This window comes from Athene noctua, chromosome 4, assembly GCF_965140245.1.
Source record: "Athene noctua chromosome 4, bAthNoc1.hap1.1, whole genome shotgun sequence".
NCBI lineage: Eukaryota > Metazoa > Chordata > Aves > Strigiformes > Strigidae > Athene > Athene noctua.
In genome coordinates this window covers 33,848,720-34,137,077 of record NC_134040.1, presented here as the reverse complement: position 1 = coordinate 34,137,077, position 288,358 = coordinate 33,848,720, and the positions used below count along the sequence as shown (strand labels likewise).

Genomic DNA, 288,358 nt, shown 5'->3' with positions numbered 1-288,358 from the left:
AATGTTACTCTATCAGTAAGAACAACTGGTTCTTCGGCCCTGAAATGAACAGCAGGAGAAGGCACGTGGGTGTGATCTCTGTGGGAGGTTAGTAACCCTGTTCAAGCAACCCTATTCAAAAGCGACTTGTTTGCTCCTTTTGCTAGAATCAGTACTTAATAAATCTGCCTTGCAATGGCTGAACTGTTGGGCATTCTTCAGTTTAGTAAAAGCTTCCCCATGGGGTTTTTGATTCTGAAAGAATCTGAGAGTGCACTTACTGGAAAAACGTTACTGTGAATGGAGAGAGTTGGGGTTGTTCAGCCTGGAGAAGAGAACGCTTCAGGGAGATCTTATTGCAGCCTCCCAGTACTGAAAGGGGACTTATAAGAAAGATAGGGACAAACCTTTTAGTAGGGCCTGTTGCGCTAGGACAAGGGTTAATGGTTTTAAACTAAGAGAGGATAGATCCAGACTAGATATAAGGAAGAAATTTTTTTACAGTGAGGGTGGGGAAACACTGGCACAGGTGGCCCAGAGAGGTGGTAGATGCTCCCTCTCTGGAAGGGTTCAAGGCCAGGTTGGATGGGGCTCTGAGCAACCTGATCTAGTTGAAGATGTCCCTGCTTGTTGCAAGGGGGTTGGAACTAGATGATCTTTCAGGTCCCTTCCAACCCAAACCATCCTATGATTCTTTGAACTGTTGATAGGTGATGTAATTTTTCTTTAATTAATTTGTAATAAATGGCTTTACACAGCAGAGTCACACAGAACTTGTTAGTACTCTTACTAGCTCCCTTCATACTTAAATCCGTACAGGCAAGTCACTAAGCCCATACCTCTTCCAGGATGTGTCTTCATCTTCTGGAACCAGATCCATGCAGTCCAGAGCATGGACGTATGCTCTGCAAAATATCTGCAACACTATGTAACTTTTTAACTTCTTTAATTGGAAGACAGAATTTACAACTTATTAGATAATTAAGTCTGCTGTTGGAATTCTTAAAAGACAAGCAAATAATCAGGACTGTATGGATATACTACGTTTTCCTGTGATTTTAACATTACTTAAGAAAGCTTAGCACCCACAGTACAACTTCCCCTTCTTCATGGTAGCCCCTGTGTTGCTGCAGCAGAACAGAGATAATATTTTTCCCCCCATAGAAGATTCAAAGTGACTGATATAAATATCCTAAACTGATCTGACCTTCAGTACTCAAATTATCGGAAGATTTTTTTTGTCTATATATCTCACGCTTTGTATAAAAGCCCATGTTAGAACAGATCTCTGGTTGAGCACTGCATATAAAAATGTAACGTCTGTACTTAGGAAAATCCTGATATTGAAAACATTTGAAAACTTTAACCTTTATTTGAGCTTTTTGTCTCCACTTACCTAAATGAAAACTGAAATGTTGCCAAGCAGTCTCTGTATTGAAAGAGGTGTGTGTGTTTCAGGTAAAGTCTATGCAGTAGGTGGACATGATGGAAATGAACACTTAGGAAGCATGGAAGTATTTGATCCCCTCACAAACAAATGGATGATGAAGGCATCAATGAACACGAAGAGGTATGTGTCCTGTGATCCAAAATTTAAGTCTTAGTCTGTGATATATCATTTCTTGCTGATGCTGAAATACATCATGGCTGTCCTGCCTCTATTTTGGGTTCCAAACTGTGGTATCTTTAGGATTTTTTTTTTTCCTATTTTGATTCTTTATGCTATTAAACACCTTTATTTACTAGCTGTAAAGCAAACACAAATCTGCATCACATACTTGCATACATCACATATTTGCACAGACATAAAGTTGTGCATAACACATTACAGGTATTTCCCAGTGCCAAACTGCATCATCGCTCTCTCCAGGGAGAGGTCCTGGCTGGGAACATGGGTTATGTTTACATTTTGGCTTTCTTTTGTCGCTCTTTTATCCTTTTCTTTTTTTTGGGGGGGCTGGCTTCTGAGCAGAGAGGTCTCCTAACTCCAGCTGTACTTACATTCTGACAGCCAGGGCCTTTCTGCTATGCCCAATAAAGAACTTGAAACTGATTAATGGGCTCTGTGGGGCTTTTGTTCTTTTTAAAAATGAGCAAGATAACTGCCAGCAGAACAGGCACAGTGAAATACTTCATGCCCAGGAAACGAATAGCTGCCTATGTTTTTGCCACAAAAGGCCAGAAGCACGAAAATGCTGAAAGTCAGACTGAGAACGTTTCTTGCCTTCTGACATTTAAGATTCTTTTAAGGAGCTACTGGACTGCGAGATTTGTATTTTTTTGTTTCTAATGTCATTAAATCAACCTCCTTACTTCTACATTCTGTTTTTTAATTTGTTGTAATGTTTAATTTGCATTGTGTACAAGTAGGAGTAAAATACTGAGTGTGGCAAAGTCCTAAAGCTATTTGTAGCCGTGACCTAATCAAAGTAGAAGACCCAAGCTCCTAGAACATAGTTTCTTGCTCCTCTTCCTCCCCCTGCCACCACCTCAGGGCATACTCTCTGCAAACATCAGCCCTAGCTAATTTCTGTAGCATTTCTTATGCAGTGCCTTGGTAAATTAAAGGGTCGCTGTGCCTTGGCTACGCTCCACTCCTCCCATTCACGGCACATCAACGGAGGTGATGTCCCCTTACTTAGCTGAGAAAAAACTGCCAGCACTGACCGTTATCTGCCGAGGCAATTTAAGATAAGCCCAGGATATTGCCGCAAAAGATTGTGCCTCCCTTGCTCCTGCCTAAGCATCTTCCAACCTGTCCTCTGTGTAATGAGACGAAAATGTTCTCAGTGAAATGGTAAATCACCTGTCTTGCTAGTTCAAGGGAAAACTTAATGCTTATATTCCAGAACACACTTTTCCTTTTGTAGTACTGATGGTACTCTCCTATTGGAAGACTCAGAAAAAAAAAATCTGTCAACTATTTTACCACAGACTTAATAGAAAATAACAGAATGGAAGAAATTGCATTTAATTCTTGCTAGAGTTCAGTCATCTACTATCCAGCACAGGTTTGCCTTTTAATATGTATTAAAATAATTCCCAAATTGTAGCAGCAGCTACACCAACAAAGATAAAGCCAGCAGGTTTTGGTTCTCCGTCAGACTCAATAAAACAAGACAGGAGGTGTAAAATTCAGCACCAAGATAGCAAAATCAAACAACAATTTCATATATCCAACCATGTAAGTAGAGGACTTGGGCCTTAGGTGATACTCAGTCAAAACAGCATTCCATGACACCGTGCTTTTTTTTTTTTTTTAAAAAAAAAAGAACCCAAACAGGAGTTTGTCTCTCTGCAGCCTTAAAATATTCTGGCTGCAACGCTCCTGTTTGTGGATCACACAATAACACAAAGGTGCCTGGGAGAGCTGAGGTAAAGTTAAGGTCAAACTAGAGCCCCTCTAATGGGAGGCTGCAAACATACCAAAGACTTTCAGGCTAAAGCTGCAAGACTGACACAGGTGTGCAGAGGCCAGCCACAGTCCCTGGTCATTATTTATTATCAACTTCACTTTCAAAATGGTCATTACTTTTTTCCCCATAGTTTGAAACGGGTGCCAGTCAGGTGACATTGTACTTGATGTATTTTTCCCATTCCCTTTTGCACTGTGGTTTTCTTAGGAGAGGAATCGCTCTCGCCTCCCTTGGTGGCCCCATTTACGCGATAGGAGGTTTAGATGACAACACTTGCTTCAGTGATGTGGAAAGATACGACATTGATTCTGACCGATGGAGTGCGGTCGCCCCAATGATCACTCCCAGGGGAGGAGTTGGCTCCGTAGCCCTTGTGGTAAGTGACTGTTTCCTCCCAAGTCTGGGGGCAGAACACAAGATTTTAAGCAAAATGCAGCTGGTGGGTCTGAGCACCTCCAGTCATCAAACTCCTATGTAACTGGGTAAAAGGTGAGGCTATTTCGGATAAGGCACATCTCAAATTGAACTGCACTCCCTGTTCCAACAGTGTTTGAGGGACTGGGAGCAAGTACCAGGACCCTTCTAACAACATCAGACTAATGCTTCAGGTCTTGTTTGGGAGACTCTGGTTTTCATGGTTACTCTGTTTAAAGGTACTGAAGGCATCTGCACTTTATTTCCCATCGCCATGTATGCTCTGCGAAATATCTGCAACACTATGTAACTTTTTCATTTCTTTAATTGGAAGACAAAATTTACAACTTGTTAGATAATTAAGTCCGCTGTTGGAATTCTTAAAGTAAATAATCAGGACTGTATGGATATACCATGTTCTCCTGTGATTTTAACATTACTTAGGAAAAGCTGAGTATATACAAATAGATTGCAAATAATCTTTCTTGATACAACTGTTTTCCAGAACCACGTTTATGCTGTGGGTGGCAATGATGGTGTAGCATCTCTTTCCAGCGTGGAAAAATATGATCCCCACTTGGATAAGTGGATAGAAGTGAAAGAGATGGGCCAGCGGAGAGCTGGCAATGGTGTCAGCGAGCTCCACGGCTGCCTGTATGTTGTTGGTGAGTAGGGCTGTGGCATTTTGCCGTGCTGCTTCTGCCAAGTGCTGGCATTTGGAAGAGGCCATTGTTGCTAGAGGAACTAGGGAACAGATAGGCCTGACCTGTACTTTGTGTTCTCGGGCAGGAGAAGCAAGCAAGCACAACCAGGCCATGCTTAAACAAAGATCTGTGAGCAAGGAGATAAAAAGCTGTGTCTAACCCACATTTCCGAAGGGCTACACTGTTCAGGACAATGTGTCTATACAGAAAATCCTCTTGAGGTTCACTGATCTCATGATTCCTTTCAGGAAAATGATTCTCAAGTTCACAGACTTTTAAAGCACTGTAGTTCTATTTGGAGTATAAACAGCAGCTTTTTCACACAGTTATTCCACTGCCTGTTGTCCTAGGCCTGTCTTGTTCTGCTCTACTTTGCACTTGCTTTCCCGAGGGACGAAGATGCCAGGTAGATATGATGCAGTGAGAGGTGCAAACCTCTGCCTTGTATATTATCCTGAGTGACTGAAAAAGTTTTGAGTAAAATGCTCCTCTGACATCTGCCCCAGCAAGGGGGATGGATCACTGAAACCCTACTTGAGGATTTTTTCCTAGTCAAGTATTCAGCAATGCTGTAATTCGAAAACACCACAAGAGTGTGTTTTGCTTAAGCCAAAAACTAAGATCAGGACCATTCTTTTACTGGTCTTAGTTATTTTCTATTCTAAATGAGGAGCTGTTTCATTTTAACTATGTGTAAGATGAATTCAAGGTGAAAATAATAGAAATACCTCTCCTTGCAACTCAACTAGAAGAAAACTGTCACTCTTGGTGATGCCTATACAGTGACAGGAGGGAGAGCTGTCAGATTCATTTTTAGGAGCTTATAAAATTCATGTCAAGAAACAGAGCTGGACACTAGCTCACTGAATGCTGAGAACAGGCTGATAACGTCAGTCCTGGATATCACCAGCGCTGGAAGTGGCTAAAAACTGATAATGTGATGACTTTTTGCAGGTGGCTTTGATGACAACTCTCCACTGAGCTCGGTGGAGCGGTTTGACCCACGTAGTAACAAATGGGAATATGTGGCAGAGCTTACAACTCCGAGGGGTGGCGTTGGCATAGCAACACTGATGGGGAAAATTTTTGCAGTTGGAGGTCATAATGGCAACACATACCTGAATACAGTGGAAGCGTTTGATCCCATAGTGAATAGGTAATTTAAAATTTGTTGTTTGGCTTAATATGACAGTGAAACCTGTCTATACGAAAACACAACACGATAGAAATAACATGCAACAGGTTGTTTCCTGGTAATAATTGAGTAATATCCATAGCTAACGATGCAAGAGTGCTGCTAATGCCATTAGGTTATTCTTGTAAATATTTGAGCACCTCCTCCTCTCCATCCCTTGTCCTCTTCTCTTTGTTCAGTAGGAATCTGCGTTCTTCTAGTTGTTTCAGTCTGATTTTGCACTAAATTTACCAGAGAAATAATAATAAAATAGCAGGGTGTGGTTTTGTGCAGAGTAAATAGCTAAGCTCTATAACACAATTTCAGACACAGAAAAGAGATAATTTCAAGTTGCTCAGGAAGGACAGGAACTTACTTTTCTTTTTTCCCCGTCTGCCATTGTCTAGGTGGGAACTCGTGGGCTCTGTGTCACACTGCCGAGCCGGGGCAGGCGTGGCCGTGTGCTCCTGCCTCAGCAGCCAGATCCGGGATGTTGGCCAAGGATCCAGCAATGTTGTTGACTGCATGTGAGCTCTGCTGTCTCCTCCAAATTCCAGAGGAATGACAGTAGGGACACAGAGCTTTTAAATGCTGCATTTTGTATGGTAGGTTAAGAAATAAACCCAATACATTTTCTCTGTGAAAATGTTACCTTCTGCAACTGTAAAGCTTTTGGTGGCTTTCTATCAACAGTGATACAGAAAAGCCTGTGAAGACATGGAATAAAAGTGTCACTCACAGGTAAAAACCGGCCAAGACTGCAATCATCCCATTTTGGAGAAAGTTGTAATTTCAGAATTGTGAGGCAGCTGTTGCAGGGACTTGTTACTGAACTATAAACCAGGCATGGGGTAAGGAGAGAGAGTAGCAGCTAGTACTGCTGAGCCTTACCCCACAGCCCTGCTACATGTTTTCTGGAGGACTTGAGTGCCATTTAATATAACTTATTTTCAGGAATATAGTTTTAAACGTTTCCTAATTGTACAAGAGCTTTGTAACACAAAGCGTCTCAAGTTTAGAAGGTAACAACATCCCTGTTGCACCCTAAGATAACTGGAGCAGAGAAGTTGACTGCCCACCTCCCAGGGGACTGCTGGCAGCAGTGGAAATTGCAGGTACTCAGTCTGAAACCTGTCTTTCAATGGATTTTCTCAAACTAATACACTAGTTAGAAAGCTGAAAATTATTCCTGATCTGAGTTTAGCCACTGGAGTACTGGAACTCTCAAGTCTTCAATAATATCTGTAGTAACTATTCCCCACCTGAGGCAAGTTTCTGTGAGAGGTCGTTCCTGAAGTAACCTGTGTAGTTTATCTTACTTTGAGATGATAGCGTATGAAAATGTAGGCTTCAGCGGTGAAATCACCATTTCAATACAAAGTGAAAACACATCATAAAAGTTGCAGTATTCTGTAAAGACCTTTAAATGCAACTCTGAGATGGCAGATGCAGTTTCAGTATCCAGCAGCAACTCTGGTAATTCTAGAGGTATTGGCTCTTTTAAGATAGTTAAGCCAGGAAGATCTAGCCTCAAAAGAGGTAGATAACTTCAGGCTTACATAAACCAAAGAAAATCAGCAACAAAAAGTGGAAATAAACCAGTACTTACATCAAAAATTGAAAGAGGAACTGCATAGTGCTATGTACAAAGGCTCCTTGTTACGCAGACAGAAACCCTGAATTCCAAGTAAAGCTTAGCTGGGGACACTGAAGGTTCCTGTTCCTGCACCCCCCTCACCAGACCAACTGACAATCCTTTGTGACCAAAAATCCTTTGTTACCAGGTTGTTCCAAGTGACCAGGGAGAGCAGCAAACTCCGCTGCGTTCCGTAGCAGGCAAGAGGCAGGACAGTAGAGCATCAGGCCCTGTCATGTTTTGCTGTTGAGTTACCATCATGCAGCTTTCTGTTTCAAATGGCTCTGGTAGCGCCCAGGGACAAAGCGAAAGGTACTGTAAATAATACAACGTTGCAATAAACCATTTGTACTTCAAAGCACCTTGTTTACAGTGTGACTGGTGTGCGCTGTGGTGGGGAAACGTTACAGCATCCAGTATTTTTTGGCTTCTGCAGAACGTGGTTCTCGCCAGGAAGCCTTTGTCAGCAGGGAAAATCCTGTGTTACAGCCACGAGCTGCTGCCCTTCTACCCCCTGTGAGGATATGGTCAGCCTTGATCTGGCTAGGAGGGGTGGAAGGAAGAGTGCAGGTTCCCTCTCTGGAACCAAACAGGTTCTTCTATGGATGTCCTGGCTAACAAGGAAACTTAAGAAAAAAAAAAAAAAAAAAAAGGCAAGTTTTCCACAAAGTAACACTGACTGTGGCAACAAGCAGCCTGGCAGTGTTGCTTGCCAGCTGATCCATTTCTCCTCTTGCTGGGAAAGCACTGGCACCCATGGGTGCAGCCCAGATCTGGCAATCACCTTCCAGGCACTGAGGGGAGACGCGTGCATTCAGCAGGGAAATAGCTCCATTACTGATCTTGGATGGCACCAGAACTACAAATATTTTGTGCAGAACTTGTTAGAAACGTTATTGCTGGAAATGTGACAATGGTGTTGAAGTATCAAACCCCAAAAGTATAGGATTGCTGTGGCAACAATATAATGCCTGACCTGCCTATAAAGCTGTTGTGATTTAAGGCCAGAAAACTTATTTTTCTTCCAGCATTAGCAACAAGATCATTGTGAGGGAGAAGTCTTACTGCCCTCCCCAGGCTGAGGGAGCAGAGCCACCCATCCTGGTTCCCCGTGCTGAGGCAGCCCTGCAGCAGCTGCAGGCCCCAACTCCCACCGCCTCTTCTCATTTAAAACTAAAATCGGGATTTGCAACAGCAAAGTCTTTAAACGTTCAGGGTCATGAAAGCACTGTGTCTAAATGGGATGCATGTCTGATGCCAAATGTGGAATTGTTACTGCTTCTGTTGTTTTTCCTGTATCTAAAAGCCTTGACATCACCCATAAAAAAATGAAAACCCAAATTATGTCTATTAGTACACCCTTTAACCACAAAGAAAAAAATCATTTTGGAAGAATCAAGTGTGTTCACGGCCACTCACCTCAGAGTTTCCAGCCTCCTGATCTTAACCATGTCCTGGGCTTCCGGGAGGAGCAGGACCAGGCTCTGGACCGCTGCTGACCAGCCCCCTCGGCTGCGGCTCTGCAGCCACGCACATGATGCAGGCACTCACCAGCCGCCGCGGGCCCTGCAGCCGCCCTTGCGCACGACGCTGCTCCTCACCCTGGGCTTGGGCCGCTGCCTCCCAATTCCTCCCAAATCGTTCCCCTGCCAAGGGCAGCGCTCCCTCTGCTGTGCCACCCACAGCCATGTTTACCTTTGGGAGATTTTAGTCTGAGCTCTTTTATGTATGGAAGATCAATACAAAGACATTTCCCTGTAATTTTTTTATATTAAAACAGTAATTTCCAGCTGTATTTTTTTCAGGACTTGCCATATCACCATGAAGATGCAAGGACCTTGCATGTATAACTTTGTATCTATTTTTTAAAATTATGTCCTTTCAAAATAATCTTAAATTAATACCTTATTATTTACATCCAAAGGGGATGGTGAGAATTTGGTTATACTTTCACAGCTTTGAATGCTTTTTAATATTGCTCTTCCCCAAAGGCATCTCATTCCTAATAGAGCCATCCTTGCAGCAAAACTGCTTGGATTAGACATCCTGCTGTTCAGATGCGGACAGAACTTTAGAAGGTGATGTGCGTGCTACTTGCGTATTTTAAAGTGTCAATAAAATACATGCCTGCACTCTCTATCCCATCAGAAAGACTACATACTTCCCTCCTGTTTGAACACTGGTGGAGAAAAAATGTTTTCACTTGAAATGTCCGCCTGCAGAGGGGGATGCAGCCCTGCAAATCACCGAGCTTTGCAGAGGGCTCTGCGCACACCGTGAACCAACAAGCGACCAACCCGCTGCAGGGAAACAGGGGGTAAGGTTGATCCCAGCCGGGTGCTGGAGGGATCCTCTGTCTGTCTCCCAAGATCTTATTTTGGATGCGGTGGGACCTGGGGGCAGTTATTCCAGTGTCAGTGGTGTTCACCCTTGTAGCATGCACGCACGTAGGGCAGAATGAACACATCAAAAGCAAGGAATATCTCCTGCTCGCGATTTGGTAAGATGCTGCGTTTTTTGAGAGCAGTGGGAATAAAAGCACAATTGCCACCAGCATAACTGGCAGCAGATCCTGAAACCAACACTGGAGCTAAACAGCCTCTTTCTCTACGCTCACTCTGACTGCATCCAGGTGCAGAGATGCAGACAGCTCAGCAGCGATAGGGCTATCCAAGCCCCAGGAAATTTTATGAGATCGCTTTGCTGCTCTGAAGTTTTATGTGCACTTACCAAAAAGCAAGCTGCCTTCCTGCGCCCTGACTGCACAACCTCAGTTCCATGCCTTACCTCCACCTGCAACAGCATCGCCCTTCCTGGGAGCTGGAAATAAGCTGCATGAGAAAATTCCCATCAACAGGCAAAACCACCTACAAACAGCAGACACTGAGGAATGAGGCAGGGCAGGCCTCGCTGACTCAAGAAAACAGAATTACAGAATCATCCAGGTTGGAAAAGCCCTTGAAGATCATCCAGTCCAACCATGAACCAGATCCCTCAGAGCTGGGTCACCCCGACTCTTCAACCCCTCCAGGGATGGGGACTCCCCCCCTGCCCTGGGCAGCCCATTCCAACGCCCAACAGCCCCTTCTGCAAAGAAATACTTCCTCAGAGACAGTCTGACCCTGCCCTGCCGCAGCTTGAGGCCATTCCCTCTTGTCCTGGCGCTGGTTCCTTGGCTCAAGAGACTCATCCCCCCTCTCTGCACCCTCCTGTCAGGGAGCTGTAGAGGGCGATGAGGTCTCCCCTCAGCCTCCTCTTCTCCAGAATAAACCCCCCCAGTTCCCTCAGCTGCCCCCCATCAGACCTGTGCTCCAGACCCTGCACCAGCTCCGTTGCCCATCTCTGGACACTCCTGAGTAAATAAAGGCTTGTTAAAGATAAAACTGAGTGCTGGGAATCCAACACAGATTGCACAGCTTCCCAGCAACTGCAGCCCAGTGTCACTGCCCCCAATCACAGTGAGGAACAGAAGCGGTTGCGTTTACCTTGCTTGCTGTGTGTCTGCTCCATCTGCTGAGAGCGCTGCAGGATGCTCAGCGTGATCTCATGTGACGGGACACAGAGATTCATTTTTACCAGTTGTGATCAGCCAATAAAAATTCAGCCAATTAACCTATTCAAGCTTAATTAGAACAAATGCCTGAAAAATCCATAACTTCAGATTACTCCCACAGTTAAATGGGGTTTTCTATCTTAATTTAGGCTCAAACTGCTTTTAAAACTACTTTCAACATTACTGCAGTGCGCAGTTTTGCAAACCCAAGTACTTTACTGCAGATGTTCCACTTAAATTTCTTGCTGGCTGCTTTACCACATCTGTATTTGTTTTCTAAACCTTTGCATGTTCTTTCAACTGGAACTGGCAGCAAATAAAGCACTTGTAGCCAGGAGATGAAACTTGTATTTTTAATTCTTTCCTAGCTCTGTCAGCACGGTTGGTGTTGCTGCCACTTCACAGCATTTTAATGCAATTCCTTGGATTCCAAACAGTTTCATTTTAAAGATGTTCCAGCACACACACAAAAAAAGAAGTCAACAGGCAGCTACGTAATTCCTGCCATCTGACTCATCTGGTCTGCTGGGGTTGTCGTGTTCCATCCCTTCAAGCAAAAAGCCCATGCAAACACATACTTGCTGTAAGTTTGCCATCAAATGGGTGACTCAATGTTTCGAGGAGCACACACAACCTATGTTCGGCGCATCCTGGTGGAGAGAAGACGACACGTGTGTGCTGGGCTGTGACGAAGAACACACACCCGTGACTATGGCTGCCTGCCCGGCTTCTGAAGCACCCCTACTACCTGGCAGCGCCCCACAGGAGGATTTCTCTGATGCTTATTGAATTAGTGGTCCTGGAAATTAATACTCTAAGCAGGCAACTATGCAGCTGTAGCTGTTCCTGCCTGGGAGTGGCAGCGAGGCTTGGCTCTGGTTATGTAGCCGATGAGAAACATTTTTGTGTCTTCATTTCCTTGGCGAGTAAGACTTAACTCAGGCCAAGAATCACAAGCCACTTATCTTCCCCTGCATACATTTCCCAAGAAAGAATAATAATAGGACAGCACAAGACAGCCCACGGGCTGCTGGGAGAAAGGAACTGCAAATCCACGCGCTGTCCTGTCACAGTGCAAGTGAGCTCTGTGGCTGAGCGGCTGCCCGCTGACACAAACGGCACGTTACAGCTGCCCGTGCCGTTGCGTTTCGATGTCATGCTGTCATCACACACTACGCCACATGGCAACTTTCTCCTCTTGCTTCTCCCTTTAGTTTTGTACAAGCAGCTGCCAGCTCTGCAGACAAAAATCTTGGTCAATGCAGGACAGGAATGGAAGAGAGAAACCAAACAGCCCTTCTTGTTTCCCGTCCTCAGTGGACACCTGAGCTGCTCTCGCCACTGGTTCTCAATGTCTTCCTTTCACCGCCAGGAACCTGCCATGCCTCCCTCTCTCCTTTCCTTCCCCAGCCCCTCTGCTTCCCCCCAGCTGGTTTCCTCGTTTTTAATCAATCCCCACCTGACATGGGCTGCTGAAGCACCCCTAGGTCAGCTCACCATAACCCATCTTACTTAATTACCACCAAAGATCATCAACTCCACGCTCCCCCGAGGGCCGGCCCCTCCGCTCCACACATTCTTTTTCCACTTGCAACACCTGCACGCACAGCTGCTTTCACAGCATCACAGAATCATCCAGGTTGGAAAAGACCTTGAAGATCAGCTAGTCCAATCATTAAAGGTTGGATCATTTCAGATGAAACCCGTTTCACCATGGCACCGACACTGCTCGAAGCTGTGCCAACAGAGCCTAGCAGAGGGGAAAAAAGGAAAGCCCAGCTCTGTAAAGACTGCGGCCCTGTTGGGGTCATTAGCCGGGCGCTGCCATTTCCAACCCCTTGGGTCAGGCTGAGACTCATCCCTTTGCATGTGCGTGGGGCCAATTCACACCCTCTGATCACTGTTTTTTAGCAGAAGGCTAGTTACTGTCCTTAAAGTTTTCTTTGCTGAAAGAAGGTCAAAGCTGTCAGACAAAACAAACCAGTAAAACAGAAGACTAACTTTTTTAGAGGCAGCATTATAGTCATTAGGAGAGAGGATCAAAGGAAATAAATATGTACCAGCTATCCAGAGCTCGTGAGGACACTTGGCCCAGTAAAACATGCCCCAGTCTCAAGCAAAATAAATGGGATTTGGAAACATGCTGGAATATTTTGCTGAAGTAGTACTTACCAATGAGTCCCAGCATCAATGTCTCATCGGGATGGACACCTGAATTTCAAACTTGAAGGTTAAAAAACTTGAAGGTTAAAATACTTGAGATGCACCATTTTGATATCTTCCCTCAAAAGGTGGCAACAAGGTGAAGACAACGGCAAGGTCGCGCTGTTGAATATTTCAAGAAATTCAGCCATGCACTAAGGAAGATGCACGGCACAATCACGTGTTGCAAGGCCATGTCAATCCTCGGCTCCCAGCAAAACTGCACCCAGGGGCTGTGCTTGTGCAACTGTATGTGAGTGGAGCACAGGGGAGAGTGAGACAACTCAGCTTCAGAGCAGCAAAACAAGAAATTCCCACTCCCAGGCAGCTTGTTTTTCATTTCATCTTTACAATTTTGACCAATGTCTCTTTCATATGAAGAACTTGAAGACAAGCAAGTCAAAATTCATATTTTAATTTTTCATATATATATATATACACACACACACACACACAGCAATTCATCCTCAGTACAGAAGACAAAAATCTGTGGCATAATTTCCTTGGAGGTTTTTTTTACTTCTTTATTTTTTTAAGCTGTATCACAGATTTGATTTTTGTCTTTTTCAAGGACTATAAAAGGCAGCTAGTTCCAATTCACAGAAGCCTCAGAGCACGGCTTCAGTGCTGAAGTCAAACACATCAGTCCCCTCACTTATTTGCACATCTTCTCCCACTGAAGACTCTGTTTTGCAAGAGGTTTGGCATCCTCGTTTCTCTATGGAGGTTAAGACATCGCACATCTCCCGTGCCCAGGCTGCTGCTGTGTGCTGGCACGTGAAGAGCTTCTGTGAGAGGGAGGACTGGTGCCTCACACCCCACGAGATGAGGACCATTTCACAGACTTAAGACCAACGTTCCATGTTCAGGAAACCTGACAATTACTTTTTAAGGATATTTTCACTGAGAATTGTGGATGTTATTTACTCTCTAAGATGATGAGTAAAGCGGTGCAAAAAAAAGAAAAAAATCCCAACCCTGTATGATAACAGTTGAAATAGAAATCTCAGAAATGACCCAGAAATGTGAGGACAGGGTGGTTGGCAGCTGAAAAGATGGGCAGTGGTTTGACCAGCGTGCCACAATTCATGTGCTGCCTGGCGACCTGACAACACCGAGCCCTGCCGGCACCCAGGGCACTACCGCACGTGTTCATGTGGCAACGCAGATGCCACCCACCAAAACTTCAGCTGCTGCCCTGCTTTGCAGATTTCATCTTGCTCAACTCCGTTCCCCAGGGCCCTCTGGGAAAACGAGAGAAAGTGAAAGTCTGAGCCCAAATCCTAACTAGCTCTTCTCTGAACAGTGAGGAGAGCTCCCAAGCAAGTTCAGAGCCTGGTGCACCTTATGTGGAACAAGCACAAAGTTGCACAGGTTGGAGCAACTTTCAGAAATACCTTTCAGCTGCCACAGACCACATCCGGGCCGATATGTGCCTTCAAATATGGAAAGAGAACAGAAAAAAGTTATCAGTTGGGATGGCATTTCGCTGGCTCAATAGAAGTGGACAACATTTGCTGTATTGCTGCAATATGAAATGCTGGACCCAAAGAAAACCTTAACCTTGGCAATACTGAGTAGGAGAGGGGAAAAGCCCAGTGGAAATTCCAGGAACCCTGTACCCTGACAAAACACATCGTGAGCCAGCAGCGATCGCATGCTGCTGTTGTAACACACACAAGTCCTCATTTCAGAGGCAGGAAGTTTACAGAAACACACTCAGAAATTCTGATAACAGCCCAGGAACACCATTGGTTTAAGGTAGTGTCAGGGGTTACTAAAAGTGCAATTAATATAAAGAAAGCACAGGCTGCCAACAGGCTGTTTTAGTGTTTGGAGAGCAGCATAGAGCTGAGAAACTGCAATCAACTTCAACACAGCTGTTTTGCCAAAAATAACATTTGTCTTTGAAAAGGGTAAGTCAGGCCGAAGAGAGAAAAGCAAGCTCATCTATAATGTATAACAAATCTAAAAATAAATTAAACATGGTCACAAAATTAGGTTTGGTCAATAAAGGCTCAATAAATAAACAAAAAACAACCAAAAATATTTAAAAACAACCCCAAAATATTTTTGGCTGGTTTAGCCCACAGGGAGCGTGCTGCCCTGGGCAGAAAGCCAAGCAGGGCGGTTGACTGCTGCATCCCCAGGGCCTCCTGCTCCCCATTCTCCCTCCCTGGCTTTTGGATGACCTCCCTGCTGGCACATCGCACCTCCTTCCCCTGCATCCCTCCCTCCTCTCCCCATCTCCATCCCATCTCCAAAACTTATCCTAATTCCAAGCAAGGAATGAGGAAAACACACCTTTTGGGGTGCAAGGGGAAAGGAAATGGTGGGAGAGAGGACACGAGTGGCCCAGGAAAAGCAGCTCCCCGCCCCAGGCCAGCAGACAGGACAGCTTGTGTCCAACCATCCCTCACACCCTGCCGACACCAGAACAAAATCCACAGACGTTTAATCCACACGTGCATGGCCACAGCCACAAGCTCTTCCCATGCTCTTCCCTTACCCTCCGTGCATCTTGCAACCCACCTGGGGCCCACCTGCTTCCAGACCACTTGAAACACTAACTGATGGCAGCGAACTGAGCCCCAGTCCTACCTCACATGACCAAATGCACTACCAAGCTCCTCCTGCCTAGTCTGTAGCTAAAAATCCCACCAGATACTCATCTGGGGAAATTTCACATTTCATTTTTTTCCTTTCATTCCTATGTCAATACCAATTTTGCCATTGGGATTTGAAGTGTGCAGTGAAAAAGTGCATTGACCCCAAAAGAAGCGTACATTTCTATAGGCATCTGTAACAGCAACGTATGTAGTGGGTATTAAAACAGATTTCAGTAACTTCTACAATTTACACAGTACATTAGAAAACCACACCTCTTATTAGCAAACATCTTAGGTGCAATCCCTGTTGCAGAAAGGACCTGAATTACACACACAAATTATATCACAATAGTGCATAAATGCAAAAATAATTCTTCCAAGGAACAGTTACATTGCCCAACATAAAACAGAAAGTGGGAAAAGCCCCAAACAAGAAGTATAAGGCCACTGCAAAGAGATCACCTTGCACAACCAATGAGAAGCAGAGCTACCATGGGAAATGAAATCCTGCGGGATTCCCCGAGGGAAATCCTCCTCACAGCACTTCAGAAACACAGCGATGAACTAGACCTGAGCAGACTCTCGTCCCAGAACTGAGCCCCGCGACACCTTTGTGGCAAATGCGGAGCAGGACACGCCAACCACCATCTCTGCGCCTCCCCCTCCTTGTAATTTGTTCAGCTGCAGGAAACGACCTCATGTGAGATTTTGCTGTCAGCAAGCACAGGGAGCCAGGCACTGCTAGCCGACAGTGCCTGACCCCGGCACAGCCTTCCCAGAATCCATTTTGGGAGGAGACAAATGTCATGAGCTGTGACCCTCCTGACACTCTGAGCATCTAGATTTGCACCCATTGTTGTTCCTAAAGGAAAAGATAAGTGGTTATAAACAGGGGAGCAATTGAAACGGACTTCTTGTACAGAAATTAATACTTAAACTTCATTCAGAAGGGAAACACTAAGACCATTCACAGGGAAAAATTCCAATTTCTCTACAAGAAGCTGAGTACATGAAGAGTCTCCCACAGCTCATAACAAATAGGCTACTTCATTTATTATTTCCCCCATATGAATGAATCATCTCAGAAACTCCATCACACACAAGGCAGAAAAAGTTATTTACAAGAGGGACATATGTCCCCAAAAAAAGTTTAAGATGTACAAATTTATAATGGGAACTAAAGAAGGAGAGGACAAAATCAAAACCAAAGGACATTGCAGTCGGACTTTGACTTTAAGTTACAGAAGAGATCTCTACCTCCATGTAGGTCAGGTTTTCAACTATTAAATAAATGGCATTGTAAAAATAGATCATTTGACAATTTCAACACTTTATTTCTTCTAAATAAATATTGTATGGAAGTGATGCTGCTTCACCACCAGAGACGCCTCCTCTCCTGGGACTCAACCATCACCTCTGTTTTTCCTTGGATTCGTGGTTTTGTTTCCTAATGGCAAATGCTATTTCCTCCACTGTCATGTTTTGGTTTGAGGTTTTTCTTGTTTTGTTTTTTGTTTTGCTTATTTTTTTTTAAAGGCCTGAACAGGCCCAACTGAAAACAATGAGCATCTTTCCTAACTCTCTGCAGGTCTTTGACCTGGCTCAAGGTTGAAATACAATGGCTTTTTAAAAATTACCTATTATTAAACAGTCTTCTCCATGACCTGAAACAGAACACAGCTTCCTGCTACGTAGCTCAGCACCGATACTTCCACAGATGGCTTTTGAAATGAGAGCCCCCAAACGGACCTGCACATGCCCATGTCACCAACTGCCTGTGATCTTGTTTTGAAGCCCGTGGGAGTTTGCCCTGGGAGTGAGAGCAGCCCAACTGTAAAGCAGCAAATGCCAGTGGTTCATCTGCCCGCACTGGGTGTCTTCTTACCAACTTTGCTTGCCTGACACCCTTGCATGAGCTTTCCTAGGAAGAGGGCAACAGATGACCACAACCTGGGCAGCAAAGTGTCCACAGGGCACCCGTGGGTGGCAGGGAGCTGGGCGCAGGCCAGCGGCAGCCACATGCCCTGCGCCACCTGGGTTGTGGCAGGCAAAGGTCCCCCCAGAGCGGGCAAACTGTGAGCAAGCAGCTCTCCAACAGGAACCTGGCCTGGCAGCAAGGATGGAGATGGATGTTCTCAAAATTAAAGTATGGGGGCAACACATGCCCCTGCTTCACCTTACGCTTACTCCTAACATTCTGCTGTGGTTCTTGCAGACTCCCACTGCATTTTTTGGGTTCACTAAAGCTTTCTTTCTTCTTCTTTCTCACCCAGTGATCCTAAAAATAACTTTGAAGACAAAGTCAGAAGGCAGCATCAACTCACTAGTCTGGATCTGAGCTCCAAAGTACGTGCCAAGCTTTCAGGCTGTCTGGCCATCCCCATGTTTCCTGAGAACAAAACAGTAAATGCTGATCCTTTCTTTGTCCCTGGCTTACTCAGAGCAGTCGCTCCTCCAGGGAGAAGCAGCACAAGTGAAGTCCAATAGGTAAAGAAGGGAGCGGGGGACACGGACCTTCCTTCCACTAGTTAGGACAGCTTATCCCTGAAATGCACTAAGGCTTTTAATAAAGCAAATGTAAAAGGACCATCCTTTGAAGATGCAGAATCCTGGCAGTCCTGCACCACCAGAGAAGGTGGGAGGAGAGATCCCTTGTGCTCAGGACAAGGGCAGAGCCCCCAGTGTGCTCCTGCCAGCTCTTCCCAGAGGCAAGAGGACTCCCAGGCTTCCCTGTGGCCTGGGCCATTTCTACAGAAACCACTTTCGGAAATGCAGACCTTTTGCTGATATTTATTTACTGCTCATTTTTGTAAGCCTTAAAAACCACAAGCAGATATTTTACAGAGGGGGTAGTGCTGTACGCACACAGACCTGTTGCTCCATCCTGAAATTATGCGGAAGAGCGAGCTAATTCTTTGCTGTAAGCACTATTATTTTGGGGTATGACCCTTCTCTTTGCCACTCCCATGGGTCTGTCAGAGATAGGGTGAGGGATGCGAGAGGAGACCAGAGGGCTAAGGCACACTATTAGATATGAGGACAGCAGGACGCTGCTGTTACACAACAGGAAATCTTCGGGTGGAGAAGGATGTCGTCTTACTGAACACACCAACGCCGCAGATGCTGCCTTCACTGCTACTGTCACCTGCAAAATCACAGTTTCAAAAACGCAGCTTCTGACAAGGAAAAAAACGCTTGCAAACAGCTTACTATTCCCTTTTGTGTTCCCTTGACAGATTTATAAGTCGCTGGGCCCATCCTGTAGTTTGGTTGAGAAAGAGCACATGAATGACCTCCCACATGAAGAATGCCCTCTTTTGGTACCAAATACTGCTCTTAAATATTCACCGAGACCAGCAACAGGTGCAGGCAAATATCCAAATGAAAAATTTGGCTTATGTTCCACATTCAGCCACTTAGTCCCTCCTTAAACAGAAGCAATTCCTCCCCAGGTTTGCTCTCCGACTCAACAATGTCAATCACAGTGACACAGTACAGCCACCCACCCCCACCCACCAAAACAACAAAAAGCAACCGGACAAGGAGTCCTCAGGGTGAGCTACATCCCTCCACCACAGAAGGCAGGCAGAGCTGTTCCCAACCACACCTGGTCATTTTGCCACTCCAACTGTGTTTGACTTACAAAGCTTAAGCCGACCAAGACCCTAAGTAACACAGATCAAGCGCTCAGGGCACGTGAGTGTGTGGCAAGGAGGACCACCAAAGCAGCGATGACTTAAAAAGTGAACTTGCAGCACCAAAGGCAGTGGCTTCCCCCAATCCTCAGGGCAGCAGCTGGCTGACAAATGCAAGGGGGTGAGGTTGGAAAGCAGGCAAGGCAGACCACTTTGCTGTTTTTATTGTAACGTAACGCTGTTCAGTGCTGATGATGTTGCTACTTGCCATCTGAGAAACAAAGACACCAAAGATTGCATTTGTGCTGGCAAAAACACTTCCTTGACATGTCTTCTCAGCACATGACTGTTGCAGGCTGGGGGGTGTTGCATAAGAACCTCTGGAGGCATATTTCCTTCTTGTCGGCACTTCTTCATGTGTGATTATTGTCCTGCTGGTTATTCATAATAGAAATGTTTATAGACCATCAATACATTGAGCCATTCAGACAATTCATTGCACTTTGTCGTTTTAAAGGAAGGTGCCATCAACACTGAGGCTTCCCTCCACCTCTTCTTTTTCAAGGCAGCAAAGTGTTGCCTTAACACAGTTCAAAGTTTTTTCCAGTGTAACCAGATTCCTTCCACCTCGATTTGTTTTCCCTTGCAGGTGCTTTTTATCCAATAATTCAACAAGTCAGACTGTTTCTGAGGCTTCAAAAGTGCAAATAAGTTCAAGGTACTTAAGCACCTTGAGCACCAGTTAAGGCGTATTTATTTCCAGTCTCAGCCACTGTAAACCCTGTCTAGCGTAGTGTACCACTTCGGTCATGCTACTGTTCAGCGCCAGAGCGCACGTCGCTGCGCTGAGTTCAGCAAAAAACTCTGGAAAAAGGGGAGGGAGAGAGAAAACATTTGGTTGGTTTCACACCACAGGCCCATCTGACAGGCGAGGGGGCAGCGAGGAGCGGCAGCAGCAGCACCCTGTCAGTCGGCAGGTCTCATTAAACACATCGTTAACGCAGAGAGCTCAGCAATAGTCACAGGCCAGGCAGAGTCACAAGCACAGAGGGCCTGGCACGTGGGAGGGAAACGCACTCACACACTGAACCGCCTCCCCGGGCTCTGGCTTTGAAAGGACACCGAGAGGCTGCAGTAGGTGGGCAGGAGTTTGGGTGTTCACAGCCCAGTCCCTACTGCGTGACTCCCCCAGGTTTTAAACTGGCCACATTCTGAGTGGTGCCTGGCAGCACACACTGCTGTCACCGGGCTGGTCCCTTTGCTTCACCCATCCTCAGGCCTTGGAGACATCAGGATTTCTCAGCTGAACAGGTTTCAAAAATCTGTCCAGCTGGCCAGGCGATACAGCTCTGATTGGGGTTGCTCACAGCTGGGCATCAGGCAGATTGAAGAGTGCCCTCCTCTCCTGCCACCAACATCCTCCCGCCCAGCAGGAGATGGCTCTTGCAGTAGATCTGGACCTGCCAGGAGGTGCCTGTGCAAGCAACAGCCAGGTGTGGGAAATGCTCACACCTATTCCCTTTCAACTTTTCAAGACATTCCTGCCTGACCTGCCTTTCTGCAACATGGGCTCAACCCAGTCCCTCAGGGTCTCCAGCCTCGACCGTGTTGCCAGGTCCCTTGTCAGGAACTGGCCATTCTCAGCTCTCCTTTCTGACACACAAAGATTGAACCTGGAGACTGGAAATTTCTGCTTGGCTGTGCAAAGAATTCTTCAGAAGCAGGGAACACAATGCTTTCATTCTAATACTTTCCAGTTCAGAAACAGAGAACACATTTCCCCTCGTTTTCCTGCTTTGGTTTGCAAAATGGGTATCGATTCCCTCCACGGGGAACAGAAGAGCTGTAAGCAGAGACAAGGAGTCCAGGAGCTGCCTGAGCAAACAGAAAATAATCTGATCTGTGACCACAGCACCGTGTGAAAGGAGAGGGACTTCACACACATGCATGCCACCTCAGCTTGTCCTCGCTGTGGGAGCTCAGAGGCTCGAAAACAACCTGTCACAGCCTCGTGATCAACAGCACTGCTCTGAATGATGACAAGGAGCTGGGTGCTGCGCCAGAAGCACCCGCCAGACAGTGCTTAAACTCTGCACAGGTGGCTCCAACATCAGTTACAACCAATCTCTTTCCACTCCTATTCAACTTCCTGGTTTAAGGGATATTTGAAGGCCACTTCTCTCTCCTCCTCCTCTTATTCCCTATGAATTGCATAAAAGGTGGCCTTTTTTTATTTTTATGTACTCACTCTCTGTACTCTGAGCATCTGCACCATACACGGAGTATCAACAAGCTCCAGTTCTGAAACTCCTCCACCATCCTGAACAGCGGCAACAACTGCCAAGCCCACAGGAGTGTTTACTCTTATCCTGCACAGATCCACTCCCCTGGGGGTATTTACTACCCCAGTCACCATTCCCCTCCATTAAAACAGCAACAGAGAACAGGTTTTGTCCTTCTTAGTGACAGTCTTTTACCAGCCTTTGGATGATATAACCCAAAATACTACACACGCATTGCTGCTGTGAGCACAGATTTGCTCAGGGGACACCCAGCAAGTGAAGTTACTCTCTTCAAAGGGGACTTGCAAAGCCTTTTGAATTTCAGCAACTGCCTCAGTGTGAGGAATTTTACAGCCCTCCCACAATACAGCCAGGCTCATCGTGATTATTTTCTTGTGCCAGTTTGCCAGCAGACAGTAGCAATACATCCTGCTGCCCACAGCAGCTCACAAAAATTTGGGTTTTATGAGAAATGCCACCTGAGATGGTTACAGACTGAACTGCACCCACTCTAGGCCTTTTGCTTATTCACCACTGCTTGCACCACAGGAAAACACAATGCTTTTAACAACAAAATTTAAAATCAAAAAAGTAGCAACAATTTTAGGAAATCCTAATGGCAAATACTGGTCACGTGCCCAGCCAGAACTCCAGTGCAAGAGCTGCTCAGCTTCTCTGTTATGGAGAGAAGCCAGCTTCAACGTTTTCAAGGCCAAGATACCTGTAAGCTTGACAAACCAACTAAAACACAAGGCTACAGGCCAAAAAACCTGTTTTTAAAGAAGGGGAACGAACTCAGAAAAGCCAAGTGCCCCCAAGGGAAAAACAAACTGCAAAAACCCCCTTATGCTTCTCATGTTAGCATGAAGCAAGTTGGCTGGTTCTCTGCACTTGATACCCTCACCCCTTAACTCTTAAGACCTCTGAGGGCGCCAAGACCACCTTTTAATTGGAACACTCCTCAATTTATCAACATCAGGTATCTCTGCCAATAACCTGACAATGTGCTACAGCTGTCTGCTTCAACATGCATGATGCTTTGATCTTTCGGCACAGCGTTTGCTACACTGAGAGTTGGGATTGAAGCAAGTACATACACATAACCACCACGCATGTGACCCAAAAACCAGAGGGCAAAAACTTACCCGTGTTCTTCCTGGCCAGTGCATCGGCCTTTTCCCAAGTATCATATGCGTAGAGGATATAAGAAGTGATGTTGACGTAGGAAGAGGTGACATTTGGGATATTACAGGGGACAGTGACTGCAGAGACAATGCTGTTCCCACTGCAGTTGCTGGCATTTGATCCTGTCTGAGAACTCACAGAACCAGCAGGAGAGGGCATTGGAGAAAGAGGAGAAGGCATGCCTGTGCTTCTGCAGAAGAAACAAACACCATCACGAATGTTAAACTTCAGAGCTAAAAGTCTTGCCTCAACACTATCTTATGCCAGGAGCTATTTGGTACCATCCAGGCCTGCAGCATGGAGTGTTGAAAACTGAGATGTGTTCAGCTACGTAACAAGTAATTGTCCTTCAAGTGCAAGGCCAAGGTTTTTGAAATGATTTGTGACTCAAGGGACTCCTCCTGACACAGGAAAATGCGGGTCCAGACATCAAGAAAGGGCCACCCACCCACTTCCCAATACCTACACCTACTTGTGGAAGCCTTCACCAGATTATCTGAACACTTTCTCCAAACAAATTCCATTTCAGGCACGCTGAAGCTCCCCACCGACGGAGGCTGGAGCTTTCTGACAGCTGGTCACAGCAGCCAGGTCAGCCACACACACTTCTTCATAGCCCTAGGGCAGGTGAATGCAGCCAGCTGCCTGACACAGCCTGGCTTCATCACAGCACTCCTTCACCCAACCCAGTTTTAGTCACTGGTAGGACAGGGCTTCCACCGCTCCTCTGGGGAGACCACTGACTTCCCAATAAACTGTACTGTGCAAGGTGCCACAAAAATAACTGGAATTGCAGCATCACTGTTAAAGACCAACCAAGCTTCTCTCACGCACAGAGTTTAAAAGGGACAGGCGTGGAGCTGGGTAGCTCTCTGCCAAATGCTATTGCCACCGTGCACAGAAAAACTCTTTCTTACTCACTGTCACTCCAACACGGGCCCAGTCTGCTTATGTGACAGCTTGACTTTGACCTTTACTGCTGCATACACAGCAACACTGCTGCAGGTACACAGAAAGGACAAAATGCTCAACAACTCAGAAATTAGAAAATTAGTTTCTTAATTGGTGACTGAGCCAAAGAGAACACTATGAAAGTTCTGCTACCACAGGGTGAAGGCATAATCCTACTGGACAGTTGCTAGGAAGGTGGGGATGGGATCCCTTAAGTCTCAAGGGATCTCTAACAGATGATAACAACAACAGGGGCTCTGACACAGCAGAGTGACAATACCTTCCTTGTTCCCCTGACCTGCTTCTCTGCTGGAGAACTGCTCTGTTTAATATAACTCTGTACCTCGTAACAAAAAAAACCCTTTCCAAGGAGAAAACATAGGAAAGAAAGAGCAGAAATACTCCTGCCCCTAGCGGTATGATTTCAGGGGGAAAGAAGGAGCAAGTGGCGAGGCACTCTCAAATGCAGGCAGCAACTCAAACACTCCAGCTCCTGTTTTCACTCACACTCTCGCAGAAACAGGACAACATATGTGTTTTGAAATCTTACCTTGCAACACATGGAGAAGGTGCTTGTGTAGATCTGGAAGAACTCTGCAGCAAGGAACAGAATTCTTGTTAGGTTTGTGCTATTCAGGCAACATCAATAAGTCCTGCAGCCACCCAGCTGGCAGCTCAGTAACACGCGTGCCCTACCTTGAAGTGGTCATTCAGGATCCTGGAATACTTCATGGCAGTGTCTTTTTTGTAACGGAACATTGCCATGTGCAGAAGGGACTGGCAGCGCATGCTGTGAACAGAAACACACCCAAGCATCAGTGCTGACGCTGGCTGCTGCCTGCTCAGCAGTCATCAGCCTTGTGGGACAGAGGCGGGCACACATCAGCGGTACTGCAGCTCCAAGACAGCTCTGAATGTCTCCTCCTCCTGCTCAGCTTAAAAAAAGACTCTTTAAAAACATCCCAAGGGAAAAAAAGCAACCGAGGAAGGGCCATGCCTGGTCTTTTATATAAACAGGTGCCCAACCTCCCATGAGTGTCACAGGCTGAGTAAGCCTCCATCCAGAAGAGCCTTCGCTATGTTCAGCTTCAGCCTCAGTTACGTGGCTCAAACATGGGCAGCCAAATTGCATTCTTTCACCTTTGGAGAAATCCCTTATGTGCTCTCAAGTTACCAGCAGATTGAATTTTAGAGTCTCTGCCTTCCACATGTGTCCCCTGTGATATCCCAACTCGCTTTAGAGATGTTCCAGTTCATTCTGGCTTTTATATTGTGTTTTCTTTTTCCTTGCAGAATTCCAATTCCCATTTAACTCATTCCTTCACCCCTGAAAGTAATGAGTCTTTCACTCTATCGAGTCTAAAAACAGAATATGAAGGCACAGAAGAACAACTACGCACCATAACACAGCAAAGATCTTGTCCTGGGAAGATGCTGAGGCATCCGTAAAAGATTTCAGCGTCATGATGAATCTAAGGAAACAAAATGAACAGAATCTTGTCAGCCATCAGTGCTCTGAGGTCCCACTGTTCATGAAAAACCAGCTCATGCCGTTATCTCAAACACCAGTCCAAAAGTCAGGAAACCTGCCCCGAGTTCTTAGTGCTGGCAGCAAGTGGTTTGTACAGTGCTGAGCAGAGGACTGTGTCTCCAAATGCCTTGTTTCCCAGGCAGCAGGAACAGATGTGGCCCCTTATGTGACCCACTCTGCTCTTACACTGATTAACAGGCAACAAGTAGAAGCCTTCCATGGGCCACCTCTAAGCCTGGGACCCAGAAGAAGTGCCCCCGCTACTCAAGGTGAAATATTAATTCAAGTGTTTCTGGACAAAACAGACATCTTAGTGGAAATGTTTCTTCTGGCAAAAAAACAAGTAAGCCAATCTCCTTCTTGAAAAAAAAGGGAACAAGGGCATCTTGGAAATACAGTCTGTCAAGACCAGAAAGCAAACAAAGTAACTGAACAAGTTTGAAGTCTAACACCAAAAAAAACAAATCCTGAGAGATGTTTCAGCTCTAGGGCGAGAAGTCAAATCAGCTCTCAAAACCACTCACATAAGCTGTATTTTCAAGAGGAATATACCAATACCTGTCTCTCTTATCCAATGCACGGTTCCTTGGGTTGTGCTGCCTGTATGTCATACTACCTATATAGATCTACTATGGCTGTGAAACTAACTGGGGAAGGTTGCTATAAGAAACCCCAGTAAAGTGTACTGGTAGAAAGACACATGGAAGAAAGCAGTAAAATCTGCCTTCAATCACACTGCAAGACTTTTGGGGCACAAACTATTCTTCCACCCACACAATGCAGTTGCTTTGCTTTTCTTAACTGAAATACTACTGAGCTCACATGCAAAAGCAACACCAGAGCTGGATGAACTAAAAACTCCTTTACGCCTTTGACTGTTGTAACCAGTGTCCTCTGGTGCACCTCAGCTGTGTGGCTCAGGGGCCGAGTAGGACACGGTGCCTCCTTCTGATCAGCAGTGCTGAAACATGCCAAAGAGTTTGTCTCTGGTGTCTCGCCACGGGCTGTCTCGTGCTTGCGCAGCAGCCCGGGCTCTGCTACGTGGGGGGAATCCAGAGCTGTCAGTTGCAAACAACAACACAACTCCCCCTTCCGCTCCAAACACGCTGCCTGACCATCATGCTGTGAAAACCGCTTACTTGAGGAGATCTATGGTGTCGTTGAATATGCTGTAAGCTGACTTTGGTGCTGATGCATCCGATTCCAAGGCAATCCCATATTCAAGGAAGGAAATGGCAGCATCTAGGTACTGGAAGGCCTTTCCAGTCTTGTCAGTCTATTGGAAGAAAATTCTCCTGTTTAGACTAAGACAAAAGCCACTTCTCTCAAGCATACCTGAATTCCTTTTTTCTCCCTTGTTAGGCAGGATTTGAAGAAAGAAAAAGAGGCAAGTCAGGCCTCTGGATGATAGTTAAAGAGTTCTAGGCAGAACCCCTAATGTGGTCCCAGTCATCAGCTTTGTGTGCTCTGGCTATTTGCATCTACCCCTCAATGTTCTCCTTGCATAATTTATTACCTTCACATGTTTTGGATATTATCATCTGGTCTTGGAGGCCTGCCTCGGGAGAGGCAGATGGGACTTGCCCACTGCAGTATTCCCTCACTTCATTTTCACAAGTAAATGACAAGTGGCAAATGTACATTATCTGAGTGAACAATCATTAGCAACAACAGATGTTCCTTCATGCACGCTGTTAAACTGCCCAGAGCGGAGAAAGCCAGTGACATCTGCAACGGGGACTTGCAAGTCTGGTTCACCCGCAGCACAATTACAGTGAGGATCCTGATGTTTCAGAGTAAACTGTGTTGTAACTAACTGCTGCACCTCTCCTCCAAGGACTTTGTGGTAGTTCTGCAAAGCCAACAGGCCTGCTGACCTCAGACAGCGCCAGCCCTGAATCCTATTCTCCAGGTGCATTCTCTAGATGTGTTTATAACCAAGGGAAATGTCTGAACACTTAGCAGATAAAGACAGTCTCCCCACAGGTGACTCAAACATACTCCAAGTGTGGAAGTCATGTTAGACAGTGAATCTTATCCCATGCAGGCAGGTATCAGCTCTGAATGCAAGAGCTGGTGAGCATTTCTAGCACAGGGCCGGGACTTACCATTGCATCGGCTTTGTGCTTCAGCCTCTTGGCCTCTTCGATATAGTATTCCACTGGATGCTGTCTGAATTTGGGACAGAGAAGAAAAACAGAAAACAGAGAAAAAGGGTAGAATGATCAATTTTACCTTCATATCTAGAGGATGCTAGGAGTCCAAACATCCTGTTTTGGTAAGCCTGTTACAAAATTATGACAGTCACTAAATGAATGTCGTCTGCAATGTTCAGAAACACACAGCAGCTGAATGCACAGATAAAATTAATTATTTTCTTAAAAAATGTGTGTTAGAATAACATTGGCAACTTACATTTTGAACTAACAAGCCACTGGAGGTTAGGCTACTCTTGAGACTGGGTTCACTTCTTTGGCCCCATGGAAAGTTCGTAGTGATATGATCTCCTATCATTCCTCAAGTACAATCCCACAGACACATTTTGATTGAAACATACAGTAAACTTTGCAGTGTCAGTCATTCATCTCGGACCAAAAGAGCCTGCATTCAAGTTATCTGCTTACAGGAGAGATGGTCACCAAGGCTCCTCCTGTTGATTGGTCTGAATCAACACCTAAACAATGATAAAGTTCAACCACACCCAGTTCTGTGCACTGGGATAGTCTATTCACCGTGCAAATAGCACACAGCTGCCTGTGCACCAACAACATGAGCAAGTAAAGAGTCATGCCCTCCCCAAAAAAGCCAGTTGCCTGCCCAGCACCTTGTAACAGAGGAGTTGATCACGTATCAAGATTCAGACAAATCAAAACCCACCACCTGTAGGCAGGCACCAGAGACACCTCCTCTCCGATTTAAAAAGGACCTAATTTCCAGAGTAGAGTCCCTCAAACCAAGAACTGTTGCCATGAGACCTCTGCTTGGAAGCAGAGGGGGTGGGGGTAAGACCCAGACACGATACAGCAGTACAGGGCAGTTCTCAGACATCTCTCCCTCTCTCTTCCCTTCCAAAAGAAGTGCTTATTAAGTAGCAGCATCCAGGGTGGCTGTAGGACCAGCCTCACCTGGCGTCTTCAGAAAGTAGAGATAAGGGTTGTAAAAGAAAAACCTACTTTTCAAACTGGAGTTGGGGTCTCCTTGGCTTGGAAGTACCGTTTGGCAAAGAAGGCACTGGGAAAGCATTTGTGACATCCCCTGCAGATCCCTGAAAACCACAGTGGAGATAAAGCTGGTTAGAGAGATATGCCTAAACCAATTCCAAAGCATGGCTTTCCTAAATTTCAAGAGAAAATGTTTATTTGTCCCAGGTGTAGTCTATTCTCCAGGCTCTTCCCTTTTCTCACCTTCCTCCCCAGCACCCCCTCCAATAATGGAAATGGAAACTTGGCTTCTTACCTGACTGCTAATAAGGCTTAATACATTCAACCTTTTCCCAAGCACAGAGAAATTAACTAGCAGCTTTCCTTGCACAATGGATAAGATAATAGTAAGGCTGCAAGCAGCACATTTTTCATGGCCACTAGCCAAGGCAGGAACAGGTAATATCCATTCACACTTATTTCCAGCTTAACCACACACAGATTGCTGATTCTCCATTACCAACTACATTATCAGGAAAAAGCAAGCAGTTTGAAGCCAACTAATACAGTGTGCACAGTCTGGTTTAACACACACACACCACAACATCCTAGACCACAAACAACCCACTGCCCATAAACAGCATTGTAATTGAATTTTATAATCCAAAATACAAAGATCCAGCTGCAAGGATCATTAACAATTTTGTAAGCAAGCTATAAAAACTCAGACCCAGGTTGCAGTCAGAAACACAGGTTGCTTGTTTCTTATTTGTAAGCAACCTACTCCTTCATTTTGTAAACACATTTATTTTGGCACCAAAACTGTACTTGCCTAGTCAGAAACTGTTACTACCAGAAACATGATTCTCTTGCCTTTGGTTTTCACGTGGTCACCCCTTTTCACTATGTTTCACCGGTGAAATGAAAACAGATCATAGAATCACAGAATCATTCAGGTTGGAAAAGACCCTTGGGATCATTGAGTCCAACCCTCAGCTCGACTCTACCAAGTTCTCCCCTACACCACATCCCCCCACAGCTCATCCAAACTACCCTTAAACACACCCAGGGATGGGGACTCCACTCCCTCCCTGGGCAGCCTATTCTACTCTCTGATCACTCTTTCCATGAAATTTTTTTCCTAATGTCCAGTTTGACCCTCCCCTGTTGCAGTTTAAAGCCATTCCCTCTTGTTCTGTCACTAATCCCCTGTGAGAAGAGACCAGCACCAACCTCTCTGCAATGTCCTTTCAGGGAGCTGCAGAGAGTGATGAGGTCTCCCCTCAGCCTCCTCCTCCTCACACTGAACAACCCCAGCTCCTTCAATGGCTCCTCACATGATTTATTCTCCAGGCCCTTCCCCAGCTTCGTTGCCCTTCTCTGTGCCAGCACCTCGAGATCTCTCTCATCTTGAGATGCCCAAAACTGGACACAACACTCCAGGTGTGGCCTCACCAGCGCAGAGCACAGGGGGACTATCACCTCCCTACTTCTGCTGGTCACACTATTTCTAATACAAGCCAGGATGCCATTGGCTTTCTTGGCCATCTGGGCACACTGCTGGCTCATGTTCAGCAGATGATGGGAAGTCAGCAGAGAAGTTACAATGCAGGCTTTTGGGCTAGCAACAGATGGTCACAGATAGCCATGAAAGGGGAAAAAATGCTACAGAGATCTTCCTCTGGTGGCTGGTTTATCTTCCATCCTTGTTAATATCTTCAGAACATGTTTGTGAAGAGAATCACACAGCACCCACGCACTGCAGGAAACATCCCGCCGGTTATAATGGATACCTACTTTGATGCCCTTTGACGGTTCAGTGTGATTTCTCTCCTCTTTCTTGTGCTTGGACAACAAAGGATCCTTGTGGCTGCTCTTGTTCCTGGCAGTGTTATCCATGGCTGGCAGCTCATCGCTCTTACTTCTGGGTCTCTTTTTGGCTGTCTTGGTTGACTTTGGTGCAGGATGTGCAGGAGACATGGGTGGCAGTGGCGGGGGTAGCAGGACATATTTCTTCTGGGTTTCAAGTGAAGCTTTTGATGCTCTGCTGATGGGAGGCAAATTCATCAATTAGGATGAATATGGTGTACATATAATGTAGGGAATTTTTAACAACTTAGTTACATCAAGTACCAATTTTGTTTCAATTTCTCTGGAAGTGTGAAATGACTTGTTAACATAAAGAATCTAAAAAAAGCAAAATGAAACTTCAGGGACTTCATTGTGCATTAGATAGCACGTCTTCAGCTGCCAAAAACACAGACGCCAGCTTCTTTTCTGGTAGGAATAAGCCTCAGGACTTCTCCTTGAAGTAAAGACTCGCAACCAGAATATCAGGATGTTGCAAAAAAGGCATTCCTCCAACCCAGCCCCTTTTCAGTGGAAAGAAGGAGAGGGGTAATTACAGTGACTAAAATCCCTGAGACAAGTCACCCAACAAGCTAAACGAACTGCAGCACTGCCTCTCTTACTCCATTATGGTAGAAGAGATCTTCTGTGGTCAGAGATACTCAGCCCTGACCCTCAATCCTGTATGTGCTTTGACAGAATTAAACTGAGTTGTTCCTTTAACACCTGCCAGCTCAACTAGACAACACTTACAAAAGTCGAGAGGATTCAGGTGAGACAGACTTATAATGCTGTGCTTTTAAATGGCAGAGACTATCCCAGGTAATAATACAAGGGCATAGCAGATTTCTGATCATCTGAAGTTAGGATCACCAGGGAACTCTGGCGGCAATAAGCCTTGTTTCACTACTGCTCATTTACATCATTTTTATCCAGCTTCTCAGAGTTTCCAAGAAAACACTGAGCAGTGAATCCCAACTCACGGTCTGCAGCATCTGAAGAGGAGGAAGTTAAGTTACACCCTGTGCGAAGACTGAAGTGAGACACTGCACATCTTGCTTCATTCTGCTGTGCATGGGACAGTCCTCTCCCCTCTTCCACAACCCGCTTTTCCGCTGGTACAGTCCCTACTTACTGCACACATGCTCCCCAGCTTCACTACCCTGGTACAGCTGATGCTCCAGAGCACCCCCTGACCTGAGCCAGAGCCCCCTCTCTCCAGAAATGCATCCTATCCTTCCCACTCTGAAAGCCAGAATGCGGCTGAAAGGGGTGCTCATTTTCATGAGAAAAGGGGAGGAATAAACCCCTGAATTAAAGCCCTTCCGTTATTGCCACAGCTGAAGTAGCCCTTCACCCAACAAAGTGTCAGCCCCACCATCTCAGTGCTTTAAGAGTATGTCAATGTTTTCTCTGCAGAAGAGCAGTTTAATCATATTGCCAGGGCACAAACCTCAGCGTTACATACCAATCCAAGTCAGTACCTCCAATTCAAGCCACAGGCAAGCAGGAATTGAATGCAGTAGCCCATGACTGAGGTACGAGCCTCCCCTCTTGAGAACACTGTCCATTTGGAGACGTGCTCTTGGAAGCATTAACTCTAGTCAAAATGCTGGCAGTACACTGGTTTGCAAATGATGGGGTAAGTTTCAGCAGATCTATCAGAAGGACTGCAAATGCTATGCTGGAATAAATGAGAAATTCCTGGCCATGAAGGGCACCTGAAATTCCAGACAGTCACAATTCAAAAGGCACACTGGCTGTGTGTCTGTTAGGTCACACACAAAAGAGACAAAGACAACAAGATGATTTTAGAGGAAAAGGGGAATGCTCCCTACCCACCCACACATACAAATCTCTTTCCTGGACTGGCCTTTGCACCTTTACCCCTCTACAAATCTGGGACAGTCAGAGGGAAAAGCCTATTGGCCCTGAGGCATCTTGGTTTGGTTAGAGAAAGGGGGAGCTGCATATCCACATGCTTCCAGAGCCCCCCAGTTCAGCAGTCTCCCATGGCAGCAAGGTGAGGAAATGGAGCTCTGCCATATCCATCACACCCCTCTCTTCTCAGCTGGGAGAAGATGGGTCCCACCCAGCACTGACCCCGTAGGCACCAGCAGTCCATGGGGCAAGTGCTATTCAAAGCCCATAACTGGTGACAGCAAAAGCAGCTGAGGGAGCAGACAGGATCAGCATTAACACCTGACTTGTGGCTTTCATCACCACCTGTCCAATTAAGAAACTGGCAGCAATCACCCAGTCAAAACTGATGGACATACAGTTACAGTTCAGACAACAGCCCTTCCCAAGAGGCTGCCAGAAATCTCTCTGGATGTGGTTACTCAGTCACGGGAACAAGAGTCACAACTTCTGGGCCACACTTTCAGCTCTTTCACCTCTTTGCAGCAGGAGTCTGAGCAAGCAACTCAATTTGTCTGCACCTCAGTTTCTCCACACGCAAAACGCATTCACATCACCTTCTCACTTTACAAAGACTAAGAGCTTTAAACACATGTGAGGTGTCATGAACTGGATAAAGCTTTCTGCTGCTTCCCATGCAGAGAAGGTACAAACTTCTCCAAAACAAAGATGACAGCAGAACCCAGAATGAGGAAGACACAGGCCTTAAAGAAACTCATTGACTCCTAGAATGGTTTAGGTTGGAAGGGACCTTTAAAATCCAACTCCCTTTTTAAAAGCATTACAAGGCTAGTTCTATTTCTCATGAGAGCAGAAATAAATGATACTTGTACTCTTATGTCTTACTCACTGAGCATCATAGAACAGTTGGGGTTAGAAAGGACCTTTAAAGATCATCTCGTCCAACCCCCCTGCAATGAGCAGGGACATTTTCAGCCAGAGGACAATTTCTCTTGCCATCCCCTGAAGCCTCTAAACTACTGTGCAGAACAAGCCCGTGCTACCACCCACAGAACCGCTGCCACCTCCCAGATCACTGTGGGCGATCACCTGCTGGCAGATCACCACCACTGCAGTTTGGAGAAGGAGAAACGGCTCCTGCATCACCGCAGGCAGGCAGTCTACCACACTGTTTGCAACACAAACAATATATATATTTTTTTTTTTTTTAACACAAATTTGTTCCCTGCATCTGGTCTGAAAGAGCAGTGCAAATCCTTGCCTACAAGCTTAGAAGGAAAAGCAGCATGGGCACAACTGGCAATTAAATTTCTTGCAGCATGAACAGATTTTTTAAGCACATGTAATACACAGAACAGAGCAACAGCAATGTAAGCTGCAGGATAGAGAAGCTGGTGTTTAAAATGGCAAAGTCTTCATCCTCATCTCAGCTGTTGGAAATCAGGACAAATGCCACAACATTCAATCCTTTTGCAGGAGCGTAAACCAAGTATGGGGGGATGACCAGCCACTGAAACATCAGCTTATGCTTGGATGACTAGAACCATAGTCCTCAGCTTTAAGAAGAGAGAGTAAGACAGGTGACACCCAAGTATCACTTCACATCTGCAACAAATAAAAAGGCAAATCAATTACATTCCCACATCTGGTTGGTTCCAGGATGTAAAGAGAAATCTGCAGCAGATAAAGTTTCAGAAGATACATTAGGTCAAAAGCAAACTCACAAGGATAAGGACAGGAGACAGTTTCTTGCCTTAACCTTTTTAAGAAAGGCTCAGTTTTATGTATCTTTCTGCCATACCACCACTGTATACTCACTTTGGTTTATTGGAGTCTTTGTTATCTGAAGACTGCAATGACTTTGTTTCTTTTTCTGATTTAATTTTCTTCCTATCAATCTCCTTCTCCGCTTTCCTCTAACAGGAAGAAAAAAAAAAAAAGTTCATGTAAAGTAGAGACCAACACAGCTAAGCTTGATCGATTCTGGTTAATGTGATACCGGAATCAACAAAAGGGGAACCCAGAGCAGAGCAGATCTAGATTTCAGGCTCACTGACAAGTATCCTCAAATGACATTTTAGCTACTTTTGCTTAGATTAATTATTTTGTAGTGAAGGGGATGGATCTGCTAAACCTCTTGTTGCTAATAGTAATCAAAATTAAGGCACTTCCATTGCTGAAAGTAAGCATTTAATCTGTTCTGGATGAACTTTCCTCTCTCAATCTGAATCACACAGACATGTATTCAGATTCCTCCTGGGAAAGTCATAGAACTGCAAGCAATTGTGTTTGTGACACACTTTATCAAAGGGAAGGAAAAAACTGTGTTCACAGGAGAGTTAGATCACTCAAACTGCCCCAGACATGCAGGGGGGTTTGTTTTTATTAACAAGAATCTGATATAAGTGAAATTTTAAACAGTCAGTTAAAATCATTGCCATTGTCTTCTAGAAGAACAAGAACCATTAAGGCACAGAGGTAATAAATAATGCTTTCTAGCTGCACTCCATTTAAAATACAAAATGTGCAAATCATCAGCTCATGTGAATGAAAAGCCTCAGAATAATTTCCTGTATGCTAGGCAAATGTAAAAGAAACTGCACTGGTCAGTCAGCATCACCCACTGTGCAGCTGGTGGTGGTCAGAAGCATTCCAGGCCTTGCTGTCTCCCTCCCAAGAGCACATCCAGGTTTATGTCACCGTGATGGAGCTCAGTGGGTTGTGCTGGCCACAGAGTCTCCCTCTAGCAGTGTGCTCAGGGCAAGGCTCCAGCACCTTGATCGTCTCCTGGAAATGTTTCTCAGGTTGAGCTCCACACTGCCGCAGATGTCTGACAGCTGGACCTGACCTCACTGGCCACTATGAAGCCTGAGCCTCCAAGGACACTGATGCACCAAGACATAATACAGGCAGGAAGGCTCTGAGGTGAGTTTTCCTGCAATTAGACACTCAGACTGCAATGGGAGTTATGTGTAACATCAAATAGCTCCTCCCTGGGGTCTTTGAGACAACAGGAGAAGCGACAGATTTACTCCCTTCTCTGCCTTTCTCTGCAAGAGGGGGATGGCCAGGGTCTCTCAAGATTCTTCACCATTTCCCCGCTCTTCTCAATTCTCCCCCACAACTATGAGAAGCTCAGAAAATTACAAGATTAAGTGAAACCCATGCAGGAACCAAGGGTATTCACCCCCACCTGCTAAGCCACCTCCTCTGTGAGGAAAACCAAAAAAGGTGTGCAGGCACACCCACAGGGAACATCCACTCACCATAAAGCCTGCAGCCAACTCTGTGCAGCTGAACCAGCTGGCTGGAAGGATATTCACAGTCCCCTTCAGGAAGCCTTCCAAAAACCACCAGTGAGCAGCTGCCACCTCAGCTAAAGGACTGTCTTGTCATTCAAGGGAAAGCAACTCTTACAGATGAAGTACTCTGCAGAGGGGTCTCTGGAAAGCCCCTCACTGGACACATTAACATCGCAGCTGGCACCACAGCAGCTCCAGGGACAACCAGAGACATTTGCTGCGTATTTATCCAAGTGCTGAGATCCGAAGCAGGGTTCAGTGATGGGTGTTACTATCAGCGACCCTGGTTCAGTTCACAATCTGCACTGATGGAAGAGCAGAAGCCAGGGGGCTGCTGCTCTCACCCCTAGGAGTGACACAGGTGACACCTGCAGAATTCACAGAATCATCCAGACCTTGAAGATCATCCAGTCCAACCATGAACCTCACACTGACTGTTCTCAACTCTGACAGATTCCTCAGCGCTGGGTCAACTCGAGAATTCATGTTAGCAAGCAATCACAACTGTTTCATGGAAAGAAATTACTTCACTCAGGAAAAGACTACACTGCTCAGACTGAGGTTGCACAACAAAAGGCAGCAGAAGGCCCATGTGGACAAAACAGAAAAGCACTGACGGGCGTGGCCTGGGTAGGTTCGCTCTCTGGACACCCCCACAAACTGCAGGCAAGGTGCTCTCCCACAACAGACAGTAAATGGGTAGCACAGATGGCTGCAGGGTCTGGGAGGCACTTCAGGTACTGTGCTGCTTTGAAAGGGGTTGCAGGGGGAAGGGACACCCCAGCCCTCCAAAGCTCTGCTTGGGTTGAAAGCCAGAGAAACCCACAAATGCTACCAGGGGGCTGGCCAGCCACATGCTGACACAGCCTGCTGCCAGAAGCTCCTCCAGCATAGGAGGGCTGGGGTTTGTTTTCTTGAGGAAAATAGTATTTAAAAAAAAAACATCCAAAAATGTTTTAAAACACCAAAGCATCTGTTAGCTTACAGGGCTTTTCACTTGCTCAGCAGGGGATTTGTGACCAACAGGAAACACCTGTGGACAGTTTTGATGCACATTCCCTTTAGAAGCTGGGTAACACATTGAGAGAAGGAGCAGAACGGATCCACTCCCAAATTATAAAGCGAAAACGAACTCTACACGTGTGTTTTTCAACCACCACCTTGGTCCTTGTACAAACCCACCTCCACCTCTCACCTTCCTCTTTTGAAGGGACTTGTCAGGAGTGTCTGTGGTTTTCCTTTCCAGGTCCTGCTTCCTTGCACCAGCAAGTTCCTTGGTCTCTGCTCTCTTCTGGTGGCTGCCTTTCCCAGGGGGCTGGGGGACTCTTGAAAGAAGAGGAAGATCTATTTTCACCATGAGGGATTGAGGGGCAGGGGAGTCCCTCATTGGCAAGAGCAACTTCTTCTCCCTGACAGACAAGGGAAGTTTGTCCTTGTGGAAGTCCTCTCTGGCCACCACGGCAGGCCTGTGGCCACTAGTCCTGGTGGGGGTCGTGCCCTGGCCTTGAGGAAGGGGGCTGAGAGCAAGATGCTTCTGGGCACTGCCAGGCAAAACTTCTCTCACGAGCTTGGGGTCCAAGAAGGTTTTGGCATTGGCCTGGTGGGAGATCTTGTGCTTTCTGCTCTCAGCGAGCTCTTGCAGTGCTGGCTTCGGGTCTTTTCTGTCACTGGATTTTGGCTTTCCTTTCGTTTTGACTTTTGGCTTGTTTCTGGAAGACTGGTCTCCGCCCTCAAGGGGTCCAGGGTCATTCTCCACCTTCAGGCCTCCCTTGGGCCCCTCATGCACTGAGGCCTTGCTGGACCTTTTGATACCCACACTCTGCCTGGGCGAGGGTTCCTTGGCACGCACAGACTTCTGGCAGTTGTCTTTGGTCGGAAGATGAGCATCCTGAGGAGCCATGGCTGCTCGGCCAGAGCTCTTGTGCTGAGACTCCCTTGGCTCAGTGCACCGGTGGGAGGAATTGCTGCTGACACCCTGCCCCTGCTCCTTGCTCTCCTCACATCCATCCCCAGGGGCAATTTCACTGAGACCCTCTGTTGGCACTACTGGTGGGTTCACCTTGGTTAGCCAGTTGTCGAGCTGCCATTTATTAGAAGTTGGTGGGTCAGGCTGCAGACAAAAAGAGAAAGGAAGGATGCAAGACTGAAGCCTTAATGGGCTACTTCCATCCTAGCACAGCTTACCAGAACCCAGTAAAATTTCCCCTTGTTGTTGAAGGAGCTTGAAAGTGAAAGACCAAGTGGGGATGCTGTAGTGTGTGTACATCAACACTTACTTCAGAAACACAGGATCAAATGTGTTGCACAGCACTCCTGGATCCCTGCAAGCCCTACCTGTCACTCAGTAAGAGACCAATCAACATGAAAGCTTCATCTTGGTTTGCCCACATCATTCCACAATCGAAGATATGAAAAAGCGGAAACCGTAAAAATGGATTAGGTGCTTACTTACAGTGCTTTTGGAGCGTTATTTGCACACAGAACTGCTTTCAAAGTGAACGAGGATGCCAGCTATCACATCTCACTGAAGTGTGACATGTAGGCTGTCAGGCTCCTGTGCTTTAACCAAAAGACATTGTATGGCTGGCACATCAAGTCCAGCCTCTTCCAAGTCCTCTCCCTACAGAACTCAACTCTCACTTCCCTCTGTGTCAAGCAAGGCATGAGCAATGGCTGAGGTCTGAAGGCCTCCAGAGTCACAGTCAGGTAACATAATGTGGTTGCTACAAGCCCTGCCTAATCTAACAGTAGTCTGACAAATTACACGAGAAGCAAACCCAACTAATCCTAAATCAGACAACAGAAGCTGCAAATCAGGGCCATGACTCTCTGGGATCCATTCTGAAAGTATCATATGTCAGCACCACTCCAATGTGTAACTCACTACTTGGGCACCATCTGAGCACAGCTACACTTCCACCCTCACTGATTCTCCCCAGTCACAACTCTCACTTCCGAGAACCACCATAACTCTTCCCCCAAAAGAGGAAGCCTAGTATGTGAAAGTTTTTTCCAAGACTAATGAATCCTTTCTGCCACGATTTCTTCTCTATTCAGACTCAACCCGCTACAGAATATGTGGATAAACAGGACACGTCTTCAACTGTATTTGAGTCAATCTAGAAATCCAGTTTAACAAACAGAATTTGGTTTTACCATGGGTTTGTAAGTAAAATTAAACCACAAATTCCATTATACTTTTCAGATAACACAGATCGGCATTATTTTCATTAGAATTTTAACTTAGTAGCCGTTGAAGCACTGAATGGCATATTTTTTGGTGTCAAACACTATAAAAACATGGCCAAAAACTTTGGTTTATAATGTAGGTAGCTATCAGATCCTTTGATATACTCTGATCCTTTTCTACTCCTTCTACTATCACTTATCTTGTTTGTGATCTAATACAGGTTTTCATTAGGTTTTCTGAACACAAAGAATAGTAAGATACTTTTTTTTTTAAAAAAAAGTAACTATTGCCTATAGGTCTTAAAGTCTGTGCCTCTGCATGTTACAAACTGACTATAAACTAATAGGCCATGTGCACTAACCTACTCCTTAAGCACCATGGATGAACAGTTTGTTGAATGAAAAAGAATAAAATCATCAATGGCAAATAGCCAGGACTTCACTAGAGTGAGAACAAACTTACAGTCTAGTATTTTCAGGACAAACTAGACAGGATTTGGTAAAAGAGGAGAAGAGTAACATCTGTTTCCTTCCAAAGACACCCCCATTGCAGAGGGCAAAGTCTGAACTGCTAGAGGGTGAAGTGTATTAGATGTGAGATGAAAAGATATGCCTTCTCAAAGCTTGTTTTCTGCACATCAAATTCTCCCTGTTGATGTGCTTCTAAGGTAAAAGACAGGAAAGCTGGGACTAGGGGAAGCAGGCAGAAATAAAGTACAAGACTTCTGGGCTTTGCGAGAGAGTACATCAAAACTGTCAGCAGACTGGTTTACATCAGCTGTGGTTCACAGGATATAACAGCGAGCTTCCCCCTGGCCTGAGAATGTTTTGCAAACTGGAGGAACTGCTTGAAACGGTGGGACATGAGCACTTCTGCAGGAGATTTTTAAAAAATGCATGGTCTCAATTATGCAAGTTTAAGGCACCAAATTGTTTGTCTGGTTTTTTCCCAGTAAAAGCCTCAGAAATGCCAGTGCAGCACTATCCAAGCCAAATTCAGCAGAAGCAAATCTAAGCACATTCTAGTCCTTCCTGCAGGTCTGATCACTTCAGCTGCAATCTGGGAAAAGCTTAATCTGCCACTTACACACGAGCTGCAGGGAGGCAGCAGCTCCTCTTTATGTATCAGGAAACTGATCTCATCCTGAAGCAGCCCATAGCCTCAGCACCCAGAAAAGCTGCACGGGTGGAGGTGGGCCCCAAACACCCCAAACAAGTCATGCATCTCATCTGCACCTTGCTTGTGTCTTGCCAGGGAAAGCAGTAATTCCTCCAGGAGTAATAGACACTGATGCCAAAGGAAAAGGGGCAACACTTACAGGTTAGTCATGTAAGAGTCTAACTATGCTGTTACTAACGGTTATTTAAGAGGCAAACTCTAGAAAGGAAGCAAAGGGCAACAAACGTCTCATGATCCAGCAAAGATGTCAAGGGACCCCTGAACAAGGACAGTATTTCAGGTCTCCTGTCCTGATGGCATTCAGACAGCAGAGAGTCTGAGGCAAGAGGCTGTATTAAGCAGTTTCTGCATTTGATTTGCATTCACCTCAGGTGCTGACGCTCTCGAAGGGTCTTTTGCTTCACTGTCACTGGAGTTGCTCTCCGTCTCCGAGTCTGAAGAGCTGTCTGAGTCACTGGTGCTCCCTGACTCTGGGCTGCTGGAATGTGCTGATGCCACGCTCTTGGGCTGGGATTGTAGGGCACTGCAAGGCCACCATGAGCTAAAGTTAGAAAGCACCACGAGTGAAGGTTACTTACTTATTCTATTGACATGGCAGGATTCAAAAATAAAACTGAAACCCCATGTTTTGGCACTGAGAAGAGAGGGGAGAAGGCCAAAGGAATACATTGCCATACTCAGAAGATAAAGCACTGGAATAAGAAAAACCTCTGAAAATCCAACCAAACAAATACCTCAAGCAGGACATCACTGCTGCAATATGAAGCTGCATTTAGCCAACCAAAGTTTAAAAAAATAACTGAAACTGTCAAGTCCTTTTCTGAAAGCCCCAACCCTCAAAAGAAAAATTTCCAATAAAGGCTAACAAGATAGAAACATATATCCCAGGATGGTTTATCTTTCTGTATTCTCCCCCTTTTCGCTTCTTTGTCTGTGTTACCTGGTCAGGGTGCCTTAACTGTTTCATTAATGGAAGCAGCAGCACTTTTTGCAACACCCTCCCCAACTCAAAAATGTTTTCCTCCAGCCCCGACAATGGGAGGGGATGGAACTGAAGGAGAGCCATGACTTTTATGCACAACTTCTTTTCACTTTGAAATGGGCTTATGAAATCAAAATGTTCATTTTTTAACTTCAATAAATGTTTCTGACATCAGTATCAATACATTTGCATGATTTGGAGGCAGGTTCCTCGCTGATCGAGACTGATATCATGAGAACACTCTATTTCAAAAGCTTGCGGGGATGAAGTTCATGAGAACTGGTGTGTCCTTCTGCAAGCCTGACTTTATAGACCCTCTGCTTGAAGATTACAGATATCAAGCCAAAAATGTATGTCAGTGCTCTCCTATAGGAAATATTACAGGCTTCTTCATCACCTTTCTTCCTCTAATGTCAGCACGTGGCTGTGCAGTCTACCTTGAATATTGCTTCTGACTAGCAATACATGGCAGGAACTGCTTACAATCAGCTGAAATAACCTCAGCGAGTCTACCTAACCTTCACCCACTTGGCTGTTTTGCGCTTCCTTCTGAACTAAAACTGGACTCACACCCACCCATCACTACAACAACTGAAAATCCCATCAGCTCCAGTGTGATCTGCATATACACTTGTGGAGGGAAAGAGCAGAAAAGAAGGGAACAGTTGGAGAAATATGATTCTGGTTCCTAGGCCAAACCCAGCACGCCTGGATTATTAATTTCTGATTGGAGCTTTCAGTAAAACCCCACATAACTAAAGCCAGTTTTCAACAGCAGCTTCAGGCAGTTAGATACAGGCTTTGGTTTCTAACAAGAAAAACCAGGAACCTTTACCCATCTACCCCGTATATAAAAAGTAGTTTTGTTTTTCTCCTTATTTGGTCTAGCTAGTAGTTTGGGAACAAACCTGTACCTTGGAGGAGCAAGTGAAGAAGGTGGCTTTTCAGCAACCTGTTTTGTTCACAAAAACAAAGAGGAGAGGGGGAGGAAAGGTTAACTTAAGGAACTCAAAACAATGCCACAAGTCGTGATGATTTAAAGGGATGTCTGTGTTCCTAGTGTATAGAACATCTAAAACTGACTTGGTCGTCACCACTCTCTTCGCTATCACTGAGCTGCAGGTCGTCCTGGAGCGTTCTGAAAGGCAACCAGAAGATAAATATCAGCCAAGGTAGACACAGTTTCAAGCAGCAGACACTGAAAAAGACACGGTTTGCGCTTGCCAAAATGAATCAACCTCCCACATCCTTTTTGAACGTTCAGCATACTCTATATACTAAACCCTGTTGTTACCTAAATGAGTGATAAAATGAGAACACACAACCTGGACATGTCACTGGGCTTTCCAATTGATCTCAGGATGTTTTGAAATGGTGGTCAGTGTCCCTGGCTGCCATCTACAGACAACAAAGTCCTGTGAGGGGACTGCTCCTCAGCAGATTACCTAACACACTCACAACACAGCCAACAAAGGTTACCTGGCACACTAACACAGCAGGGTGGGATGGAAGAAGTCTGGCCCTTGTAGAGCAAGAGACCAGCACCCCGTTAGCCCCCACGGGCTCCCCAAGGGGCAAAAAGCATTGTCTCTGCACCAGAAGCTGGGCATGCTCGTGCTCTCTGCTCTCAGGGGCAGTGAGTATTTCTTTTGTCACTGGGGCTTTTTTTTTTCTATCAAAGTCTCCTGTCACACACACATAAGTAAATGCCAAGGTCAAGCCTGTCTCCTATCTCTTCTCTACACAATGAACCTTGTGCTCCTGCACACCTAGTGGTAACTGTAACACTGAGCAGTTCAGGTACTCAAAGCAGTTTACAAGCAGGGAGGCACGAACCCTCTTTTACTATTGCTAGAGAAGAGAGGAGGCTGCCTCTACAAGCTTCCAAAAGCACAATTTACTCCTCTGCCTGCAAATGGTAACTACTGCTTGAAATTTCAATGCATTACCGAGGTCCTCAAAAGGCTGGAAGGGAAGGATTTGTGGGGAGGGACCCAAAGTTCTCCCAGATTGTCATCGCCCTCTTGGGCAATCATGCAGGTATCCCAAAAGCAGCTGGAAAACAGACAGGCAAAACTCTTGCTATTCAAAAGCATAGTGATTCACATCTTGAAACTGGCTGGAGACCAACTCCTCAACCCAGAGAATTACACAAGTGTCATTCCAAAAACAGGATAAAAAGTTTGGGAACAGAGACAGGGATTTTAATCAATCATGTCAAAACTCTTGCTTATTTCAACCTCCTTTGAAACTAAGGGCTCCCTGTGAGAAAAATTTTTTATGCCCAAATAAGCAAAACAAGGCTCCAAGCCCTCACAACAACACATCTAATAGCAAGAAAAACAAATAGGAAAGATCCCCAGTGAATCACATCACCTGGAAAAGGGGGGAGGTTTGTGTTCCTGATGCTTGTTAGGAAAACTACACAAACCTTCACACTCTTTCAAGACATCATGTCAAATTAGGAGTAAAATGAAAAAAGATTTACAGCTCTGTGGGTCACCTCTAATGAGCCTGAGCAATCTGAGGAGTAAAAACCTTGAATAAAAAAAGCGATTCCCTTATTTAAACACTATCCCCACTAAGTAGACAAGTTATTTTACACTCATACCAAAACAGTTGACACGCACAGACATACTTGCATTGAAATAGGACCATGTTTGCTGCTGAATCTGGCCATGGTCTCCCAATGAACAATGCCACAAGCCAGAAATGACTAATCTGCTCTTGCCCACAGAGCAGGACAACATGAAGAATCTCTAAAGGTCTCCTGTGCCTACCAGTACAGAGCCAGCCTCTCCTGAATGGATTATACCTCCTGCAGAGGTACTAACCCCACAGTCCCCGAGTACCTCTCGATGATTGAGAAGAGGCTCTCAGTGCACAAGACCTCTGTCTGATTATGCTCACAAAGACCTACATGCTTGCTTTGTTTGGCCATTTTGACTTTGCCAGTCCCCTGTGACTATCCTTCTCAATCTCCTAGCCTCCATTCCCTCATTTGCTTACACACCTTCTCGGTGGAAATCACCTCTTGCCTCTTCTTTTAGAGTAAACACTGAAGGGAAATGCTATGAGAAACCACCTTGCAAAACATGGCCACTGAATTTCCTACAGAAGGCAAATGGCACGCACTGTGCAGCCATCCTGCACACCACAACTCTACAGGTGGGCTAGAGCTGAAGGTCATGGCCAGTCCACTGAGATACAGAAAGGAAAAAAGAAGAATAGCAACAACAGAGCCACTCTCCACACTTCTGGGCAGTTTCACCAAATGTCTACTGGCATCTCAACTAATTAGGGTTTTTTCCAACCCATTAGGGAAAGTAGTCCACCAAAAGTGAAAATGAACAATCTACCAGGCATGCTAAAAAGTTCTGAAAGTGGTTTGGGTTTTTTGTTCTGTTTTGCTCTAAGAATTGTGGCCTACAGATGTATTTGCTTTAGAGGTAAGAGGATACTGCAAGGAAACACTACCTAGATCTTTTTAATCTGATTTAACTGTTTGTCGTAACAAGGACTGCCTTTTTTTTCCTGAGCTTGCTGGTAAATAAAATGCAACACCATAAAAGAACATTGCAACTACTGAAATTCTATTTGGATGAAGGAAGAACAGTAAAACTTTAAATGAGGCAAACTTCTGCCAGGAAAGACAAAGCCAGTTTCCCCCAAACAGGGTTTCAACAAATTGTTCAATAGCCTAGTTAAAAGACAATAAATCTCCTTTAATAATTTTAATGCTTTAATTAGCTCAGGAGTTAATAGATGCCAAGTTTTCATTTGCAGGACCTGTTCATTTTCAGCTTATATACACATCCTCAATCTCCCTGTAAAGCTACTTAAAAAGAGCTCTTTTAGCAAGCGAAGCAGCACTAAAATTAATATTGCTTGCCAAACTACCCCAGTGAAGGAACAGGCTGGCCCCTCTGCCAGCCGGGTTAAGGATGCATCACTGAGAATGAGCTTGGCATGTCCCCTTTTGAAAGAAAGGCTACTTCCATTCCAGCACAGCCAGGTGCTAACTTTGGTACTGTATTCAAGAATGAAAGCCATCTGGGAAACCCTTGCACGCTCTGTAAAGCTGAATGCTTAATTCGGGCACACAGATGCACTGGGATTTCAACTTCTAATTAAGCAGCACAATCGCAGTTTGTTTTCAGCCAGCTACATTTTGTAATGCAAGCTCCTCTAGGCAGCTGAATTTTCAGTCAGTCACGTGCACATTCAACTGCAGAGAAAGCAAGCCCTGTTGTGAAAACAAAAACGGAGGGGGGAGGGGGGAGGGGGGAGAGGGGAGAGGGGAGAGGGGAGAGGGGAGAGGGGAGAGGGGAGAGGGGAGAGGGGAGAGGGGAGAGGGGAGAGGGGAGAGGGGAGAGGGGAGAGGGGAGAGGGGAGAGGGGAGAGGGGAGAGGGGAGAGGGGAGAGGGGAGAGGGGAGAGGGGAGAGGGGAGAGGGGAGAGGGGAGAGGGGAGAGGGGAGAGGGGAGAGGGGAGAGGGGAGAGGGGAGAGGGGAGAGGGGAGAGGGGAGAGGGGAGAGGGGAGAGGGGAGAGGGGAGAGGGGAGAGGGGAGAGGGGAGAGGGGAGAGGGAAAAGAGAAAAGAGAAAAGAGAAAAGAGAAAAGAGAAAAGAGAAAAGAGAAAAGAGAAAAAAGAAAAGAGAAAAAAGAAAAGAGAAAAAAGAAAAGAGAAAAAAGAGAAAAAAGAAAAGAGAAAAAAGAAAAGAGAAAAAAGAAAAGAGAAAAAAGAAAAGAGAAAAAAGAAAAGAGAAAAAAGAAAAGAGAAAAAAGAAAAGAGAAAAAAGAAAAGAGAAAAAAGAAAAGAGAAAAAAGAAAAGAGAAAAAAGAAAAGAGAAAAAAGAAAAGAGAAAAAAGAAAAGAGAAAAAAGAAAAAAGAAAAGAAGAAAAAAATTTTAAAAAGAAAAAAAAAAATTAAAAAAAGAAGCAATGCATCAGGTCAAGGGAAGGATGTAGAGGAAGTCCTTGGGCAAATCTCACTTGATTCCATTTTAGACAGAAACCTAAGCCACCCTGTTCCTCCTGCTTCAACTGCCTTCACCGACTATGGGTACACATGTCTCTGGCAGATGGGACATGGCCCTCTGAAGTGCCCGCAAGGACGCCGAGCAGAGAGGGAATGTTGGCTAAGGACAGAGCTACATACTGTGCCAAATTTACAATTCTGGACCTTTGGGCTAAGAAAGGAGTACTTTCAGATTTTTGTCAACAGTAAGAGTCTCTTCTCTGCCACCTGGAAAACTGACTAAAGTGCTAGAGGGAATCCGACAAGCCGCTGAGAAGAGTTGAAATAAAGATGATGGCTGTAGGGGAGCTGAGGAGGAAGGCAGAGGCTGGAGCAGTTGAAACTAGTATTTTTAATAGTGCAATTAAAATTTCCAGAAATTGTTCAGGACGAGCAAGCTGGCATGGAAGAAGGAGAGTTAAAATAAAGAATGGATTAAGGGAGTAGAGTAGCTGCCTGTTCAGCAAGACACTAGCCCACACGCCCAGCCAGTGAGAGCTCCTCTGCATGATGCTGGAACAGTATGAAAAGGGTTGTTTTATAAGTCTTACAGAGCTTGAACACAAAATTCTACAGTCTCAACCAAGATGGAGATATATTCTTCCTCTTACTTCTAACTAGTCCAATTTTAGGGGTTTTTTTAAATTAAATTGTTGATGATAAGAATAAGGAAAACAAGTGGAGTATGCTTTGTAGTCTGTAGTTTGCAGCCTTCCATGAAACAACATATCATGGGGTAAGATGAGATCTTTTTATTTCAAATGAACCAACAGGCATTTAATGGTTTGGCAACTGCCTTGTACATGGCCTTCCAGACATGGAAAAACTTCTATTTGTTACTCAGGGCCCAGAACATACCAATGCTGCCATCTGGCCAGGTTAATACTGAAAGACTCATGTCAGTCCCCACAAAACTACTTTCAAGCAATTTCTGTCATTAACCTCATTAATAGATAATCACTTTCACCTACAAGGACAGTATCAAGTTACTGTATCCACCAATTTAAAATTTTCTATTGAACTGATTCATTTATTGTTTGGCACTCCTTCCTAGCCTTGTAAAATTTCTGTAACAATTGTACATCAACATCTTACACAGAGACTCAAATTCTAAGAGGCTTTCTTCTGAGAGAAAACACAACACAACAGGGAAAAGAAGAAATATATGAAGTAGAAATATATATACACACACTATTAAAAGAAGCTATAGAAATTTCTTCACCCCACTTTGCAATTAGACAACATTATCAGAATATAATTTGGGGTTTTTTTAGAAAGTCCACATGAAAAGTTCTTTTTTGTTTTAAAATAAAGACAACACTTTTCGAAAACTTTTCCTTGGGCAACTGCAGAAAGTTATACCATATGACTGCTTTAAAATCTCACCCCTAGTTTTCAGAGTTTCCATAGCTGTAGCTTCACTAGCTCTCACAGGCTTCAAAAAGATATGCAGAATAAATCAGATTCAGTTTGTAATTCCTTAGAATTTACATCAGTTGAATGCATTATTAGTAGTTTGAATAGCACTACGTGTGACAAGATGTTAAGTAGCCACAGATTAAAAGAGAAAAAAGCCCCTTCAATCTGGTACATTAATAGCTGGGGGTTTTTTTCTTCAGTTTTGTTTTGTTTTTAACACAGTTGACATAACCACAAAACATAACATTTCTGGTGGTGCAAATTCCCTGCATTGAAACATTCTGAGAAAAATCAGACTGCGAAAACCTTCATCTTCAGAATCATCAAGTAAACCGAATTTTAATTCATTCCTGGTTCTTTTAAGTAACTGCACGGTAGAGATGGGAACTGAGTCTGGTTACTTACGATGTTCTTGGTTGAGAACTAGGCAATGTTTTTGCAGGTGCATCATACTGTTCTGTAAATCAAAAATGAATCGGTTGGTTTTATTTCCCTTACTTATATAGTATTTTACCCTGTGGTCTCTGAACATCAGATTAGAAATTCACTTTCTTCCATTATGTAATTATTTGCTATTGAGATTATTCATCACTACAAATAGGGTTTCCTAATGAAATACTGTCTGTTCTCTGCTGAACTGCTGCCTTAATTTCTAAGTTAGGACTGTATACAATCTGTTAAAGCGTTTTCTAAATTCATCACTGCTCAACAAAGCACAGGAAATTGTGCTCCTTAACATAAGCCCTTGATGTTCTCCTCAACGTGTAACACACAACACAAAACTGTCTGTCCATACACACATAAGAGCGTGTTGCCTTTGGATTTCTACTTACTCTGATTCTGTGCTACAGATCCAACAGGCTGTGATTCCTAGAAAGGAAGGACAAAGTACAAATTCAGAATAAAATAAATCAACTCTCTCTCTTCAGAGCAGCATAGCAATAATTTGTTTTCCATGTGTTACTTACTGTAATAAATACTTTGAATAACTTGTCAAAGCATGACTCTGAAGTGTCCAATAGTCTAAACTGTCCTGATGTAGCTTAGCATGGACAGAAATGGTGCATGCTACTGCCACCAAAAAGGTGTTGCCAGCACAGTAGTGGTATGTGCATTTTTGAAGAAGTATTTCAAAAAAATTTGTAAGAGCTGCAAAATTCTTGTTTAACACAGCAAATATTTTTGTTAACAAGCATAGTTTGTGCTGCAACAGAGATGAGATGCTTAAAAAGTTTCTGAAAAGCAGCCACATTTGAAGCCCACGATTATAACAAATATGTAAGTCACTGAAACATTACTCATTCACACACACAACACCCCCCCCCTCGGCTCAAACATCTTACAACTGTAAAAATATAAAGCTTGCTTAAAAAAATAAAAAAAAAAAAGTGGAAAGATAATTAGGCTACCATATAGCCCAGTCAAAAATGATTACTCAGATGCACAATCTGATCCAATTCTCAGTAAAACAATGCATTGCAAGCAGCCATTAATACAACTCAAGATCCACCGTGCTTTAATTTATCTGACTTTGTCTAAAGATAACCTTTCCTAACAGCCTTTATCTGTGAAGGGGGATAAAATTAAGATGAAGCCACATGCAAGAGCCAAAAAGCTCTCTTCTAGTTTATCAAAAGCCCTGGCAAAACGAGCGTGTTTTACCTCTGTTGGGAAAGGAAATTTGGAAGGCTCTGCTGTACTAGGCGTATGAATACCTGTCAGGGGAGGTGGCCATGAGCGAGTCATTTCCTGGAAAGAGATTGAGAGAAGCGGCTTACAATATTTTTGCCGATACACACAGGTGAAGTTTCACGCTTAAGAGATTCATATGGATCTACCAAAGAAGTCCTTGTCGATCCAGGTGTAAACCCAAGAGAGAGTACTGCAGCAAGAAGCCCTCCTTTGAGTGCAGCAGCCAGACCACGGTGAGGACTTGTTCCTTCTCTGCAAGCATACTTCCACTGCCTGAGTAACGGCAATCTCAGTGAAGCTCGTAAAGAGTTAAGTACTTACTGTGTTTGCAGGATTAGGCCTCAGCCTTACAGCTATCACAGTTAAAAGGGAAAAGTAAATAAAACCCATACATGAGTAGTCCTGGGGTTTTGCAAAGCACAGGACTTTCCTGTTACAGAAGTTCTTATATCCCCTTACAGCAACAGCACTGCAAAAGGCTTTTCGTAACTCAAGGAGGTCAGCCAGAGAGCTCTGACTGCCAGCCGTTCCCTGTGCTGTTCTGCCCAGAACATCAGCTTCTGCTCTGACCAACCAAGATGTCTTTGACATACAGCTCTGGGACGTAGTTTCAAACCAAAGAAACAGACCGCCCTATGAGCTATGGCTTCAGGAATCCTTCTGCCCTGTTCCCCTGTCCTTACTCTCACCCATCATCACTACCAGGTACCAGCTTCTTGGGCTCAGCCATGGTCCAGATGAAAGCAGAGCATGAACCCCACAGCCACAGGACAGGGCTCAGCAGGCAAGATCAACTTCCAGCCTGCCTCCTCTGGCTCTACAGCTAGGCCTAGACGAGTGTGCTAAAGCCTTGGCTTGCACTGCAAAAAACACACACAAAAAGCCTAGCATAGGCAAGGATCTTTGTCCTGAACATACGCAAAAAGACTTTAAAGTGGGGTTAATATACACAGGTCCTTTGGGGAAGTTTGGGCTCAGAAATTCAGAACTACCTTTCCAGAACTGCACAAGACAGACTTTTCTTGGCTCCTGATCCCCAAGTTTTAAAACCTGAAGAGCAGACTATAGCTGCTTCAAGAAGAGAATTTGCATGGCCTGCCACCCTCACCCAGGAACAGTTATCTCAGGACTTTCCCCCTAGCCCAAGATGAGCTCTGTACTGAGTGTGCACCCACCATCCCCATCTGGAGGGGCTGTCATCACAACCATTCCCTGCCAACTTCCCAAAGAAAGCAGCAGGCAGAGTAACACAATACCGGCACTTGGCGCAGCTCAGAAAGTCGGGAATTATGTTCATGCCCAATGTGTCTCATGACAAGCATGCACCACACACAGTTTGCTCAGGGGCTTAAAAGAAACCAGTGAGGAATGTGTCAGTGCAAAGTACATTTTTGTACTTTTGGCAGCAAACAGACTGAAGTGTGAAAATCTCTACCACGTCATAATTTACAAGTGCCATTTTTTCATCAAGGCACAGGTATGGAAGTTCAGAAGTGGCCCTGGGTTCTGTATCTATTAGGAATAACAGGAAATGCAAAGATTTACAGGGAATGGAACCACATGGCTACCTTTGCCTCTAGAAGCAGGGATACAAGTGATCTATGGGGGCTTCTGTGCAAGAACTAGAAGCAGCCTACAACTAACCTGGCTAACTGTTTGCATTGTTACCACCCTCGCCTTCCTCTTTCTCCCCCCCACTTCTCAGTTCATTGCCCACTTCACTCACTAGCTGTGCAGTCTTTCAGTAGATGATACACTCCTCAATACACTGCACTACACCTCTTCTGTATTAGTACATGCTTCCCTGTGGCTGCTACAAAAATACTATTATGCATTACTAACAGGCAAGGAAACAGGGTATCACATGAAACACGGAATACTGCAACATAACCAACACATGAGAGCTAGTAAGCACCTGTGTACAACTACCTGTCAGCTAAACCGCTGCCCCAGTAACAGCTTCTTGAGAGTAACAAAGGCATCAAGATTTTTCAACCTGAAGCAACTGTGAGGGAAGTGAATCACAGAAAACACACACACACCTCCGTTAGGACTTCATCGTCTCAGAATAGTATTTGACATTAAGGAACTATCTTCTCAGTGTCAGCATGACCAGCTTGTAGAGCATTCTCACACCATGCACAGTGAATGGGTGACACGTATGCAGGCCCAACTACTGGGACCCTGTGCGCTGCTCACAGAGCCAGCTCTAACACAAGGTAACAGACAGTTTTGCATCAGAGCTGGCTCAGCTTTGCACAAATTGATTAGAATGACAGCGAAGGAGGAGCAGCCCATCAGCAGCGCCATGCGCAGGCAGGTGGGAAGGGTGCAGGTGCCTGCTCCTGTTCAGGGTCACGCTGTTGGGGCTGGCAGCATGGACACGAGGCAGCATGTCCACTGCCTTTGGGGGAAGAGTACTCAGTAATGGCAACTCCCTAACCTGATGAAGGAGCAGCTCTGTTTCGGATGGCATGTCAGTCGTGCTCTCTGACCTCATCAGACTATATTACACTTACATACTGATAGAAACACTGGTCTTACAACTCCAGCTGTATCCAAGGCTAACTTTTAAGTTCACCTCTCCATAGCATGCCCCAATAAACCCTTTCAGTGACTGGAACGTCTGCTGACAGAACAGAAGCAGAGTGGTATTTCTTCCCCACACACTACTTTAATGCATGCAAAATATAAGCAAACACAGAGCTCTATTGCTTAAGAGCACCTACCTTCAAAATTTCTTCAATGGAGTGGACATCACTGGGGAAGGTTTGCTGCAACAAAAAAAAGGGGAAGCACCATCAGTTTGTCTTGTTTTTAACCAACTGACACGAGACAAACAGATGCACTCATCAAATATTTGCTGACCAACAGTTCTATAAATTTCATGGAAGACCCTTAATAAGAAAATGCTTGTAAGAATTAAAAGCCCCATCAGAAGAGCAGTTAATAATGCACATCTACAAAGCCTGCTGTTTTCAAGTCTTTAGTAGAAGATATATTCTAAGAAGGATGAGAAAGAAGGGAAGGGAAACAGAGGTCATTAAACAATGGTGCTCCTTGAGTGGCAGGATTCCTCCTGTTTCATGACCAGCGTTATTCTATGCAGCCATGTGCACTCAGCAGAAAAAGAAGCTTGGAGAAGGCAAAGTAAAGGTGGTTTTAAGTGGAGGGATCAAGCACCAGGCCCTCAAATGCCAGCTCTCAAACTCAGGGGAACTTCAACTGCCACTAAAAAAATAGAAAAAGAAATACAATTGTAACCTGTGCAGTTCAGAATAAAACCTTGAATGTACCACCGGGTAGCAGCAACATGGTGACTTCTGGAAAAGCTTGCAGATGATCTGGATCAAGAGACTACCTCTGTACCTTCCCGACCCGCTTCACTGGAGCCTAGGCAGTGACCACCCCATGACCACCAGGCCCGGGCCAGGGCTGCCCCCAAGACAAGGGCGGTGAAGACTCTGAAGGGAGGCCAGCTCCCTGGCAGCACCCTGGCACCCCACCAACCGCACCCAAAGTGGCCTGAGAAACAGCCACAGCAGCACCTGCACCTGCCTTCAGCCAGGCCCACGAATCCAGGCACAATCAAGCTCTGAGGAAGAGTACAAAGCAAAAGCAATACTAATATTTGCCAGTTATGTAACAGCAGACATTGCAGCTTGGGCAAACATGTAAATCTGGTAGCAGTAAAACCCCACTTAGCGGCTCCTGGCAGGACACTCCCCTGCACACAACACCAAGCATCGGCAGCACAGGTACTGCTGGGTGAGGAAATAGCATAGCAAATGCCTCCTGTTCCCCAGGCGTGTGTGGATGAGGGTAACCACACAGCCAGGGCGAGTGGCAATGCCACCATGACAGAGCCCCCCCACCCAGGCCGTGGGTGGTGGGAGAGGATGCGGCAACAGTGCCCTCCATCTGGCACCACTGGCAGCAGGAGTGCCAGGGATGCTGCACAGCAGGACCTGGGCTGCTTCTGGCATGGGCAGCACCACCCCACTTCAGCACATCTGCTTCTCATCTACTAGCAAGGTACATGTTTTGAAAGTACCTGTCATTTACACATCCATTCCTAACTGGTATTATTAAAGGAAACTGAAATCAAAAACAACCAAAGAGCTGAGTAGTTGCAAGGAGCAAAGAGCATCCAAGAGCATCTTCTTGCCTATAAACAAGAGATTCAATGGAACCGTCCAGCTATTGGCATAATTGCTGAAAGGGAAAGGCCAGGAAGATGTTCCTTGTGTGAAAGGAAGAGGGCAGTGAGCTACAGTGCCTTCCCAGAACAAAGTAAACAGCAAAGCAAGCAAACACCTTAATAAAGTCGAAAAGCGTCATCCTTCGCAGTCTCACAGAAAGGTCTGTTTCCCATATGCTGCACTATTTACATTGAGAGGAATACAGGACATGAGGAATCTCTTTTCCCTGCAACCCCATTTGTCTGTGTCTATATAAAGTTCTCATCGAGGCAGTACTCATCTGACAAAGATACTACTTTTCTTTAGAAAATGATGCACGAATTAGCGGCTTCTGACCTTATTCACTCCAAGACAAAAGAAAACTGAGGCACAACCAGATGAATCACATGAATGAAAGCAAGGGGCTGGGATCTAGTCAGACTTGCAGAAGCACCCCACAGTAGGCAGGAGAAGGGAGAGGGAGAGCTAACAGCAATGAAATTCTACCACATGACAAGAGATCAGGAAGCTTTGTAACTCACAGTGCCAAAAAGGGATCCCTCTTTTTCCTCCCAGCAGGCTTAACCTGATAGCTCAACCACCTAATTTACTTCTTAATTTAATAAGTGGTGAACAGCAGACACAGAAACTTGCATCTTGCTCTACAAAAAAAAAGGAGCATTCAACTTCAGATTGGTTCAGAAAGCTCCTGAGATATCCCATGAGAACACCACAGTAAAAACCCTTCCCACAGATCAGATAAGGAATCAAGATCCCACCTGTACAGAGTACTTAAAAACTCCCTCTACAATGGATCAATTGCAACAAATCAAAATCAGTTTGTTTCTCCCATTCCAGACACTTAAGTTTTATGAGGAGATAACTGATGACAAAAGCGGAATTCGATTAACCTGAGAATCAGAGAGTATCTGCAACAGCCAGTTTGGACCTCACTTACCCTTGTCAAACAACTCATACCCCCTTCCTGAAGGTCTTTCAGATAAACCTGAAGAGGCTTCGAAATTGTTGCAGGTTGCCACACAATTAGTATTTATAGTGCCATTGTCAGGAGGATTTACTGTAACCCTGTTAGGGTACTAACATAATAACAGGGCACTGTTCAGTGACTGCTGTTCTTCATAGGTCCAGTGGCTTAGTAAAAACCACTTTCATCTTCATGGCACAAAATTTAAAGGAAAGCAAACACATGACACTGAACAAGTACTGCAGAAGTCTGCATCAGCAGCACAAGGACCTCCATTTGTCTGTCTTTTTAAGACACAACGTTTAAGTGCATGGTCCCAAGACATGTGAAGCTCTGGAGAAACAGAACATAAGGTATTGGGGATGCTCAGGATTGTTTTCATCTTTGGCTAGCAGTTTACTCCCAAGGCCACTAAGTTAGAACATGCTAGGAAGCCCATGCCCCTGCTGGAGACACTCCATGAAGAGCATAGGTTTTCAGGCATCTTTAATCTCTGCTCTGCTATCCTGCTGCACCCTAAGACTGAAAAACTGAATGACAAATTCACCAGCAGTAAAACAAGCAATGAGGAAACAAAACCACTGCCCACAAATGGACTTACAACACCCTTATCAAATACATGGTGAATCATTTGCTCTAGACAGTAAAATCACAGACTTCAGGACACAAACAGAAAAATTGTTTTCAGTGCCAGAACCACAACAAAACCAGCCAGAGCCATTTGACTGCACTGGGGAACCCAGGAGGACTCGGGTAGGATTGCGACTCTCATTTCTCCCGTAAGTCTGCAGCCAGTTGCCTGTGCCCCAAACCCACTGGCCGCGGTGAGGGCCGGCACACACCCTTTCACTCCATCCCAGCCACGGTATCCAAGGACTCCTCATTTTTACAAAACTATGCATCCAGTGCTTGAAGGAGATGGTTTTTTCTGCACACTGAGTAGTTTTTCTGCCGCCCCCTTTTTTTTTTTTCTCCTTCAAGTCACATCCTAGCCTGTAAACTACCATTAAACCACAATCACCACCCAGCAGCCACGGCTGTCCTTTGCCAGTTTTAAGAGAAAAATTCAGGAAAAAGGACAAACACAATGTTGCTTGAAGAAGAATTAAAAAGCCATAAAGCCAAAGAAATCACTGATGTGAGATCAGCTCCACTGAGGGCTGTGGGTGTGGAAGATCAAATATTACATGTTGCTGTCTATCCCACCTAGCAGTTTTACAACCTTTACAGGGAACACTGTAACGTCCTCCCCACAGAAAACGTGATTTAAGTCCTGTGTATATTTGCTGGCTGACACCAACATCTGCACAATCTCCAGCTTGGATCTCCTCACACCACATTCATACTTGCTGTCAGTTTGGGAATGGTGCAGATGTCTCCGAGTGCCACTCACAAAACATTTTGATGGCTGAGGTCAAGTGCAATCATGGGACATCCAGAACCATGGGGTCACTGGGTTTTTGTTTTGGTTTTGCTTTTTAAAGCCAACATTCCCATCCAAACTGATGCTGCACAACAACAACAGCAGCTACCCCCCTCTGCAATAATACTAATCTATGTTCCAAGAAGTCTGGTTTTGCTCAAGCAAAGGCCCAACTCCCAGCGATCCTGCAGACTCTAAAAAAAGTCTGTGGGGCAGCATACTTCTCCATTTACCAGCTCCCCCAGCAGAAGACTCCAGCAGAGACAGAGGTGCATGTCCAGCCCCAACAGGCACCCACATCTGATCTACAACTCCATCCCAGTTCCACAGACTCTGGAGAGGTTAAATAAATGGATGTAACTTGGAAAAACATCTTGTTCAGAAAGACAGAAAACTACTTTAAGAGAGCAGACAGAAGAAATTGCCCCCTTTGTAATCTGTCATGCTTATCCACAAAAATCCCAGGGAAGAGCTAGACACAGACTGTGTGACATGGTTCATGCCAGTGATATGTGACTAATAATTTAAGGGACAAATTTAAAATTATACTCATAATTTGTGATGGGAACAGAATCTGGACTGATACACTTCCGTAAGTGCAAGGCTAATTTAATAGATGACTTCCTTACTTGCAAGCTTAAAAAGCAAAAAGAAAGGTTTAAAAAGGTTATCAAGACAAAAATCAAGTATCTCTTTGATGAGTATTAACACACTTAATAGGCAAAACAGACATTTCACAATGTCAAAGGTAAGTTTGATTTTAAGGTTTTTTGAACAAAAGATTGGTAAACATAAACCCAAAGCCATTAAGTAAATTTCACTACAGAAAAATGCAAACTACCATTAATACGACTTTTAAGCCTCAGTTACTGAAGAACATGGAACATGCTATTAAAATGGTGAGACACTGCCACATTCTCTCCTTTTTATAACTTTTGCAGTACATACATTTTTCCAATTCACCAACCTGCACAACTGGCTGATGAAGGCCAAATAATATCTTGCAAAGACATACCATCTCAAGGTTAACAAAAGACAGTGCTACAAGGTGATATGCCTGAAGTATTATTAAGTACAGCTGAAGTTGTCTGAAGAGGACTTCACTCAAATGTTTTCATTCAACATAATAGCTCAGACTGGCACAACCACATCTACTCTCTCTTCTTGGTAGCTGCACAAAACCATCCACTTCCTTTTTCCTCACTACTAGTGACCTCACTCAAGAAGTATCTATGCAGACACCTGTGAAAGTTTAAATAAAATAAGAAGTAACATATATTTTCAGCATTTTTTTTGAGTGCTTAGTTCCATTTAGCATGTGCCGTAGGTAAAACACTTTGGAAACCGCTGATACATGCAAGTGCGCTGCCCAGACAACAATGTGGGGAAGGAGATGCTATTCAGAGCCATTTCAGACAGTGCTGCTATACTTGTTTTCCTTCCGGGAAAATGCAGTTGAGGAAGTTACTTCAAAGAGATTAATTGATTAATTCCTACAGATACCAGCAACTCCCTTTCTGCTCACTTACATGCACACAGCACAGCATAATAATGTATTCAGAAAGCCAATGTATGGTTACAGAACACAAAAATGTATATAAATACTTGGGTGATAAATTTTAATGCAGTTTCTTTACCAGAGCAATAAATACATTAATGCTTTCACTTTATTAGAGCATAAACAACTCAAAGGTTAGAGACTTGCAGGAATCACCATTATCTACATGATAACCTATTGGAGCTGACCAGATACAGAGTATTTTTGCTTTGCTCTACAGCATCATGCTTCCCCTGAAGAAGTTTGTCTCCTGTACCATAACGCATTCAATCACAGGAAAAGTAGCTTTCCTTACGCGAAAGGTGGCGAACAGAATTGGAATTAACAGTTAAAGCATCTATTAGAAATTTGGCTATGAAAGATTTTGTGTGATCCCCTCCCCATTTGTACTAGGATAGCACACAATCCGCTGATTTGACTATACGATGGGATTGTCCATTAAAAGTAAAAAAAAAACCAAACCAGGCACTGAAGGATTCAGTACTATGATCCTGAGCTGAAAAGGACTTAAGGATTAGGGCCAATATAATTTCAAGCACCTGCACAAACATAAGAAACCCTAGAAGTCATATGAGGAACTAGGCTGCCTTTATGCTACAGCAGGCTTGCAAAAATGCACAGGTGCACATACCCTCAAAAGAAGAGAGCGAGCTCTTAATTTAGAAAACAATTCGAAATCTGCACAGGCACTCAATTCAAGCTGCATAGCAACTGTGTGACAAAACTCTCAGATACCTCCAAGTCCTCTCTTCAAGTTCAATTCCAAAAAAACCCACGCGCTTTCATGAGCACAAAGTTTTGCTCATGCCCTGAGCCTTGCACAGCTCTGCGAGATGCTCTGAAGGGAGTTGAACAAGGAAATGCGGATAATGAGAATCACCTAAAACCAGACTAAACTGATTGAGGAACCGTCTGCTACACAAATGAGATGCCCCACTGGCCATGATAATATGTGGGTCAGACACCCAACCAGAAAGCAACACAAGAAAGGGCCAGCATCAACCCTCCTGGCCCTGCTCTCTTTTCCTGCTGACAGAGTTGCACCCACCAGACAGTCGGAGCAGGAGGGACCAGCAGCCTGCTCCTCTCTCAGCACAATGGCTAGAAGGGGAAGGGGAAAGTGAGAGAGACTTTGAAAGGATCCTTGGCAAAAGCCTGGTTTTCTCCTCTCTAGCACAATGCAGTCAACACTGGCCAAACTGGGAAGCTAAAAAGACTGGGCATCTTTTTAAAAATAAGGCTTTGCCACAGATACTACAAAGAACAAGCAGTGCTTTTTTGGTAATGTAAGACAGGGTTCAAGAGCTTCTAAAGTTGCTTCTTTTTTAAAAAGGTATTCCATTAAAAATTACAGCACACATTTTTATCCTATTCTGCCACATATGCTCAATGGAGCTGAAGGACCGTACGGCACTCTCGTGTGGAAGTGGGGGGTTGAAGCTTTCTCCCTGGTTTCTAAACAGCTTGCCTCGTCAGGAGGCTGTGGCAGAATAGTTTCGAGCAGGCTGTCAAAAAAATTGTCTCCAAGAGAGTTGGCCATGCATTATTTCAGAAGTCATTGAGTGGCACCACTGAGATGTATGGGCTCGAACAAGGCCAGCAGCAGTAACCACATATAGATTGCGCAAAGATGAGGACAGGAGGTCTGGAGGCAGATATTAACCGGAATGGATATGAGCTGCCTTTCAGGCAAGCATTAAGGTGTTGCAGACCTTTCTGTTCCTTCTCATCTCAGCAATTTCCACCCGACTGCTTATTTCTGCTTATTTGCATGCCTCTGCTGTCACAGACATTTAGAGCTGCCCCTCTGACATCCTGCACACAAAGAACCCCCTTGCTTCTCTGTCTCCTTCAGCTCAGGTGAAACTGGTGCCTGTACACAGCCAAGTGGCATAGGTGAATAACAGGTACAGCCTGTGCATTTCATATGCTTCCTGGTATCTCCTCCTAATCAAAATGGATTTGCCGTGTGTGTAGCTCAAGTTTGCCAGCTACTGCTCTTTGCCTGATTCCAGACTAAATTACTAGCACGAGAAAACCCAAGGGAGCAGTGCAGCAAGGGTGAGAAAAGCAAAGTATGAGCTCCACACCCTTCATTGTGTTGTCAGTTTTGTTTCCTAATGAGCTGCAACTATGAGCAGAGGCCACTTGTTCATGCTAAAAAAAGTTCTCATTTACAGCTCCTTCCCATTTAATACTATGAACATAAATATTTAGTCTTAAATTTATTTTTTCATGTCAACTGCACAGGCTTTTGCCACTTGAATGCAATGAATATCACGAAACTGCATATGCATGAAGGGTTAGTCTGAAAACAATACGCAGGGCAAAGTCAGACCAAAACCTCCCATCCTGTCCTCAATTTGCCCATAATGTGCTTAACCAGCTCAGAGCAGGGAGGAGATCTTACATATTAGATGGACACTTTTACTCACACCAAGTCACACTAGGGATAGCATACTAGCTTACTCCTCAAAGCAACCTTCCACCTGCATTTTTGTGTAGTTAAAAACCACCCTCTCCATACTATAGATAGATGTGAGATGTACACACACACACAGAGCTCGTTTCCAAATGACCCAGCCAACAAAAGCGAGAATACGTATTTTAACCAAACCTCTACTAATCTTGATTATGAATGCTGTAACATTCTGCTGTGCACTGAAAAAGGCTTCCAAAATTTGAAACTCGAATTACCTTGTTGATCAAACCAAACACTTAAACACAAATTTATGAAGGTTTTCACATGCTATCTTGAGGAACCCCAAACACCAAGCAGATTCTCTGCCAAGGATGTTTAAATTTCTATATCACAAAACAGATTAAAATACAGCTATGATACAAAGAGAGGTCCAATGATCTGAAACCTGGCTTACTCCATCCACCTTTTTTTAGAGGATATGGTGGCAAGGCTGCTTTCAGGGAAAGCAAAAGCAACAATTTGTACTTAGCTATTCAGGAGAGCATTTATCAGAACAAATACGAAGGACTGTATGAATACATTTGTGATTAAAGTAATTTCTAGTCAGGCAGCATCCTGTGAACAAACTTATCAGCATGGGTGGTCATTAAGCATGTTTTTGAAAAATGTTTATATTTTGCTGCAGACACAGTGCACTTGTTCAACAGATCTCTTTCTTTCACACACTGATTCCCAAACATGTCTGACACATGGGGAACCCTTTCTTAACATGGCAAACACAATGTTTTTCCCACTTAACCAGATAAAGGCTTATTTTGCTGATAGACAGGTTCTCTAATAATCCTTCAAACAATATCCACTCAACTCAACAAAATTCTCTTACCATGAATAACAATTGTTAAGATATGCTAAAAAAAAAAGTAGTGGCAGAGGGAGAACAGAAATGCAAACCAAAACTAATTAAATAGCAATGCCAACAACATCATGTCTGTGAGCTTGACATTTTGATTCATCTTGTATGATCTCAGACAGCACTAAATATGAACCTTACAGCAAACAGTATTTGTTTTAACAGAAATGCATCTCAGATAGCAGACACAAAAGGAAGTACTACGAAGTAACCCCACCTAAAACAGTAGCCAAGAGGCAAAATAATCAGCCCTGCAAGTCTTTTGGTCAGGCGAGCCACCAGCAGAGTCAACAAAAGCAGGACACACTCTGTTTTTGAGCTTTCTTCCTTGACTGGGAGCCAAGGAGGAGAAAGGAAGATGAAGCAAAAATACTTTTGGTGCAGAAACAGCTCTGAGGCGCAAGGGTGAGGTCTGACGACAGAGGGATGACAATGCAGCTCATAGTGGCTGCCAAGGACTGCATGGTCCCTCATCACAGACACTCCTGCCGCCCTGCCCTCCCCTTCACGCTGGCCTGAGCCTGCACTTGGACTTAACCTGGCAGACAACCATTCCCCTTCCATTCATTCAGCTCCTTCGGTCACCTGGCCACAGCACCAGATTAATATCAGAAGTGGTGCAGCTGAGGTAGAACGAGACTGCATTCCCACAAAGACTCAGCACACCTGGAGGCAGCAAAGGTCTCAATTTTACACAGCTTCCAGTGTTTGGTAAACCCTTTGGGGATCCAGAGCCAGCCACCTACAGTCAAAATTCTCTCTGGAAGCACACAGCTTAACCCTGCTCCTACAATGGTAAAACTCCCATGAACCGCAGTGGAAAAAAGTGTTACAATTCTTCACATTTTACAAACCTGAAACTCTTAGATCACACCTGATAGTTGCATAACTTGAAAACAATAATTTTAAAAACTTTATGAATGGAGTATTTTTGGTTTTCAAAAAGACACAAAGAAAACCTCCCATGCAATCAATGTATGTTTTGCTACTAGCAAATCTCCTTTTCCCTAGAAAGCACGAAACCAGGTTGAGATTGTGTCATGCTGCTGCATTTTCTCACATGCACCAACCTAGTCCAAGGCACTGGTTTTGCCTCAGTACCCTGAACTACAGATCAGGGGATTTTTAATTGCTTGTAGCTAAGCAGACTGGAAATGAAAGTGATGACTTGGTTTTGAAGTGCAGGACATACTGGTGAAACTTATTAACCTCCAACAGCACTCTGTGGCAAAAAAACACATTTTCACTTCCAGCCTGCAGATTTTATCAGCATCCACCCCTTCTACTACAGTGCAACTTGTTCAGATCTGGCCCCAGCAATCCCCGAGGTGAACCTGATTTCACCTACCGAAGGAGAAACCAAACAACAATTGTCTGCTACTGTGCCAACCTTGCCTGCCTGCAGGTGGGTTCTTCAGCTTGTGAGAGCAACCCGAAGTCAAAAACCAGTCTTCGCACCAACGTCACTGGTGAAGGATGGAGATCAGTAAAGAGCACCTACACAAGAAGCAGGGTTTTTGAAGCCAGCTGGCTCCTCTTCACAGAACCGTAGGGCTGCAGAGCCCACAGTGCTGGTAACGGCACAGACCAAGCCCCGGGTGCTCCCCAGGCCTTCACTTACAGCAGCTCAGCGCAGCGGCATCCCGGCAGCACAGCCAGCGCTTGGGGTTGTGGAGGAGTTTCTCCACCGCACTCCTGTGCCACTCGCAAGGCTGCAGGGATTCGGGAGCAGCGGGAGAAGCCAATTCAGAGAGCACGTGGTTAACCCAAAACACACACGTAAATGTCGGAATGATTCAGATATCACCTGCATCTATAAACATATGTGGTTTCGCAAGAATATACACATAGACATCACTATCACAGCTGCTGCAGGAAAAAAGACCCCTAACAAACCACAGGAGAACTGGCTACACAGGGGAAACTGCTACACTGATGAAGAGCAAATACAAGCAGCAAAATTGCATCCAGTAAGAGAGGTGCAGGCAGTTAATGTAAGATTTTCTTCCAATTTCTTTCAGGTTCAGGAACTGTAGGTGTTGGGGGGTTTGTTTGTTTCTTCTTAAAAGTTCATACAAAAAAGTATTAGCATTTTTAAAAGAAAAACCATGGAATTTGCATTAAAACTTACAGAGATGAGCCTTTGCGTTGTTGCCTGTGAGCTTTGGATTAAGTCAATAACAAATCAGATAAAAGAGTGTGCAAAGACATCGAAACAAGCTGTATTTTAAGGATGACATCATCCCTCCCCTGTCTTCATTGCAGAAATACCTGCGTACATTTAGGTTTTCCTTGGTGCTATTTTAAGCACCAAAAGCTCAAAAAAGTTTAGTTTAGAAGCTTGCAATAAAAAGGGACTTTGATTGTCTAGTCATTAAATCTTTGTTGACAGAAATTGTTTAAAATCAGAAATTGTACAGAGTTAAATACATCCTTAACAACTGGCTTCATAAATTATTGCTACCGATTTTAAAGGCCATTTTGTTATGTGGAATATTGCCTGAGGTTTCATTACAACTGTAAAATAATGTACAGATACTATTTGGTAGCAGAGTCCCTGTTATCAGCAGCTTGAGCTGTTCTAGGAAGTTCAGGAAGCTGCTGTCAGAGAACAACAAACCCATGAGAAGGGAATGCCATTTTCTCAGCAGGTTGCCTAAGACTAAGATTAATTTTCACAGGAAATTAAAAATAACCACAAGACACATCATTTTTAGAACAGAAGAAAGCTCACCTCATTTCAACAAAAACACAACCACAACAAAAAAGACACAAGACGGTAGAAGAGAGGGGGACAAGAAGAGGAAATGAAGCACAAACTGAAAGAGAAAACCAATTTTATGAAAACTTTGTTATCAGACTATATTTGTGGAAAAGGAAGAAACTTGGTTCTAGTGCAGTACTAATAAGGCACTGCACACCGCAGCAGCTGTAAAAAAACATGTTTGGGGATGCACCTATTTGAGTTTTGTTGTAGCTTCAGGTAGCCAGCTGGATGGGTTTAGCAACAAGCATAAACAAGCAACACACATCCTACGTTTCCTCTCTCAGTGACTTCGTTCTTGCATGTAATGGAGTGAGACTGGAATAGTTCCAGCAAATCAAAGCCAAGCTAAAGTAGATCCGCATGCCATTGCTTAGAGCATTAAGTTTCACTTCTGTATTCATGAAAAACAAAAATCGTGTTATACTTTTTGCTTTATGCACATTAAAACAATGCTGAGGCATCACAAAAATGGACAAAAAGGCTCTGCCTCATCCAGTGAGGCATCTTCAAAATTACACTATAAATCCATGTTTGTGTTTATGCTGCTTGCTTCTTTTTGACAAACAAGAGTTCACCACAGACTACAAATCCAATCTACCAGTCTTAAAGTCCATGGGAGCCTTCTAAAATAATTTCTCTGTGTGCTATTTCAGGTCCTCTGTGGGCACCAGTGTTTAACCAGCAGTGTGCATTTAGTTAAGTCCCCTGTGGATGGTTTCACAAGTGTATTTAACTCATTTAAGTCCACTCCTCTCCTTTCCAAGGCAATGCCAAAGTTTTTCCCCTGAAACAATGCCACACCACCAGGCACTCCTCTGCCTCTGCCCCAACATCAACCCAGCAGCCCAGCTCACAAGAGAAGGCAGCAGCTCTGGCATGCCACCATCCTCATCGCAGGTTTGAAAACAAATCAAAACATTTCCATGAACTTCTTTCTACTCTTGCTTTCTTCAGCTGACACTGAATGATCCTGGCAATTTAAGCATTTTACATCAAAGTGCTCAGTAAACAATGGTTGTACCATCGTGTTCCTGCGTGGGCACCTGGAGGAAATAAAACATTCTTTAAAGATTTTACACGCTATTCTAACTCTGAGATGAATTATTTTGCTCAATCTAAAAATAAAAGCATAGGCCTCCTTCTTGTCTTCAAACAGCATAAGAAAAAAAAATTGCTATTTTGTCTTCCTTTGTCTGGGGGAACAGACTGTTGATATGTCTTAATAAAGGATTCTTTAAAAAACTTGAGTTGCTGAAAGCAATTCGTGCATCCCTTGTTAGCCTTCATCTAATAATAATATAATTGAAATCCAAACAAACTAAACATGAAAATTAAGTGCAGCATCACCTGCATATAGCCACGTGGACCAGAACTCCAGTCAAGGCTGATTATTTCACTAGTAAATTGCTTTATATAAAGAACCTCCGCACAAAAGCTCCACCCCATCCTAACTACCATCTGTATAGTACCTCTCAATAATCTATTTTGACCCCTTGATTCTGCAAAACTTTCTTATGCTTAGAGCCTCTCCAGTACAAAATTTTTAATACTGATTGATATGAATCTAGAAGCATTGTGTCGGTAACAGCCCGAGTCTGTGTCTTCTTGTTCCCCTCAGAACAAACACAAGGTGTCTTTCAATCTAAGTGTTGAAGATATGAAAAGCATTTGAGTAAGAGCAGCAAGTCCTGATTTCAGGTATTCTCTCATTTCCAATATCACCTCCTCAAAATTTACGCTAATAGAGATACACTAAAAAGTATCTAAAAAGATAAAGAAATACTTTTTACAGTACCTTGAAAAAAAGCTGCTCACTGCAGCTGATACAGATAAAACTGTAAAAGTCCTGTGAATCATGTCAGAGGAGATTTTCGTTGATAATATCTGTCCAATGAATAAATAAATCTGTACTCTACTGACATAACTAAATTTAAATATGAATTTCTGCTAATATAAAATAGTCACAGGAAAGGAGTAAAGCAAAAGAAGAAATCACAGTTTTGATATTATTATTCTGGGGGCCAGAGGGAAAACAGCTCAGACCTGCTTGAAAGATAATGATTTTTAACATTTTTCTAAGGAAAAACAGCATGAAATCATGCATTATGGTGTTATCTGCAAAATTTAATACATGATCGTCAGAAGGAATGTTGTATCAAGGCTAAAACATATGTAAGTGTGATGTATCAACTATAGCGAAGATGTGTGAAAGCCAGAAAGTGCCATAATTAAATAAATATGCAGCACAAGTTCAGAAATTCAAATGATGGGGCATATATTTAAAAGGTTTCAAAAGTTTCTCAGAAGCTCTAACTTTACTTCCTAAAGTGATTTAACCATTTAAGGATCCACCTTTTGCTGGAGGTCAGCAGGAATTAGGCTCTATAAAAGCAAACAGCATTTTGCAAATAAATTCTATTCACTTAGATCCAAACCAAGCAGAGCTACTTCTTGGTTTGGTTGGGGTTTTTTTAAAAAAAACCAACTGTGCATTAAGATACTTGTCAACATGTGAGTGCAAAGGATGCACTTTGGTTCCCAAATCAACCTCTTTAACCGAAAAAATCTAGCAACACTTAAAAGCCTACACATGCTTCTCAAACTTTCACTCTTTCCCATCCCGTTCTTGACCACTACTGTGTATCTTATGGACGCTCAACGCCAGTAATCACAAGCCGCTGGGTATTTATACTGACATAACTTCGAACCACACAGGAACTACAGTCTTCAAAGCAGGCTGACTTCTGATGTGTACTACAACTTCGGCACTAGTATGGTTTCCCTTCCATGGAAACAGTACTGTAGTAGGCATTATTTTATTACAGCTAGTGGACTTCATTTCCAAGTCCCCTAGCGTGAGCTTAAGAAATCATTGATGGTAAATCCTGACCTTTGTTTGGGTTAAACAAAAAGGTAAGAAAACAGTAACTACTTTTGTTAAGACCATCAAGAAAATTGGGGGTTTTAGTGGTGAAAGGTGTCCTGTGATTCTGGGGATCACCTCAGATAACTGCTTTCCAAACACCACTTCCCCCTTGGAAAATTAGCTGAATTAGATTTATGATGGCAGTGGTGACACTTGGTGTACTTCCCCTTGATGACTCAGTAAACAAGACTCAGAGATGCAGGCTCTTGTACTGTTTTAATACTTAACAGGACTCCTGCTTTTCTAAACCAAGATTTTTTATTTGTCTGTTTTGAAGAGCAGTACCCCACACCACCTCTCTGCATTTCCACTGTTGCAAATAAAACAATTGGAAAACAAGGAATTGAAGAGGCAGGCTGAAGCCTGTAGCAGCATTACCAGTCCCAGGGCCAGCACCAGGCACAGCCCTGTGCTGCTGCCTGGGACAGACCATACAACTTGGAGGGGAGCTGGAAGGCATCAACCATCAGCACATCAATAGAGAAGACAAGTGGGATGCTTGTTAGTCAGTCCAAGTATAGTATTCCCAAAGGGAAAAAAAACCGAAAAAAACACATCTGTTGAGAAGACAGTTTTCTCTCTCTCCTTAAGAAAGCAAAGTTCATAACAGAGGGAGCCTAGGTGCTATTTTTAAACCTTAACAGAAGTTTAAGAAATATTTGTAAAGGCTTCCAAACCAAGGAACTTAACCTGTGGTAAAGAAATAGCAGAAGATCCTTTTGCTTGCAAAGGCAAATTGGCTGTTATTTTAAAAATGACCTAAATGCAAAAAGAATATTTCTAGATTTGATGTTTTGGGTTTTGGACAGCAAAATGACTTCTTAGGCTTATTCTTCTTATACTTATGTCATCGTGTATACACAGATGAAAGCCACCCTCCCTGCGATGACTACCGGACAAGTCTCTCAGCTCCCCTATCTTGCCGTAGAAGACTGGAAGCCACAGAAAGTCCTGTGCACCAGTTACCTGATCACCCTTTCCAGTATACAAAACTATCTGTTGAAGTAGCTGTAAAACTTTCAGCTGTAAAAGCAGCGTCCAAGGCTGAGATGGCCTGCTCCTAGGAGGTGATTATTATTCCTCAACTCAACACTCATGCAGAAGATTTCATCCTCTCCTCTGCAACCAGCTTTGCAGGCTTGGTGTAAAGCCCACAGCACATTCAGCTGGTTTGCCAGGTGGGTACAGAGGCCAGGGCTGGACACAGCCTTCTAGGACCTGCTTTGCTCATGTTGTGCCTAAGAAAACCAGTCTACAATTAATATTTAAAATCTGTATGTAGAAGATACCTCTGTTATGATTCAAAACATAAGCTTCCTTAAAAGACATTTTTTATTAGCCCCTAAACTCTGCATTAAAAGACTGCAGACGGTGTTTTCTAAGTCCCAGAAATTCTTTATGGCCCGGCTTATGCACAGCAGAGCTGTCACATACAATTTTTATTGGCAGCTAAGTGAGGGGGGAGGTGCTGAGCTTACATACCTGGCTGTCATTTGGGAAGTGATCCCTCTAAGTCAGGTGTATTAGGAAGGCTACGGGCCATCAGCCTCACAGGCTCACACAGCTGTCAGAAAACAAAGCAATGCTGAGAGGACAGGAGACTGTCAGTTCACTGTTTCTTTCCTTGTCTAATCTGGAGGGAAGAAGCATCTTTTTTATTTAACATACTGTCTGAATAGTTTATAATTAAAATGCAACTAAGGGCAGATGTTAAGAAGAATTACCAAGACAGCAGCCAACCTCCGTCTAAGAAAAAGCTTTCTGCATCTTTCCCTGAAGCAGCTTTTGGGGACAGCAAACTGGAGAAGATTTAATTACTTGTGGCTCTAGTCCACTATGGACATTTCCAGATTTTCTGTATTACTGTTTCACTGCCTGTACTTTCCTTCATACATAATTACTCATATAATGGTAATATTTGTGTGAAAATTTCCCATGAATCAGTGGCAAAATAATCAAACCATGTGAAATACTTCAGGGATGTGAGCCGGCAGGGTAAAAATTTGTTGTTGTATGATGGATTGGGCTCAACACCTTTGAGACCTAAAGAACTGCAATTTGTTCTTTACATCCTCTCAGGCAAAGTCTCTACATTGGGGTAGTTTTGCATGCAATTCCCAACCAACCTCCTGCACGCTGGGCAACGAGCATCTCCCTACACGCGCACTGCAGAAGGCTGTGGGCTACAGGACTCTGAGGAAATGTCTAAGGAAAGGGTAGGACATACACAAGGGGTTACTGCTACCATAGCAAACAGAAAAATAAATACCACACTGCTTCTCTTCTTGCTTTCATTATGGAAACACGGGTAGTATTACTGTGGTAACATGAACGCTGTATTAGCAGAGAGGAGAAGGAACAGAGCTGACCCTGCTCTGCACTACAGCAAATCAAGGAGGCAAAGGAGGTCAGCCCTTCCTCTGCATTGGTAAAGTGACAGTATTCTTTTAGCACATCCAGCCAAGGATTAACAAGGCAAAACTGCAAATAGACAAGGAACATGACAGCCAAGAGCACCTTTAGGAAAACGCTTGCCTCAAGTGAAAACATTCAGGCTGAAAACACTGCACCTTTCACCTTTAGCAAACAGATGGTGTCCAACCAAGTCTGAATTACAACTCAGTCTGAACAGCAATGAGCTGACAGGCTGAGGAAAGAAACCAAAATATTCCTTGTATAAGGAGGAGTAAGTTGTCAGGATCCAAATCTGATACGACTTTGTCTCCTGTTAATTAATTCACCCTCCAACTTCTAAAACCTGTAGCATTCTTCATAAGCCACTGCTATTCAAAAAGCAACATGCAGAAGGCATATTTAAAAACTAGCATTCTTATGGCATGTTAAAAAAAACAAACTACAAGCTTTGAAAGAAATATATACCACAGCGTTAATAAGGAATCGTTCTACACATTGTTTATTTTATAACAGACTTTTAAAATGTGCAGTCACCCTGCCAGTGTGTTCATTCTAAATACATACAGCAGTTAGCCTTAAAAATCATGGGGAAGTGCTCACTCAAAATTTTCTGCATTTCTGTGGGTTTCATCTCAAGAACTTCAGGAATTTCTCCCCTTGGGGGTGTTTTGTTTATTGAATTCAGTAGTGCATTAAAACAAATATTTGAATTTAGGCTCTGATTCAAGAGGATTAAATTCTCTCAAGATTCTGCTAATACAGAAACAACATATCTCTCTCTCAAGAAAAAAGTATTGCTATGTTGTCACTATTCTTTCTAAATTCAAGCAGTGAAAGAGGAAGAGAGATCTGAAATTTTTTTTTTAAATTAACACATTTTTCTTTTGACTTAACAAAGCTTAATAAGCCAGCCAAGATAATATTTCTGACTGTGGCATAATCTAAGACGCACAGCAGTGTACTGAATAGCAATAGTTACTATTTATCTTGAAAGGAAAATGCACATCTGGATAAGTCACCCAAACTGAAGTTTCTGTAAGCAATGGAAGTTTAAGTGAATTTTTTTATTTTTACTAATATTGAAGGTGATTGGTTAAAAATTAGTCCATGAGCCCAGTACTGTTGAGCTCTATTTCCTTCACAGCCAAGGCAAACATCACACTTGTTCCTTCCTCCTTTGACTGAAGAAAAGCTCTATCTTAAGAATAGGCAGAAAGGCCAAAGTGATTAAATTGAGCATCCCAGAGAAGCAGAACTCACAGAAAGCAGTAATGCCTTTTATTAGATGAAGATAGCTGTGGGGAAGGGAGGTGGCAGAGGACACTTTCAGCATCAAGCCTTTGCTGGGTCTGAAACAAACGCTAAGTCATGTCCATGGGCAGCTGCAGTTTGTTTTCCGTGTGGTTGGGTATGTGCAAAGGCAGCTGGGCTGACAGCAGAGCCTCTCTTGAGGAATGCACCCGGACCTTTCGCTTGAAGCAGGATGGATTTTCATGATCATGTCTCGCACTATTTGATACACCTGACTGCATGCAAAAAGAACACCTCAATATCTAATGACATCTATGAACTGTTTCACCAACCGAATCATTTGGCAAGAAAATGTAACACTGTTAATGCAGTTTAGAAAGAGAAATCACTGTGCTGGAAAGCAGGAGATCAAAAAAGTAGGAATAACACCTTTTCCAACTGGGAATTAAAATATTCTGCTTCTTAAAAACAATAAATTAGTGCTTAATTGTTAAGTAGTAAATGCTCATCGTTATGATGATGAAAACTGGCAACTAAAGTTTGGGAGGGAAGAGAATATTAAAGATAATTGAGACAGCAACATTGTTGGACATCAGTGAAAATGAAAAATGAGACCTGAAACTTCAAAGCACAGCCTAACCACACAAGGAAACAAATAAAAGGCAAAACTGATAGAAAACAGACTCTGCTGAGTGGCATGTCAGGGTAAGAATACCACTCCTTTCTGAATATAATTTCAAAAATTAACATATTGGTATAGTCAGGCTTTGGAAATGGCACAGCATGTCAGCCAGAGATGCTGAAATTCAGGATGGGTATACCACTGGTTTAGCACCAGCCATCAGCTTCAGAAGCAGCCAGTGCTAGAGACTGCAGAGGGCAGGTCCCCTCAACACAGGGCTGCTCACAGAGAGCTGGCCCCCTGCTCTGAGCCCATCCCTGCCAAGGATGCCAAAGCTGTGCTCTAGCCAACATCACTGCCCTCAAGGTGAGCTATGGCAACTTCATACCCTACCAGGTAACATCAGGAATCACTTCTGTTACAGAACTATACCAGCTGCCCTCTCAAGTTACTCATCATCAACACATCAGAACAACTTTTCTCCCCTTAATACTCATGCTCACTGAAAACCAGAGAGCTGACCAAGACTTCGGTCTAGCAGCTTCTTGCTGCAGCACTGGTCTGGGGCAAGAATACTGCAGTCACAACAGAGCTCAAAAAGCAAGAGCAGCATCACTGCGCTGATGCAGATGATGCCTGGGGAGCACCCTTAAAGCTGCAAAATGCCACTTCCACTGCAGTTCACTGGTGCCCAGTGAAAATCCCATGAAGAAAGAAATAAAACACAAAGCATGTGCTAACCATTTCCCTTCACTCAAATAATGCAAAGAATCAAAGACCAGAAGATGCTTAAAATAGCATTAGGAGAGTATTAATGAGATGCCCCAATGTAGGAAGACGAATCTGTGTTTTATTCCTGAAAATGCATCTCTTGAACAAGACACCAGGAATGTCTTTACTGCCAAAATAATTCAGAAGCTTGAAACAGGCAAATTCACTCTGAGGAAACATGTCCAGTGGCATTCAAGACCATCAGAAGAATGACCTCCGGACTGGCACTTAAAAAAGCATTGCCTGGCCAGGGAGGAGTGCAACTGTACACAGGTGTTTTAATACTTGGCTTGTTTATAATCTCCTTCATCCTTCAATAAATAGAGAAGTTAACTCAATTTACATGAAGTAGCTTGCAATTATAAGACTCACTGAAAACAGCCCCCTCTCCCTGCCAGTCCATCCTTCAGCGACCCGCTCCCAGGCAGACACAAAAGCTGGACCCAGGCAAGGCCCCCCTGGACTTCACGGGGCTCAGCCGCCTGCCAGGGTTTCACCTCCTTCCCCTGAAGCCAACGCCTGACATCGCTGGTGCACTTACCTCCGTGAACATGTCTTACTGCCTTCCTACATGGTAGGGGAGATTTCCTGTTTTCATACATTCCCTTGTCAGCCCTAATCAGTGTCAATAGGTTATGGTGTCTTTTGTGCTGGCGGCACCAGGCCTGACAGGAAAGAACTTTTAATCTCTTCCCTCGCACCGAGCCATGAGAAGCTGCAAGCGCTCCCAGGCATAAGTCCCTTGGCTCCTCTCTGAAAAACGCTCTCTCAAGCACACGGTTGCTTAGCAATATTTGCCTTCCCCCTGTACAGTGCAAATTGGCAACATCTGTCCCTTTGGTGCTTCCCACTTGCTCTAAGAAACAGTGCAGAGAGTTTCAAAAATCTACAAACAGGTTGGTGGAGGGTGTTTCACGTGAGCTATTAGAGACACTTTGGCATTTTATTGCTGGTTTATTTCCAGCCTGGATAAAAAGTGTGGCTTCTTCCAAAGGAGAGGCACACAAGGGAAAAAAGTCTTTTGCATCCAGTGGGACTCGCCTATTGAATCAAATACAAGAAGTAGCTTTTCCTGTTTACATAATTACACCTGCATGGTATGGCTTGGTTTAGAAGAAAAAAAAACAACCACCGAAACACAGCACTGCCATATAATTCTCCCCTGTTCCACTGGGATTGACTTTGATTTCTCCTAAGATGCTGCATGCTGCATGCATGTTTTGTCTCATCAAGTGAGACAAAACAAGAGAAGCCAAAACTCTGTTTATGTATTTAAAAACCCAAAACCTATGCAACCCTGAACTTACAACCAGCAGTGCTTTGTCAAACCCCCAAACTGTCTGTGTCTATGAAACCACCCCAAGGAGCAGTGATCAGTGCCTCTGGATGTACCTGCAAATACAGCTGTTAGAGCAAACGAGGGGAAAAAGAAATTAAATTAGCATAACAGCATGAAAGGTACCAACTGTTTTCACTTCTGCAAGCCAAAAAGGGCCATGGAAAAGACTTAATAAAAGAATATATCTGGCATATATATATATACACATATATAACTCTAGTTAACCTTTCTCTGGCTGCAATTCATTTCAGCTGACACCACAATGCCTAAGAATTACAAGAAGGGCCTTAGACCACACAACCTTGGATATTTACGTGTAATTTATTACGGATGTTTACTGGGAACCATGTAACTCAGTTTCAAGCCCTTAGTGAAGTTGAGGTTTTCTCTCTTTTTTTCCCCTCTCTTTTTTTCCTTATACAAAACAGAGTCAGAAAAATAAAATGGAGTTGATCAAATTAAGTGCTACTACAAGCCTGAGTATTAAAGTATCATATATACATGTGAAGAAACTATAAAAATAAATGGTTTTGTCAAGTGATTTAAAAAAAAAAACGTAAATAAAAGCCCCAGTCCTCCTAGAAACACAGCCCATCCATCCTCTTACAAAGATGGGTATGAACACCTCTAATGTCTTTCCAGGGTGTCAACCACTATGCCCAGTAAGAGGATAGTGGTGGAATCAAAGTTCATTTTCTTCTAAACAAATGACTTATGTCATGTTTAAGAGTGAGTCCCATCCCAAATCCAGGCATTTTATGCCACAGTATAAACCCCAGTGACAAACTCCATCCTGGTCGTTAAGAGATACTTTTAATGGGAAGACTGATGAATGGCTAACCATGTATTGTGAAAGGCTGATGTATATTTTAATCTACAGAAAAATGACTTCAGGAGTTGCCACCATGCTGAAGCCCCCTCACCTTGCACACTGCACCCTTCCCACTGGGCTTGGCACAGCAGGAAAATGGGTAGGAAAGAAAACACTGGGAAAATCCAATGCAACATAAATGCAGGAGGAGAAGAAGGAAAGAAGGGAAAGAATTGTGTTTTGTGATCTCCAACAAGCTATTTATCCCTTTTCTTGCCTGTTTCATTTTACTGTAACAGAGAGTAAGCTTTGGGGCTCCACTGAAGCATGCAGTTTTCCATAAAGGTTTTCAAAATATTCCCTAACCAATGCAGTCTGGGTTGCAGGGGACTGATGGATTAAGTGAGCCCTGTCCAGGACAGAAAAATTTTGTACTTCAAACTCCAAAGGAATTCTTAAATAAATCACAAATATTTAAAAAAAAAAAAAAAGCCTTAGACATAGCACACATTTCAACAGATATCAGGTTAGAAATAAAGCTACTCCTTAGCTTTTCATTTCATCAAGCTTATCGTCCCAGGCTAAAAGAAAATTGTCTGTCCTGCTGCCTAACATCTTCAAATGACCATGGATTTGGGTTTTTATTTCCAGAATTATATCTAAAATTTTTTAAAAGCCCAAAACTTTTTATACTGCTTACAATCAAAGACCTTACAACTGCAGGATAATAGAGTCTGGAGACCAGGCAGAGAAACAGTTGAGGCCACTACGGTCACTACGGTCACCTCTTCCTCCGAGATAAAGATGTAGCTTGACTTTTGCAAGGGGAAGCGATCAGCTGTCAGTGACTGTGTTTTGTTTTGAGCTCATTAACATGCATGTCACCTGCCACCTCTCCCTGCCTTCAGTGCTTGCTTTGAAGTTGTCTTTTTGGAAGGGTTGGCTGTCATCTGCTCTTAGCCTTCTCCTGAGGCTTTCCAGATCATTTTTCTTGTTTATTAGTCATAATATTGGACAGTAACAATCATTCTATTAGCAGTACAAAATGCCCTTGTAACATTTCTGCTGCTAATCACAACCTCCTTGGATTTTGTTCATGATGTGCACCCATAAGCAAGGAACCCAAGTTCTATTTTTACTTGCTGTTTCTTCCTCACAACTTCCCTCTTTGAGATGCCACTACATGAATACTTATTAGTCTGTTCAGACAACAGTTTTCTATACCAGCAGTCAGCACTGGAGACCCAAATGAACCCAAGATAAGGTTGACAAAAAGTTTCCTTGTTTCCACATAGATTTTTAAGCAGGACTATAAGGCAATTACTACAAACTATTACCATCCACACAAGGTTTGAAAATAACCACTTCAGCTTAACAAAACAGTTAAAACCAACCAACTAACCAAGCCCTCCCTGACACACCACCCCAGCACCTGGTAGTTTGTTTTGTCCCTTGCAAGCTTACTGTCCCAAACAAACTGCTTTGCAAACCAGTAATGCTGATGCAACCACAGCGCCAACCTAAGAGTTGGGAACACTTTTTTTTAAAAAATAAATATTTTTCTGCAGACTGCTCCCTTCATTTAATTTTGCTTTTCTTAAATTCCTATCAAAGCAGCTAAGCTTTATCTGCAAAGGAACAAGCATTTAAAAGATTTGTGCAGAAAACTTCACTAGTTTAAAACAAAAAAAGTTAGAAATAATAGTTCCCAATTCTTCTAAGCCAGTTCTAGAGAAGCTGTAACATTTGTCATTCACCCAACTAAAATTAGACTCCTTGCTGTTCAGAAGTAAATAAAACTGGCTATAATACAACCACCTGCAAGGTGCAGTTTGAAGCTTGGCTCCAAATTCAGAATACTCTTTAGGATCAGCTAATTCATGCTGGTCTCCAGACTGGGTCCTTCTGCTGATACTTAATTTTGCTAAGCAGCTCTGGCAAAGGACTTTACCATCATCACTGGGGGCATGGGAGCAGCACAGGTTTAAGTAATGGCAACAATGGTTAAGCCTGCAAGGTAGAAGATGGGACTCTTCCAGAGAGAGGGGAAAAAAAAAAAAAATCTTTCAGAGGAAGAAAGGTACCCAGCACACAATTCACAGCATTATGGTTTTACTCTTCTTCTGTCAATCATGGTTACAAACAGTGAAACTGAAGCAGTGATATTTCTCATGACACAATTTCAGGTTCCAAGAAAGAGATACAACTACTTATTAGACAAAGCACTTTAGCAGAAAAAACAAGTCAGGCCTGCAGATGCACAAGCTTTTCTGCACAACTAAAATAGACACCACAAGCTTCAAACTAAGCACAGCTTGTAAACAAGTTCTGAAAGTTTTTATTTGATTTTGTTTAGCAATAATAGCACAATGAAAGCATCCTCATAATGAAACGCCTGCAAGATAGAGCGGACTTCTATACAAACTGTTTTCAGCCGCCTTCAAATGATGCTTGCTTTCTCCATGAGAAACACCACAACCCCCAAAGCTGTCCCTCAAATGCTCATTCCCCTCGCTGTTCCTAGCATGTACAAACTCACACTAGCCAATCATGGCTTCAAAGAGAGGAAATGTGAGGGATCCAGTAAAACCATCCCAGTGACATTTTCCATACTTGTTCACATGCCAGCCACTCATTCCTGCTGCCCTGAATTTCAAGACTATTAACCTGACAATGTTGAGTGCTCCGGAGAAACTTGAGAATTTGTGTCATACAGAGGTTTTGCCACTGTGTTAGACAGAGGGAGCTTTACAGAGCAGCTTATAGCACTTTCTGGTTCTGCCCTCCCTTCCAAAGTATTGCTTCTTGCTCAATTTACCAGAGCCCACTACTAACATCATGCTTTGAAAGCAGGGTTATCAATTTCATTTTGATACCTCTGAATGCTTCTACACATGCTTATTCACATACCTTTGTAAAACTTGTGTGTGTTAGTTCTCATTGTACAGATGAAGGTTTGGAAAATTAACTCATATCCACAATTGCAGGATATTCGTTTTACTCATTAACATACAGCCATTGACACAAAATGCATTATTACAGAAAAGAAAGTAGCTGTTTACATACACAACATACAAGCACTGATTTTGCTCTGCACAGCAATCACAACTAACAACAGAAGTGCTCTAAAGTTCTCCTTAAATTCATCTTGTTGGCTCCTGACTTTGCAAACTGCAGAGGACCACAGGTTTTCTTTCTTTTTCTTTTTTTCCTCTCCTTTTTTAAACACAACACTCCTTACAGTTGCAATGAAAAAGGTAGTGGTCTAAATGCTGTGCTGAAATCATAACTGAGTCCAGTAAGGATGGCTGATCACAAGCCCTTCATAGGAAGAAGTGATTAATATGCTATGGGCTGCTCATTTAAGCTCAAGTTTCTCACAGCAGCCTGGACAAAACACTGACTTCTGAGTTATCTGGAAAGATGCAAGGCAGTTTATGGAAATTCTTGCCCGACCTCATCTATCCTGCTCTTGTTCTCCGCAAGATTCACAAATCCCTATCTAACTACTCTTTCTCAGTCTCCCATTGCTTTGCAAAGTGATGCATCTAGCAACCAAATTTGGATTAATGTTCTGCAGTGGTGCCCAGAAACACTCTATGGAGAGAAGTCAGGTTTGCTGTAAGCCAAAGAGCTAAGTCCATCCATACCTGATGGGAGAAGCTGACCAGACTCACTACTCTCTCAGAAATACTGTTTCTGGGCACCCCCCCGCTTCCCCCTCCTCACCACACACTTCGGGCAGATGCAGGATTCCCTGCTCCTTTCTTCACACTGATACTCCCAAGTTGCACTTCCAAGCAGCAAGAACAAACACCATTTCTGGTGGTCTGATGGCTGAATGCAGCACTATGCATTTTATTTATTTATTTGTTAGACACTTCCACTATTATTTGGTATTTTGCATAAGAGCCAAGCTCAGACCTTGGAGCCAAATGAAGAAGCAAGGATCTAAAACTTGAAAAGCCTTGCAGCTGAGAGTTGGTAGTTGAACACTGGACCTGAGTGTAACTTTTTCAAGCATCAGAGAGGAAAACGAACAAGACTACTTCTAATTTATGACTTCTGCAGTCTGACATATGAACTTTGAACACCAGAGTCTGGTTAAACTGAAGTAACATTACGAGAGACCCTTTCGGCTTTTGAGCCAACCACCTGCTCCTTGCCCCACATGCCCTCATCCTCCAGCTCTTCCAGAGTGCTCTTTGTTCCCGAGACCATAAGCAAACATTAAAAATCTAGTAACAAAAACTGTCATTCGTGTTTGACCAACAAAAAGACAAATTTACACAACGCTTACGGTGAAGCAAGGAAATCCTTCTCCAATCACATAAAGGCACTTTTGACTGTAAAGAGTAGCAGAGAAGACTGAAGTAACACCTTCTTATCTTTCTTGATGCAAAGCAAGGAAAAAAAAAATGAAAAAAGGAATACAACAGGGAGAGGTGAAAAAAAGCCCAATCTCCCTTCTATTCAGTAACTGATAAAGTTGGTAGAAAGGCAACAGTAGTACTTTCATGCTAAATACTCTGCATTCATTAGGTAAGACCAAATGACAGTGCTGTATGTATTTTTAAAGACTTTAATTTTCAAAGGATGCAGGATTAAAGCAATATATTTATTTCTAGTTTACAGGGTTCACCTGTCTGGCCACACCTGCCAGTAGAAAAGCTCAATTGCCATGGAGGGAAGTCAGTGAAAAATTATTTACCTAGAATGAACTTTTTCTTTTTGTCATCCACACTTCTTTCTAGGTATTAGTCATTACTGTGTACTATGCAATAATCATGTTTGAACTGGTGACCACTCATAAATGTTTACTGAGGTGAACAGTGCTCAGTGACAGCAATCCCACTTTGAAGACTGAGACATCTGGGTATACTCTATGCTTCAAGGATAAGAGTGTTACAAAAAGACTTAACAAATCTGGACTCCATTGTTATCGGTTCTGGGCTTTTTTTAAATTGTTTGCTTGCCTATTTGCTTCCCAGTTTGCAGATGAAAGAGGAGAGTCCGATGAGGTCTCATTACATGAGACAAAAGGAGCTACTCCCCAATATTTATGAAACTGCCAGGAAAACAGAGCCAAATCTTCAGTGAGCCTCAAGTGCTACACATTCCACCAGACACTATTCCCTTAATAATGCTTGAGGATTTATAAACACCCTCTCAAACCAGCCTCACTGCTTCTCGGCCCTGCCATCAAGCCAATTCCCTTTAAGACATCACAGTTTTTGTCAATGGAGGTAGCACAAGGGTCTCTGTTTGTGCTGTGGTTCTCCTTAAGACATGAAAAGAGAGAATGGCTTTAAAAGCATCTTTTTTTAGGTGCTAGGGGAAGAGGTAACACCTGGCACAATTAAGAGAAGGGATACATCTAAGCTTCATGTATGCTATATTTTTAAGTCTTCTCACAATAAATTTGGAAAGACGCCTTAATGAGATGGGGATGACGTTTGAAAACGAAGGTTTTTATTTGGGGAAGAGGGGAAAGAGCTGCTCAGTTTCTTTATGTGACTGCAATGTGAGTCACTTCACAGTTACCCTCTGTGGATTAATTCACTCTGCAGTGAATCTGCTTGTGTATTCAGACTAGAAGGCTGAGCTTGTCAGTGTTGCCATGAACAGAAGCTGTCAATAATGAATTCGCAGCTGCAGGTGACACATGCCTTAGAAATTCAATTAGCAAAAAACCATGTGGTAGAAGAAATGGCTTTCCTAAATGATGTCAAGGGAGATCACAGGCAAAACTGTATTTGGAATATGGCTGTTCAGTATAACTGGGGCCGAACAGTTTAAACAGAATTTGTAAAACCACAGCTCCCAGTTGCTGGGAGGAAGAGTAGAGTTTCTGCTAGTCTAGACCTATTCACTGTCAGGGTCACGGGAGGGCATGAGACCCCCACAGCTCCTGTTTCACCAAAAACAAAAGGAAAGGCCAACATTTCAGCTGAAGGACCCTCTGATTAGCCTTCTCAAGAGCCTTTTTTTGGATGAATCTTTCACCTGCATGTAACATACCTCACTGGATGATTCCTAAAAGCAGACCAGCCCAGCTCTGTTCCCCAATCACACCTCTCACACTGTACAGCCAGCACACAGGGAATATATCCAGGTGTGCAACCACACTGGTTCTTCACTCTCCAGGCTTTAGCACTGAAAGGCTGTACTATCAAATATATGTTAATCATTAAAAACAAACAGAAGTAAGTAAATATGATGACATACCTGAAACAAGCAGAAAATGATGTAGCATATTTTTCACTAGAGCTTACAAAGCCATTATCCAAAACACCTATGCACAGAAAATAGTCAGAGGTCATAGCCTAAAGATACCTACCTTAAATGAGGATCATTCAGCATATTCACAAAGTTTCATCTATCAGCTTTGAAACGGACTAAGCAAATAACTAACTAAACCCAGGGTTTTGGTTTGTACAAAACCATTTCTTTCATTATCTTCAACACCCTTTTTATTATGTTCTTACTCTGCCACAGATCTAATAGCACTCCTGCATCGGGGTGGGTAATGCTACTCATGCTCTGGCAGCTGTAGGATTTTTATGGGCATTTGAGTTCAGAGTCACATGCTCAAGGGAAAGTGAGAAGGAAGTTGCATTCAGCATCCAGCATCACAGCTAACACTGCCCTATCTAAAAATCATATTAAATCAGAGATACATGAGATGACATAAAAAGCATGTGGATGGGAAAAGAGATAAGATGAAAATAGAAATGAGACAAGAGTTGGAAGAGAACAAGGCAGTCTCATTTCTGAAAAATAAGCATGCCCTCTCAAAAAAAAAAAGCATAGAGTTTTAAACCCAGAAATGGTCTTTATCTTTTTGGTAATGGATAATAAAGAATGATAATGCAGAAGGTAAAGGCCCTGCACTGCTTTACTTCTCCTCCATGAGTAAAATATCCGGTCAAGCAAGTAATGAAATGTAGACCACTGTGCACTTCCTATTTTGAAGTATGATGTGCAAGGCCAAATTTTTGCTACTTTGAATCAAATAAAGTGTCTCAGCAGTAAAATATTTTCACAACTTCTCAACGATGTCATTTTGCCAGTTTCCTCTCATTTTCCACAAAAAATTGCCATTTGAAGCTGATCAAAATCCATTTTCCATGAAAAGCAGACCGCACCTATGCTCTCTATTTCTATTCCAAAGGCAAATACAATTTGAAAACTATCTCTGTATCTCTCCTCGCCCAGCTGCCTTCGGTCAGCACTGTGGGAACCTACAGCCCATAGGACATAGCACTATTCTCAGTACTGGAGGATGATGGTAAAACCACCAAAGGTACCTAGGGACCAAGTGCCTTTGAGCTTGTGGGAGGCTGAGCCATGAGGCAGGCAGAATCAGTGGGCTGGTCCCTTAGCAAAGCTGAAACAACAGGCTTCAAAGGGCACAACAAAAAAAAAGCATGCATTTGCTGAACAACACATGGACAACAGCACTGCTCCCTCTCTCCCACTGCTCTGCACATGTCTGAGAAATCCACACTTCTGCCTCCATCACACATGGCAAGTCAGACAGGTATTCTTGGGGTCAGCAAAAACAGATGGAGTACAACAAGGAATCTTGCTGTATCAAAATAATAATAATAGGAAAAACCACTTCTCAACCACCTGGTTAAGAAGCAATTGTAATTCCAGCCCCGCCCTCGCCTTCCCCTAAAGTTTCCTAACAGTCTCCTTAACAACACACTTGCTCCTTGAAAAGCCACTGGACTTCACAGCAGGGCCCAAACATAGGTGAGATGCTTTCTGAAATCTTTAGAAAAGCCTTCCCAACCACTCTAGCCACTGCCCTTTCCTTTTTCTCTCAGGTGAAAGCTATAACAGACTAATCTAGCCCAGTTCGGCTGCACCAGTCTATCACACACTGCATATGATCTCTAACCAACTCAAGATGAAGAGAGAACTGTATCAAAAAAACCCATATTCTCAAAAGTTATCCTTCCTCTGGCAAGAGAGTCACTTAAGTAGTACAAGAGCAACCACGTTATGTTCTAAATTGCACCTGCTAATCTGCAATACCCTGCACTCAAGCTTGCTACAACCAATTGAAATGTCATTGAAATGTCTGGAAAAGAGCAATCCATGAAAATAATCAAAAGAGCAGAATGAAAGATGTAAGAACACCTGAAGACAGAACACTTAACTGTAGATTGAAACTGCAGAGTCTAACTGCAGACTGAATCTAAACCTCAAAACATTTTTGATTTTTATACGAGGGGGCAAATGAAGAAGCTAGTGTTTTGCTCTCAAGAAAATAATTAGGAAGAAGTTGCTCTCAGATGAGCAGGAATAACAAAAGGTTTACATGCAAAACATTTTGGTCTTTGGCCCAACTGCCACCTCTTCACTGCAACAACTGCAGCTTCCCATCCCACGTCTTTTGCAACATCCCTCTCAGTCCCTGGCAGAGAAAGGACGAGTGTAGTGACCATAATGAAGGTATGCTTGAGCTTGCTGCCCAGACTGCCTTCTGCTGGTAAGAAGAAACACATAAGCAGCATTCTGCTTGTTTTGCTCACAGGTGGGAGAAAGAGGGTATCTTCTTGGCTTGAATGCAGAATTTTACTGAACTTTTAGGATCTTGCTTATCGTTGAGAATTCCACTTCAGGACTAAATTTACTTAAATTTACTTTCAGAACTTGCTCAAAAGTCATTTGACAAAGCGGGAGACAGCATAGCGTCATGCTTCCCAAGGACACTAGGCTAAATCCATCTTGCAGAATTCTACAAGAAGTCTTCTGTTCATATTAATACTTTCCTGAAGGTCTACTGTGAGATCTTACCAACTTACTTCCGAGAACCCTGCGGTGTTTGCAGTCACTTATCACAAAGCCCCAAAACTTTCAAGCAGTTTCAGCTGACCATGGCACTCACTGCAGTCAGCTGTCCCAATACTCACTGCGGATTCGGGGTCTCTGCACTCAGACTAACACTCTGCATGTACTAACTGCAGGTGCAATCCACTTGACCTTCTCAGGATATCATTTCCCCCCTTCTCCTTTTCAACAATCTTTACAGGCAAAACAAAAATCACAGCAACAGCAGCAGTCTCTCTAACCGTAAAACCTGCTGCAGTCTCGATGAGAAAACCACAGAACCATGGCAAGTGTCGCATTTTCACCACCCAGACAGACACCTCACCCATGTGAGCAAAAGCCAACCTCAAAATGCACCTTCTAAACACAATAATGCATGACCAGATATCATTGCTTCCGGTAGTCTCTGCTCTTTGATCACCTGTTCTTCCACAACTGAACTTACCCTGTCACCAACAGAGCCCCCCCAACAATTGCACTCACCTCTATGGGCTCAGAAGGGATTTCCAATTTAGATAGTTTGGCTTTGGCATTTGCCTTCAAATCTGAGATTTTTTCATAGGTTTCTCCATGGTATTCCTCCAGGAGAGGTTTGAGCTCTGGTGATTCAACTGGTGTCTGATCTTGGCCATCCATTGGTCTGACATAGGCAGTTGGTTTCTGCTGCATTGCACTGGTTTTTGATGGCAAAGGTGGGGGAAAAGTCTGAGAGGAAGGCTGAGTGGTGCTGGTCAGGTTAACGGCTGAGCTGTCCTGACTTTCCTTCTCCTGTGATCCTGTCACTATGTCCTGAGATGGTTTTGTTTGACTGTAGGTCGGCCTATGACTTTTGCTGCTGTTCTGTGACCTGGAATTGATAGGCTGGCTGGAATGTTGAGGTGACAGGGGTGCCAATGGAGAAGGCAAAGACGACATCAACGGAGAAAGAGCCAAAATGGAGGTCTGCAGTTCATTAACACGACCTTCACCAACCACATGCCTATCACTTCTCTTGTGGTGAAAACCTGCGTGACTTTCCTGGCCACCACGATTGTGTTCTTGACCTTGGCTTTGACTGTTGGATAAACCGTGACCCTTGGCGTGCAAACCTGAAGTTGGTTCTGTTCTCAATTGTGCCTTTTGGTAGTGAGTGGATTGGCTTGGCGGGGGAGGAGCTACAACCATAGGTCCCATGGGTGGATGGCAGGTTGTACGGTGGAATGAAGATGGTAATGTATGGCTGGTCTTTTCAGGGAAGTATGGGCGATGAGGCTTTCCTTGTGGGATCAGAGGAGCAACACTTTTTGGAATTCCTATGAGCTTCTGATGGGATTTGTTGCTCATGAACTCCTTGACCTCCTCATAATTGCCCAGCATGTTCTGAATTCGGCTTGACAACTCATCTTCTTTATTAGTCTGCAACAGAAGAACAGAGGGGCAGAAATTTAAAAAGCACACACGCCCCGCCCCAAGAGATCCAGCTCAAGAAGAGACATTCTTCAGGATCTTATTTTAATCACCATGCATCACCACAAGTGAAGTTATGTAAGCTCATCTTGATCCTGAATGCAGACTCCCCAAAGCAAGTGGGACTGCTCTTGTCAGCATTAGTTCTTTTGAGCCAAGATCACAGGTGTGCCTGCAGTCCTCAGGAACACTAACATCAGACCAGTTTGCTTCAACCATAGCTGCAGACAAACAGGCAGCCAAGCTGCTCTCCAGCACTCTCCCTCAAACTCCCAGACTAAAGGAGGCCCCCAAATAAATCTGCCCAACCCAAAGTCCATGCTGCGCTTGCACCATTTGCAGAGCTTTAAACACATACTCTGATGAATTTAAGTTAAGCAGATGGGAAGATGTTGTGTTTGCATGTATCATGCTCAAGTATCTGCTATACTGTATGCAGAGGCCACAGCTCTCCTCTTCCATCCCAACCCTCTTTGCTACTCTCCCTCCACCACACACTCCCCCAGCATTACCTTGTAGGGTTCTGCAAAGAGGGGAGTTTTCTCAGGGAACCTGTCTTTCTCCTGCAGAGCCTCCTGATTCCGCCTCTCTCTCTCTCGAATACGCAGCAAATTTCTGTCTTCGTTGTACAAGCTTCAGGAAAGAAAGTAAGGATGGTTAACACTTTACACCAGTGTTACCAACAAGTATCTGCTTTGTGCAGAAACCATGGTTTTCAGACAACAGCATACATCCAGCATGAAAATATTTTTAAAATCCACAGGGTGGTTACAACTGACAAATCAGTTATGTCAAGTATTTGCCGTACCACAAAGTAACATAACATAAAAGGTACAGCATGCATCCTTCTCAGCGATTTCTACCCCTGACACCATACACATCAAGAAGGGTGGAAAGGGAAAAACTATCCATCCATTTAGTTGTGAAACTCATGCTGACTTCTCAATTTGCATGATAAGCGCATGAGTTGGCAAATTTAGTTGCAGTGATCAATGTTAAAATTACCATTCTTCTTGTTCTCCAGGCTTCCACCCCAACTCTTCACTTGAAAGTAAAAAAGAATCCACTATTTTGAAGGTGGTGTCACTTTCAGAGATTGAACTTTTCTTACTCTATAAACAGGCCTGAAAACTCGCACTCTATTTTAAATGGACATTTGAAAGCTGCTTACTTGGCAAAGGATGTAGTTGCATTTAAAGTCATCACATAAATGTATTTAAAAGGGTCTCAGAAATTTAGTAAACACTAAGCTGAATCCCCCCGTTTGTCCTCAACCACATATGCATGCACTCAATTCCACCAGCCCCACAAAGCAAAACAGCAATAAAGCTGTGTCACATGCACAGCAGGATGACTTTGTGGAAAACTAGATTCTTTAGACTACACCTCCTCTGTGAAATACTACTGCAAAATAAGGGAATATGTTGCTCTGACATTTATGGACATTTGGGAAGAAAAGGAATGCAGGCATATATGTCGATGCAGGTACTTCCTCTCCTATTTCTCCTCTACTACTGTCTACTGTATACATACAATTCCTATATGCTTCTTAGTACACTCAGCTTCAAGTGTCCCAGTTTGGATGGGAAGAGCCTTGTCATCTCCATCAGTGCCATTTTCTCAAATACCACACCAGCAATCATCTGCTGAAGGTTTAATCATCCCTAAAGGAGAAGTAAAGGATCGGCTTTGCTGTAACAGTTAACCAAGAGGTCTGTCTACTGCAGAGGCGGTTTCCTGACTCAATGTGAGCTCTGGAAAACGATGCTGTCTGATGGCAAATTTCCATATATGGAACTGCAGCAAGGATGTATTTGTGCCACTTAGACAAAAAAAACATATTCAGGGGTTAGACCGTGCACATTTTAAATAGTTTCCAACTCTGTTAGTGCTGAACTGTTTCCAAACATAGCAAACCAGAAATTTCCAGTAAGCTTTCTGTACCCCACTACTGCAAACAATTTTAAAAATTATATTAAAAAACATTAAAAATCACAGATCACTGATTCAGTAAATATACACAATCCTTCTGTTACAAACAATATATAATAGAAGCATTTCCTCTGTGCATCTGATGTCATTTTGCATGTCAGCAATTTCATATCTATAATCAGTTGGCCAGTTGTCCTCTGTGTGCCAGGAAAGATTTGTGCAGCCACATGTGAAAGACACCAACTACAGAACACAAAAAGATTAGGAGGAAGCGTAAGGTAAACTAGAAGCAATCTTGGCTGCACCTACTACTTGAAATTGTATGCATGCAAATGATTTTCCGAGTGAATGCCTTTCAAGCTGACAGCATTTTTTTAAACATATCTGTTCACATTATCTGGAAAATTTTTACTGAATGAAACACCATTTTACAAACATTCTGGGGAGTAAAGAATGATTCTGTAACTATCCTTCATATAAACTTAAAAAAAATCCCTTGCCAGCAAGCATAAAAATACCGCAAAAGATTGTTTTAACAGCTAAGTCACTGGCTTTTAGCATAAAGAGATCTCTGAAACCTCCTCTTCACCAGTCTGTGACACCATTGAGCCAGCATCAGGAACACCAACACCAACTGTAGAACAAATTTTTAATCTTTTTTTTTTTTTTTTCTGATAGGCATGATTTAACCTGGATCAATCAGCTCCTCTTCCCCTCCCCCAGCCTCCAGTCCATTTTTCCTGTGGCTGCACAGGCACTCAAGCCAACACAGTGGGGAGGGCAAAGAAACAAAACCGCTGCCCTTGGAGGAAATCCTCACTTCTTACTATTTCCCAGTTTCTTTGCCCTGCAGTCAGCATCTTCCCTTAAATTATACAATTCTCTTGCAAGGAGCTCTTCTGATATGTTCAGGCTAATCAGGACTCTTACTGCAACCAAGTGCTCAGCCCCAGCTTTCCCTCACCCACCTTGACTTTCTCCTTTGGAAACATGTTTTTGAGACTAACAATAGTATTCAGTGCAATCCTGAAGGTACAAAAGGACAATTTTAAGTTAATTTTAGGTCCTCCTCCTCAAGCATCACCTGTTTTCCCAGTCATGTTTTTCTGTGCCAGTTCTTCATCCATGATTTTAATCGCTCCATAGACAAAGGGACGTACAGGAAATTAAAAGATACAAAAGGGATCTACTTTTTACAAGTGTGACAACTGTGTTAAAGCTCCTTCTCCCATTTCCTGTCTTTTGATATACATACACATTTTGGTCTATACAATGTTGCTGACATCTCAGCCCACCCTGTTACTATTCCTGTCTTGATCTACACCATGAATGCCAAGCACTCAGACCTACACAGTACTTTTTAAAACAACTGCAACATTATATATACATACTTGGTTTTGTTTGTTTTCTCCCTAGTACTTATTAAATTAATCATGGTGTTGTCTGGAGTACACAGCATGCACAGATATTGTGCTAAGCTATGCCCAAAATAGACTTCAGATCCAGGCTTCCCAGAGAGAAGCTGCTGAGCTGGCATAGCTCTCTGCTGAAGCCCGAGATGATAAGAAATGAAAGCAGTTTAAAATGCTCATCTAAACCATACATAAGGACAAAAGCCACAGTCAATCCATCTCTTTTTAAAACATTGTTTTAGAATGAGCCACTCATTTTATCTTCCCAGGTAAGACACTGTTTGTCTCTTTCAGAGGGGACAGAGAAAGATATAAGCCACAAGGTTCAGCACAAGTCTCTTGGGGAACACTGTCAAGACTAAAAGAGTAACTTCTCTTCTAACAGACCCAGTCCCAACCCGCCTAACAACCTGTTACCTTTCAAAAACTCTTAAGGTCACTACTAGAGCACACCACATGACTTTATAATCTGCATTATTATTTAGAAAGGCACATGCAATAGCATTAAAATACTTGAGATCTTCCAAGGTGCACTACTGTAGTAGTGGCCATTACTATAAAGCACTGAGGACTTTGAGTATCAGCCTCCGCATGCCACTACAGTCAAGTATCCTATCTTGTAATGACTTCACTATGCCCTGCTTGTCCAGCTTTCAACAGCAATCCAAAATTTGCTCCCCTGATCAGCTTCTTCACATAAGATTTATTAGCACGGAGATAATGTAGATCAACTTTCTTAAACAAAAAACCACACACAATACTTTAGACAGATCCAGCTAACAAGCTAGGTATCAATTCCACACAGATAGCTGACATGGGGAGTCAGTGGGGATCCACCTGTTCACCCATGTTCTCCCTTTGTATGATAAACCTACACAGAACATGACTTGGTATTAACAGGGGTTTTTTTCTATGGTTCCTGGGTAAATAGGACAGGAGCCATAAACTATCCAGATTACTATTCTTGCGGGAAAATACAAAAGAGCATGCCACTATCAGCAGTAAACCAAGACTGAAAAGCATCAGCGATGATCCACAGATATCAGCATGTGTGTATCTCCCTGGCTGGAAGAGCTCTAAGAGGTTGACTCACTCCACAGTGAGACTCTGCTGCAAAACAAACAAGTGGAAATTCTGACAGAGAGATTTTATGTTTTGATTGATTGTTTCAACTTGCAGAGCAGAAGGGTGAACCAAACCCCACCAAAATAGACCAAAAAAATTCTTATCTGTTCCAATGGACTTTGTGTTGGACAATGAGAGTGCATTCTTCAGTCATGCAAAACAGGCCTGACCTTGGGCACACATGAGCAAACATCTGACAAAATTAAGGGAAGTCATTATTTGGACACTATACCTCAGCTTACAAGGGTCAGCTTCTGCACCTTTCAAAAAAAAAAAAAAAACCAAAACAACCAAACCCAAAAAAACCCACCAAAACAAAACAAACACCACCACCCCCCCAGCAGCCCTCAATTATTCAAAGTTTGAGTTTATAAATGTTAATCATAAACGAAAATATTAGCACAGTATTACTACTCATATATTTCATCCCCTTTACCACAAACTCTTTGACAATAACATCAAGTCTTAATTATTAAGACAAAGCAGCACATGTACGTGAACATACATGCACAAGCAAAAATTTACTGCAAAGGAAGTAAGCAGAACATCAGCCTGACATGTTAGAAGAACTGGGGAAAATCTCATGGCTATTTTTATTTATTCTTCCACAATAAAGTCTGCTGTCAGCACTGGCTGACCAGGGTTCTTGTTTTACATTACGCCTTCCTGTAAACGTCTCACTAGATCTCAACTTGGAGCAACAGAAGCTCCTATCTTGCAAGTAGTTTAAAAAGTAACAGTAGCAATAAAAATATTTTCAAAACCCAAACAATACACCAAAACAAACCCAAAAACCCAAGCCACATATTATGACCCTGCAAACTGTTTTCTACTAAACACTGTGCTACATCCATGTGGATCACGGATATCCTTCTATTTCTAGGCTGGCAAGCATCCAAATTCAGAGCAATCAAGCTGTTTTGCTCTGAGGTTCTGATTACATTCAAACAAAAGGAAAACCCTAAACAACTGTAACTTGTGTCTCTTGCAGCAGTAATATTTACTATGAGAAGTAGCTATCTTTCCTATCTGTATCCCAACACAGTGTAAAACATCTTACATGCCGCTTGCTGCAAAAACAGCAGCTGTAATACCTCTAAAGGCCTTTTCTTTCCCTGAACCTTCCTTGACCCCAAGCTCTCTTCCCAGCAATAAATTCTTTGTAAAGAGTGTGTGAAGAAAAAGAGAGGAGGGATGGAGGGGAGGGGAAGGGCCACCGCCCTTTTGCCATAATGCCAGTTCCTGCAGGTTTAAAAGACAACAAATGTGCCTGCTCCAGCCACGGGTGCTCTCACACATAGAGGACTACCGGGCACTGCTCAGCGAGGTCAGTCATGAGGTCAGTCATGCGTCGTTACTGCTGCAGACCTCTTCGTGCTCTCGTGGTGACTAGTGGCCCAGGCTGCTGGCCACGCACAGCTGACAACCCATTCAACCAGGCAAGAGGGGTCATTCCCCTTTGATCTGCTGTTCAGGATCGCCGTCCACCCTCTGCCTCCCTGTCTGAAATGGATCGATTTTCATTCAGAGTTTTCCTCTGACTTCAGTGCACAGAAGGAAGTACAGTTTTAAAAGTAAAAGCACAAGGGACTAAACACTGAGTAGCTATTTACTCGGTCAGCAGTTGAAAGCACCAGCCCTCCTTCTTCTAAGTTACGGACAAGCCCTTAAACTACCTGAAAACAACAGCTAAAACTCAATTTAACTCATATATCTTATCATGTATGTGTCAAGTTTCCGTGCACACTGCCTCATCTCATACTGAGGGGCTTTTATTTAAAAACAAGATGGCATTCCTAATTCAGAGCAGAAGCATCTGCTGTCTGTTGAAATGTCCACTGTTCTAATATAAGCCTGTAGTTATCCTAGTCCCAAAATCTGTGGAGACACTGTTTCTGTCCACCATCAACTTGTCCAATTAGGGAATTTATCAATATGCTCTTTAGCACTTTTGAAAACCTGGGCTTTGCTGTAACTTAAAACACTACAGGCAGTAGTGTTACTTAACTTAAATCCCCACAGTCAGTGAACATACCCTGTATGTTCAACGAGGCAGATGAGGCTGAATGTCTGCCCTGAAACATTAGTTCAGTCTTGATGACATTCAAACATGCTCCACGAGAAGTAAACACGTGCCCAAATCTCCCCCATCCCACCCCCCAAAAAAACCCCAAATCCTGCTTTGGTACACACTGAACAGTAAAAATACTCCTAGGCTCAAATCAGCCCATGCTGGCTCCAGTAATGAGAGATTTGGTTCAAAAAGTTCAGCAAAGCATACACCCTGACCCATGACATCACCCAGGCTTGGGTCTGTAACAGAAACTATGAAAATACCAGTGTGGTCTGAAGCCACTCTCAGTGACATGACAATCCTTACTACAGAATTTCAAATGCTGTTATGTGACAATCCAGCCCATGACAACATTTCCAAAAAATACACTGGTGCAAGAAGAAATTCTGCCTCTCCTTCTGTCCTGTGTGTTCTCTGAATGAAAATGAAATTAAAATAAATACCTGCTTTAGTTTTAATTGTAGTAAGATCTGTTGCTGGCATCCAAAAGAAATTATTCCAGCAGCAGGGAAAGAGGTGGAGAAAGGCTAAAAAGCAAATACACCAGCAACGCTCACTTCCTTCTAAACGTGCAGAACCTCTTCCTCCGAAACATTAAGAGAGGACATTTCCTTTTAGTACAACTGCAGGAAATCACAAATTTACTGAAGCTGTTTTGTCATTAAAACAGTATTTTTTTTTATCATTAGAAGCTGCTGATCAACATTTCTCAAGACTGAGAGACATATTCTTGTTAAATTTCAAGACAATACACTTTGCCCCTGAAAACGTTTAAACAGAATTCACATGGATGCACTGGAACAACCTCACTGCAGTGCACCAGCTCTTGCTGCTCTGAAAGTCTCCACAGAAGAATCACCACCAATTTATACAGCCAGGATCACATCTACAAATATTAAATATGCAGTTACATTCAGCAGCCCCTTAGCTTGAAAAGAAACATAGATAAACGCACAGCACAGAAAGTTAACAAGCACCACAGATGCGCTCAGCTGTATCACCTAAGCAGGTTGCCTGACAGCGACTGTAAGACAAGCAGATGAAAGGATGACATTAAAGTTAATATCAAACAGCATCAAAAATGCTTTGTCCCAACCTTTGCTTCCTTTCCTTCATGGAAACATCATCAAGTTGTGACTTACTGGGTATTTTTAAGTTCTGTTTCACATCAAACAATTTAACAGAACATACACAGTTTGAACAGAAACAAGTGATACAAGGAAAACATATGGCAAAAGCACAACAGATGGTAGTTTGTTAATTATTTTCTGCATCAGCATCAACCAGCTTTGGTATATGCTTTGCAAAAATACATATCTTCTCACTGGAGAAATATGAATTGGAATTTGTTTTTGAAGTTTTTGCTGCTTCTGGCTCCTTCAGCTCCTCAAGTCTATCCAGCCCCGTTTACTGACTGTACAATAGCAGCATTAGATCGCCAAGCAAGAGATCAAGGCCTCACAGCCCATCCACACTTCCTCAATGGCTGTAAGAAACCTCCTGGCAAGTATTTTTGAACAAAAATAAATGTTCCAAGAAAATCCCATACTGCTGCAAGCTTTCCTTCAAACCATATGGAAAAATGATGCTGAATACACATCTTCCTACGTTTTAAATACATAGCCCTCTAGGTTACACCACAAAGTTGAAGTGGAGAACAGCTGAAATGTTACAACAGGCAGAAGGGAACTGCCAATTTGCTTAACCAGAAGCTAGGTTGGCTTTTGCAAGAAAAAAAAATCAGTTCTACCTGTGTAACATTAAGCATCTTCTCACTCTGCCTCTTCCACAGTAATCTTTGGGTTCAAATTCTTATTTATTCGTTTCCTATTGCTGTTGCCAAGTTTAAAAATATGTTCATTACTCAGCCATTAAAAGGTTTTTGCTTCCTTTCGGCATCAATAGGCCTTTCTTTGTCAAGCAGTTCCCAGGAGTAAGCCAGAGCATTTCCTGAGAAGAGCTGAGCCCCTGCAGTTCCCAATGACTTTGGCAGGAATTGGGAACTCTCAGATGTTCTTCAAACATGGCAAACCCATCACAGAATTGAGCCTAAAAACCCCAAATGCTCAAATGGCCATGCACTTAAAAAAACACCCCAGGATTCAGAGCAGTATTTCTCAGCCTATGGTCTACAAACCACTGAAGACTCAAAAAAGGGAAAAGGTTTGTGAAAAAGTGCAAATAATTGATGGTAACAACTTCTCTGCCTGTACTCAAAAAAAGCAAACACATGAAAGGTTTATGACTTAGATTTTCCCTCACCCACTAAAATGTTTAAAATCTAACTTTTATTTAGTTGTAAATGAAAGTCATTATAGCAATATTGCACTAGACAGGCCTTGAAAGAAGATACAGTACTCTCCAGCCGAAAATGCTTCCAAGTAGGAGTGCTCTGAGCTGCACTGCTCCCCTAAGCAACAGGGCATCCTACTCCTCCTCCCCTCCACTGTGATGGGAGCTCTCATAGCAGTTCACTGTTCCTCAGTCTCCACATTTACCTTACAAGCAGAAAGCTTTTGACTGTAAGAGGTAAGAAAGCCTCCCGATGAATATATAACAAACAAATGACCCCCTCCCAAAGTAGTGAACCCCCAAGAGGCCAGAATACAGCATGCAAATGCAGCCTGTTAGCAAAAAAGATGCTCCCACAAAAAGCAGGAGCTCATGCTGAGGGCCAGCCTCGCACACAGCAGCAACTTTCTATTTGGAAAAATGTAACAATTACTTCAATTTCTATAATCTTCACTTAATCATCTTTAATAACAGCATTTAACTATGTTGCTGCAGTCAAAGCACCTGAACAAACGAAGAGGCAGTCTCTCCACTTATGATGCTGCAGAAAGGAAGTCTCTAAAGAAACCCAGGCTTTCAACCTCACCCCGTGTACACCAATGTTAATGGAATGCTGTCAGAAAGGTGTTAATTATAAGTTACACAGGAAACAAGAAAGTTGTCATTCTCCGTCTAAAAGCAAATATGCTAGGAGGGCTTCTAAGAAGGTGTGGATGCATGAAGTGTAATTACAAGGAGAGCAGACAAGGCATTAGAACAATGACGAATTTAAGGCTTTATTTGATCTGGATGTGGCAGGCAAAGGAGGAAATGTGAAACATTCAAATCACCAGGTACGTGCAATGAAAAATCCTAACCACTTCACCTCTTAGAGACAAGGCATTCTGTATACAGCAGCCTAATTTGTAAGGCACCTATCTCAGGATTTCCTCAAACAAAGTAAGTGGTCCAACTGCCTTTCAGCCCTGAAGAAACATGTGTCTTTTTGGGTAGATGAATAAAGATCTGCAACTTGAGTGCTATTTCAGTAATTGGGCATGTAGAGAAAGATTCAAAGCTGCTGGTACCTTGGCTGCAGTACTGATGGAGCAGCTGCAGTCTAGGATGAGACCTGAGTGTAGGACTACTCCCCAGGCTCTGAGAGCCCCCTCACAACTGCACACCAAGCGGGCTTGGTTGTAGTGACCCAACAGTGACAAGACCAAGGTTGCAGGCGAGCAGCTTTTGCAGGCAAGAGGAGTCCATCCATGTCTCTTCTCACTTCATCAGGAAGGGTCAAAAAGTTAGCCTGGTCAGAATGCAGACAGACACATGCCCAAATGGCCAGGGTTACTTTGCAGAAGCAACTGTGAAGAATGAATTATTCTAAATGTCACTCTTTGTATCAAAACAGGAGACTTCAAGTCTGCCACTAATACAGTTACACTCTCTGTTGCACAGCTGAGCGAACATTTTCGCACAGACCCAAGTGGCTCCAGAGGTGCTCCCACAGTGTGCTTTCAGACCCAAGATCAATCTGGTTAAGCTCAGCTGGTACTTTGAGAAATGCACACCCCAGATTCCTCTGACAGCCTGGTTTTGTCTGAGAATCAGTCTGTTTGGAAAAACAGCATTCCCTGCTGAGCAGATCCTGCTCTAACAGGGAGGGGACTCTGAGTCACCCCCGATCACCCCAAGACCTGTCTGCAAAAAGGCCCAAGGAAATGATCACACAAACAGAAAAGACATTTACCCTTCAAAGGTACTTACATCATGCCTTCCTAGATCAAAGGCTGCTGGAAGTAAATACAAGGCCTTGGCACTATCAACAAACATATAGGGTGTAGCCTTTCTACCAGAATGTAAACTTTGGGTCTTCTTGGAAGCTTAGCTCAGAGAGAAAACATCTACCATCAAAGCACAGGAAAACCAGATTTCAAAGGCCAGCCACTCTGTTCGTCTTGCTGCCCCCACTGCAGTCATACAGCTAATTCACATTCTTATCCCACTCCATTCTACTTGTCTTCTTTCAAGTGGTCCCACAATCACACCATTTCTAAGCACTTCCTGCCTGCCCCCTGTTCCCCCAAACCTGCTTCAGCATGCAAATTCATAAGCTATTTAGAAAGGACTTCTTAGAAGACATAGCCTTTATTAAGCACCATCCATCACCACAGTGACTGCAGAATCACATTTCAGTTTTCATCTATCATTCTTCTTTCTTCTGGATTTGTCTTGGCATCATCTTGCATTAGCTTAGGCCCCATTTTGACAAGCCTTGGATGTTATCTTCCTGACAGTTTGTCTGTGATGAAGCAAAATCCTTCCATGTTAATTTATGAGTGAGAACACCCATGCTGCATAACACAACATAAGAGCATCTGCATTCACACCACCACCTCAACTGCCTCTACATGACGGTGCAAAAATCAGCAACACTTCATCTTCCTTCTAAGCCCCAGCAGGTTCACCAAATAACCAAAAGATACAAGCTGCCTCACTGAATCAAGGTAAGGACAGCTGAGTTGAACAAACAATGTTTATTAATGGTTCAAGGCCACAAAATGCTTTTCACGTAAGCAAAACAGAACTTTTCAATGACATACCTGATGGCTGAACTGCAAATTCAGCTAGGCACAGACTTACTGCAGTAATTCACCATTCTCTGCATATACTGTGTTGCTTAGAAATTCATCTGGATTGCCTAACAAACAGACAGAAATAGGCAGATTCTGACATTAAGTGGACAAGCAGGTAAAAGACATCACTAAATAGGTTTGCCTAGTTTAGAGAGGAGTATATACAACCAGTAGATGACTTTATATCCTCCCATTCTTCTCCCTTCTACTATCCCAAAAGTTTCCTGACTTGACTTTTTTTTTTTAAAGAGACTCTAACATGTGCTCATTATTCTATGATAACACAAAACAAAGCAATTTTTTTTTCCAGTAGAGCATAGCATGATAATCCACACAAGAATTCCATTTAATTTTTTTTCCTTCAAGAGAGTTCTACAAAAAAAACAATTGCAGGAAAAGGACTTTTTATACAGAAGGTGCAGTCAATTTTGCATTTAAAATACTGTCTGTAGAGGGTCATTTCTGATCAAACACTTCATACATACATACAATGAAATCTCATATAAAGCTGCCCCTCAGTAGCAAGCTTCCCCCAGTTATGAACAACATAACAACTACAGAAAGTTATCCCTAAAAACCTGTAAGTTACCTTTACCACAAAAAAAAGCAATTCTTGTTTTGTGTTTTTACCTACCAAGTGCCATGCACTCTAGGATACCAACCTTACTAACACACCCATGAAGATGAACGTATTTTTACCTGCCTTCCTAAAGCCAGCACAGCTCCCCACATAAGAACTGTGACACATTTCTAGATCAAAGCCCATATTACACATGGAAAAAAACTGCCATAAAGCCCTCTCTGAGTGTCACACATGCCTCTATAGAATTAATGCAGAAGTGATGGGAGAAAATAATAAGGAAACAAGAGAGGAAAAAGACAGGGAGAAGTCACAGATTTTTCTCCAGTGTTTCTTCTTCCAGAAGAATGCCAACTGTTGAGAAATCCGTCAAAAAAAAAAGTGTCAATGGGCAAGGGAGAAATTAGCTTTAATGATATTTAGGGAAAATCTCTTATTGTGATTTCCTCAGAACAGGAGGAAGACAGACACATTTGAAAAACACGCTTTAGCAAGGCACAGTCACTTTCCAGGGCTGATAAGGGCTGATCTTGCTCCACCCAGTCTAAACATTACAATACAACATAAATGCAAAATAACTTTAAAAGGAAATGACCCAGGATCAAATCTCACTAGGGAAAGCGTGTGTTTGAGTAACCACAGACATATCCCAGTAATCCAGGGTTGCAAAAGAATTGTTGTTATATTACACATCCTTCTGAAAAAGTAAACAGTCTTCTACTTAATGTGCTACCTACAGTTTGAGTTTGTTAAAAACTTATAGCAGATAAAACTTCCTGTTGCCAGAGCTCAGCTTTAAAAACAACCGTTTCACACGCAAACCCATCCCGGACACAAGATCAAGATGTACTACTGCTCAGAAGTGACCTTTTCCCCTCTTTATGGATTTAAACAAGTCAAAGGCAGTCAGTCATACAGTCTCCCATCAACAAAAAGCAACCTTGTATTATTATGAACTTGCCAGAGGGCAAGCACAGGCATGCTAGCAGCACGGCAACAAGCCACTGTGCATCAGCTGCTGTTTGAGTAACTGTTTTAGTGGTATTTACCCTGCCTCTGCAGCACCTGGAAATTGCTGCAAGGTGAGTTGTTTTGTTTGTTTTTTTGGGTTTTGGGTTGTTTTGTGGTTCTCCCCGCCCCCCCCGCCCCCCCTTAATGAAAAGAGGCACTTCGCAACTGCCATGAATTAAGAATTTATAAATGAACTCAAACTCGGCCATATTAGAGCAGCACAGTGGCAGTTTGTTTGGATAAGGCAGTGTTCAGACAGTATGACAGAAGTAAGAAAAATTAAGGCAAGCACGCCCAGCTCTACACTTTCTGCTCTCCACCAAGATTACAGCACCTGGAACGACTCAGCACTGAGAAACAACCTGCCCTGAAGCATTATCCCTTTGCACAATGTTTCTCCCTCCTGATTATCTACATGTCACTCATAATAAAAACAATTATGCACTTCTCCCAGTTAAGTCAGCCTGTGACATGTAAATAAATCTAACTCAAGTGTTAGCTTACAAATCCCAGCTCAAGAAAATGATGCGACTGAAGTAGAGTCAGTGGAAGAGTGCCAAAACTCAAGTTTCATTAAGACTGGCTGGATCTTCTAGCACAGTACTTGAGCTATTAACTTTATGCCAAATCTGTCTGTTACGGCTCTAAGTCAGTTGTATGAGCACAGCAACAGAGTAACTACTATGTGATAAGCATACCTGTTCATTTGCTTTTTCCTTGAAATATCTTTTTTGTTGTTATTGTTGTTCAGCACAATCAATTTATTGGTAATAGGTTTAAAGGCAGCAAGACAACCATGCATTTGCAGAAGCAATTACAAATGAAATAAGGTTTCTATTTCTTTAAAATAGGCTCCAAATGATTTTGGCAAACATTAGAGAGCTGAGAGATTAGGTAAAAAGGCTGTTGCAAACTAGTACTGGTTGAGAAAGAGCCAAATAATCAAGGGATCAAGAAAAACAGGGGTTTTTTTCTTTAATATTAATTTCCCAGACCTATTTTAATTAATTTTTTCACACAATTATAAGATTCTGATTGACACACATAATTCCATCTTACTGACTGTAGGAAATGAAACTGATTGTGTAGACCTTCTTCACACCAAATGTCCAAATATTTTACTCCTGACCTAGCACAGAAATACTCAGTAAAGCATAGCTCAATGATTCCCCCAATCCAGTTACTGTTTCCCCAGGGTCTTCATAAGTGATAAACATTTCAAAGAACGATCTCAGTTAAAAGGTCTTAAGAAAAATGTAGGTTACAGCAAAGTAAAACGAAAAAGTAAAATCTAGATGATATCAGCTATTACATTTCAGAAAAAAAAAAACCCTTTAATTTTCCATGTGAAATCCTTTCACAAGTTAAATCAAGGATTTAAGTCTTACAATCTATTTTTCTACCTCAAGTATACACACATGCTTAGTGCAGGTGCAAGAAGTCAAGTGCAATAAATTTTCTACTTTAAGACTACATTAAAATTATTCAAGTGAATGTGCCTTTTGTTCACAGATTTTATAGAACTGCCTTCCTAAACGCTATTAAAAGACCATTATTGTTCTGCATTACACCAAAGAAGAAATTTAACAAGATATATAGTTAAATGAAAAAGAAACTGAAATGTTTAGTGAGCAGCTGCTTCATGTGTCTGCATTTTAAATCTCTTGTCACATAATGCTCCTCCTCACATACCTAACATCCCTAGCATTATCATAAATTCGGTCTCAAAAGAACCCTCTAAGACTGAGTTTTAAGTTTTAGAAGGCAGGCATTCTTTATTGCAGCACTGGATGCTAGCAGGTGTCACCTATGCATCCAGTTAAGTGAACAGTCACTGGTTTTCTGTAAGAGCCAGCTATCGGCTGACCTTGTCCCTGTTGTGTCAAGCAGCTCAGACGGCCACTGCCATGCAGTCCACAGGTGCCACATCACATATCTACTGCCATGCAGCATGTCACATCCTCATTTCACATGCAGCTCAACCACGGCACCGTTTCTCCCCAAAGAGCCCCTGCACACTCCCTACACCAATTCCAGCATTACTTTGTCTTGCTTTGCATGACACACAAATACACATACCTACATCACAACTTCTCTTTTGTCAATTCTCCTCTTGAGGCAATAGGACCATCCATACCATTGTAAAGCATGCAAGCCTGTTTGTTCCCTTAAATGCTTCCAAAATACCCCCATGCTTTTTCAAAGACCTGGTATCAGCGAGCCTTTCCTAAATGCTGTCAGACAGTTTGCGGGGCTGGCAGGGAGACTGCTGCACAGCCCAAGAGCCTTTCACCTCCTATTTCCCGTGAATCGGAAGGGTCCACCTTTCTACTCTCTGCTACCATCTCAGCTGTGGGCTAACGTAGAACTCCTGAAGCCCCAGATCTTCACACAAATAAAGCCCAACATAAAAGGGAATGTAACATCAGCTTTCGCATTTGTTCCTTTTGTGAATACAAACCTGAAGTTGTTTAAACAATAAACTACACATCTAACACTACCAGGTTTAACTTGCTATGAAGCGTAACAAAAGCAAAACATACAAATATGAGCATTTAAAACCGTCTCAAATATCGATATGTTCGATTCTCCCTCCTGAATCTTTAACCCCTGCAACCTATTAAACACATGAGCAAATCTGTATTTTTTGTGAAACATACTCTGTGTAAAATCTTTTGCAAACAACTGGCCAAATCAGACCTAACACACTATGAACAGGAACAGGGCAGTAATGTAACTAATTTGAGATTAAGACAAAATTAAAGAATATTGAAGACCTAAATGCTTTCAGACTTTCAGAGGAATTAGCAGCAAACAAATCATGCCCAAATGAAAAGGTTTCCTATTCTTTTGAGCTTTCCACTTACTAACACCGTGTACCCAGTAACAGGTTGGACAAGTCTTATCTGCACAGCAAGAACTTAGTAGGCATAGAGATTAGCAATGTTTGTAGGAAAAATCTGTTTATATGCTGAAAAGCCTACTTAAAAATCTTTCCTGCAGTCTCTGCCAGACTGTAATTATTCCAGAAGTATTTCCTAATTTTTCCATCTACACACACAAGCACTTCCTATTTTTCCTACAGTTTGTAATTGTTCTTCAATTTTATTAAGAGGCACACATGCTTCATATCTGAGCACCTCTCTATGCTGAAGATTCAAACTGCACTCGAATCATTAGCTTGATGTCTATATAACAAAGTATCTCATTGTCATTCAAAAAGACTTGGAAAGTGTTCAAACTATGCAAGAGCAATAATCCATGACAGGGTGCATTAGGCAGGTACCGATGCATGCCTAATGCACGTTGCAAAGCACATGCCGCTCCAAAATACACTCTGCAGTGTTTTATCTTTCCTTTTTCCTTGCTTTTGAAAAATACTTGCATGCAGTTCATTTTACATGAGCTATTACTTTTAGCAACTACAAAAAGCTACCCTTTTAAGAGAATAATAATAAAAAAGCTACAAATACTTTTCCCCTTCAATTCTGAACGCATTTGTGCAACATCTTTCTCATTTTCCAGTTCAAAAAAGATAATTTCCTCACATCATCTGAACCTCTATTTGAAAAGTTTCTATCTTTCCCTCGGTATCAGAAGCCGGATGAGAAACAGCAAACTGCTGGGCTTTACAACATTAGCAACACTTGCACAGGCACTGGGAACATCGCACACTGCCTCGGATCAAAAGCAACAGCTAACTCCCATTCCCACGGGACAGCAGCATGGGTCTGGCAGTGCTGAGGCCCACTGCAAACACTGGAAATCTCTCAGACTTGCTTGGCACGGGCACAGCGCTGTCTGCATCTGCGTGCACCAGAGACACTCCAACAGGCACACGGGATGGCCCAAACGTGCAAAGAAAGGCCTGAGTGACAAAAGGGCTGCTGCAAGCAGGTGAAGTCAGGTGTCTTGTTCTTGGGCAGCACGGGGAAACCATGCAGTAAACTGTGGGAAAGGAGAGCACTGAGGGGAACCAGCAAGGCCGCTTCCAAAACACTTACCTGGCCTCCTTGAGCAGCACGTGCTCTTGGAGCACATATTCCCTGATAATCGTGCTGTGTTCTGGAGAGCACACAGCTGTACACCAAACCAACTGCCAGCTCAATACCAAGCTAATCCTTTTTTACCTGCTGATGCCTACCCTAGGTGAGATATCCGAAAGACATGTACAGCTTCTGTAAGGACTAACGTGTCTTGAAAGGCAGTACCAAAAAATTATAAAGTCAATGTGCCTTTGAGCACATCTCCTTTGCTGCTTAAAAACAGGAGGTATTTTTTGTGAACCACATAACACAGCAAAAGCCATGATTTTTACAGGGAGGCAGAGGGACAATGCATTTTCTAGCTGAAATGGCAAACTACTACATACCAGGAGTTATCTGCCAATAATTGGGCAATGTGCTGATTAATACTTTTTCTGGGTTGCCTAAGGACAGTGCATGCATGAGTATCTTGCCACTATTAATTAATCGCTCTTTGTGCATTTATCCTGGTAGAATTTACATGTCCCACACAGTGAATACCCTGAATGAGGCAATTTCTACCTCCAAAAGCACTTACTATTGTCAGTTTATTTGCCCTGCTTAGCCTGATGCTCAGACCAGCAATAAATCATCGTTCTTAGCAGCCTAAGTGTTCAGAGTCTTTCATTCAATATTCTTTCCTCCCCACTGTCCCCCCTGCAAGTATAGTAATCATGTGCTGAATAGTCATTTACAGCACTGCAATTAAGAGATTATTCCATCAGGCTTTGTATTTCTATCCGGTTTTACGTTTCCATTAAAAGCACTTTGTTAAACAATTGAGCAACAAATGTAATGCAACCACGGGAGTCCTACCAGCAGATGCCTGTCAGGCAGAGCCCCTGTAAAGCAGCCCGGGAAGGGTAGGCAGCACGCATGGGTGGACAGAGTCAGCACCCTCTCGTGTGGGGTCCCAAAACCAGGGATAAGACAGGTAGCACGACCACAGATGGGTCAACGAAGAGTAAGCAACAGAGGAGTTGATGGCCTGCCAGGAGTTTGGGTGAAACTGGGAAGGGTCACTGGGTTGACATGTACGTGCAGGATGAGTTCCTCTGTAAACACAGCATCACTGCTCATGCCTCTCAGAGCAGAGTAAGAAACGTCAAGGCAGCAGAGTAAAAAACGTCAAGGCAGTTTTACTTCTGTAAAAAGTGACCACTCTGTCCCTTACATGTCAGTATGCATGTGGGGCTTAGGAATTCAAGGATTTTAGACATCTCCAGCGTTCATGCAGCCTCAGTCAATACATCTACAACCAAGAAAATTGGACAATGAAATCTGTTTGCCGTTTCTGTGGGTAGTTCCCCTCATCCCCCACCTTGAAGTCTGTTGTTCAGTTTTGGGTTCCCACCCCCCACTTCTTTTTCTGCAGCATAGCTCTGCTGCTCTTTCCCAAGTTCTTGCAATCTGCCTGATCCATTTTAAGCCCACGAGAAGTGGAGGTTACTGATGAAAGCCCCCTGCTTCATCAGGAGTGCAAAGTTGCAGCCCTCAAAAACAGTCAGTAGTACCAGTGAAGCCCTTGCAAAGTAAAAAGGCTGTGACAAATGAGGAAGATGATCCTCCTCAGACCTTGGCAGGAAGTACATGGAGTGAACAGACATTAGATGCAACTCGTGCAAATGGAAGTTAGAGAGGAAGCTCAACTTTAATCGTATTAAAAATATGCCTGTCTTGGCTATGAGAACATATAGACACATCATAACAACTTTTCTTTCCATCTTCAAGGAACAAAACCTGACAACCAACTGGTAAAAGGCATCTAGTCAAAGTACTTGTTAATTATATTATAGGTCTTCTACTTCTTTGGCCTCCAGACTCTGTATCATTTTGTTTCCAGTTTTAACCTTCTAAGGGATTGGTATTTTTCCAAGACTGTTTTCAACTGGCTGTCCTTTTATCTGGGGAAACTACCACTCTCAAAGGAAGCCATGTCTGCCCAGACAATAATGGTGGTGATTTCATGCCAAGCTTGTGACCAAGGCTGGAAAATTACCCCAAAGTGCTGCAGGAGTACACAGGAGAAGTTTTATCAGGCATATACAGCATTTTGTCCACTCAGCAGTGACCCATGACATCTTCCAGAGATATGTCACCTTCTCTGATAAAACCCGTCAGAGCCTCTGCCCTTATGAGTGTTTTCATGGTAACAACCAACAGTCTCTCAAGTCCCTGTCCTCAATGCCACAGTGGCAACAGAGAGTTTGGAGAGAGAATGAATCAGCACCACCTCTCCTTGGGGTTCTTCATACCCTGCTCTCCCACACGTGTTCCCAATGACACTTATTCATCACCCTGAGCACGAGGCAGGAGTTCTGCGCTTTGCTCTCCAAGGGACCAAGCAGATGTCCTACAGTAACCATAGCATCAAACTTCTGAAGATTTTAAATTCTCCCATGTCAGCTGCTGCATCTTCCCTCACCCCCGACTCAGTTGGTCTAGAGCTACATCCAGTGTCATGTGTCTGTCCAGAGCTACATCCAGCGCCAGGTGTGGTAAGACTCTTGAACAACCTGCTTCCTGTGTCACCACAGGGACACACTTGCTCTGGATTGCTTCATCTCTTTGTAGTTTCTCACTGTCCTACAGATTCATTAATGAAGCATCCATAAACATGATGAATAACAACTCCAACACCAGCTAACACCCCAAATAACCCAAGTAACATCCAGCCAAGTCATCTGTAGAAAGCTAGGTATTTTCAAGAAAATGCAAGCTGATCACAGGGCTTCAGAATAACTTTTGTTTTTTTAAAATCACAGGATAACTAAAAATCTCAGCACGTGCTTTCTAATACATTCTGTATCTTTTCCATCTTACTCAGTTGTTTAGTTGTCACAGTTACTAAAGAGGCAACCACAAAAGAGTAGATGTTCTGCACAACAATCTTGTTATGCGTATTTCTGAAAGCCACCTGAAAAATGGGAGGAAGAAGAGAACAGAGTCACTATTTCTGCGTTCTCCTATTCCACCTGAAACTTTCCTTTTATTTATCCTCAAGACAACTCTTAGAATCCTTCCTGGCCAGCATACTGTGCCTTAGCCCCACATGTTTTTTCTTAACAGAGCCATGCTTAGAAATATGATGCTTGTAGCAATACACACAACAGAAGGAAAAAAGAAAATTATAAGGTTAATATTCCTCCCCTCTCCCATATCTCTCTCTGTCATGCACACATATAGAAGTCATTCCTCAGTTTCAAGCTGTGAATCAGGAACCCATTTTCAGCACCTGCTTATAAACAAGCACATACAAAAACCATCCTCTGTGCAAAATCTTCAGGTCAAGAATTCATTTTGAGCACAAGCTTTAGCATGGCTCTAACAGGAAGGCTTTCTTAAATTGGACTTGAAAACTTAAAACCAAAGGAAACTAGGAAACCCGATACCAGTCTAAATTCCTCCTTTCACCAAAGTAGTTCATTGCCTTATAATACACAGTTTAAACCTCTCAAAAGATGTGGAGGGAATGGATCAGCTGGAACCAAGCATACATGTTGAAGGCTATGATTTAGCCCCAGATGAGACTGACGTCAAAAAACCCAGAGCAACCCATGAAATACAGAGCAACAGCTGTAACAACACCTTGCACGTACACCCTGCTGAGCCCTGGCACATCACCTCTCACTGCTACCTCAGCTTCCAGCACACCCTTGGCAGGCTGAACTCACACAAACCATTTCAACCCTCCTCTGGTTTCTTACTTTCCATCGAGACTCTGCTGCACATCAGCAGGATCCAAGATCTGTATCTAGTCACTGCCTGCACCAAACTTGTACTCCATCTTATTTGTAATTACTAAAGGGAAAGAGAAGAGGAAACGGTGAAAGAACAGTTCAAGGACTGTCTAAGAAAACTGCATGACTTAAAGACTTTTTAAACACATCATATTAACCCCAGTGACTGCTACTGGTTTTTCAGCCCTCACACTGATTCCTGTGTATTCAGGTACTTCTCTAGGGGAAAGAAATAAATACTGGACAAACAAAAACAAATCATTATTTGCTTGGCAGATTACTGTATATAAACAATCTTTAAAGTTGTTACACTCAAGTAAACATAGCTTATATCAATATCATCTGTACATTTCCGTCATTAGGCTGAGAGGGAGGAGGATGGCCCATTTTCAAGGAAGCAATTTTTAAAAAAGGAAACCATTAACTTGATATTTAATCAATGTACAAAGGAACAGGGAAGTAAATTAGTAATTTTCCCAGTATTTCCCCTGTTCATAAGTTGTATGCTTTTTCACCTGCCCCATGCATGACACCCCTCACCCACCAAATCAACAGCTAGAAAGCAATGGACTGTAGGAAAAAAATGAAAGGACAACTAACACAAATCCATCAAAAGAAAAACAAAGGGCAGGTTGGGACACAGAAAGAAACTAGTTTTCTTCACAATACCTCCTCCTACAGAGCGTTTCTATCAGACTTTGTCAATGGGTGGAATATTTTTAAACATTACTTTTGAGTTTTTGTTTTGCTGTAGCTGAAAAAAGGACTTTTCCTCCCCCTCTCCACTGTTTTGGCTAGTACAAATGACACAGGAGTAGATATAAAAGCTACAGAAATAAGCACACTTGAAGAAGCTGAGTGGAAACAGTACTGAATGGGAGACCCTTGACAGACACCACACACTCCATACATGCATCTCTGTAATTAAGTACAGCACAGATATCAAGTTGGTCCTTAAGGTAAGGACAAAAACAACACAAGGTTTAGCCCAAAGGACGAAATGTCAACTAAATGTTTGTTAGATTTAAAAATTAACCAAGATCACACCTGGCTTTATAAGCATTACAGGATACGAGGGATTTTTGTGAGTGTGGTCTTCCTTTGGTTTGAGGTGTTTTGCATTTAAATAACACAGTTCCTAAGTTTTCATGATAAATTCTCTCACAAGTTGTTCAAACAGTGAAACAACATCAACACACACCAATACAGTTGCCAAAACAGAGCCTGAGAAGCTTTTGGTTACAATTATCAGATTATAATTACAAACTGCTTTCATTTATTTAAGAATTACATAAGGAAGGTTCTGCCTGTGAAATCCAGTGCTAAACTACATCAGCTGTCCGCATTGTAAGAGAAAGGAACAGCAATAGGCTCCCTGCCCATAAATTCAGTCTGTCCATCCAAAGACGTATGAAAAAGGGATGGGTAACAAGAAAAACCTATCTACTGTAGGTCAGTTTGTTCAGTTTACTTAACTGACTTGCAAAGAAAACACGCTTTCCAAATCATTAGGAACCAGACTGATGCATGTATTTAAGTAATGGAAGAACTAGATTGGCTGGGAGCCAAGTTTTAATGTTATAATTTCTTCAGACTGACCATTTCATCTATCCACCACTGTGGTCCTACTTGAGCAGAGTTGCACCATCTGTGCACCACCACACAAAGCAACAGCACTACACTATGCCCAGCGACATGCTAAACTAGGTACAGAAATCCCAGTCTGGGCTTGTCTCATTTTGGCTCGCTCAGAACCAATGTTGTGGCAATCCCACTTACCCACCAAGAGGTTGAAGCTGGTCTGGAAGGAGGGGGGAACAACACCAACAAAAAGTTAAGGGCATCTACAGAGAAAGATCTAGGCTTTGCTGAAGAAAAGCTGTTAACATTTTGTCTTTTCCTTTCCCAATTTGAATTCTCGTCCCAAACTGGCTAGGCTGCCTTGTAGGCACAATTCCATGTATCTGCATAGAAAGTCTTTGATAAAAATGAGTTTCCAGCGTGGTTTATTCTTACACAAAAAGCTGCAGTCTGTAGATAAAATGTATAGTTATTCATAACCCAACCTTAAGCACACCTTTGTACCCAGAGATACTCATTTTTGCTAGTAAGCTACAAAACTGCTCAATACAAACATTGCTATCCTGCTACGAAAGTCTAGAAAGTAAAGCTTTTTTTCCCCCCAAATGAAACTCGCTGAATGATATGCTAAAAATAAGGGGGTTTTCCATAGGTAGCTTATGGAAAAAACACTCCAACATCTGTTAGAGCTACATGGCACATCCTCACAGCACTATTAGTGTCATCCGTGTTATCTTTCAGTTTTCTTGCTTGCTATTTCTTGATTACATTGTACCATCTAACTTAGAAACTCTGGGTTTTCCCAGCAGGAAAGAACTCCCAGCTCCTTCATCTATCACATAATTTTTATCCCAATAGCTTGAGGACATTAAAAATTCTCTATACCTAGAAGAACAAAAGCCATACAGGTATTCCTTTATCAGCATATGCTTTTAACAGAAAAGGCTGTGAATACATTTTTGTTATAAACACAGAGAGAACTGCAAGAGAAAGCTTTGTGGCACTTAATTCACTAAATGACTAAAAGTCTTTTTTCAAAGGTAAAACACTGAGTTATTGAATTTTTCCAAGTTACCCAATTTAGGAAATTTTTTTTTGTCTGTTATTTTTAATGCCTCAGCGCATGAGTCAACTGCTTTTCACACAGAATGCAATGGGGAAAATCCCCCATGTCTCCGAATATCACATTTCATTATTATGGTGTTTCTAAAAGCAAATTAGACTTTCTCAAAGAAGGGAACACAATTCTACTTATTTTTCTGTCTCTCCAATTTGAACGGTTACACAGAATTTTCTTAAGTTCTACTAGTAGTTTTTTTAACTCCTGTAGTCCACTACACAGAACCAGGCATTTCCTCTTAGGAGGGTCACAAACACTAGCTAAGCAAAGAAAGCCTATTATTAGTTTGCTGAAGTCAGAGCATGTAAAATGAAGAGGGGTTTGCAAACAGATAAAGATCATTAACAGTGTTCCAAAACCTTGGCAAAGTGATCACATTCCCTTTACATATTAAGAGACTCATTCCTCTTGTATCCAAAATGAAAGTTATAGAATACCATGTCTTAAATCAGAAACCCAAAATGAAACTCAAAACCTCATATATTTAAAAATTTGTTAGGCAAAGAGCATCTAAACAAGTTGAAAATCATCTTTCAAAAATGAATGTGCATAAAACATACAGACACAGGAAAAAGAAAAAACAACAAATAAACTCCACATGCTTCTGAACTGACATTCTTAAAGCTTTAATACTAGGTAACTACTTTTGAAGGGAGAAGCACTGCTTCGAGTATTGCCCTAAGCTTCCTATCAGCCTGCACAAGAGACAACCATGGGTGTTGGGGGATGGGGAAAGCATCCTATAGCAAAACTCCCTCTCCAGACTGGAATGTACCTCAAATCTGGATGTCCATCAGCCAAGATTGCCCAGCAGTACAGACTAAGAATTAATTGCAAGTCAGGAGAGTTTACAAGTGGGCTTGGCTTTCTGGTAGCAAATACAAAAGAGAGGCACAAGTGAGAACGACAGACAGACCAGGTATTGCGCTGGTGAAGGCAGGCCCCTAAACAGCCTTCTCTGAAAACAGCTATGAATTTTGTTTCTCATGTTCTAATTCAGGCAGTAGTCATAGTTTAGCACAAGAATCACAAGAAACAATGTGATACAAATCAAGTATCATGTTATTTCTAGTGACTGCTTTCCATTCTCCCTGTTTCCCCCCAAAACCAGAACCAAATGCAGATGCAACACAATGGTTGTAAAAAAAAAAAAAAAAATAAAAAAGGAAGAGTAGCTATACAAATTACTTTTGCCAAAGGACACCCAGCAGGAACAGAGAAGTAACTGCATTCCTCATGTCAGACTACGCTGCACTAGTAATGGAAAACACTAGTTTCTCCAAGATGCACACATACTATGTACCCAGTGATTTATGCATGAGGCATCTTCATTTTTCTACCTATATAAACCACAGGGGTTTTAGTGCTTTTTAAAAATCATATAGAAAGACAGTTCTAGAAGTAACTAAAAACAATATTAAAAGGCAGGTGTAACATTTCAGTAAAACTAAAGAGGACTTTCGCCAGGCTGGACTACAGGACATATCATGGTCCCACTGTACAGATGGGTGTTTTCTTTTAGCAATTAAGAGTTAACTGCTGGCCAAAGCAGACTATCCTGCTAGGAGGGGTCTGCAGGGTCTCAGCAAAGGGAGACATGGTGGTCCATAAGAGCTCTTTAGCCAGTACCATCCACCATGCCATACCCATCCTTGCAGACGCCGTATGCCAGAAACCGCAGCCTTATTCACCAGTATCATGGAGTTTACACTAAGGTTTGGCCAACATGCTTATCTCACCTCTGCAGTATAGTCGTTGCCTGGACTTTTAGCTATGCCAGCAAAACTTTCCACGGTAAACAAGACCTCAAAGCTGCAGTGACAGACAGGTGTGGTAGCTATCAGGGATGGGGACCTCTAGGTAATGGCAACACCGAGGGAGTCTTTAAAAAAAAAAACTACCATCCTGCTCCACAGCACAGCTAGACCGTCTTACGCATGTTATTTTAGCAAAAGGTATGAAGAAATAGGTCCCTAGACCGGCAGCCTGTTCTCAGTAAAGCCGCAGGCTTACTGGCATCAGGAAAACAACTTTTACTAGAACAGTTTGTTCTGCAGAGGGCCGTGGGGACAGGGAAAAGAGAGAAGCATTTCACCAAAGCACTTCCAAAGTGCCAACATATTCCCTGTCTTCAAATTAGGATGATTTTTCCAAAACAGTTTGCTGGGGGGACAGGATTCTTGAGAAATAGCTGCAGACCAGTTATGAGGGAGAGTTTCTTAAGCTGTGATTGCAAAGATGAATTATCTTGATAATACCTTTTATAAAACAAACAGAAGAAACAAAAGAATACCAAAAGCAATTTCTTACCATATGTCTACAACTCTCCAAAGATGTAAATATCCCTTTACTGCTCCACATTTTAATAATTCTTTTCAATTTCAGACACTAGCAGATGCCCATATTTCAAACTGTAAAGCCCATAAATCAGCTCAGGGAAGAAGTGTATGCGCTCACATATCTCACATACACACACCAGCTGTTAAACACCGCCGTGCCATGAAGGAGCTGTTCATACATCGATGAATACATCATTTGCTGCTTATAGACCACACAGTATATGGTATTCTAAGCAAAATAAATGTATAGAATATAAATACTACCACATGCTTGCGAGTCGGCTCTTTTGTTTCTTTTTAAAAAAAGGGCTTCTGCTCTACTCTTCTTGCTTAGGTTTTGGTGAATTGGGGGTAGGGGCATTTTTGTTGTTTGTTATTCTTTGTGGCTTTTTTGTTGTGGGTTTTTTTGTTGCTTTTGGGTTTTTTTACAAGTACAAAAATAAAACCCACTTTTTTTTACAGTTCTGAGAATAAGTTTTACTGTCATGTCTCAAGTTAAACATTAACAACTTGCTTGTTGAACTTTCTTTAAAAATTAAAGCGGGGACATTATTTTCTCTTAACCTGACAGACAGCACTGCTAAAACAACACTAAAGGAAAACTTTAGATCACCGGTAAAAAAACACTCGGTACAACTAAAAATGACAACTCTACACACTAAACAATATCTAAGCCTAAACTAATCCAGAAGACAAACACCTTCATGAAGCATATGGCACCTGTGATGAAGGTTGCCTATTCAAACCTGCCTATACACCTCAGCTTGACAATGCTGAAAACAGTATTAACATTAGTAGAGCACCTCCTCAAATTAATTTTGTGCCCACACACATGCTCTTTCTCCCTGCCTGCCACCTGTCCCTGCCCCGACAAGAATAAGGCAGCAAAAGAAATGTGCTTTTTAAAATCTGTGCAGTAAAATAAGGTGATCAACAATTTGCACCTCTGCAGTGCACAGGAGAGGCGGGAGCTAGCTCTGCACAAAGCAGCCATCACAGCCAAGAGGAACGATGGCCGGGAAGATTCTGCCTGCCACTGCTTTCCACAGCAGCTTGATTCTGTACAGATCTAGAATGCAACTTCTCTTCCCCCAGTTGCCTGTGAACATGCAACTGTGGGAAATCTGCTCATAGCACATGCAGTAGCTCTTGCCTGTCTCCCATAAAAGCATTCTGCTGGAGCAACGCAGCTCTCTTAATCCACCTACGATAACGCTGCATTTTGGAGCAGTATCTGCCCCAGCCAGTGCTACATGTGTCTTCTCATTTTTATCATGGACACAGATGAACTGCAGCAGCCAAAATTGCAAAACATAACACAGCCAGTACTTTTTTCACTATAACATACCACAGGGGAAAAAAAAAAATCTCCATGCTGTGTTCAAGCCTGAACAGGATGAGTACTTACCCATTTCTTTTTGAGGCTCAGGCATCTCTACATTAAAGTAACCCTTTCCTCATGCTGCTCACGAGCTAGACAGTAAACCAGACTCTGTGCTCCCGAGCACCCTGTGCCAGAGCCAGGCCCCAGGAAGACACACTGTGCACGGTGCAGAACTCTTCCACGCTTCACTGTAGTCCATCTCATGAAGAACGACGGCTCCGTAGCGTTCCTATGTACTTCACTGAGACAGCTTTTCTCTTATATTTTAAAGGCATTTAAAGCTTCATGCTGTCATTCACTATAACTACTCAGAAGGAAAGCGCTGAGAATTTATGCAGTTTCATTAAAAGCTTGTTTCCTGCTATTTGTGCTGCATTTTGCAGTTGAACTAGCAAATTATTTCCTCACAAAACGCAGGGAGAAGATGCCTCTTGCTACAATATAGATTCAGACCCAAGAAAAATTTGTGATCTCAGGAAACATTTCCTTCTTCATCAGCTCAGGTATACCATGGCAATCATACCTAAAAGTTTTCAAGGGCCTGTCACAACTCTGAACAGCCACTGGAAAAGAAAAAAAAAAAAAAACCAAAAAACAACACACCCACAAAACCAAACCCCAACAAAACTACTTGAAAAATCCACTGGCCTATGAGCATCTCTTCTCTGTGGGGGAGCTTCAGTTGCAGGCCTGCCACAAAGCAACAGCCACTAGGTTCAGAAAGTCCAGACAATAAGGAAATGTGAACTGAAAATCCCCAGCACCCTCCAAAAATGCTGTGGATCGGCTAGGCATTTTGTTCTGAAGAAAACAGGGTTGTATTTCTACAGACAGGGCTAGTACCAGTGTCTGAGCAAAACCAACAGGGGTTCACAGGATGTTTTGGCTTTCAGTAGACAGGAAAACTCCAGCAAGACATTGGTTCAGCCTTTCTTTACCTGCATCAGCTGATCGGAATGCAGCATCGCCAATACTGGCATTTGCCTGTATCAACAGGACCCACGAAACAAACAAGTTATGAAACACGTCTTTAGGTCTGGCCTGGAGACCTGTGAAACACCATGGAACTAAATCAAGCTGCATCATTCAACATCACTTCTCCTCAAGGAAAAGCCTCCAGGTTATTCCCTTTAGAAGAAACTGTTTTGCTGCATTTACCACGTTTTAAATGCAGATATGGCCACATTTTATTTCTGCACAGCATCACCTTCTATTTTCTACCAAAATGAGTGGTACAGACTCATTTCAAGATTCTTCTGGGTTTAGCTGGCAGGGCTTGGCAGACTGCTGTCTGTCATGACCCATCCTTGTAGGGCTGGCTCGGGAGAAGGAGCAACGTGAGCCCAGCAGGGATGACAACACACCACTCGCATTTCGTGTTGCTGACTATGCTACTCTATTTACCTACGTACAAAGATTAGGAAATTGCATACCTGCAATCATACTAATCATGACCACTTTGAAAGGCAAGTTGTATGACTATTGGAAATTCTTAGCATCCATAACAACAATGTATTTATTTATTCACCAATTTTAAAGTGTAACCGACCAGGTCTACAGATCATTTAAAATGATCCCAGCCAGCCTGAGAAAAGCAGCCTGCATCTTCAAAAAAGCAGCTATTCGTATAAAGATCCTCAGCTTGTGGCTGCTGCAGTAGAGTACACATTTCAATGAGAAAGAAGCAGGAGACCGGCTCCACCACTCAGTTAAGGAGCCATATCCTCATGTCTCACTGACCGCTGCTAGTGAGTGCAGGTACCAGTTTGTCCCACACACCTCTTAGGGGTCCTGCCATATCTCAGAGCAGCTGAACAGCACGTGATGAGTATCACACCACATTGAACAAGAAAGTAAACTTGTCCTCATTCACATCAATTCTGCTGCTCACACATTCCTGACTATACCATAAAAACCTGACACGAGCCCTGCTGCCCAGGGACATCACAGGCATCAGATCATCTGCGCGTTCCAGAAACGAGCACATAGAAAGCTACAGCTGCAAACCTACGGCTCAGCTAGCAACTTAAAAAAAAACCCCACAAACAGCATCATACACAACACTAACTGGAGGATTGTTTCTCCACCTAATGGCTCTAGATACAAGCTATTTAGAGCAGCTATTGGTGTAAACTGGTCATTCCCAAAGCAATGAAACCAAAACGTACCCAAATCACTGTAATAATTTCTTGAGACTTACTATGTTAAAAAAATATTACAGCATCCATTAGTACATCAGTTTCTTCAGCATCACTATCACTGTTTTTAAAATGCTGAAAAGCAGCAACAGGCCTGTTTTATCACCTTGTTTTCCTCACCCTTGCAACCCTTCAAAACAGTGAAACCCAAATGCTAGGTGAGCTGCTCAGGACCACAGCGCTGAAACTGAAGAAAGGATGAAAGATTTTCTTGTTTCTAAACAAGCGCCATTCCTAATGTCATATCCCTTTCACGAGCTGAAACATTCAGCATGTGAGAAACAGCAAACCCAAGCAGATGGAAGAGTGCCCGAAGGCCTCATACACAGTGATACCCAAAACGCTACAGTGCTCTGTATCATACCACCTCATCAGTAATTTACTGAGCTTGCAGAAATTGTATTTTTTCACAAAGGAGAAACGAACACACAAAGCTTACGCACATCTTTAGTCAGCTACCTAGCAGGGTATACCCTCTGACATGTTTTGGCAAGTGAATTCTGGAGACATGTGGCCTCTCAGTCCCACGCAGTATAATTCCAATTATTTATTTATTGTGAATATGAATTCATCCTTCACTGCTGAATAAAAGCTTCTATGCACCCACAAAGCACAAATCTCTCTGTCTGCGATGGATACCCCCACTAACCTGTGTCACCAAAACAGAAATACCAAAAGCACCAAGCTTTCTGGCAAATGTAATTTCTCTCCCGCAAGAGATTAATTTCTGCTGCTGGTATTCTCTCCTACTCTCTTTTAAATATCTTAGCATGAGCAATAATCAGAGACTAACACTGATGTTCACACAGAGGTTACCTTCTTACTAACTATGTTGAAATACTCTGATGCAGTTTTACAGCTTGGGTGCCTCACAGCATCCTGGACAAAAGCAAAAGCCAACACACATGATGGAGGAGAAGGGAGGGTGCAGAACAGCAGACGCCCATCTTGTCCCCATGTCCATCTCAAACAGTCCTTACACCTGCTTGGCAGCACTCAGTCCTATGGACCTAGCCCTGGGTCCATTTTTCTCACTTCCAGTTTGAACCACTCAATGTATAAAACTTTATTCTCTGTGCTGACCACTTTACAGATTAGGGATGTGGTTCACTGACCCCACTACCAGACTTGCCCTTTCTCAGCCCGCTTGCTGAGGTTGAGGGCTACCGCTGGGACTCAGCTCCCTGCCACCCAAGAAAATGGCTGTGTGACCTCTGAGGCATCAAGCACGTCCCTGGCTTTGGAGCCAAGCCAAGCTTCAGGGCCAGCCACAGGCACTCAGATTTATGCTGTACCCTCTCTTAGCATACAGGCCTATTAAAGCAACGCGCTGATAATGCAGGCCAGTAAATCATGCAAATAAGCGATCATACAAAGGAAAGAAAGATGCTGAAAAATTAAACCTTTGCCTCTTTGTTAAGTACTCCCAGTCTCCCCATAAGCAGAGCAGTCAGAGCTAGAGAGGAGTTCAGCTGTTACCGAGGCAATCAATCTTCCCGTCCTTCCTCCTCAAACCTCAGGGCTCTGTCATTTTGCAGTTTGTAATTTAAAGCCAGCTCTTGGCTTCAAACCTGTAGAAAAGCACGACTGTGAAAACAGACTGAGAGTGCCAAACTTCTGTGTAGGATATGCCACCATTTCTTTTTTTTTTTTCTCTCCTGTCTGGAGAGAAGGGGAACAGGGTGGCTCTTTGGTATGGGACTAAAGAGCAAAATTAGTTTCTTTCTTGGGCATTTTTGAAATGCCTATTAAAGCATAGTAAAAGCTAAAAGGTACCTTAAATAGCACGGCTTCATCAAGTACTATGACTTAAGAAAAGCTGCCTCCCCCATGCTGACTGTGAAATTTACTTTAGACAGGATGCCTCCCCCCCCGAGAGCAGGCAAGAAATTGTTTCTTTAAAAACACCATTAGTTGAAAAGTATTTAACCAAGATTGGTACAGTTGCTTGAATTTTGCTCCCTGACAGCAACCACAGTGGATCATCCCTTTTCATACTCTTCTCTACAACCATTTTCTACCCTCCACCTATCCAGCAGATTTGCACATAAGCAGACACAACCTGCTTCCATTTTATACAGCCAGCCCTCCAATTCAACCCAATATAAGCCAGTTACCTTCAAAAATATTGCTGTAAGCAACCACAGAAACCGGTTTGCACTAGGCTGGTTATAGAGGGGGAAAAACCAAGCAAATAGTAGACAAGTCCACAAGGGAGAAGAAAACCGGTTTCAGCGAGCTATTAACTTGTTGGGCTGGAAGAGATGTGACAGGGAGCAATTAAGACTTTGTTTTTCCCGTTAAAGAAAGTTTATGCTGAGAGGAGGCAGCGGACAAAATAAATTAACAAAATTATCCAGGACGCATCTCCACACACATTTCTGTGAAACTGTAGAAAACGGCAGCGAACTGCGCCTGAAAAGGAGCGAGGGCATCATTAGTCCCACCGGACTTGGCGAAGCCCTCAATGAAATCCCCCGACAGCTACAAAAGTTACTCCGTGCCGTACCTCGACTGGGCAGCCATCGCGAAGTTCACAGTGCCAAGCGCCCTCTGTCCATGAGCTCCTCTCCCGGCTGCCCAGGCTCTACCCCCCTGCCAAAATCTTCTCTTCCATTTGCCGGCTGCCCTCCTGCCGCTGCCCCTTCCCGGGCGGGTGCCGCTCTCCAATGTCAGCGAGCCCGCGGCTGCCCGAGCCCCGGCCGCCCGAGCCCGGGCTCCCCGCGCGGGGTTAGATCACGCTCATTTTGATCGACATCCGGGCACCGGGGCCCTCCCCCAGCTCGCGGCATGCCCGGCCCGCGGGGGGGGAACGCGGCCCTCGCACTTCCAGCCGGGCCGGGGAGGGGGAGAACACCCCACTCCTCCCCGCTGAAAAGCCAAGGGCCAGCTCGCCGCTTGCGATGGCCGCTCGTCTCTCCGCTTCCCCTTTGATCCCTCCGCTGCTTTTTGACGAGCGGAGCTTGCCGCGGCTCGCCCCGCACCGGGGGCGCCTCCCTCTCCCCCCCCCCCCCCCCCCCTTTTTCACCGAGTTCTCATGGTACGACCCAAACTCATATGGACACGGTGCGCTGTCAGGGCAGGAGCCACGCGGGATTGGACCAGAAGCGCACGGGCGCTGCCGCCGCAGCCTATCGCGATGCGGCGCCGCGGGGTGGGCGGGCGTTCCCTGCCCGCGGCCACGCCCACCGCCGGTCCCTGAGGCAGGCGGGCGTAGGGAGACGGGCCTAGCGCAAGAACATGCATGGGACCCCCAGCACCGGCTCCCCGCCATTTGGCACATCCCAGGGGCTGCGGGGGGCTGTTCTTGTTTGTTTCTATAGAGAAACAAAAGAAAACGGCTCGCAGTTTTCGAACTTTTCAAAAGAAATATAGAACCTCGATGTAAACGTGAGTCCCATCTGGCCACACAGGTGTAGCAAATGAAAGCCTGAGTAGAATACCAAACTTGCAGGTGCCCAAACTTGAAATAGCAGGCCAAAAAACTTTACAAAAAAAAAAAAAAAATTGTTATGCTCTGTCTTCTGGGCTCTAGTCCTGCCTGCGGTTTGTAGACTCACTCAGAAAGCAGCAATACCTCTGTCCTTTGCTCTGGGTGTTCCTTGGCACAATTATAAAACAAACTACTCCTGCAACTCCTTTCAAGCAGTAATTAACCAAGCATTCAGTAGGCAAAAACATTTGCCCAAGATCCAGTCAACTTTTCTCATCTGGCTCTCTATAGCTGAGATTTCTACCAACGCTGCAACAACATTACATTCTTCCTATTTTTGTTTCAAGCCAGAACTTGCATCAAAGTACTCAGCAGATACCAGGAGAAGAGTTTATACCCCATCCATGGCAAACAATAAATAATCATTTTAAAAGGTCATTTATATAAAGCTTCTACAAGCATGTAATTTTAAGTACATAGTTTAAATATATAAAAGCAGTCAGAAACTGTTTGGTTTTTTTCCCATTCCTTATCTTTGCCCAGAAAGAAAATATTGTAAATAGAGAACCACAAAAGAACAAGTGATTCTGATTATTCAGTAAGCAGATAATACCACTGCTGGATAAATCACAGATTCAACTGCTCATATGTGACTGGGGATTTGAGGTGTCACCTTGAAAATGGACAATGTCTATTATGAGCTCCAAAAAAGCCCCCTCAAAATCTAACTCAAACAAGGAAAAACACACTAATAAAAACAAAACCCACACCTGGCATTTTGTGAAATTTATTGAAGTCCTAAAAGTGCCAGTAAAACCACCATCATCTCTGAAGACAAGGTGACAATTTTGCAGCAATAAGGAAATAAGGAAACCCACAAGTGCTGGACAAAATAGGGAAAGGAGTTATCCAAGCAGTGGACACCCATCACTGGAAACAGCAACACAAAACCCCTGTCTTCCAGCAAAGCACACATTTCACATTACAAACTTGCATACATATTTTTAACTTTAAACTGACAGAAGTAACTATTTAGTGCAAATATCATATGTAAATGAGATAGTACAGAAGGCAGCAAGAGGTGATTACCGTGTATGTCCTGTGGTGTGGAGGTAACAAGATTAACAAGAAAACCTCATTCAACACTTTTTAGGAAGTGCATCTCCAAAGACACCAGTATCAACCTCATCAGGTTACAAACTGCATATGGAAGATGGGTGTCGTGACTTGCCTGGCATCACCCAGGCGGCCACAGCAAAGCTGAGAGGAGAAGACAAGCATCCCTGATTGCAGGAGGGGGTCTTGAAAGAGGCAAACTGATTAGAGTTGCTGACGTTGATAGCTAATACTTGTTATTTTGCAGCATTTTATAAATTCAAAGCACTGTAGAAACATTAGACCTCCATCAAGGAGGAAGCAAAGCATCTCCCTTTTCTCTAGAAGCCTAATTCAGGCTCTTAGCTCTGATACCTTGATATTGTGACCACAAGACCTTTCAGCCACATTTGTAATATGTAGCTTACCCCACACGGTAAAAAAGATAGTTTTATCTTTTTTTCTCCTTGGTTTTATTTGAAGAATGGCTCCCATCACCTCAGCTCCAGGTCTGGAGTTTGCCATTCTGCCATTCACTATATTGTATGAATTAAAACCCTTATGCGAGGTGCTAAAGAAAAAAAAGCTGGAAAATTCCTGCCTACATCCTCTTGCTGTTGCCTTCAACTGTGTCGTAACCTGGAGGGGGCTTTTTGCTTCTTTCAGTGTTTTTATTTTGTTGAAGCTGAACTCATAGATTTTCTAATCAGGGGATTTTTATCATTTTCAGATAAGACACAACCCCTACAAAACACTCCATACCCTCAAGCCCCTTTTCTGCCAGGAAAGGGCCAAATGAACAAAGAAAGCAACAGGAATGCTATGTAGATACATGTTGTACAGGTCTTTAGCATTAGGGGAGCAGCTTAAAGGGAATGTTTTCAGCACTTCACAGTCAGAAAAAAAACAACCAACAAACAAACACTGCTGTGTCTACTGGTGCTGGATTCACAAATAGCTAACTCTTCTCAGGTGAAATATCTTCCCTCTCCCTAACCTTAAAAATTTTTTTTCAGATACTAGATGGGAACTCCAGTCCTTAAACCATTTCTGGTCTCTCCTAATCAGCTATATTTTGACAAAGGGAATGAAGAGAGACTGAGGATAGCCAGAACGTCATCTGGGGGCACAAGAAACTGAAGCTTCTCAAATAAATATTTCAAAAGGTTTAATTTAAACAAAATATAAATTGACAACAGATCTTTAAAAGTTTGGGGGTGTTTGGGGTGCTCTTTTTCCATTTTTTAATTTTGCAGGACAGAATCACAGAATTTAGGTGCCTGATATACCCAGACATCAGGTAATTCAACTTCTGCCCTCAAAGCACAACCAGATTAGATCAAGTTGTACTGAGTCTGGTATTCCTACCACCTCTCTGGGCCCCTGCTCTCACTAGCTAATTGTAATTTCCCATGCTGCAAAATGCATCTGTAGCCCTCCCATCCTTTCACTGTTCTCACTGGAGAGAAGCCTGCTCCTGCCTGCTCTACCCTCACCAGGTAACAACAGACAGGAATAATCCCTCTCTTGTCCTCTTGCCCAGGAAAACAAACCCAGCTCTCAATCTCTCCTGCACTTTGTGCGCTCCAGCCCGGTTATCCTGGTAGCTCTGCACTGTATTTCCTGTAGCCTCTCAGATGTCTTTCCTCTAGTAGGGAGAGTGGTCTCCCCAGCATCGGTCAGAGGGGAGGAATCCCTCCCCCTGTCCTGCCATCCCCCCTCCTGCTAGTGCAGCCCAGGCAATGCCTTGCTACAAGGGCACACCTGTTCACCAGTACACTGCCTTACATAGCAAAGCCTGGGATTCAGTGTTGTTACCAAAAAGAAAAGAAGAATAACTGCAGCTTTCAAAATGTGTGCTTCTTTTCTTTTTAGGGCTTAAGGATGGCATTTTAAATCATGACTTTAAAAAAAACCCAACCAAACAACAAAAAACAACCCAACAAAAACCCCAAACCACATCCTCTCTCAAGCTCACGCGTCACTCCAAGGAACTTGATTCTTCTCCCTGTGAAAAGCTGTGGAAAATAATGATGCTGAGAGTCCAACAGCTTCAGAGAAGAGAATGTAATTTAACTGCTGCTAGAAAGTTCTTAGTAAGTATAACCAAAAGCACTGATAATTAAACATACTAAATACTAGCACCAAAATTGTATATCCAGCCAACATTTTGGAGGGGTTTTCTGAAGAAAAGCAAAGATCCTATTTGCCTTGTAGAGGTTTATATATATATATAAAATTATCTTTGGCAATTTTAGTTGAAAAGATTAGAAAACTTGGGATAAGGAAAGGGAGGCATTTAATTATTTGAAACTATCTACTTAAAAATAAGAATTCATTTAGTCTTCTTCATGTATATCTTTCATGCAAGCAATAACACAACTCTCCTCTTTGAAAGGATACTGTGCAAAGAAACAAACTGAAATCTATACCTCTATTTCAAAGTTTCATGATCAAATTTGTTTGGGTTGTTCCCCCCCCCAATCTATCTAGACCATTACAGTACTTTCAAAGATTTGTAAGCTGTTGAAGAAAGCTCTACCAAGTGAGCAAATTTAAGGTACCTCCAACATGACATTCTGCTGCTTAAGCAAAGAAACAAAAATGCACTGCTATACTACATTGAACACTGCACATCCAATGCTGCAAATGCAGAATACTAACGTGGGGAACGACTCCACTGGCTACCTCACAGTTCCCACACCTTGCCAGGACCTGTGGAATCCACACCTCCCTGAGAACCTGCTAACTGGTGTTTCCAGAGCTACTTAAACACACAGGCTGTAACTATTTTCTACAGGTTACAAGAGATTTTGCACTTGAGTCAAAGCTGTTACAAAATATGGTAAAGGTAGCAAAACATTCCCATTGTATAGATGGGTAAGTGTATGCACAAAGCAGGCAATCAAATTACTTCATGTCTCCCTTTGCAAAAATCCTGCGACAGATGTGGTATTCAGCAATTCTCTCCCCAAGACCTACACTTCAATTAATTCCACCCCAGCTCCCCAGATGAAGGGAATGATAAGTACTCCGGGCTCCCAATATGACACTGAATGCAATTAAATTTTTATTTGATAGTTTCAGGATCAATAAGCAGTAAGAGATCACTGCTACCTCTTCCCTAGGATGTGAGAAGGGGAAAACATAGTGAAAACAATCAAGAACCCCCTAACATATGTGGATATACTTATGCAACATATATAGGTTTTATTCTGTTGTAAGAATGCTTAAACTGGAAAGGAGGAGCTAAACACTTTCACTGGTGGACAGAATTTGCAAGGTAGAAACAAAGGTATCAGAAACCACCACCCACTTCCCTTCTTTATGTCCTTCCATCTCTTCCACGATTCTACGAGGGATTTTTCGCCACAAAATGCATTTCCCGCCCCCCCCCCCCCCCCTTAAAGCATTAATGTAACCTATCACTTGCTGAATTTCTGTTATTATTTATTATAGTACAGTAGTGCCAAAGATGACACCAGCTACAAGTGTAGCTCCACTTGCCTCTGTATGTACTAACACACGGACATTGTTCTTGTCCAGTGGCAAAAAAGGCCAAGGGAAAGGGATAAACAAATAACAGGCAGAGCTGCTTCCTGTTTTAAAACCCTCTCCAGCTGATCATACAAGTTTTCTTAATCCAGATAGCTCAGACTGGGTATTTCCATACAGGTTATCTCTCTGAAGATTAAATAAAATTCATCTCGGCTCTTTCAGGCAGAACAATAGATAATAGGAAAAAAAAAAAAAAAAGTAAAAATCCCACATAGACTTGCCACAACAGCTAAGCTTTCTCCAGGAAAAAAAAATGTCAAGAACGTGCTATGTTGGCATCAAAAGTTTCTAGCAGTTTCGGCCCCCTCCGGCCCCCTCCTTGAAAAGCACTTGTTCAAGTGCTTTTGATTCCAGTATCGTGAAAAGGGGTTGATGTTTAACAGGATGTTGGCTTTACGGCAAGGCCTTCTGCATTGATCCAAGGTATACAAGGCTATGCCAAGGTGAGCAGAGCCTCTGAAAGCACAGAGGCTTTCTTAGAGAGCAAGGACTGTGAGGAAACAGGGCAAAAGGAGACAAACCTCCATGTCATTATTCAACTTCTGTATTTCAGTAGTTATCTCACAAATGCCTACAAAACCCTCTGAGACAGTAAAAGAAAATCAAAGCCCGCTTCACGATGCCAGGTCAGGACTGCCTAGCATCAATTTCTTCTGAGCACACAGTAGAGGTCTCTGCTGAGGCTCTGAGGAGATTGCAGACCTGCAGGCAAATCAAAAGGACGGCCAAATAAAACTGTGGCACAGAAATAGCTGCTGGCTTTTTGTTTGTGTTTTATGGTTTTTTTGGGTTTGGTTTTTTTTTTTTTTTTTTTACATACCCCTTTTTTACATACCCCTTAAACACAGGTAATTGTGATGAAAAGGATACTGTTATTTTTGCAAAGGCAAGCACTCAAAAAAGAAATGTTAAGATCACTGACACCCAGGCAATGATGTCTTGAAAGACATGACCATGAGCCACCTAGAAACCACTATTAATCCTCAGGACAAACCTATCCTGGGAGTAAAACACCTGCTTACAGGAGAAAGGGAGTTAATGTTCATAACAAGCTCTTTGGGCCTTGTTCTGAAACTGCTAACTAATTCCTCTCAGTCCACAGCTCAACTGGGCTTCTTGTAGCAGTAGCGTCGCTGTTCCGAGTGGGTCCCAGACACAGCCCTCCTGGCATGTCAGTGCTGTGAAAAGCACAGGCCTGGTCCGAAAGGCCCCAGCAGCCATGACACTGTGCTACAGGCCCTGATATCTGGGGCTGTACCTGGCAGAAAGGCTATTTTATTAGGCAGTATCCAAACAACAAATGCAGCAGAAAGTCATCTACTACTGTCACCTTCTACTCATCTCCTAATGTCTGTGCCTCATTGCTTGGAGACTCCTGACTTCTAGGGCTCCTGCTGTGCTTACAGAATAGCATTTAGTGGTGAAGCTAGTAGAGAAACTAAGGGATGGATAAAAGGCAGGATTTCCCAGGGTGCTTGCCTTTTCACTAAATTGTTATCTGAACCTTACTTAAATCATCTAAGTCTCAATATATGGTATTCTGTACCTAATGGTCACCTTCCTTCCCCCAGTTTGTGTCACGCTGAGTTTGGTTTAACAGAGAATTCAAATAAAAAGTGAACTTATATCAACTGTTAAAAAAGATGAACAAAGGCACTGTAAAGTCTTGCTACACACACCCCCTGGAAAGAGTTTGGAAGTAAAATCAATACTCAAATCATCTGAAACCTTAGCACAAAAAAAAAAAAAAAAAAAAAAATTAAAAAAAAAATCACACAGCACAGGTGGAGAATATAAAGATCCTGCCAACTACTGGAAGAGAGGAAAAACAGTATCAGGAATCAAAGCAGGAAAGGGTTGGGACACTAGGACTAGGCTACCCCTAGTGCTGCTCACAGTGATATAACAACAAACTACTGCTGAACTGCAGGTCTTTATTTTTGTTCTCCTCTCCTAGGAGGATCTCTCCAGGTCAAAGAACACTGGAAGTGTCATGTGTGAAAAACAGCATCTCAAGTTTGCTGAAGTTATAAAAGGAATTTACAGTAAAATAAAATTGAGCATTCTCTCTGTCAAAAATTTAACAAGGAAGATAATGAACAACATTGTATTACTTTCAGATTTTCCAAAACATTCCAATGATCCCACTTACTAGGGTTTTCCAAAGAACCAAGGCAGGCAGGTGCCTGCTTTCTTCTAACAGGGATGAGCTCTAATTCTTGAGCTGTGCTGGCAGCCACTTTCCATCTTTAAGGAAGGAGAGGACAGGCAGAGCACTGAACATCCCACCCAGAATAAAGCCTCAGAAATCCTATACCAAATGTTTCACATGAAGCAAATGCCATTCTGAAGCTTTTTTTAAAGTTGCAGACACACAACCAAGGGAATGGTAGAGAGGCCTTGCATTTCCTGCCTCTAGTTTCTGGCTCACCAGCTACCCTGAGAACAAAAAGTTATGCTGTTTTTATTGGAACATTTGATGAAAACGGATAAGTTCCTGTGGAGCATTTTGAGCCTGACAAACCAGTTTCCCTGAAGAAAATTTTCTGTCAGAATATATCCTGTCAGCTCTAGACCTCTCCCTTACATCTGTTTTCAAGATTAGCAGACAGCAGCTTTTCCCACCTGTTGGTTTGGGTTATTTTATTCACCAATCAGGGATACAAATTTCCCCTTTCTCAGGTCCTTGTCTCTGAAGGTTGTATTGCAAGTGAAAGAAACTCCATTAAGTAAAACATAAACAAAACAAATCAGTAAAATAAACTTTTTGTACTCTTTAGCTCTTTATAAACTCAGAAACACACTCCTGAGGTGAAGAGGATTACCAAATTAATGCTTCATAAAAACCTAACAGGAAAATCTTCCTACAGGTGATCATAATTTCATAGATATTTCAACTATTTTTAAGCATTTTAATTTTAGAAAATCCATTCTTATCTACCTATGCACTGAATGAGAATGGAGTTGTCCAGATATGAAGCTTGTGATTTAAACACTGCATAGACATGCAAATCCAACTAAAAAAAACCCAAATGAAGGCATGCAGGCAACCTGGATGCTGCTGTTTCTTAATTTTGAATTCCTGAAAAGGAATTTTTCAGAATCAGACTACTGATCTCAGGCACCAATGTTAAAGCAGAGGACGTGGGTACATTATGTGCATTTTACATACACAGTGCCATATCACTTGGCCCTATATCTGCCCATGTCTGGACATGTGGACCGAAAGGAAGCTGAGATATGGAAGGGAAGAAAAAAAGACTTGGAAGTTTCAAGCATAAAGCAACAACATTTTCAGAAAAGGTGCAGGTGCTGATACATTGCCAAAAACAGTACCTACAGCATCTACAACAGGGCCTGGCAGTCCTACAGAAGCAAGATCAGTACCTCTTTTCTCACCACCAACAATGCCTGCCATACACATACAGGAGTGTTGTTTCAGTGCTACTGAGTTCACACACCCATGAATTTTCAAAATAATCACATGGTATTTTATCTCCAGCTTTGCTCATCTATTTGACTTAATATTCCTGAAGCATCTTAAAGTTTTCCACATCTCCACAGAGCTTGAGAAAACCATTCTTTAAGTTAGTCATCTGCCACCTGCTATGAAATTTAGTCGCTCCTGGGCCTTTTCTGTTATAAGGTTATTTAGGGGGTTGGGTGGCCATGCATGGGGGTGGTATTATTAAAAAAATCTTTGCGCAACTTCGTTTTCAAGGAGCGTAAAATAAAAAAATTAAAAAACAGTTAACAACAGCATTCAGTGCCTGGCTTTTGTGCAAGACTCCAACAAATCTGAATCAGTAACTGTTCAAAGGGGAACACAGCATTCTTTAACTCAGGAAAAAAATGCAATATGAGATTATACTAATAAATGTATGATAATCCATTAAATCTGCGGGACAAATCCCAGAAGTATTGTGAAACAATCAGGCATAGAATACCAGTGAAGAAGGAATAGACACCAAGCTATATTAAAAACATTAGATTAAATACACGGCCAATAGGCTTTCCTGAAATGTATTTGCTGTAAATGAAAACATGTATTTGTTTATATCCAGAAACAGGTCAAATTCATGCCCTTACCAAGCTTTTCAAAACATCTCGTTGTGCTGTACCACATCAGGTTTTTAAAACAGACACACCCCCTCTTACTTGCAGTCTTCAAGAGTCACTGCTGTCCTTTAAGTTGTGTTCTCCCAGCTCTGTTGACAAGAAATCCATAGTACCACTACCATCTATTGCCACTGATGAGTCCTTTGCATTTGGAGGTGAAAAGGGTCAAATGGATATTGTGATTCCTGGCCTGAAGCAGCCAAGGGTGGCCTTTTCATTTGCAAAATGGACTTCTGCACCAGGTCAGAAGGCAAAGACCGAGCTCTGTAAAGGCTCTGCTGCCCCAGACCAGCAGGACAGTTCCTAACCTCTCAGCCCCATGAGCCACCCTGGCCACCAGCACCCTTCTGCTTTACACCTCCTCACTACCTCTACAGAAAACCAAAGGCCATGTGCCTGCAGAGATGATAATCCTTAAAGAGTTGCTTATATTCTGGAAATCCCAAACCTTACACAAACCTATCCCTAGCCTGATACTCTTGTAATAAACTATTGTAACTAATTTGCTAAGTTAAGCACGGCGGGTATGATAGGTTTGAATGATCTGTAAATGTTAAACCACACTATCCTGCTGTCTAAAGTGTTGTAAAAATAGAATATGGTACCCTGTGTGGGTTTTTAAATGATTTGCAGTTACTATAACCTATATTACAATGAATGTTTGAATATATATGGATAAAATATAAAGTATGCCATTCGGTTGGAAAAATGTAACTACTTCTCGGAAACCCCATCACCTAGAGCTGATAGGTAAACCACTTCTCGGAAACCCCATCACCTAGAGCTGATAGGTAAACCGCTTCTTGGAAACCCCATCACCTAGAGCTGATAGGTAAACCGCTTCTTGGAAACCCCATCACCTAGAGCTGATAGGTAAACCGCTTCTTGGAAACCCCATCACCTAGAGCTGATAGGTAAACCGCTTCTTGGAAACCCCATCACCTAGAGCTGATAGGTAAACCGCTTCTTGGAAACCCCATCACCTAGAGCTGATAGGTAAACCGCTTCTTGGAAACCCCATCACCTAGAGCTGATAGGTAAACCGCTTCTTGGAAACCCCATCACCTAGAGCTGATAGGTAAACCGCTTCTTGGAAACCCCATCACCTAGAGCTGATAGGTAAACCGCTTCTTGGAAACCCCATCACCTAGAGCTGATAGGTAAACCGCTTCTTGGAACACCCCCCCCCCCCCCCCCGAGATAACCTGTAACTGCTGCTTGAAGAAAAGCATGGAATCATGAGGCTTTTAAAAGATCCAATAGGAGAAAAGCACGCCAAGAGACCAAGGCTTTGAGACTTCCATAGGAGGAGGACAAAGACCCAAGCATCTCAAAGGACCCAATGAAGAAAAAGCAGGACAATCATCTGACGAGAGAGGATTGGTTAAATACGGTGGCACAGAAGTATAAAAAACCTCTGTTTTTTTGAACTCGGTGTGCGTGTGGCAGAGTTGCGGCTCTCCATGCACCCAGCGCTGCTTTGCCTATGTCTTCCCACCCTAAATAGATTGAACCCAAATGAAAATATATATATTTTTATAAAAATTGGCTTGGTCTGATTATAACACTCCTGTGTCATTTTGTTTTGCCAATTATTAGGCCTAGCATAAAGGACACAGCCAGCATAAAGATGAACCAATACCCAAATTGTATTTGATACAAAAGGGTCAGCGCATGGGTGAGCACTGGGGGTACAAACAAGTCAGATTATACATAATGGACATCAACTGCACTGACCCCAACAACAGCACCACATGACCAACAATGGGTGGAATAAATGGTGACATGCAGTTTCCCACAGAAGGGATGGGAGACAACCAAGTCAACAAGCCAAGTACATAAGACCAAGGAAGACGCATACTGAATCTCTACAACAGCCCACATTTACAAAAGCCAGACCTGACTGGAGCCCAGTTCCAGGGAGGCAGGAGGTCCTTCCCCAGGAGGGAACTCTGCACAGTGCCTCCACCTCACAGACAGACACTGCCCCTTCCTGCAAGTGGTCCCAGCTTTTATCCCCAAGTGGGACACCTGACCTTTGTTTACTTAATACAGGACACCTGGGGCTCATTTACCTAATGCATTGCTCTCCCTGCAAGGCCAGCCGCACCCTGGAGGGAACCTTAAAGGCAAACTCACCCCCCCTTTGTAAAGGGCTGTGGGAATCACCCATATGTCAACCTTAATTTGGTCCTTGGGGTTGAAACCCCAGCATTTCACTTTCTCTACCAGTCATCAAGGAAGTAGCCATGCAATAAATACATACACTACTACTGTAAAGCACAGGCTACAACCATAAAACATAGAATTTCAAGGGCTCCACATATTTTGAGGGAATGAGATAGATTAATTTTATCCCCAAACTCCTGCCTCCAAAGTACTGCTGGAAAGCAAGCAAAATTCAGAAGCCCATACACGCAAGCATCCACACAAACCAGTTAAACGAGGTAAATGAAGTTGTGCGCTGTAAGCAATGGCAAGTCTGAAGAAGGCTGAGGCAGCAAAACTCTCTGTTGACCCTGCTTCAGCAAAGCACGCTCCACAGGCCTGCTTTATAGCACCTTCTTAAATTTAGCACTTGCCAGAACCAGAGCTGACTGCCAGCAGCACACCCTTGCTGGGCACATAATGAAAGCACTTAGATTTCACTGGGTCTGACCCACACTGCACAGCTATGGTGAGGCTAGAGGAGCAGCAGGGCGAAGGAAACAGAGCTGAGTACTACGCTGGGAAAAGAAACAAAAAGAAAAAGGGCAGGGAAGAATATAACCAAAAGAATATTTCAACTTTAACAACAGAGGCTAAGTTGGATGCAGCCTGCTATGAAAGAAATTGCTCTACAGATGTTAAGAATCAAACATTTCTGAAAAAAGAGAGGAAAACAACCCTTCATCCTTCAATATTTAAATTAAAGGAAACAGATTTAAAAAAGAAACCACCTTCTCCCAGGAACCAGACTGCACTACAGGCTGCACCCTATTAGCTTTCAGCAGCCATCAGGAACACTTTCCATCATCTTCCTTGGCATTACTCACTTATCAGCCTGAATGCCTTAAAATGTTCCATAACCAGTATAAACTTTCACAAACAGTTAAAAGCAACAGAAAGTTTATAGTCCTTGTTGGCTTTGGCACTGGAGCTGTCAGAAGCAACACAGTGAAGAGTGTTAAATATCCTGATTTATATTCCCATTGAATCAAGATAACGTCTATGTACCGAACACAATGTACCCTTCAGATTCACTACAGCTGTCTGATTCATTTTGTGGTGATATCCAATCCCTAGATGAGGCAGAGAGGTATGTAGGACACTGAGCAAATAAATACCATTGATTTTGGTTATTTTTTGATCAGCCTGCTATACACAGTATTCTGATCAGAAGGTATCCAGAAAACACACACATATATATTTTTTTAAGGTCCATTCCTTGAAAAAAAAAAAAATTATGAAGTTAGATGTACTTTGGAGAGTGATAGCAGAGGAGATGCAGTAGAGAGCATGCACGTCTTTGCAATATCTCTGTCCACCCACACCTCTCCCCTTAATGGGATTGTGCAGTGATCACTGTTCTTTCATGCCTCAGGATGGCGCATATAATAGGGGAAAAAACCACTGACGTGTGGTATGAGGATAAAGCATACTGGCAGTCGTAAAGAACTAAATGAGAAAGAAATGGGAAAATGCAGAAAAATTACCCCCTTGGGGCACATGAGGAGGTGAGGGGGCAATCAGTTTTGCAAGTTAGGTGTCTAAGTGTAGAACCCTCATTGCCCAAACTTCCAGACATGTGTACCTGCAAGACTCAGAGCCCTGAGTCAGGTCAGGATTGCCTTTCTCAATTCAAGGCATTAAGAGTGCAGAAATGGTTGTTTTAAGGGCTGGATCACCTCACACAGATCACTGGAGTGGCAACATTGTTCCCTGCTACACTGAGGGTGCGAACAGGAGAGGATAGGAAGCAAGAGGGGTGGTGCACCAGCGATCAAGGCATGATGTGCTATAAGCAAACACACCTCAACTCCACGTGATGAGCAGAGTTTCCTCGGGACAAGGGAACACTCGCACCAGTGAGAATCACAGGATCCCTTAGGTTGGAAGAAACCCTTAAGATCATCGAGTCCAACCATTAACCTAACAACTACCAAGTCCCCCACTAAACCACGTCCCTAAGCACCACGTCTATGTGAGAGTCCCATTGAGACCCAGTGTGAAACACTGTTCGTTTCACAAGAGATTCACAGAATCATCTCGGTTGGAAAAGACTTTGAAGATCATCCAGTCCGATTCAAGTTACAAAAAGCATCAATTCTTTGGTTAGCATGTTAGATTTGAAACTCTTCTTCTCAGTCATTATGATTCTTGCATTGAGGGGAGGGATTTTTTTTTTTTTTTTAAACCATCTCAAAATTTGTCACAGCACCTGGGAAGTGAGGACTACATCAAATTAATTCCTACCCGCTGTTGCTGCTCTGGTTGTCTGTAGGTTCCATTATGATGTTTCCATTTGAGTCAGCTCATCTGGAAGAGAAAAAACAGATATTCAACATCTCTTTTGTAAAAGAACAGCACATTTTACTCAGTAGATGCCACACAAGCTTTGCTTCAACAGACACAAAGACCAACACAGGAACATCCTTCCTCAGAGTCAGCAGAGGGGGGAAAAAAAGGGAATCAGTTAAGCAAACATGAAAAAATCTTCAGTTTCCAAAGCAGCAAGCCATTACAGTAGAGTGATGTCTAGAAACAAAAAATTAAATCTAAATGCTTATTTCCTTTGTCTATGTGCATCTGTGCATGCACTCTGCATTTAGGTTTGTATGTGTGTTCCATCCGAAATCTCCATTTTAAATTAACTCTCAAAAACAATTTTGCACAACGCACACCCCCAACACTCTCTCACAGATATTTTCGGCATTGTGTGAATCCCTCAATTCTCCCTAGAAGTCTAAATAATCTTTCAATTACATTCAGGATGATGGTGTGAAATACTATGCAACAGGAAGGTTAGATGTAACCCAAAGAGTAGATTGCTTACCTAAGGCAGCAAATCATTTGAATTTTTGCTGTTCCCTAGGTTGACAGCTTTCTCCACAGTCCTCAATACTGGTAGGCTGAGGCACAATCTCTGCCTCAAACACACTTACAGCTCGAGAAACTGTTTTGGAAAAGCTTGTAAATGCTGGGAGTGCTCCTGTAAACACATCTGTTGGTTTCAAAGAGACCTGTTAGAGCCACAAACAGGCATTACTATATCCTAATGAGTATTTGCAGGAATTGGCCTTAACTGTCTAGGAACAACAAAATACATTTAGTAATCATGTGTCTGGAACAGCTGCTACTTGACATTGGCTCTCATGGCAGGTTTTTCAAAGAACTAGCAGCTACCTAAACCAACATCTGTGCCAATCTTTAGCATTCCAAACAGGGAGCTAAACTGCAGCTGGATGAGTTCCTGCCTGAAGCAGGGGAGACCAGGTCAAGATCTCACACACAGAGCCTGGGATGTCCCACTGGCAGTCACTGCAGTGCTCCTAAACATACATGATACAAACACACGGATCATATGTAGTTGAGAAGGAGAGAACCAAGATATCAATTTTCCTCTTCTCCCAGGAATGACGCTGTGTTTCAGGTCAGCTCTTTAAGAGAACTCCAGACTTGGCCAAGAGCATGACAAACCAGGCCATTGCTACAGGTTCCAGGATGTTCAGTTCAATTTTAAGAATAAAGATGCCATTAGGGGACTCTCTTCAGACAACCAAATAGCCCTCTGATGAATGGAAACATTTGTGGAAAGGGGACCAAGAGAAAAAACAAGCAGTAAAATACAGCTACAGATTAAAAGGTTAACACTGGATAAAAATTCAAAGTAGCAACATTCAGGAAGCAAGGAGGAAACAGGAGGGGAAGGATGTTGCAGCAATTACGGCAAGCAATGAAGCCCATCAGGTCACTTTAATGGCAGTTCCACCTAGTAGGACCCTCAGGGACAGCTAAGCTTCAGCCACTGCATAACTAGTGCCATTTTGGCTGATGACAGAAAAAAAAATTAAAAAAAAAATCCCCTTGCTTACATCCACGTAAAAGAAATGAACTCAGAGCATACACTCATACAAAGCTCTTCAATGGTTTTATGACCAGCACCTATTTCTCACCATCTCCTTCCTGCCCCAGACTTGTCTTTAGTTCACAGTACTGCAAACAAAGAAAAGTATGTGCAGAACGGATGGCATCAAAATAGTTTTCATGATGCCCAGCGCATGGGTGCCCTGTGCAGCTAATATATGGTCTACAAGGACTTGTGCAGAAAAGAATCATGCCTGGAATCACAAAGACACAGTAAACAAGCCTAGATTAATTAATGTGCAAAATCTCCTCAGCAGAAGCAAAAAATCTCCGACAGGAATATGACTGAAAAAGTTTATGTTTCAATTTGTGGCATTCATTTGCAGTATCTCACACTCCTGAGGGAGAAAAATGATTTATGGCTGTGGGGTAGGTTACAGTAGCATTATGCGAAGCCTTGTGAACCCGCTTAGAACAATTGATATTAAACAGGAGCACAGATGCTTTGATGATTAGATGAAGCAGCTGACCTCTAGGTCAGAGTTTTAATCCCAGGTAAGATACTCTCAGATAACCATTCTGCAAGCCACAGAAAGATACAGGCCACTGAAGATAGGAATCCTGTCAGACACCCACCTCAACCTGCACTTAGGAAGACTAAGTAATAGACACACATATCAAGTGTAGAGTACAGATCTTAAAGCACACAAATCCTTAATAGTTGTTCCATCCTAAGGTGAAAACCTTAACCTTTGCTGGCAAATAAACAGCCTTAGAAGAACAAGGTGCCTGCCTGAATTTAAGAATAAATGAAGGTGGGAGAAGTAGGAAGCATGCACTGAAAGAAGTCATTCCAACTTTCCTTCAAATTTTGTTTATTTAATTCTACGTTCCTGGTCTTCAAATGTTCAGAGGAGTTTCCTGAGCCAAGGCACAGACCTCACATTGTAATAACAAGGGCAGCTAGAGATGCACACATTCAATGAAACGGGATGGTGGGGAAGACTGCTCTGTCACTAATTTATCCTAAACACAGGTATAAAGCATCCATCAGTAAAATCTAGATTTCACTAAGCAACCTACAAGTTTTGCAAACGCCTTTGACAGTTTTTCAACAACACTGATGCAGCGTGGATTTGTGGTTGTGTGGGCATTATTAATCTGATGAACTTCAACAAGGTAAAAAAACTTTGGACTTCATTTTCTGCAACCAAGCTATGTTTATAAACACAAGCTTTCCTCTCCGATGTCAATTAGCCTAGCTGGCTAATTTAGATAGGATGCCTTTTCCTGTTCTAAAAGTAACTCATCTGTTTTAACAGTTCTTTTTGCTAAAAAAGCTTAAAATAATTTATTTCTTCACTCATTTTCAGTGATGCGTGTTGCTTCTTGCCATGCAGCCCCCCCTCCTCCCTGATGTATTAGGGATCTAGGACGCCAAGGTTTTCCCTCTCAGTCAGTCAGGAAGCACCCTTGCAAGAGACAGGTGGAAATCGCTTTTCACCCACGGAAAACGTTAACCATTTTTGTAAAGCTTGTTTCTTCAGTGTTTTTTAAGTTTGCTTCGTTCTTCAAGAATTTCAGACTGAAAAATCAAAATTTCCGCCTATGTGCACTTATACAAGCTGCTAACTTGTCCTCCACGAATGTTGCCACTAACAGTCATGCAAAAATGAAGCAGTGCGAAAGGAGACAGAGTTTGCTGTATGAGACAAGGAAACATTTTTACTGTTTGCTTTACTGATAGCTTAGAAATAGCAATTTTAACACTACTTAGGCTACATAGTAACTCTTAAATGAGAAAGCGGAAAGATTAGCACTACACATTGGGGCATATGCAAAACCACTACAAACAATCCCTTGATGGCACCTGGAGGATGAAACAGAAATCACCCTGCCTCTGCGGGCACCCTGAGTGAGGAGACAGCACACCGCCTCCCGCCCTGCACTGCGCCCTACAGAGCCAAGCTCGGTTTTTCACATTTGGGTACAGATTACTCAAGAGATTAGCTAAAACTGAAGTGGAAATGCTGCTGGGGAAAAAAACAAACTGTCCACATCTGCCTCTAACCCCAGGTGAGCCAACAATGCCTCCGAATCCAGGGGGCTGAGGGCAGTTGGAGGGCTGCTAATTACTCACATGCCAACATCGCAGCAAAACAGCCCTCAGAAACTCAAGACCAAGCAGCTTCTTCTTCTAAAGACTCCCCCCCACAATAATGAAAAAAGACCAGAATACTATACTAAGAAGCTTCTAGATTCCCCATCACAACTTAACCCAAGTTTAAGAGTGCTTTGTGACTGACTAGATCATTAGCATTAAGCACCACATTTTTAACAAAAAAACATGCCAGTACTGCCTTTAAAAAAGAAGCCTTCCTAAATTAAAACTACAGTCCAACAGGGAGATAGACCAAGCACACCTCGTGTCTTCAACAGGTAAGAAAGACATGGAATTCAAGGATTTAGCTGTGGAAGGTAAATTTATCTACTGAGAAGTGACAGAAACACCTATATACTGACTTTGCAGGAGCTTGGACTTCTATAAAAGGAAGGCAACTTAGTTCTGCAAACTGCAATGCATTCTTAAATTTTGCAAAGTTCGTGGATGCAGGTGGACTTCCTGCTGAATATTGCCACTAATCCTGATTTTTACCAATCTAACAGACAATGTATCCAAATTTAATGTTATTTTATATTTCCCAACAAACTGCCTGGCAGCAAGTAAAACATACATACAGTACCAGGGCTTAAAATTTACTAATAATGAAAAGCCAAGCAAGAGGCACATATACCTCCCTTATAATCTAAAATAGATTTGAGCACTGCAGCTAGTATTCATGAACAGGAAAAAGCTGTTAGAGCTGAGCTGTCTGGAAAACTCTGATTCTGTATCCCAGGAATTGCAAAAAGTATTGTCACGAGGAGTAGTAGGAGGCATTTGTTTCACTGGCTTTACCCTATTTGCAGCTGTCAGTTTTCTATTGCTGCCAAATATTCATTTTTACTTTATATTCATCCCAAAAGGAATTGCAAGGCCAGTTAGCAGTAAAGAAGCTGAACTCTTAATAATCACTGTTTCTCATTTTTAAAAAGCTACTGTCATAGACAGCCACAGCATACAAGGGAGATGAGAGCAGGCACTCAAGCGGCCCTTATCTGATTTTTTACAAGTTTCTTACAGCACTGTGTTCTGGTAAAACTAATTTCTGTATCCCTTAGGTGGACATATTTGTATTCCCGTTCTTTCTGCATTTCTCCATCAAGCCACAGCTGCTCTGATGGAACACAGAATCTGCTTGGAAAGTTAAACCTTATGTACCCATCTCAAGAGCTTCCCTTCACTTTCACACTGTTACTACTACCCTGTATAGGCTCTGATTATGGGCAAAACTTGACGTATTTGCATATATAAAATTATTTGAAAGGCCATCTCAATGTACAGCCACAGAAGGCTTTGGATTGTTACAACTAAGGAAAAAGAATAATCAAGTTTTGACTTCATTCCTCCAGTCTGGGTTTTTCCACATATGCTTTGCCACCTTCCTCTAGAGTCAGTGTTACAGCTTAACTCTAAACCCGAATAAGACTCACGCCTGAGTGAGAACGGCGGTATTACTCACCTGAGTAAAAATACCCAGGGTAAGCTCCTGGCCCAAGAGGAACCCGAGCTAATCAGATCCCACTCACACAACGCGGGGAGGCGAGGCAGGGGCGAACGGACCGAAAAGACCGTGCGGCACCCGAGGGAAACTGCCGGGGAGCCTGGGCTCAGCCCGGCTTGCTAAAACAAACCCTGCAGACCGGCCGGCTTTCAAGCCCTCGCCCCGCGCACCCTCCCGGCTGCAGCACTGCTGCGCCCGACCATGCCGGCCGCGGAACAACGCGGCAACTCTCCGCTGCACACCGCGCCCCTCGTCGAGGGGCCGCAACCGCTCCCGCCTGCCGCTGCCGACCGGCCCGGCCCACCCAAAAACGGCGGCGGGAAGCACCGGCGGCGGCTGTTTGTCGAGGCGCCCCCTCCCTCCGCGGGTAGTCCCTGATACAGCTGGGCCCAGCTAAGCCCGGCCCGGCCCCGCTCACCTCCGCAGCCGCCCCAACCCCTTGCGCGAGGGCGCCCCCTAGCGCCGCACCGCGGCGGGCGTTGCAAGGTGCGAGGCCCCGCCCTCGCGCTGCCTGTCGCTGACACCCGGCCGATGAATGGATTTAGAGGACACTTGCTCCAGGCGTGAAACCCGCCAAAATAAACGTCCCGACCTTCTGGAGCTGTCCGGGGCTGGCAAAGGCGGATTTCCCGACTTGCCCCGCGGCTCTAGCGAAAGGCAACACGAGGGCACGAGCCGAGTAAACGTTACATCACCCCCAGGAGTAGGAAACCCCGCTTCTGCCAGAGCTGACAACCTGGCTTTTTCCTTCAGGTCGTGAACCAGTGTTTCTAATCGGACACTAAAAGACGTGAAAAATTGTTTATTTTCTGAAGGGAAAAGGAGGCAGGCTGATTTTCTATCCTAGAGCAACACAACCCACACAGTACCTCACACAACAGCTCTGCAGCCACCTTGATGGGTGAGCACCTTTGCAGGCACTTCCAGTTTCACCCAGCTCCCAGGGAGCTCGGGCTTCATCAGGACCAGCCTTAACCAGCTTCTGACCCCCTGAAGGCAGTGGTACCTCCTTAACGGTGTTGCTTAGTAAAAGCACAGAGGAACTGCTGTAAGTCTTATCACAGAAGAAGGTGCAGAGAGTTGCTCTTTCCACAGATCCGATCATCTTCTCTCAACCATCTCTTTCTCAGCAGTGTGACCTTCTGGCAGCACAAAGACCAGAAACAAGTGTGCTTTGCACTGCCAGTATCATCCCCCTTTACTACACTATTAACAGGCTACAAAAGAAAAGTTCTAGATAAGAAAGGTGTTACCTAGCTAAGAAATAAACCAAAAGGCAGGGGAGAAGATGCTGTCCTCCCTGGGAAGGTAAGAACACTTGGTGACAGAGAAATAAAAGGCCCCTTGGCATTGCTCTTTCATGTTGTGGCAGGGTCAGGCAACAGGGGCTGCTGTGGCATGCACGGGCTGCTGGATGCCTAGATCCTCCTCTGTCTCAAGGGCTACCTAATACCTACATTAAATGTTCAGGCATGCCAGCCTTACCTAGACAACCTCTTTCTAATTAGATAGTAAAATTTGATACAGACGAGATAAAATGAAGTTACTTTAACAAATACATGCTTTCCTAACATCACACAAATACACGTGCAAGACTTGCAAGTTCTTGTCCTGTATTCCTGCCCAGACTCCAGAAGCAAATGAGTAGGATCTTATCTTTCTTCAAATATGTTGTGTGTTCCTAAGTGGCTCATTAGTGCAGGAAGCAAACCAGTAGCAACAGGAACACTGGGAGAGCTCTGACAGAAGCCTCTCGGCCATAAATATTCTCTTTTTTTTTCTTAGCAAGCAAAGAAACATTTTCACCACATGATTCGTATCTGAGAACTCCCTCGACACCCACATGTGCAGGCTGAGAGATGTTCATAAAAGCTGGGCTGGATCCTGCAGATCTTGGGATGTATACACTTCCTGCACACAGGAGAGAAACCTCACCAGAGAATCAACTTCCACAATACTCTCTGCTTCACCCAGCTTCCCATAGGCCCTCTTGATTTACCAAACAGGCCAAGCCGATAACTAAACAGTAACATCACAGAGCCTGCAGTAAACCTACCTCAGGCTAGAAAACACTAGGTGAAGGCACTGACCAGTGCCCCTAGGCACTTGGCTCTTGCAGTCAAGTAATTATGAGCAAATAGCAACTTTCAAGAAAAAAAATAGCAAAACACCACTGTGAGGTCTTACAGTTAGGAAGACACCACCTAACACAACCTTTGTTTCAGCAGAGAAATATTGCTTTAGCAGAAATTATTTCCTAGCAATAGCAATTATTTTAGTGGCAGCTATTAGTTCAGAATATATGGAAAAGCAGGGAAAAAAAGTAATTCATTTAGTAACATCTATGTATCCTAGGATGTTCTGAGTTTAAACTCAAACTCATTGGAATTAAAATGTTAATTTAGTGCTGTTCCATTGGAGTTAAAATGTTAATTTAGTGCTAGTCACTGTCTCAAACCTGCTTTTTCTAATTATATTTAAAACTGATTTTATAATACTCTCTCCTGTCTTCATTTTAAGTTCAAATTTGAAGCGTTAGTAGGTTGTCTAACAGGACTGTTAGACAAGCGCATAATTTTGGGAACACATTTTAGTTGTCCCAACTCTCAAGCTTGAGGTAAGAAGAAGAAAGGGACGGGTGCTGCCCTCCACATCATAACACTTTTAAAAGCTTTCTATTTCTAACAGGTTTGCAGAAATACGGCGACTGGTGTGTGCAATGGCTGCATGCTGGTTTGCTGTGCCTGATACATTGCAACTGCTGCACCAGCTCATGCTAATCCTCTGTTTGGTCTTGTTTCAGTTGCTTGCTGGGGGCAGCTGATTCAGAGGAAACTTCAGGAAATCCTCAAAAAGCTATTCTTAGAAACAATAACTGCCCCAGGGGTAGCCCTTGGTCTCTGCTTTGATACACTTCTGTTCCATAGGGTGTTGAACTTGCGTGACCTTGCTCACACCAGCCAGACAACCCTACAAGGAAAGATGCTTCTAAGTTGGCAACCCAAGTTAAAGGGGTAGTTTTATGGTGGAGATGCGTTCTTGCTGCCTAAAGTCACACTTCTGGAAATCTTTTTTGTCTACCCTTCCTCTAACAGAGAAGTATCATGCACATGACACAGAATTTGTACGTGGCCAGGCTAGTCACTAGGCAGAGACCTAGGATTACAGCATAAAACTATGACTACAAAGCACTCAAACAAAAGGGATTACATGGCTATCCTACTCCTCAAAGTGACTTACGTTTAAAGCTGAATCGGCACAAAGCTGTCCTTACCCTCTCCACTTGAAATTAATTGGACACACTGTAGGCTGTTAAATAATAATAGTATATCTATAAAAATGGCCTCACCCACTATTTGTTTGCTGAGGCGACTTCTTGCAGAGAAAACCATTCACAGCATCCAGCTTGCAGAATCTGGAGTTAAAATTACAGTAGTATTTTTCTCTCCTAAAAAAGAAATAAGAAATCCAGAACTGGCAGAAGAACAATAAAGAGTCACCTGGTTCAGTGTCCCTTATCCTCTCTACTGTATGCACAGAGATCCAGGTCAAAAATACTATGTTTTCTGTGAATGACAACTAAGGGATGGTACTGTAAAGCTAAGCCTATGAGCATTTCCCAAGCCACATGTAAAAGGAATATTCAACAGGATGGATACAGCTGAACTTGTGGATATTACAGTTACAACTTCTGGAATCTTCCAGAAGTTAATGCTGAACTGTTCCGGGGACAAGTCACAGTTTTACCATAGTTCTAAAAAACACAACCAAAATTTAAGTAGGAAAATACACCAAACTCAGCATTTATGATAGATTTTGAGGCCTTAATTTTTCAAGTGAGCTGATAGGCAGGTGAGTGATGGCATGACTTTCAAGGGGGTTACTGATAAAGCAATGCTTCACATGGCACAATAAGGTAATTAAGACTTTTCAAGCCCTTGTGTTCCCAGTCAGCTGCTCCTTTCCACTTCTCATGACATCAAATTTCTTCCTTTTCTGTTTTCTCTACAGGAAGAGAAACCAAGAAACCCAAGTTCCTTCATGCTGCTAGCTTCCAACCCTGCAGGCAGCAGCAGCTGCTGATGTGTGCATTGGTGTCATACTGATTGTGCTGCCCACCACAATTAATCCTGTGATAATCCAAGCCAAAGTAATGGTCCGAATACAGAGTGCCTGACTTTTAAAATTTGCAGGTGCTGCACTGGCTGCATAGGTGTTGTCTGGGTTTCTGCCCACCTACCTGACAGAAGGGAGACTTCAGTGTGCCTGCAGTTTTTTCCCCAGCTTTGAGATAAAGCAGTCAATTTCCTTGGAGTCCCTATTCTCTGATGCACATATAGGCTTTCCAGAGAAGGAATGCTTTAAAAAATTAGAGAAAACACCTAAGGAGAGACCTACTGCCATGCTTACCTTCTGGCTCTGCCTGAAGGAACTGGTGCATCCAGCATCCAGTGTGCTCAGTAACCAGGAACCCTGATGTCAAATGGCATTGTAGGGGCAGCACCCAGGGATGGGTTGGCAAGGCTGGCCTAAACCACAAACCCAGCTGAAACTGGGCAGATGAGCACTTCGGATCACAGGGACAGAGGCACTAAATCACTAAGGCAGTAATACAGCACAGACCGGTAGGGCAGAACCTCCCAACCCCCTGACCAGAAGCTGATAAAGCACCACTTAAGGAACCCTGAAGTACCAGGACCAGACATGCAGCTTCTTTTCCCGAAGGCTGCAGTCTCAGAGGGATTAAATGAAAAAAGAAAGGTGGCAAGAAATTAAATGGTGTGACTTGTGCATTTTGTGTGGGCCCATGCACTGACGGAAATATAAGGAGGCTGTGTTTACCAATCTAGACAAATTACTGGACCAGGTCCTTTGCAACAAGAATTTCATATACAAATTCTTTGTTAATGCAACAAGAAAACCAAAACAACTGGAATTCTGTAGCCAGTGAAACATCACAGCAAGCCCACTTTGAGCAGGTGTGTATGACTCAGATTCTTTACATTTCTGTGATGGTTTGACTCTGGCTAAATGCCAGGTATCCACCAAGTCGCTCTATCACTTCCCCCCCCCCCTTCCCTTTGTTTTCTCAACAGGGTAAAGAGGGGAAAGAAGATAAACTAACCCTTGTGGGTGAAACAAAAGCAGTTTTAATATAAGCAAAGCAAAGCAAAGCAAAAGTCCGCGTGCGGAAGCAAAAGCAAACAGATTTATTCTCTACTTCCCATGGACAGGCGATGTCGGGCCTTCTCAGGAAGCAGGGCTCCAATACGCATAGTAGTTGCCTCGGAGGACCAAGGGTGACCCCACCCCCTTCCTCCTTTCTCCCAGCTTTATACTGAGCAGATGTCATATGGTATGGAATATCCCTTTGGTCGGTTTGGGTCAGCTGTCCTGGCTGTGTCCCCTCCCAAGATCTTGCCCACCCCGTCCCTCTGGGGGAAATGTCAGAAAGAGCCTTGGTGCTGTGTAAGCACTGCTCAGCAGCAGCCACAACACCAGGGTGCTATCAACACCCTGCCAGCTCCCAGCATAAACCACAGCACTGTGAGGGCTGCTATAGGGGAAAACCGATTCCAGTTCAGCCAGACCCAGTACAATTTCATTTAAGTACAGCTAATTCTTCAACACCTTAATATGAGAAAAGGCTTCTGCACACCTTCCTGAGTCATCCTATCAGATTGTGAACACAGTATTAAATAATCTTGGTCAAATATGCACAATCAATCTAAAAAAATTTAAAATTAACACATCACCAATAAGGTACAAAAATCAAAGAATCTCTAATTTGCTTAACAAATCAAGAAGATGATTTGCTCACCTCTACATTGAAAAACACACACCAGATGATTTTTTTATGACAGCTGATTCATGCAGTTCAGTTGCTCTAATTACCTGCCAGCTGCATAGTCCTTTTTTACATTTGATTGCTACACTGCAACTTCATGTCAGAAAATTTCCTGTGGAAAGAGGGAATCCTTTATCAAATTCCTAGTTAGGATAGCTTTCAATCAGAGCACTAATAGCACTTAAAGTCTCATCTCTGACAACACAGCTTTGCTTAGAAGAGGTCTTGGCATGTGAAGTGATTAACTGGTCTCCAGAGGGAGCACTGTTCTAATACTCTGGGACCCAACAGGAGTATAGAATATTTTTATGTTATAAACATGATGCCATTTAAACAAATCAACGAAAACATTGTGTGTCTTTCTCTCCATGACCACAGGAAGAGCTGTCAGGCTTCCACCCTTTTCCATGGGAGATTAGTGTAATACATCTGGCTCATGCAACAAGCTCAGCTGCCTCATTTTCAATCTCCCCACACAAAACTTAACATTCCTTCACATTTTTCTGAATGAACCACAGTCATTAGATTCTTTAACCAAAACACACTGCCTGAATGATTTCATTTTGGTACGAAGTTTAACCTGTAGTTGATTATGAAGCAGTTTATCTTTAGTATACCACTTCCTACAAAAGACTTAAGATCCACCAAATTTGCACTGAATTCAGAAGCAAAAGTGCATGATCATTTCCAGCTTGAAAGCCCAAGGGACATTTTTGCTGCCTGTACTGGTCAGAGACATGATAGCTATTGCCCAGCCTCTTTCCACCTAACCCAGGTTCCCAGCCTGAACTTCTAAAGTCACTGGAAATAAAATCAGAGGTCTGATTTCACTTCACATATTTTTAGTTTTGTTATAAAATTTTCAACTTCCTCAGCTTTAAATGTGCAATTTTGTTTTAAAGGACATAAGCTCCTGCTTCCCACTTTCCCATGCTTAATGCTGGAGTTACAAGGAGAATTTAAGAGGTCTTTCCTTTTGCCCTTGCAGTATTAAAAAAAAAATAAAAATCCACATTTATTTCTTCACAAACGTTCACACAAACCAGCTTACCATTTCCCAGTTCCCAACAGTCATTGCACACTTATGCTGCACAGTCTCTCCCCTTCACACAGTTCTAAAGAATAACTGAAGGGAAACAACAGGGACTTTATGCCCCCATAAGATGTTTGTATGGTACCATGTCAGTTCTAGCTACCAAATTGCAGGGTATGATTTTCATTTTTTCCAGGGCAAATCTTACTCTTACACAAAAAAACAGCAGGAGAAAGTAAAGCTTCTGTCTGTAGTGCTTCTTTTCCTTCACTAGCAACATAGATACTACAAACTGTTTGCCTCTTGTTTAATAAACTTTTATGAACTGTTTGCCTTCTGTGTAATAATCATCATATAAAACCCAATGACTGTCAAGAGGCAGGTTTAATGTGCCAAAATAAATGCTGTGTCTGTGATCTGCAGATTTCTCTTCCCCTTTTAACTGAGACAGGCTGTTTACCCTAATTTACTACCTGCACTCATCTTGCTACTCCAATTAAAACTGAACATAGTAAAAGGCTCATTTCTCCTAGTTGTGTGGGTTATCAAAGATTTCGTGCAATGACTTGAAGACATGTACCACCATTGACAGGTCTAATGTTTGCACTATATTTCACACACTGGTCTGTATCACAACTACTTTTTTGCTCACAACCTCTTCTGTGGTCCAAAAGATTCCAACTACTCCCAAGGCACTATATTGTCTCAATAATGAATCTTTTACAATCATCAAACCATTGTTATTTTCTGATTCTTTCAAATAAAAATAAACCAATGCTTTAATTTACCACAGCTATAGTTCCCAAGTGAAAAAAGACAGCAGGCATCTGGGAAAAAAACCCCACAGGCAACAAGTGAAAAACAGATGCATTTTATTACCTGGAAGCTGAAAAAAAATCTGAACTATTTTTTCCATTTACAAACATTTATCCAAATGCTCTGTAGAGGCCAATGCCAGGAAAGGACAGGGCACAGATTTCAAATGGATTTCAACATAAGGAGCCTAAGAAAACTTTCTTCTGGTGTCTTTCATGCAATTTTCCATTTTGTTCTGTTCTCCCTGCTTTCACCTAAGCATTCTGTATCAAATTAGCCTGATGGATGCCCACTGGATTTAGGAGAAAAGGTCTTCACTGACTCTTTTAGCCTTTCATCAAGCCTCAAAGTCAGTTTTCCTTCTATGTATATGGAAAATATATGAGCAAAATTAAAGTTGGGATTAGAAAGTGTATTCATTCTTTTGATGGTGTGTTCAGAATCAGGTAATTAAAACAAAAGCGCTAAGTAAGATAACAGGCAGAATGGGTCTTCAGAGCTAATAGGAACTAATTTTGTAGGTGGGCACTGAGGAAAAGGAGGCAGTTTACTTCAATTTTCACCACATCTACAGAAGTGAATTTCATTAGGTGCAGACAGAATACAATTTACACAAAAAAGGGGACATTGATAGCAGAACATCATAATTCTTTGTACTGCTCTATTATATTAATCATTAGTTATTAAGAGACTGTGACTCAAAAGTGTTGAGCAGCATCCAAACACATGATAAAAGAGTGTTCAGGTAGCCTAAGACATATGTAAAAACAGTCCACTGAAAAGAGAACAGGAAAAAGGCAGGGACATGATTTTCTCTCGCCCGTGCAGAAAGACAGCAATACTACCAAGATAAGAACAACAATGATGGCAGCTTCTTGTTCATGATTCCTGCTGACCCTTCATACTCTTTGAGTGTTAGAATCATGGAAGGGGAATTTGGGCTTGCTAACGCCAGAAAGGTAGCTAGCTAAGAGTGCTAAAACAGGCTCCAACACATGTAAAATATAATGGCAAATCATATGTAAACACTAAAACACACCTACCAAACACCAAGCCCACCAAGAATAAAGGTAGATTAAAATGATATAAAAAGTAGAAGAAAAAAATTTCAGTTCTGTATTATCTGAATCAGCTGCATGATTTCTCAAACTATAAGAACCTAGTTATAGAGACTTAATTGTAGTTGTCTTCATTTTCTGTTACTTCACTGATGTGATTAGACCTCCAGCGACTGTAACCTGAGCACAGACACCAGGCTCACATGATGAAACCTACCTTGTTTCTCAGTTATCAGGTATCCTGAGTCCTGTCCTCAAAAAGGACATAGGTGCCTCACACTGGGGAAAGGGAGTGGGAGACAGGAGTCGACATTGAGGATCCCAATGCCTCTGTTCCCTGTATTAGCAAATGGAGTGACAGGGAGAGGGCCCGGGACTGTAAGGATTCCATAAGCCCCTCTGGAGCCAGTCCCACACCTTCTGCTAAGCCAGAAGTTGTGCTCAAAGAATATTTAAATTAACAGTGGCAATTAGGGAGACATAACAGTACCCAAGATGTTTATGAAGACAAATCAACCTTCTCTGAACCCTGCAGCATGCATAAGAGCAGGGGTTCTTGTGCACATAAGTAATTTAGTTTCCCCAAATCTTTTCCAGGAGCCAGAAAGATAACAGAGAATATATGTAGGAAAATTCTTTCTGTTCTCAGATTTTAACAATGCAACAAAATAGAATCACTAATAGTAATTAAGCCTAAGATCTGAGTTACAGCTCTATGTCTCGGGCTCTGCTTTATACTAATTTCAATATGAATTGATTCGGTTTGGACTAGTTTTTATTGTTATATGGGTCTTACTAAACACCTTTCTCCCAAGACAATACCTATGGAGAAGATGAGCCCCAAAGCTGCATCATCTGGAATGGCTGCAAATTCAGAAGATACTAAAAATTTTCTCCACAGGATATGAAGACTCTCTATATTTCATGTTTTCTATTCTTTCTATTCTAACAAAAATGTCACAGGCATGACCCCATGGGACAAGCTTTGCAAGAAGTGGGAGAACATCAAACAACTGCTCGTCAACAAATCCCCAAGAGACATGTCACACTGCAGAGAGCCTTCTCCATTTGAGCTGTAACGCCATATACCACCAAAAGGTGTGTTTATGTTCTGAAGCAGCACAGGACATTTTTGATTAGGAGCTTATGCTCTCACAGATGGGCCTTCAAATCTGGTTGACTTGAAGAGAGACTCTACTATATTTGTCCCTGAGACCTCTGACAATGACACTGACTGCAGCCTTGAAACAGTCACTTGGCATCCATAAAATTGGGATATTAACAGTTTGCTACAGCGGCATCTTCAGAAACAGGGCTAATTAATTCATGCTGAAGTAAAACATGTTGCGAATTGACATGCAGCAAAACAGGACTCCCCCTGCAGAGCTTTTCATCAGAAAATCTCAGAGTGCTATCAACAAAATGAAGTCTGGCATCACTATTTTACAAAAGGGAAACCAAAGAACAGCACAGCTATATGACTTGTGAGTTGGAATCTGATGCAGGTCTAGTCAAATCCTACCAGAACGCCCACACAGAATGAAGAGATACTGTATAGGAATAATAATGGCTATGGCTATGACACAGTAAAGTGCAGAAGTATTTGCACTTGCCTTATTTTTTAAGTGCTTGATTCCTATTTATGCAAACTCATGCTTACTCTACTATAAAAACCATGCAGGCATTATCTTGGCTTCTCAACTAGTAAAAGTTCTGGGCAGTCTGAAGCCTGAGCTAGCCCCTGGCAGGTATGGAAATAACTTTTGAATGCTCTTTCAGTGGGGAATTCAACTCATCAATTTTATCTCTGACAGGAAACCCTGTCTGTAAAGTGATAGATCACTTGTTGCCTCTCAAGGGCAGTGCTAAAGACCATGAAAACTGAACTGAAGCTGGGCAAGATTCTAGCATGAAACTGCAATCATTTAAATCAAGAGGAAAAAACAAACTCACTTCTCCAAATCAGGCACGAAAGCACTGATTCTTCATTCTGTGGTTTAACTTTTAAAAAAAGTAACTTTATTTTTAATTTCTGATGGCGGCAGTTTCTTGGAGAAATTTCATATCCTCCAACAATCCTACCAGGATTAATGACTGCATTGATTAAGACTCCAGAAGTAAGACTCTAGAATATAAATGCTAATGAAGGTGTATTGCTTCCTGTAGAGTTTAATTCAGAGGTACCAGATAAAATGGGCCTATTATTGATAGAATCGTCCTAAACCAGTTGCTTGACTAAGCCCTTCCAGCTTGTTGCCTAAAAAAATTGTGTATTTTTATACTTGAGCCTCTTTATGTGTTTTTGTGAACATAGTTTCTTTGCAACGTTAAGCTGTAACTTGGAATCTGATGGTATTTGAACACATTTGGCAAAAGCTCATTATTAATCTCAGACTGAAAAAGATGCCAGTAGCAGAGTTTTTCTTAATATTACAACAAGTATTTATGCAGAAGATGGTGAAGGAAAGGGTAGGAGGAAGAAGTCTTGTGTTTCCTCTATCCTTTTTTCTTTTGAGACTTCCTGTCTTGGTGAAAGAGATAAACACTCATCAAAATCACATTTCCAATAGATAGTGCTTTCCTTAATCATACCATAAACAAAACAAATTTCCAGTCCTGGGAAATAAAAATTAAAATTATTGTCAGAAATCACCTTCTCCTTTTTCTGGGAGAATCAGAATACTGTATAGAAGTGCTGAAAATATTTCATTATATTTACTTTTTCTCTTTTCCCCTTATATCCATAGAGGCTGAAAGGACTTCTGAATTAAAAAGATTAGTTAAGATTCCTCTGTCTTTCCCAGCACTGTTTACCCCAGGCCTTGGGAACCTTCTTACTTCTGCCCTGAGCAGGCATGTGAATACCAAATCCCCCAACAACCTGAAGCCTTCTCACACAACACCCACTTGCCACAAAAGCTGCTTGAAAGACTAAGGAAAGAGCTAGATGGAGGAGAAAACTTTTGAAATAAACATTACCCTTTGACCAGACCCTTCATAAGGACTGTGTTGCAATTATGATTGCTTGGCATGTTTTGCTTTTGGATGCCTCTCCTGGAGGAGCTGATTCATACACGAGTGAGGCAACTTGTTCCATAGGAAGGGGGAGATTCTAATACTTTTAAATTACTATTTACAAAACCCACTTTTTTCCTCTTCTAGCCTTTCAGCTGTGCATTCACACCACAGCTCCTTTGGGCCTGAAGGTGTATTTTTACAGAAAGAAACTGTCTAGAATGTAATATAATCCATCTCTCCACACACGTAAGATGAGAAATTTCTTGAGTCAGGTGCTGATTTGTGGTTTTGTCTAGTATGAAGAACACTGGCAACACTCAACAAATTAAGTGAATGAGACAGCTGGACAACATGACACAGCAAGACTGCACAATAAATTGTGCTAGGGGAGCCAGGAGATCTTGAACGATAAGGTACCTACATACTTCCCTTGGTTGTACTTGTTTTCTGCCCTGTTCCATAATCTTGAAGTGCAGAAGAAGGTTACTGTATCTCTGGGAGCCCCTGATACCATGTCTGAATTCAGAAAAAAACCCTTAGAATTGCATTATCTCTATGTGCTGTAAACCATCAAGGCATTGGTCACACAATGTAAATAATGTCTCTCTCACAAGAGAACCTTAATCATAAAAAGAAAAAGAAGGTGATTTAGGGGATAAGGAGATAAATGTTCCTAAGGTAAGCAAGGCAAACATTCCTAGTACATCAATGTGCTTAGACACACAAATCCCACTCAGGCAAATGTTTCTGTGAATCCTGCCCTAAGATAGTAGTAATTTCTAAAGAAACTATTACCATGCCAGTGCTACACATCACTAGATAAGCAGTTTATATCCAAAGTCCACGGACCAGAAGGCCCAGGGCAAGAGCCTGGGTTGCTGGGGACACAGACCAGTCATGGTAAGGACTTATCACAGCACATGAGAACTACTAAATGCTTACAGTGATCCAGGGATTTGAAACAAACAAACAAAAGTTTGCAGTCTGCTGGGAAGAAAAAGGTGTGCACGGAAAAACAGGTTACATAAAGGGGATGAATGCAGAATAATTATCATACAAATGGACAACCTTGCTTGTTTAACCATGTGCTTGGCTCATACAGGTCCTCCATAAATCTAACCTTGCTTGCTAATGCTTTATGACTCCCTGAGAAAAGCTAAGCAAAGCAGGTAGTTGTGCTTCGGGAATCGTTTCCATCAGGGCACTAAGTAACATGATCAAATTGTGCTGATGGGAAGACTTGCTGTGACCTAGGAATAGAACTGTTGAGGAAATGCCTCCTGATAATCACTCACTCCCCTATTAGCTGTAGCATCAGCACAATCACCTTTTCCACAGTAGAATTGGGAATGATGCCTTTGTATCATTACACCAACAGCCAGCTTTAGGAGCTGCCAGGCAGTGTTACAGCTGCTTCAGAGCACTCAGCACTTGTTAAAGATATTGAGATAAACGGGCTTGACCTTACTTTATCATTTCATGTATTGTAAATAAAGATTTTTCTCATCAGTACATCAAGAAGATCCAGACCAGTTATTTCAATAATTGAGTCAGAGATTACTGGTCTTTGAGACATTACTATTCATTGTTTGGGAACTAACTGCTAAAAAAAGCCTTGTGACATACTAAGTCTACACTAAACAATGTCAGAACCTAAAGAGAGCACTGACCTCAAGAAACCTTCAACTTACACATTAAGAAGCAACAGAATGAGAGCAGATGGACAGACAGCACAGGAAACCAAACAGGTTGACAGTCCCTATTTTGAACATACCAGTAGCCTGTGCAGCATCAGAGCAGGGGTGAACTATAATGAGACAAACAAGATGACAATCAGCTGCCTGCGCTCTTTGGGGCCAGCTCCAATAGGCTCGAAAGGCGGGCATATGGTGGCCATACCTTAAGGGGCAGTCTTCCTTCTCTACCACAGAGAAGGCCACACAAGGAGATACAAGGTAGTTGCTACAGTTCTGCTGCACTCCTGACTCTTGACCAGTCAATGCCAGGATATTTTTAAACCCACAACTGTTTGACATGAAAAATTTATTTGCTTGACAAGTGTCAAAGTAGCTGTGGAGAAAGTGATCCCATTCTACAGTGCATAGCCAAGTACTCCTTTATCTTCTAACCTTGTTCAGCTTCCAAGAGACTCCTGCAGGGTTGGAAATTGGCTTGGAGAGGACACAGCAATTGTTATACGCAAATGCTCGACACTCGCCTCCAATTTCAGTGAGCTTGGCCTGAATGATCAGCACTGTTAGAGGTGAAACCAAAAATCGGGCTTTTTTACTTTGAATTCCATTTCTGTCAAGACTTCAAGGCAAGAATAACAACTTGGGAGTGCTGACTGCTCTTCATGAATGACCTGCTCCTTGCAATGACAATACAGCATGCGGAGCCAAAAGCAGAGCTGCAGCTGTAATCACAGACAGATGCACTACTGGAGAAATGGGAAAGCAGGACCCCAGAACTCCTCTGATACTTTCTGAAATCCTTTGTGCACCTTCTTCAACTAAATCTGTTATATACTAAGTCAGGTTAATCACACTTTCAGACCTAATGTTGCTGTTTGCAAAATAACCTTTCACTTTCAGAAAAAGCAGTGGCTGGAGCAAAGGCTTATCAGCACTCTGTGGGATTTACCCATTGTCAAAGGCACAGTGTTCTAGCCGTTAGAATGGAGAGTTGTAGCAGAGGAAGTTAAAAGAAATAGAATAGGATGAAGGGGAATGGGAATGTCTTCTGGGCACATGACTAACACCTGCATTTGGGAGCACAGTACTAGTTGGAGACATGGCATACATATAGAAGCATGCATAGAGAGCCTGCCAGTTCTCTGTGAGATGCTGAGAGCATAGATGGACATGTCACAACACACCTGCACAACACCCAGGGATACATTCTGCTGCCATGAGAAGCAATCCCAGCAAACCACACTTCTGACAGAGTGAGCAATCTGTGTAGGGTTTGCACTGACACTGAACCTGTTACCACAAGGGACAAGAGACTTGATTTTCCCATGCCAGCACTCTGGCAGATTTTCTTTAACCAGTTCTCGGTTTGCCACATGGTACAGAGATGATACCCAATGCATATTTGCTGCTTACAGTATTTCTGCATAGACAATTCAAGTATGGGAGTCTCGTAGGATTGTGTTACACACAGTCTGTCAGGTGTATAAGCAATTAACATACATGCGCAGCGAAAAGCAAAGTGAACCTACTGGACTTTGTCAAGTGCTTCAAAAGAACACATTTCAAGGGGAAGAGGCAGCATTGCTGTCTGAGGAAGTTGAAAAGAGCAGTGAAACTCAGACTGACAGTCACCCTAAAGCAATCCTAGCACAGCCAAGGTGCAACATTGGCTCTGAAATGCACTTGAGTTTATTTGAACAAAATATATTAAAAAAAATGGAAAATCAGCAGTACGAACGGTCTGATGTAACCCAAACTTTTTCAATAATCTTAATACTAAAAGGACAAAACACTTCGAGAATGTTTTCATGCTCAGTCTTCAATGGCCTACAGGTAATGGCCTACAGGTAATGGCCTACAGAAATAACCTATAATTTCTGTCTCAACCTTCACCAGGAATTTAACAATCTCTGTAATTCTGACTGGCAATACCAAAAATATTGCTGATGTTGGAGATGTGAGAGGTAACACAACAGACTTATACAGCAGCTTCTTCAGGAAGGAAAGGATGAAAAATTGGCATGCTATCATTTTTCAGATCAAATCATTCACTTGAACTTTTATGAAAAACAGTAAAAATGGTTCATAGTCTGCAGAAGAGAACTGAGAAACAGAAACATGTGGTGCTGAACATGTACTTCCCCCCAAAGAAATAAAAAGTATATATATGATTCAAAGGAATTATGAGTACAGATAAGGAGACAGCTGTAGGAAAAGCCATGTGTTTTTTTATAGGATACCCCAGCGTACATCTTGAGGATGGTGTGGAAATACCCAACCTGGCTTTAAAGAGAGCCGAGAAGCCAAATTACTCCATAAAAAGCTCCTTGTTACTGAACACCCAGGCTGCTTCTGTGACCAAGTTAACTTGTTTAGAGATAACACACCAAGGAAGACAAAATCAATTTCCTGGGGCCCACTTGAGGAAATTAGCAATTAAACCTGCTCCCAGCCCCATGATTCATCCTTCAGATCACATTCTCTTAGCCAGCAAGATCTTTCCAGTACTTCATTAAAACAAACCCAACCACTCCTTCCCTAAAATCTCATTAAGAAACAAAGCTCCCCACAGAGCCCCCTTTGCTGGTTGACACAAGTCAGTAGAAATAAACCACAAGTGATCTTCAAATCCAGGTCTGAATTCCAGCCGCAGAAGATGTTCTGAGAGAGCCACTCCCTCATCAGAGAAAAGAGAAATGCCACCATGGCATGCTGCTATTTTTCTCCTTACGAAGAGAGCTGGCTGAAGGTAACAAGCACTATTCTGCTCCTGGAAGAGGAAACACTTTCCCCCAGATAAAATAATCTAGTCATTATAGATTATTTCCCCCCACCTCCCTCTCTGAACTCTTCCCCCCCTCAGGCCCTCTTTGAACTCTGCACCACTTCTGCTCTGAGATCCTTAGAGGACCTGAACATGCTTCCAGGAGATTATCCATGAATCAAAAGGTGAATTTTTTTTTTTTTTTTTATACAGACCTTTGTATCTCACAGCATGTTTGACTTATCTTCAGACAAATGCAGACATCTTTTCACTGTTTCTGGGTTTATTTTATTTTGCCTTGTATCAAGTTTGATTTTCAAACATTACCAGGGGAATATATAATTTGCTATTTCAACTTACAGACAAGAAGTGTATACTCAGCAATGGAGATGTATTTTATACAGCTGTGTATCAAGCATTTCTCTTTCACTGGTAAGTCTTTTTTTCGTTGGTGCATTTCTCCCCTTCAATCAATTTTTTTCACTTCCTGTGAAAATAACTGCTGAATTACATTGTATCACAGGTAAGATGGAAGCAATATACCACAGAAACCCCACAGAACCTACTGTGCCTTTAATACTCAGAGCTCTTGCAATGCTGTCCTCTCAAAGCTGCTTAAACGATGAGTAACATTTCCCTGAACTTACCCTTCAGCTCGCCAAGATCAACTGCACTAGTACAGCAGCACAGAAGAGATTCTCCACTTCAGCCCTGCTAACAGCCAAAAACCACTTGATGTTTGCCTCTAGTTTTGTTCTGACTTGAGTATCAGGGGATGTCATAAATGCAATCTTGCATCCTGCTGATGGCTCACACTCTTGAAAGTTAGCAAAGTGCCTTCCACTCCATTAACAAAATTTCATCCTCAGCTCATAGGTTTGTGTACCCTGGGTGCTGTAGAAAAGACACCACAGACATCACGTATATTAAAAATGGGTTCATTCCTGTGAGAAAGACTGAGAAGACATGAACCAGGAGGTTGCTAACATACACAAGGGGCCAAGATGTTTTGGTTTTCCAGTAGAAGAGGTGGTGGTGTGTGCGTTTGTTTTAACATGGAGGAAGTCAGAAGCACTGTGTAAGCATTATACCACCTGCAAGTCAGCCATTTTTAAACCTTAAAAGCTTCGATTAAAATTTTCTTCTACACTGCACTACTTATCCCGGCTCAACTATTGTCTTGTGCCTGTATTGAAGAGGTTTGCAGGGGTGATATTACATTGGCTTCTGCCACACATTCAGAATCACTGCAGAAGACCTTCACTATGATGTAGGTCACTTCACAGAAAGAGCTGTCCAGCTACCAAGATCTCTCCCATGTCATCTTTCACTGTTCTCCTAAGTCCCACTTCATCATACAGACAGAAGACTTTTTGCAGCTGCAGAATCACCTGAAGACCCAAGACGATGGGTCTGTTTGGGCTTGCACCATCAGAGAATGACGTACAAGTGCTTTAACAGAAATACAGGCCCACACCCTGGTTATGAGCCTCCTTCCACTCACTTACAGGAGATATTAAAACAAGAAGATATTAAAATATTTTTCTACTACCTGTCAGAATCCTCCTGCAATACAGTGAGCATGTGATAAATGAAAGCATTCCCTATACACAGCAAACTTTTCAATCATTCTCAAGTACCTCTTTTCCCCAGATAGCTGGTTTTAAAAGGGCGTAAGTTGTAAAGGAAGAGGCTGCTTAGAAGCATTCAAGGAGCAACAGCAATGAGCCCTCCAAACAGTCTCCATGGAGCAACTGGAATTCCACCTTCGTAGGCTGTTGCCAATCTCTAGCATAGGCAAAGACCAGCAAGAAAATAAAGGTATGATAAATGTGGCACAGGGCTGCTTATGTAGCAAAGTGTGTATGCTTCTATCAGTTAACTTGGTTCAAATAAAAAAAGGATCCTTTCTCTCTTGGGTTAACACACAAAGACAGTTCTTTAGAACCATAATGGGTAATATATCAGGTTTTTTTCCTAGTCTGGTAAACTTCGTAATGAAAATTTGATACCTTCTTAAAAAAAAAAAAAAAAAAAAAAGGCTTTCAGCTGGAGCATGTCCTGGTTCCTTACTAAGCAAGACGTCACAGTGAGGAAAAAATCCCAAAGAAAAAAACCAAGGAACCAAAACCAAACCAAACCAAAAATCCCAACCCAAACAAAGAAACAAAAAAAACCCAAAGAAACACTCAAGATTTTTTCCCCCCTGAAAATTATATCACCAGCATACTAAGAAAGCACACAGCACTTCTTCCATTCAATAAACTAGCTTCTCGGTCATTCTGTTTTCTTGTAGTAAATTTTGACCTGTGGATTTATTTCAACCAAACTGACCATGTTAAGTGTCACAGCCAGCAAGTTCCACCTGCTATCAGAAAACAGACACCTACCCAGTGTCCTCAACAGGCATTAAGGTGAGGGAGTGCTCCCTCTTTATTAGATATTCGATTCCTCAAGGTTGAGATGAAAAACCCAAAGGAATTCAGACCACTTATCAAGAGGCCAATGCCACCTTTCACCATACTTAGGAACAGCCAAATGCTTCCCATTGGGGCCCATCTGTTTTATCACAAAAGTCAGGGTAATCAGGAATCTGGCCAAGAAAACTTCGTATAGGAACTCCATGCTATTTCTACATGACGTTATTTTCAGCTACATACTGATGGTACTGGGAGGTTTATTTCAGATGGAAAGAGCTGGATCAAACAGATTGAAGGCAGATGTGGAAGGGCCACATTTGTTCAGACAACGATGCTTTGCTCCACAAGATCTACAGTTTCTTTAAAAGAGTTAAAATAGTTAATAAGTGAGTAGGGATAGCTGGGTTTCCCAGATGGACTTCTGGGGTTGGGGTCCAATACAATACCTGAACATAAGCAGGGTGAATAGACAGGTCTATTTATTCATTGATGATTCTAAGAAACTGAAAAGACCGTTTGGTGGTGGGGGGCGCTGTTTCCTTTTACTGAGGATGGGGAGGTTAGGACAAGTTAATTATCCTCTGCTTTTCTATGAGCCTATCATGAAAAGGAAATTGCATATAACACACCATAAACCTCCATATTTGTGATGACAAGCAGCAAAACCTAGAATCTTGTACTGATTTGTATTTTCCATAAACTGTAATCTGCTGCAAATTGCTTGTGTCATACCGAAGTGGGCTTCATGTACACAGAAATCAGTTCCTGTTTCTACATGATTTGGCATGTATTTGAAGACACCTAAAGGAAGAATTCAACTTCCTTAACCATACTGTCTCATTTGCATAACCATTTTTTTGTTTCTAAAAACCATACATACTCAAATCCTCTGAACTTACTATTTATGTTAAAACAGTAGCAGCAGTGTATCAACTAGCTGCGTTTATTTACTTTGTCTGTTGGCAACTGTAGTCCTGAAAATCTTGTCTTCATTTTAAAGCTCCTTCATATAGGTGTACTGCCAACACAACTAGTCAATTTGTCTCTGATTCTATCTACATAGAATTAATTTTTCTTCCTCAAACTACACTGCTCTGAAAAAGGCACAATTTTTCAACTGCACTGGTATGCTGGAGGAAATAAAAAACATAGTATTACTGTGACAAGTGAAAAAGGCTTTTTTCCTCTTTGAGGTTATGCTATTGCTAGCCAGAACACCATTAAACAAGCAAGGCAGTGACTATTTCATTTTTGGGACATCAGAACACAGTGGGTTATTATTTTTAAGAGTGAAAACCTTGGATAATCACAGGCCTCTGAACTTACTCCCACCACTGCAATGCAGAATCATCAAATAAGTACTCTTATGCCCTTCCTGACAGCACAAGTCACAAGCTTCAGTTCTGGTATGGCTTGCTGGGATAGGAATCTGCTTAAACCCTTGAACAGGCCCCTGTGCTGGCTGATGGCAGTTATTCATTGTCCAAAGTTCCCATACAGCATAAAATGAAGATTTTCTCTCAGAACAGTTTCAATGGTTTACAATATCACTAAACTACTGAGTTACTTGGAACCTGGTATCCCACCTCCCACCTCAAACCTGGCTGCTTTAAGCAGAACAGATCACTGACATAGCACCCAAGTGTAAACATACCCTCCAAAAATGTGATACAGGTCTCAATGCCCAGGTATGCTGAAAAATGAGGAGGAAAGGAAAATATCCTTTTCCTGGCACCACAGTGTGGAAACTCCAGAAAGGAATCCACAGTTCTTCAGATTTTTTTCAAATGGACACTGAAGAACAGGACACTGAAAATTTAAACTGTGGAACAGACCTTTTGTTGCAAATTTCTTAAGTACAGCAACCACAATGAAGGATAGCATGTTAGGCCAAGAAAAATGTCACAAGGACACAAAAATATCCAGACCCACTGATCAGTGTACTTTAGGTGTATTTTTTATTTACAGAGTGGAGATGTCTAATCAGTTATAAGGTTAGACACCTGATAATTCAGCTTTTTTTTGTAAAAGTATATAAATATATACACGAAGCTCTACCAAGTAAACATTATTAACGGTAGTACTTACAGTAAACATTCACTACTATCTTTATGCTAACTGGCATCTCTTAAAGCTTAAATGCTGATTCCAAGATATCCTCTATAAAATAGCTGTAGCTGTACTAAAAGGGCAAAAATTCTGTGCCATAAACAAGCTTTTAAAAGATACTAACAAAATGTCTTTGTAATGAAGTTTGCCAGGATAAAAATACTGCTTCATCCCTCCCACTCCCCCACTTCATAAGAAACAAGTACCCCAAAAGAGTTGCAGAACTGCAGAAAGTATAAGATTACCTTTTTCTTCTTTTTTTTTTTTTTAATTAAAATATTTTTATTTCAGTATTTTATCACATATTAAGGAAGCTGCAAAAAAATGCAGCTTTATTAAATACTATTTACTGTTATACAAAAATCTCACAATATGTGTCCATGGGGCCAAAGACATTAGTGGTATTGTATGAACTATCCCTTTTCCTTATAACTATATACCTTATTTGGAATGATGGAGAGACTTTATAGAAGAGACATTTGACAGCAACTGAAGAAAGGGACTGGAAAACTATTGGCAGAATTAAAACAAGTGTGAGAGCCTCTAGACCTCCTTGCTTCCTTATTTTAAAAGCACTTCTGCTTCGGTACTTTATTTGCCTTTTTGTTCTTCATGTTGGAGGTGATTCAGGACATAAAGGACAACTTGATAGCAGAAAATGTACTGATCCTGTAAAGGAAAGGAAATCAGAACATGTGAAAAATGCTTGCACCACCTAAGCAATTCACTCTCACCTGCACTTCACAGGTGCACAGCACTTGATTTCAATACTATTTCTACAGTTAAATAAAAAAACCCCCACAAAACAAAAAACCCACAGTGGAGAAATATGCAACTTCAGCTTAAAACAAATACAAGGGCTCTCCTGCCACTAAAGATATACTTTTATAAGGGACATTTATCCTCCTTTCACGCCAAACCACCTCAGGCAGAGTAAGTACTTTACGTAAGCCGAAACGAAGACAGCAAGTGAATTTCAAGGTCTTGCATCGATGCCAACTAATACAGAACTCAGGTGACAGTGCAACTTATCTTAATTTCAGTGATACAGGTGTGGAATCTAATACATGCTTTAGGGTGTGAGGTGGGGCTGATAGTTTTGTGGTTTGCTTTTATATTTTAAAAAAAAAACCCCTATGATTTGACAATTTCTTCACATTCAAAAAAAAAAGTGTAGATTTTTAGCAAGACCTTGTGATGTCCATCTCTAAGGTAAAGTTAGGAATAATTTAGATCTAGAGCTAACTAAAACATTAATTTAATTTCTGGTTGAATATGTCCCCAAAGGAGATTTCAAGACATCTCTGGTAGTATCAGTGATTCATAGCAGCCTTCTCTTGTACACTTGGGGAATCCACTCACCTCTGTCTGAACCATGCCATGTCTCTGCAGACGCATCGTGCGCACCAGGTCTGAGATGTCAAACTACCAAAACAAAGAGCAGTTTAAACATTCAAAAAAGACATACGTGCAAACATCCCCAGCATCAAACCAAGGAATCCAACTAGGTACATTAAACATTTAGTAGCGAAACAAGTAACAATTCACCATAGCCTATGCATATCTGGTAGGTAACCAGCATGTGCTGGCCCTGGGCAATACGGATGTGGCCCTCTTACACCAGACACCCTTCTCTTAGTTTTTTTTCCACTGTGCACAGGCTCTCTTGCTTACTCTTACTGGGAACTGAGTGTGCAGAAAATAGAGCCCCTTGGTCCAACCTAACAAAACACTTTTTATTTCCCCAGGTCTATAAAGTTCTAGACATCTAGCAGGCAGTGAGAAACCCTGCTGAGCTAAGTATGACTTAGTTAATCTTCTCTACAAATTCACAAAAAGATGCTACACCATGCCACTGAAGAACATAATTGTAAGGAAGCTAGCACCCTCCTGTGGATCCCCCTAGAAAGTGTATCCCTGGTTATTTTGAAAAAGGTAATTTTGAAGATAAATAAATTTTAATATAAATAAATCTCCAGCAGAAATGTTTGTACACTGAATTTTTGATTCAGTGGCCTAAACAGATACTCTGGTTGGCTTCTAGCTGCCCTCCAACAGTACATGGTTCTCTGACCAACCAAGTGCCACAACTCTCAAACCTAACGCCTTTTAACATGATAGTTCTTTATCCAGCCAGGTAAGGCAGGTGTTTTAACTTCTCCTTCAATTGCCCAAGTCATCATGGCAACACACTCTTGTTCCCAAGCCATATGTCAGAGGTCTGCTGTAGTAGGAGATGTCCTTGTAACATACCCTAGAACATCTCAAGTGGCATCTAAGAAAGTTGAATTGCTGAGGTGTCAACAAACATAACAAGATTCCCTGAGCTAGCTCAAGAACCTGTGGATGTTAAAGCTCTCCCCACCTCTGGGATCAACAACATTTCACAGGTACTGCTGTTTTACACCCTGATTTATGTTACATTAAGACATGGCCAGCATGCTACTCTCAAAACCATGGCATATTCTTTAAACAATTTAATAGATCCAGTAGAACACATTTCCTGCAAGTCAAAAACACAGCTTAGCCCATCCTCTGGGGTACTCACATCGAGGTCTCTGCTGATTAACTCTAAAACAACGTCTATACAAATAAGGGTCCCTGATCGTCCAATGCCCGCACTGCAGTGAGTTACAATGGGTCCTGATTTGTGGACATGCCGCATGTAGGAGATAAAAGTAAGCAGGTCATCTGGTTGAGAAGGGGTGTCATGGTCAGGCCAGGCGATGAAGTTCAGATGGGAAATGTGTCGTACTTCACCTGTCTGGGGTTTAAAAACAACAAAATGTAACACATGGGAAGAATAAAAAGACAAAATGTAAGTTAAAGGAAACGTCTCAGAAGAGGGGGATTTTCCCAATAAAACAAGAGAAACAATGAGCTACACTGAAAATAACTACAGAGTAATTGAGTAGTATAAGGTTCACTGTGCAGACTGAGCTGATCACACCAAGGAAGAAAGCAGCTAGACTAAATTATTAGTGAATTTATATCCCTACAATGTTTCTGTGGCCAAAGGCACCTAAGAAGCCAAAATTTAGATTCTCATTAGCATAATTAAATCACCTCCTGGCCCAACTGCCTTCTTCTATAAAGGTCAGAGTAGCACAAGCTGCAATGAGGAAGCATTGCCCAGTAATGTTCACTGGGCAAAGAGGAGAAGCAGCCCCAGGTTACTACTTGATGTAGACACTGTGATTGAAAGCAGGCAAGTCAGAAGTATGAGGATAAAAATGCTAACATTCAGAAAAAAGATTTTCAGCATGCAGAATTAGATTCACTTACTTGAATCTCTTCCAGCTCCAGCACTCTAATGATAAATCCCTTCAACTGCTGGAGTCTTACAAGAGCAAGCCGTAGTCTATCATTTATCATGGTGGTTTTATTGAGTACATCTGGCCAGTAACGCTGGCATTTTATCTTTTCTCCTTCAACCTCCTGAGTCATCATGGCAATCACAGTACAGTTTTGCTCCCAAACCATTTGCCAGAAATCTGCCACAGTAGTAGGGAGAGGTCCTTGACATGCAATGTAAACGAACTCTTCATTACCCACTGGCATGCGAATGAAGCTAGCGTTGATGTATCCACCTTCAATCCCAAGAGGTACTCTAGTGGTGTCATCTGCAATCCCCACACAACAAAAATACCAGTGTTATGCATGTACATAATTAGACCATCACACAATAAGATGCTGAGCCTTACACACTCACATAGTACTTATTTCCACAAATGCTTCCAGATCTTATTTAAAAAAAAAAACCACACCAAAAAATCACTACAATAGTTGCTTTAGGATACTAATCAGCACTCTTTGAAGAAACAAAAAGATGGCTAGGGGAGAAATCTGTATCAGCAGACATAGGATACGTAATTTGAACTGCAGCACCTCTGAAACTGTGGTTGAACATTTCTCACTCAACTAACCTTCAACAGTTCTCACTTCTTCACACATCTCCCACCTAACAAACAGAATTTTGTTGCAGGGAATTTACTGACAATAGTATAAATGTCTGTTTTTCCAATTCTACATGGGTAAAAGTGGAAAAATCTTGTCTAGCTCCATATCATTTAAGACACAGGATCTGCTGAAACAACTGAAGAATCTGTGAACATCCATCCTCACCTACTATAGCAGTCTACTGTTCACCAATCTTGAACTGCTTTACAAATGCTTGCTTTAAATGTGTAGAAAGTGAGTGGCAGTTTTACTTTTTTCCCTACTCAGTAGCAGAAGTAGGACTGGGGCTCAAATCATTCCAGATCTGATTCAATTCATGTGACCACACAGGTGGTGACAAAGTATCAACAATGAACTTCAGACTAGTGAGGACTTACAAGGAAGTATGTTTTTATATCTGTTCTTTTTCCTATTCTCCTTTGCTTGTCCAATCAAACACTGATCCAAAGGTTTTAACTCCTGAAGGTTCTGTAAAGAAGCAATTACATGTGCATTAGAAAGCACTGAATGGTAACAAGTGTTAAGAGCAGTTACGTAACCAAGTCTTTAGCAGACAGTGATTTAGAAAAATATAAAATCCTAATACAGATGTGCAAAATAATGCAGTCACAAGAAGGAATCTAATTTCATATATCTAAGAAAATGAAACAAAATTTTAAAAACTGCATCCAGTAAATATTTTCTCTTATTCTCCAAAAAACATGGTTGTCTTAAGATTTTGGAAAGGCTGTTTTCACATTCTGCAGCTAGATTTCACAGCCTTTATTTACCTTATCTATGTCTGTTAACATCATATTCACCTGGTAATATACCAGGAGTAAGAATGTTGTAAATGTACTTTTGAACTCAATTCCCAGTTCAAACTAATCTCTCAGCAGCTAGTGCAGAGAAGTGGATGGGGGGAGAAGGGAGAGAAGTCCTTGGTAAAATTTTTTTCATCCCTTTAGAACTGAAGATTAAGAACTGTGGTATTCTATTTCTAACCGTTTCATAGTAGAAAAAAGGACTTTAAAGGACAAATAGTTACTCACTTCAATCTCTTTAGAAGGGACTCCCTGTTCCAGCAATCCACGTAACATCCTGATCACCGATTTCAGTTTGGCTCCTGAATACTTGCCTCCAGGGAGCACATTCACAGTAGGGAGTGCAGAGATCTCTTCATTTGTCACTAAAGGGAGATCTAACAGAAGAACAAGACTGCTTGTCTTTAAATATAAATAAATGAATAGCTAAAATCAGGGGAACTTAAACTGTAGTGCAATGTTGTATTTCTTTGTTGCTGTTCACCACTGTATTACCTGTTTTCTCCAGAACGCCTCCAAACACCAGAGAGAATACACAGATGTTCTCTCTGTGTGACAGGTAAAACCAAATTAACTGACAAAACCAGTATGATGCAAAATCAGCTTTGATGAATCCAGGAATGAAAGGGAGTATTTGCCAATAAATACATTGAAACAAACTTCAAATACATTTTAAATTTAAGTTCTTCATACAACATCTACAAAACTGATGAACGTACACAGGGAAGAAATCAGAACTCTTCACTTAAACATCACAGCCTGTGACTTTGTTTTTAGCACTTATGCTTACATGTCTTTTGAGTGGTAATCGCAAGATGTGTTAAATACATCTTTTTTTCTTCCAATAAAGCCTGCTTTCTATCAGGCCTTCAGTGTGAAGCACAACAAAATAAATAAACCAAGAGTCTCTGGTATAGCAATTAAAAGTGCCCTAAATCTACTGGCTTAGTGTAAAGTTTTACATGGATTATTTGTTTTTCTTTTAATGAAAGCAGACAGAAGGCTGCTATATGTGAATTTCAGGAACTGACACTTCTAATGCTATCTCAAAAAGTAAAGACTAGATTCTGCCAAACGCATCAAATTGATTAGTGTACTACTCTGCCACGCTGAGCAGCAGTGGAAGAATGAGAGTCAAGATAAAGAAAAAATATTGCCTAATTTGACCATGGAGTAGCTGACATATGAAGCACACAATATATTGATCTGATGACAGTCCAACATCTATATTGTTTCAGCTTTTGTCAGATAGATACTATGAAAAAAAGCATCTCAGCCGGTTTCAACTCTACTACAGCTCCAGGCACAACATTGCCAATACTTATTCCTATTAACTCCCGCATATTTATCACACAAAGCTGTAAAGATCCTTTCCAGTGGGTTGCTGAGCTGTTAGATTTCTCATTATACCTGTCATTACACCCTCAAAACATATCCAGGGTAATTTTAAAATTCACTTTTGACATTTCATCTATTTAACAGACTAAATCCTCAGTTTTCCACTGATTATTTGTTAAAGTTCTTGCCTTTATTTACATGTTCCTGGCTGACTGATTCAATCGGCAGTTCATCACTTCCCCACGTGATTTCATCTTCATCTCCTTGGCTCAAGGGAGGTTGTGGAAGAGATCTGTAAGACGACAAGGTATGGAATAAGAAAGAACACCTAGAAATAACCAACACATTTGCAATCTAATAAATAAATCCCTGGAAAATAATTTATAGCTACAAATACTTCTGGACTGGATCCATACCAGTAATCTCAAAAACCCACCATTTTTTTCTTTTTTTAAATCCCTAGTGGCAATTTGAAAAAGGTAACAGTGGTAAAAGAGCCAGGAAGACATGAAGCTAGTAATAACTATCCCTGCCATTACTTTTCAAAGGCTAAGCAGTCAAATAACATCCAATAGCAGATTTGTACCGTTCACATAATTTACTACCTATATACCAGAATGTCTATTTTCAATTGCAAGTTTTCTAGCTTTGCTGAAGATGGTGATAAATGTATTAAGTATTTTAGGTCATAATGTCACAGCTTGTGCCAAGTCTCAACCCAAAACTTCCCACAAACTTAATCAAAACATAAAAATAAGCATATACAGTATATACACTTTGACCAAAGCTTCACTTAGACTAAGGACTAAAGTTATTTCACAAAGAAAAATAATCTTGTGAATTTCAAAAATTCAAGGTGGCTCAAAGGGACAGCTAGTAACTTGGCCAGGCATATCCTTAGTAAGTTATTCATGTAAAAAACAGAAAATAAGCCCTAAGCACCCAAATGGGAACAGATAGACCAGTGGAACTCTACGTTTCTATGCTCTAAAAAACCCCTATATATAGTTTCTATGCCCTAAAACCAGAAGTAGTAACATTAATGCAACTTGTAAAGATTCAAACTGAAGACAGCACTGTTTGTTTTCTTCATGTGCAGGTACCAAGTTTTTAGTACAATGCAAATTATTTGGAGCCATCTGAACACAACCTAGCTACATGTTATAAACACATATCAAAGGCATAAATAAAACTAGGGCACAGTAAGCCACAAAGCTGAGTAGTACTCGGGCAATTTATAACCTTTTAAATAAAAAGGCCAGACAGAGCAATACAACAAGACATTGCACAGATGTTTTACAGGGTTTGTTTTGGTTTGGGAGTGTTGTTTTTTTGTTTTGCTTTGGTTTTCCCTCTATTATAACATATCCCACTTCAGAGTTTCAGAATTCACAGGTTTGCTTTCTAGCAACACTAGAAAAGAAATCTTACCTTTCTGGCATAGCTTTTACTTCACAATAGTCTTCACAACCATTTACATGTGTTGGCTAGTAGAAGAAATATTTCAAAATACATTAAAGGACATAGTCGTTACACTTACCCACTGTAAATTTTTAAACATTTAACAATTACATGGAACATTTCTAAAGGGTAATAAGTTCAAAGCAGCACATAATGAAAGACTCCTCTTTTAGACAGCTCATTAACCCAAAATAACAGAGGACAAGAGCACTAAGCACTCGGAAAGAGGGTCTACTCTAACAAGGCCAAAAACCTATCTTAAAATCATTCCTGACTCACAGCAGCAGTAAAGCCATCAAAATTTTCTCCTCTGACTTCTTTTGTTTCTAATACTTAAAAACCCTTTATGAGACAAACAAGTTTGACAGTGAAAACTTCTGCCTTCTGGCAAGTCACCATTCCTATGCAGAACAGAACAGGGCTTTACCTCTGAATGACAGGTACTCCTATACACACCTTCCCCAACAGATGATGAAGACTCAGCAGAAAAGGTGGCATTTCAAAACCTCTGCAAAACCATTTATACTTATTAGGCCAGCTTTCAAGTTTCCACTGCCATACTCAGAGAATTTTAGTTGCGGATCTCCTAGCATGCACTGACACAGAGCCAGACTCCTGATTTGACCCTCAGCTCTACTAACTGGACAGAAAGCTGCGACAGCCAGGATGTGATGAATAGAATGCTGCTGATTTGAAATACGAGACAGAACCTGGGCATCTAGTGATTGATGTAATAGGACATGCAATAATGTAAAGTAAACCACATACCGAAGTTATTCAACTTAATGAACATACCCGAGCAAAAAGGAGGAAAATGAAATCTCAAATTTACATTTTGGACGGTTAAGTCTACACAGCATTCATTGTGACTGCTTCCCTTCTCTGAGCAGGAAATCACAGAAATCTTTTACATTAAATGCCTGAAATAACACTAACAAGATAGCTTATTATCACCCTTTTTGAAAAGAGCTGTTGGGCTTTATAGGAGAAACAGTAAAATAACTCTATGCCTTGTTCTCTCATACAGTTAATTTGTGACAGAATAATCACTCTTCAAAAAATAAGGATTTTTACACCATTTACAGTTACTACTGACAAAGATGTTTTCATTTATAAGACATGTAAAGTTATTTCCACAAGTTCTATGTCAATAAGGAAAATAATAAATTGAAAAGAGTGTCTGAGAAAACAAAATCAGCAGACAAATGTCTGCCAGCTTCTTGCCATCCCACCTCTGAAAAATCTTCAGGTAAAGATGACCCATCACAATCTGTGTCTTCAGACTTATCTTCCGTCAGTTTTCCATTCATCTCTACTGGAACAAGAAAATCAGGAGATACAGCATAAACACACCAAAAGATGCCCAGGAGTCACCTCACAGATGTGAATCCTGTTATGCCTGTCTGGCACTACACAGGTGCTAAAATAACCAAGAAACATATTTTAAGTCCCTTTGCTACCAGTGTGTTGGAAAAGAGGTCTTATTGTATAGAACAATCAGCCTTCAGGCTTAACTGGAACAGCTGTCACTATACGTGAGGTTGTTTGCACAGCTAACAGAATATCTGTGCCACAGCACAATGGATGGACAGGCTAGTGCTTAGTAAGTTATCAGATTCCCATGTCAATAACGTTTCTGTAATTCAGTTACATTTAGACCAGGAGAAGGTCTAAACTAGGACTCTACTTGCTCTTTTGATTAACAAGACCTAATTAAGATGTGCCGAATAAAATCTGACTTGTATGTGTCTGCTACGGTATTTCCTTGCTGTCATATCTTATGGATTCAATTAATCTTCAGTTGCAAAGGCTAGCTGCTAGCTACAAGAAATTGGAAGTAGCAGCGCTCCAATGATATTCCACAGCTGAGGTCCTGGCACAGCCAGGAGAAACAGTAAAATAACTCCATGCTTTGTTCTCTTAGATAGATAGTTAATTTGTGATAGAATACACTATTCAAAAAATAAATGTTTGTACCCCATTTACAGTTACTACTGACAAAGGTGTTTTTATTTACAAGCCATGTAAAGCTATTTCCACAAGTTCTACGCCAATAAGAAAAATAATAAATTGAAGCAGTGTCTGGCACAGCCAGAACCTCAGTGTTCCCTGATTTCTAATGTAATGGCCAATGACAATAACCTAATGAACTTGATGAAGAGCAGCAAAGAAGTTGAAATAATTATAATTTTGGATTTTATATCTTGAGTTCTTGAACCTCTACAAGAGTAGCAAGCATCTTGCTTGACCTTTTGAAGCATACATACAGAGTGTGACACCACAAAGGAACTACAAATCCTATGCTAAATCCCAGTTAGTAACAAATGGAGCTGAGAAGATGGAATGAAGGAAAAGAAAGGTGTACAGACAAAATCAGGTAATGAAAAAGATAGTTTTTCTATGAGAGATGAAGCGGGTTGGCAAATTGTTTGGTTTTGAGAGATCTCAACCCATTTCCAAGTTGTGCAATCTTTAATCAATGAAATGTTGAAACACTTCAGCATTTCAACATGACTGTACCTGCAGAACCAGGTACCTAAACAACATGAATTCCACTTGAGACAACTCCAGAATGGGATTCATTTTCCCAGATTACTTAAAGCAAAACCCAGATATATAAAACCAGAACTTAAGTTTTTCACCTGAAGTTTGCTGGGATCAGCAACAGTGTTCTACCTGGGAAACTTTCAGTTCACACATCAATTCAATGTCAACCCTCCTCTCTCTTGCCAAATCAATTGCTTGCTTGGCACCTTGTTTCAAGAAGTATTTTTCTGTTAATTATACACTTTTTTAGAGATTCATGTTACCTGGCAGGTGATCTTCTGATGCAGCTTTCTTAAGATGTAGAAGACTCTGAGCCTCTGAAGTTGCATTATTACGATTTAAAAGGTTCTGGGCTTCCTCATCTACAACATCCAACAGATACTGGACAACTTCATTGTGATCATCATCATCATAATACTCATCATCTGGGACCTCTGTTTCTAAAGAGAAATAGTATAAAATGACAAGTTTTCCCAATATATGATATTGTGGGGGAAAAAAATTGAAGGGCCAGACACCATGGTATTATTTCTACCTGTTATTACGGCTTTCCTTCATTTCACTGTAACACAAAATCCAGTTTCCATAAATCTACTTCCAACACTAACTAGTTCTTCTAAAGCAGAGCACATGACTTGCAGATGATCTTCTAAAACTGACTGCCAGCCTAACATGGACTTATTTCTGTCTATTCAACAATGCCTTTATTCTCTTGTACACTAAAAACTGAATAATGCTATCCCCATCTCACCTCTTCTTACCTGATTTGTCACTGTGTTTAGAAAAATCTGACGTCTTGTTGGTAAAGCCAAGGGAAGGTGCATCTCCTGATCTTGAGAGATTCATTAGGCCTTCTGTGTGATGAATACTGTTTTCTGTATTTGTCTGAGAAGGTCCGAGGATGCCATTGCTATTTATCTAAGAAAGTCAAGTACAGTAAAAATTAACTCTCGAAGAATCTGTCAGTTTGCTGAAGCAGCAAGCAACCCTTAAGAAGCTTAACACTCTACTTTGCAACAAATAAACTATTCATCCGTATTCTCATGTGGGATATTTGGGTGATGGGTGGACAGCTTTTAAGTGTGTTAGAAGTTTCACTTGAAAAGAGCAAATAAAAAAAATTTTAAAGCAACTAGAAAAAAAATAAAAATCACATGTTGATGAAGAAGCAGCCACAAGAGAACACATAGTAATATTTAACATATTATAACCTTCAATACCTTTGGCCACACAACACACCATTTTTCAGAAAAAACAAAGGGGGGGGAAAAGAAAGAAAACCATCTAGTAAATGTAACATCTGTAGAAACTGTGAACAGAATGGACTTTTCTGTATCATAGCCTTGCATCCTTCTCATATAACCATTTGTTTTTTGATAAATCAGCCCCAAAGAAAGAGAAGACCAACTAAATCAACTTACATATTTATTACAATCACCGCTTATTCACATCAACTGACAATAGAAGGTTTGCATACTTTCATTAACGGATTGTTTGATTTATTTTAAAAACTGTGTGTAAAGTAGATCCTTTGGTTAATAATAATAGGCACAATAAATGAATATTTACCTTGTGCTCACAAGCGTCAGTTGTCTTTTCTGTTTTATCACAGGGATCACCACAGCCTAAACAAAAATGGGAAAAAACCAACTTCACAGCAACTTTTTCATAGAAATTAAACTAGCCCCCATCAATTATTTTTATAAAATAAACAATGTATTTAGTATTATTTTATGAAATGAATAACATTTCTGCCAACATTTCTGCCTGCCTGGTGACTGGGCATTGCCAAACTTCCATCTGAAGGAGTATATTTTAAAATGGCTTTTAGAATGTTGCGTTCAGTGAGATCAGAAAGCATGAATGCTAATACAAGAGAAATGTAGATAAACAGCTTAACAACATACAGAGAAAACATGCACCGTTGGGAAATAGGGGATGATTCCCTTTCCCCGTCATCTGACATGTGAGTCCCTTCTTGGTAAAGAAAAGAGTGATACCATGCCTATCCTAGACATCTCATTACTAATATAACAAACGAGACACAGTTGAACCAGTAGATGCTATATACCTAGCTAATAGTGAAGTTCTGGATTTTAAAATACATTTACACTTTTACAAATGAAGAAACTTGTATATAACTGAAGGCTAAGGGTAACCTTATATCTTGTCATAAATCTATGCATGACAAGACATCTACAGGAAGGGATTTTTATGTGGGGACTTCCAAGATTTGGTTACAGGGCTTGTTTCTAATGAATACATTGACTAAGTTTTTTGAAACAAAATGAGTAGCATATTTGAAAAAGATGCGAGAAAGACTAAACTGTAAGAGCTGCAATAATTTCAGAAGGCAAGAACAATACTCAAAGTTATCTAAGTACATTAAAAGAAGTGTGAAAAACAAGACTATGATGAATTGAAAGAAATGTGAAGTGCCATATTTCAAAGAAAAAAATCAAATGCTTAAGATGGTAAATAACTGCAGAAGCAGTTACTCTGCACAGAAGCAAACAGAGGTGGTAAAGGATCCTGAATCTAAGTGAGTGAACAAGGAGACTATTTAGCAAAAAGGAAGTTAATCTCACTTGGGATGTATTAACAGGGATGCTATCTACACAAACCTGGAAATAATTCTTCCTCTCTGCTTGGCACTGATGAGCCTCACCCAACGCCATGCACTGTGAGATGTAAACTAACTGGAGGGGAGCAATAAAATCGATTTAGGCTCCTTTGGTCTTGTAAAAGAGAAAACCAATGGGAGACCTGAAGCCCTTTCAAATGTAACAAATTAGTATTTTTATGCCTGGTCAGAGGAAGCAACAACATTAATATTATTAATAACAGCTATGATGATGATAATAGGGTGGGGTTTTTTAGGCTTGATATTAGAGAGAATTTCTAAACTAAAAGAGAAGTGGGATCATAAAGACACTATTGTTGAATCTCTTTTCATGGAGGTTTTAGAAGAAAGATTGAGCGAACACTTGCTGCAGCTGATCTCAGTAAGTGGAGTCCTAGTGCAGCCACTGGACTAGGATGGTACCTTAAGGCCCATATCAGTTTCTTCATTTTTATAAACATTTGCACTTTACTTGCAAAAAGTAAGCCAGTAAATCTTACCATTAGCTTTCATTAGCCATAGTTTTGAGCTATTGGGGCTCTTGGATTTTGGAAGCACTGCATGACCATCTCTATGAAAAAATGTTTACAGAAATTTTTATTAAAAAAATAAATAATGGTAATTATCAGATATTGATGTAAATACGTACTATCAGTAAAACTGCTAATCGTGCTTTCTATTACAAGTTTCAGAATACTTAAAATATTCAATGAGAGAGATTAAGTACTGTTACTTAGGTTAGTTTTTACTTCAGGGAGCACTGAAGAGTTTGTTAGAACGGGATTTTCCTTCTAGATTTCACAAAAAGATTTAACCTTGCAGCCTCAGGACTTTGTAACTCCTTCCCCTTCTGGAATAAAAGGGATTGGGAAGGAGAAAGGGAGAGACGAAGCAAAGACCAGCAAGCACAGCTGAAAGACTACAGAAACGAAGTAAATGTTTCAGTCCCAGGTAAATATTACAACAGAGTAATCTGGAGAGTGTTTTTAGACTGCTGTATTGCCATAAAATAAGCAGCAGGGATCAGTGAAAATACAGTGGTGCATGAGGATCTGTGCCATAGGGTTTTAACGTTCACCAGTGTGCTGGGACTTCCACATGACAGCAGAACTATGTAAACATGAAACATTTGATCTCTTTTTTGTGATTACAGAACCCTCAGTATCAGTTTTAAGAAAAAAGGAGTAATGGTATTTAAATAACCTTTGTTATATTTCAAAAGTGATACTCTGAATACCTGCACTTCATAGCTGGACACAGCCTTGTCTTCCCAACAAATACAAAGCACAGCAAGTACTAAGCACCCTTCTGCTCCACTGAAGCTCAAAAACTGTGAATATACAGACCCTTTTTGTGGCATCAGTCCTCGATAACATGCCATCTAGTACCACTCTGGTGAATTAGGTGTCATACCAGGAACATATTTTACCTATATACTCATACAATCACATGAGAAAACTAAAAAGTACAGGGAAGCATTTGCTTCCAAAACATACCTGGTGACTTTGAGCACCACTTTAGGAAGATTTGTTTCCAGCATTCTTTTGGCTTCTTTCAGAGTCATTCCCTGTGTGCTTACTCCATTAATATAATGGATAATATCTAGAGCATGGAGACTCTCCTCTCTGGCAGCAACAGATCTAGGGAGAATGTCACTAATATACACAACTTGGTAAAGGCTGTCATGACCGCCTGATAACAACAAACCTTTGCAGTAAAAAGGGGTAAGGGGGGGAAAGAAGGCAAGAAAAAAAAAAACAAAAAAATCAGGTTTGTTCTTCGTAACAGAAGGGAAAAATTTTGCTTTAGAACAAAAAGCACTATACTTTCTGTGTTACCTAGCTCCTCCTTATGGCACATTAGCGTAATATCAGGCAGTAAATGAGGCAACACTGGCATCTTGGGTAACTCCAAAACACGCCCCAGTACTAATCTGACAGTCTTCGGGGAAGCGCGGAGAAAGTTTACTGCATCGGTATGGCTCATGTTAGTGACATCAATGTCATTAACCTGTAAAAATAAAAGCAACAGAGATCTCCTTGTTACTCTTCAAGTAAAACAGCATGACTTTGGAAACATTATTACTGTTGACACTTGCAGTAAAGACAAAACAATAGATGCTTTATTGACAACAGTTGCAGTTCATCATACTTATGTAAAGAGACAGAACGCATTAATGTAAATGAACTTTTGCAAGTGAAGAAACAAGTTTACAGTCCAAACGTCCACATATTACACATTCTGAAGACGTATATTATTTTACTGCTCCTATTTAAAAACTGGAATGCTATAACTGCATAGGCCAACATCTGAAAGTCTGATTCACAGTCTAATCCAATCTGACTTGTATTTGCATAGCTTTATTAAGGTTTAATATTATTCAGCAGTGCTTCAGTGTCCTGATTAGCAGTGACTCACACATGTGCTCTGTGTTATGCACTTTGTCACTATCACTCACAGTGCCTCTAAGCCTAAATGCAAGCTTTCAGTCAGTCAGAAACTAATACTATAAAGGAATAGGATGCCATTCAGAGTGACCTGGAAAGCTCTAGGCACACATGAAACTCATGAGGTTCAACAAGGTCAAGTGCAAGGTCTTGCACCTGGGTCAGGACAACCCCTGGTACCAATACAGGATGAAGGGATTGAGAGCAGCCCTGAAGAGGACTTTGGGGAAACTGGCAGATGAAAAGCTGGACATGAGCTGACAACGCATGCTCACAGCCCAGGAAACCAACCACACCCAGTAGATTAATGGAGGTGATTCTCCCCCTCTGCTCTGCTCTTCTGAGACCCCACCTGCACTGCTGCATCCAGCTCTGGAGTCCTAAGCACAGGAAAGACATGGACCTGTTGGAGCAGGTTCAGAGGAGGCCACAAAATGATTGGGGGCTGGAGCACCTCCCTTACAAAGAGAGGCTGAGACAGTTGGGGTTGTTCAGCCTGGAGAAGAGAAGGCTGCAGACAGATCTTATTGCAGCCTCCCAGTACTGAAAGGGGGCTTATAAGAGAGATGGGGACAAACTTTTTAGCAGAGCCTGTTGCAATAGGACAAGGGGTAATGGTTTTCAATTAAAATTAGGGTAGATTCAGACCAGATATAAGGAAGAAATCATTTATGATGAGGGTGGTGAAACACTGGCACACGTTGCCCAGACAGGTGGTAGATGCCCCATCCCTGGAAACATTCAAGGTCAGGCTGGACAGAGCTCTGAGCAACTGGGTCTGGGTGAAGATGTCCCTGCTCATTGCAGGGAGGTGGCCTTTAAAGATCCCCTCCAACCCAAACTATTTCATGATTCTATGATGAACATCTGTACTACATGATATGTACCTGGCAAACTTTTAGAGCAAATCCCCTAAATATATTTCCTAACAATATGCTAGCCATAGATGTATTTGACCAACAACACCTTCACATATTTGAGCAACCATCTTAATGAATGATTTTCTCTTTAAGCCATTTTTTGCCATCATGAATAGTGGTTGCACACATGCCTAGCTGTGGGAGGTACCACAACTCCCCTCAATCTTCTCACATGTTTTCGTACTTGTACTTCTTTCATCCAAGTGCTATCAAAATTATGCCTTTCAGAAGGTGCATGCCTTTGTTCCTTAACCACATTTACTCTGGCCCACAACAGAGTTTGCTTTTTTTCTTTCTGACTCAAAGTCGTCCTTTTCATGCAATATCTGTATCTGAAAACATTAATTGTCTCACTTTTATCAGTCGGTCTCCAGGTCGTAGTCTCCCATCACTTTTGGCAGGATCCTGAACAATGTCGTGAATGTAGCAGCCAATGTTATCATTACCTTTGGTCACTGTAAAGCCCAGACTACCCTTTTCTGACTTTGTCATAGTGACTCGGAGCTCTACTTCCTAAGGGAAGAAAATAGCACTTTACAACACAGACAAACAGAAGTTATTTGAATGCTTTACTGAATTGAAGACAGTTAGAAATAGGCAACTGATTTACCTATTGGTCTAAGGGGACCACAAGCCTAGACAGTACCAAAACGTATGTCAAAGGCATCATCTAAACAAAATTGTGAAGGAATATGCCAAAACCAACACCTTATACTGCCCTCAACTAGCTGTCATATATAAAAAAAGGCTCTGTATTTTTCAAATAAGACAACACATCAGGAATTATTCAAATGAAGAAAGTAAGTGACTGTATTTTCCTACAATGAGATACAATACCACAGCTTATCTCAGAACTGACCATGGACATGCTTCGCGTATTTTAATTTGCATGAATTTTGATTTGAAAGATACAGATCTACCTCATTTGCATAGAAACTCACAGAGCACCAGGAAGGTTTGAGAAAAACTTCTGAAGAGTGAACTAAGAAAAGGACAGTTTGTTTCTTCTCAAAATGTAGTATGGGCTAGAACAGCTTTGTAACCTGAAAGGTCCTGACAACTGAGACACAGCAAGGCTCAATTTTAATTTTTCTTTTCCATCTGTGAGTAGACTACATAAGCATATGGAAACAGAATTCCCTTTTGATATAACACATCTCCAGGGTGACAAGAAGCTATCTCAAAAATATGCTGCATTTGCAGGAGAGCAGAAAGTCTTTGGGATTCAAGAACAGGATCTCCTTATGTCCCGATTTATCCTCCAGTCTCTGTACAACCACACAGAAACCTAACAGGGTAGAAGCAAGGTATCTGCCATTTAAACTTCAACTGAGTGCGTGGTTTAGAGGTAGGTAAATATTTAATGTGAAGTTTTCCAGCCTGCAGTGACACACAAAATAGACATATACACTACAACCTATGTACACGTGGATGCCTCCACGTTCAAAGGGCAACATATCAACTCCTCAACAGTCCAGACAGAAAATGCCTGCAGACATTTGTATGAGCAGCCAAAGTTCACTGGTTATGAATGGCATGTGCATGTGTGTCATTTATACAGCACATGTCCAGGTTAGTGCAAGTATAATGTACAGCTATTCCACTTATAAATTAACAGGCCTAACTTCTACCCAGTCACTCCAAATATCATGGCTAAAACAACTTCCAGCCGGCCACAGCAGTAGGTGTCCTTACGCTACTTAAAGACAGAAATAGTAAATTACCGGCTCATATTCTTCAGAATTTTTTTCCAACTGGCTGAGTAAAGAATCCATTCCTCCTCCCAGGTGTGGAGTCAGCTCAGAAGCAGGAGTAGCATAACATTCATTTATTAAAACAGATGCGGTAACATCAGGAACAGTTCTACAGGTTGGGATCAATGGCAAATCCAACGACAGATTACTACAGATAAACAAGCAGAAAGTAAGGATCAGCTTGTACAATGTGGCTGTCAGCCATAAATGAATGTATGGACCAATACTGACTTTACACAGATCACAAAAAGCAAAAATTAAAAAAAGTGTTTCTATGAATAGGTCCAATAAACTATTTTTGTAAACACCTTCTGCAGTATTATGATTATTATAAACAGCATACCTGTCCTCAAGCTCTGACTTGCTAGAAGCCTCTTGATCAGAATATAAGATGGTGCGAACAGCCTCCTCCTGACCACTGTGTGCCTCATACTGACTATGCGCCTGTGTCATGGCTTCCTCTGAAGTTTGGTATAGCGCAGAACTCCAGCCAAGGCCCACCTGTGCTGGCAAGTCTATCACCTCCTCATCACCACTCCTGCTGCTGTCACTGGAGCTGTCTCTTCTGGGGGGAGATTTTAGCCTTTCCTTGCTCAGATCAGTAGTTTCATTGTCATCTGAGCTGTCACCTTGTTCTCCATTTGATGGACCAGAAACTTCTCTGCTGACATCTGGAAATACTTGTTGGGGCGAATGGATGGGAGTCTACAGGGATCAAGGACACTTAATTTATCAAATTCCAGTTCTGATGACAAAAGAAAGTTGCAAAGACTGCATAAAACTACCAAAAGCAATTAGTCAGTGGGTCCTTCCATTTAGATGTTGCCTCAACTGTCTACACATATCACAGCACAGTTTCACCAAGTTCAATTCAACTTGGTCAAGACAAACTGTGCAAAACTTTAAAACATATACTGCTAAAGAACTGTAAATTCACCTAAGGAAAACAAATATACTCTTGGCTTTAGCCTTGGAGAGTCTCCTGACAGATGCCTTTAAGTATGCCCAGCAGTCACCCAGGCAATTATCATGAAATCCCTTCCAACCAGAACATGCAGCTGATGCTTCCAGTGCAAGCAAAGTCGAAGTAATCTCACAGAGGAAAGAAACAGGGAAGCCTTCAAGCAAAAAGCTACACAACAGACTACAAAAACTATGATAATTTATGCCAAAAGGAGACGTTCAGCCAAGTTACTAACTCCTGTTAGAATGAAGAAAAGTTTTGTCAATAATCACATATTCCCAAGAATGATGTCAGCTAGCAGACACACAAAGTTTAAAAGCTTCATTTATGCTTTTATGACCAAATTCTTGTGTTCACAAACACACCGATCTGTGATAATGTTATAAACAAAAATTGTCATTTGTTTATTGGTTTTTCTCTTTTTTTAATATATGCACTGTTGTATTAGTTATTCCATACTACATCAGGTTCATTACAGGACTAGTCATTCAGCTGATTTAACTTCGCTTATTTGTACATTTAAGCTTCTGTCATCAGACTAATGTTTTCTGTTTGAAAATTAAAGTAACTTAAACTGAAGACTCATTACCATTAGTTTTATACTTGCCTGTATTATGGAATGCCTACTTAGCAGGCAGATTCCCCTCAACATTCTCTGTTGCTAAAACACATTTAATTTCCACTTATTTCAACTATCCTGAAACGGTATTCTGTTCTTTTGATTTACTTACTGGAGCATTTTAGTCTTTCCAGTAAGTAAATACATCAATCTTTTCCTTGGTTTTACATGCATCAATGCCAGACAAACTGATGTTTCACAGAATATTCTTCACATATATTACGGAAATACTCAATTTCTATTTGAGATCAACTTCAAGCAATTGGGCTGAAAAGAAACTCCCACCACCAAAACAGTGTATTAAGCTAATTTTCAATGTCTTAAGCCACAAAACGGAAGGGGACCACCCCCACCCCCTATTAAATCCTTCATTTTTTCACATTTCCACAAAATGCTTGGTACACTCCTGAGGAACTTACCATAAGAATCATGTTTCTGTGAGCACCCTCCCCATCTTTCCATCCACATCTTGCATTTAACTAACCCACCTGCCCAACTGAATAAATTAACCTTCAAATAACACTTTAAAAAAAAAGTAATTATATGCCATACACCTTACCAGCAAAGAAGGATTGATGTCTGGCAATATACCAGATGGTGGCCGACAAAGAAGAAGACAGACTTCTGGAGATGTTCCCCTCAGAGCAGAGATGACTTCCTACAGCCACAGTGGGATTCATTATTAGATGCAGACCCCCAAGACTTGTGTGACTACTACAGCATAAGTTTCATTACTAAGACACAAACCTGCTGGGATAAACCCTTCAGTGATGCCCCATTCACTTTCAGAATGACGTCCCCAATTTCTATCTGCCCACTTTCTGCAGCAGGCTGCCCAGGGAAGAGCTTTTTCACCCTCACAATAGTTGAGCCCAGTTGCTCTGGTGTAAGGTTATCTTCACGGCAGAAACTGAACCCAAGGCCTGAGCTATTCTTCAACAGCTTTACCTCAAATGTGTTCTCTGCAAAAGAAACATTAATTTATTATTTCCTACAGCGCGATGGCCATAAAACCATAAAAAAAAGTGGCTGGCACTCTTACTCCAGACAGGACAATGCGCACTTCCCCCCTCACAAGGTTCTTCCACTTTACTAAACACAAGCATTATCTAAAAGATCCCTCCAAGTTAGAGAGTACAATGAGTTGATCACGACTTCTCAGTCTGCTGGCTTGCCCTGACAACATCCACAGAAAGTCAGGGTGTCTTCACTGCTCCCCAGGAAGTCCATTAAGGAGCCTGTTAAAGCACAGTGTGACACAACCTTTCTGGCCACTGATCAGATATTAGCAAGAGCAGAAACTGGAGGTCCTGGCAGATAGGATAAATCCCATGCAGGAAAACCAAAAGGCATCTGCAGGGGTTTCCCCGTCTGGGTAGGCTCCCCTCCATTTTCACAGGTGTCCAGCAAGAGAAGCTGAAATATGCCAACCTTAAGCCAGCTACACAAATCCTCTCTTTATCCAGCTCTTGATGTCTTCTCTCACCTGGACAGGAACAGCAGGACCTACAAAAGCTCTCATCTACTTTTGAGTATCTTAACCTCCCCTTGGCACTCCTTAGCAGCACGAGAGATAGCAGCACCCCTTTTACTCCAACCTTGTTACAGCCCTGGCCAGCAAGGCTGTTGAAATTGGGAAACAAGAAGCAATGAGATAGAAACACTTAATAGTAACTAAACAAAGTTACCAAGTTGTGAAAGGAAATCTTAAAAAACAAATGGAACAGCACAAAAAGGAAGAGACTGCATTATCTGCAGGGGCTTGGTATAGACTCCTACCAGCTCTTTCTCTTGTCTGTCTTTCTATTCTACAGATTTGAAGAGAAGTATTATAATAACTAAAGGATGCTTTGAAAGTTCAGACAATTGTCCTATGTGACCTGACCTGAAGTGACAAAGCTGTAATCTTTGGCATTTGTAGTTTTTGTTGCTGGTTTCTCCTGTGGCTCACATTGCCCCACCTGATTTGGAGGCGTGCATTGTGGTGTTACTGGAGCATGAACCTTGGCCACTGAAAGCTGACCTTTTTCCAACAGCAGATGCACCACCTAAAGAGATGAAACATTCTCCAATTAACTGGCAGTGGTCATGGAGATAGCACAGACTGGAGCACATGTTTCTTTCTAACTTGTCAGGGCCCTAAATTTTACAGCAGCAAGCCTTATAGACACCTTCATCCCCATACATCCTCAATGTGTTCCTTACTTTAAGGGCTGTGACAACCTCCAAAATACACTACTGGACTTGTAAGATACTTGCCAATAGAGTAAGAAAGGGTTTTCTTCCAGTAAGGCTGCGAGGGAGGGTTAAGAAGTGTCAAAGTGTCATTTGCTCATGTATATGGGGAATATAGTTAAAAACATTTTATAAAGTGAGCAAAAGAGTAGTCCTTAGCAGCTCTGAATGTGTACATTCACTGGCTATTTTCAGCTATGCATGAGCTTCCACATATGAAGCAGTTGCCATAAATAGCACTATTAAATGAGGAGACACCACTGGCAGAATTCAAGTGCTATCCAAAGACTCAACTAAAGCTGTTGACACAGCATGCAAACACAGCTGCATTTAGGGAGGTCCTTGTCTCCTCAGTGGTTCAGATTTGGGACTGGTATGTAGTATGCTGCTACAGCTGCTTTTCCACCCGTGCTGGCTTTTTACCTATGAAGCCCAGGGACAAGGAGAAACCAACCCCATGCAGACCTCTCACCCACACAAAGAGCCAGAATTTTGCTGGGGTGAGAAGTGAGACTTGAGGCCCGGGAAGCCAAGAAACCTAAGAAAGCACACCTAAAGCAACCAGGACACTGGGGACAATTCCAGTCTTCAGGTAACTTTACCTCTGGTTTACTACAGGTCAGAGTAGAACCAGCAGCTGCTTACCTGCCCAGTGTTTCTCAGTGTTTCAACTGCTTGCTTATGGGTAGCACCTTCCAAACTAATCCCATTGACTGAGAGCACACGGTCACCTACAAATGATTAATAATTTAAGAAAAAGTAGGCAGAACATAATTGATAACATGTTGATGGTGCACAGAAACCTTCGAGTCTCAGCTAACAATGACAGTTATTGAAGTATATTTTCTATCCCCTCCACACTCTGAGTCAAGAAGAGAACATTGCAACTAAACTATACAGTTGATCTTGAAGGGTCTTTTGTAGCCTAAATGATTCTACGATTCTGTGGGATAATCCCATATCAAAGCTAGTGTTAGCCATCAGAATGATAGCCTGCCACAAAGCTCAGGCTCTCTCAAGTCTACAGTGGGAATTCTCACTTCAGTAAACAATGTGGCCTAGCTTATAAATAAGAAAAGCCGTAACAACTGATTTTTTGTTTTGAGTTGCTCAGCATGCCAAGCAACAAGGCCACAAATAATACAAAGCCCTCTCTCTCCATGGCTGGAACAGAGAAATGCTCTTCATTAATGCAGGCTGCATTAGGGGAGAAAAAATAAAAATACTGCAGCCTATCTCTTATTTTTCCCCTCTGCAGTCTCAGTTTTCTGTTGATTCTGCAGTTGTTCACCACTTTTTTCTAATCTTCACCTGCAGAATTTGCTATCAAGGCAATATTTAAAATGACAACTGCAAATGCAGCAGCTTGGAAAAACAGCTCTTCTTCCTCAGGAAGAAGACACAAAGAAAGGAGGCAAACAGAGTTCTTAACTTCTAGGCCACAGGGTATCAACTCCACCACAGACAGTTATCTGCCCTTTTTTCACATTAAGAGTCCCAAGTGAAAGAACTGAAATACTACCTTTTTCTATTCTGCCATCTGCTTCAGCTGCTCCCTTAGGAATGATTGCTTTCACATAAATGCCACCATGCCTTATGCTAGTATTTACACCACCCTAAATGGAAAGCAAAAACAGGATTTGTTAGTCTTTTTGCAGTTATTATACTTAGTAACTAAACAGTGTCATGCAAGGAAAACTGTACTCAGGAAGCACTTGGGCTACTGGCATGTAAAAAGAACTGCCAAACTGTCAAAACCAAAACATTGCACAAAACATGTTTTTGCAGTCATGCAACTTATTACAAACAAAGCTGGGGTGGGAAGATTGTAAAAACATGTTGCATCACAATGCAAATGCATCCAAACCAAATAAATGTCTTTCAGCATAAACTTGTCTGCATTATGCCAGACTTTACATGCTTGCATGCATACCAAAGCTCAGAGATGTGTGAGGGCACAGCATGCCAAAGCAGAAGATGCATACCCATGCAGTGTCCTACTCCAATACACCCTTCTCTGATGTAACAGGAACTAAGGAGTGCTGCTTTCTCTCAGTTCACACAAGTTTGAAGGTCTAAGCTGAAAAAAGTCTGCCCAAGCTCAAACGGCATTTATTTTGGAGGGCCTCAGCCTTTCTGCTCACTGCAGGGGGGTTGGACTAGATGGTCTTTAAAGGTCCCTTCCAACCCAAACTATTGTATGATTCTGGCTCACTGCCACACTATCGGTGCTTCTCCACAAACTTGGAGGGAAGAGGGAGACCAACAGTGTATTAACGTTCACTCCCAAAGCATACAGTATTACATGGGAAAATTTAAAACACAGAACTAATTGTATACCTCTTTTTCTCACTATTGTACAAGATAGCAGTGCAAGGGGCAGAATGGAGGCTGAAAAAGGAAAGGTCAATGAAGATACCACTTGGTCAACCTTTAAGGGGAATGTCTGTATCAGTCGGTATCTTCTAATGTTTTCGACAAGGCCAGTGCATGCTCACTGCAGGCTTGATTCTACTCAGTAACCAACTCCTGCTGAACCTTTGCTCCTCCAGCTGCCTCAAGTTATAAGCTTGACAAAGCAGTATGAATTTGAATAGGCTGGGATGCTAAAATAATAGAATTTCATTCTGCTCCTCTTACAATACTAGCTGTATATATGAAAACAGTGCTAGGCTTGTGAACTGGCATTCCACCTACATGCTGATCTGCATGGCCACATTTAGAAAAAGGCCAACTTAGTTTTAGATATAAGCAGGCAATGAAAGCCACCAGTTTTGAACTACAGCTAACAACTACTCTCTATTATTATAATTTAAGCAATTTTTCCTTTTCAAATTACTGTGTAGTCCAGAGATCAACTAGAGATAATATTTGAATATTAAAATACCAGAATGTATTTCTGAACATAATATGAGAACACGAGCCATGAAAACTGTATGCCTGTGTTATAAATCACCCTCCTCTTCTGTGAAAAGCCACTCTGCAGTATGGCAGGCCCTAAACATAAACTACCTTCAAAATTTTATAGCCCAAAGAGAAATTAGTCCATTAGAAACACATTTTTGTCTCATACTGCAAGAAAGCCATGTCAGCATACTGAACATAGTATATGTGTGTGGATGTGCAATGACACTCTTAAGTAACACTACAGCTTCCACTGCTTGTGATGCTGGTCAGGAAAGGTCTTATTTCTCTCCCTTATAAATTATTAGGTAGCAAGGGACAAAGAACATGTTACTTTTTGTACTCACAAAGCAGCGTCTGTGATAAGATTCTATTAGGACTTTAGGGTTCCACCATAATACAAACAAGAATTACTTAAAGGGCAGATGACAAGAGAAGGGTTATAAAATAGTATTACTTTTCAGCTTTGGTAAGATTAATCACACATCAGTAAAACTATATACTTAATATGACTCCAGAAAATATTTTGCTTCCTTGTAATTTAGCAATTTAATGGATTGCTGGGAGTAGAGAAAAAGAGAAAACATCTAAAAACCTTGTCAAACAGTACCGTGACACTTATTCCCAAGCCGTTATCTTTTTTGGCTAGTTCAACCTCAAAGATATCTCCAGGTTTAAGTGTTGCAGTAACCTTTTTAGAATTCATTTTGTTTGCTGTATTCGCTGAGGAAGATTCCTTTATTTAAGAACAAAAAAAAAGAAAAGAAACAAACAAAACATAAAAGAAAAAACGATTTGCCATTAGAACAGAAGTTTACAGTTAAGACCCTAAAGGGTGTGTTTCTGAGTTAGATGCAGCCAAAAGGAGTCCACATGGCAAAGTACCAATTAGCAAGACTCATAAGGCTCACTGTTTTAACTCCTCCACTGCTGCCACTGAACATGTTTATTACAGAAATGTGCTTGGTCTTCAGTAGCTGAGACTATTGTCAAAGTGAGGTTGGTCACAGAACACAGAAACTATAGTACTTCGGTATTAGAGCAGCCTAGGGTCCGTTGGATTAATTTGCAGGAGCTACCACAAATTGATCAAGTAACATCCATCAGCTGAAAAAAGGAATCACTGGAAGTTTGGAATTAATTAGTAGTACTTGCCATTGTGTACTTTTGGAAAAAAGTGAAGCAGCAAGCTGTTTCTGTTCAGAGCATGGCTCACTGCTGAACTTCACTACACAAGAGCAGTTTTCCATGGATTAGATCAATCCCAAAAGAAATGAGTTCTGCTGCTACCCATCCTGGATGAATCACTACTACTTTAATCTAAGAAAAAACTTAATATATCTGCTAGGTAAATAAGCTTACCTCTAGGGATGGTCACTAGACTATGATCATATTAGATGAACACACAGAATTAAAAGGATGTTTTCTATACTATACACTTGTCAGAAGCACAGTCTGCCTCTAAGTAAGACATGCCCATCTTGTGACACTGGAAAGCTGGGAAGTTGTTTCAAGTTACAGCAGTGATTTTCTCAATTTATTTCAAACAAAATCACCAAAGTATTAGAAATTAGCTATTAGTATTTGCCATTAAAAGGATAAGCTGCAGGCTAGGCTGTCCTCCCCTCACATCCTTTTACCTTATTTCACACCCACAGTCAGCTATATCACTACCACTATTGTAAGTGATGGGAAATATTTGTAAGGAATACACTATGCCTTTTTAGCTTGCTGTTGCTCCTGACTGCTGGAATAAGTTGCTTCATCCATGTCAGAATCCCCTCGGTCAGAATATTCCATGGATTCCACCAGCCCTGGCCTTTTATTTTTTGTTCGACTACTGTCAGATGAGGATCTTCTCTTCTCGTTCATTTTAAAAAGCCCAGACTGGGAATCATTGTAATGCTGAGGATCCTGCTGGGCTCTACCACTTGCACGTTTGCCAAAGCAGCTGGCTGGCTGGCTCTGGGACAGGCTAGCGCTCTCGGTTCGGGAATCCTGGGAGCTCACGCTTCCATCCCGCTTTCCTCCTGACAAACCAGACAGACTGCCTGAAACAGGCCTCTGGTGACCACGGGACTGGCTGTATTCTTCTGAAGAGGACTCTGCCTCATTGTCCTGCACCAGTGACGGCCTTCTTAAATAACTCCTGGTTCCATTACTGATGTGTGCAGCGTTAGATGATGCTGGAAATCAGGAGACAAGACAGTCACATCAGTAGCTGGTAACATCTTATCTGCAGCATGACACAAATTTCTCAGTTTACAGCCATGTAAGGTTTCACCCTTTCATATTACACAGAACACTTTCTGTTTGTGATGCAACCGTGTCTCCTCACCAAAGGTTACTGTAGCGCACTTTCAGAACACAATTTAAAGCACATACTAGCTGGGGTTGCTTACACAAGTGACTGCAGTTAGGGTGGTGTTTTATGGCTCAGTTGATCATAGTAATTTTAAAGAAATGCAGGAAGTATTTTACAAAAGGTGTCAGAGAAGGGAGAGTGCTCAAACTCAAAGAACAACTTGTTAATAGTAAGGCATATTATTCTCTGTACCTTTGGCTAGTTTGTCCTTGGGCTGAGAGATAACAAGTGTCACATCTTCAGGTGCATTCTCCAAAATTTCTAACGCTGCATGGTGGCTGACACCTTCTAAACTTGTGCTATTTACGGAGATTAGTCGGTGTCCTGCACAAAAGGGTTTGTTCAGATACAATCCAATATCTACATTTTTATCCATCAGTGAGAATGTGGCGTACAGGTCTGAAAATCTCTACACAATGCATGGATTAAAAATTACTAAAATTCTAGTTATGCTGGAATAGGGAACCCTAATCATAAAAAAAAGAAACCCCAAAACAAACCACAAGAAGTGGTTATGAGTATTTCCTCTTTTTGCAGTTGCCAAACCTTTCCATATCATGATTTCTACCTTCTCTTCTGTAAGAAAAATGGATGCAAAAGCAAAAATCAAGAAATGAAATAAGCAGTTCAGTTCAAGGCACAGATTAAAACGAAAAAACACCAAACAAAACAGATATTGATTAAAATAGATTTTCTTTCTTGTACCCACCTCCATAGTAGTCATATGGTTACATTCACTTTTTCCAAAATTAAAGTATGTATTTGGAGCTTTAAAAAAAAGAATTTACAAAGCATCTATAGAGACCCAATAGCAAGTAAAGCCCTTATCTTTATATGTACCTTTAATTTTCTGCTACTTCAAGCTTTATAATTTTTACTTTTATTTAAATTATTTTTGTTTCTGTATAGTTTAACAAAGAAGTAGCACCAGTTTTCAGAAATTATCCAGAATGAAGGTCAGCATTATTAAGGGACTGACACAGCCATAGATGGAAATAGTACTGCATACATGTCTGGCCTTTTTTTTCATGTATACACCTTTTCTTATTTACTCTATTCACCTGATTTTAGAGATCCTTCCAAATCAGCTGGCCCTCCAGGAATAACTGAATGAATAAAAATTCCCAGATCAAGTTTCCCCGTCTTCTCTCCACCAACTATTTGAAAACCTATTAAAAAGACCCAAAGCAGACAAAAATATCAGTGACCACAGTGTAACTTAACACAATACAAGTTCGTATTTCAAAATGAACAAAAACGTAGTCATTCTAATAAGTGTAAAAGAAAACTATGCATCTCAAAGAATTCTACATGAAAATAAATGATAAAACTTTGTTGATTAAGCTTTACTGCATCCCCTGTTTTTGAGCAAGTGATTCAGACTTTGTCTAGTTGGCTTCCCAAAAAACCCCAACAAAGGCTACAGAAGGCAACTGTGGCAATAGAAACACACGTGCAGACAGATGACATGAAATGTACATTTGCTGACCAGATGAAATGCATTTTCTCTTACTTCAAAATTTCTGGTTTTCTCCATTGTTAGATGCTTCACCTAAATGTTTGACCCTGGTCTTAAGAATCGAATTTTTCAACTCCCTGTTTTCTTTTCAGGCTTCTAATCTCTTTCTGTTAATTCTACCAGGATAGAATACTGGGAAGTATGCTCAAGATAAAAAAAAATAGAAAATAGAAGGTATCACATCTTCTTTATTCTAGTTAAAACAGCAAAGTACCACAGATTGCATGGGGAAGTGACAGAAGAAACTGTGCATTTCATATAAACTTATTTCCTTTTTGGTCAACTCTTAAGTTACTGTGCAGGGTAAACACTAAGTATTAGTCCTGTAGGCTTTTTTCTCCCTCTTGAAATCTATGCAACAGTCCTATTCTGGATGACAGACAGAACAATGTCCCTAAGGACACTTTAGGGAGCCTCCCTAAAACACAATTCTGACACCAAATTATTCATTACTCATACAGGGAAAAATTATGTGGTTTTATGAAAAAACTCAGTGGTAGGAGGAGGAATGGAATGCAAACATCTCGTCTTCTACGTTCCTTAAACCTCAAATTAGTGTTCCATCTGATGATATTATAAGAAAATCACTCCACAATTAGGTCATAATGGCTTTATAATGTGCTTTTTTAAATATAAAGCTTTCAAGCTGTCACAGCTGTGAGGTGTCCACATAGACAAATCTTGTGCCTGAACAGAGATAAACTTTAAAGACCAACTTTTATGACTAGTTCATAATATAAATACAATCCTAAACATACAATATGAAAAAAACTATGGAAGAACTTAGAAACAGATTTGCTTAACATCACTCAAAAAATCCGTAGCATGCACTATCAAGTCAGTCCAGGCTTCAGCATCCAAAATGATTTCAAAATAAAAAATTTGTCTGCACTGCTTTCCTCATTTCCACAATAAATACTTAAATACAGACCAGAAAAATTAATTTTGTTTTTGGCTTCTAGGAACACACAAGACAACAACAATTTTAAAGCCACTTACCTAAGCCAAATTTTTCATCCTTTTTCAAGTTCACCAAGGTGATCTCTCTTTCTGGCGAGGCAACTCTGTTCTGAGTTGTTTGCAGAGAGTCAACTGAAAGGCCAACATTTTGTGATCAGAGACCACCTGAATGCTTCTCTTCGGGTGTGCCTTGAAGTTCTATTCCATTAAGACTACTTCTCCAATAATCTGAAAAGCTGTTCTGAACTAGTGGGTCCAACTTTCATTTCCAAGTCATGTCCAAATAATAAAAAAACCAACCCAAAACAACTCACCACCATTATAACTCACTCCCACATTCAGCAGTCAAAATCTTTTATCCCTTCTAAGAAAAGCACCTAGCATAGTCACTTGGAATCACAACACAATGGAGCCCTAGAATCTTCAAATTTATTAGTCTCAGTTCAGCAAAGTTTTTAGATCTGTGTTTACATGACCTGCTCAGGTAGGCAGGACATAAGCACATCGGTAAAAGTGAAACTGAGGCTTATTATATGAAATTACTAAAAGGTTACTCAGGGAGTTCTCTTAATGGTAGTCCTTTGTTAAAAAATGACCAACATTAGAAATATCTACTAAAACCTAGTTTGTTTAAATTTATTTCCTCATTCACAACTCCACAGGCTGCTGGTTATGCCTCTTCCAAAATCTGAACACCTTCACAATAGATTTATGTGACTTCTGAGGGTTCCCAACAGGCTGAAGTAGATACAGGCACTTAAGAGACAGAAGGAGCATGATTTGGAAAAAATCCAACCAATCTCCTGAAACTTCAGCAAATGCAAACATACTGTAAGTCTGAACTCATGAATTTGCTACCTTGAGAAGATACAACTCATTTGGTCTGGAGTGTCTGGCATACTTTTGCCTTAAGTGGAAAATGGAGTGGCACAATGGCAGAAACCTACTGAGCTCTACACACTGGTACGAGCAGAAAACAGTGGTGCAAGAGAGTGTGACAGACTGCACCACCTGGAGAGGGAGTTTTTCTCTTACAAAACCAAATCAAACCAAAAGAGTAAAAGAAATAAAAAGAAAACACAGTCTTCTTAGGCCAATAACCAATAACCTCACAAGTAACAGAAAGGGGCCTTGAAGAGCATGGTATGTTAGGTAACAGCACTCTTCAGGTCTCAAACAGACACTATTCATATTTGAAAAATATTGGACACAGATGTCAAAATCTCCCCCAAGAAGCAATCCAAAAGAAATATTAGGAGTGTATTTAGTAGGAAATTGTCCTAGACAACTAACTGGGAGAGGTATTTGATTTAAGAGTAGCAAACAAACAGCACAGGTGGAACAGTGAAGTACTTGAGTGTTTCACAAACTGACTGGATTAGTTCCATAGGCATATTATTTATCATCTTACCACTCTCTTTTAACAGCACTGATGATGGAAGATTTCCTGAAGAATTCATACTAACGCCTGTGACATGAATGGAAATATCAAGACATCGTTATTTTTTTTTTAAATATAAAAGCTACAAAGTAGTATTTCAGACTTTACACAGTACACGTAACATCATTCACAATACCAGATTACTTACTTTAAAAATGAATAAACATGAAAGTAGTTTTGGATTAGCAAACCCAAATCACTCATGTACTTTGATTGTAGTTCAAGGTTCAGACAGATGGCAGCTCACACAAAGGGGAAGAATTAAAGAAAGGACAGAGGTTTGTCCTTTACAGCCACGTTAATTTCAGATAAAACTAATGGATCTTTAAGAAACTAAGTGAAAGACTAAATTTTCTAACAGGATTGGATGAACATGCCTAACCTAATGAACCAACACAACAGGAGTGTTAGGATTTTGTACAAGCAATTTGAACCAAGCATTTGGTATGCATATAAGATCATATTCTCTCTGATATGATCAATGCCAAGCAAATACAGCCATACTTTAAAGAGGATAAAATAATATACATACTAAGTTATGAAATTAAATGAGGTAAGATAACTCAAGCTTCTTAGGAAAATAGTCCTGGCCTTTTTTAAACGTAAAGTTTCAGCTGATGAGTTTTATCATGCAAAGAATGTTTGTCCCCCAGCACAGCCAATATGATTCTGACATGTAGGTAAGATCCTTATCAAAATTGCTGCCCAGAAGATTATGGGTAAGCACATGATAACACTAATTATAAATCTAAAAGCAAAAGATAAATGGCTGCAACCTGTCACTACAGAAACTCACTCTTCAGTAGCTTATGCTCTCAGTACTGAAAAAACAGGGTTCCCAAGTCAGTTCTGGTTTCAAGTGCAAGGGGGCATATGCAGTAAGTGTTTGTACATTACACTCTGGTTTGGGTTTTCTTTTTTGTTCAGTTTTTCTTGGCAGTTTGTTTACACCGAACCCCCATAAATGTAACCTTCTTCCACTTCTGATGTTCTGTAACTGATCAATATTTTAATATTAAGCAAAGACAAGCCAACAAAAGCAAGCTAAAGCTGCAAATGTTTCAGTCATTGTAGTTTCTATTATTACTAGAGGGAACCTCCTATAACCAGAAACTGACAATATATAGATATTAAAAATTAAAGTATGTGCAAGTTTAAGGCTATTTAGCTGCTCTGAATTCTATTGTTACTGCCTACTAAGACTATTTGTGTGCAATCCCATCCTCACCAAGAAAATGGAGTAAGTAGGTCTGGCTTAGCTCATTACAAGAGTGTTTTTGTGAAACATCCAATGCACTGGGTAAAAAAATTGTACCTAATTTATTATATCCAAATGAGACCACACAAAAGAAGAACTGTGCAGTTACTGCTCAGAGGTACTAGCCAATAGCCAGCTTATGCCAGACTGAATCCACTTCCAAAAGTCACTCCCTGCAATCCTTTTCCAGAAAACACTAAAAAAGTTCAAGCTTGACAAACAGACTGTGAAGACTAGCAAATTATTAAAAGATCCATACAATAAAATGGCACTCTGAAGTGACAAAAAAGACGACATTTTCTGGAACAGCTTTTACTGTCAAGTACTAATATTCTGAACACCTGTGTGCAAACTGATGTTGTCCAAAACAGATTTTTTTTGATTCGTTGCAACAATTATTTGGGAACAACAGGCAACCAGCCTGGATTACTTTAACATGTGATACTCCGCTCCCTTTTTCGAATTGAAGTATCATCATCAGTTGTTAAATATATCAAAGCATTACACCCAAAGCAATTTTAGAGGTTAGTTATTAAATACAATAATATTATTTTTCGTATGCTGACCTACAACATAGGCTTGACCGGTATCTTCAATGGATGATGAGTCTGATTCGTTTTTCTTTCTTTCAGGGCTTCTACTTAAACCTGCAGGAGATTTTGAACTTAAAGAGGAGAAGGAAAGAAGGGGAACCAGAGAGAGGGAAGAAGAAGTTGGGAGAGGGAAGGGAAGGATCAATGTAATAAAATAATGGTATGAATAATAAATCAAAACTGATGCAAAACATTTGTACATTGTGTACATTGACTGTACACAAAGATATTGCAGGGTGGTCAGAGAGACTCTTACTTGCTCAGTTTTAATGCTCCTGCTGCTGATCCAGTATCAAATTTTGGCATTTGCTGAAAGACTCTTCCCATTATGTCTTCTATTTTTTGGGAGGAAGAGTCCAAAGCAGTAATAATATTTTTCCTTGGGGGATAAACTGAGATGTGGCTCTGACTCAGATCATGAAAGGACTTGCTCATAACCCTGGGTCTTTCCTCCCATGGAGTCTTCTCATTCTTGTCCTTTGAAGAGCCAGGAAGCGGCTGGAAGAGTGAGAGCTCAGAGCAGGACAGCCTCTTCAGAATCTCTGCTTGAACAGACAGAGGTCGAACGGCAAGTCGGTTCAGAGTGCTGCTGGCCAGGCTCCCAGTACTGATTGCTCGTCCCATGTTGAAACCTTTGACAGAGTCTGCATGAAGGTTTAGGCTCCTAAATGAAGCCCTTTCTGTGGATTTTTTATTTTTAAAAAACAAAAAAAGACAAATTTTAGTTATACTGCACAGTTAGTGTGATTTCCTTGTGTAAAGCATGCATTTTAAACAATCAACTCACACAAAGCATATTTTCTCTAGATGCCCAAGTATGTATCATCATCAGGTACATACAGTCACCTCAGAAAGCAAAGTGTAGAGTTCCTAACATTACACTAACCTGACCATCTACTACACTGAAGCTGAACAACACAGAAAAGCAGAATATTTATCCTCTTACTAGTATGAAGACTCATATTCCCTTTTAAACTGCTGTGTGTTATATATAGGCACATAATCTTTCTGCAAAGCAAATAATATGCTCAAGCCAAGTGACCTGGATGACTTCCTTTAACCTGCTCATACAAATCTTTTCCAGAATTTGAACAAATAGGATTCCCTCACCTCTACACTACCAGATCCTACCAAACTTCCATCCATCCACTGCTTAGTTTTCCTTCTACAAGTCCCTGACAAGCTTATGGTACAGCTGCAAAGTTGTGATGGCTTGGCAGCATCTCTACGTGGTTAAAGAGCATCAGTTCACTCAGGTTCACCTGGGGACTTCCCCTGCCAGAAACGCCCTAAGAAGAATGAAGAGAAAGTGTTGACTGGGATTTGCGAGACTTTTTGGACTTATGAACCAGGATTCCCTTAAGCAGCAGAGAAAAACAGGTTTTGGATTGTAATTAAATTACTGTCAGCTGAGTCGTGGGAACTGTCTGGGTGGATGTTCTTAGCTGAAAGCTAAAAGCAAGATATTACAACTTAGCCTAACCCACTCTTAATTCAGAGCAAAGATGAGCAGGGCTCATTTCTATTAGCCTAACTGCCTCCTAAGGCTAGTAGTTAAGTTCCTTTGGTTTGGCTCTTGCACAGAAACTTGATAAGCTGTGGCAACATGCTTGCTGGTTAGAGCCTTTAAAGGAAATCAGGCCCTCTGAACCCTTCATAAACTTCACCTATGTCTTGGAGTCAGTTCACAGGGAAGTCTGTAGAACAGCAGTCCTCAACTGTGATTTAGTGTTAACTAGAGGGTTTTTTTACACTCTACGTACAGCTTAAGAAATAAGCTGCTTTAGGAAAGCTGTACTGTAACTCAGACGGAAAATGATACTTTTTGGTACACATCATCCATTAGCTTTACTAAACGCCAAAGTGGTCACCTTTAAAGAGTGTATTTGGCAAATGCAACCTCAGCACCGCTGTTCCAAAACACATTCCTCCCTCCAATACCTAGGGCAGGAATTAACTGCAACAGTAACTCATGCTTTCTCTATAATAGATAGGCATACAGATAGAGAAGATTTAGTTGTGGAAGGTGTTTTTTTATCCTTTTTAAAGGTGAGTTAGTATACAGCTATCACTTCCTTACCCACACCAAATGTCTCCTCTAGCCATAGCCACCAGACAGACTAGATGAGCTACATAAGAATGGTTTTGCTTGATCAGACCAGAGATCCACAAATCTCAGTTTCCCCACTCCAACAGAGATAGCAATGACACTTGCTGTTGTTGTCTTCCCATCCTGGGGAAGAGCACCTTAATAAAATATTCTCACATATCTTGTCTTGACATCATACTTACCCTCTGCAAACACCAAACAGGACTTCCCTATGGATTTTGGATTAAAACTTTCACATCATTATCTCCATAGACATTAAGCCTCTCACACCTGCCAATCCCTTAACTGAAAATTCTCCTGTGCTCAAACTCTCATGTACTCAGTAAGGCTGACTTAACCTTCACTTCATCTTTGCAGTTTTCTATGTCCTTTCAGGAATCCAAACATCTCTAAAAACTCAGTGCTTGGTTCTGTGCGCTGCATGGCCACAGATGTTGTGCAAAAAAGAAACCATCATTCCTCATGTTATAGTTTATCTCCTTTCCATAAAATTGTACCATAAAATTGCTAGCATTTAAATTTTTTAAAAAAAAAACCTTTGTGACTCATCTCTTTCTATTCATGCAGAAAGAATGTTATTCAAGAGCCATTTTCCTTTTATCTTCCAAGCCTAATTCTTTCTATTAGATTTATATATGTTAAAATGGTTTTTCCCAGGTCAATGAAGCCATTGTGAAAGTGAAAAACATCATGGTACATCACAAGGGCTATAATGTGCTCTCCCTTATATTTCCATCCTTTGCTGTTATGTTCCATGAAAATTTATTCACTGTCATCTATGCATGGCAGGCCTTCTCCCTTGTCTTAAAGTATTTTCTTCATTCATTGGCTGAAATCAAGGTGAGTCTTGCAAGACACTGTAAAACTGCATTTCTAAAGGATCTTCCAAAGCATGTTAATCTTCTGAAGTCCGCTACTCCACCCCACAAACACTGCAAGCGTTACAGGCACATGCTTGTGTTCTCTGTGCTGTTAACCCAGAGTCAGTCCTTAAGTAAGGAACTTTCAAAACGTACACTTCCTGCAGTGATCAGCCTTGAGTTAATAATATTGTCACCTGCCCTTTTCTTTACTGTTTTGCTGAGTGCTTCTAACCCCCATTTTTTACTGACATTTTAAGGGCTCTGAAAAAAAATAAAAATACTTGATGCTTCTGTAGACCAAGAATAACGCTTCCTAAATACTGCCTGGGATTTCACTCCTCTAACAAAAAAAGAAAAGCAGTACATACAGTTAATATGCTGTTTTGACTAGCTGCTTCATCATTATTCTAGTAACTGTATTGCTATATGTATATATATGTGTGTATACACACAAACGCGCCCAGGAAAGAGAAATATGGCTAATCTATTTAGACCAGTGAAGTTATGACAAAAGCATACTTTGTTTGAATTGTTTTTATTTCTAGTAACCGACTGTAATGAATTAACCATAATACTGATTTATTTGCTTCTGATTACGAATGACTGATAAAATCTGAAACCTCCGATTCCACACGATCTGCATGGCACAGAAGCAAACTATTATTTTCCAGACTCCCTCAGCACAACACATACTGCATCTGTAAGAGCAACCAAGTTTGCCTAGCCAAGAAAGCCTTTCATGCATCACTTCTCTTTGCAATTCAGGATAAGCAAGCATTAAGTTACAGAATGGTACAAAGGCACTTGGTCCTATTTTTTTGCACCCAACAGAATAGAAAAAAGGCTGCATAGTTGCCACATGCCTCCCTCACTCCACCCCTTTCTTTTTTTTAAAATTAGAGATCACAATCTCCACAGCAATGGGGACAAACTCCATCCCAGCTACACTGGTGGAAATCTGGATTAACAGCAACTGGAATGCAGACAGATAAAAACAGGGAACAAAGAATGAGCAGACTGACCAAAATAGCGCTTCCAGGCTGCACTGCAGTCCAGCCAGCCAAGTGAGCTCTGCTCCAAATAGTGAAGAAATTGGCACAGAGGATTTTTTCAATAGTTGCATTCTCCAATTAACATTTTCTATCTAAAAAGAACACCTTTATATTATCTGTTACACACAAATTAGATGACAATTCTGAAGAAAACTGACTATCATCAGTGTTGCTCCTTACTAGGTCCGTGAAATGTTAAGTGGAATAAGGACAGCTACACCCACAGCTTACAGATGCAGCATCACAAAATGCTCGCTGTTGTATTTGCCTCACATGATGACTCCATTTTATCTATAGTTCCACATTAAATCCGATTCATTTCGCATTAAACAAAAAGGTAAAAATCCTATTATTGAAATATTTTTAAGTTCTTTCTGAAAAAAAGCCAAAAGCCATTAATCAAATGGAAAATTACTATTAATGACCTATTTTTAGATTCCTTTTATTTTAGGGGAGCTACTGTGTGCCAACTCTGTGTGACTTACCAACTTTTCTTTTTCCCTTAAACAAATCCTAAACAAACTCAGCTAGCAGATATAGCATAAACCCTCCAAATGTAGAGCTACACATATATAGCACTCAGCAGAATTACTGAAGCTCAAGTTCAGCTTTTCACCACCAGCTTTTCAAGTTCAGCTACATATAGATTGCTACTAAAAACTAACACAGCATCACAGTCCTTACCAATGTCCTGAGTGTCTTGGTTGCTCTGCCTGGTTCTCATCTGTAGTTGGAACTTATGCTGGGAAGAACAGAGGTGCAAAAGGTACTGGCAAGTCTTACTGTTGTCAGTCTGAAATGCGTACTTAATACCATCTGACATGTTCTGCAAAGTTATTTTCTTCTTCTACATGATGGAGAAAAAAAAAGTTGAAGACCACGATTTCTTTTAGCCTACAAAGAATTTTGTATTTGTGCACAGTTACAGCATTCAAACTTTCCTAAAGCAAAAATGCACCGATGGGAGAGATTTCTATTAAAATAGGGGTTCAAAGTAATTTGAGATTTATGAAGTGGCACTTTAAAGCTACTTTTGAGCTAGCTATGATGGTACTTTATTATTATTTCATCCATCTCTGTTACTGTTAGTGCTAATGACAAGAACTAGTACTATTACATTTTGCAGGATGGAGTTTTCCAAAGCCTCTGAGGGAAGCAAAAGGGGTGCTGCCACTCAGAAAGAGAACTAGATCCCTGCTCTAATTATGAAATCTTATCAGTTAACATTCCAGGTATTTGCTTTATCTTTTCAGTAATTTTGAAACCTCAATTTATCAATTCTAGTTAAATTTATAGCATGGATGAAACAGGCTGTAGCTTTTCAATAAGGTATCACAGTTAGAAGTTTTTCAATAGCTGTATAAAAGGTAAGCATCTGAAGCTCAACACCTCATTAAAAACTGAGATGACCACCAGATTATGGTGTACCCACTAAAGTTGGCTGGTGTCACCCAGATCAAGTGTCAGCCCCTGTCATCCATCATCATTTAACTACTCTCGGTAACATAACAACTTGAAAGCAACATAGGTGCAATCTCCTAGTTACACTGAGTACTGGCATTTACCAGTATCCAGTCCTCTAATGCAGGATTCTCACTCTGGTGCTGCTTCACTATCCATGTCCCATACAGCAGCATGGGCAGATTGCCCAAAAATGCAGTAAATGGGCAGAGCTTCTCTCAGCCCTAGATCTATCTTCACAATAGCTCTTTCTTTAGAAGGCAGGGAAGCCACGTTTCACAAATACAGGTTTTCCAAAAGACAGGTGGAAGCTCAGAAGTATAGAATGCAAACTAATAAAAAGAAAAAAAAGAATCTTTAAAACACTGAAACTCCTATTTCAATCTGATAATACAACACAGATCAGTCACACAGTCAGATTACACTGTAAAACAGCAGTTTAATTTGCAAAAATTACACACAAAACCAGGATCAGGAGATACAAATATACATATGAACACACACATAGAGAAGAGACTGACTTACACTAAAGGATATTTTCTTTGTTTCTCTCCATGGGAAGCGTAGTACAGGTGTGCGGGAACCATTGTGAACTTCAAAAATAACAACTCCTTTGGAGCACACCCCCAGAAGGATACCTGTTTGGGATTTCTTCTCAGGCAACACATGATGAAGATGAACCCCATATTCTGTGAGCCTCTGACATAACTGTATAGATCAATGTAATGACACTTCTGAGAATATGAAGTTAAGGCTATTACATTTTTTTTATACCTCTATACAAACATTGTACTTCTGTATAAATATTTTAATATATGTGTGTCTATATACATACATGAGTTTTAGGGAAAAAAGATTTCTTTCTGCCTGGTGATTCCACTTACAGTTTACAGATACTACAACAGAGACACATCAGCTGCTCTAGAGGGTTTTAAGTCATGGTAGTATCTCTTGACCTGCCAAACACTACAGCAAATGAACCTAGCTTTTATTATTATAAAATCAAACAACGAAAGCATGAATTGAGAATACCTGTAAATCAAATTTGCACAAACCAGTTGTTAGCAACAAACTGGAACTAGCCAGATACACCTGATATTGACACATTTATTAAATCGAATTCGATTAACACTGCAATTCTGTGATCACATTAAGACATCAACACTGCCAAAAGATGCTGTTTCACTCGCTTTGCCCTCTGAGTCATTCACTCCTGCTGTTTCTTGATATAAAGAATTAAATGAGGGAATCTAACTGCTCTCCTCACCCCAACTGCAGTCATACTAGGTTTAGCTAGGATCAAGTCCCCTACTCTTGTTCTCTGTGGTTAAGTTACAAGAATACTTCTGCCAAAGGAGCCTTAGAAGGGGCATAGTCAGCTGAGTGCCTCGTCCATCACCTTCTCAAAGAGACTGTGGAATCACAGTGTGGTGGTAGAATTAGTGTGATGGTTATCCAGAGTCTCAGCAGCAAACCATCACCTCCTGAACTCATTTGCAGCCATTGTATCAAGGCAGGACCTGATCATTATCTCATGAGTAACAGCAGCAAACCCCATAAATACATTTCTCAATGGATCCTTTTTGAATAAACCAAATATATCAGTGAAAATAGTTTTCCTATCACCTTACATAGTACCTGAAGAAGTCTGTTTGGTAATGCTTCTGGCTTGCTTCATACCAAGCACCATAAACAGTATTAGCTGTAACAAAACTTTTAATATTTGTTTTTTTTTCCTCAACAGAAAGAACAAAGGACGTAGGGAATGGAGGGTGTGCTGCCCTCCATAACGAAATCATAGCTTTCTTTAGAGTGAACACATGGATCAGGAGTTGCTTTTAACTAGTTGGAGTTAAAGCAGGAAGACTACTGACCAGAAAAAAAATGAAAGGACTTCCTTCCATCTATGATTTCTTTTCCCTTGTAATAATGTGTCTTTTGAAAAGATCTTTTCAGCTTGCTTTCTTCCAGTATTATTTAGAACATGAGCTGAGGAATTTATTAAGTCGAAGATTACGGAAGAAAACTGCTGCCCACTTACCTTCAAAAATTCTAACTCTGTCTCTTTTTCAGATGCACCTGTGTAAGTGCTATGCAATTTTGGCAGCTCCTCCTTGATGTAGGACAGATCTAGTCTTTCCATCACTCTAGCTGGGACATAGTGTTCTAGTCTGAAATATGACATGCCATGGACCTACAACATAAAGCATTTTTGTGATGGCATCTCCACATGCTACTCTGAGCATGAACGAAACAAACATTAGTTTTACAGAGAATTGCACATTACAACTGAGTAAGAAAAGGAATTCTGAATCTTATCCCTGACCCAGAGCTTAATTTCACATATGGTTTCTTCCTATTCAAGCCTGACTACTTCCACTGAAGGCAGAGAATCCTTAACTAGATTCTGCAACAGCCCCGTGTTAGACTAAAAGAAAACTTGTCCACAGCAAAAATTGCCAAGAGCATAACACCTAAGCTTCCAGTCCAGGGCAGAGCTGTGAAGCATGTGTGGCAGCTCACAGTTCATTCTTTAATTAAGCAGCAAGAATATAGTTTCTCAAAGGTGAAACCAATGATGTACCTTGGCCTGGTAATCTCCATACTCAGCTTGAAGAGCTAGGGATGCTAATAATAAGGCTGTCTCATCATCACAGTGCATCCTGTCTTCCAGGATGTCCTTCCGCAACTGCAGGTAATACTGGTGACAGGTCAGTGTATGCCTAGAACAGGAAAACAAAAACCACAAAAAACCCCACACCATCTTCAGTACTCTTCCTGTTACAGCAAATTTCCAGTATTTGATTAATATTCAATTTCTGTCCATAAATTAAGGGTTTAGGGGTTTAAAAATAAATTTTTATACACTCACTGTATAAGACTGACATCATCCACAAAAAATTTGATGCGAAAAAACAGAGTGAAGTTGACAGGGGGCTTGTTCTTCTTCTTTGGTTCTTCTTTCCATCCTTCTGGAGCTACTTTACTTAGCTTTATATCAGGATCAACGAAGAAAAATTCATTGTCTGCCATGAATGTTAGAAAGGAAAGCACATGGGTAAAACACATTAAAACCAAGTATCTTCTCCAGCTGGAGGATCAAAACAATTCTGAAATTTGGTTTTGAACAGTAAGGTTTTCTGTTGACTAACAATAAGCACAATAGCTGTGAAAGGGAACATCGAGTAAGGGCAGAAGAAATAATTTTACAGTTATCCTGAAGACACCAGTGGAAAAAAAAAAAAAATGGAAAAAGTTACCTTCCGTGACAGCTACAAAATAGAAGCTAGGGTTTCTTTAAAATTTCAAATTTCTTATCCCATAGGAAATCCAAAATCTGTAATTCCTTCTCTTCCTTACTACTTCTGTCCCATTCACATTTTTGCAAAATATTTTCAAGGCTTTCTAAACTGCCAAGAGCACTGGGAGCGTGCCATGGATAAAAGTAAGCTCTTGGGCTGCTAAGGACTTCTATCTCACACCAGTATTCTACATGTTACAGTTCTGCAACAGCCTGTGCGATGTGCTGGCAGGGAACTTGGATCTGAACACATCACTTCTGCCACAGTGGGGAAGAAAAAAAAAAAAAATCCAACTTCTGGTCTGTTCTAACAGCAAAAAGTTAACACCTCAGGAGCAAATGTTTTTCTCTTAAGGCAACTTCCTCTATACAAGGGGCCCTCCTATGCATCCCAGTGGCTCTGCCTCCACAAGAGGCTGCAGTATTGCCTAGGACATATTAACAGAACCCAAAGCCTTTTCATGTCCTTTGAGGGGTACTAGTCAAAGTGAAGGCAAGAAACAGCAGGGAAGAAAACTCGTCAACCAAAGGGAAAAGGCAGTCCAAAACAAGCAGCCATTACTCAGGCCAACATAGAATTTTATTGTGCAAAGTTGGTCTTCAGTAAGGGATGTATTATTTTGCCTCAATAGAGGAGAACAGTACTCAAAGTGAATGCCTTGCAGATGCCAGGCAGTCTCTCCTTATCTCTTCTGTCAACTGCATGAAAACATTACTCTTACCTCTTAAAGTAGCCAATCCAAACAAGTGATGCTCCACTAAGCCAATATGGGCAACGACCATATCAAAGACATCTTTACATATCGTTTTGGTATCACAGGTCAGCTCCAGCTTCTGTCCACTTAGAAGCATCACATTTACTTTACGTCTGCTGTCATCATTCTTCCCTTTCTTAGTCTGCGTTTTGTGAAATACAATTTCCCAACATTCACACTTTGTGATAAAAGTGCATTTGTTCATCTAACATACTTCCCCGCCACTGACAGCTGAATAGCCCTTTTCTTACCAAGATAGACTTCGGTAGATCCAAGGAGATGAAAGGCTCAATTGTCATTTTCACAAACTCAGGGCCAAAGAAATTCTGCAAATGATAACAGTATGAATGAACAGTGCTGCTAGAATGACTGAGGCACAGTTAACTCCTGCCTTGAAAATGCCAGAAAGGAACCAAAGGCCGAAACTAAAAAATTACCCTGAACTCCTCCCATGAGCTGGTAGGTCTAAAGAACCTGATTTTGCCACAATGTGTGCCAGATACCACTGGCTAGCTACAGTGATGGTGACATTACTCTGCATATTTTCCTTCCTTTGCAGGGTAAAAAACCCAGGGTTTGCAGATTGGAACCACCTGGGCTTATCTTAGTGAGCAACTGCCTGACACTGCTACAGTTTTCTGCATTGGTGGCAATTCTGCCTTGACAAATCTCTGACTGTGACACACAAGTCTCATCTCCTGAAGACTGAAATGTTTCAGCCTAATTATATCTGCTGGGTTGAAGTAGAGATCCTGGCCAGCTTCCGTCTGCCTGTAGACAAATATATGTCCTACTAATTCCCCCTGTAAATTCTAAGAGGTCATCTGTCCAAACTGTTAACGGAAGTCCTCTGCACAATAGCCACTTCAACACCACATTAATAGAGTGACCCAAGATTAACTTTTTGAAGGAAAACCTTAATTGGCTATTGCCTGCTAACTCTGCCTGATACAGCTCTGAACAGCTGTGTACTAGATGTAAAGCATCTGCAGGTAAACCTCAAGGGCCAGGGTGGGGAACCAATCTGGTTGGTTAAAGTCTGCATGAACTAACTGGTCAGAGTGCTATGTACTGGAGACAGATACAACAACTATTACCCTGGATTAGGCAACAAATTCACCAGAGTCTTGGTTCAAGTTTTCCATCCTTAAAAAAAATAATGTCAATCCAATTCACTGAAAGCAGTGGCAGAGGGCAGCTGGGAAAGGAAAGGGGAGTCTGCATGGTAATTTTGGGTGAATCCAAGGGTCAAATGAATCCTCTCTACCTTTCTTTACCTTCTGGACTTGTTCATTTAATAAACTTTGATGCTGGTAGGACACATCCACATTCCACTAAGAGAAGTAATTGCAATATTCCAATAAGAGAAATAAATGCAAATCGAAGTGGTTGAAAACACCCCAGAATACAGAAGAAACCCAAATCTTATCATTGTTAGGACACTATATTGTTTAATTGATGCAATCTTTAGTCAAAGCTTGCTGTTTGTTTTAGAATCTCTTGATACTGCTTTAAGCTAGGTAGTCATTAATGCCGCAAAACCTCAGGAGTTTGCCCTGAGAGAATTAAGTCTTTCCTATCAGAGCAACACCACATACCTAGTATTTAATCTCTTGATGACTGTTTATTACAGGACCCAGCTTGTGATTCCAACATATAAGAGTTTCAGTCAAGACACCGCTCTGTTTCAATGAAAATAAGAGTTCACCTGAGATCAGGGCATTACCCTCAGTTTTCTTTGTGTCATGGCTGTTTCCAGGGCTATTTCTCTCAGCGGATCTCTGGTGATGTCAAGCATTGAGGACCTAATCGCATCTCCTGGGTAGAGGTTAGGTCGGGATTGCCTGAGTGCCATTCTGGTTTGCAGTTGCATCATTTCTTCTTCCTGACGCTTCAGCATCACTTCTTGACTTATCAGATTGCCTTCAAATGGTGCTTCATGTTGCCTACATATAGTCAGAAGGGATGAATGACATAACTAGGTACGCCTAAGACATTCTGCTGCTTTAAGCACTTACCTAAGTGGAAACCCACAACACAAAAACCGGTTATTAAACGCTACATTAAACACAACAATTATTCAGCAGCAAGGAAGTTAGGACTCTACAGCAATCCATCAATATAGAAAATGAGCAAACATGCCAAGCTTCTACAGCTACTTGTCGTTTATTCATGTGAAAAGAAAGGCCCAGCTGCAGTCTAAAAAAATACTTGGCACTACAAACCTAGTGAATCAGTACAAAAACCAGTGAACACACAGGGGGAAAAAAAATATTAATGGTTTGAAAATATCTTAATTTCTCTGTTCAAGCAGGGACTGTGACCAAGGCATGCTCGAAAATATATTGTTAGAGAAAAAATTAAGTGTACTTCATGTAAATATTGCTCCAATCACTTTCTCTGCAGCAATTCTTGATGAACTCTTTTCACAGCACTGTTATTTATTCCCTGATTCTTCTTGAGTAGAATAGCTTGAAATACTTATATAAATATTTTATATTTATCAACATCCTATAAACTAAATTATACTAATGTTTCCATCATTTTATTTTGCTGAAAAAAATCCCTTTTCTTTTAAATTCCTAAGAATGGCTTGGTTGATACACAGCCACCACAAAAAAAAAGACATTAGCATTTAAGTCAATAATATGAAGGGGAAAAAAAAAAAAAAAAAAAAAAAAAGAGAAACACAAAAAACCTCATCAGTATTTCTGAAGAGCACAGCAACCTATCCTCCAGTTCTTTTCTCAGCTGGTATGGTTCCCAAGTGTCCTACCAACTTTATTCTCTGTGGAAAGAAATCTATGTCCCATTTAGGATGAACAAAAGCGATTTTTTATTTTAAAATCGGGAGGTTAGGTAGGGCAAAGAAAGTATAAATCCAATAAAAATAAAACCAACTTTTACTCCCCTCCCTCTGTCCCGTGCTCTCAGAAAACCACCTTTAAACCCCAAACTAAATATATATATAAACCAATCAAGGCTTCTTTATAAGTCCTAAACCAGAAAAAATAGTGCTCTCCCTCTGTTAACATAACTATACAATTTTTAAACATAAATGGACAGGGAAAACCAACAAGACTTGCATCCACCAAAAAACACTTTTAGCAATTCTAAGCTAAGTGTCAGCTTTAGATGGTACACTAGAGTTATGAAAAACATGAAAGAGCAAAGTGTTTTGAAGCCTGCGTATCACTGCACTGAAGTTCAGGAATACAGATAAATGCTGAGTAAGTCCTGCACTGACACTGACATACAGCCCATTGTAGCAAAAGGTAATCTACAGACTCGACATTAAATTTATTTACCTGGTTTTTAAAAGAGCCTAAAGTTATGTTTGGTGAATGACAAATCAGTTAAACTAAAAGAAAATGCACCTTTCCAGACAGTAGTCTATGCTAACTGGTGGATGTGATTTCAAATTTTTTTCATATTTTTACAGCAGAGTTTCTAATGAATGCCAATAGCACGAACAGTACACCACATTCTCTTATCTTTTTTTTAATACTAATGTTTCATTGGTTAGCATACAAAACCAGCGTTAAAATAAGAAGAGTAATGTTATCATGAGAGTCCAAACAATAAAACATCACTTATGTGCCACAAACTGAGCAAAACAACGCTGAAGTTCCTCAAATGGCATTTCAGGGAAGATACATTTTTCTGTAACTGCACTGTATTAATGTAAGCCCATTATCCTTTCCATTGTGCAGGGCTTTCACAGTATCGCTTCCCTTCTCCCTCCTCTGTTCCTTTCTGCAACAGACTTAATAATAATGTACACCTAAAAGGATAAAGTAATGAGAAAAGGCCTCAGACCTGCAAAGACTTGTGCACATGCTTAGCTTTTCACCAGGAGGAAGCTTATTAAGATTGACATACGTGGGAATATTCACAATGAACTAAGTTAAATACACCCACAAGCACCCTTCAGATCAAGGTCTAAGGATGGGCTCTGAAATAAAACAAAACCAAACACTTTCTGTACATAAATATCTATGAATTATCAACGAATATATGAAAGAGATAGACATGTTGCAACTAGCTGTATCTGAAAACACTTGCTAATGTGAAATCCCCTACTGCAGAAGAAAACTGCCTTTTTAATAACATACAGTTCTGTTCAATAGAAACACTAAGTTATCACATGAAGTATTATAATTATGTTGGTTCATTATCTTCATTGATATGTATTAATTTATCTGAAAATTGGAGTGGGTGTGGGGTGTCTGGAGAAGAAGCTCAAAAATCTAATGGTTTAAAAATTTTCATAACCTAGTATATAAACCCTATCACCAACCAGAAATCAGCTTGCTTCAGCATCCTGAATATGTAAAACTAACTTGGGCTTGGTCAGACTGTCAGTTTTCTATGGAGGGTAGCAGCATGATTCACTCTTCAGTTCTAAGACAAGGAATGCATTTCTCATTCGACAGAAAAGGAGATCCTGCTGACAGATACAGGCAGAGCTCTTCCGTGCAGTTCAAGAACATGCAAGCATTGTTACTCCAACCAGAAAAAAAAAAATCCAAATTACATTTCTAACAGATAACATCATAAAAGTATGTTTCCTACGGTACTTCATCAGACAAGTACATGGCTGCTACTCTGTATTTTCATCAATGTCTGACTGCAAACCAGAATCTCAAAGTTACTTATTCACCTGAAGATGGTAGGTGAGCAGTCACCTGGAGGACTGACTCCCATAAAAGAGGAAGAGAATTAACTCCTCACCTAATGTACTTACCAAGAAATTTGCAGGTATTGGATCAGAGAAGGAAGCTGGAAGAAGAGAAGCAGGTAGGCATTCTCTAATGATTAGTGCAGTGGAAAGGTCAGGAATAGACTGAGAAAAACGGACGCCTTTCGGTAAGGTAGGAAGGATATGGAAATGAAATTTAGTGGAAGAAAAAGGCAACAGAAGGAAGAGATCCATGTCAGCTGCTGCTCCTAGAGAGAAAAAGGAAGAAACAGTAAAGGAAGAAAAAGAAAAAAGAAAAAAGGTAAAGAAAAAAAAAAAGGACAAAAATACGGAATAGGAGAAGCAAAGAGAAAACACAGACACAAGTATTCATTGCCATGAGGAAAGTATTCCAAGAAGTTTAAAGGATAAATCACAGACTACAAGAAGGGTTTAAGTGTACTCTGAATTGTACTACTGAAAAACCTATGGCTTCTGCTAGTTTAAGAGCAGGCCAGCCCACCCAAACAACACAAGTCATGCTGGTTGATAACTCTGAACAGCTTCACTGTTTGTTTGTTTGGGTTTTTTTAAATACTCGCAGTAGACTCCCTCAAATCCAAATCCTCCTATTTGATTTACAACTCATTTTGACAAGGATAATTCTGTGGATGATTAAGCTGACTGACTCTAAGAATATGCCGCAGGAACAGTATGTATTGAATTACAGATGGTACCTCTGAACACAGAGAAAAACACTGAACAATCCTGCCAAGTGCTAATGGAATTCAAGTAATGGATTAAATTGCATATACTTCCCCAAACCCTGAAATCAAACAATTGGCCAAAAAAAGTAAACTCTGAGAATCTGCTCCTTCAAACTACTTGTTACTAAGAGTTTTACTTTGAGAGCTTACGTTTCTAGTTTTGAAAGCCATGGTCTCTGTAGTCCAGGACATTTTAAAGCAGCAACATGCAAAATTCTGGATTAAGTTACTTTCTCAGAAATCTCCCTGCTTAACCATCTACCATCTTTGATGGTATTCCTCTTTACACTTTTCAGCACTGGGAAGTTTTAACAGCTGTTGGAGAAACACAGAGAGAGTGCGCATGCGCTGTTTTCTATGCAGCTCATATAAGTAACAGAGATATTATCTAAGTGTTATTTTATGACCAGATTCTGCTGGTGGCTGCTTTCCTGTTTCTCAACAGGTCTACAAAAAAAGCTAGTAACACTAGCTTTCAGGTCTTCGGCCTCATTTTTCCATCTTGGATATATTTACTAGTTTAGTACTAAAAAAAAAAAAGCAGCTTTTTCACCTTATGAAATGGGGGAACATTTCAAAAATCAGTAAAGAACTATCTGTGGTACCCTACCAGGACATTTTTTTTGCAAGTGCAGTGATATCTATTAGCAAAGCTACAGAGAGGAGACCAAGCAGAAACAGGAGATTAAAAAAAAAAATTAAGTCTTGAAGTAACACTGTACAGTTACATACATGTAAAATTCCATTGCTAAGCACAACAGATAAATCTATGCTGCAGTTACAATATTTTCCTTCTAGATTTTACACATATACAAATTATGTCCACTAAAGGTACCAGCCTTAACAAGAGCAATATAAAGTAAAACAAAAGTAAAAAAAAACATGAGAAAGTATGTAGTCTTTTACCATGACATTTTCACTTGCATAATAGGCCTGATTAATTTACAACAATGTGACTCATTTACACACACACACACTATTTTCTATTTAGAAAATGTTTCAGAAATGGAAACAAAAGTTCTCTATCAGCATCCACAAATTACTGTTTTATTTTGAAGCATAGCTACAGTGTTGAACTTGCAACTTTCCTGGGTTCAAGTCAAAGGAGAATGAAGGTTGACTTAGCAGTATTCACCAAAAGAAAAAAAAACAACCAATGGCAAGTTAAGAAAGCTATATACTCCTCCTGTACCCACAGTAATAATAGCCAACTTTGCCATTTTAGTGTGGTACTAAAACAGCATAAAATGCAAAGCAGAAATTTACAGCTTTTAATGGGGTTACATGGGACATAAAACTGTAACCTGAGTCCTTGAAAATTTGCCCTAAAAGTCTCACACACTAGCCAAAATCTTCTTACGTCAAGACAGGCTGGATTTCTAAAGTTGCTTGGACACTGCAATTTAACACACAGTTACATGAATAGACCATATTCCTGCCAACAAAGCAGTGTTAACCCATCTAAGCAATGCCTAAATCCTTCTCCCCTGCAAGAAAAGCCAATATAGACATTTCTAAATGACTTTACATTTTTCAGGCAAAGTGGAAGTAGTAAGAAAATCAATGCAGCTGCTTAGCAGATCGCCAAAAGCTGCGAGATTTCCAAGTAACTGTTCTCTTGCTCATGTGCAATCAGATACAGCTCATCTGAGACCCTGCCTTACTCAGACCCATTTAAGGTACACAATACAGTGCGAGAAGCAGATGTTCATCTATTATCATCTCCATGTTCAAAGCCCTGCTCACTGCACATCACTCTGTATGTTAAACAAACACGGAGGACACAAATGACAGGCTTGCCACATCACCTGAAACAGTTCCAATCTTGAGACACCTCTGAGTTTCTTAAATGTGATTGAGCAGGATTCCCATCCAACTTATGCCAAAAACATATAAATATCCTAAAATACTGATCACAGCAGCAATCTTTCTGCTGAACTACCTCAAACAAAGCAGAAAACTGCTGAAACAAGGCTTTGTTATAATGTGGTGAGAGAAGAGGGGGAAAACGTGTCTGTCTGGGGTTTTTTTTTTCTTCCCTTACTACAAAAATTATTTGAATGATTTTTATAAAATATGCCAGGGTGACTCAGTGTCTAGCAGATACTAGAAAAATTTTCCTTCAAAGAGGTCAATGTCAGTAAAAATTCTCAAACATTTAAAATGGAACCACTCAAAATCTAAAAATATGGCAAGATACGCTTCTGCTGCACAAAGACGCTATATTAAGGTGATGTAAAAAGCAGAACCTACTTTTTAAAGCAATATTGATGAACGGCACTTGAAAAAATAAAACTCACTGATGTCATATTCAAATACACACCACATCAAATTTCAAAAAGCAAACTGTTACTGAATTGGCTTGCTGAGGTATAAAAAAAAAAAATCCAAAACACAACAACATATACTGAGAGTTTGCCAGAACAACCAAATGCATGGTTTTTGGCTTATTTCAAACAAATAAGCATGTGATCGTTTCCTTATTAAATGATAAAAAAATTAGTTTATATTTTTATCATCAATATTTTCCAAACTTTATTTTAGAAAAGTATAATGAAAATAAAAATAATATTTCCAAGCAGAACGTGGCCCCTGACCTGACAGATACAGCATCTCTAGAGAGTACAATCCAGTCTTCATTAAATATGGGAACTGAATTTGAACTCCTAACTGCTATACTTACCTCTACACCACAACGCATCACAAGACTTTTACTTCAGACTGCAATACGTAATTCTGAAATGCTCTTTTCTTTCAAGTATACAATTTTTTAACCTTAAACGGAAGCTAGGATGGGAATGAAAAATTCACTTGTAGATTTAGAATACTTTGATACAAAGCACTCCAAGAACATACTGTTTCTACAGGGTTTACCTTGCCCTCTGAGAATTAGCTTGACTTGATGTGGAGATATCATCAGCACCTGGCAAAGCACCACTGGCATCATCTCTCTTGAAACCTTCATTTCTTCTCACTAGCAAACCAAAAGACAAATTAATACCTGATTGGGCAACAAAGCACACAGAGTAATCCCATCTAAAGATCAAGGATTTATCAGTCATATGAGATTACTCAGAAGGAATCAGATTCCTGCATTCTGCACAATGGCATTACAGTATTAGACAAACTAGCATTATGATGTTGATTTCAGTTTTCAAAGCAATCTTGCAGTTTCCCGCAACGAAAACAGCTGCACTACACAAGTCCTTTGAAGAATAATACTAAGGAAGGCCTAAAAGAAACAATTAAAAAAGACCCCACACAATTGCATAGACACCTTCTCACATTTTTGTCAGCTGTGAGTTGAGATGCATGCCTGGTAGAGACGTCATATAAAACACCACTCCAGAACAGAAACAGAGCAGCTAGGTAAAGCAATTATGCATCCAGTTCACAAGAGGGGAGTTAAGAAACCAATATATACGTTGCTGAGCTCCTATGTTTAATTTTTGTTCCTGGAATCTGGCTCCTTCTTATAACTTATCAAAAAAGATTTGATTTTTTTTTTTCTTCCTTTTGGCAATATACTAACCTGCTATTCTGTTTGTAATGATTATCTCATTTGCCGGTACATCTTTCTGCAGCAGCACCTGAGATACTACGCTTAAGAGTTTGATTTTGCAAATAATTTCACTATCATCTCTTACTGTACCCTCAATTAACAGAGGTAGTAGGAGAGCTCTTGCAGAACATACAGCCCCGTTTATCTAGATATAGTTAAATGTGCTACAAGAGACTTGCTACTTGTTGCTACTCCTTAGGCTTCTGGCTCAGTAAGCAGGAGGATGAACAAAGAAAGACAAGGAAGGTTGAGAGCACAGCGAGTACAGGGAGGCTGGGTTGGAATTCTCTGTGTATGGAATAGCTACAGTGCAGCTATACTCTAGCTTCCCAATTGTTGCTTTCTTTCCTCATTTTCATCAAATGGTTTGCCTCCATCTCTTTAAAGCTTTTGCAATTTGTAGTTATTGTACACTAAAACAACTTTGACAGCATGCTATTTAAAACAAGCACTCCAGTAAAAAGTAACCATTTCCAGCTTTTCCTACCAAGTTCCCTTTCAGAGTGCTAAATTTCATTTTTGAACAGAGTGCCAATTATGCTGAAATGTACACAATGTTGTAATTACATGAGATCATCTTACAACTTCGTATTAGTGGTAATTATGAAGCCTCCTACTAAAGATTTAACTTCCTACTTTTGGGGTTTATTTTTCATCTTGAACTTTTTTCTTTAGGTTTTCTGTTTGATTGATTGGTTGGGTTGGGGGGGGGGTGTGTGTTTGGTTAGTTTTGTTTTTAAACACAGGTCTTACCTTGTCTGAAATCCGGTTCTGAAGAAATAACAGATGGACTTTCACTCGAAGTACTATAAACATCGCTGTGGTAAGATTTGTACCTTCTCAAAGGCTCTGAAAATTTAAATCACAGTATCAGAAGGGTAAGAGAGCAACAGTTCTAATGCAAAAATCAAGCACAAATGAACATTTAAAATTTTCTGAAATCTCTTCAAAATGTTCGAAAATGACTGTCTATGGGTATGGAGTCTGAAGGCAAACACTCAGTAGATGCTGTGCAGTCCCATTCTGTCCCTGCAGCTTGATGGTTCTGTGGTCCGCCTGGCCTCTCCTGATGATCCTAACAGAGTAACGTCCTCTGAACTTCTCTCTCATCATCACTTCCAAGGTAAAACTAATATTTTAAAAACCAACAAAATCCAAGACAAAACCCAATCCTTCCTGCAAATAAAACTGCTAAAACATTTCGTGCGCATCTCTTGTGCATAGAAAGCCACAACCAGGACTCAATCCCTGGTTCCTGCACAATGAAAAAGGAGAAATACCCACTGAGACAAAGCAGGAACTTGAAATTTATTAATTTGTTCAGCTCATCTTTGACACCCACAAAATACAATTAACAATTAATATGATTCTATAGGATATTTAATTAACTAGAACAGCTACATGCAGGTGATGAGAAATCAATACAACAGTCTCTGTTCCTACTCTCAGTGGATTCTTTAAAGAACATACTGGAGCAAAGGGCTCCACAGAAGGGATATGTACTTGACATCTGCAACAATCTCTCAAATCTTTCCTATGCACAAGCCAACCAACCAACCAACCACACAGTGTGCATAAAAGCGGAAAACAAAACAAAAAGTTCCCACATTTTGGGATTACCAATGCTTCACTAAGTGAGAGAAAACTTCAGGTGTCTTTATTTGCAGAAGGCTGTCTGTGGTCAACTACAGTTAATGTTTGTTAAAACAGAAGTGTTAATATAGAGAAAACACATGTAACTGCTGTGAAGACAAGTGCAAATCACTACAGCAAGGAATGTAAAACATAAGAATACAAAATGGGGAGATACTTGAGCAGAGGAGTCTGGATGCTGTCAAAAGTCAGTCAAAAGGTTCCAACTGCTCATATCCAGAAAACAAAATGCCTGATGAAAAATCCTGTGAGAATAAACCTGCAGCATAACCTGTATTAGGTCAGAGGACATGTTAGACATGCAGTCAACAGTACCACTCACACAGGCTTTCTACAGAAGCAAAGAAAACTCCAAATAGGAAAAAGGCATGAAAAGATAGAAGATAACGCAGTAGACCAACACTAAAGACTAGTTCATGTTAATTTTGGACTGTTTCCAAAACCTTCTTCCTTAAAAGACAGCATTTTCCTTGTTTCTACCAGCTCACTTGGGTTGTACAGTTCTCCACTGTCCCACCAAACACAAGATTCTTTAAGAAAAGCAAGCAAAGTCACCAATCAACCTGTGAAACCAACTGCTCCCGCCAACCCATCTCAGTTGCACAGTTTAGTAGCATAAAACCCAATTAATCCTAAGGACACTTCACATTACTCTCAGAAACGAGCAACACTGCTTGCACATTTGCAAACCATCCTACAGCAAGATGAAGAGAATTCACTGGGGGGTGCTGTGGGGTTGCTTCAGTCTTTCACAATGGCTACTTTCAGCGATCTGGATTTTACAACAAAGAAATCTACTGCCAATCTAGCAATTACTTGCCTAACAAGGGAAATAAAAACCAAATTCCGTGGGTAGCTTCTGGAGCTGTATTTTTAAAATGCTCCCAGCCCTGTAAGTGAGGCATCAATCCAAACCTGATACTGGAGCTACAGTACAGAGACGTTTAACTGAAAACAGATCTCTTCTTTCCCAGTAGTTTTACTAGCTGTAGGTTTTACAAATATGCTGAACTGACTTTGAAGCAAGAAGATGGAAAGGGAATGATAAAATATAACGTGAGATTTTAAACAAATTATTTTTTCCATCTAGTCTGCAGCCTAGGCTTCCTGGATTGCACACAAATTGTGGCTCCATTCTGGTTCTTCAAGACATGACATTTTGAAAAAAAAAAAAAAAAGTGGTAAAACAGAAATATGCAGTCAAAACACGAAACAATTATTTGTATGTGGTGGCGTGATACCTGACTCTGCAGGGTATTTGACTTCTCTTGACTCATCCTGTTAGCGGGAGTTGGCGCCCTGCTGTATAGGCCAAGGGGTAAGTTCACGAGCCAAGAAACATAAAGCAAGATTCCCAATCATTGCTTATCTCAGTGTTTTCACAGACCTCTGAGGCCCGGCTAGGTCTAGCATTCACAAGTAGAGACAGAGATGGGACCACCCTCCCTTCTTGTCACATCCTTCTCCCTAAGCAATACCATACAATTTATCCCGATAACACAAGCAAAAGTGTTCTTCTTATCTGGAGGCATTTTACTACCTTTCCACATAGGCTGCATCAATGACTATTGGCCTATTCAGTCTAGGGACAAAAGTTTAAAGACAATTAAGAAGCTACAGCCTGAAATTCCAGGTAAATACTCCAGATTTTTCTTCACTTTGCTCAGTTTAGGAAAAATATATACAGACATGGAACTGTTTGCTGCTGGGACATCTTCTCTCTGGCAATTACCTTCCAGTTCTCTGCTGGTATATACACATCCATGTATATCCACTACACATCCCCCCCAACACTACGCCTCCTCTTAACCGAACGATCTTTTCCAGGACATGGACAGGATATGCACTGCAAACATTCAGTTAAATTGTAAACATTAAGACTATACTGTATCTGTAAGATTTGCAAAATTACCCAAATAATTTATGTTATCTCCTCTCCTCCAGCAAATTCTCCTCTCTTCTAATGTATCATATTAGGATTTAACTTCAGAGAAGGCACTTGTATCATGTCCAAGCCAAACTTCCAATTAAGAACTGGCTTCCAAAGGTCACAAAGTCCGAATTCTGGGATTAAGTTAGAAATTAAGCTTTTTATACAGTAATTTCAAAAATGAAGACAAACTTCTAGCCTGTCTGACTGGGAAGGAAATGGAAGATGACATCAAAGCTAAACATGAGAATAAAACAACTTATCTCTCCTATTTACATTTTTCCCTGGGGTTTTTGAATAGCCTTCAATTTTTTGTTTATTTGTTTGGGTTTTGGTTGGTTGATTTTTAAAAAAATTTTGGTGACTGAAGAGAGGCTTCAGAACTGATTTAATTTCGAGAAACGTCAAGGACATTGTAGCATGAATTATTCTACCAGATATCCTTCTTAACATTTCAGTGTTTAGATTAGTCTCTTACCAGAACACTTTGAGTCATTTGATACCTTAGCAGAAAAACAAATGCGAGTTTAAGCCTGTTTTAAAAGTCCATAACTAAAATGAATATGACTTGTACTAATAAGTTAACACACAGTAGCACCACGACAAAGATGAATGAAGCATTACAACTCGAAGAATGTGTGTGCTGCTTAATGCTGCAGTGATGCTTTTTCAAACACCCTATCAAAGCCAGTAGAGCACACTGGCTCTACTCACAGGCACCTAATACAGCATAAAATAACAAAACACACTATTTATGCAAGGCAAGACATGCAAGCCCAGACAAGTAATATACAGAAAGCCTCATTGCAGCCAACTTCAACAGAAATCAGAGACCCACATTTAGCTTGGAATTTCATTATCCTGAACACGACTCATATTAGATATGCAGGTTTTCAAATACACGTTATTACAGAATTATTACTGGCTGTACAGAGAAGGAAAAAGAGAATATGGCAGAGTTAAATAGACAGTTCCATGACAGGGAGGGAGGTCTTGTTTGCTCTTTAAGGTTTTAATGGTGTGTGTCTCTGTTTTGCAAGAGTGTTACTACGATACCATTTAAAACTGTTCTTTAGGAGAGGCTGGGACTTGCTTTTTCACAAGAGTTTAACCAATAGGTTAGAGTCAGATTTTCTCTTCCTTTTCTTCTTTTCATCTAAGAAAACTTGAATTATATTACACAAGGCAGCATAGGTTTAACAGGCAGAATGTAGAGATCCAGGATAAATCCTTAGTAAGCATTCATATCCATCAAGTGCACAAGGGAAACAAATCCATTCAGCCTTAAAGGGGAACAAGCTCATTTTAACTTGCAAGATTTCCACCACCCATATTCTAAATGAAAAAATCTGTATTGTACATGCAGCCCAAGTCACCAGCCACCCAGGAGTGTCCTTAGAGAGCCTAATCTGATACATGGGGTCTAACAGTATCTAAGTGACAGGAAGAAACAGGAGACTTGGAAAACCTCAGCACACAGACATCTGTAGGGCTAAACTGGAAAGGAAAGCAGCAAGATTAAAAATAACAACTCCAGGGTCTGGTAAAAAACTCAGTGTCTTGTACTTAGAAAGACACCCTTCTTTTCTGGATCTGGATTATGCCATCTAGGATAAGGTATGTAAATGGACATAGACTGAAAGTGTGGCTAGTAAAGTTAGCTGTTTGTTTTAATTTAAATGTTTTATCCAACTAAGAATATAATGGGTTGACTAAAAATTGATAATCCCATACTGTGTGAGTTGCTGAAAGTTTAATAAAGCCAATAAAACAGATGCCACTTTGCTATGCAATTACGGAACTGTAAAAGCTATTTTGCTACCTCACAATAAACCATGTAATTCAAACAAAATAATAGTGGCTGATGCCACAAACATTTCTTTCTTTTTCCTTGAAAAACCAACCTCTCTAGTCTCAGCAAAATTAACTTAAAGTTACTAAGGGGATAAACTGAAAGTTTTCTATCTAAAATAGTACCAGTCCATTACCCTACCCTTCAGCTTCATTAATACGATTTCTGAACATTGTTCTAACTGAACCTTACCCTTACCGGACATACCAACCACATGAGAATCCATTTCACCACTGAATTGAAATCATACTGCAGCACAATGATCATAAGACATGTGTAAACCGAGCCTTAATTTGCTTTCATATGCAAACAGATACACCATTGTGGATGACTTGCATTTCCTCTGCTTAGCCTACACATGAACGGAGTACATATAGTTCAAGAGAAAAAGAAAGTATGCACACTTCACTGAATTTAGAGAGGTAAGTTTGTAAAGCAGCTATTCCTCTTTTGCCCTAAATCCAATTTCCCATTTAACCCACTTCTGCAGGAGCTCCCAAAATCAAATCTCTGGGCCTTAATTTCCTGGGATAGTTTCACTACCAACAGCTGCCTGCTTACCTACAGGAGCCTCCCCTTATTCAAAAACACAGCCTCAAACTAAAAGAGCTTTTAAAATCCAGACATTTAGAGTATCACTAGCCATAACTCCTCACCTAAACACATGCAGTCATATTACAGAAGTTTTACAAACTGGGTCCAGATGAGTCTTCAGGGTAGCTAAAGAAAATAATTGTTTTGTGAGATAAAGACAAGACTTAGGAGGCAGAGACCTGTCTTTAGAAACACAGAATATTACTGTCTCTTCTTGCTGACTGTATGAAGCAGAGGGCCATAAGTGGCCAAAAAAAAAAAAAAAGAGGTCAATCATCTGGCTTTTCAGCTGGAAAAATTAAAGGTAAAAAAGAGAGAGGAATAAACACAGCTTGAGGCTATGGAATTCACATGGTTTCCAACTGCAAAAACATTTAACAAAGGCTTGAGAATATTCCCAAACCACCCCTACTTCCCCACCCCTGGATTCAGCATTCCAAAGCTTCAGCAAGATCAGCTTTTTTGGTATCCTCCCCTCTTTTTCCTCTGTCTGCTATTTAACCCACAGCCAGCTACATTACTACTCTCCTAACCGGTTTTGTGCTCTCATATTCCACCAGGACGTAGACAATCTTTACACCTTGCTCCCTCTTGCATCTCAGTTACAACATCCTCATACAGACACTGCATATAAAAATGAAGGATGCACATTCACTCAAATAACAATTTACTTTGTTAACAAAAAAACCCCAATTCACTTTGAATTATGCAGACACTCAAAACGAGGGGGGGGAACTGCCTTAAGCAAATAAAAAGGAAAGATTCATACAAAGCCACCGTCTCACAGCCTTGTGCCATACTGTTGGGCTGTTTGAAGGTAGGCCCAAGATACAAAACCTGAAGTGTGTTTACACTTCATAACTCTCAGAAGATACAATCAGTTTTGTGGGTGAGAAGGCAACAAAAGCTGGGAGCAAGGGAGAATAGATGATGCTTTCACGGTCTTGAGCAGCAATGTAGGCTTGCAAAACGTAAAAGGCAGAATATTATTTTATCTCTGAAATGGGACACTATCACTTGGTACCAAGCAACAACATCCAAGTTTCAAAACAATAAACTCAAAACCTGCTCTCCTGGTACAGACAAACTGCCTCGGTTTAACAACTAACTTCTCAACTCTAAACAATTCTGCCTAAGCTCACAAAACCTACATAACAAAACCAAGAATGAACAATAACAGCAGAGATGCAGAACTTACTGTCCCCTCTCCTGGTAAGATTAACATGTATTTTTGGAGTCTGTTCTTAGCATTCAGAATTGTCTACACCTGAAGTCAACCAGCCATCTCTTCCCCTTCCCCACATCTGGCTAAGCACCTAATCATAAACAATCATCTTTAGTATACAAGAGATAAACAACCTCAACCCTGAAACTGTACAGCAGAATAACATATAAACCAGCAAGTTCACAAGCAAGGCACTTGCAATGACACTGCTCGTGAGGCTAAATCCAAGATGTTCTGACTGTAGATTATAGTGCAGTTTAGATGGTCGGCAGCTCACTATGAACTGCTCTGTTATAGCACAGCTGTAATTAAAGCTCTGTCATTCTTTCCACTATAAACTCTACTTCTCATAAGTTTATAATTTGCATCATAAAAATCTGTTATGAGTGAAAGCTTGGCATACCAGAGCCCGTGCATGAGAACATTTTCTTTTTTCAAGAGTCAGCTCCTCAAGGTTTTGTGAATAACGAAAAAGTTTGCCAGCTTAACCCAAAATAAGTTAAAGAAATAAACCTCATGTCACTTAAGTTCCTTAATAGGTTGAGGAGGGAATTTTTATTGGCCAAGTTTAACCCAAGAGAGTCCAATGCCCTTCACAATTCAAAAACTGAAAAACAATGTACAGCTTAAAGCAGAGGGTTACTACAATTTACAGACTTAACTCGTAACCTCGACCTGGACCCAACCAAATTGAAAACATCCCCAAACCTACCAAAGAGAAAGCCAACTGTGTCTTCTCTACTAAAACCACCCATCAACACTGTTCCCAAGACTCCTTGCCCATTCCCCCACCCTCAACTGAACAGAACACTTATTTCGAAAGCTTGTGTAGTCAGGAATATCTTATTCTTTTTCTCCAAGTTTCATTTCAATGCCTCTCCTTTAAGGTTGTGCTGTGTTCCACATAGGGAAAGAGCAGTAGTCACTGTTATTTTCTGTGGACTTCTTTCCACTCCATTTCTACTTGTTGCCCACCTATCTGCTATGTGACTACCAGCTTAGGCAGTAGGATACCCTTGCATCAAGTGCTGCACAAGAAACTACCACCATTATCTTTATCTCAATAATGACATATTTTACCCCAGCTTTCCACACATTTGCTTCTATCTCTCAGCTAGGCTGCATTTATGTCAGAAGAGCAATTCCACACACACTAGATAAAGCCTGGCATTTGTAGACTAGCAGACTTTTATGTATTAAGGCTTTTGTGAATCTGCTCATTAAGGCTTCAGAATAGAGTACTTCCAGTCAGGCTCCTCAAGCTTTGTAAAACACAACAGCAACTAACTCCTATGTGAAAAGGTATTCCCCGTGCATCTTACTAAAATACCCCTTCAGAGAGGCTCTCATTAAAAATTCACATTCACAACTAGGTTCTGCCCCAAACTTTTTTAAGTAGTTAAATGACCAAAAAAAGAGAGCCTAAAATAAAACATCAGAGCACACACTCCTAACTTCAAGAGTGAAACATATGTACTTCATCTGTTGAAAGTAGAAATCTCACAAGACAGGAACATTACAAGCCAGCTATCTGTTGAGAAAGTATCTTCATTTTTTTTCTAGCAAGTAATGGCTGTGAGTTCAGAAGGATGGGCAGTGAGTCATCAACTACTTCCCCAATCTTCCCTATACAGATTTGCCACTCAGCTCCTGTGACTGTGAAGTCCCAGTTCCCAGTTTACTTTGACTGTACTTTCAATCATCCCTTTTATGAATCAAGTAGTTTTACACATCTGAACTACCTCAGCTTGCAAGTCATGAGCACATTGTGTTTTCTGCCATCTTCCAATCTATTTCAATAAGAATGATAAACTCTTGCTCATCAATGGGTTTGGCCAAGCTTTTGGTTTTGCTGTTGTACGACACAAACCTATACTCCTAAACAACAGGGCTACTGAGCTTTCCATACACTGGGAGTGGCCTTCTCAAACTTTGTCAGCTGCCTATCTCCAAAGATCTGAGCTGACTCACATACTTGAGATGGTCCCCTTAAATTTTGGGCTCTTAAACCAAAAACCAGCCAACCTTCCCCATACCTCACCTTGGTAAATAATGACAGTGAACTTTTATTGAAATAAACAATGGTATTTCCACAGTACTACTTCAGTCTATGTTCATTCCTTCACATTACAACGCAACCCTCAGCAAAAGATGGCAATTTGATAGTACACAAAAACCTCCAGCTGTCTCGTCTGTATGTATACAGAAACCACAGTAGCTTTTTAAACTTCCTATGCCATTTCCATAACACTCCATCTTTCTGGAGCACATGGCTCACATGCAGAGGAGAAAGACAATGGGCTTCCCATGCTAACTGCAAGAAAAGCATCTACTGAGGTGGTGTTTTGCCAGTTATCAGGCCTAGCATAAAGGACACAGCCAGAATAAAGATGAACCAATAACCAATTTGTATTTGATACAAAAGGTTCAGTACATGGGTGAGCACTGGGGGTACAAACAAGTCAGTTTATACATAATGGACATCAATCCCACTGACCCCAACAACGACACCACATGACCAACAATGGGTGGAATAAATGGTGACATGCAGTTTCCCATAGAAGGGATGGGACACGAGTCAACAAGCCAAATACATAAGACCAAGGAAGCCACATAATGAATCTCTACACAGCCTGCATTTACAAAAGCCAGACCTGACTGGAGCCCAGTCCCAGGGAGGCAGGAGGTCCTTCCCCAACAGGGAACTCTGCACAGTGCCTCCACCTCACAGACAGACACTGCCCCTTCCTGCAAGTGGTCCCAGCTTTTATCCCTCAGTGGGACACCTGACCTTTGTTTACTTAATGCAGACACCTGGGGCTCCTTTACCCAATGGCTCTCCCTGCCAGGCTGGCCACACCCTGGAGGGAAGCCTGAAGGCAAACTCACCCCCCCCTTTGTGAAGGGCTGTGGGAATCACCCATATGTCAACCTTCATTTGGGGCTTGGGGTTGAAACCCCAGCATTTCAGTTGGCCACCAGTGGCATGAACAGACATTTTTAGAAACTGAATCTTCATAAAAGGTTTATCATCTCTCTTTAATAAGGAGGTGTTTCCACCTCAGTGCAGGAAAAGGAGGCAAAAGTGGTTTTTTCACACAGTTATTTCTGTCACACAACAGACAGGCAGCCACAAATCTTCAACTGCATAGATTCTGAATGCACCTGAATAAATGACTGATCTCGCTTTGCACATATGGCTCTTCTACCACACACCTTAGATGACTAAGTTATGTCTTCTGGCCCATCACAAGCAGGATCCAAATTTACAAGCCCTGAAAATCATGTCACCTTTTTCAAAGCAAACAAAATATCCAGTAGAGTTCTGCATAAAGACCATTTTATAAGTTTCCACAGAACAAATACAAATACTTCCCCCCCCCCCTTTCATTCTTTTAATTACCTGATAGAAGTTGTCAAGTATTCCCAACTAGGTAAAGATCTTAACATAAGTCCAAAAAAAATTTTGTATTTAAGTGCTTAACTGCATCACACAGAGTCATATGATGCAAAAACAGAGATCTGGAGATTAAATTCTGCCTTTCCTCTGGGATATAAATCTATCTCTAATACCTGGAGATGGGGATTTTTCTACAAAGAAAATGACTTGACAATTGGCCGTTACCAACTTTTTCTGATTTTAATTAAAGAACTTGATATCGTCTGACTTAGAGATCAAGTATTTACACTGGGTAAGCAACCTGGACAAACACACTTATGTTTATTGGCAAGAGACATTCTAACACTTCCACGTACCTAAAAAGAAGCAAAGATCTCAGCAGTTTCAAGAGCTGCTGTATAACAAGATCTCTTTGTTTAATGACTATGTATTGGGTCTGGCTGAACTGGAATCGGTTTTCCCCTATAGCAGCCCTCACGGTGCTGTGGTTTATGCTGGGAGCTGCAGGGTCTTGATAGCACCCTGGTGTTGTGGCTGCTGCTGAGCAGTGCTTACACAGCACCAAGGCTCTTTCTGACATTTCCCCCAGTGGGACGGGGTGGGCAAGATCTTGGGAGGGGACACAGCCAGGACAGCTGACCCAAACCGACCAAAGGGATATTCCATACCATATGACATCTGCTCAGTATAAAGCTGGGAGAAAGGAGGAAGGGGGTGGGGTCACCCTTGGTCCTCCGAGGCAACTACTATGCGTATTGGAGCCCTGCTTCCTGAGAAGGCCCGACATCGCCTCTTCATGGGAAGTAGAGAATAAATCTGTTTGCTTTTGCTTCCGTGCGCGGACTTTTGCTTTGCTTTGCTTATATTAAAACTGCTTTTGTTTCACCCACAAGGGTTAGTTTATCTTCTTTCCCCTCTTTACCCTGTTGAGAAAACAAAGGGAAGGGAGGGGGGGGAAGTGACAGAGCGACTTGGTGGATACCTGGCATTTAGTCAGAGTCAAACCATCACAGTCTATTCTGGCGCCCAACGTGGGGCAAAACAACGGCAGTTTTATATTAAATGTGCTGTAGCTATAGTAGTTATTAAGCAACAAGCTCTTGTGATGGTCACGGGCTTGTTTATTGCGCTGCTTATCTTTATTTTGTTAAGCTCGGGAACATGCTGCAAGGAATCGGGAACATCATGAGTGGTTTTATTTTGCAGGCTCCTGAGGTACTTAGTCATCCTTATGTTAGTTCATTGATACTCTTTATTAATGCTGTTCGCCTGTTGTGGGTTGTGTGGAGCTCGGTATGCTCTTGGTGTAAGAGAAGGCAAATTTTGAGTGAATCGGTGCCAAAATGTGCTCTAAGGCGGCCTGTTCCTGGGTGGCAGGGAGAGTGGAAGGAGTTGGGCAGATTCCTAGGACGGTTATCACCTCCTGTAGCCTGGGATCTCACCCCTGAACAGGCAAGCAACCCCACAAAATTGACACATCACCTGATAGAGGGGTGTCTTGCCTATCCCAATGAGAATCAGCAACTTCTAGCACTTTACTGGGGCCTGGCCTGTGCTTATCGAGCTGCAGTTCAGCACTCTCAAAGGGCTGTAGTTGACATGGGAACTCAAACAATAACAACAACAGAGATTGCCCCAGTAGTAAAAAAGAAACAATGGACAAGGAGAACAACAGGCCCATACCCTCGATTAATAAGGGAGGAGAAAGAGGAGGAAGAAGCTGGTCCTTCAGCAAAGGTATCAGAAGAGGGAATAACAGAACTGAAACAGGAGGCAGAAACTACCCAGTCCCTGACGTCATCAGAACTGCGAGATCTGCGGAAAGACTATTGCCGCCAGCCGGGTGAGCGGATCGCTGCCTGGCTGCTGCGATGCTGGGATAATGGGGCAGATGCTCAACAGCTGGAAGGTAAGGAAGCCCAACAGCTGGGTTCCCTTGCTAGAAATCGAGGAATTGAAAGGGGAATTGGAAAAGAGACAACAATTTGCAGTCTGTGGAGACGGCTCCTTTCAAGTGTTAAAGCAAGGTATCCTTTTAAGGAAGATCTTATGGACCACACCCCAGGGAAGTGGGCTACTGCAGATGAAGGTGTCCAGTACCTGAGAGAATTAGCAGTGATGGAAGTCATCTATGGTGATCCAGATAATGATGAAGCCCCTAAAAATCCAGAGGATGTCCCATGCACACGGGCCATGTGGAGGAAGGTGATTAAAGGTGCGCCATCCTCGTATTCTGCCGGCTTGGCCGCGATGTACTACCCAGAAATGGATGCGGGAGAAGGACTAAGATGTACGCCAACTGTGGAGGCAGTCTCTTCCTGGCTTCAGAACTTTGAAGAGAGTCTTGGTACCTCCTCATCGCTACGGGAGAGTGCCCTGGATGTTAGGAGCTCCCCAAGAAATCATTTCTCTTCTGTCCCAGTCAGGGGGAAAGGAAAGCCAAGGCGCATGACACGTGGCGAACTCTGGTTCTTCCTGCGCGACCAGGGGGAGGACATGAGGAAGTGGGATGGTCAACCCACCTTTAAGTTGGAAGCACGTGTACATGAATTGCGAGGAAAGACCCCTGCCAACAAGAAGACATCTAAGAAGGTTGCTAATGTAGCTGGTGTAAAACCACAAGGAAGTAACCAGCGATCTCCCAGATACAGAAAGACTGAGATCACCTCCCTTGATCCTGAAGAAGGAACCTCCGGCCTGGCACGGCAAGAGTCAGACAGTGAGTACTCCGACCAAGAACAGGAATAGAGGGCCCCTGCCTCCAGCCAGGAGGAGGAAAGGGATGATCGGGTGTATTGGACAGTGTGGATTCGATGGCCTGGCACATCAAATCCACAGAAGTACCAGGCTTTAATTGACACCAGGGCACAATGTACACTAATGCCGTCAAGTTATAGAGGGGCAGAACCTATCTGGATCTCAGGAGTGACAGGGGGCTGTCAAGAACTATCAGTATTGGAGGCCGAGGTTAGCTTGACTGGGGACAAGTGGGAAAAACATCCCATTGTAACTGGCCCAGAAGCCCCTTGCATCTTGGGCATTGACTATCTCAAGAGGGGATACTTCAAAGACCCAAAAGGATACCGATGGGCTTTTGGTGTGGCCAGTGTGAATACAGAAAAGGTAAAACAGTTGTCTAATCTGCCTGGCCTCTCAGAAGATCCTTTTGTTGTGGGACTGTTGCAAGTTGAAGAACAACAGGTGCCAATTGCTATGAGGACTGTACACCGACGGCAGTATCGTACAAACCGAGACTCTCTGGCTCCCATCCAAGAATTGATTCGTCAACTGGAGAACCAAGGTGTCATCAGTAAGACACATTCGCCTTTTAATAGCCCAATATGGCCAGTGCGAAAGTCTGACGGAGGGTGGAGGTTAACAGTAGACTATCGTGGCCTGAATGAAGTGACGCCACCACTGAGTGCTGCTGTACCAGATATGTTAGAGCTCCAGTATGAACTGGAGTCAAAGGCAGCCAAGTGGTACGCCACAATTGACATTGCCAATGCATTCTTTTCAATTCCTTTGGCAGAAGAGTGCAGGCCACAGTTTGCTTTCACGTGGAGGGGTGTCCAGTATACCTGGAATCGACTGCCCCAGGGGTGGAAGCACAGCCCCACTATTTGTCATGGACTAATTCAAACTGCACTGGAAAAGGGTGATGCCCCTGAACATCTACAATACATTGATGACATCATTGTGTGGGGCAATGAGGCAGAAGAAGTGTTCAAGAAAGGACAAAGAGTAATTGAGATTCTTCTGAGAGCTGGGTTTGCCATAAAGAAAAGCAAGGTCAAGGGACCAGCACGAGAAATTCAGTTCTTGGGAATAAAATGGCAAGATGGACGCCGTCATGTGCCATTGGATGTTGTCAACAAGATAGCAACTATGTCTCCACCGACCAACAAGAAGGAAACACAAGCTTTCCTAGGACTTGTGGGATTTTGGAGGATGCATATTCCAGGTTACAGTCAGCTTGTGAGCCCTCTCTATCAAGTGACCCGAAAGAAGAACAATTTTCAGTGGGGTCCTGAGCAGCAACAAGCCTTTGAGCACATCAAACAAGAGATAGCTCGAGCGGTAGCTCTTGGGCCTGTTCGGACAGGACCAGCTGTGCAAAATATACTTTACACATCAACTGGGGAGCACGGACTCACATGGAGCCTCTGGCAGAAGATACCAGGTGAAACTCGAGGTCGACCATTAGGATTTTGGAGCCGGGGATATCGAGGACCAGAAGCCCACTACACTCCGACTGAAAAGGAGATACTGGCAGCATATGAGGGGATTCGAGCTGCTTCAGAAGTTGTTGGTACAGAAGCACAGCTCCTCTTGGCACCACGGCTGCCTGTATTACATTGGATGTTCAAAGGAAACGTCCCTTCCACACACCATGCAACCAGTGCTACTTGGAGTAAATGGGTCGCGTTAATCACGCAACGGGCTCGACTGGGGAAACCCAACCATCCAGGGATCCTGGAAGAGATCATGGACTGGCCAGAAGGTAGAGATTTTGGAGTGCGGCCTGAGGAGGTGGCTCGTGCCCAAGAGGCACCGCCATATAACGAGTTACCAGAAGATGAGAGGCCTTATGCTCTCTTTACTGATGGATCCTGTCGTGTGGTAGGAAGCCATCGGAAGTGGAAAGCTGCTGTGTGGAGTCCCACAAGACAAGTCGTTGAGGCCACTGAAGGAGAAGGAGAGTCAAGTCAGTTCGCAGAAGTAAAAGCGATCCAACTTGCCCTAAAGATTGCTGAACGGGAAAAGTGGCCAGTATTATATCTCTACACGGACTCCTGGATGGTGGCTAACGCCCTGTGGGGGTGGCTACAGGAGTGGAAGAAGACCAATTGGCAGCGCAGAGGTAAACCCATCTGGGCTGCTGCATTGTGGCAGGACATCGCTGCCCGAGTGGAAAACGTGGCTCTAAAGGTGCGTCATGTAGATGCTCATGTGCCCAAAAGGCGTGCCACTGAAGAACACCAAAACAATGAGCAAGCAGACAAAGCTGCCAAAATTGAAGTAGCTCGGCTGGACCTGGACTGGGAGCGTAAGGGTGAGCTGTTTGTAGCTCGATGGGCCCATGAAACATCAGGGCATCTTGGCAGAGATGCAACGTACAGATGGGCTCGTGATCGAGGGGTGGACCTGACCATGGAGGCCATCTCACAGGTCACTCACGAAGGTGAAACATGTGCTGCAATCAAGCGAGCCACACGAGTAAAGTCTCCCTGGAACAGAGGGCGATGGCTGAGTTTTCAATACGGTGAGGCCTGGCAGATTGACTATATTGGACCACTGCCACAAACACGCCAAGGCAAGCGCTACATACTCACCATGGTAGAAGCAACTATGGGTTGGCTAGAAACGTACCCTGTAAATCATGCCACTGCCCGAAATACCATCTTGGGTCTTGAAAGGCAAATTTTATGGCGACATGGTACTCCTGAAAGAATCGAGTCAGACAACGGGACCCATTTTCGAATAATCTTATAAACTCCTGGGCAAAGAAACACGGCATTGAGTGGGTGTATCACATCCCTTATTACCCACAAGCGTCTGGAAAGATTGAAAGATATAATGGACTGTTGAAGACTATGTTGAGAGCATTGGACAATGGGGGATGGAAGCATTGGGATATAAATTTAGCAGAAGCCACTTGGCTAATTAATACCAGAGGATCTGTTAACCGTCCTGGGCCTGCCCAAACAAACCCCCTTCATACTGTGGGAGGAGATAAGGTCCCCGTAGTACACACAGGGAGGTGGCTGGGGAAGGCAGTGTGGATTGCTCCTCCCTTGGGAAAAGGCAAGCCCACTCGTGGGATTGTCTTTGCTCAGGGACCTGGATGTACTTGGTGGGTAATGCGGGAGGATGGGACTACTCAGTGTGTGCCTCAAGAACATTTAACCTTGGGGGGAAAGTAATCTGTGGGATGAGTTGTATGTTGCAGGAAGTGATGGAGGAAGTAGGAACGATGAAGAGTGAACCAGACACGTGCAATGACGACCCAAACCTAGCCGGTGCTGGAGTCCAACGGTCAAGCATACTTCTGTCCTGAGCATCTATCTTGACAGATGGAAGCCAAGGCACTGAACATCTGAAGAAGTGAAGAAAGCTTATGGAATAGATAAATGAATATTATGTGGGACCTGGGCATAACGTAAATGGTATGGAATAAGGGGTGGAGACTGTATTGGGTCTGGCTGAACTGGAATCGGTTTTCCCCTATAGCAGCCCTCACGGTGCTGTGGTTTATGCTGGGAGCTGCAGGGTCTTGATAGCACCCTGGTGTTGTGGCTGCTGCTGAGCAGTGCTTACACAGCACCAAGGCTCTTTCTGATATTTTCCCCAGTGGGACGGGGTGGGCAAGATCTTGGGAGGGGACACAGCCAGGACAGCTGACCCAAACCGACCAAAGGGATATTCCATACCATATGACGTCTGCTCAGTATAAAGCTGGGAGAAAGGAGGAAGGGGGTGGGGTCACCCTTGGTCCTCCGAGGCAACTACTACGCGTATTGGAGCCCTGCTTCCTGAGAAGGCCCGACATCGCCTCTTCATGGGAAGTAGAGAATAAATCTGTTTGCTTTTGCTTCCGCGCGCGGACTTTTGCTTTGCTTTGCTTATATTAAAACTGCTTTTGTTTCACCCACAAGGGTTAGTTTATCTTCTTTCCCCTCTTTACCCTGTTGAGAAAACAAAGGGAAGGGGGGGGGGAAGTGATAGAGCGACTTGGTGGATACCTGGCATTTAGCCAGAGTCAAACCATCACAGACTAGAATACTCAGAAAGTGAAAAAGCTTCACTAACCTTCTACATTCATTGCTTCCCTCAGAAGCTGCAGCTTCTTCTGTCTCTCTCTTATCCTGTCAAAGGCACTTGATATTGCTGCAGAAGTTGACATCTCGGGCACATGGCGTGTTTGGTCCAGCTTTTGTGGTCCAAAAACATCCAGTGCTATACTCCCATCAGAATATCTTGCTTCCTTGTTTCTCATAGTAGTAGAAGTCCGTACTGAAAATGCTTCACACTGATGGTTGTGCCCATGAGAGCCTCCAGCATGGTCCCTCTCAGCTGCCCTGTCAGTTGCGCAAAGCAAATCTGTGGAGGAAGCCCATACTTTCCGCTTGGGAGTGACATCCATATGAAGGTGACCTTTTTTCCCAAACTCACTGGTTTTACATCTATGAGGACAGAAAACATCTTCCTGTCCCGAGCTGTAATCTGCAGAAATGCCTTGGAAAAACTCCTCCTCGCCTTGTGTTCCTCTAATGGACAGAAATCCCATAGATTTGCTAAGTCCTTTGTTAAGCATGGTCTGCTGAGAGAAGTGAGCTTTGTGTCCATCAGGTGCATCGACCACCAATGTTTTTCCTGGAATAAGGAGACATTTCATGTATGTAATTTTGTACAATACACAAGAGTGCAACACAAGTTACTTACTGTTAACGTGTATACTGAACACACATTTTGGCCTTGATTTTGCCATGCAAAACATTGAGATGGCTACTAAAGGGCTGCCTCAGTCACAAAGCCAGAACTCCAACTACTTCATAACTGACAGGCATTTTATTTATTTCTGAAGTGCTCACTAAGTAGTTATGGCCTACTATAATTCAGCATTACCAGTAAAAAAACCCCACTGAACATATTTTTCTTTCACATATGTGCTGAAAATCTTCTCATTAGTTTTATTTTTAAAATAGTCTGGACTATCACCAAAAGTACTATTTAATGATCAGTCTGAAATCAGACATTCCTCTCAACCCTCACAGCCAAGGACACCACCTACAGTTTTTTTATGACAAGTCCAGGTTTGTTCTACAGATTTACAGATGCCCTGCAGTAACATCAGTAGTAAGAGAAGAATGACTGTGTAGTTAGGAATTTTAAAACTCCTGGATCTTCCTTTAATGACTATTTTTGGTGATGACAGTCTCTCCAGATAAAGAATACTCTAAAACAAAAACAACAAAGCTTCTAAGATCGAAGTGATTCTATAAGCCTGTAGACTTCACGTTTTGTTAATAAATGGATCAACTAATACTGATGAACACTCTCGCTTCTCCCTCTCCCTTACTGTGAAATTACTTGTCAGAGGTGGAATAATGTCAATGAAATATTTGCTCTCTGAAGAACATCATATCATGGTCAGTGAGACATTCTGATATTTGTGTCTCTAGCATAAAATTTTCTCAAAGTATTAGCCAGATTTTACAAAACTAATTACAAACAATCGGTAAGGACAATCAAATTTTTTAACATTAACAGATGACAAATTTGTCTTTCATGTTCTTAAGATCAAAGTATTATAACCATTATAAGAGTACCATCCCAGAGAAAATCTAGTATCCAAGACTACCCAACTGCTACTTACTTCCTGTTAACAAACTAGAATTTTTAGTTCTTCTGAATTGTTAAAGTTGTGAAAATCTGAAGTCTATTGTAGATATCACACGGGCAGTAATCTACTCATAACTCCAACTGACCAAGTACATTGCAAATATTGTTATGAAGTCAACCTTTCCAATCTGCAGCATACACACTGCATTAATATGACAATCTTGACCTCATCACGATCAGGACACTGCTAATGAGAAAATCCAAGTAAAAGTATTCCGTGCTGGGTTGCCTAAGCAATGCCTGCTCATGGAGGTGGAGTCAGTATGGCATGTGATGCTTTTCTTAGAGCTGGCTCACTCTCGATTGTGATATTACCATGTACATCTTTTAAGAAGCAGCAGCCTTGAAGGCATCCTCACAAAAGTAAGCAGTCATGAGCTCAAACTGCATTTAATCTACTGCTCTCAAAGATGGCTCTGTGGTGCTGCCTGATGCTCTTCCAAAGAAGATTGAAAACAACTGCCCCACTTGCACAATAGGCTCCTGCTGATCTTTGTCTGGAATCTGTTATCCTTTCCAATTGGGTTTCACAGAATGCTTTAAGGACACTCATAATTGTACTCAGAAACTCTTTAAAAGCTTATGGCTTTACACCTTTCAAGTCTAATATTCTACTTGGAGAGGGGTTGTTAGTTTTCAGTTTCTATTTCTACAATATTAAACTAACAACAGGTGTTTAAAAAAACCAGCAAGACTAAAGCCAAACGCGACCAAGATGCTCCTTGCTTCTTACCAACACACAAATACGTGATGGTAAAATGTTAGGGTTCAGATTGTCTAAAAAGTGTCTTGTAAGAAATTACATGGTTCTCACATGTTCCAGCCCAGAGAATAAAACAAAAACCTTTGGCAATGAGAATGAACTAATCTTCTGAAAGGATCTGATGCCTCACTTCATATTTTACAAATATAGCATTAATCCTAAACTCAAGTAAACATAATTATGTTTGTGGTCAGGTAAATCTTAGGTTATTATCTTATTCTCAGACTATATATCCCTCATAAGGCTAGTGAATTACACATAATATTCACAAACACACACAAAAGCCTTTTAAAAATAGCCTTTCAGTGTGAAGTTCCCACTATCTAAAGCAGCAGGATGATATCCATTCTGCAAACACGTACTTCCCATTCATGTACATTCACATAAAGGACAGAAAGTACTAAACAGGATTTTAACTCAGTTGTTTGTGAGAGAGATAGAAACCAAAATACTGCAGTATTTGAGATGGTCATCAAAAAAGCAAAACAAAAGAAGCTCTAAGAACCCTCCCCAATAATGATAGTTCCAAGATCATTTTAGACAGAAAAACCCAAACCAACCTCCTCTTCAACACTGAAAGGATTTACAAGCACAAGAACTTATGGAACAAAACAATGTCAAACAAAGCAGAAAAAAGCCAAAAGAAACAGACAGCTGCAACTCCAATATATTATGAAGGCTGTAAATTCAAGATTACTTGGTACATCATCAGTCATGACTCAGAAGAACATTCCTGGTTCAAAAGATTATTTAGGTCTCTGCACATTGAAGTGTTATCTTATTCCAGGATAACATCCAGTGAAAAGAGCCACAATGCACTATAAGTACCAGTGGGTGTCCCTGCCATAGCACACCCAGAGAGATTATCTGTTCTATGCTGGGGAGAACTGTGGTGAAAGAGCCCATCTAGCAGAGAAAAAGAGAACTAGAGCAGAAGGAGAACCCTTCTCACCCAAGCTGTAGTTTCCATGGATTTGTAGCATTAAGACTAGATGTAACAGATCCTGCTTCCAGTCTTTCAGCAGAGGCTCTGAAGACACAAGCTCCTTGCCACGGCACGCAAGAGATGCTTTCTATTCCCCAAGTCATCCACCCACCTGGGGCTTCCTCATGAGGAAAAGTGATTGCCATGAATGCTATCTCATCAGCAGTGACTGGGAAAGCACTCATTGCTGCAGCTTTGCCACTCCTCCCACTGATTGTGTGATGAGACAGGAGATGAGCTGTCCCATCAGGAAGCAGTGCAAGAGGCATTCCACTTCCACACTGCTCTTCCACTCTGCTGAGTGGAGGTGTCTACAGGTCCAACTCACATCCACGTTGACTTATGTAGCCAACATGAGTGTTTAACATAGTACCAAAAGGAATCTGAAGCTGGCCTTAGTATTGAGCTTTGAGACTGTAAATTTCTCTTTGACATCTTTCATCTTTCCTTTATTACTCTCCCCATGCCCAGTTCTGCTTTTCACCAGTCTTAGCACTTCTTCCCTTTTGCAAAACCCATTCCTCTCTACATAACATTATTTCAACAAGCTGTCCCCAAACTGGCTCACAGTGTCGATATGAGGTTTTTTAAGAATCACCCTCAGAGAAAGGTAAAGAAGAGACTAGGGGGTGTCACCGAAAAGTGGGATAAAGAACTTATCGACACCAATTCGATGTAGATAAGCAGACACTTCTTTATTATCGGCCAGGTGCATGGGTGAGTTCTCTCACCAACAACGCACACCATACTCAAAAATCACACTGATTATATAGGGTACAATGATACATATTAATTAAGTGCTTATATAGAAACGTAATAACTCCCGTAAATCATTTTCATATCCCCACCTACTTCTGATTTTGTGCATAAGAGTCAAAATGAGTCTGGGGTGTAATGTGAGTTGGTGGTCACGATCTCCCCCTGCCAGAGTTGCCTTTTACCTAGTTTCACTGTTTCTTGGCAGAGAATTGCAAGTTGTTACAGTTCATTCTCCCCAGTTCTCATTAATTCTAAATTCTGACATCTTTAGACATTCCTAACAATGTATTCTAGGTAACAAACTACTCTTTGTTTACACATTTCTATAGTAACTTCAAAGAGAATCATCTTTAATCACATAACTAATTATCTAACCAGTACCTAGGTGTACCTAGTATATGATTACTGACCAATTCTTCCGCCCTGGTATGGAGCTGTACGGGGTTCATAGCAGCACTGCTTGCTATGTAATGTGCAAATGCAAGATAAATGTAAACATTTGACTCTACTATTTCTATGGAAAGATTATGACTCCTTAAAACATTTAATTATTCTTGATTCATACATATATCTATTAAAAATAATCAATTTAAATCAACTCAATTTAATAATAAATCAATAAATCATTAACAGGGGCAAGGGGTGCACAGCCTGCTCAAGTTGGGCATCCTGAGAAGGCAAACCGAAACAAAGCAGCAAGACAGAACGTTCAGATGCACACTGTATACCAGTGAAATGCTGGGGTTTCAACCCCAAGCCCCAAATGAAGGTTGGCATATGGGTGATTCCCACAGCCCTTCACAAAGGGGGGGTGAGTTTGCCTTCAGGCTTCCCTCCACCAGGGTGCGGCTGGCCTTGAAGGGAGAGCCATTGGGTAAAGGAGCCCCAGGTGTCCTGCATTAAGTAAACAAAGGTCAGGTGTCCCACTGAGGGATAAAAGCTGGGACCACTTGCAGGAAGGGGCAGTGTCTGTCTGAGGTGGATGCATTGTGCAGAGTTCCCTGTTGGGGAAGGACCTCCTGACTCCCTGGAACTGGGCTCCAGTCAGGTCTGGCTCTTGTAAATGTGGGCTATGTAGAGATTCATTATGTGGCTTCCTTGGTCTTATGTATTTGGCTTGTTGACTTGGTTGTGTCCCATCCCTTCTATGAGAGACTGCATGTCACCATTTATTCCACCCATTGTTAAAGTCAGTGGGATTGATGTCGATTATATATAATCTGACTTGTTTGTATCCCCAGCACTCACCCATGTACTGACCCTTTTGTATCAAATACAATTTGGTTATTGGTTCATCTTTATGCTGGCTGTGTCCTTTATGCTAGGCCTGATAACTGGCAAAACAACCAGCCAAGAATGTGTGCTGCTCTTGGCACCAGAGAGTCAACAATCAAGGACAAGATTTCTTAGCACAGAAGTAGCTCAAATGCAGATATGTGGGGAAAAAAAATTGGATTAGGCAGCAAGCAATCAGTCTAGACCAATTCTTCTATTTTTAATAATTTACATGTCCTCATCCCCTTTAAGTACTGTTATAGACTTTATAAGTCACAAAATCAACTGTTAAGGTGTGGCCTATCCAAAGTATCTTGGTTCCACTAAAGACATTAAGTATTTGAGACCACACAGAGCTACTCCACACTTCAGTTACCCAAGAGTATCACAGCACAGAGAAGTGCTTCCCTACTTGTCAGTGATGGTGACAGGACAAGCTGTTAGCAACTAAGATACTACAGCATGTAGCCTCAAAAGGCATGCTTTCCCCTTCCCCAGTTACTTCTCTGCTGAACTAAATTTTTCTTCATGCTCATCTGAATAGTATCTGGGTTCTCAATTTCATGTATCGCCCTTGGGTATTTATCTTCTACTTGATGTTACATTAGTGCAATTATTTATAATTACTGTAAATAATTAAAATACAATTATAGTAATTGCACAATTCCAAAGTATAATATATAGTGAGGGAATATATACAATAAAAATAGCAATTAATCACCAAGAGTTCACAATGAAATTCCCTTGTGGTGCTAAAACAAAAATCTAGTTTTCCACACACCTTCAACTGGCAGATGCTACATCTGCTAAATGACCATGGATCTGCTGCCTTCCGCCTTTGGTTTCTTCAGCTATGAATCCTCTTTGACACCAGTGTCATTCACAAGCCATGTCTTACTCACACTGCCATTAATCTTGTTGATTTTCCTCTGAGCAAGAGAGTTGTTATCTGGTCCTAACTAAATTCAGTCTGTCTGGAATTACTTGTGTACCAGCTTGATTATACAGGCAATTAATCAAATACTATGTAAGTGCAAATACGGTCAGTGCTATCACATACTGATAGTTTTTACTGAATAAACTCATCTCAAGATTTTTCAAAGTCTGATTGCCCCTTCTTTTGTTTGCACAAAACAGAACACCTTTTCAGCTCTATTTTAGGAAAGCTTATGGATATATACATACACACACATTGGGGGTTGGGGGGGAGAGACAGAGGCTGCAGGGGACAGAAATTGCTTGCATGTGTATGAAAGAACACCATCATTGCCAGACTGGAAGGTCTGAAGGAAATTATTATACAGGAGTTTAAAAAACATCTCCCACACCATCCTTGTGGAAAAAACAGAATGACAGAAAAATCCTTATCCCAAGACAATGCGGTTAGTTTCTCCAATATGAGTGGGTAGCTGGTTGGGGGAGTTGAGTTTGCAATCCCTTTGGGGCATGCTAAGAGCCAAACAGAAGACAACAGAGCCAGATGTGGCCTGTGGGTTGACTGCTAGGAATGGCACCTCTTCCTTTCTTTTACTTTTTTAAATTGTTGGGAAAATCCAAGCTTCAGACAGAAGCACTCCTAGAAAACGCATTCTTTCTGAATGAAGAAATAAGCCGGACACAAGGACTGTTGAAAGCACTGTAAGTAAATGGCCAAGTCATAAATCCTGTAGAACAATTTGTATTCTGCTTTGGACTGACACGCTCCTCTGTCAAAAAAACCAAATAGGTCCAGAAACCAGGCATCTTCACAACAGTGGTAGTGAACCTTGCCAAGTAGCACTTCATAAATGAAGTATTTTACCTCTTCCCTTCCTCAGCACCTCTGCAGAAGGGGACTGCACCACTGCCCTTTACCACTTAGGTCTATGGGCCAAGTTTTTTGGGGTACATTTCTCAACCAAGCAGGCAAAAGGGCCACCCAGTTATTCCCTGCCTGGATTTCTACGTATCCCTGGAGAAGTACAGTGATACAGCTGTTTTTCTGCACAGACAGCATTTGACATGGTTTCCTTACTGATCTTTGTGTCCATTCTTGTTTTGTCTTGCAGAGTTTGTGCTCAGCACCACTGTGACAGCACCTCCAATACTGCGAGGCTGCAAGTTCAGTAAAGCAGTAGCAACTATACTTAAATGTACTGCTAGATGCAAATAGAAACACTTACTGGAAGTAAATAGGTATGGTTTCTGGAGTGTGAAAGAATATTTAAAAAAAAAAAAAATCATCTGACTTCCATTTGGTTTTGCTGAATTCTGGAAGTTATTCTCCACCTACTCAGTTCTTTTTTTCTAGTACTGAGGAGACAGGGGAAAGACAAAAAATTGTATTTCCAGATGAGAGATTTTAAGTCAGTGGAATTAAGTTTGTGCTGTATTTTTTGTGAAATTACATCTGTGTGCTTGGATTTAGCAAGAAAATGAGTAAGCTGTTTCAGTTCACATGTGGAGGTCATCACTATAAACCATTTCTTTATAGATTAAAAGCTGCATTTTCACCCAGATCAAGAACTAAAACAATCCACAATCTATTTCTCCCTGGATCAGAAGCAAAAGGGTACTTTTTCTTTTGTCTGAGAGTTTTTGCTGGGCAGCTACATTAGTAATTGATATTTGGGGAATGCTAACTAAAGATTAGAATTTCTTGTCAAAATAAAAAGCAACTTCAACTAGTCTTAGAATCTTTTATTCTGTTTACAACACCTACCATTTCTGCTGCACCTGACAGAACTGCAGTCTAATTAAAGAGGGATTTTATCAACATCCAAAATTTTGATCAGTATTTCCAAGTATTTCCTGTTATGTACAATTAAGATGAACCATAATGATCTTTTAAATTAATTTCAAGCCTGTATTCATGTGGCATAAATTCTTTTGGCAGATGAAGGTTGGAATTTTGCAGGATACAACTGTAGTATTGTAACATACAAGGTTAACTCGTGACAGTCTACCACATTGCACAAGTTCAGTTAAAAATCAGAGACCCTCATGATAGGAAAGCAAAGTCAAGCCACCTGTTAGCTAAATCTCTTTAAAAGGTGAAATATCTCTGCAAAGGTCTGTCTTTGGTGTTCACAGATCAACATAAGTTGGAACTTTGTAAATAAACCCACAAAGTGCAGGATTTCAATTACTAGAGGGCTGGGAAGTAGCCTGCCAGCCACGTACAAATTACGTAGATTTCAACTGGGCTTTAAACAGACTACACATCCTCCTGAAGAATGAGTGTCATAGTTTGTAGCGAAGAGTAACACAGTGAATTAATTCTTGCTTTATGTTTGGAAGAGTTCGACAGTTACTTACTCTTTTGTCACACCAAAGGAATTTTATCAAGCAACTTCCACAAATAATTCTTGAAGTAAAGACTCTTAAGGTCTAAAGTGTTTTGAGTATGAAACTTAACACTCATTGTTCAGATGACTCACACCAGATTTTACCACTTCCATTTCTGCTGGCTAAGTCAGTTCCTAAATACTATGTTCTGAGTACAACTTGACTGAAAGCAAACATTCTGTAATATTAATTTAGAATAAGTTACTTCTGCAGTCAACCGTGCCATAAAGCTTATTCACCAAGATGGCCACAGAGAGAGCGAAGTAATGAAAGTGACAAAAATTAAGTTTAATTGGGGAGAATACTAACATGAAGCTATTTATTAATTTAATAATGATCTTCAAGACAAAGATGGAAATGAAGAGCTGAAAATATCCAAAATATGGATGAATTAAATAGCAAAATATGCTATTTAAACATGTGAAGTTGAAAAGTATTTCAAACCATTTCTTCTAAGCCAACAATAAAGCCCTGACAATTATAAATTTGGATGACCATGGTATGGAAAACTGATCTTAACATTAATGACTTCTGAAGACTTAAAGCAAAAATCTTAGTATTTTTGAAAGATTGCACATATATAAGGTATTAGTTGGCTGCTCTCCAACTAGGAGTACATCTCTCTTGCTGAACCATCTCTGTATTCATGAACTTAGCATGATTTATTAGCTATCTTAAGTTAGACACTCATAGTAACATTCTGAGTTCATAATAGATGCCTTAGCTCTCTGCTGTTTTTTTCTCAATATGACAGCTACTCCTTCATTGAAAATTCTCTTTTAAGATTTACAAAATTTCTCAACAGAACTTCACCTCAGTGAGTATCAGACAAGTCTTCCATCCTCTCCAGGAAAGACTTCTGCTCACCGTATTTACCTCTTTAAATATGCTGGTAAAATGACTGGTAAATTAGACCTGTCCTTATGTGTGCCCTGTGCCGCAACCATCCCCTGATCTACAACTGCTATTTTTTCACCACTTAGATGGTGACTTTCAAACTGGCACTCAAGATAATGTAGGCAGTAAGTCTCATGAATAGTTATTTTACTGTGTTGAATGTCTTTTGTTTCTGTGTGTACCACATACCAACTGGGCCCAAAATGTCTTCTTGGAGGAAGCTAAACCCAAACATTTACATAAGAGATGACTGACATAACTTCTAACTTATTACAAAGACAGTTTGTTCAGAATCATAATGCTTCCTACCTTTCTAAGTGTTTGCCATTTTTCAACTGGAATAAGAGGCGTATATTTCAATTACACAAAGTGGCAGAATAGTTCAGTGTCAACAGAAGAAAAAAGGACTCTACACTTTTCTGAGTTGTTTTTCTGTTTCTTTTTACCATTACTATTTTTCTTAAACCTTCCTCTGGCCTTCTACTTGTGGCTCTTCAATCTATGAGATTATCATCAGTATAATTAGTACTACATTCCATAGCTCACTTTTCCAGAAATCTAAAAAGCCATGCCCCCAGGGCAGCTGATCTGTGTTCTTATCGACAGAATTTGCACAAGTAAACCAGCATACCATTATAGAAAAACAAGTAACTAAGCATTAGATTGCCCTGAATCAAATGTGAGATCTCTCTCATTAATATCACATACCCATTTCACTGAGTCCTCACTAACTTTCACAGACATAACTCAGTATACATGCCAAGTGGAACTGAAAACAGCTAGAGCCGGTTTGGTTATGCGGGGTTTTTTGTTTTGTGCTGGTTTGTAATTTACTGATACTCTAAATTCCCTGAGGTCGCAGTGAAGTGGAGATCAAGGAACGTATCTAAGATCAAAATACAGAGTAGTAAGATGGTGCTATTAAGACATACCAGGAAATGGAACTGACAGCAGAAGTAGAATTGGGAAAGGTTTTGGGGAAGCTAAGAGGGCTGTAAACCCTCTAGGGAAAAGGAGAAAAAATAATGAGAGTTCTACAGGTAATTAATGTGATACAGAGAAACTGAAACAGGTTGAGTGGAAGCAGGAATCACAGAATTGTTTAAGTTGGAAAAGACCTTTAAGATTGAGTCCAACCATTAACCTTGACACTGCCAAGCCCACCACTAAACCATGTCCTCAAGCACCACATCCACAGGTCTTCTAAATACCCCCAGGGATGGTGACCCAACCACTTCCCTGGGCAGCCTGTTCCAATGCTTGACAAACCTTTTGGTGAAGAAATTTTTCCTAATATCTAATCTAAACCTCCTCTGGTGCAGCCTGAGGCCATTCCCTCTTGTCCCGTCACTTGTTACTCGGGAGACCGATACCCACCTCTCTGCACCCTCCTTTCAGGTACTTGTAGAGTGTGATAAGGTTTCCCCTCTGTGTCCTTTTCCCCAGACTAAAACAACCCCAGTCCCCTCAGCTGCTACCCACAGGACTTGTTCTCTAGACCCTTCACCAGCTTTGTTGCTCTTCTCTGGACACATTCCAGCACCTCTTGTGGTGAGGGGCCCAAAACTGAATCCAGCATTCGAGTTGCAGCCTCACTAGTGCTGAGTACAGGGGGACAAGCCCTTCCCTAGTCCTGCTGGCCCCACTATTTTGGATATAAGAGACAAGAACCGGCAGAACATAAAAAAATAAAATCATTGACTTCAATTTATGTTCTTTTCTGAAAATAAAGACTAAAATAACAGAAAACATGAAAAAGATTTACTTTAGGGATAGGAGGAAGAAAGAAGCATAACACCAAAATATCATAAAACCCACACAGTAACTGAAATAATTTTTGCTGGTTGACAGTTAATCCTGACAAAAATCAAGGATTTAAGAGGATCTCACTAATAATTTGTACCTTCAAGACAAGACTTGGAGTGATGCAGACAAAAGAACGTTTGCACTGGAACAGTGATGCACAAACATTCATTCCCTGTGGTGCCACACATTGTCTGTAACACTACACATGCATGCGCTTTCAATCAACTTCAGAGAAATAAGGGCTAGAGGATGAGAACTATTCAGCCAACTTCATAGTCTGAGCAGTATCAAGTTCGCTTATTTCACAAATATTATTTGAGTTAAGATGATGTTGAATTAGATGTCTTCAGACAATGTGATATTCCTTAAAAAGAGTAACCTTTCAAAAAGTGACTTTGACTGAGGTAATTTAAAACTCTGTGTTGAATTTACCGGTCAATAGTAGCTGAGACAAGTGGACTCCTCAGTCTCGGAGGACCCTTAACTCTGGCTGTTCCTCCCCGACCCAGTGATTTCACAAGCCCAGACACTGCAGGGAACCAGTTCTGCTTGGCACCCTGGAAATCCTAGGCAGAGCCAGAAGGTAAGGGAGCACACAGCAGCAAGACAAACATTCAGCTCCACAGCCCTTCAGAGATTCACACACTGCATCCTAACTGAACTTTCTGGTAATTAAAATAAAAAGCATCACTCTCAACCATCTCAGAAGCAGTCATACATACTAAGCAATTCAAAAAAAAGCAAGAATAAGCAGAATATTCTATCCATGACATTTTTTTTCAAGCCAGAGGATACAGTAGAAACACAGCAATTAGATCATCTAATGTCATCTAAGTTAAAGACATAGTCCTCAGAGATTTTCAGACACTACAGGGATGTTATTCAGCCTAGTACTGAGCCAGAAAGACACGGAGATACTGGCTGGAGCTATCACATCAGTTTCCAAAATTTGGAAGAACTGAAAACAAAAGCTTTTTTGTTGTTATGCTTAAGACTTTGAGGACAAACATTACTTCAGGGCAGGGGGGGAAGAAAATCTGCTAAAAAGCTTAAACAAAGTTGTGGGTAGGAAAATAAATGAACAACCCCCCCCCCTCAAACCACACAAACATTTTTAGAAAGCGAAGGATTTTCTAAGAAAATGCAAAGCAAAAGACTATTCAGTTGTATTAGTGAAAAAAAAAACCCTAGAAACAGCAAAGAAAAAAAATAATCAGGGTTGCTAATGCAGTGAGAACAGAGTTTAAAGACAACCTTGTATGTTTCCAAAACTTAAACATTCTGAGCGTTATCAAAACATACAGTTTATGATGAACATGGAATAAAAAGCAGAACAGATGATGGAAACAGGGTATGGCAATGACAAAGCTCGATGTACTAGTCAAATGGTAGTGTGCTCATATAAAGTTCTAAAGAGAAAAAAAAAATAAAAAATCAACAAACCAAACATGAGGAATATGGATTAGGTTAGTACTGGGCAACAGAACAAAGTGCAAAGGAACTGTGAATATGACAACATTGGAAATTGGGAAGAATGGGTTTTAAGAAAAAACTAACAATTTAACAATCAGAACAGTAAGGTTCTGAAGCAACTCTTCTAAAATTGGTGGGAACCAGGAAAAGAAAGAGCTTAAGAAATTCAGAAGAGAAAGGCATTACATTGTTTACAAATCCAGTCAACTAAATTGATCTAGTCCCAAACCCTGTATTCCTACAGATCCTCCTATCGCTACAGAAATATTATGGAAAAGAAGAAGAAGAAAAAAAACCCAGTAAGAAAACAAAGCCCCTGAGAAAGCAGTCAGAACAGTGCATTTGTGCCAGAAAACAAAGAGACAGCTTGTACCAGAAGCTGTTCCTAAACACAGTGCCATATTGGAAGCGTTGGCAATCACTGATATAAGGATTTTATATCTAAAAGCAGCCTAACCGAGGACTCACCTCAAAAGAATCAATAAAGGAAGACCACCAATGCCTTCCAGACTCGTGTCTAACTTTTGCAGTTTCTATTGCCACTGACAACTCCATGGATTATTTTGGTTACTGCAATTCACTGCACTGTTGCTTGACAAAACTGAAAAACAGAGGAGCACCTCAAGTACATCAGCAACATAACTTTGTTCCAAGTTTACTGGTGGTAAATAGGTAGAGAGATAACGTGAGGCAGATGTGTTGCTAACACTATGGTGTTGAGTATTTGTGGGTGATGCATTCTGGGAACCGAGATACTCCATTTACAGATGAACATTTAAGGCAGGAATGGTCTCACCTGATTATCACCACATCTCACTGCCTGCATCACAGTGACTTAGAGAGGTCCAAGCTAATGCCTTATAAAATGCTCCTACCCAGCCACACAATTCTTCCAGAAAAATGTGAGACTTTTGGAAAAATACATCCTCTTGTCTGAGAAGCCTATCACAAAGCTGATACTGCCACTTAAACAAAGACATCTAATGAAGTCATGGCCAGCATCAGTTGTCAATCTACATCACTTCATCCCTTTTGCTCCAGTGTCAACAGCAACGGTCTGCCTCTGAAAGTCTGCCTCCTTCCTGCTCCCCAGTTTCCTCTTTCCTTACTTCCCTGAAATACAACACTACCTGGCCTCCAAGTCCACCTCACACTGTCAAAACACAGCAGAACTTTGATAGAATGTAATACCTCTCTTCAGAAAGAAAGGGGAGGCAGAAGAAAGCTTTGTGTGCAGGGAAAAGAGTCCAGGGCTGCCTGGGAAGAAGAGAAAGAGGCTGTGTGCAACTAGAGCTACAAAGAGAAAGCAGAGTCCACAGGAAAGAGGGAACTAAGAAAAGCTGCTTCCACAGGTCTAGCTGACCTAGCTTCAGCTGAAGATTCCCCTTCTCCAGAAACAAAAACTTTTGCCTGAGAACCTTTAAAACATGTTCCTACCATCAGAGTTGAACTGGAAAAAACATGCGTTTTCTTGAAACTTTTATTCTCATGTCACCATCACTAACACTTCACTAGACACTGAACCATCAGTTATGGGAATGTCAACAAGCTCTCCACTATTCGATTTCTTTGCCTGCAAAATCTACCCAAACTTGGGTCTTCCACAGAGCCAGATTTATTACCATAACCCTTACTGCAATGAAGCACTTACCTGTGGGAAGTCCTTTCCCCCTCAGCCTCTCCCGAATAGCCTGGCTCCTGTCTGGCTGCAGTTTTCTATCTCCATTGCAAGAAAGTTGATCCACCTGCAAAACAGGCAGTAATGCAAAGTCAAATATTGAAACAGTGCACATTAGTATGAAACAAGTGTCCGTTATGTAAATGAACAACATAAGTCAGTGCCAAACAGTTAAGTTCAAAATGTTTTCATAAAAACAGGTTCATTAATGAGAACATCTCCTAGAATTATCCGTATCCAAATAATCTGTGCATTATATTTACTATACATTTGCCTTACTTTCCCCCCACAAGTAGATTAAGTTCACAAGTTTGTAACTTAAACACATTCCACCCTTTCAGCAAACTGAAGAGACAGCACCACTCAAAAACCACGTTCCATAGTTGTGCAACATGACTGGAACTTGTGATTGGCCTGATGAGTTTTCTGTGTAACAGGAAGAACTGTCTCGTACCACATAGTTTTTGGCTGATCCCTCACACAACTTACTACACATGTAAAATCTCATGCATTTGTGAGAAGTCTCTTCTTTAGCCCCTCAGGCACATTCCTTTTGTGTGTCAGGCTTAAGTACTCCCATTAACTTTCAACTTTTTTTCTTTTTAATCACTACCTCCCTAAAAAAATTATTTCACATGTACAATCATTCAGAGACCATCTTATTTGCTGCAACAAATAATCTTTAGTGAGATCTTTTGATATGGTGGGAATTGGCATAACTTGGACAGTGGCTTACTTGGGAGGCGGGAAGGAGAAATAGAGCAGCCTTCTATCCATCACAGTTACAATGAAACTCAATTAACACTAAACAAATTGAACCAAGTCTTGTGCTGTATTGCCCTTTACAAAGCATGTTAACATGGAAAGTGAAAACATTCAAACAGGACCTCTGGTCTGTGCATCACAGACCACCAAATGACCAGTTATAGAGTTAAGACATCTCTAGCCTTTGATAAGGCCAATCAAGACTGGAGGCAGGTTGTAGTATGGTACTGAAAAAAACCAATTTTATATGCTTTTCTTATTAACATAAAAATTCCAGCACACATATGGAGAACTAACCATTAAAAACAGCAGGGATGCTTAGCTAAGGTGCATGAAAACACAGCAACACAGCTATGTTGCTGTTCTGTCAATACTCAGGTCCGTTCTGTCATTTTGTTCTCATTTTCTTGCAAAGCCAATGCAGTGCCATGTTATGGATTAGGTTAAACAGGTTACTGGCAGAGGAAATCTAGAACAGCAAAACTTCAGCCCTGGGTAACTGTCAGTAGTCCCACTCCTTCATTATCAACATGGTATAGGAAACAGGAACACACTTGCTGGGTTCAGCTCTCCACCGGATTTCGGTACCTGCTTTGGGACTACTACTGCTGTCTTTGGCAGGCTGGTCTAGATTAGTCTGTCACATTAACCTCAGACTGCCTCTGAAAGCCTGCTGACAAGAAATTTGCTAAGCAGAAAGAGCCATTAAAAACTTGGGAGACTAATGATTCAGTCTCCACAGTGGCTGTTTCTATAGCTCGTGGCCCGATTGAAGGTTTGGATCTTTATTTTAATAGCTTCACTGATTAAGGCCTTGTAGGCCTTTATTTCATTGAATCACAGACTAGCTCCACTTGGCAACTACACAAGACTTCAGACATTACAGCGAGGAGCACCAGACTGACAGACATAACCTCACAGACTAGACAATGCTTTGTGGAGTTCAGGCTCAGCACTATTTCTGGAGGCCTGTCAGAGTCAGTTGCTGCCAAAGATTAGACAAATGCAGGGGCCTCTCACCTCGAGCAAGCGTTTCCAAATTAGATTTATGAAGAAACTATGTAACAATTAGATCATAATTTTTTTAAAAAACAGGAAGCATCATCAAGCCAAACATTTTTCATGTAATTACAGTGCTGTCTCTTCAGACACCAATTTTTACATTGGCATAACCCCTATGCGATTAAAAAAAAAAATATTATCAATGATACAAAACTGGATAAAATTCAGGACCATCGTGGGATATTATTCCAGCAATAATAAACTGCTTGGCATTTGTTATAATTATAAACAGAACACAGGGAAAGCAAATATTGGTCAGAAAACAACCTAACAATATTGACAATTTATGGTGTTCCTTTCTACTTGGGAGCCTTGAAATGATTTAACTATTCTGAAGTTATGTTGTAATGGTTTAGGTGAAGGCAGAAGTTGCCTGTCAGGAATAGTAACTTTGCAAGATGAGTTCATGTGGTTTCTTTCTCTTCTGAAAACAGTCTAACACATTTGTCATCATTAGACAATAACATCCTCCACAATTATCATATCCAAGAGCTGAGCAGAAGCGCAAGACAATTGGCACACTGCCTGAAAAGTCCCTCTTCCTGTCAATAAGTAACTCTCCAAAAGTCAAACATAGCTTTAAACAAAAAAATTCACAGCAATCCTTTTTGAAGCATTTCAAGTAGCAACAAGCCTAAGGCTAGCCCCAGAGTTCATCTTTTTTGTTCTCCTGTTTTTCCCTGCTTTTCTTTCAATGAAGACAAACAGTTCACAAAATTATCTTCCAAAACAGCAGTTGTGAATGCATATCCCAGGAGGAACTGTTAAGTTTACAAACTGTTAAAAGGGAGAGAAGCAATTCTCTCCTTTCAACAAGTCACCCTTATCAAAATTGCAACACAGTAAACAAGAGGAAGAATGAATGCAGAGTGATTCTGAATTAGCATCCTTGCTCTCTTCCTGCTCATCTCTATTATTCCTCAGACTTACCCCAGACAGGCTTCCCAGAACCAATCTGACCAACTGTTTCACGTATGAAAATGAAGGAGCACAGTTACTGTTCCTTATGTGGGCACTGCAAGCATCCAGAACAGTACGTACAGATACACGGGCATAAATGACATCTTCACACATGCCGAGGAGTATGCTGTTGAGATGATCTCCAAGTTTGATAGGCTAGTGACAAACAAAACCAGGAGGAATAAAAGTCAGTTTTAATAGTGACTTGTGGTACACACAGAAACAAAAAACATTCAACACAGTAAAATAACTATTCATGAGACTTACTGCCTACATTATCTGAGTGCCAGTTTGAAAGTCACCATCTAGGTGGTGAAAAAATAGCAGTTGTAGATCAGGGGACAGGCATTTAGCATCTAGATTTAATTCCTACTCTACAACAATCTGGTACAAACAAGCTGCCTGATCCATAAGGTAAGGAGACCAACACTTTCCCTTCTCAAGGGCTTAATGACTAGTGAAAAGTTTCAGAGGAAGTTTTCTTTGCTGTTTTCGAACATTCTGCCAGTCACAAGTATAAAATTCAATCCTCATTACAATCATTTTGTATCCCTCTGTCTGCTATGCTCATTTTCTACAGTCCCTCACCTCAGCAATATTTTGCAGCAGCTGTGTCAGCATTTCCAAAGTCCAATGACATCAAACAATATCAACAAAAAAGTAAGGAATAAAAAAGCAAAGTCACTGGTTAAGGAAGCAGAGCTTCACCGTTGTAAAAAAACACCCACATGGTTAAAAACAATCTAGATTTAATCCTCCTCTATCCACTCAGTTAATCCAACACACTGTATGTGGACTACCACTCCTCAGGGTATGCAATAGTCAGTGATAACACTTGTTCTCAGATGCTGCAGGCACTTGGGACTTGAGCTTTCTGATCTGCAACTCTCTCAAAGTGGGTAGTTACCACAAAGTACAAGCACGTTTTTGTGTCACAGAGCACTTCAAACCATTCTGATCTTCCCTGTATTAGTACTCTTAAATTATACCATTAAAAGAAAAAATTATTCTGGACCACTCTGTTTTAATTAACGTAGGCTTTTCTCATCTATCTGTTTAGCATTTTTAACTAATTGTAAAAATCACTCCTGTTTTCAACCACACTCCCAGCAGAGAAGCAGTTCATTAACCAATGTAGGCAGGCAAACATGGAAAGAAAAAAAAAAAAAGTTGGAAAATCTGCACATGCAAATTTTAAAAGTAATGCCACACACAGGTTGTCCTTTTGACTCCACCAGTTTCACAGGGCAGAGGCATTGCATGAGAACATCCCAAAGGTAAATTCTAGACTTCTGTTCCCCCCCTTTCTTTCCAGGCATATCTCACCACACTGTCTTTGCAAAAATATTGTTCTATCAAAAGGTAGAGCACTCCTTCACACTGCGTTACTGTGAAACTGCTGCTACAATCTAATACCAAAAGAAGAAACAAAGAAAAAGGGGACTAAAATTCATGCCTACTTTCTGCTCAGCACCTACCTCTGCCTACTTTAAGTCACTCTCTCACTACTGCTGAATACTTGTCCTTTCATCTCCTATAAGACAGGAGAGCAAAGAAAGGGGATAGCTGTCTAAGAAAATGCTGGGGCTTTTAGGACAGGCACAGTAGGCGTTACAAATAAGTATCACTAAAACAGTCATAGCTTCAAATTTTCAGACTTGCATTCAGGCAGCTACTTGCAAATCGGTACAACTGAGAACTCAGCTACCATTCCTGTTAAAGAAAATATTAGAAACTAAACACAAATTGTCAAATAGCCTTTCAAAATTTCCTTCCTTACCCTTACACATGACACCAACTAGTAGGACTGAACCCAAATATGAAACAGAAACATCTTATCTCCTTGAGCTGCATAATGCTCTGCGAAATCCCACAACTACAAGTCAATCACTAAATGCTTTTTCAGATGCATTTCCTCTTATTTTGGCTCTTTTGAATACTGAGTTCTAAAGTCTAACTGGAGGTGGGGAAGGAGCTGATGAATCACATCATCTTCTATCAGTTTTGGAAAGACAGTCTGGGAGTTCTGCTGTGTGTGTGAAATAACCCCATTGAGCAATAACACTCAGCTCTAAGCAGTCTGCAACTGTGTCTGCATTGACTGACAAGTCAATTGGTCCAAACAATTCATACCATTTCTTGGCCATTGTGTAACGTAAGTATCTGTATGTGCCAAGTCCAGACTCAGAGAAGTTGTGGCAGCACTGAGAACGAGTTGCTTTATTATGAGTAAAGCAAGGATGTTATTTAAATATTTGTTTTTATATAAGCCTAAACCAAACCAAGTCATTTTCTCCTTTGTCAGCAGCTTTAACTATTGTCTTTCAGCCTGTCACACTACAGGATAGACTCGCTCAGATGTATCTTCATGGAAACTAACAAAAATGTAGTATCAGCACCTACTTTCTGCAAGACAACACCACTGCCACCACCCTCACACACTCCACAGGAAAAAGCTCCAAGAACAAGAAAGAAATCCTATTCTTCAGTGCCTCATTATGACGCCCTGCCATGTTAACTCAAACGCAGATTCTGTCAAACCATCATGTCTGAATTTGCAATGTTAAACAAAAACAAATCTAAACTTACCTGACTCTGAGGAACTTCATGGTCAGCTCCCCAAAAGAGTGCCATACCAAGAGAATAAATATGAACCTGTCATAAGACAGAAGACATTCATCAACTCATTGAACAGGACAGGAAATGCAAAGCAGAACTTTAAAGTAGAGCAACTACACATCATTTTGCCTATACATATTCCTGGTATTTAAGCTCAGTTGTCTCTCAAATTGTTCTCCTTTGTCATGAGGGTCAGAGAAGCAAATCCTACTGCTGTGAATCATACTACATCTAACTAGTGCCTCTGTCTTCTCTTGTTCAATTTTAAGCTTTCATCTCACATTGAAGCCAGAAGCACATGTAATATGGGATCAGCCTGGTGTGGGGTTCAGACTGCATGATGTCCCACGATCCTTAAAACTTCAGTCTGAAGGCAAGGCAGATCTTAGCAGGACTCAAACAGTGGGCTACTACTGTCAAGAGATCCCCAAGATTGGTATTAAAGGAAAAAAAGGAATGAATGTAAGTATCAATGTCTAAAGCCTTAATCTACTATTAATATTTGATACAAACACATCAATCATTACACATACAATTAATGATTAACACAAAAATTAATGAAATTAATATTTATTTAACATATTAAGCCCATCAGGACAGGGAATAAAACCTTTAAATACTGCAGAATTAAGAACACAAACCCATTATTTCCCTGTAGGTGACTGTAAACAAAACAGGTGAGTGAAGAAAAAAAGAGAAGCTTTTCTGGACTGTGTAACTCAGAGTAGCGATGGCTCTTTCTTCCAAGTTATTAGTAATATTTGTGCTACTTAAAGCATCAAGTTTATTAAATAATTGTGCAGGCAATGAACAACAATTACAGGGACAGCAATAAATTAAAAGCAATTTGCTTAAGTCAGCCTCTTCGCTAACGACAAGCAAAACATCTTTCTTACATCCTAGGTATATATATTGACAAGATCTGTCCCTACTCAGGTATTTCATATACAGATTTTTAAAACTTCAGTGTAAGTTGAGTGTACAAAGGTAATGAATGGACCTAACAGAACCGATAAAATGTTAAAAATAAATTTTCTTCTTCCCATAGTAAATACATAGCGTTGTTAAAAATTACACATCTAGAACTAGCTTAAGGTTGTACAAGAGAATTCATCTCTGTACTAAGGAAACAGCCTACTTATGACAACAGAGTATATTCTCAAAGACTCAGAAAAGGATGACAGATAAATGTTTTACTTTTCACTTCAGATTGCTTGAAAGACATTTACACCATTACCGCACTGTGCCAGGAATTAACCCCAAAACACAAGTATGATGTATTTTTAGACTTCTATTGTAAAACAGAAAAAAGCTTCCTTTTTAAGTATTCAGAAGAGCAACACGCAACTTTGTGACAGGGTAAGGAAGTAATAACTACACTTAAAAGCAACACGTTTTTAAAATTGTTCTTGTAAATTCAATGTGTTTTATTCATATAAAATTGGAATTTAACAAAGAAAGCTGCAAAAGAAGCCAACTATATCACAAGCAAATGGCAAGACCAGACCCAAGAACTCACCTTTCTCACTCTACCTAGAAGACAAATATGAGGAAAAAAACCCACCTCTATCAGGAAGAGGATAGGACAGAAGTCACAAATTAAGTACTGAGGGTTCTGTTAATACTACTGCACCATTCAACCAGAAACATTATCTTTCAAATATTAAGAAAATTGTTCTGCATCTGGTTTATTACCCTTACAACTGAAATACTAAACAGTCTTCCTTACGTATCTAGATATACGACAGCTATGCAAAAAAAAGGTGAATATATACTCTCATGGTAATAATATATGCAAAGAAAACCTTTTCAGAAAAAATCAACCACACAAAAAAACCCCAAAAATTCAAACAAAAAAAGCTCCCAACTTCTTCCATCCCCCCAAAATGCAAGAATAGCACTTAAAAAGTCTGCTATCAAAATTGTTAATTCTAATCACAGAAGTGGGTCAAGGTCCTAACTAAGTCTGTCAGTGTTCAAGAAGCATTTGGACAATGCTCTTAAGATACATGATATTTGGACTGGAAGATCTACAAGGTCTTTTCCAACCTTGATGATTCTGTGATTAATTTTTAGGTTGCCATCTGTGGAATCTGGAGTTGGACTCAACAATTCTTGCAAGTGCCTTCCAACTCGGGATATTCTATCATTCTATGCTTCTAAGCTTCAACATAATGGAAGATATTTCCAAAATGGAGAAGTGCATCATCCTCAACAAAGATATTATTGTACAACCATGCAGTGAGACCTCTAGGCTAAAACATGCTACCCTACTAACCTATCTGAAAAGAGCTTTCTAAATAAAAGCAAAGTGAACCAGTTTGTGATGAGTTACTCCATCAATGGTATTTCAAGCCCTGTATTAACTTAAGGAGATTTTTCCAATTTTCCAAGTAAGGCCTTTCAAAGTTACTTGCAAGCCACTACTACATAGAAAACAAAAATGTATGCACTACGTATCAGTTAAACTGATCTTTGGATTTTAATGTAATGCCTGCACACATATCATGCAACTCTCTCCTACTTCATATTCCTTAACATCAAAAAACAGATAAAATATTCATACTGATGCTTGACCAGCATTAGAAATTCGTAAGAGGAACTGTCAGACTGCTTACTATAGTTTTGACAGCCTTAGGTTGTGTCACATAGTCAGGAAGGGGAAGGAAAAAAAAAAAAAAAAAAAAAGATAAATCCCACAAGGGCCTGTTTACAAGATCATCACTTCTTGAGGTTTATGCAGCATTTCAGCATGAAAATGACACAAAACCCATCTATTGAAAAACTGTGTTGTAAAAACCCAAGAATTTGGCTAATTTCAAATGATCAGTAACTCATGTTTTTGTACAGTACTACCCAATAAGCATTCATATTTAAAATATCCTTCTCTTTCTCTCCAGATGAAATAACCTTTGATTTAGAAACACGACATGCCTCTCAAAAATGAAAGCATTTACTCAAAAATTCTAGTTCATTTTTGTATTATACTTCTAATATTTTCCACATTTTATAAATCAACATCAAATTCATTGCCCAAATTAATCTTTCATTATAATTTTGAACAGTTTGCTTACTCTATTTCCAATAAGCTTGCAGTTACCTCAGACTTATTTTGTATTCAAATTGACTGGGTATCTTAGAATCAAATGACTATTCACTGACTGACTACCACTTTTTCTAATTTTTTTTTTTTAATACATTGCTACTTTGTGTTATCAAGTAAAGTCATAACTCAAAACATGAATGCAACCCTGTCACTGTGTTACAAGGCCTTAAGAAACAAGATGTCTTTCTGCCTTCAGCAGCTTTCAGACACGGTCTGATTTCAGAACAACCAAAAAGGAAAACACTGAAGAAGACTTCCCATAAATAAATTCAGTGAAGTACAGCAAGTTGTGACAGAAAAACAAACAAAAAGCTTAAATATGTTGTTACCAGTCAGCATGTGCAAAGTAAGATCTAAGAAACATGAAGTCAGCATATCAAGACAAATAACCAGTGTACCATTCAAGACATAGTTTAATAGAAATGGAAAGTGAAACAGTAAAAAAAAGAAGGATGCACATACAAGCTATTTGTCAGCCCTACTAACTTCAACTAATAAAGCCATAAGAGGACAAAAATTTTTGTAGAAAGCTATGTTTCAGGTAGTTTTCTCTTTCCACATAAGCAAGTAAGCAAATAAACGCAAGAGGACTGACATGTTTGGAGCATTTCACACAAATGTACTATACTGTGTAGTTCCCAATCAGGGGATTATAGACCAGTATTAAAGATACTCTGGTCTTTTCTTTTCCCTGATGCATTATCAAAGATTATTTTAACATGTATTGGTATTGGCATCACGACAAGTATATTTCTAAGAATTCAACTCTAGGGTCTTGCATGAGCAAATACAGGATGGGGAACTCACAAATCCTGTCTTCAGATTATGACTGTCCTTCACTGCACCCAGACATGAATATCACACTGGGAGAACAGCTGCATGATTTATCCACAAGGCTTTAAACTGAGAACAAGAATGGTAGCAGTGTTTTCTTCAAATGTTTTTGTACCATCCCAGGCTATCAGCACAGTTAATTTTTCCTCTCCAGCGTGTGCAAAACACATGCAGAAATCAAGTGGAGTTCAAACACAAAACTAGTTAATTCATCTGAAACCCGAAGACTGAAGCTTCAACCTAATGCTAAAGCTGAATACCACAAGCAAAAGGGTTTTATTTAGTTTATACATGACTATATGAGTAATTTGCTTACATAAAGCCAAAGCTTGTGTATGTCCACATCCAACTGTTTCCCAATGAAAACAGCAACACAGTTGCTGTGTCTTAGAGTCTCAATTTTGTCATATCCTTCCGAAAAGCAAAGTTATACTGATATCATGAAATAAATCCACACAGTCATAATCAGAGAGGATTAATCAGTGCTACATGTATGCAGAATGCCAGTATTTGCTCATCGCCGATTGATATGCTCTGTGCTGGAGTTTACAGGCCACAGTGGTCCCTCTGAGTACTTCCTTCCTAAAGATTAAGAAACATCATAGCACAGCTTCCAATAGTAACAGTTCTCTATTTCAAAATGAAAAAAGTAACACACTGAATGAACACTGGTACAGAACAAACAGCTCTGATGAAAGTCACAAACATGTCATTTCAAAACTTTTCTCTGGCATTTTTAAAGGCCTGTTTTGTATATTAATTTCAGAGTTGGCATTACTGTCTTCAACAGTGTTGTCTCTCTTGAAAGGAGATAAACAATTCCAACAGTATGACTACACAGCTTGGCAGCTGCATCCTACATAACTGATCCAAAATTTGCATTGATGTCAGTGTTATTTTTACTTCTCTATTAAAAATTTCAACCTAGGTTGCTAATTACTTATAGTTTTGTCATAGATAAAATTATATACATATTTTATTACACCATTAATTTTGACTATACTGCAGGGCAAGAAGGATGTCTAAAGAGTTTGCAAGTAACTGAGGAAAAAGTGATTTTTGGTAAGTATTCAGTGATACAGATCTAAATAAAACTGACTATATACAAGGTTTAGAAGGAAAAAAAACCACTGCAAACAAAATACTCACCACAAAAAACATGTTTTAATAATTCTTGTGCACACAACAGCAATTAATGCCAACACTGGTTTCCTCTAGATTAAGAGCATGCTGCTGTTCTTCCTGAAGGAATACTGCCAAATGTCATAATTGTTCCCTGATTATAACACTGGCTTCCTTCTCTAAGGATTACCAATCCAGAGAAACCAAAGAGATGGAAATAAAGCTCAGTTTCCTTCTTACTCCCACCTCTAAATATCTTTGACTAGGCCAAGCGAATGGTTTACTGGGAAAAGTGTTACCATTTGCAACACATTATGGTTAAGAAAACATTTGAGAAGGTAGTAATTTTGACTGTGCATATCAATGACCTGGAGGAGATCACATATAACAAACCTCACCTGACAGAACATCTACCTTTAGGGAAGAGTTAAAAAAGGAAGGTGGAAAGGAACAACTCTGCACACAACTGAGGCATACTTATGGTAATTAAACCAAACTTTTTCTGAGATGAGTGTAGAACATCCCATTTTTTTGAAGCCCTGGACTGCTTGAGTAATGCCTTTGCTCACCTCTCAGAGGCATTTTGCCAGCAAAATGTAAAGAAATTAAAATTGTTGATGTCACTGAAATCTTTTAGAAAAAGGCAAAATGTTGCTTACTACCAGTTTGATGGTCTTTTATTCTGTGCAACCATTGTCCAAGTATGGCTGTCAGCAGCACACACGACAGGGACCAGCACACAGACACTTCTTTCTAAGTGCCTACAATCATATTCACTATTCCACTTCTACAGACAAAAACAAAGGAGGAGGATCTCTCCCCGCTCTCACAAAATAAATCAACAATTACGCACAGCAATCAAGAACCACACGGAGACAAAAAGGACAGTTTCAAGCAATTTTGTGAAGGGATCAACAGCAAAAGACAACAGCCGTCTGCCAAGGAAGAGCTACATTACCTTTTCAACATCTGACAAAGACGATAGAGAGTGGTTCTGCAGAACCTCAGGTGCTGTGAATGCTCGCAGATCTTGCTGGGAGACATTTTCATCAGTAAATGATACACTGCCAGATGGAAGCAACAGGAGAGACCACGGAGAAATGATGAAACCCAGAGCAGTAGGATCAGCTGTATTTGAAAGGAAAAAAACCCAGTCAAGTTAAAGCAACATTGTTTGATGCCTTTGCTTGATGTTATTTTATTTGCTCAAAGACATGTTTAATATCCTACATATTATTAATGGAATAGATTCATGCTTCCTTTTCCACTTGCAGTGCTTCATAACCACAACCACCTCAATTTTAATCACACTAAGTAGTAACATGCATCTTTTTTGACTATTCTTTGCTATTATTCATACCAGCAAGGTCAAGAAGAGTCTGCTAAAATACTGACAAGCTGTCCTGTCCTCAAGTTATTTCATTTATGTTACAATTGACATATAAAATGATCACATTTTGTAGTGTACATGTCATTAATTCCTAAAATAAGAATGGAGTTAACCACTATACTAATATAGCACTGCTGCAGTGACAATGATCTGAAGAGAGAAGACAAAGGTAGTAGAGAGGAAATACACCTCATTAGAGTAGCTTACAGAACCAGACAAAAAGGAAAAGTTTTGGGGCACAGAAGTCTTTTTTAGCCTAAAAAAAAATTAATTCAAAAGTAAAGAAGGAAATAATAATTCTAGGCAGTAGTGGAAGTGAGTAAATAAACCTGAAACCTTAGTAAGATTGCCCATTCAAACCCTGTGAACAATACTTGAAAATAGCAAAACAAGCACTGAAATAAGAGAACCAAGAGCAACAAAGAAAACCTTCTATAACATGACTATGCAATTTGCCAGCTAGGTTTTTGATGTCTGATAATACTGCTGTCAAACTTCTGGTCACAAACCTACTGAAAGAAAAAAAAAAAAAAAAAAAAAAAAAAAAGCAGGGGGGTGTGTGGGAGACAGGACACAGCAAGAAACAGGCCACACACACAGGGGAAGGTGTTAAACCTCAAACTCTACCTTGAAAGTAAAAGTTAACTAAGACAGGAAAAAGAGACCATTTCTTTGAATCAAATTTTTTTTTCTACACCTCAAATGGTAAATCAGCTCAGTTTCACTGGAGGAGTCATAAGCTTTTATCTAAGTAAAAATAAAAGTTAACTTATTTTTCCATAGGCAAAGAGGCAGTTGCTCTGTTTTCTGCTACCTGATGTATCAAAGATCTGAGGAAATTGTTTGAAGCATTCTGAAGGATAAGTCTTTCTTTTCCCTCTACATAGTAAGCAGCAACAGCAGAACAATAATTTCCTCCTTCAGCTCCATCATAAACATTTTCCACTCTCCTATCAGCTCAGGATGTTCCTACAGTGCTGGTTCCTAGCCTGTTCAATTATCTTGTAATCTAGAATATTTCTAATCTTCTAGGAAATTTATTCAATTACTACTTGCAGGTATCAGATGTAAAAGGATCTACCAATTAAGTCCTTCAATTTCTTCAACTCCCCCTTCTTCCAAAAGCACCTAAGAAGTTACTTTTAGGCATTCTACATTCTGTGACATCAGCAAAACTGTATTAGTAACTTGGTAGTACAATTATCCAGAAAAACCTGGAGCTCAGAAAGTTTTCCCTTGTACCAATGTCTGCAAGAGGCATCATTCAGCAGACAATCCAATAATTCATTTTTCAGTCTAAGACTAACATACACATTTTTCTGAACATACCTGAAATCACTATGCAGAATTTTGTTTTAGAAAGGAAAAAAAAAAAACATCGAGGGCAGCAAACATTCTAGAAATAGAAAGATCCTACAGAGTCTACTTCCAAGTAGTTATTTCAAGTTGTTTAATCACCCCAAGAACCAAAAGGAGTTTGTTATAGTTTTTCTAAAAGATTTTAAAATGCTAGTGTATTTTGCTGAAAGCCAGTATAACAAGCTTAGGATTCACAGTTTAGAACTGGTTTCCCCCTGCTCTGCTTTTAATGACATACAAGAGAGGCTCAGTCTTCTTGCCTCAGGGGAGTGTCTTTCATTGCTCCAGCTTTCTCAACTGGATCCAAAAGAAATAAGTAATTGATGGATGGTATCTCTGATCATGTAGGCTAAACCAATTTAAGCTCTCACACAGAACTGCTGAGCTCCCCATGGAAACCAGAGATCTCTGTCACACACACAAAAAATGCCCCCAAACTCCCTAAAAATACCAACTGCAAAACCATACATGAGGGTATCTCATACACAGAAGACAAGATCTCACAGGGGTTTCCTATCCTAGTTCAGTAAGTAAAATCGCAAGGGACAAAGCAATATATGTTACTCGAACCTACCAATGTCAATATAAAATCCAAGCAATAACCAAAGAATTGCATGTGCTGAGCTTCTTGAGCAATACTGTATGAATTTGATCAAGATAAGAAATTCTAAATTTTGCACAGACATTAATTACCAATCCTTACACTGCAGTACACATTTTCCCTCTTCCTCACAGCAACCCAGCTGACCCCTAGCTACAAGAAGATTTAAGCCTGGAATTGCTCTCTTTAATGGCCATGACAAAGTATCTGCCGGATACAGTAGTAAAAATAATCAATCATGCCCAAGATCATGGTTTCATCACAGTGTGCAGCAAGACTTTTGGCATGAAGCAAACACCACTATCTCTACAGACACCTTCTCTTAGCATGGCCAACTTCAAAACCGGAGTTTAGAAACATATTGTGAAAAAGCCATAAAATATGTAAATTTAAAAATGACCCGAAGAAAACTCCAACAAGAACTTTAAACACCATGCATGGCGAAAATAGTGGAAATTTACTTCAAACTGAATTAAATACAATTTTAATTAAGAATGGGAATAACATTATCTGTTCCTCCCAGCCCCAAGAGATGACATTTTGCACTATATCTCTAACTCCATTTCCTCTGAAACAAAACAGATTAACTGCTTTTCATTGTTATGTCAGTAAGTTCAGATGCTAAACAAAAGAAATGTAAAGACAGACAGACCCTTCCTATTATACGTGCACAAGAAAATATGACATTATGTTTTCTAAAAAATGCAGAGGAAAAAGATCTTAGTTGGCCATCAACTTTCAAAAATAACCCTGCAGGTAACTACTGGATTTTTTATTAGTTCTGTGTATGTATGCCACTGATATAAAAAAATAAACATTTTCAAATATAAGAGTTCTTCTTTAAAGCCCCAACTCATGAACCTTAAGTAATGTCGAGGCTTTATCCTTAACATTTTGTATGACAAAGACTTTAAATACACATGAACTCTTCATATTCTGAAACATACTACAGAAACAAGAGCTAATGGGAGAGAAACACAATCTAGTTTCAAGAACAATTTTTTTAAAAAAATCAAACACAATTAACCTGAAGTCTTTGAAATATTAATTTAAACAAACTTTGGAGCATGCATTTGTCCCCTACAGATGTTGAGGCTAACTTCATTGATCCACGTAAAATACTTATATCAACAATCTTTATGATCTGAAGCCAAGTACAATGAATACGATTAACTAAGTTTAGAAAAAAGGCTGATTTTGCCAAGCTCATTTTGTTGACATTTTCTTAGCTTCCTTTTTTAGTAGCTTTTAACTAATATAGCAGATCATACTGCCTACATCACAACTTTGGGAATCTAATCTACTGTTACAAAGAATAAGAATAAAATAACTCATTCTCCATTTCCTTCCTTAAGGCATGCATTGCAAACCAAAATACCTGTCTCAGAGCTCCTACTATGCAGATTTAACCTAAGAACAATATTTTTAAGTAAACTCTACTCTTACCCTTTCATGTGTTTGTACCATGGGGAAAACAAAAGTAACAAAGATGCAATGCATCAAAAAGCCAGGAACCATAGGAAAACAACAGAAACTCGTTTCCAGTCATAATATACATCACCTTCTGTTTAGGCTTTGAGAAGAATTTACAAGAGCAGTAAGAGAAACATACTCCCCAAAATACAGGGGAAAATGACAAAAAGCAAAAAAAAAGAGATTCAAACCTCTCTTTCTAAAAGCAGTGGAATTCAGGATATGGCTACTGGTCAATTTGCTATCCAGTAGGCTTTCAACTGCTCTAGAGCTGCCAGCCTTCTGAGTTAACTCCAGAACTATGCAACTTGGTAAGAAAACACTTGTGAGAGCACAGTTTATCAAGCAGGGCCAAGACACAGATAAATAGTGTGGTCTTACTTAAAGTGAGAAAGTGAACTGGTTTTAAATGCAATAAAAGCTGAAGTAATCTTCAGCTACATAGCATTTGCCAAACAAATGAGAGACTTTTAAAACAGTCCTTCACCTCATTTAACAGGATACAAGCAGCCAAAGATGCAAAAACTCCACCACATTACAAGACAGTAACTTCAGGTGGAAATTTAAAATGGATCCATTTTACAATATTGATGGCAGGTAATTTTGAATTCCCAAACTACATAAACAGTTCAAGCTCTTTCAATTTTGTTTTTTCCTACTTCTCTCTTAGGCTGCAGTCATTAGCAAAAACTGTCAGAAGCGATGTACATTTCAGTTGTTTCAGGACACAAAAGAAATACCTTAAAAAAACCCACAGAACAACCAAAAAAACATACACAAGGTTTTCAATGCTCATCTCGCCTTTCTCTTTGCTTTCTCTACAGCTCACATTGAGACAAGTGAGATTTCTCCTAGCACAAAGGAACTTGAAGATTTTTATGCTTAGGCCAGGCTGGAGGCAAAGTACGCCTCTATAGACGGGCCAGGATTATGCCAGCCCAAGGGACCACTTACACCACAAGTCCTGTACTCCTTTGAGGTGGCGCAGCACATCGCTGCGTGCTTCGTGCACAGGGGTAGCAGCGCTGCAGCGCTTCTGCTCCCTCAGGCACAAAGGGATGGGACTGAGCAGAGAGCTCTGGTGTGATACCCAGCTGCTTGGAAACCAACAGCACAGGGACAAACACTGAGAAGCTAACTGAAACTTCCTCCTTCCTGAGAGTACTGGACAAAGAAACAGGGTAAACAACTAGCTTCTGAGATGTTCCTGAGATGCTACTGGGCAGCGTAACACCACAATACACTTTACTGTTAACTTGACCACCTCCAGCAGAGTTCTGGAAAGAGCACAAGTAGTAACCAAGTCTCATTTGGTGCAAGGGAATTAACACCAAAGAAAAAAAAAAAAAAACAAACACCAAAATCCACAAAACCCTGATCTCTCTCCTTCTCAGCAACCCAAAAATCAAATGTTACCAGAATGAAAAAAAAAAAAAAAAGAAGAAAAATTCTCAACAGTTATTGGTAAAGAGAAAAAACAATTGTTTAATGTCTACCAGGAAGGAGTGGCTGGAAAATGAGAATTTCCCCTTCTTCCCCCGCACTGCATTTTCCCCTCATCAACCAAACAACAAACAAATCAATTTTCCCCTCCATCCCAACTAGGTCTATGACTACTTAGGACCCACCACTAGTTCCTATCAATGCATTTCACACTTTGCCTTCCTTCTTTTCATTATACTTACCCAAGCTAAGCAGATCTGTCAACAAGATTTACAGGTCCCCCAAAACCAGAATTATCCTTTTTCACATCCATTTCCAGGTGATAACACTTTTCTTTATGTAAATAATTTCCCATATTCAAATTTGCAAGACAGTCAATTTGTAAAGTCTCTCTTTCTTTGATCAAGCTGCCCTTCTATTATCAGACTCATTTTTTTCCCCTACTCTTCCCCCTCCTTTTAAATATGTCTTAAAACACAAGGTTCAACTATTTTCAGAATCCACAATACATGCTTTAGCATAGGAGTGGCCTAAGTGACATATGAAGTCTTTCGCACTTTCAAGTTTTGATAAATCTTTCCCAGTTAAACCTACCAAATTAGAGGGACGCCTGATTTATAATTCTCAGCAGCTGGGAGCACCGCATGCCTCTTATATGCTCACATTTGAGATACTTCACTTCAAAGACCTGTTTCTTTGACCTCATGGAGTACTGAGTACAAGATTCAGCATGCCTGAAACAGCTGATACACCCTCTCAACAACAAAATAGTTATTGCAGATAATTAAACAGATGTAAGAGAAGGGCAGGTCTGGTATCGGCCTTTTCAAATCTCCAGATTAATCTCAACGTCACTAGTACAACTGATGTCAGATCTGCAACTGAGTACTAGATTGTCTTTCTCCTCCATTTAACATCTTCTAATATTCTGACAAGACAGCTACCAGAGTTGATTTTCTAAATCAGTGATTAGCAACTGGGCATTTCAAACTAATCTTTCATTGCTTATAATGACTGAAATCAATTTGTAAACTATTTTTAAAGAGTTCGACACCTGCTAGAATTGTAAATACAGGCACAAATACATGCATGTTTCTCTATCAGTCACTGAATCAGACATAGTATGATAAGTGATTAACCATGTAAGACATTGACATTCATTCTGTGATTCTTTTATTGAATGTTTTGGTGGATAAGAAGATAGACTCACTAAAAGACATGCAGAACTTTTATAAATCAATAAGTCATCAAATCTTGTTTTGGGCATTTTTCCCTAATTTCCTAAAACTATTTTAAGTAACAAATTAACTGAAGAATATGGTTCTCAGTTGATAAAGTAAGAGCAAGGATTTTCAACTTTAAACAGACTACCAAAACTCTACCAGGATTAGATAAATAAATGGTGACTTGGGCTGGCAATTCCTTTAAGTGTGTGTGATTGCTGGGCTGGTGCAGGGAAGTTACCAACAGATAGCTATTTAAGAGTTGATGATTTTCATGGTCTTTTTATCCCCCTCATTTCAAAACAGTTGATCAATAGTCTGTGGAACTATATGCCTTATTTTATTTTTTTAAAGAAACTTATTATGGAAATCACTCAAAGCTTCGAATTTGTTACAGAACAACATGTTCAGGGACTCCAGAGTTTTATAAGGAGGAAGAAGAGAGCTCTGAGACTGGTCAGAGCTGAACATGCTGTGAACTTGCAGAAGCAAAAAAGCTTGCCTCATTGCCCCTTGCCCAGGAGCAATTGGTCAGTTCTGAAAAATTTTGGAAACTCACCCTCTGCCATAGAATAGCTCTTCCATGCTGTATGCTAGGTCTGAAATTTGATCAAGGAAAACAGGATTTCTCTAGGATCCCCCATTTGCTACAAGTCCTCCACAATTAAAGAACAATATTGAGTCAGAGAAGCCTACAGGAGCCTCTGCATTCTCTGTTCCTGCATCTCTGCAACACATCTTTACCATAAAAGGTTTCTAGATTGTTTCCTTAGTGAAGCCAAATCTTCAATAAAGACTGCCTGGTTATCCTAATCTTGCTGGGAGGAATTAGATTGCCTTTGTCAACCTTAGCTACATAGTAAAGGTCTTTCATTTGGGTGTCTCTTGAAGTGCATTTTACCACAGGGCTATACCCCAGGTTAATTAGTAGCAGACAACTGAGAATAGTTTGCTGAACTAGCAGAAAAACTCCTCAGTAAAACAGCTTCATCTCCAAGAAGAGACAGATTCTTCTGGCACTGATTTTATCTGAGTTTGTGTTTTGGTATTCTCTGACAGGAAGTAAGACCAGGAGCTTCTGTCACTTTAGCCAGACTTGGCTGGCAAACATTCCTTTACCTTAAAAGCACATACCAGAAGTCCTGGGGCAGATTTCTATTTTGTGCTCTCATATTTCCCTACTTGTCCCTCTGAAGGGGGGCTGACTGTGTTCTCATTCTGAACGCTTGCACGCAGCTTTCATAGTAATTACAGTAATTCCTTTCTGCACTACTCTCAGGCCAAGAAAGGGTAAAGCTCCTATGTTCAGTGCAGACTTCCGTCTTGAAAATAATTTAGACCTAGGATAATGTCTTAAATGATTTCACTCCTATATACTCATGCTACTGTGATCCTTCAGGTGGATTTCAAGATGAAGCTCAATGTGTTGATTCCCGTAAATTGTACAAGAGTACATCTCTAATCATTCAAGATCTCTTTTTAGCCAAGGTCTCACTTGGTCTCAACAACTTGCCCTCTTAAAAAAAAAAAAAAAAAAAAAAAAAAAAAAAAAAAAAAATCATTCCTGTGATTCTCTTTGAGAGACAACAAAAGAACAGAGCGTAAAGAAGATGCCAGCTTTCCCTTTCTTGCAATACGAGAAGCAGAGGGACAGGACAGCCGATCAAATTGCAATAATAAACTCAGCATTCCTAACAGGGAATGCTTCTTACAATGCATGGGCTGTGAGCTCACCAGTAAAGGGGAAAAAGGAAATTTGTATGGGACATCAAAACCACCCATAATTTGCCTACCAACGAATATTTTGGATAAGCTGATAATATTTCATATTTATAATGCTAAGGAAAGCTTGATCAGAAACCAAACACCGTATGGCAGTTTCTGTCTACATCTGCCTTCTTTGAAGTCTTTATGGAGTATCCAACAGAGACCACTTTCAGAGGTTGTGCAATGTACTAGACAGACCTAGTGTCTGACTTGACAGATTGTCTAAACCAAACCTTTAATAAAACCCAACTACCTTCCAAAACAACCTCAATATTGAATCTTGATAACATTTTATGTCAAATACATGAAAAGAATACAATAGATTTTCTCCTCATTAATGAAGACGTGCCCCTTGCATGGTAATATGGCAAAACAATGGCTATATTCAAAGTGTGAGATTTTTATTTTTCCTAAATAAAACTGAATAAACTGACATATGCATGCTTAGATATAAGGAGATGACCCCTATAAACTTGCTGAAATACTAAGATGCATCATGGAAACACATATTCTAAGGCCAGGTTAGAGGATACCAAAGCTCAATATATCAGTTAAACTTTTATTGCTATAAAAAACAAAAAAGGTGGTGGTGGGGAAGGGGCTTCAGGATTTGCAGATTTTGAAGAAAAGAAAGGAAAACGTAAGGAAGAGGAAAGGTTTCATACTTAGGCCTAGTGCTAAAACATTTAAATATTTTCAGTATTGCAGATGCTCAACTTGGAGCCTACTAAGTTGGGGGGAAGTGGGGGAGAAGAGATAATTCTACTCCTTTAAAGTATAACAAGCCACCACATTCCTCTCAGTAGCTATATACGTCTTGCTAATTGCATTCTGGGGAATGATACCTAACCCTCTGGTCAAGTTTTCAGTGGCTCACCTTTGCCTCACTTGAGGCTAAATCTCTTGAGAGCAGACTGGTCATGACCACACTGTACTGTAATCGTTTCTATGTTCCTTTCAGGACCAAAGTGCCACAACAGTCTCAGACTTATTTATCATTTTTTCTATGTTTCTATCTCATTTCAGTGAGTTTAAAATAACGCAAACATTCTGTGGTAGCTTCCTACTAAAGTAAAGTTGTCACCACATGAAATAATGCGCTGTGGGTCCTGACAGAACATGAAGTGACAGTTGAAACCATCCTTTGGGCTGGGGTGCAACTAGGCACTTTATCCCAAGATAACCTAGGAGCAAGTTATTATTTGGGTTTAGAGCCTAGGAAGAACAAGAGAGTTTAGTTATATGACGCGTGAACATAAGCAAGAGGTTTCCAGTTCTGCATATATCAGTCTTGAAAAATGCTTACCTTTCCTGAATAGTTCTTGAAGGCTCTCTGCACTTTGATTCAAAATAGCCCATATTTCCTCTTCTTGCAATGGTCCCCCCCGAACCTCCAGAGCCTCTGCCAGTGACACATGCATGTTACCTGGGAAATGAGACAGAATGATTTAAGAATACATAAGAATTGTTTTCTCCTTGCGTGTAGTACTTGAGCAGTAATAACTCACATTCAACTTTCAGTCAGAAAAATTGTCTAACATTAACAGAACCCATCAAATATAAATACTACAAAACATTCACCATGATGATAAAGAACTTTGAGCATCTGCTATTGTGAAGAAAAACTTGGGTTAAGACAACAATGACCCATATTAATATTGTAGGCTACTAAATCAATAAACTCAACAAGATGGCATTAGTCCATATGCTATGGGCAAGAGTTTGCTTTGTTTTAAAAAAAATTACAAAATTATTATTAGTTACAGGTTTATTAATGCAAATCAGCTATTAACATTATTTTGACAGGTTTAAGTCAGTCAAGCTGCTGTTAGGAATGGAATCTCTACTTCCGATGTTTTCACAGGGCTGTTTATATTACCTCATGACCAAATAAGTACTGCCTGCAAACACGCAAGCAAGCAAGCTAGCTGTGGAACTGATAGTCATCTCCTTTATTCAGCTTCTTCATACATTTAAGAAAACCGTTAGTGGTGCTCTACATATTACAAGCCCAGAAAACAAATAAAGACTTCCGTCCCAGCTAAAAGAATCAGGCCTCAATATTTTTTTCAAAGAGTTAAACCATTTTCACCATACCACAATATGGTATTCAGCTGTCCAAAACAAAAGCCATTTTGAAAACTGAAGAATGCATCCCTAAATATTCTGGCGAAGTCAAAGATTCACTATTTTGGTAAGCTCAGAAGCAAGTAAATCATGTATTTGCTTAACTACACCAGCTTTCTATGGACACTAAATGTTCTCAGATTGAGCGCTCACACCAACTTATACTTCTGATTGAGATGCAGCTACAGTCGCTTCTCTCTGCTTCTCTCCAAAGCCCAAAGAATAAAATCTTGAGGCAGTGAGCTGCAGTAAGAGCCTAAAATATAACATGAATCATCAGTGCTGAGTTTGTTAGGTCTCAAAGGTTCCAAAGTTGCTGCTGGAAATGGAAAAGACAGTTCCACAGGCAATGCATATGTCTCAAGGTTGGTAACCAATATCAACAGCTTCAGATGACCCAACGGTACTACTGAAGGTTCTTCCTTCTCCCTTCCAATCAACTAGCCAGAGCCTCCCCATCAGCATACACTTCTGGCTCAGATGTACACTCATGGATATTAATCTAACAATTTGCAAGAACAGGCTGATTAGCTATATTTAGTTTCCCAACTGTCTAGGCAGTTGCAGGCCTTCCATGTTTTTTACTTCCAGATAACCAGGCTCATATGGCAATATAAAAGGCTGAATACCCTGCAGTTTCTAGCTGTAAACATGGGTTTTGGCTGCATTTAATGACAAAGAGCTTATTTATCCTTACTTCACAGCTTGCCAGTTTTTAGTATTCAATTATTCTGCATATTTACTAAGTCAGATATATTTTCAAAAATTAATGTTCAAAAGTCATCAGTAAAAGATAATGGAAGGGAAAACAGATCAAGACCACGTTTAAAAAAAAGACGAAATCTGAATCCCCAAGTAGAAAAATTAATACACCATTCAAAATGGAAAGCTAGAGATCAATACAGACTTGCAATAAACAGGTGGACAGTCAGAGATGAACATGTTTCTATTGAGTATGAGATTCAAATACACCTGGCACAAAGAGTCTGGTCTATCATCCCTGCCAGGGAATTTTCTAATTTCATGGTACTGTCTCAAACTTCAGCATGTACATCTAGAATCAGAACTGGATTATTCTGATCAAAAGTTCTCATCTTCTCCTAGCAATTAAAAACATATGATCTGCAAATGAAAACTTTTTGTGCTAAATATTCTAAAGGAAGTACACTAAGCATAACATTAACAAAAATCCACCCAAAAATCCCTCTCTGCCACTCCCCTTTTCCCCATTCTGCAAAATCCCAATTCCTTCCCACTGCGATTACTATGGACTGTTCTGTACCAGATATAAGACGATTTTCTATTTAACATCACTACAGAGACCATAAGCATTGTCTGCTCAAACTCCCAAACAGCTACATCAACAGTAAAAGAATCTTACAGAAAACAATTTCTTGATCACAGCAAGAAGGCCACATAGGCCTCAGCTGTAGTAGTGTAAGCAAGAAGATCTGACTGTATATTGCAGATAGCAGTAGCCTAACAAATAAAAACAAACATCACAACACACCAAACCAAAGCATTTCAAACTGGTTTTAAAAGCCAAGCAGAATACAACAAAACATCAATCATTACAAACACAGCCACATACAAAATGGCACAAGTTAGGATTTGAGTGGGACTCTCATTGAAGCATATCTGTTTCAGTAACTATTCGGTAACTTTGTTCTGGTAATTTTCCTGTAACTTTTCTACCTCAAAACTATCTTGAAGCTGCTGTGCTTGTCTGTCACTGCAAATAGCAGGCTAACACATTGATTATGAAGATTTAAAGACACTTCCATGAAAAGGTTCTCTATCACCAGGAAACTGGGTGAAGCAAGTTGGAGTGAAGTGTTTGCAGGCAAATTCAGGGCCAGATTTCTCCATCTGTACAGTCCACCTGCTAGCAGCCAGGTACCATTTATTTATTCAACACGATGAAGGTGACAGTGAAAGTGCCTGGCTCAAAACATGCTTCTTCCTCACCAGTTTGTTTGTGACAGGTGTTTTGCACAAGGCAAAAAGAGGAATTTGTAGAAACGATAAAGTTTGCAATGCACAGTTCTTCTGAATTTGCTGTCTCCTTAGATTCTGGGAGCCTTCAATAGCATCTGGTCCTTTGTGAATACAGAAGCTGAAGCACTAAGTGCTCAATACATACAAAGCTTTAGGTTTTATGTAATGCCCGAACATTTTGATAAATTGCAATATATTGACAGTATCAAGTAATTTATGTAAGAGAAAAAACTATATAAAGCTTTTGTAGAATATCATATCAAAACTAAGAGACTGCTCATCTTCACATCTCAGCCCTCCAACTGCAGTTATGTCCATGGCTATATAGGCATATAATGTATGCTTTCCAATTAAAATAAATTGCCATTTAAAAATGTGTGTTTAAACTCCTGTGGCTAAGAAGACAGAGAAGGGAAACTGGGAGATAGCAACAGGGGACAACGGACCAAGAACAGCAACCTCTTAAAATCCAGGAAAGAGAAGTTATCTCTGTTAAGAGCAAACTTTTACCTGATTTCAACTGAGCAAAGAGGGACTAATTCAAGGAGAGAGAGTGAGTGAATCTCAAGAAAGCTGAATAGCATTGGCCTAAAAATGACAGAATGCAAAACTGCAAGCAAAATGAAAATTTTTCTTTTGTACTGAATGTACAAACTAGTCTGCTTCAAACTTCCAAAGATGCTCCTCACAGTCCCTGTGTTTTTCAGGGCATCAGGTTGCCTGGCAAAGCAATCTAGATGCCCTGGCAGAGTTCTCAATGGACTCTTAGTTAGGTTCCTGTCAGGCCACTTTATTGCAGTGAGCCCTCTCCCTGTCTCCATTTAAGGTAAGCAAGATCCATTGCGCCGGCATCCTGTGCCCTGTTCCTTTCATTCCTTGTAACAAAAATGGAGAGATAAAAGAACATTGCAAGGTGTACCTTCTATGGATGAGTTCACCTCCTTTTTTTCTTTGGGACAACATTATGGTGGCATTTTAATATGAAGTCACACTGACACTTCAATGGAGGTGGGATTGGGAGTATAACAAAGCACATCCTCTCCCTGTACCTTGATTCACCAGGTGAGAAGTCCAGGTGGAGTCATGATCAGGAGGCACGTCAAAGGGCTAAGTGGTATGAACTCAGCATGAACTGTGAAAGCGTGGATTCCCCATACACCCAAAACCCACACAAGATCATAACCACAGAACATCCAAAAAGGGACATCCACATAGCAGAGGGCACAGCACAATGTAGGAAGACAGCAGACAAAATAAAATAACACTAGAGAAGCACAGACATGAACATGACTTTCAGGTTGCTTGCTCTGGGACAGAATTTACTCCTAGACCATACAGGAATACAAATTCCACAGGAAAGGCATTGCGTCATGTGGAGGCAGCTCTTTTTTGCTCCAGGACAAGAGAGTAAATTCAGGTGTAAATCATTTGTATCGAACAATCCCTGAGTGCAATTTCTCACCCTCCACGCCATTCAGCCCTAAGCCATACAGGCAGCACAGTTCCAAGAGAGAATGCTGCTGAAGCCAAAGGCCTCTCCCATATCTCAAACACTTCCTTCAAAAAGCCTGTTTACCTCATGAGGACCAACTGCCAGCTCCTCCCTCTAAGGCAGACAGCTTACACTCTCCTTGGTGAGCAGGACAGGTAGCTCTGTCTCTTCCCTGTTAGAGCAAGCTCAGTAACCTCCTCGCCCCTACACTCCACAGTCTCAACAACCCATGTTAAAAGCACACCTATGGAACATCCAGGCAGTACCAATATGGTGCTTGAGGCAGCCTGACACTTTCTCCATGCAAGGGAAAAGAGAAAGCACAACAGAAGCAGCCTCTCACACTAAACAATACTGTCAAAATTACTATTTGTAAGGTATATACTTTTTTCTTCAAATTGCAAAGTTTTCAAAATACTTCACTTTTTAATTATTTATGCATGCTGCACAGAAGTTAAATGCTCAAAATTATCATCTCCCCCACCAGCTTTTTTCCTTAAGCATTTCAAATTTGAAATGGAAGGTCTCCAATAGCAACCAAGAACTAGAAAAAGGTTAATGGCCTACTCTTTGCAGATTTTACTGAACTCTTGCCAGCTGAAATATTAAGAAGCTATTGCTATAACTGAGTTTAATAAAGACTATAATATCAGTAATTTTGTCAAAAATTCCTAAAACCAGACTAAAAATCAAAAGACTAAACTGCTCCCACATAACTGTTGTTTGATAACTTTGTGGTTTGGTTCTAGTAACATATATCCCTTGCTCTTTCCTTACCTTCTGCATTAGCATTCTTCCCCATGGGGTTTGGTTTCCGAACCAAAACTTTTAAGTCAAAAGCTTTCACATCATTTAAGATGTCTGCAGTACCTCATACCTATTTGATACCTCATCCAAATGCACTGCCAAGAAACACGGAGAGCAGCTGCTTTAGTCAACACACTCTGTAAGTTTTCTCAGATGTGCTAGAAGCAATGAAAAAAATGCTAGAATATACAAATATTGTTAGTTTCTAGATAATCACATAAAATACTCTGGTATTTGTTTTTATCCTTTGACAAAATTTAAAACACAGAAAAGAGAAAGCAAGAAGGCTCTATGTACACACAAAGTATTTTCTGTGGTAATAAAACCCACCTTATTTGTCCCATATAAAACACTGCTAGCTGACTATATGTCCTGAATATGAGCATTATTGCCCCTCTGCTCTCCAGGTACACTTGGGCAAAAAGTGGCAATTTCTGAGGAGCATTTTTTTCTTAGTGGATAAACAAAGAGCCCTTTCTCAATCTCTCCTCTGTAGATACAAATGCTTGAAAGCAGGAGGCACACTTAACAAGACAATTCTGTCCAGAAAAACCTCTTAAAATTCATCTTTCTAAAGCCATGATTAGCTGCCTAAAAATAAAACACTGACACTTTCATTCAGCACTCACCTAGCGTGAAGTGCTGTCTAAAAGTACTCAATATGCACAAATCCCAGCGAAACCAAACTGGAGCTACACCTGAACAGTTTTGAAAGTCTGGCCTCTCCCATTTCAGAACCTAAGCATCTGGAGTCATTACCATGCCCTGTAATTTCAGAATGCTGGCATCTGTCCTATTTATTTACATTGACCCACATCTTACACCCCTGAAGAAGACCTGGAATGCCTTTATCAAACCAAATAATACTGTTGCTGAAACTGTGCTTAAGCGTGGAACCCTGAAGCCAAGTTAGAAAGCTTGTGCATCAGTAGTATTTGAAACCCCATTTTCAAATATGCACATACTTAGATGTATGCATATAAAAGGTTGTTTCCTATAGCTGCAGGTCCAATTTGCATAGACTGTCCACAAAATAAGGCATTATTTGCAAATATTCAAATCAAGTACACAATCAAGGCAAATATACAAGCTAATCAAGTCAACCATGTTTAAAGAATTATTTTTTTTTTTTAAGAATCCTGCTCTCAAGGTAATTACTGCACATTATTCTCATTTATTGTCTTGAAGAATAAGGAAACAAACCCTTGTGCCACAACCACTTTTTTCACTTCTCCTATAGATACAAAGAGGGGACAAAAAGTACCCACAAGATACAAATCCTATCTCCCCCCTTTTTTTAAGTCTCTAAATAGCTGCCAGAAATCCCGTGAAACTTTTTGCAAACAAATATATTTCCGTGGTGCTTTTTGTTCAGCTACCTGATAATAAAATTATCTAACTATAAGCACTATCCCTTCCTCCTTCATTTTGAAGAGGTCCACAGAGATTAGTATTAACACCCAAGAACTCCCTCCCCTCACTTGTGGAAGAAGAGATTAGATTCTTCCACTCACATTTTTCCTTCCATGTTCTCCTCTTTCTCTCTCCTGTAGGCATCAGAATGAAATGTCAGCAAAACAGTCCCATGCTCCTGAGCCAATCCCCAAACTAAGACTTCTTCAAAATTGCATCTCCCCTTCAAACTGATAGCTTGCTGCTTGAGCTCAAACCTCCTAAGTAAAGAAACAGAAACTAGCTCAAATTCGTGATAAAACACAAAGAACATGAGAGCACTTCCAGAAGAACTATAGGGCACTGTTGGCCTTTGAGCATGCAGTGACACTCTCACACTCACTGTAACAGATGACATTTCTCCTTCCAAAGCCTTACATCAGTCTTGTATTCCTATGTCTGGAAGACAGAGGAATGTAATATACTGAGAATCTTGGCTCACACCTCCAAAGCAAAGAGTGTTTATTTTACTCGAGAAGTGCTTGCTTTCTTTCCTGGAAGGTGGAAAGAAATCAGCTTTTGGCATTGAACTGAACTCACAATGGAAGATTAGCAAAGGTTATTGCTGACTCCCTCCTTTGCTTTTCTGTCTCTCTATCACCAAGAACCAGATAAACTTGTTTATCTGAGGCTTTGTGTAAGGCAAACTAGTAAATCCAGTCCAAAATGTATACAATAATCATGAAAGTCATGTTTTCTAGGCAACTGTAGAATGCTCTTTCATACATCAGGGTAGCTGATGTTTCACATCTGATATTAAAATTATATTCAGAAGAGTATATAATTATCACTACAAAGTAAGCTTAATCCACATAAATAAGGGCATGACTCTTGTATCCCTCTCTTAGTTTGTCAGTGTAAGATCCTTGGGCAACTCCCTTATTTTGCTGTTGATCTGCTCCACCTCGGAGAGGCACGTCTCCTTGGTGCATTTCTCATACCTGCAACTTTCATTTTAATTGCTAAGTAGGAACAGAGGACCTGTGACTAAGACAAGCTTTACAAATGGAAAAGCAGAAATTTCAGGACTGCAGAACAGCTTGGCAATAGTAACACTTTTCAAATAGCAGATCAGCCTTTATTCACACATAACAGATGAAATTCTTCTAATGACATGAAATAATCACAAGGAAAACACATCTTACTATTGACAACATAACTTCATGACGTAGTGATAAACTATCATAACTTCACTTACAACAGACAAATTCTAGACTCTGCAGCAGTCTTGATGAAGACACCTTCCTCTGTATCCTTCCATACAGCTTTTTTTCAGTGCACAGTGACAGTAATGCTCTTTATGAAGTACACTGAAGTGCATAACTGTAGCTAGGTCTATGTGGGTGACATGAACTGTCATGACAGCAAGGACAAACTACGCTGAGAGAAACTAAGAATGGCACTTCCAGCTTTAGTCCAGCAGTTATTCCATTGTTGCATGCAAGAGCTATGCATTCCTCTCATACTATGAAAAGGTCATGACTGAAGTCTGTCCTTATTCACTTGCAGCTCTTAGCACAGCTGAAGAGGGAATGAAAGTTATTGTTAGAGGAGCAGAAATAGTAGCACACATATGATTCAAGGAGTCACTAGGAAGCATTATTCTAAGTCAGTAAGTACTACTTCCCGCCATCTGTGGCATTTTAAAGGTATCTAGTATCAAAAAGACAATGACGCTCTGATGAGCAAGTCAAGTAAGTAGTGTCAACTACAGAGTAATTACTTTTTCATATCACTACAAGAATGATTGTCTTTATAATCAGTCCCCAATGTTTGAGAAGAATAATGATCAAATATTTAACACCAAGACATAAATTGCCACAGGCTAGAAACTCAGTGAATCTACAAGTAAATTTTGCCGACTTAACCAGTGAAAATTAAGCCAGTATCAACAGATAACTTCCCTAACTAATAAACTTACTCTAGAGTGGGTTTTTACAAGCTTAGCTTAAGGTCTCTCCTGTGGTAATGAAGTGATATGAATTTACTACATTAGATAAATTCTCTAGTACTGAAGCATTCATATTCTGTTAGATATCAATCCTTCCAGTCTCAGTAACATGGAATGGTACCTTGCTTCATAAATGCCTTTTCTCAGTATAACAGCCCCTTTCAGCAACATAATAACCAGCATAAATGAAGGCAGCATAACTGGATCAGCAAGAAACTAAGCATGACATGCCAAGAGAGTCCAAGAGTCCTCACATTTCTTAGATGCAGCATTAGAAAGAGAAAGTCAACTTCAGGAAGCTTTAGAGCTTAGTTTTGCTTCTTACTCCGAAACTTGATGACTCAGATAAGTGTGGAAGTATCATGATGTTAATGTGCTAAAATATTTGGAAAAAAGATTTTTTAATACCCACCAACCTTAGTAATAAAGTGTTAGGATTGTAGCATATTTGTAAGTCACTGTTAAAGTCAACATACCCTTAGCAATTATAAAGACTGACCCCACAGTACATTATTTCAAAACCAGATTTTAACCCTATATATTCACATCCAATCGTTCAACAGATGGCTTTTGCTGTTGCCGTGGTAGATGAACTGTGGGATTCACTTTGTTTTTTAGATTTCTTCCCTCTGTGAGAGAAGGGTAGATGAGAGGAAAAAAAATAAACATCTTTGTCAGCCTCCTATGTTTGGCTGCCAGACATTTTGGGAAAAGAAATTAGAAGAAGAGATACTTTACTATGGCACCTAAACAGTTTCTCCATAGTTAGAACAATCTAATGTGAGAAATCTACCGGCTTCAGAAACAATTCTGTTGTAGTTTTAGTTTGAAAGCAGCACCCTTGCATAGTCACAACAAGAAAGGAATCTGCTAGCACAGGGCGTAACTTCTGTACTCAACTACAATAAACCTCTAGTATCCAGAGGACAGTTCATACTAATATCTACTTTGTATGTCCTGTCTGGTAAGGAAACGCTATCCAATAAAAGAACAATTGACCGCTACACAAACCCAATACACCGAGTAACAGAACAAGTTTGAAAATTACATCTATCTGCATCTGATTCTTCCAGCACTGCTTTACTGTAGGCATATACAGGTAAAGAAATTACCCTACTATAACACAGGATTTTTTGGTTTAAGTGCACATTTAGCTCAATATCAGAGCTAAACTCCCACATGGATCATCTCACCTACCAGTATTTCTACTAAACTGCACGTATGTATTTTTTCTTGCTATGAAAATGAATAAAAATCCCAACCAACTTAAAAGTTACCACTTAACAAGTGTTCTCCCTAATCAATTGCTACAAATAGTCCAATGGCTTTCTTACCCAATGCTCTAAGTTGACCTTCATCCTCACTCACATTTTTTCTGCTTATGACTTCTTGGTGAAAAAAGCTGATGAGGGTCCAAACAGTCACTGACGGAGATGGACCATCTCCCAAATAATAAAACTCTCTTCAGTCATGACCCTGAATGATGTTTTAGTTCTAGTACCCATCAAGAACAATTCTGAAGCAGGCCAGCAGCTGAGAGAAGTGATTATGTTCTCAGACTTTAACATGCCTGAGGGCACTATCCATCTGAAAGGTCTATCCTGCACCATTTCTTTGATGCTCAAAACGGTAATATTCCCAACTCCTTGGAAACATAGACTTCTTTAAGCAACTGCATGTGCTCTACAACACAGGCAACACTACAGAATCCCAGGACTTGCAGCAGAAAAAAAATAAGTGTGCTGCCTGCCCAGACAGTTATGATTTTTGAGTTAATTTCTGGGAAAAAAAAAAAAAAAGGGACATATGACACAAGGAACAGAACATTACAAGGTCTGCAGCTAGATGACACCGGATATCTTATCTGTGAACTCACCTGTCTGGGAGTAAAGCTATTACTCACACAGGTGATGACTAATTCTTATTGTGAAAGTCTGAATTTCTACCCTGAAAAACAGACAAGACAGAACATAGGCCTACATTTCAGCTGTCAAGGACTGTATACACAAGAGCAGCTTCATCTTCAGGACCAAGGCTTAAGCTGAGAGATCTTTGCTCTACTTATATCTAAGTTGAAGAAAACTCTCATTCAAGCACAGTAGAAAATATCAAGTCTTATTCAAAGAGCACTGCGTTTTCTTCACTCCTCTGTAGCAGAAAAAGAAAAGTAATTTTGCTTTCAGAGCACCTTTCTCTATTCAGACATAGTAGAAGGCATGAAACACTTTTTATATGCACTAGAATACAATTAAAAAGGTCTACGATATATTCTCCTCCTGTTAGGTGTGAAGATCTGTACAAAGACTTATGCCAAAGAGATTTTAAGCAGGGGGAATCAGTGAATAACTTGGTAAAGCAACTTCATACATTTCCAGGTGATAACCAACTTCAAGTGAACTACATCTTCAAAACAGATACCTGATGATACTCCATTCTCATGCTGAGACCCTATCAGGAAAAATGTACACTCTGAGGAAATAACAGATGTGAACAGGCAGCTGGCTGGATTTGACCTGTCCATGGAACAACTGTTCCTACACAGAGCAATTATAAAGACAACCAATGATAAGCTGCTGCCTCATAACATTCTCTTCAAATGAAAGCAGACTGATTCTAAGGAAATGAGAAGCAGTGGAAAGTGAGATTACATACCTGGCTCTCTGAACTTTAGAGAAGGATGTGCTTTTTATAGATCTTTTTATAGAACACACCCATGTGAGTGTGTCCATCCCCACACACATATATATAAGCATGTATTATGTTAGCATCTATCTATGGAAAATGTATACGTGCATTTGTCTGCATATGTATACTTCATATATACCAAACAATTCACTTCTGGTTTGAGTTTCTGCTGAAGGACAGAAGAAAAAGCCTGAAGGACAAATGGAGTTGTAAAGGGGCAGCAACACTGATTGTTTCGAGAAGTCAACATCAACTACCTGAAAGCCTTGTTAGAGGCCTATTAAATCTGCCTTGGCCAAAACCCTTAAGTAAGATTCTGTAAGCATTTGTAAAAACAGATTTGATACCAGCAGATGGCCTGCAACTGTAGTAACAGACCTCCATCTGTCCAGAAACCAGCTCTTCATTCTACACACATGGTACTGCAAGTGTACTGCTAACAAGTTTCAAAAGGGTAGAACCATTTCTTGAGAAGCATTTCAATGGGATTCATCATCTCCGCCCTCATGAGAGGCCTCACAGCAAGTTCCCTAAGTGACTAACTTACCAGAGGAAAAGTAACTTAACTACTAAAGCACTTGAAAGCACTTATCTGCTATTTAAGTGATATAAAAGATGTTTCCCCTTCCTGAAGTGATGCTTAGCTGAGGAGCAGACTGTTGGAAATTCATTAACATTGTCCATGGATGGGATACATCTCTTTTTTTTTCACCCAGTAATTGAGAATCTGTCAATGTAATGTAATTTAGGTCAGCTACCAATAAGGTCCAGACATGAACTATATTAAACAGTATTCAGGAAACCAATAATGAAAAACACCCCAACCGGATAACAGATAATAATTGAGCTCTGAGTTAGATGCACACAGCGTAAACATGGAGATTCCTCCTTCTGCTTAACACCTGCTTGTCCCAAGCATGGAATCTGCAACAACTAAGGTGATCATTTGTCCTCTTAGATTGCAGACCCCTTCTTTCTGCACTTCCTTCCATACTCACACATATAGAAATTAATTTACGACTTAAGTTGTACATATTGTCTGCATACCCACTCCTAACCAGTAACCAGTTTGCAGGGCGCATAAAAATCTGAGAGAGCGCAGAAAACATGCAGTATAGACTTTCATGCTGTGAGACAAAGATGTTGCCCAGAAAAAGGAAGACAAACTTTATAGGCAGAATATTATTGCCTACTCGTTTACTATAGGATTTCCCAAAATTCTCAACTATCTGCTGCTGGTGTTTCCATACTCCAGTATTTCTTAAGCTCCCAAGTTGTTTAGGTTCTCTGTTAAATCTATCCTTATGAGGGTTTCTAAGCACATGACTCACCACCATCTTATAGGTATTGAAAACTTTAAAAACACTGTTATTTAAAGGCAGACTTTCTTTATCCAGTCATCCACAGTTGATCCATTTCCTGCACTGGTAACATATATCAAGATTTACCTACTGGTTTTGCCCATCTGCTCCACTTACCTCTGTAGATGTGGTACAGACCAAGTACTGAGAACAGCACAGTCCATATGAAAATTATCACCAACTAATTTAGCAACATGTCTAGAGATACCTATCAGTTGAAAGATTCCACACAAAACATGAAGTTCTTTGGTCACAGATGCTTGCTTTTTAAATGAGCTCTTTATTGAGGCCAAAATCTTCCCGAGCAGTTTATACTGTCTAGTTTAAATCCTGCAATTAGGAGGTTTTAGCTCCAGATTATTGGTAGACAAAGCCACTTGAAGACTTGGAGTGCCTATGGGTAGGAAATCACAATCTTGCTCTAAAACATGAGTTGACACAGCATATATGGCTTTGTACCAAAATTATACAATTGGAACCTGACTGGTTAACTAGAGTCCCTCAGCCTGTCACTCTTCACCACACTTCAGAAAAAAATAAAACACTATACTGCATGAATCAGTATGCTGTTTACAACTTAACAATTATTAAATTGACTATACTGCCCCTTGAACAAATTTCTAACACACACCCAATTTATGATTCATTTTAAATTCAGAGTCTCTGCGTAATTTATTCAGTCCTACAGCCATGACATTCCCCATGTCTTAACTGCCCTCAAAGGTGATGTGATTATAAGTGCTTTTCCTTTTAGATGGAATGGTTTCTGAGCCAACAAAATGAACTGGATTCAGAGTGTAAAAGGATCCCCACATGAAAAATCTGCAAGGGTGACTGATAGAACTCTTAACTAGACCTTCCACACAAAACAGACTGCATGATCTATATTAAAGAGAAAGACAGTCCATGATAAAACAGACTTGATTTAGTTTCACACACTAGAATGGACAAAGACTCCATCTGATCGTTATCTGTGCTCCATAATATTTTGGTACTTGGAGAGATTACAGGACAGAACAAGCCACAGAAGATGGCACTGCCAAAAAAACAGGAAAAACAAGATAGCAGCACCTCCTCCCATGACACAACGCCAAACCCGCTGCTGCCAAAAAGCAGAGTTCAGGAAGTTTTGCTTTGTCTGGATGATAAATACATTCATATTAGTAGAGTTACAGGACAAAGAGCCATATTACACCCTTGGCTGCATAACAAGGACAAACTAGAAGAAACTCTTCCTCTACGGGCCTAGAAACTGTGAGAGGAAAGCGAGTCACAGCATCATCTCCCTTTTCTTTTAAGAACATTCCTATGAACAATAATGGAGAGCTAGTCAGCCTGAGGACATATGCAGATAATGCCCATGCACAAATTATAGTTGCTGTATTGGAATGGAACCAAGCAGAAGGTTGTATTAACCTCTGAACCCACTGACCTAGCGAGGGATTAAGTGAAAGGAGAATAGAAGGATAATGTAACAGCACTTGAATCTTTTATTGATGCAGCTGGACCACAGGGAGTTAGATCAGTTAAAGAATGCATCAAATATTGCTGTCTTCTCAATCAGTTTGGTAATTCTATGTACAGCAGCTTAACCCTGTAACTCTTATTTCATGGAGACCCAAAAGAACACTAACTAGAATCACCTAAAATAAACACAATTTTTTCTGTCTGTTGGTGTAGTGTTTATCTCTCCAAAACCCAAGAGCTCAGGTCTTATACATTATGGTCTATATACAACATACCAACTTTCATCCTTTCCACGCTTGGCTTTTACAACAATCCAAATTTTTCTTCCAGTCCTGAATATAGCATTTTAATTTTAGTCCTGGAAATTAAAAAAAAAAGTGGGTATGTTATAAAAAATACTATTCGTAATTTCAGTATATAAATTGCATAAACTTCTAATAGAAAGTGCTTTGAGGAAAAAAGAAAAAAATCTAAATTTTGTGTGAGCAAAAAGAAGGGCTGAAGCTCTTCAACTCCTATTTAAACCTTTCATTGCTAAATCAACACCCTAGAAAAGACATGAAAGATTATTCATTGATACAGCACAGAAAATTCATGAATTTCAGGCTTTAAAAAAGCACTTGAGCACTAGTCTGAAACAGATGTAAAAACATTTCCAGTTTTGATACATGCTGTCTCGCTACCAAGCGTTCCCTATAAACTTTGCTTATAAAATACCGAATACGAATGACAGTTCAAACTGAACCAGTTATATTGGTTTACCTCAAGCTGCATACGCTTATCTGAGAAAGGTTAGTACTAGATAATCAGTGAGAAGGATCAAGGGTTCACCACTTACAGAAATACCCAATTTGAAATTAATGAAAGGAGGTGAGGAGAAAACAAACAGGGAGGGAACGAACAAAATTTTACAACCCTGACATTTAAATCTCAAAGAAAGAAGAACGTAGTATCTTCTCAGTCCACAGAGGGGGGAATAATCCATAAATTTCTTACTCCACAGAAGCTGGAACCAAGACTTCATGAGACTGTAGAGAGAGAAGAACAGGGAGAAAGCACACGCATATTGGCTTTTTAGCCAAGGAAGAAATACCCAACTTACAGACAAAAGCAGCAGCCAGAGGCATTGGAAACTTTCACATTAAAAAAATAAACTAAAAAAAAAAAAGTCATTATAGATGCCAAGTCTTTCTGGCAAACCTAAGGCATCCTGTGGACTATTACTAATCAATTACAGAAGAAAAATACTTTTCTTCAAATAATTGTTTTGACTATTTTTATGATTTGGTTTACACTACTGGCCATTTTTCATTCATTTACGCAGAAGCTGAATATTAGTCCAGTCATTTAGGGGGAAATAAACGCATAGAACCATTTACAGGCTGCATTTTAAAAGGAACAGATTTACAGATTGAAATTTCGAGTTTTGGCAAAAAAAAAATAACTGAAGACAGCTGGCACTAACTTAGCCTTTGCCTTTTATCACACTGATGAGTGACCTCTCCGAGTTTTTAGTGATCCTCTTTCACAATAATCAGACTTCTAGAAAAGCGGCTGTAAGACTTCACCCTTTATTCTACACCAACAGTCTACAAACAGGCAATCAAAAAGAAAATCCCAGTTTCTCCAACTGAAAGATGGTGGGGGGAGGTGGCCGGGGGAAGAAGAAGGAAATGCAAACTTTCCCCACCCAGAAATCACACACAATTTACAGTTGCTCTATATCAAAGAGCCTCCTGGTCACTACTTAGAGCTTTTGTCACACAAAAAAATATCTGAGTTCCACAAGTTATTTGAAAACAGTTTAAAGACAGTACACCTCTGGGTTTCAAAACTATTATAAAAAAGCAATTGCTCTTATTAGATGCATATTACTTCCTGGCACAACAGTTGTGTTGTGTTGTTTGTTTTGTTTTTAATGGGCATTTATAGCCTGTCATTGAAAATACATCATAAGCCTTGAAATGCACACTGTCCACATAAAAAGTAAATTTATATATAAATTATTGAAAGTCTAGACAGACAATAGTTTCTCTTCCACTTCTCCAAAACCACTGAAGAAGGAAACAGAACAAACAGATTTTGCATCATCAGACTTCCCAACCAGCAGTTCATATTATGGTGAAAAGTTAAATTCTGTGATCTTTAATTCTCAAAGCAAAGGCAATGGGTGGGATAGAATCAGTGAGAATAATGCATATATCAAAGAGTTCAGTTAATGCCATTCTCAAAAATATTTTCTATAATATTGCAAACTCTATTCTGCACTGTGCAAGCACCAGGGAAATTTCCACATACCATGTTAAATGCAATTTGCTGATTCTACTCTGTTCTTTAATACTCAGTACTGAAAGAAAAAAAAAAATCAACATCCAACAATATCACAAAACTAAAGGGTTTGCACTGAAAAACGTTCTTGTTGACTATCCTATGCTTATTTCAGCATGTGAAACCAAAGAGCACACACAGCAGAATGGCACACGTGTTGAGGCAAATGAGAACAAAAAGAATGCCTTTTATGATTGCAGAATGCCCTTCAGTTCTTAAATAACCTGTTTCTCATCTGTAAAAGAAATCAAACTATTTGTCGCCACAAGTTGGTTTTGTTGTGCTTTTCATGTGATACCATTTAAAATTACAATTACTTATACAATCTATTTTATTTCATCAAGTAGTATGTTTTCACTTTCCTCTTTAACAACTAATTCTGCAACTGAAACTTTGTGATACCACCAAGGTGTTCCTGTCATTTTGTCCTCTTCCTGAGCAACTATTTTACTCTAGAGTTGTATGCATGAAAACTAACCCCCTTCATTACTTGACTATCCATAATTTAATCCCTCCTTAAGGGATCTGAAGAAAAGGGAATAAGGATTCCATGACATCAAGGATGAAAAAGCAAGCAAGGAACTGCAGCTTGAACCAAACAGCTCAACGTCCTGTTCACATTTCTTCAGCTGGGTGGAAACTTCTCCCATCTTTCAGATACAGCCCTAACCACTGCTGATGCCTCTAACCCAGAGCACTGACCTAACTGCAACCAATACACTGCTGTAACACAGACTTTCACGGACAGCACGGCAGTTCCCAGTGTTTGGATTCCTTTGATTCCTAGGCTACTTCTCTGAACAGCAAGTCAGCCCACGTGGATACAGAATCACAGAATCATTCAGGTTGGAAAAGACCCTTGGGAACATTGAGTCCAACCATCAGCCCGACTCTACAAAGTTCTCACCTACACCACATCCCCCAACAGCTCATCCAAATGACCCTTAAACACACCCAGGGATGGGGACTCCAACCCCTCCCTGGGCAGCCTATTCCACTCTCTGACCACTCTTTACAGGAAACATTTTCTCCTCATGTCCAGTCTGACCCTCCCCTGTTGCAGTTTAAAGCCATTCCCTCTTGTTCTGTCAGTAATCCCCTGTGAGAAGAGACCAGCACCAACCTCTCTACAATGTCCTTTCAGGGAGCTGCAGAGAGTGATGAGGTCTCCCCTCAGCCTTCTCCTCCTCAAGCTAAACAGTCTCAGCTCCTTCAATAGTTCCTCACAGGATTTATTCTCCAGGCCCTTCACCAGCTTCATTGCCCTTCTCTGCCCTCGCTCCAGCACCTCAATATCTCTCTCGTATTGAGGTGCCCAAATAAACGAGCTTCAAAGGAAGATTTCCTACTAAGCTTTTTTTTAAAAAAAAGGTTAAGGAAGTTTTCAGTCTGAAGGAGCTTCCTATTTCTTTTGGTCTTTAGAAGCCTAAGCAATATTCAATACAAGAAGTACTATACTGGATCAGACCACCCCTCCTATCACCCTTCCTTGGCAATCACTGGTTTATTGAGTTCCTGAGCTAAAAGTTAGAGCTGCACAGTCAAATCTAATAGTCACTAATGGTCTCTGTTCTGTTAACTTCTCTAATCCCTTTCTGAACACATTTACACTTTTACTCCACAATGACATTTTGTTCCAGTGACAGAGCTGTAATTAAGCAGCTCAGAGTTTTTTCTTTTGTTTGCTGTGAAGACAGTAACATGTCTTCTCAAATTTCACTGGAGAACATGCCAAAGGTCCTGAAGGACCCTGTAATGCCTCACGGTCACCTGGCTTTTACCAGCCACTCAGCAGTAAATGTCTGCAGCTACCAAAAATACCAGAAAAAGTTTTCTTCCACCAACCTTTCTCTGCTGCTTTCTTCCACTTCCAGCACACAAAAGATTTTCTGTTCTGAAGACAATGCATGCAAATAAAATGTAAAAAATGTAATTAAAAAAACTTTTTAAGATCTTCCTTAGTATTTTGTGACCAAAAGAAGGGAAAAAGCAGGCTTAAGTTTTTTTCTCTACATACCATATTCCTCAAATTCACAGAGGATGGAACTGTACCAGTGAACAAGGAAAAAGGGAGAAAATTATTCTTGCTGGCACTAATATGATATAATAGTAGCAAAACCTACTGAAAACAAACAAGAAAAAAACCCCGAGTTAATTTTTACAATGTATCACATTCTTCTGAAACACCAGAGTCTTATAACAATCATGGTGAGCATCCCATTTTAATTTGACACAAAGGAGTTTTACAAAGCTGTTTCAGTAATTCATTAGACCCTGCACTTAAAGCTCCAGGCCGATTTGGCTGTTCCACACGTGATAACTGAACTGCAAAGCCACTCAACAAATGAGTCTATAGCTGATGAAACAAACCTTCATCACTGCCAGCTAGCAAATCTTTATAATCGGATAATCTTTAAAGTCTTTATTAAGGTCATTCAAGGGATTGCAGTGACAAGACACAGAAAAATTAAACTGTTTAAAATTTAAGGTTCTTTGGAATTGGCCTTTTTTGCTAAGCATGTACATTTGTCAGATCAACAGCACCAGAAGAAGCCTCTTTCAGTAAACATAAGTCTAAAGTTTTGGGGTTTCCTCAAAAAACTTTGTGTTTATTTCTTCCAGTACTTATTAGATGGATCATTACAGCAGACTTCCCAGGCAAATTTCTGATTTTTTTTGAGTTTGGACAACCTTATAAATAAAAAGGGATGAGGAGGAACAGTTCTAAAAAAAAAATAATCTACAAAAAAAACCCAAAACCAACCAAACAAAAACTCCACATCACACAGCAGATAATTATTAACCTCTGAAGGCCTTAAACATTATCAGTGAGCTGAGAGACCCAAAAATACTTGCAAAGTTTGAAGGTCTGAAAACTCATTCCAACCTTTACCAGACTGGAATCTCAGCTCACAGAAGCCTTCACCACCAGCACATAGGATGACAGGGACATTCTGGTAAGGCACATAAACCTGGATTAGAGGAAACTGAAGGTGCTTCAGCACACCTTGAATGACCCATCCGTTTTTTCTCCCTCTCCTTCTGTTCTTTTCCCCACCTTCCTTTCTTAAGCTGTGTGCACCCTGCCATAAAATATGTTTTTTCTAATGTTGTTTTCACAAGCTAGGCCTTTTAGCTCAAAGTCTTCCAAGTACTGTACAGGTATATTCTAGCTAGCTTGTTGAGTAACTTCTTCCTTTTTCAGATACAAGCTATTTAACATTTCACAACTGCTATTCCTGTGAGAGAACACCTCTTCTTAATTGAGACGTACAGACATATACTGCATTGTCTATTATAATGTTACAAATCAATAAGGATGTCAACAGCATTTGTATTCCACCTGCATCCTACTCAAATTTCTAGTAAAGTTAGCAGGAAGATTCTCATTGCTCTTCAGGGTGTATCAGTTCAGATGCCAAACACCAGCATGCACAAATGTCAAAGTTACTTCTAAGGTATCATCAAAGTCTTGATTTTCCCTAGATTGCAAAAATATTTTCAATATTTCAGTGTATTATTAGATGTGTTATCATTTTTTTGCTGCTACTCCTTGTACAGACTTCTAACACTAAGCAATAAGTGGACTTTTTCTGGAAGCATTTCTGAAGCTCTCCTTCAAATGGTTAAGAGGAAACTCAGCACTGCTCTAAGAACAGAGAAAAGATCACTGAAGATACACAAGAACTCTGAAAGACAAAGTCTGTGAAGGCTGGACAGAATCTCTTTCCTCCTAAAAAACCTATCTGAGATGACAAATCCTTTACTGAAAAGTGCATAGAACTTACTGACAAATAAATCTCTGATTAATACATGCAAACAGGCAGCGCTCCCTTATTTTAAGTCAAATTAATGTGAAGAAGTCCAATTTACAGAATGTGAAGAAGTCCAATTTACAGAATGTGAAGAAGTCCAATTTACAGAATGTGAAGAAGTCCAATTTACAGAATGTGAAGAAGTCCAATTTACAGAATGTGAAGAAGATGAAAGCAAACTGGCTTCAGAAGAACAAACAAAAAAATGCACCTCAATCATTGAAAAATAGTTAAAACATACTAAGGCACTTGAAAGAAATACCACAACAATATCTCCGAAGGAGAAAACAGTATTTATCAGTGGCTGAAACACATCATTTAAGGAAGTTACATATAGTCTAATTAGGCAGATGGAGGGATAACTCTACATAAATCTAACCACACAACTGTCTAGTCAGCAACATATACTACAGAGATGTCTCTCAAAGTAACACATGTGCTCACTGACATTAAAAAGTAAAGAATAAGAGTAGCTATTGTACCACTGTTATCAGTCATTTGCTTCCTCAGGATTCAAACTCTCAGTTCATTGAAGGCAAAATACACCTTTGCATTGACTTGGGAAAAGAAAGGTAGTATTTCACTGACCATAATCCTAAACACTAGGAAGGGATTTTCCACTTAGTGATTTTACAGTAGAGATACTAAAAGGCAAAATATCCATTCCCTTTCCCTTCTTTAAACTTTGCTGTTTGCTGAAACACTTACTATGAAATAATTATGAAAAATCAGTAATAATATACTGTTGCACATGATAAATTGTGAAAATTGAGAAAACGAATCAGCAAGAATTTTTACAGTACTGATACTGTGATGAGCAAATTAGGTAGAAAATTTACATAAAGTTTATCTACATGACATAGATAAAAATCTAAACACTCAATTTTTTCATGCCCTACTAAAAGCAATATGCAAGTCCAAATCATTCATCATTTAAACCTGACATGACTTTGCTAGGAAGCACAACAATTTCTAACAGTTTAAGTTTCAAAATCTAATTTAGCCCCCTCTTTAATCCATTTAATCTTTTAAGATTACAATATATAGAAGCGATTAGCAGAAAAAGTCAACAGCCCCATCAAGAAAGATGGAACACATTTAACACCAAATAAGGTTGCTTACAAGTTTGAAATTTTGCAGTTCATATTTTAACAGCAGTGTCCTCCAAGGTCTCTGAATACCTGCTGCACAGCAGACAAGGCTTTACAAGTCAAGTTCCATTCTATCTTTCCCTGGTGACCTAAGAAAGCCCTGGAACCACCAGCGTTTTTATTGGGGTTTTTAATATCCTCCTTGTAGCCACTCATATTTATACGAAAACCTGAAAATACTGTAGCCAATCTACACATACTATTGAGATGCCAAAGAAATTAATATTAAAAAGGGAAAAATCCTCATCCAAAACATAAAATTAATCACTGGGAACCAATTCCCCTGCACAAACAGGGAGCTGCAAATGAGTGTCTATAATCCTTGAGATAATGAGATAAGCCATGTTCTGTCTGTACTCAGTAATAACTTAGCCTTTTCACTCAGTTCCTCGGGTTTTTCCTTTAACAGGTTTTGAGGGCCTGCCCACTACTTGAGTACAACAGTAGCTATTACATGAATAAAAGTAAAGACAGACTACAGAATGGACATGAGACTCAGAGAAGCTTACATCTCCAAGCATGCAACTTTACTGTAAATATTATTTACATTAACAACTCTTTATGCCTTTCAACACTGATTCTGAAATAGAATCGAAGTCAACAGGAAATGCAACAGTTTCTAATACAGTAGCATAACTATGCTATTACAATGAACCAGTATAGTTTGTTTTATACAGCACACGGCAGTGGTGGTGAGATTCCAACATACAAGGACATCTGTGAACCTATTACGAAGATTGCTGTCATCTTACTGCTAGAGAACATCAGCTGCACCTGCATACATATATAGATGTAGTCAGAACAGCTTTTACAGCTGTTGTGATACTGGATATGAAACACAGGAGAACCTGGTATTTCCACTGATTTATCCAGTAAGAGTCTAGCACTCATTATGATGAAAAGCACATTCTACCTTCAAAACATGAGGAATTTGTATGATCTAACAGCTTTCTCTCCTCAACAAATAATAGAGCAACAAACAAAATTGGATTTCAGTGAAAAGTCTGGTAGGAAAGAGCCTTGGTTTAAGTTCTCTTACTTGAGACAGAGTTAAAACAGGAGTGTTTCCTACTAAACTCAGCATCAATTTCAAGCTTACCGAACAAATATAAATCACCTGCAATGGCAATGTTCAAGAAAAGTCACCCAAGCAGCTGTTCAGCTCAAGATTTTTTTTTTTTCCTAAATAAAACTGACTTCAGATATGCCACTTCTGAGGTACCTCTCTGCACACGTGCCTAAAACCAAATACCTACACTACATACAAATACTCAGTTAGGGAAGATGTCAACACCATATGAAAATAATTTTCAGACTCACTTTCAAAAATTTCAGCAAGCTCTGTGGGATATTCCCTTCCATATCTCTCCCACAGCTAGAGACATATGCTCTTTCCTAAGACAATTTTCAAGAAACAAAAATCTTCTTTATCCAGAGTTGGGAGAACACCCCAGAAAAACACGTCTTTTCTCTGACAAAGTGGAAGCACACAGAAATTGAAAGTCTTTTCATCTCAAAGAAGTGAGGTGCTTTTTGACAGTATTGGATTAGTTCATGAAGAGGTTTGTATTCAAATCCAAATTTGTACACTTAAATTTTCATAAACTGTAGGTCAGTCAATTCTTCTCCCCATGCTTTACTTATAGCTATGAAATGGGAGATAAAGCTTCCCTCTGTTTTCCAAGTGCCTCATCTCAATCTAATTTAATGACAGACTGCTTGAAGCAGGAACAATGTCCTGACACAACAGGTCCTAAATCTGACATTACCTTGTCACCTACAAATCCTTAATAACACTCAACATCCTGAAAAAACTACAGTATGACCTATAAATACCAGCAATCAAAAATCAACAGTTTTAATACTAGGTCTCCTTTAATTCTTGACATATTACTTGCAGACGTTTCTTTGGCGTATTAGATTTACATATAAAAGATAAAGAACAAGAGATGAAACCCTGAGAACAAAGCCTTCTCACCTCTGTCATTCTTCCTACAGAGTTTCATAAGCTAACTTGGAGCAGATCTCTATCCTGGCAATTGGATTTTAAATTCACAAGGCATATCATTGTCCCAAGGCAGCCTACTCAATTCATTGCCTTTTATGAAAACATTTTAATAGATAATGATGCACAAAGAATATGCCTAGTTGCTCACCAGGTATTTAACTGGCATAGGTGAAAGAGAAGCCTGGATGAAATAAAAACGGCACCAAAGAGTCGTCCTCTGCCTTTCCCATCTGTTAATGCCAGCTTCCTTCACTACACTTCAGGAGGAGGTGGGGCTGAGAAACACTTCTTTCAGAAGTTCCACCCTTCTTTACAGATGCACAGATTTCATTAATAGTTAACTGGAGACATACAACATTAACTTACTCTGGTATTCATAGCTTTCCATCCACGCTTGTCCCATGGCAAGTGACAGCTTAGGGCAACTGCTAACAAGTATTTTCTGCACCATGACACACTACCCCAAGACCTACTTTTCAGTCTCCCTGTCTCACTGACTAGCTCATTTTAAAAAAAGTCCAGTCAGTTCTTCTGTAAGCAGAGAAAAAAAGGGGTGACTGACAGAGCATGGGGCTGCTAACCAACACTCCCTCTCAAATGTCCAAAATGTGGCAGCCAGATCAATACTTGCACATTCTTCAGTTTAACAGACTCCTGCCAAAATCACTTTGAGTTTTATCAATAAAACTAAAGGTTCTAGGCTTGTTGCATGAGTAAACTGGAAAGCTCTTCAAGAGAAAATCATTCCTCTTAAAGAGCTGATCTTACTCTTGTTCAAGTTATTGAGTGTTGAACAACCACTAGAGAGACTCTTGAGCGTAAGGAAGGTCTCCTTACCTGCGAAGGACTTGGAAAAAGAGGATGCCTATATTAACCAGGCCCTCTGGGCCATATCATCATGTATTTCAACATATAAATATTAGAAGCCATTTAATGTACGGCAGTATTCAGAGTCTTCAGTGATAAAGAAGAGCTTTGTCCAAGTGACTGGCACTTCAACAATAAACTCCATTTAAGAGTCTGCCCCATCTCATTTTATCTAATTACTTACCTCTCTTGTAGGAATAGCATGCTATTAAGGTTTGCTGATTAAGATTTGAAGGCACTTTGAAGATTTATTGTACTATACAACTGCTAATTATTATTGTTCATACCTGCATTCAGTTGGGAGGAAAATAGCTCTACGCCAAATAATTTTCACATGTAAAAGTGAAAATATTTGCTTTGCTGTGCTCTTTAAAAAGTAAACAGATGACAGACTGCATTTCAACTTGCAGTCCTTCACTGCAATACTTACTCTATATGTGTAAGAACACATGGCTGAAGAAATCCCAACATAAAGAAAAAAAAAAACAAAAAAACAAGGCAAAAAACCACAACACCTTTCTTCCCACTGGAACAGGCAAAAGCAACATTTATGCCTTGGTAATTTCCCACCTGCAGGAATGCAACCGCCTCCCTTTCCTACGTTTCTTCACTACTTCGCTTAAGAGGGATACAAGATGACAATGCTATATGCACAAGTGATCACAGGCTCAAGATGACCAGTTACAGCCGTTATTTACCACTTATCCATATCACAGCCCATTTTTACTTTCAAAAGCCTGTGAAGCTGTGAATAGACTACTGGATGCCATCCTCTCCATCCACTGTGTTATCCTGATGAAAATGTGCTGTCCACTCACTTATCCATTACCATTCAGCCTATCCTTTTCACACAGACACTTCCTTGTCTCACGAATACTCTTCTATTCACTCAAGAGTCCAGTCTGCGGCTCTTGTAGCTTCCAACTCCACTCAACAACCGTCTCAGAGTGAATAATTTTTTTTCAGTCAAGCCATTATAACAACACTCTGTCTCCTTTTACATCTGGTTTATTCAAAAGTACTTACTTTTACTGCACCTTTATCTTCAAAAACAAATCACATTCTGAAGAGGAAAAAAAAATTAATACAAAACCCCTCATCTACAGAAGGTTCAATTTTTTTATCGTTCAACAGCAAAAGAAAAAAAAAGTCCCATTATGGGAGTAATATATGCTATGTGCTTTTCCAGACATCAGACAGGATTGTTAGGTTAAAAACAAGTAATAAAATACCTTTAGAAGTTAGACTAGGTTTTTCTATCTCTTGCTGTCATTCTTTCCTAAACTACTGCCTACATGGAAAAGCTGTTTATGGAAAGACGTGCTTGTTGGCAGATAAGACAGACACTCCAGGTGAAATACATATGCCCAATGTGAAAGTTGAACAGATAGGTATGTTTGATAGCGCTAGGAGTGGTAGCAAATTCTGTTGTAACTGCTCTTCCAAAAGATTCTAAGACTAGATTTACTCTTTCCTCATCAGTATTCCTTGCACAAGAACAAACTATTTAAGTTGTTTTTCTATTTGTATCTGTATCTTGGTTGATTCTAACTCTTGCAGAAGTGTCTTTAAAACATATTTCTGGTCATCCAAAGACAGATTGCACAGGTAGAGTATCAGTCAGAGGCCTGATGCATAATTTGAACACAGAAAGCAGCCCTTCTCTGAAGTCATAAAATGTTATCACTTCACAAGCCTCAGCCCAAACGAATGACCTGGCAGTCAAGACACCTAGAAACACATGTATTCAGTGACAGCTTTCTCACATGAGGTTCAGCCCCCAGGAGAACGTCTGTGTATTCCGACTCAGTTTCACTATAGAATTTCATAAACCAGCTTCTCTTCCCACCGAAAAAGCTTCATGAACTGATCCTGGTTACTGCCCCTGTAGTTCCACATGCAAAGACTTTCACATTCCCTTCTCCAAAACTCACACCTTAATAAGATGGCTAGACGCAGATTACCTGCAACCAACCTCACAGTTTTCATGTCCTACATTTACTTCTGATCCCACCTACAAAACCAAACCGGTTCCCTAATGTTTCTCCAATAAACAGGAGTGGTACAGAGCAGCTCCTGGCGGTTCCCTATGAAGTCACTGCCTTTGTTGTTTTAAACATGCAATTTAAAGAGAATGACACAATCTAGAATATGAGAGAGATTATTCTGCGGTCTGCGGAGGTGTCGATTGCTAGGAGATAAAAAGCCAACGAAACCTACGCTATTTCTCATCATCGGCCAAGAGATTTATACTTCATTTCTTTTCCTCCAAAAACTTGAATAAAGCAAAGCGTTCTCCTTGCTGAGAAGTTCGGGGGGTTGCTTTGTTTGGTTGGCGTAAGCAAAAACGAGCCTTCTGCCACCGGCTGACGCAAACCCCCACGCACGAACCGCTGTTACTAAAAGCCCAGTTCAACCCCAAAGCCGACCCGGGAAGGAAGTACAGGGGCAGAACCACCACCACCCCCCGCCGCGCTTTGGGAGGCCTTTCTGCCCCACAGCTGCTGCCCTGCACCGCCCAGGCGCGGGCCCCGCGCTTCGTCCCCTCCGCGGGCGCGGAGACCCGCGGCGGCCCGCTCCGCCCCCCCTCCCCGACATCCCCGCCGCCCTGCCACAGATTAAACAGTCGCCGGTCGGCGAGATTCCCCCCCACACACACACACATACAAGAGCCACGCACCTCGCAGGGACGAGCGGCCCGGGGAGCCGCGGACCTACCGGCCGGTCTAGAGCCGCCGTCCCCGGGGATGGAGCCGAGGAGCCCGGAGCTTCGCCCTTTTCCTCACCAGCGGTTGCGGTCGGCGCCTGTAAGGGAGCGCGGGGACGGGATCAGAGCGGAGCAGCATCTCCCGCGCCGGTCGCCAGCCTCGTCGCCCCTCTCCCGCACGGCGCGAAGAGGGCGGGAGCGGCGGCGCTCCCCGCCCTGCGGCTCCCTCCCTCCCTCCCTCCCTCCCTCCCCCTGCGCACGGCCGGCCCGCCGCCAAGCAGCAGCCCCTCCGACCCGGCTGCCGGGCTCGGGAACCCACCGCGGCGACCCGGCCCAGCCCCCCGACCCGCTTCACGCCGCTCCAGCAGCCGCTGCCCCCTCAGGGCCGCCAGTAGCGCGGGGAGGCAGCCGCGCAGCCGCCCTCCGCCCCCGACGGCCGCTCCCTCCCTCACGCCCCCGAGGCGGCGGGGAAGCTGCTGACACAGGCCCAGCCCCGCCCTCCCCCTCAGCGCCCGGCCCCGGCCCCTTCCCGCCCTCCGCGTCCGGCCGGAGCGCGAAGGTAACTTGAGAATTACCTCTCTTGGTGGCAAAGGACTGCGTTATAACGGCAACTTGTTCTTGGCCGCAAAGGCGTTTTGGTTTGTTGGGGTTTTGTGGTTGTTTGGTTTTTTGTTTGGTTTTGTCTGTTTGTTTTGTTGTGGTGTTTTTTGTTGTTTTGTTTTGTTTTGTTTTTTTCCGGGGATGATCTTAATTCTGGTTGCTCCCAGTCCGTGGCGCTTAAATTGATGGTCTTGGTTCTCTGTCCTGTGTCGGTCCGTACCCGTCCCTGAAGGCTCTGGAGGGATGGGGAAGGCAGGAGGGGAGCCGTCCATGAGCAGGCGTCTCATTTCCCATCATTAGCCAAACTCTTGCTGCTTTGTTCGGGTGGGAGGAAAAAAAAGGGGGTGGGGGAGGGGGGGAATGTTGAACAAAGTGAATTTAGACAAAACAAAAGCCTTAATGGCAAAGTTTTCAAATATGCCTGTAGGACAGATTGTGGTGAGGAAAGGTCTACTTGGCTACGTGAAAAGGTTTTCTAAAAATAAGGCTTCTTTGTCCACTTTGAATGTGAGATCCGCTGTAGGGACCCACTGACCGCTTGTGCCATGGGGTTGGAGCTTCCCCAGTGGGTTCACCTTGATGGGCAGATGGGGACAGGAAATAGTCACAGGGTGGGAAAAGTACTTCTCCCTGCAAAGAGTACCGTCACCACAGATGTGACCCCAAATACAGGCTATGTGAAAATGAAATTTTTCAGAATGATAGTTGAAAATGTTTTTATTTAAAACAAAACAAAACACAGTTTTGTGGAAACTGTTGCTTTAGAATAAATGAAAAAATGTTTGGCTGTAACTGTTTCATAACTGAATACC

General features: G+C 41.2%; 3 protein-coding genes across 23 annotated transcripts in view; 1 reads left to right on the top strand and 2 right to left on the bottom strand.

Moving 5' to 3' along the window:
* KLHL8 (kelch like family member 8) overlaps nucleotides 1–7,767 on the top strand; it is a 23,972-nt gene extending 16,205 nt beyond the window's left edge. For 2 of the 5 annotated variants that reach the window (XM_074904959.1, XM_074904963.1), the window contains 6 exons: nucleotides 1–87; nucleotides 1,438–1,549; nucleotides 3,603–3,771; nucleotides 4,315–4,474; nucleotides 5,468–5,669; nucleotides 6,095–7,761. The exon at nucleotides 1–87 is cut by the window's left edge and continues 57 nt beyond it. In XM_074904959.1, coding sequence (XP_074761060.1) covers nucleotides 1–87; nucleotides 1,438–1,549; nucleotides 3,603–3,771; nucleotides 4,315–4,474; nucleotides 5,468–5,669; nucleotides 6,095–6,218 — 854 coding nt within the window. In that variant the 3' untranslated portion in view covers nucleotides 6,219–7,761. Of the gene's footprint in view, nucleotides 88–1,437; nucleotides 1,550–3,602; nucleotides 3,772–4,314; nucleotides 4,475–5,467; nucleotides 5,670–6,094 lie in introns of all 5 variants that reach the window. The other 3 variants (XM_074904962.1, XM_074904961.1, XM_074904960.1) reach the window with 3 other exon arrangements.
* Nucleotides 7,768–13,477: 5,710 nt separating this feature from the next.
* On the bottom strand, nucleotides 13,478–115,826 carry AFF1 (ALF transcription elongation factor 1). Of its 9 annotated transcripts, XR_012633560.1 has the most exons (22): nucleotides 115,534–115,825; nucleotides 84,106–84,226; nucleotides 82,631–83,542; nucleotides 51,652–51,696; nucleotides 48,893–48,979; nucleotides 48,064–48,100; nucleotides 47,636–47,687; nucleotides 41,877–41,931; nucleotides 41,708–41,745; nucleotides 40,178–40,352; nucleotides 36,638–37,552; nucleotides 33,959–34,056; nucleotides 30,209–30,458; nucleotides 28,445–28,536; nucleotides 27,380–27,443; nucleotides 26,411–26,547; nucleotides 25,141–25,212; nucleotides 24,437–24,530; nucleotides 24,291–24,334; nucleotides 22,750–22,979; nucleotides 19,331–20,186; nucleotides 14,380–18,832 (listed from the first exon to the last, which is right to left on the bottom strand). XR_012633560.1 is itself a non-coding variant. In XM_074904950.1 (21 exons), exons 1-21 carry the CDS (start codon nucleotides 115,548–115,550, stop codon nucleotides 14,366–14,368), a joined length of 3,684 nt encoding a protein of 1,227 aa, XP_074761051.1. In that variant the 5' UTR covers nucleotides 115,551–115,825; the 3' UTR covers nucleotides 13,478–14,365. The 9 variants fall into 9 exon arrangements, 8 of the variants coding, with proteins under 8 accessions (XP_074761051.1, XP_074761052.1, XP_074761053.1 ...); XM_074904950.1 differs by lacking the exon at nucleotides 19,331–20,186 and having other exon boundaries at nucleotides 13,478–14,514; XM_074904951.1 differs by lacking the exon at nucleotides 19,331–20,186 and having other exon boundaries at nucleotides 13,478–14,514; nucleotides 30,209–30,455.
* Nucleotides 115,827–155,568: 39,742 nt separating this feature from the next.
* PTPN13 (protein tyrosine phosphatase non-receptor type 13) lies at nucleotides 155,569–287,415 on the bottom strand. 9 transcript variants are annotated; one of them, XM_074904940.1, is made up of 51 exons: nucleotides 278,416–278,433; nucleotides 278,244–278,292; nucleotides 275,067–275,098; nucleotides 274,346–274,428; nucleotides 260,037–260,156; nucleotides 250,433–250,602; nucleotides 244,383–244,448; nucleotides 241,764–241,949; nucleotides 238,980–239,073; nucleotides 224,451–225,014; nucleotides 207,737–207,832; nucleotides 206,296–206,395; nucleotides 199,700–199,919; nucleotides 198,225–198,299; nucleotides 197,941–198,115; nucleotides 196,790–196,943; nucleotides 196,502–196,640; nucleotides 195,959–196,111; nucleotides 194,443–194,625; nucleotides 193,141–193,303; nucleotides 188,688–189,111; nucleotides 188,405–188,502; nucleotides 186,551–186,607; nucleotides 185,179–185,271; nucleotides 183,722–183,829; nucleotides 182,853–182,984; nucleotides 182,015–182,481; nucleotides 180,891–181,031; nucleotides 178,914–179,007; nucleotides 178,037–178,122; nucleotides 177,042–177,204; nucleotides 175,904–176,118; nucleotides 175,716–175,814; nucleotides 173,917–174,278; nucleotides 173,544–173,721; nucleotides 172,174–172,332; nucleotides 170,291–170,462; nucleotides 169,949–170,159; nucleotides 168,953–169,023; nucleotides 167,399–167,454; nucleotides 166,591–166,747; nucleotides 166,093–166,269; nucleotides 164,515–164,597; nucleotides 163,253–163,308; nucleotides 162,010–162,113; nucleotides 160,712–160,860; nucleotides 160,058–160,148; nucleotides 159,006–159,343; nucleotides 158,269–158,484; nucleotides 157,083–157,145; nucleotides 155,569–156,389 (listed from the first exon to the last, which is right to left on the bottom strand). In XM_074904940.1, exons 4-51 carry the CDS (start codon nucleotides 274,353–274,355, stop codon nucleotides 156,312–156,314), a joined length of 7,566 nt encoding a protein of 2,521 aa, XP_074761041.1. In that variant the 5' UTR covers nucleotides 274,356–274,428; nucleotides 275,067–275,098; nucleotides 278,244–278,292; nucleotides 278,416–278,433; the 3' UTR covers nucleotides 155,569–156,311. The 9 variants fall into 9 exon arrangements, with proteins under 9 accessions (XP_074761041.1, XP_074761042.1, XP_074761047.1 ...); XM_074904941.1 differs by having other exon boundaries at nucleotides 164,515–164,594; XM_074904946.1 differs by having other exon boundaries at nucleotides 180,906–181,031.
* Between the last annotated feature and the right edge of the window lie 943 nt (nucleotides 287,416–288,358).

What these genes read in the sequence shown, in the direction of transcription:
- AFF1 (XM_074904950.1), bottom strand. An exon ending in AGCACAAAGCCGATGCAATG is followed by an intron (nt 26,548 to 27,379) that starts GTAAGTCCCGGC and finishes TTCTTCCAATAG; the next exon opens with ACTGACAAGACTGGAAAGGC. An exon ending in AAGATCTTTGCTGTGTTATG is followed by an intron (nt 24,531 to 25,140) that starts GTGCGTAGTTGT and finishes TTCTGTTCACAG; the next exon opens with CATGCGCTGCCAGTCCCTTC.
- PTPN13 (XM_074904940.1), bottom strand. An exon ending in TACCTGAAGATTTTTCAGAG is followed by an intron (nt 163,309 to 164,514) that starts GTGGGATGGCAA and finishes TTCTTCTACTAG; the next exon opens with CCAACACATGTAAATGGTTG. An exon ending in CCAGGAACATGTAAATAAAG is followed by an intron (nt 160,861 to 162,009) that starts GCAAGAACTTTA and finishes TTCTTCTGTTAG; the next exon opens with ATCTCCCTTTAGTGACAAAT.